We start from the raw sequence: 288,358 nt of genomic DNA on the forward strand, positions 1-288,358 counted from the left end.
GTGGTTCTTCTTAAAAATTGCTTTATTAAATATTAAATACAGTTTATGCATTATATGTATAATGTGTATGATATAAAGAAAAATAACACAACACAGAGTTGTGAACCACCCTCCACCAGTTTCAGAAAGAAAGCACCATCATTCTCTGTAGCCCTGTAATGCTTCTCACCAATCCCCTCTCTGGCCTCCTGTAGCTTTTGGTTACTTTCAAATACCCGAGAGGAGCTTTTTGGGAAGTAAAAGGTTTATCATGGCTCACAGCTCAGTCTGGTGTCTGGCGGAAGCTGGCAAGGGCAGAGGAATGGTCACACGGTGAGCAGGAAGCAGGCAGACACACAGGAAGCATGTCTGGCTTATCTACCTTAAATGACCTAAAGACCTCCCACTGGGCCCACCTAGCCGTCTCGTTTCCATAATTAGATCAAGTCTCTATCCTCAATCATCAATCATTAAGACTCTGCGGTTGAAATGTCTCCGTGAGTTTGGGGAGCTAAGTTCTGTTCAATCCGTAACAACTCCCATGGTGGGGTTTTATCATTCTCTTGCTTTTCTTTGTAGTTTCATTACATGTTTATATTCCTGAAATAGTACAGTTTTGCATAAATGGAACCTAGTGCACACATCCTGGGTTCTCTAGGCTACACGGGTAGCAGTGCACTTGCTGGCTGTTCATCTTCAGGTTTACTGAGCAATGCAAATCTTCCTCCAGAGACATTGTATCCCTCCCCACTCACACCAGCAGCCCAGGGGAATTTCCACTGCTCCTCTTTCACTCAATATTGTCAGACTAAAATTCCCACATTTGGGGAATGTGAAAACAAACTTCATTTAGGTTTCAATTTGTACATCCTTTGAATTAATGAGATGCAACAATTTTTAAAATGTTTATTGCCAGTCATACTCTTTTGAAATGAAGTGAAACTGTGTCTCTATAAAGCATGTTTTGGTGGCCAGGAGTTATCACATTTCAGGAATTCTGGGTCATTTCCCCCAACTCCGTCTACCCAAAACCTTTCCCTTCTTAGGTGAGGCAAACTCTGTCCTAATAATGGAGGCCGAATGGCTTGGAGCTCTCCTGTTCTCTCTCTGGGCACATACCATGTGAAGAAGTCTCGTTGGCTCTCCCAGAATCTGACTACCACTGACCATTTCTATCATCTGCACCCTGGTCTGAGTCACCAGGCTCTGAGGTGTATGCAGTGAGTCACCCTGCTTTACCCTTACCTTCGGGCCAGTTCCAGAACAAGTCAGATGTCACAGCTGTCAACAGAACATGGTGGCAGCTGCCCTCTCCCAGAGTAATAGCCGAAGACCTTACACTCAGTCTCACAGGATTATGTCCAGGATGTGGGAGACAGGGTGTTAAGTCGGGGTGACAGAAGTGGTTGGGTTACCTACCCACTTCCAGCATGGCTGTGGCTCACCTGTATTTACATGGTGACCACTGGAAGGATCCCAAAGTTGTTAGCCAGGCCCACGGGGTGTGGAAATAGACAACTTCCTGATGAGATTAAGGGCAAAGCTAGATGGCAGAGGGTAAGCTGACAGGAAGTGGTGAGTCTCTCCATTTTTGAAGTCGACTACCCTGCGTTGAGAGTTACAAGTATCAAAGACAGGAAAACTACTCAGGCAGAAGGTGATAAACGCCTATAGACTACTGACTAAGAGAATCGACAGGCCGAGGTGGCTGGGGTATTAAGTTGATCTCAAATACTTTATGCATCTACTTTCTGGATTATGTGTCTAAATACCACACACCTTAAAACCTGATCTGCTTCCTTCTAATTTGGAAAGATTAACCCAGAAATTATCCAGGTCAGTTCAGGCAGATACGTAACCCAGCTCTAGAATGTGGGTGTCCAGCCTGGGATACCTGTTTGTCTTTCTCTGGTTTGTTAGTGTTGAGACATTAAAAAAAAAGGTAAATATTGAATTTAACCAGGTGGAAGGTTTTAAAAGTATTTTTATTATCAGCTTATGGCAGCAAGGGCACATTCAAAACTCCTGGTCCCCAAGTCTCAGATCACTCACACACCACAGTTCTCATCATAGACAAACTGCAAAATCTAAATTAATATACATTTAATTATCTTTGAAGAACAGTATGGCAACTTTATAAACGTTAAATTTATATTCATAAAAGCCGAAATGACATTTGAAAGCAATTTGTCGATTTCCTCACTTCTGAAGAATTCTGAGACGCCAAAAAAAAAAAAAAAAAATCACAACCAACAGCAATTTAAATAACTCCCCTATAGACAAATAAATAAATCCAAACGTAAAACTATAAATATTCCTTTAAATTCAAAATTTGTTAGCAAAACACAGGTAATGTGGAAATGGAGTGAATTATGGTGTTTGGCATAGCTGGCAGTGCTGTTTAATATCTACAAACGGCCATAAAAGCGACCCCGGTAACAGCTACCCTACAGATGGGGAGGGGCCTCCCGTTCAAGGTTATCTACGTCTCCCAGGTGGGGCAGCTCTAGCCCCTATCAGACCCAGAGAAGCCGGGTTTCCGCCCGTCGCGCGTCCCGAAACGACGGCTTTCCGATGCTCCCCCTACTTGCAGCAAGTGTCCGCGGGAGACCCCCACCCCGCTTCCCTCTGTCGTGGTCCCCCGAGGCTGAGCGCGGAGTGCAACGACCACCGAGCACGGGCGGAGCGGCACCAGGAAGTTGCAATACATAATTAAATGCTGGCGGCCACAGGAAGACCGAGACCCGGCCGGGCCGGGCGGGGAGAGGCCGCAGCGCCCTCGCGGGGTGAGGGGACAGCCCGCGCCCCCGCATCCAGCAGCATCCTCGCGTGCACCCCCCGCCGCCCCCGCGCGCCTCCGTCCTCCGTGGCGCGGCCAGGATCCAGATGCCGCCCCCTAGTCGCCAGGTCTCGCCCCGCCTCCGCCCCGCCGGCGATCCTGCGGCCTCAGGTGCCGCTGACGCCGAGGCGCGCATCTCTGACGCGCCGGCGCCTTCCGTCTGACGCGCCAGGCCCCGCCCCGGCCCCGCCCCGGCCCCGCCCCCGGCCGTGGTGCCCGCCCTCCCTCAGCCGGAGCCGCGGAGCCTGAGGCGGCGGTCTGCGTCGCGGTCCCCTTCTCCCTGGGCTGCTCTCTCGGGGCCTCTCGGGTCCCAGACCCCCACCCCCAAACCCCCCGGTGCCCGCGTCCGAACCCTGCGGCCGGCGGCGGGCGATGGTGCGGCGGAGCGCGAGGACGCGGGCGGCGCGGCTGCGGGCATGAAGGAGGATGGAAGGGCAGGACGAGGTGTCGGCGCGGGAGCAGCACTTCCACAGCCAAGTGCGGGAGTCCACGGTGCGTGTCCCGGGGGTCACCCGTGACGGCCCGCCCCGCCCCTGCGACCCGCTCCTCTGCCCCCACCGCCCTCCTCCGCCTCCTCTCCGGGCTCTGCCGCCGCCGCCTCTCCCACCTCCAGCCCCCTCCGGAGCCCCCGCGGCGGCCTCGCCACCGCCACCTGCGCCGCTTCCTGCCCCCACGCACGGGGGCTGCAGTGGGCGATCCGCGCGGCTTAGTCGTGCCCCTCCTCTCCCCTCCCCACGGCCGGGGGTCGGGGGGCAGCGTCCACCCTGGCGGCGGCAAGCACACGCCACCCACCCCGGCCTTTCCTCTCGGTCGTGCTGGGGGCATCGGACCGTCGGGCTGGGGACGGTGGCCCGGCCGGTGCGCGTGCCCACGCTCGCCGGCCGGCCCCGGTGGGCAGGTGTACGCGCAGGTGTGGCCCCTTGTCCGCGCGCTCCGCGGTGCCGGCCGGCTCCCCTTCTCTCTGGGCTGTTAGGGGCCCGGTTCACACCTGCTGCCCTCGCGGCACCCAGCCTCCATTCGCCCTTCTCCCTCCAGCTCCCGACACCTTCGCGTTTGGGTTGAAAAGACCGGTTATTTATGGGAGGATGCGAGCGAAAGCCCGTTTTGCCCTGGAGTCAACTTCTTAAGGAAGTCATCTTTTTTGGGTCCACGTTTCATCTTCTGGTCGGCGTCAGGAAGCGGACTTGACTTTAAAGGGTCTGCTTGGATGTTGGCCTTTTCATGGTGCACTAGAATACAGTATATTTGGTTTGTTTATTTGTGCTTTCCTAAGTGTGTAAAAACATCACTTTTACACTGGCGCTTCCTCTATTTTCACTAGCTACTTGGATTCATTCACACTCGTGGTCCGAGGTGAAGTCTGGTTTAGAATTGCCCAAATTGTGCAGTTATTGACGGTGGAAATTGAGAATCACTTTGCTGAGACTCCCCTTGGAGATGTAGATCAGAGCTTGTGGAATTTGAGCGAGTGGATTCGATACAGCATGGTGCATTTTACCTAGCACATTTATGTACTCCTTTTTTTTTTTTTTTTTTAAGATTAATTTATTGAGCCGGCGCCGTGGCTCACGGCGCCGGCATCCCATATGGGCGCCGGTTCTAGTCCCGGTTGCTCCTCTTCCAGGCCAGCTCTCTGCTGTGGCCCGGGAAGGCAGTGGAGGATGGCCCAAGTGCTTGGACCCCTGCATTCGCATGGGAGACTGGGAAGAAGCACCTGGCTCCTGGCTTCGGATTGGCGCAGCGCCAGCCATAGTGGCCTTTTGGGGAGAGAACCAATGGAAGGAAGACCTTTCTATCTCTCTCTCACTGTCTATCTCTGTCAAAAAAAAAAAGTTTATTTATTTACTTTAAATCAGAGTTACACATAGAGAGAAGGCGAGGCAGAGAGAGAGAGAGGTCTTCTATCTGCTGATTCACTCCCCAACTGGCTGCAACGGCCAGAGCTGGGCTGATCTGAAGCCAGGAGTTTCTTCTGGATTTCCCATGCCGGTGCAGGGGCCCAAAGACTTGGGCCATCTTCTGCTGCTTTCCCAGGCCATAGCAGAGAGCTGGATCAGAAAAGGAGAACTTGGGGCTCGCACTGGCGCCCACAGGGGATGCTGGCACTGCAGCAGGTCGCAGCTTTACCCACTGTGCCACAGCGTCGGCCCCCTATGTACCCTTTTTTTTTCTGTTAAAGATTTATTTATTTATTTGAAAGTCAGAGTTACATAGGAGAGAGAGAGAGAGAGAGAGAGAGAGGAGAAAAGAGAGAGAGAGAGGCCTTCCATCCGATGGTTCACTCCCCAGATGGCCGCAATGGTCAGAGCTGCCTGGATCCAAAGCCAGGAGCCAACAGCTTCTTCCAGGTCTCCCACGCAGGTGCAGGGGCCCAAGGACTTGGGCCATCTTCTACTGCTTTCCCAGGCCATAGCAGAGAACTGCATTGGAGTGCAGCATCTGGGTCTGGAACCGGCACCAATATGGGATGCCGGTGCTTCAGACCAGGGTGGTAACCTGCTGCACCACAGCACCAGCTCTAACCTATGTACTCTTGAATTTACATTAAAAAAATGAATTTGAATTAGGCATTTGGCACAGTGGTTAAGACAACACTGGGACAACTGAGTCCTATTTTGGAGTGTCTGGTTCTGCTTCTGTTTGCAGCTTCCTGATAATGTGTACCTTAGGACGCAGCCAGTGATGGCTGAGGTACCTGAGTCCCTGTCAATCACATGGGAGACTCAGATGAAGATCCCTGCTCCTGGCTTCAGCCTGGCCCAGTCTTAGCTATTGCAGGCATTTGGCCAGTAAACCAGCAAATAATATTTCTCTCTGTTTTGTGTCTCTCTGACCTTTAATCAATTAACTTAAAAAATTAATTTTACCGGCGTCTTTGAGTTACCAGGTACTCTGGGCTCTGCTAAGAGTAACCATGGCCTTGACTTCTAACAACTGTTTGCTTAGCTTTGAATTTTGTATTAATGGAATCTTATAGCATGCATTCATTTGCATCTGGTTTCACTCAGCAATGTGAACTTTCACATATTGTGTGAGGTTATAATTCATTCTCTGTGCTGTAGTCAAATGACTATAGTACAGTTTATTTTTCCACTTTACTGATCATGGTCACTTAAGTAGTTTCTAAGTTTTGGATATGAATATTTTGAATATATCTTTTAATGAATATGTGTGAACATTTCTATTGGATTTAAACCCAAGAATGGAATTGCTCATTTAGAGGGTATGCATTTATTTATCTTTTTTTAAAGATGAATTTATTTATTTGAAAGGCAGAGAGAGAGAGATCAATCGATCTTCCATGCATTGGTTCACTCCCTAAATAGGCGCAATGGCTGTGGCTGGACCAGGCTGAAGCCAGGCACCTAGAACTCCATCTGGGTCTCCCATGTGGGAGCAGGGGCCCAAGTACTTGGGCGATCTTCCACTGCTTTTCTAGGTGTCTTAGCAGGAAGCTGGATTGTAAGTGGAGCAGCCAGGACTTGAACTGGTGACCATATGGAATGCCAGCACTGCAGGTGGCAGCTTAACCTGTGGTACCACAAGGTAGCCCTTTAATAATTATTTTTATATAGTTTTCAAAGTGGTTGTACCAGTTTGCATTTCTGCCAGTTTGAAGGTCTGAGGTCCCTTAAAAAAGTACATAGAAAATGAATGTTATGAGACAACCTCATGAATTTCAAAATAGTTTTTGCGCCATAATGACTTTTAATTCCATTTTCCATGAACTGTTTGTTTATTTTACAGCTTTTATTTATTTATTTGAGAGTCAGAGTTACAGACAGAGAAGGAAAGACAGAAAGGTCTTCTATCCACTGGTTCACTCCCCAGATGACTGCAATGGCTGGAGCTGGGCTGATCTGAAGCCAGGAGCCTTTTCTGGGTTTCCCAGGCGGGTGCAGGGGCCCAAGCATTTGGCCATCTTCTACTGCTTTCCTAGATCATAAAAGAGAGTTGGACTGGAAGAAGAGCAGCTGGGACTCGAACTGGCACCCATATAGGATGCCAGAGCTGCACACAGAGGCTTAGCCTACTATGCCACAGCCTCCCCCCAACCTTTTTTTTTTTTTGAAGATTTACTTATTTATTTGAAAGCCAGAGTTTACGGAAAGAGGGAGAGACACAGGGAGAATCTTCCATCCCCTGGCCTGCTCCCCTTATGGCCACAATGGCTGGAGTTGGTGCTGTCTGAAGCCAGGAGCCAGGTGCTTCCTCTGAGTCTTCCATGTGGGTGCTTCTGCTCCTCCTCAGGCTGTTACCAGGGAGCTGGATTGGAAGTGGAGCAGCCAGGACTCAAACTGGCGCTCACGGGTGCTGGTGTTGCAGGCGGCGGCCCCTCCATGAACTTTTTGAAATACCCTTGTATGAGAGGTATGGTTGCAGCCCATCTTTACTAATGCTTGCTATTTTTCTATCCTTTTCCATTTTAGCCGTTCTAACAAATGTGACACAGTATTTGTTATACAGAAGATTTAATTTGTGTTTTTTTGATGACTGATGCATTTGAAAACTTTTTTATATGTTTTTTGGCAATTTGGAAATCTTTTTGTTAAGTGTTTTCCAAGTTTTTTTTTTTTCCCATTTAAGATGAACTTATCTTTCTAATATTGATTTGTAAGAGTTCTATTATATATGAAAATTTTTTTCCCACTCTGTGGGGGCCTTTTCACACTCTTAGTGATGCCTTCTGGTGAACAGAAATTTTTAATTTTAACAAGGTTCATTTTATCACAGTTTTTTCTATTATAGTTAGTACTTTCTGTGTCCTGATTAAGAAATCTTTGTTTAATCCAAGAGGAGAAGTTCTCTCATGCTTGTCTGTTTTAAATGCTTTATTGAATTTACTCTTCCCATTGAAATCTTCAGTCCATGTGGAATTTGTATGGAATAAGGTAGGGGCCATATTTTTTTCTCATGTGAGTGCCTGTACATCCAGCAGTGTTTTATGACCTTAGCCACTTTCCCTCAACCTAGAACCCCTGGTGGTTAAGTGTACTCCCTCTGCTGCAGAACCAGTTCAGGCAGCGACTGAGATCAGTGAGTCTCCAGTCTTTGATATTTCTTCCTCAAATTATTCATATTTGTTGTGAGTATAAATGCTTGCTTTTTCTCTAGGACTTTTTGCCATGCTTTAGAATTATTTGACTCTTTTTGGTTTTGTCATGCAATGCTATAATTTTTGTTTAACTTACTGTGATAAAATGTACATAATATAGTTTGTTATTTTAAGGTATATAGTGGAGTGGCATTAAGTACAGTCACATTGTGCAGCTATCACCACTCTCCTAACAGGAACTTTTTCATTATCCCAAACTGAAATTATGTTTAATAAGAACTTCGCATTCCTCACTCCTTCCAGCTGCTGGTAACTGCTCTCGTACTTTCTGTTTAATTGAATTTGGTTGTTTCAGGTACATCATATAAATTGAATCATGTGATATTTGTCTTTTTTGTGTTTGGCTTTTTCACTTTGTGGAGATTCGAGTATTTCATATATGCAGATTAGGAACATGGCGATACTTCCCACCCTACTCTCCTTCCCTCCCATGCTCCAATCCTTCTTCCTCCTCCCTCGCCCAATCCCACTTTATTCCCATTTCACTCCAACAGATCACATTTTGGTTACTCTGTTAGTTACCCCAGATCAAGGAAAACATATAGTAACTGTCTTTTGGGGACAGGCCTATTTCACTAAGTATAATGGTTTCTAGTAGTTGCATCCATTTTGTTGCAAAAGGCAGCATTACATTTTTTTATAGCCAAGTGGTACTCCATAGTGTATATATACCATAATTTATTTATCCAGTCATCAGCTGATGGACATCTGAGTTGATTCCATATCTTAGCTATTGTGATTTGAGTGACAGTGAATATGGGGGTACAGATAACTCTTTCAGCTGTTGATTTCATTTCCAGGAGTGGAATAGCTGAATCATGTGGTAGATCTGTTTTCAGATTTCTGAGGAATCTTCATACTATCTTCCATATGGTTGTATTAATTTACATTCCCACCAACAGTACATTAAGGTATTCTTTTCCCACATCCTCATCAGCATTTGTTATTTTTTGATTTTTGGATGCTTGATATTATAATTGGGATTAGAAACCTCACTGTGGTGGCATTTCTCTGATGGCTAGTGATCCTGAGCATCTTTTTATGTGTTTGTTGGTTACTTGTGTTTCTTTTTTTCTTCTTTTCTTTTTTTTTGAAAGGCAGAGTTAGTGTGTGAGACAGAGAGAAAGGTCTTCCTTCCATTGGTTCATCCCCCCAAATGGCTGCTACGGCCAGTGTGCTGCACCCATCCGAAGCCAGGAGCCAAGTGCTTCCTCCTGGTTTCCCATGTGGGTGCAGGGCCCAAGCACTTGGGCCATCCTCCACTGCCTTCCTGGGCCACAGCAGAGAGCTGGACTGGAAGAAGAGCAACTGGGACAGAATCTGGCGTCCCAACCGGGACTAGAACCTGGGGTGCTGGCGCTGTAGGTGGGAGATTAGCCTAGTGAGCTGTGGTGCCAGCCGGTTATTTGTATTTCATTCTTTGAAAAATGCCTGTTCATATCCTTAGTCCAGTTTTTTTTAAAGGCTTATTTATTTAGTTGAAAGAGTTAACACAGAGAGAGAAAGAGAGGCAGAGAGAGAGAGAGAGAGAGAGAAAGATCTTCCATCCACTGGTTCACTCCTCAATTAGCCACAATGGCCAGAACTGTGCTGATCTGAAGCCAGAGCCAGGATCCTCTTCCACGCAGGTGCAGGGGCACCAAGGACTTGGGCCATCTTCTACTGCTTTCCCAGGCCATAGCAGAGAGCTGGATTGGAAGTGGAGCAGCCGGGACTCAATCTTGTGCCCATATGGAATGCTGGCACTGCAGGCGGCAGCTTTACTTGTTACACCACAGCACCAACCTCCTTAGCCCATTTCTTAACTAGGTTGCTTGTTTTGTTGTTGAGTTTCTTGGGCTCTTTATATATCCTGGATGTTAACCCTTTATCAGATGTATTATTTCAAAATTTTTCTCCCATTCTGGCAGTTGCCTCTTTGTTGAGTGTTTCCTTTGCTGTGCAGAAGCTTTTTGATGTAATCCCATTTGTCTATTTTTGCCTCTATTGCCTTGTGATTCTGGGGTCTTTTCCTAGAAGTCTTTGCCTATAAAAATGCCTTGCAGAGTTTTCCCTATGTTTTCCTCTAGTAATTTGACGATTTCAGGTCTTAGATTTAGATCCCTGATCCATTGTGAGTTAATTTTTGTTTAGGATGTAAGGTAGGGATCTTGTTTTATACTTCTGCGTGCAGAGATTCAATTTTCCTAACACCATTTGTTGAAGAGACTGTCCATTCTCCAGGGAGTGATTTTTAGCTCAATTTTCAAAGATTATTGGTTGTAAATGAGTGGATTAATTTCTGGGGCCTCTAGTCTATTCCATTGATCCACATGTCTATTCTTGTGGTAGTAGCAAGCTGTTTTGATTATAACTGCTCTGTAATATGTCTTATTTTAAAGTTTTATTTATCTATTTATTTGAAAGTCAGAGTTACACAGAGAGAAGGAGAGGCAGAGAGAGAGAGAGAGAGAGAGGTAGGTCTTCCATCCACTGGTTCAATCCCCAATTGGCCGCAAAGGCCGGAGCTGTGCCGATCTGAAGCCAGGAGCCAGGATCTTCTTCCGGGTCTCCCACATGGGTGCAGGGGCCAAGGGCATGGGCCACAACAGAGAGCTGGATGGAAGAGAAGCAGCCAGGACTCGAACCAGCACCCATATGGGATGCCGGGCACTGCAGGTAGAAGCTTTACCCGCTACGCCACAGCGCCAGCCCCTTTAATATGTCTTGAAATCAGGTATTTTGATGCCTACAGATTTATTTTTATTGTTTAGGATAGCTTTAGCTATCTGGGGTCTCTTATAATTCCATATGAATTTTAGGGTATTTTTTTCCAGATCTATGTCTTTGATATTTTGATTGGGGTTACCTTGAATCTGTAAATTGCTTTGGATAGTATTGGCATTTTGATAATATTAACTCTTCCAAACCATGAAAATGGAAAATTTTTCCATTTTTTTGTGTCTTGTATTTCTTTCCTTAATGTTTTATAATTTTCATTGGTAGCGATCTTTGACATCTTTGTTTAAACTTAGCCCCAGGTGTTTACATTTTTTGCAGCTATTGTGAATGGGAGTGATCTTACAAGTTCTTTCTCAGCCATGGTATTGTTTGTGTATACAAAGACTATTGATTTTTTTGTGTTGATTTTGTATTCTTCAACTTTGTCAAACTTTCTTATAAGTTCCAATAATCTTTTAGTGTAGTCTTTTTGTTCCACTATGTAGGATCGTATCATCTGGAAATAGGTAATTTGACTTCTTCCTTTCCCATTTGTATCCTCTTGGCTAGGTGTGTGGACACCAGCTGGGCCAGCTTTTGCATATGTCCAAAATGGTGCCCGTCCCTCGTGGCTAGTTACAAGACACTAGTCCTGGGGTCAGGGAGAGAGAAATGTGCCCCCCCCTTTTTTTTCTCCCTCTAGGTTGGTAGGTGTACTGTCCCCCACAGGGTTCCAAGCCAGACTTATGCCAGACTCTTCTGCAGCTTTATCACCAGTGGCTTGGACTGTTGCAGTCTAGTCTCACCTTACTCTCTGAAGCTTGTCTTGAGGCTCTCGGTGCTGGGTCCTGAGTTGTGTGCATCCACACCCTCATGTAGGTCCAGTGTCCCTCGGATTTGCATGGAGTTTCCTCTGCTGTGTTTTCTACAACGCTTCCCTGAGATTGCACTTTCTCCATACCTTTTTTTTTTTTTTAAAGCTATCTTCTTCTAGTCTAGTGCAGTAAACTACTTCCCTGTTCACCATCTTGGTGTCTCTCTGAGCCATTTTTGCATACCTGGGATAACTTCCCCTTGGTTGTGATGTATAATTATTTTTATACTTTGTGGGACTGAATTTTACTGGTATTTTATGGAGAAACTATGTACCTGTGCTTATGAGAAATATTTGTATTCTTCCTTACAATAGCTTTGATTTTGATATTAGGTGATGTTCACCCTGTAGCCTGAGTTAGGAAGTCTGCTTTCTGATCCTCTTATCTGTAGGAGATTTTAGAGAGTAGTATCACTTCTTCATTAAATGTTTGGTGGCATTCACAGGTGCAAACATTTGGGACTGGTGCTTAGATGATGACTGATGAATCATTTTCTTTAGGAAATATATACCTGTTTCTATTTGTGAGAGTTTTAGTAGATTGTGTCTTTTTAAAAATGTTTTATTTGTTTATTTGAAAGGTAGAGTTACAGACAGAGGGAGGGAGAGACAGAGACAAAGGACTTCCATCTGCTGGCTCACTCCCCAAATGGCTGCAGTGGCTGGAGCTGAGCTGACCTGAAGCCAGGAGCCAGGAGCTTCTTCCGGATTCCCCATGCTGGTGCAGGGACCCAAGCGCTTGGGCCATCTTCTGCTGCTTTCCCAAGACACAGCAGAGAGCTGGATTGTAAGAGGATCAGCTAGGACAGGAACTGGCGCCCATACAGGATGCCAGAGCTACAGGTGGGGGCTTAGCCTACTATACTACAGTGCCAGCCCAAGTAGATTGTGTCTTTGAATAAATTTGTTCAGATCATTTAAATTTTTGAATTTGTAGGTATAGAATTGTCTGTAGTATTCCTTTAGTATCTTTTTAAAAAACATTTATTTACTTATTTGGAAGTCAGAGTTACACAGAGAGAAGGAGAGGCAGAGAGAGAGAGAGGTCTTTTTTTTTTTTTGACAGGCAGAGTGGACAGTGAGAGAGAAACAGAGAGAAAGGTCTTCCTTTGCCGTTGGTTCACCCTCCAATGGCCGCCATGGTTGGCGCGCTGCGGCCGGCGCACCACACTGATCCGATGGCAGGAGCCAGGTACTTATCCTGGTCTCCCATGGGGTGCAGGGCCCAAGTACTTGGGCCATCCTCCACTGCACTCCGTGGCCACAGCAGAGAGCTGGCCTGGAAGAGGGGCAACCGGGACAGAATCCGGTGCCCCGACCGGGACTAGAACCCAGTGTGCTGGCGCCTCAAGGCAGAGGATTAGCCTAGTGAGCCGCAGCTCCAGCTAGAGGTCTTTCATCTACTCGTTCTCTCCCCAGATGGCTGCAATGGCCAGAGCTGTGCCGATCCAAAGCCAGGAGCTTCTTTCAGGTCTCCCACGCGGGTGCAGGGACCTAAGGACTTGAGCCATTTAATGCTTTCCCAGGCCATAGCAGAGATCTGGATTGGAAGTGGAGCAGCTGAGACTTGAACCAGTGCCCGTATGGGATGCCGGCACTTCAGGCGGCAGCTTTACCCGCTATGCCGCAGCACCGTCCCCAACCTTTGGTATCTTTTAGATATCCATTGAAGTAGCAATAATGACCCTCTTTTCATTTTTTATATTAGTAATTTGTGTTTTCTCTTTTTCATTGAGGTTTAGACGTTATCAATTTTAGTAAAATTGATAATTTTTACTAAGTTTTAAAAAGTATTTACTTAATTGTTTTGAAGTCAGAGTTATGGAGAGGGAGGGAGAGACAGAAGAGAGAGATCTTCCATCTGCTGATACATACCCCAGATAGCCACAGTGGCTAATGTGAGCCAGGCTGAAGTCAGGAACCAGAAGCTTCACTGCTGTCCCATGTGGGCAGCAGGAACCCCATCACTGGGGCCATCTTCTGTTGCTTTTCCCAGTCCGTTAGCAAGGAGTTGGATTGGAAGTGGAGTAGCTGGACACCACCCTGCGCCCATGTGGGAAGCCAGCGTTGCAGGTGGCAGCTTTACTCACTGTATTAAACGCTGCCCCCAATTTTACTAGTCTTTTTTTTTTTTTTTTAATAAGCTTTTGGTTCTTTGGATTTTAAAAAAATTGTTTCCTATTTTTCAGTTTCAGTGATTTCTGCTCTTTCCCCCCTTTTTCTTCTGATTATTTTGGAATTACTTTGGTCTTCTTTTTCTAGTTTCCTAAGGTAAAAGCTTATTCTAAGTTTCTTTATTTCTAATATATCCATTCAGTGTTACAAGTGCCCCGCACAGGTACTGCTTTTGCTGCATCCCACAAATTTTAGTAAGTTGTCTTTTCAGTTCAAGAAATTTCTAAATTCATCTCGAGAGTTCTTCTTTGACTCATATCTTATTTAAATACATGTGTTGTATAATCTCTCAATATTTGGGGACTTTCCAGATATGTTTCTCTTCTTGATTTCTACTTTAAGTCCCTTGTGATCTGAGAGGTTTGTATGGTTTCTCTTCTAATGTATTAAAATGTGGTCTGTGTTGGTGAGCATTCCATATGAACTTGGAAAGAATGTACATTGTGGTGATGTTAGATGGACTATTCTGTAAATGTCAGTTAGATCCAGTTGATTGATCATGCACTGTTCATTTCATCTGTATGAGGGGTCTATTGATCATGCACTGTTCAGTTCATCTGTATGAGGGGTCTATTGATCATGCACTGTTCAGTTCATCTGTATGAGGGGTCTTCAAAGAGTGTATGGAAGTCCATTATGAAAAACTGCGTGCTTTTAAGAAAATTTTATTGTACCCAAATCAAGTTGCATTAACTTGTTATAATATATCTGAACAGGATCTAATCTGAGGCACTAAGAACAATGAGACCTCAGTTTTTTTAAAAAGCCCCTGTCAGAACAGTATGAGTTGTGCTGGAACTGAAGCAAGAACAAATACCACATTGATGATGAAATTTGGGTGGAAGAATCCTAACATCATTGATGCTTTCCAAAAATTTTCTGGGGCCAGTGCTCCAAAGAAATCAGCAAATCAGCAGTTTGCAAATGGACAACTTATTTTAAGAAGGGATGAGATGATGTTGAAGAAGATGCTGGCACTGACAGAGATCCACATCAGATTGCAAGGAAACAAATTAATCTTGTTTGTGCTCTAATTGAGGAGGACTGATAATTCACACCCGTAACAATAACCGACAGTACAGACATCTCAATTGGTTCAGCCTACACAGTTCTGAGAAATTAAAATGGCACGATCTTTCTGCTGATGGATTCCAAACTGTTTCACACAGATTAGCTGCAGACAAGAGCAGAGCTTTGAATGGAAATTTTAGATGAGTGGGATCAGGTTCCTGAAGCAGGGTCCAGTGTTGTGGCAAAGCAACTTAAGCCACTGCCTGTGATGCTGACATCCCACGTGAGTGCTGGTTCAAGTCCTGGCCAAACCGTTTCTGGTCCAGCTCCCTGATGTGCCTGGGAGTGAACCACTGCACTCCAGTGCTGGCTCGCTGTCCTCCACCTGTGTTTTCTTCCAGCAGTTTCCGTAGTTCTGGGTCTTATATTGAGCATTTTGGGTTGATAGATATGACTGGTGACAGGGGTTTAGTTCGTTCTTCTGCATGTGGATATCCATTTTTCCCAGCTCCATTTGTTGGAAGTGGTTGTCCTCTCCCCATTGTGTGTTTTTGGTTCCTTTGTTAAGAATCACTGCCTGGGGCTGATGTTGTGGCGCAATGAATAAAGCTGTCGTTTTTAACACCAGAATCCCATATCAGAGTGCTGGTAAGAGGATTGGTCACTGTGCTTCTGATCTACCTCCCTTCTAATGCACCTGGTAAGGCAGCAGAAGATGGCCCAAGTGCGTGGGTCCCTGCATCCCATGTAGGAGACCAGGATGGAGTTCCAGGATTCTGGCTTCAGCCTGGCCAAGAACTGGCTGTCGTATGGCCATTTAGGGACTGAACCAGTTGATGAAAGATTTCCCACCTCCTTGTTCTGCCTTTCAAATAAGTTAAATAAATAAATAAATCTTTAAAAATATCAGTTGGCTGTAAATGTGTAGGCTGTCTATTCCATTCCATTGGCCTTTGTGTCTGTATGCTACTACTATGCTGTTTTGATTACTGTTAAGTTCGTAGTACATTTTGAAGTCTGTTAGTATGATGCCTCCTGCTTTGTTGTTTTTGGTTTAAGTTTGCTTTGGTATTCACATTCTTTTGGGGTTCCACTTGAATTTCAAGATTATATTTTCTAACTGTGAAAAATGACTGGTATTTTTATGGGGATTACATTGGATCTGTAGATCACTTTGGGTAGTGTAGACATTTTATAATATGTGAATATGGCATAACTCTTTTTTTTTTATTTTGACAGGCAGAGTTAGACAGTGAGAGAGACAGAGAGAAAGGTCTTCCTTCCATTGGTTCACGCCCCAAATGGCCGCTATGGCTGGCACTGCGCCGATCTGAAGCCAGGAGCCAGGTCCTTCTTCCTGGTCTCCCATGGGGTGCAGGGCCCAAGCACTTGGGCCATCCTCCACTGCCCTCCCTGGCCACAGCAGAGAGCTGGACTGGAAGAGGAGCAACCGGGACAAAATCCAGCGCCCCAACCGGGACTAGAACCCTGGGGTACTGGCACTGCAGGCGGAAGATTAGCCTAGTGAGCCGTGGCGCCGGCCTATAACTCTACTTATATCCTTTTTCTTTCATCAATGTTTTGTAGTTTTCATTGGAGCAATCTTTCACCCCCTTGATCAAATTTATTCCTAAGTTTTTTTGAAGAGCAGTTGTAACTGGGATTTTTTTCTCTTAACTTTTTTTCAGGGAGCTTGCTGTTACCTTAGGAAGTTACTGATTTTTGTGTGTTGATTTTGTATCCTACAACTTTATACTGAATTATTGTATTAGTTCCAACAAGTTTTTATTTGTTTTGGAGGAGTCTTTAGGGTTTTCTTTATACAAGATTATGTTGTCTACAAACGAGGAAAATTGACTTCCTCTTTTACAATTTGGATGCCTTTCCCATTTTTTTGTCTAACTGCTCTGGCTTAGACTTCTGTTTTGTTGATTAAAAGTAGTGAAAGTGCTTGGCTAATCCTCTGCCTGCGGCGCCGGATCCCCAGGTTCTAGTCCTGGTTTGGGCACCGGATTTTGTCCTGGTTGCTCCTCTTCCAGTCCAGCTCTTTGCTATGATCAGGGAGTGCAGTGGAGGATGGCCCAAGTGCTTAGGCCCTGCACCCCATGGGAGACCAGGAGGAAGCACCTGGCTCCTGACTTTGGATTGGCACAGTGCGCCGGCCATAGTGGCCATTTTGGGGGTGAACCAACGGCAAAGGAAGACCTTTCTCTCTGTCTCTTTCTCTCACTGTCTAACTCTGCCTGTCAAAAAAAAAAAAAAAAAAAAAAAAAAAGATAAAAGGAGTGAAAGTGAGAATATTTATCTTGTTGCAAATCTTAGAGGAAAAGCTTTTGATTTTCTCTTGTTCAGTATGATATTAGTTGTGTGTTTGTCATATATGACTTTCATTGTGTTGAGGTACATTACTTCTGTGGCTAATTCTCTTTTTTTAAAGATTTATTTTATTTATTTGAAAGAGTTACAGGGAAAAGTAGAGACAGAGACAGAGACAGAGACAGAGAGAGAAGTCTCCATCTGATGGTTCATTCCCCAAAAAGCTGTAATGGTGGGAGCTGAGCCGATCCCAAGCCAGGAACCTCCAAGGGCTTAGGCCATCCTCTGATGCTTTCCCAGGCACACCAGCTGAGAGCTGGATTGGAAGAGGAGCAGCCAGGACTCGATCCGGCACCCATATGGGATGCCCGTGCTGCAGGCAGCGGCCTTAACCCTCTGCGCCACAATGCCGGCCCCTAGAGCTAATTTCTTGACATTTTTATTGTGAAGAGATGTTGAATTTTATCAAATGTTTTTCCTGCATCTACTGAAATGATCATACAGTTTTTGTGTGTGATTCTGTTAATGTGGTATATCACATTTGTTGATTTGCATATATTAAAACAATCTTGCATCCTGGGAATGAATCCTAATTGATCATAGTGAATGATCTTTTTAATGTGATGTTGAATTCTGTTTGCAGATATTTTGATGAGAATTTGTATGTCTGTATTCATGAGGGTTGTTGGCCTCTCTCTCTTTTTTTTAAAGATTTATTTATTTATTTGAAAGAGTTACACAGTGAAAAAAGGAGAGGCAGGGTGGGGGGCGGGGAGGGAGAGAGGTCTTCCATCCACTGGTGCACTCCCCAATTGGCTGCAATGGCTGGAGCAGTGCTGATCCAAAGCCAGGAGCCAACAGCTTCTTCCAGGTCTACCACGTGGGTGCAAGGGCCCAAGGACTTGGGCCATCTTCTACTGCTTTCCCAGGCCATAGCAGAGAGCTGGATTGGAAGTGGAGCATCTAGGTCTTGAACTGGCACCCATATGAGATGCTGGCAATGCAGACAGTGGCTTTACCTGCTATGCCACAGCGCTGGCCCCTGGTTTTCCTTTTTTATTGTATCCTCTGGTTTTGGTATCGGAGTAATGCTGTTTCATAGTATGAGTTTAGAAGGATTCCTTCCTGTTTTACTTTCCTGAATAATTTGGAAGCGTTGATATTAGTTCTTTAAACGTTTGGGAGGATTCAGCAATGAAGCCATCAGGCCCTGGGCTTTTCTTTTTTACTTATTCAGTCTCACTGCTTATTATTGGTCTGTTCATATTTTATGTTTTTCATCATTCAATTTTAGTAGTCTGCATGTATCCAGGGATTTGCCCATTTCTTCTGAGCTTCACATTTTTGGCACTTAGTTGCTCATGATAGTTCCTTAAGATCCTTTGTATTTCTGTGGTACAGTTGTAATGTCTTCATTTTTATCTCTTGTTTTTGAGTCATCTCTTAGTCTAGCTAAAGGTGTGTTAATTTTCTTTATCTTTTTCAGAAAATAAATGGTTTCTTCTTTATTTTTCATTTTTTTCTGTTCTGATCTTTATTATTTCTTCTGCTAATTTAGTTTAGATTGTTCTTGTTTTAGATGCATTGTTTGGTTGTTCACATGAGATCTTTCTACTTTTTGGACGTAGGCATTTATTGCCTAGAACTGCTTTTGTTATATCCCGTAGGTTTTGGTATATTGTATTTCCATTTGCATTTGTCTTAAGAAAACACTTAATTATGCTTGTAATTTCTATAGTTTACAGTTAGTATGTTGTTTAATTTTCGTGTATTTCCAGAATTCTCCTGTGATTGATTTCTTGTTTCATTCTTTTATGGTCAGAAACAGTGCTTTTTTTTTTTTTAAAGTTATGCTTGTAATTTCTATAGTTTACAGTGAGTATGTTGTTTAATTTTCGTGTATTTCCAGAATTCTCCTGTGATTGATTTCTTGTTTCATTCTTTTATGGTCAGAAACAATGCTTTTTTTTTTTTAAAGTCTTTTTTTCAAAGACTTATTCATTTATTTGAAAGAGTTACAGAGAGAGAAGAGGCAGAGAGAGAGGTCTTCCATCTGCTGGTTCACTCCTCAATTGGCTGCAAAGGCCAGAGCTGCGCTGATCTGAAGCCAGGAGCCAGGAGCTTCTTCCAGGGCTCTCACGTGGATGCAGGGACCCAAGGAGTTGGCCATCTTGTATTGCTTTCCCAGGCCATCCGTAGCAGAGAGCTGGATCGGAAGTGGAGTATCCCGTACATGAACTGGTTCTCATATGGGATGCTGGCACTGCAGGTGGAGGCTTAGCCTACTATGCCATAGCACTGGCCCCTTGATATGATTCTGATTTTTTTTGTTTTGCTTTATGAAGACTTATTTTGTGTCCTAATATATGTTCTATCCTGAAGAATGTCCTATGCACATTCTGTGCAGTTATATATTCTGCAACTGTTGGATGGAATATTCTCTAAGTATCAGTCCATTTGGACTAGGGTACAGTTTAAATTCAATGTTTCTTTGTGGATTTTCTGCCTGGATGACCTGCTCATTGGTGAAAGTTGATGCCTGGATGATCTGCTATTATTGTTTTGCATTCTATTTCTCCCTTCAATATATTAATACTTGTTTTATGCTTACATGTTTAGGTACTCTGGTGTTGGGTTCATATAGGAGGGTACCATGCATAGGTTTTTCATTCTGTGCATTTTTCATGAACTTTTTGGAGACCCTTTGTATGCATGAGTTTCAAAATTATATCAAAATGAACAAATTTTAGTTTCATTTCTATGACCTTTTAAAAAAATACATTCTTGCTGTATTAACCCCTTTATAACTATATAATGGCCTTATTTGTGTCTTTTTATAGTTTTTGACTTTAAGTCTGTTTATTTATTTTTCTGATAGACGTGTTAACTACTTCTGTTCTCTTTAGGTTTCTATTTGCATGGAATATCTTTTTCCACCTGTTCATGTTCAGTGTATGTATAGCTTTACTGGCAACGTCTTGTAGGCAGCATATAGTTGGGTCTCTTTTTTTGTCACTCTGTGCCTTTTGACTGGAGAATTTGATTTATTTAGATTCAAGGTAATTTTTGTTAGGTAGAGCTTATCAGTGCAATTTTTTTGCTTGATTTTTAAATTTTGTATTCCCTTTGTTCACTTCTTGTTTTCATTTTTTCATTTTAATTGAGAGGCAGAGAGAGAGAGAGAGACAGAGAGAGACAGACACACATACACACACACACAGATCTCTTTCATCTGTTAGTTCAACAGAACTAGTGCTTGTTGTAATTCACAGCCTTTTTAGTATCCCTACCTTGTGTGGGGTTTTTGGGGATGCAGAGAGGAGGGCATTATTTAAACTCCTATGTGTTACAAAACTAGTGCCTTCGTTTTGCTCTAGTTTACCGCTTTGGTCTTGTCCCACTTTGGACAGGGTCTGGAGATGGTCTTTGTGGCTTTGAAGAGTGTTGTTTAAACTCCTAGGTATGACAGAATTTTTGTGTTTGTTGTTGTTATTCTCAGCTTTGATCTTCTTATTCCACTCTGGGTAGGATCTGAAGATAACTTGATTGTCACAGGGAGCAGATAAAATCTCTTTATGTGCCTAGCATTTCTTTTGTTCTTTTTTAGGTTTATTTTTTATTTATTTGAAAGGCAAAGTGACAGAGAAAGACATCTTCCATTCACTGGATCCTCCCCAAATGGCTGCTGGGACTGGGCCAGGCCAGGAGGCATCGGTGGCGGAGGCCCAAGTACTTGGGCCATGTTCTGCTGCTTCCCCAGGCACAGTGGCAGGGTGCTGGATTCTAAGTGAACAATTAATATGGGATGCTGGCGTGGGAGGTGGCAGCTTAACCCACTGTGCCATAACACCAGTCCTCCTCCCTCCTTCTCTTCCTCCTCCTCCTCCTCTTTTTTTTTTTTTTTTTGGAAGAGACAAAATTTGATTCTTATAGTATACAAATTAAATTAATGTTAACATTCCTTTCCAAGGCAACTCTAGAAAAAACTCTACTTGTAAGACTGTTCAGGTTATGTTGTATATGTAATTCTGCGCTTTTTGGTAGTTAGTTTCTCAGTCTTAGAATTGTTTTCATTTTAGACTGGATAATTCTTTTTTGTAAGGAGATAACCCATACCTCATAGATTTTAGACATATCTCTGTCCTCTGTCCCAAAGATGCCACTAGCACAATTCCCCTAGTTGTGACAACAGTTGTCCTGAGACATTGCTGCCTGTCTCCTGGGGGGACACCAGTGCCCCATGTGAGAACCAAAGGTCTAAGAACTGCTTGCTGTATATGGGAAAAATAAATCATTAATTTTTTTCAAATAATGCAGATCTCTATGTGAAGGGTAGCAGATAAATCTCTAAATGATTTCTTGAAAGTTATTGTTTATATATGAGTTTATACATGCATATGATAAGTAGTTATGGAAGACCTTAAGAAAAGTAAAGGGCCGGCGCCGCAGCTCATTAGGCTAATCCTCCGCCTTGCGGCGCCGGCATGCCGGGTTCTAGCCCTGGTCGGGGTGCCGAATTCTGTCCCGGTTGCCCCTCTTCCAGGCTAGCTCTCTGCTGTGGCCAGGGAGTGCAGAGGAGGATGGCCCAAGTGCTTGGGCCCTGCACCCCATGGGAGACCAGGAGAAGCACCTGGCTCCTGGCTTCGGATCAGCGTGATGCGCCAGCCGCAGTGTGCGGGCCGCCACGATCATTGGAGGGTGAACCAACGGCAAAAGGAAGACCTTTCTGTCTTTCTCTCTCACTGTCCACTCTGTCAAAAATTAAAAAAAAAAAAAAGTGCTCATTCAACTAATTTTGATAAGTAATTTCTCATTTTTCTTTTTAGTTTTTCTAAGTCACCTCTATACTGCCAGGTAATATTTTTTGATTTACCAACATTTACCAGTATATATTGACTTTCCAATGCAGACATTAGGGATTTAGTGACTAGCTTTCTGATAGCTTACTATAGTGAGTACTGACTACTTTTCTTCTTCTAGTGTTTATTGTTAGATTATAATTCTGTTACTCTCTTTGGTTACCCTTCTAAGAAATATACTAAAATTTTTATTCCTTGTTATCTCAGTTTATTCCCAGAGTTGTGGCTGACAGATAATTCTTGCTTAAATTCTTGAGTGGTAGCTCCTATTATTACTGTTACTGGTATTAATGCTAACCTACTTAACAATGGAAGAATGGTTCTTTTTATTTTTTTACTATTTAAGTTAACACTACACTGAAAATTTTGATACATATAGCTTTCTTCTTGCAGTTATAGTAATATAGATTCCCAGAAGTAAGATTACTGAATCAGAGTATATACATGAAGGAACTTCAGAAAGTTCATGGAAATAAGGAATTAAAAGGTAAGTTTATTGTGGTGCAAAAAGTTTTTGAAATCAATGAGTAATTTTTTCATAATACACATTTCCTGTGAACTTTTGAACTCTTATATGCATAGATTTCAAACTTTTTTGTACCCAAATAAACTTATCTTTTTTTAAAAGAAGATTTACTTATTTATTTGAAAGAGTGATAGAGAGTGAGAGAGATATCTTCCATTTGCTGGTTTACTCACCAAATGGTCACAATAGCCAGATTGGGCTAGGCCAAAACCAGGAGCCAGGAACTCCATCCTGGTCTCCCACACGAGTGGCAGGAGCCCAGGTACTTGGGCTATGTTATGCTGCCTTCCCAGGTGCATTAGCAGGGAACGGAAACGGAGAGCAACTGGGCCGTGAATCGGCACTCTGATATGGGATGCTGATGTCATGAGCCGGGACTTTACCTGCTGTGCCAGTATTCCAGCCCCCTAAACTTCTTTTTATTGTACTTTCTGCAGACTTTTTTCTTTTTAAAGGTTTATTCATTCATTTAAAAGGCAGAGTTACAGAGAGAAAAGAGAGAGGGTTACAGAGAGAGAGAGAGAGAGAGAGAAAGAAAGAGAGATACTGGCTCACCCCCAATTGACCTCAACTACTGGGGCTGGACCAGACCAAAGTCAGGAGCTTCTTCCGGGTCTCCCACATGGGTGTAGGGGCCCAAGGACTTGGGCCATCTTCTACTGCTTTCCCAGGCCATAGCAGAGAGCGGATCAGAAGAGGAGCAGCTGGGACTAGAACCGGCGCCCATATGGGATGCCGGTGCTTCAGGCCAGGGCTTTAAACTGCTTTGTCATAGTGCTGGCCCTGGCTAATTTTTTAGAAAAGATTTACTGGGGCCGGCGCCGAGGCGCACTTGGTTAATCCTCCGCCTGCGGTACCGGCATCCCATATGGCTGCTGGGTTCTAGTCCTGGCTGCTCCTCTTCCAGGCCAGCTCTCTGCTGTGGCCTGGGAGGGCAGTGGAGGATGGCCCAGGTTCTTGGGCCCCTGAACCCATGTGGGAGACTTGGAAGAAGTTCCTGGCTCCTGGCTTTGGATTGGTGCAGTGCCAGCCGTAGCGGCCATTTGGGGAGTGAACCAATGGAAGGAAGACCTTTCTCTTGGTCTCTCACTGTCTGTAACTCTACCTATCAAATAAATTAAAAAAAAAAAAAGATTTACCTATTCATTTGAAGGGCACAGTAACAGACACACACACACACACAGGGAGGGAGGGAGAGAGGGAGGGAGGGAGGGAGGGAGAGAGAGAGATCTTGATCTTCCATCTGTTGATTTACTCCCCAAATGGCTGCAATGGCTGGAACCAAATCCATAAATGGGCTGATTCAAAGCCAGGAGCCAGGGGCTTCTTCCAGGTCTCCCAGGTGGGTCCAAGGGCCCAAGGACTTGGGCCATCTTCCGCTGCCTTCCTAGGCTCAATTAGGAGGGAGCTGGATGGGACGTGGAGCAGCCAGCACTCAAAACTGTCGCCTGTGTGGGATGCTGGTGCTGCAACAGCGACTTCACCTGTTATGCCCAGCACTTGCTCCATATGTTAGCTGTATTTCTGTGGAGGGTCTTAAGTATTTTCTCTCCCTGTATTTTTGGCTTACGGTAAAGTCTTTTTTATATTCCTCCTCCTGCAATTTTACTATCTTTTCAGCTAACCAGTAGGAAGAGCAATCCGGGTATAGCCTTCCATTCTTGTTACTGGTTCGAAAATATCCTTTTTTTTTTTTTTTTTTTTGGCAAGATTTATTTATTTGAAAGAATTACAGAGAGAGAGAGAGAGAGAGAGAGAGAGAGAGAGAGAGATCTTCCATCTACTGGTTCACTCCCTAAATGACTGCAACACTAACAGCCAAGGCTTGGCCAGGCTGAAGCCAGGAGTCAGGAGCTTCATGTGGGTCTCTCACATAGGTGGCAGGGGCCCAAGGGTGTGGGCTGTCCTCCACTGCTTTCCTAGACCCTTTAGCAGGGAGCTGGATTGGAAGTGGAGCAGCTGGGACAGGAACCTCATGCCCATATTGGATGCTGGCTCCACAGAAGGCGCTTAACCCACAACACATATTCTATAGTATGGTAATTAATTGACAATATAAATCTAGGTCTTCTAAACATTTTTCTATTTATTTGGACTTGTTTTTGTATGTTTGATATAGGAGTTTGATTTCATATTTTCTTTAATAGTGATCAGTAATCAGGCCAATTATTTAATATTTAATATTTATTAAACTAATATTTAATTTTAATATTTAATACAGTTATTTAATATAATTATTAAATAAGCTGTGCTTTCACACTGAAAATACTGTTGTTGTATTAAGACACTTCAAAACATTCTTTGAAAAGTGGAATTAAAAGGTAAAATTTATTTTGGTGCAAAAAATTTTTAAAATCCAGGTTGGTTTTTTAATTTTATACATTTTCCATAAACTTTTTTTTTAAGATTATTTATTTGAAAGTCAGAATTATAGAAAGAGAAGAGAGGCAGAGAGAGAGAGGTCTTCCATCCACTGGTTCACTCCCCAGCTGGCTGCTACGGCTGGAGTTGAGCTGATCCAGAGCAGGAGCCAGGAGCCAGGAGCTTCTTCCAAGTCTCCCACATGGGTTCAGGGGCCCAAGAACCTGGGCCATCCTCCGCTGCTTTCCCAGGCCATAGCAGAGAGCTGGATTGGAAGAGAAGTGGCCAGTACTGGAGCCATCGCCCATATGGGATGCCAGCACTGCAGGCGATGGCTTTACTCATTACGCCACAGCGTCGGCCCCTCCATAAACTTAAAAGACCCTTTGTATATTAAATCTCCAAGTACACTAAGACACATCTTTGACTTTCCATTTTGCTTCTTTGTTCTCATTGTCAGTTGCTGTAACAATGATATGTACATTAGCAATAATGATTACACAGTGTATTTACTCTCTAAGTCTCTATGTGTTGAATTTTTTAATATTTTTTCTAGATTTGTCCCAGGCCCCTTACCTTTTAAAAATATTTGTTTATTAGAGGTTTTATTCTTAATGTCCTATTCCTTTCTTGTTTAATCCTTACAGGTTTATGTTGCTAATGTGAGTGAACTATTTTTCTTATTATTTTTTTAAAGATTTATTTATTCGTTTGAAAGAGTTACACAGACAGAGAAGGAGAGGCAGAGAGAGAGAAAGGTCTTCCATCCACTGGTTCACTCCTGAATTGGCCACAACTGCCAGAGCTGTGCCAGTCCGAAGCCAGGAGCCAGGATCTTCCTCTAGGTCTCCCACACAGGTGCAGGGGCCCAAGGACTTGAACCATCTCGTACTGCTTTCCCAGGCCATAGCAGAGAGCTGGATTGGAAGTGGAGCAGCCGGGACTCGAACCGGCACCTATATGGGATGCTGGCAGTGCAGGCGGTGGCTTTACCTGCTACACCACAGTGCTGGCCCCTGTTTTTCTTATTTTGATTTGTGGCTGGATGTTGCTAGTATAGAGAAAAGCTCTTGACTGTTTATATTGATTCTAACCAGTAGATGAACTCTCTCATAATCTGGGAATCAGGTAGTTTTTCTAATGCAATTATATTACTAGATAAAAGAGAATTTTCTGCTTTTTCATTAATCATAACCAATATTATTTCTTTTATCTCTTTGAATTTCTCAGAACCTTGGGAATAGTGTCCAGTAATGATGCTAGCAAGCATTTGTCTTATTCTTGATAATAATAGAAATGATTTTTGAGTTTTTATTAGCATAATGTTACCCGATGGCTTTTTGATAAATATTTAAGTACATACCATTCATTTCTGTTTTACATACATAGCACTTTTGTCAGGAATTATTGATTAATTTTATCAAATGCCTTCATTTATTGAAATAATAAATTTTCCTTTTAAGTTGTTGGCATGATAAATTATGTCAATTTGTTTCGTGATATTAAGTCATATTATTGACCTATTCCTGGAATAAATCCTTTCAGATATAGTGTCTTTTTTTTTTTTTTTTTTTTTTTTTTTTTTTTTTTTTATTACTTGAAAGAGTTACAGTGAGGTGGAGGCAGAGAGAGGGAGAGAGGTCTTCCATCTGCTGGTTCATTCCCCAAATGGCCACAATAGGTGGAGCTGAGCCGATCTGAAGCCAGGAGCCAGGAGCTTCCTCCAGGTCTCCCATGTGGGTGCAGGGACCCAAGCACTTGGGCCATCTTCCACTGCTTTCCCAGGCCATAGCAGAGAGTTGGATCAGAAGTGGGGCAGCCGGGACTTGAACCGGCGCCCATATTGGATGCTGGCACTACAGGTGGTGGCTTTACCCGCTACACCACAGTGCCGGCCCCTGTGTTTGTCTTTTGATATGATTTGGATTATTTTATTTACCATTTTTGCATTGCTGTTAATAAATGGAATTATTTTTTAGCTTTCTTTTTTCAGGTTTTATTAAGATTATAGTGACTTCATAAAATTAGAAGCTTTTCTTTTTATGTGGGTATTAGAATTTTATATTTTCTGCTCTTTATGGTGATATACAATTCAACTGCAAACTAGTTTTATCTTGTTTTATATAATATATATATATATATTTAAGGATTTATTGATTTTTTATAATTTTTTTATTTGACAGGCAGAGTTATAGACAGTGAGAGAGAGACAGAGAGAAAGAGATATAATATATTTTTAAATATTTTTCCAATTTCTACTTGGTAAATAATGGATTCAAGTGTTTAGATTTTTTTCCTTAGTTAAATATAGGTGATTTTAACATGTTACTAAAGATCCATCATTTTCTTTAGATTTTTAAATTTATTGCAGTAGAGTTAAATGTACTTTTTTTTTTTTTTTTTTTTTTTTTTTTTTTTTTAAGATTTATCCATTTATTTGAAAGGCAGAGTTATGGAGAGGCAGAGAGAGAGAGAGGTCTTCCATCTGCTGGCTCACTTCCCAGATGGCCGCAACGGCTGGAGCTGGGCTGATCCGAAGCCAGGAGCTGAGAGCTTCTTCGGGGTCTCCCACGTGGGTGCAGGGGCCCAAGGACTTGGGCCATCTTCCACTGCTTTCCCAGGCCATTAACAGGGAGGTGGATCAGAAGTGGAGCAGCTGGGACTCAAACTGGTGCCCATATGGGGTGCTGGTGTAGCAGGCGGAGGTTTAGCCTACTACACCATGTGCCAGCCTGACAGATTTTATTTACATGAAACATTAAATGGAAAGAAGTCAGTTGTGCTAAAATATGAGGAATTAGGAGTATTGTGGGCTTTCTGAAAGGAGGGATTCTATGTGGGTAGGTTAGTTGTGATTGGGATGGAGACTCCTGAAGACAGATGAGTAACAACCAGCCTTCCGCTCCTGGCTCCCATCAGGTGAGGACTGTCTTTTCTTTATGTTTTATTGGCATATGAGTCTCCTATGTGATTTAAAGAACTTTTTTTACTGGTGACTTACAATGTAAGGATTCATGGAATCTGAAAAAATCTCAAGAATAAGTTATAAAGTGTGGTATTGTAGGGACATTAATGAACTTAAAATTTGCTGTGATTATCTTGAAAATTGGAATATTTACCCCCTGGTAGGGGTCTCAGCATTACCTGTTTGTGAGGTAGTTAAAAGATAAAAGGCAATTTATTATGACAGTTCTAGTAGCTATTAGAAGAGTAGGTATCAGTATGTTTTGTGTTTTGGAGATAGAATATTGGTAATTTTGTTCTCTCTTTTGAAGGGTGACTTGTTGCAGTTACAAACAATAACCAGTGAAAATCTTGTGTGCGCAAGGCAGGAATGCTTTCAGTTGAAAGCAAAAAAAACAAAAAAACAACAACAACAACAACAAAAACACACAAAATAAAAAAAGCAAAAAAAAAAAACCCTATGTATTTTTAATCAAATAGATTATTTTTCTTTATAAAAAGACTAGAGGAATGAAGTACTGATACAAGCTACATTATGAACTAACTTTGAAATATTATTCTAAGTGAAAGTAGCCAGACACACATAAACACCTGTTGTATATGGTTTCATTTATAAATATTAAATATCTAAAATGGGCTAATCCATAGAGACAGAAAATAGATTAGGAGTTGCGAGGGGCTGCGCAGCGTGGGAGGAATATAGGGATTGTATTTGATAGACACATTTGTTCACTAAGAACTCTTATAGCACATTAGTGTTTAAAATAACCTTTATTTTTGTTAGAGTTTTAGGCCCAGAGCAAAATTGAGTCAAAAGAGCAGAGTTTCCATATACCCCCTGTCCCACAGGTGTATAACCTTCCCCATTATCAGCAGCTCCCACTGGAGTAGCACATTTGTTACAATTGATGATGGTATTGTTTTTTAAGTTGCTGATATATTCTGGATATTAGTCCTTTGTCTGATATGAGCTTGCAGATATTTTTTTCTCATTCTGTTGGATGTCTCTTCATTCTTTTTCTGTGTAGAGACTCCTGAGTCTGACAGTCCCATTTGTGTAGTTTTGTTTTGTTGCCTGTGCTCTGGGGGTCCTGTCCAAGAAGTCTTCCCCTACACCCGTGTCTTGGAGTGTTTCCCTGCATTTTCTTCCAGCAGCTTCATAGTCTCAAGTCTTAAATTTAGGTCTTTGATCCATCACGAGTTGATTTTTGTATATGGTATGAGGCATGGATCTAATTTCATTCTTCTACACATACATACATCAAGTTTTGCCAGCACCACTTGTTGAAGAGATTATCCTTACTCCAGTGTATGGTCTGAACACTTTTATAACTTAAAAAAGTCAGCAAAAAATAACCAATCCAGTTAAGAAATGGGCGCAGGACCTCAGTAGACACCTCTCAAAAGAAATACAGATGGCCGGGGCCAGAGCTGTGGTGCAGTGGGTTAAAGCCCTGGCCTGAAGCACCCGCATCCCATGTGGGCGCCGGTTCTAGTCCCAGCTGCTCCTCTTCAATCCAGCTCTCTGCTATGGTCTGGGATAGCAGTAGAAGATGGTCCATGTCTTTGGGCCCCTGCACCCACGTGGGAGACCCGGAAGAACCTCCTGGCTCCTAGCTTTGGATCGGCACAGCTCCAGCTGTCGTGGCCATCTGGGAAGTGAACCAGCAGTTAGAACACCTCTCTCTCTGTCTCTACCTCTCTCTCTCTCTAACTCTTTCAAATAAATAAAATAAATCTTAAAAAAAAATACAAATGGCCAACAAATATGTGAAAAAATGCTCAACATGGCTAGCCATTAGGCAAATGCAAATCAAAACCACAATGAGCTGTCACCTCATCCCTGTCAAAAAAAGAGAGTGACAAATGCTGGGGAAGATGTGGAAAAAGGGAAACAGCATTGGTGGGAATGTAAAGTAGTGCAGCCGCTGTCTAGAACAGTGTGGAGATTTCTTAACAAATAACAAATAGACTTGCCATGTGAGCCAGCAATCTCACTACTAGCTACATACCCAAAAGATATAAATATTTATATATATACTTATATATAGCAGCTCTGTTCACGATAGCCAAAATTTGGAATCAACAAAGGTGTGTATCATCAGATGAAAGGATAAAGGAAACATGATATATATACACAGTGGAATAGTACTCGGCTATAAAAAATAATGAAATTCTACCATCTGTGGCAAAATGGACACAACTGAAGGGCATGATGTTGAGTGAAGTAGGCTGACACAGACAAATATCGCATGTTCTCCCTTATACATGGGACCTAAAATTAAAAAAAGGAAAAAGAAATGCCTATGTATATCAATATTGTTGCAAATATAATTTCTGTGAAACTGTGTATACCCTTTGTCAAACCAGTGGTTAAGAATGTTATGCTATTGTAGTTTTAATTATCTATGATTACTTTAAAATTTGTTGTATATGGTGGTTAAGAATGTTATGCTATTATAGATTTAATTATTTGTGATTACTTTAAAGTTTGCTATATATGGGTAAAATGATCATTTTTCCATTTAATTACTGTTTATAGCCACTTACCATGTTCTCACTAAGCTAGAGTCTTTTTGCTTTATACTTCTTAAACTTCTTCTTCTTTTTTTATTTTTGACAGGCAGAGTGGACAGTGAGAGAGAGAGACAGAGAGAAAGGTCTTCCTTTTTGCCGTTGGTTCACCCTCCAATGGCCGCCTCGGCCGGTGCACTGCGGCCAGCGCACCGCGCTGATCCGAAGGCAGGAGCCAGGTGCTTCTCCTGGTCTCCCATGGGGTGCAGGGCCCAAGGACTTGGGCCATCCTCCACTGCACTCCCTGACCACAGCAGAGAGCTGGCCTGGAAGAGGGGCAACCGGGACAGAATCCGCCACCCAGACCAGGACTAGAACCCGGTGTACCGGTGCCGCAAGGCGGAGGATTAGCCTAGTGAGCCACGGCACCGGCGCCGGCTCTTCTTAAACTTTTATTTGGGGGCTGGTGCTGTGGTCTAGTGGGCTAAAGCCTCTACCTGTGGCGCCAGCTTCCCATGTGGGCACTGGTTCGAGTCCCAGCCGCTCCTTTTCTTATCTGTCTCTCTGCTGTGGCCTGGGAAAGCAGTAGAAGATGGCCCAAGTGCTTGGGCCCTTGCACCCACGTGGGAGACCTGGAAGAAGCTTCTGGCTTCAGGTTGGCCCAGCTCCGGCTGCTGTGGCCATTTGGGGATGAACCAGCGGATGGAAGACCTCTCTCTCTATTTCTTCTCTCTGTGTATAACTCTACCTCTCAAAATAAATAAAGGATTTTTAAAAATATTTTATTATTTGGTGAAGCATTAAGCCTTTATTGTAATGTAAATTTAAAATATGTTATCTCAAAAACCAAAAATAGAAAAGGAGAGGGAAGGATGGTTGGAGAGAGAGAGGGTGAAGAAGGGAATATCATGTTCTCAGAATTGTATCTACAATTTATATTGAAATCTGTTAAAGACTAATTAAAAATTAATAAACAAAGTTGATGGTGGTACACAACATTATTATCATCACTTAGAGTCCATAGTTTACATTAGTGTTTATCCTTAGTGTTTTGCGTTCTATGGGTTTGGAAAAAAATGTAATGATATGCTTCCCCCATTGGAGTAGAGTAGTTTTATCTGCCCTAAAGTTCTCTGTGCATTTCTTATTTGTTCCTCCCTTCTGCAGCCCCTGGCAACCACTGATCTTTTGCTATTTTCACAGTTTTACCTTTTCTAGAATGTCATACAGTTGGAATCAGATTGGCTTATTTCCCTTAGCAATAGACATTTAAGTTTCCTTCATAGGTTTTCATTGCTTGATGACTTTTTTTTTTTTTTTTTTGGTGTGTGTTAAGTATTGTTCCATTGTCCAGATGTACAATATTTTATTTCTCCATTCAGCTATTGAAGGATGTCTTATTTGTTTCTAAGGTTTGGCAATTAAGAAAAAGCTATTGTTTGCACATAAGTTTTTTTTTAAAATATTTATTTATTGGAGAGGCAGTGTTACAGAGGCAGAGACAGAGAGAAAGGTCTCCCATCCACTGGTTCAGTCCCCAAATGGCTGCAATGGCCGGAGCTGTGCTGAGCTGAAGCCAGGAACCAGGAGCTTCTTCTGGGTCTCTTATGTGGGTGCAGGGGCCCAAGGATTTGGGCCATCTTCTACTGCTTTCCCAGGCCACAGCAGAGCTGGATCGGAAGTGGAGCAGCTGGAACTAGAACTGGCACCCATATGGGATGCCAGCACTGTAGGCAGAGGATTAACTACGGCATCACAGTGCCGGCCCCTGCACATAAGATTTTATTTCCTTTGGGTAAATACCAAGGACTGTGATTGATGCTAGATCATGTTTTCTAAATTAAAAAAATATGGCATATCCACACTATGGGATACTACTAGTAACTCAGCTGTTAAAAAAATGAAATCCTTTCTTTTGCAACAAAATGGACGCAGTTGGAAACCATTATACTTAGTGAAATAAGCCAGTCCCCAAAAGACAAATGCCATATGTTTTCCCTGATCTGTGGTAGCTGATAGAGTACGTGAAATGTATTGTGTTGGAGTGAAGTGGACGTTTTGAGATCTGATGATTGTTCGCAGCCTTGTCTCTATACTGTTGAGGCACAGTGTTTATTTCTTCATACTATTTGTTGAGCTCCTTACTTAGTGTTGGGTTTACCTTAGTAGTATAAAGTAAACAAAAACTAGATCTTTGTAAAAATTTGGGAATAGGAGAGGGAGGTGGAAGAAGGGTTTGAATGTGGGTGGGAGGGAGAGAAATATCACTGGGTTCCTAAATTTGCATGTATGAAATACCTGAAACTTGTACACCTTAAGTGAAATTAAAAAGTATGGATGCTGGTTTGAGTCCCGGCTGCTCCACTTCTGTGAATGTTTCTTGTAGTAGTTTGTTCCTGGAGCTGGTAATATAGCATAGTGGGCTAAGCTGCTGTCTGTGATGCCAGCATCTCATGTGAGCACTGGTTTGAATTCTGGCTGCACCACTTTTTTTTTTTTTTTTTTTTTTTAAGATTTTTATTTCTTTGACAGGCAGAGCTACAGACAGTGAGAGAGAGAGAGAGAGAGAGAGAGAGAGAAAGGTCTTCCCTCAGTTGGTTCATTCCCCAAGTGGCTGCAACGGCTGGAGATGCAGCGATCTGAAGCCAAGAGCTTCCTCCTGGTCTCCCATGTGGGTGCAGGGGCCCAAGCACTTGGGCCATCCTCCATTCCCTTCCCGGGCCACAGCAGAGAGCTGGACTGGAAGAGGAGCAACCAGGACTAGAAACGGTGCCCCAACCGGGACTAGAACCCGGTGCCCATATGGGATGCCAGCGCCACAGGCGGAGGATTAACCTAGTGTGCCATGGCGCCGGCTCCTGCACCACTTCTGATCCAGCTCTCTGCTAATGTGCTTGGGTAAGTGGAAGATGGCTCAAGTGCTCCCCACAAGGACCCCTGCTGTCTAAGTGGTAGACCTGGATAGAGTTACAGGCTCTCGTCTTTAGCTTGGTCCAGCACTGGCCATTGCAGCCATTTGGGGAGTGAACCAGCAGATCAAAGATCTCTCTCTGTCTCTCTGTTTCTCTCTTTATTTACTTGAAAGGCAGAATTAGGGAGAAACAAATACATCTTTAAGAAAATAGTTTGTCCCATTTGTGATTATTGATTTAAATATACATGGTCCTCAATTTATGATGGGATTGTGTCCTGATAAAACCTGTCATTAGTTGAAAAGTATTGCAAGTTGAAAACATCCATATTACTTAATCTGCCAAACATTGTAGTTTAAACAAGGCTACCCTACACATACTCAGAACACTTATATTAAAAAGTGTTAACAATGGACATAGGCTGAAGTTGGGCCCAGTTCTCACACACAAAGCCTATTCTGTAACAAGGTATTCTATAATGAAATTGTATCTCATGTAATTTACTGAGTACTGTACTGAAAGTGGTACACAGTGCTTGTATGGTTGGTACAACTTTGTATGATTGTAATATTGGAAGTCATTAACTTGAGCCATTGTAAGTTTGTGGCTGTACAGTCCAATCTTTTATTATATTATTTTCATAGCTATTTGTGTCTTGTCTTTAGTCTGAATTTAATTTTTAACAATATAATATGTTAACCCTATTATTAGGTTACCTGTGACTTGTAACTGGGTCCCTCGGCTCCCCAATGTCTAACTACTCTTAATCAGTTTCAGAACTAAAGCTGTGTGGCTCCGTGGGAAGTCCAGATCATCTTGTCTCTGGGTTAGCTGGCATAGAGGATGCGTGCCCGGTGTGTGTTTCTGCTGTGAGCTCTGGTAGCATAGCTCTGTCTTCCCCGACCAGGATGAATCTTCTGAGTACCATGAGATGCGCTTTTTTTTTTTTTTTTTTTTTTTTTAAAGTTAGGAATTTCCTTTTGTCCCCACTGGGAATAGGGAAAACAGGAGGAGGCATTGTTACAGCTTGATTTTGTTTTGCTCATGTTTGAGGGTCTGTTTTTCCAGAAAAAGACTGGTTCCTTTGGAGAACAGGCTGTAGTCTGACCTTTGGAACTAGACAAGTAGTCCAATCAGTTCTATGATTTTTGTTCTAGTCTGATATAGTTACCATGTTTTTATTTTCATAGTGGGTAGCTTTTATTTCAAAGTTGGTGCTGTGTGTATTTTAAATTGTTAATCTTAATTCTATTCTTCAATGAATTGCTGTCAGTCTTCATTCATTTTAGTTCCTTTTTGTCCAATTAATTATCATGTCATGAATATTTCTGCACTAACTCCCTGGGACTAACTACTGTCTTCCATCTTTGAACACTGACTGTAAAAATCCGTAAACTTCCTTTTATTACACAAACTTCTATTCTTCCAACTTTCTTGGTCAGGTAATTTCATGGCAGGCAGCTGCTTCTCTGTTGTGAACCTGTCAGTTGATTGACATCTCCACTCCTCCTGTTCATCTGTCTGTCTTAGGCTTCATACCCCCACCCCACCCCCCACCTACTTAGGTTTCATGGCCAGTCATTTCATTCACTATTGCTAATATTCTAATCCAGTGCTTCTCAAATTGTAGTCAGGGGATTCTTGGCAGTTGATGGTTAAAACCCTGGCGGCAGATGCTGTTACCTGTGAAGAGTGTGTGGAATTAGAATACAGAAGGGTGCAGCCCAGAAATCATAGAGAATGATAATGCTCAAAGGCTGCTGGGAAAAGGGAAACTAGTGAAGGGAATTGGGAGACCAATCAGAGAAGCAGGAAGACTGCTGACAGAGGTCAGGTAAAAATGTGAAGTGTGATTTGACTGTTAGGTCACTGTTGACTGCTGCCAAGGCGCCTTGAGTTGGTTGATGGGTGTGAAGTCAGATTAGTGGTTAGCAGAGTGAGTGGGCGGTGAAGAGGTGGGAGTGTGCAGGTCCAGGCTGCTATTTTGAAGTGCTTGGTGGTAAGGGGATGAGAGTCTAGGGTACTTCTTAGAGTTGCCAAGCTTCTGATGTTTCCTGGGGACTCCATCTATACAGGCTGCCTTAAAGTGCCATCCGGTCACCAGGGCTTGCCTGTACCTTAAAGGCCATTTAATGTCACCTTGGCTCTTATATTTCTCTGTACTATATATTTATTCTCCCATATGACTTATAAACCTCTGTTACCATTCCCATATATAACCCTGATTTGATGGACTTGCTTCTATTGCACTGAGAAAATAGAAGCTATCAGAAAGCATCATTATGTCTTTATGTTTATCATCATGTCTTTATGTTTCTCCCACAAATCGTAACCACTTGTATCTGAACTCAAATATTCTGTCTCCCCCTACTCTTCCTTTTTACTATGGATAGATTTCTGTCACTCCCTCAACTTTGAACACATTACTTCAGCATTCTCCCTTTTCTTTCTTGCATGAATAATTTTTCTCTGCTGGATTATTCATTCAACCATCTCCAGCTTGTCTGTGTCTCATCTTTAAAAACAAAAAAAACCTCCAAAGCAAAACTCTTCCTTAACATTTCATTTGCTCTCCTGATAATAAAATTCCTGGAAGGAACTGTCCACTTGCATTTCTGTTCTAATTCCTCCCCACCCCTTCCTCAGCCCACTTCAGCCAGGGGTTACCTCTGCTGCACCAGAAAAACGATGCTGTCAGGGTCACTGATGCCCTCCATGGTACTAAATTCAGCTGTCAATTCCCAGCCTTCATCTTATGGCCCGTCAGCAGCATTTGACACTGTTGATAATTCCCTTTTCCTAAATAAGCTTTCTTCATGTGACTTTCAAGATGCCTGGTCTCTTGGTTTGCCTCCTCCCTTGCTGGCTGCTGCTTCTCATAAAGCTTTTGCAGATCCTGCTGTCAAGTTAACTTCAAATGATCTGAGAATTGCAGGGCTCTGTTCTCGGACTTTTGTTTTCTGGCCATATTCACTCCCTAGGATCGAAATCTTACCTGGTTCCAGGACTTCGCCATTTGATGGTTCTCTTTCTTTTTAAAGATTTATTTTTTTTTTTATTTATTTGAAAGACAGTTACAGAGAGAGGTAGACAGAGAGGTCTTCCATCTGCTGGTTCACTCCCCAGATGGCCGCAAAGGCCAGAGCTGTGCTAATCTGAAGCCAGGAGCCAGGAGCTTCTTCTGGGTCTCCCACGTGGGTGCAGGGGCCCAAGGACTTGGGCCATCTTGGACTGCTTTCCCAGGCCACAGCAGAGAGCTGGATTGGAAGAGGAGCAACTGGGACTAGAACTGGTGCCCATATGGGGTGCCAGCACTTCAGGCCAGGGCATTTACCCACTATGCCATAGCGCCGGCCCCTCTTTCTTTCTCTTTCAAGATTCATTTGAAAGGAGAATTACAGAGAGAGAAGGAGAGAGAGAGAGAGAGAAAGAAATCTGCTGCTGGCCGGTGCTGCGGCTCAATAGGCTAATCCTCTGTCTGTGGCGCTGGCACGCCGGGTTCTAGTCCTGGTCAGGGCGCCAGATTCTGTCCCGGTTGCCCCTCTACCAGGCCAGCTCTCTGCTGTGGCCCGGGAGTGCAGTGGAGGATGGCCCAAGTGCTTGGGCCCTGCACCCACATGGGAGACCAGGAGAAGCACCTGGCTCCTGGCTTTGGATCAGCACGATGCTCCGGCCGCAGCGCGCCAGCCACGGCGGCCATTGGAGGATGAACCAACGGCAAAAGGAAGACCTTTCTCTCTGTCTCTCTCTCTCTCACTGTCCACTCTGCCTGTCAAAAGAAAAAAAAAAAAAGAAAAAAAATCTGTCTGCTGGTTCACTCCCCAAATGATTGCCATGGCTGGGGCTGGGACTGAAGCTGGGAACTTCATCAGGGTCTCCCATGTGGGTGGCAGGGGTGCAAGCATTTGAGGCATCCTCTGCTGTGTTCCCAGGTGCAGCAGCAGGGAGCTGGGTTAGAAGTGGAGCAGCTTGGACTCGAACTGGCATTCATATTGGATGCTGGCATCGCAGGCAGCAGCCCCTGGTTCTCATATTAAAAAAAAATTCTCGCCGTCTAGCTGCCCATTCAGCTTCACCACCTTTGTGAATAATAGGTATTTCACATTCAACAGTGCAAGTTGGGCTTTTAATTTCTCTTCCTAAACTACGCCTTTGTAATCTTTCCTTACTCAGGCCAAGAACCTTGTGTTTATTCTTGCAAGCCCTGTCAGGTTTGCTTTGAAAACATACCCAGAACTTGATCACTTACCGCTTTCACCCCCCAGTCTGAGTGACCTCTCTTCTGGATTATTTGCAGTACATTCTTTCCTGATCTTCCTTTCCAGGCTTCTGTCCTTGACCCCATTCTAGTTGGGTTTCTACATAGCATCTGGAATGAGCCTTTTGCCCAGTTTTAGATGGTATCACCCCTCTGCCCAGAATCCTGTGGTGGATTGCCATCTCATTCAGTTAAAACCCAACACTTAGTTGTACCAAGTCCTGTGTGGTGGCTCCCATTACTGCCTGACCTGATTTCTTAATTCCCCCCACTTGTTAGAATACACCAGAGCTGGGGCTGGTGCCGTGGCTCACTTGGTTAATCCTCCACCTGCGATGCCGGCATCCCATATGGGCACTGGGTTCTGGTCCCGGTTGCTCCTCTTCCAGGCCAGCTCTCTGCTGTGGCCCAGGAGAGCAGTGGAGGATGGCCCAAGTGCTTGGGCCCCTGCATCCGCATGGGAGACCAGAAGGAAGCACCTGGCTCCTGGCTTTGGATTAGCACAGTGCTGGCTGTGGCGGCCATTTGCGGGGTGAACCAAGGGAAGGAAGACCTTTCTCTCTGTCTCTCTCTCTCTCTCTCACTGTCTATAACTCTACCTATCAAATAAATAAGGAAAAAAAAAGTAATAGGCTCCTAAAATTAAAATATTAAAAAAAAGAATATACCAGAGCTATTCCTGCCTCAGACCCTTGACACTACTGTTCCTTTAAGTTATCTTTTACTTACTTGAAAGGCAGAGAATTAGAAAGCAGGTGAGACAGAGATGTTACCTGCTGGTTTATTCCCCAAATTGCCCACAGTGGCCAGGGCTGGGGCAGGCCAAAGCCAAAAGCTGGAAACTCAGTTGAGGTTTCCCACTTGGGTGGCAGGGACCCAACTCCTTGGGCCATCACCTGCTACATCCCAGGGTGCACAGTACCAGAAGGCTGGAGTTGGGAGTTGAGCCAGGACTCAAATTCAGGTGCCCCATAGGATGTAGGCATTGTAGCCGCTTCTTATTCACTGTGCCAGTCGGCCTGCTCCATCTATCATCTGGCAGTTTGCAGTGCCAGCGATCTTCAAATGTTTTTGAAACTTTTAGTACATCTTAATATTAGGTAGGGGTATAGCCTGGTTTTTTATATTTCTACATGATTTTGGAAACCATTTGATGAAGTTATGCAAAGAAAATTGCTATTGGGCTTCCCCCCCATAACGGTATTAAACTGGGCTAATTGACTAATTGGTGTAAATTAATACTGACTTTATATTAGGAGAATGTCATTGTATCTTTTACTAATTTAAATCCTTTCTTCCTACAAATACCAAAGGTATGTCTTCTGTTAGCAGAAATTTTGCAAAATATAAATGATCTGTTAAATTTGTTTTGTTTCAGATATGTTTTCTTCTTTTTGCCATTCTCTACATTGTTTCCTACTTCATCATCACAAGATACAAGAGAAAATCAGGCAAGTGGAAACGTTTTAATTAAAACTTTGCTCCTAGTGCCAGATGGTCTAGGCCTGCTGTACAGGATGTGTCAGCGCACTTGTGGGCCATGGCCTGTTGACTGGGCCGGTGATTGAAGTAAGCAGTTGCCTGGTCCCAAGAGCACTAAAAATAACCTTCAGGGAATTTGACTACTCTTAGGGTCACCTTCTTAGAGCAGACTACTTGTTTATCACAATTCTTAGGTGCAGCTAAGAATAGTGCAGGACTGTTGAGTATCTGAGAAATTCCATAGTTTCTGAGGGAGTTTGATTTCTGCGACTGGCCCTGACTTTGAGCACGCTTCCTCCCCAACCCCATCCCTTCTCTGATTACTAGAGTTTATTTTTCCCCTCTAAACAGCATAGAATTTGTAGTCTCTGTAATACTATTTACTCTTCCGTTACATAATATTATTTATTTCATATATTTCCTTATCCAGCTAGAGGGCCCGCTGTATTCCTTCTTAACAATGAACTTTGTGCTGCTTAGTTTGCAGATTTTTAGGTCAAAGTTTTATAAGTACCTAAGCGATTGCTTTTCTGCCTTCTGTTAAATCTCTGCCATTTTTAAAGAAATCTCAGGGTTTTCTACCTGTTGTGCTGGGCTAATAGTAGGTGTTATATGAATACTTAAGTATTTAATGTATTAATAATTAGTTGGTATTGATAGTACCAATTAAAATTTGTCAAACTTTTGGGAGAAATAAAGAAATAGCACTTGCTCTAGTGTATTACTTTAATACTATTACTTGGCTCTATGCCTACATTGAAATAGTCTTTGGATTCTGTAATTTGAAAATTTTAAAGACTTGAATATTCAAGACAGAATCTTAGCTATTTTTAAAGACATTTTGACATGGTTTCATAGACTATGAGTACAACAAGAAGAGGAAAAAGAATGAATGGGTATGATAAGCAGGAACGTTAGAGATATATAAAGATGGCTTTTAGGATACCCAAAGAGCTGTAGGCAAGTAGTGAGGACCCAGCACCTGGCTGGTAGTGTGTTGGAAATATAAATGAAGGATATGGAGGGACTAAAATGTTCAGGACTTGACGGTTGACTCGATGTGGGTATAACAGTATAAAACAGTATAAAAATGAATCATGACTATGTGTGTATATATATATATTCTGTACTCCTTTGGTCATAAAACTATTTGGGGCAGTTTATAATTAAGTATGGAGATTGAACTAACAGAATGGTCATTGACTCTGAAGCAGTTAGTGTCCAGAATTCCCGAGGCCTAGGGGGAGTGGGCCTTTGAGGACAAGGAGGGGCCGGGAATGTTTTGTTGTGCAATTGGGTATAGTCTCTTTAGTTGATTAGTGTATGTGAGAAGATAAAAGAGATGGCTGACGTGAGAGAAGAAGAGAGGAGGGTGCCTGGGTATCAGGGTGAAGGCCATCTACTACTAAAAAAGATACTCAGAGTTTGATATATTTGTTTATAATTTAAATAATTATGAATTACTGAGGCAGCGTATTCAAGGTGGTTTAGGATGATCCAAGAGAACCTTGTTATTACAATTACTAGTGATGAACTCAGATTATAGAAAATCAGATGAGTTTTTAAGATTCTGAATTTTAATTTATAAGGAAAACTTATTGGCTATTGTCAGTAAACAGATTTCACTTATTAGCAGTTTCATGTAACATCATACAGCGGTATGCTTCATGGTGGTCCTAAAGTTCTACCAAGTGTTATCTTTTTGAACTAAATATTTGAAAATTTTAAATTTTATATGGTAGTTTTGTTAATCAGGAGTTTTGATTACTACAAAACACTCTAGTCTCTAACCATGTACTGTTCTGTCTGATTTAATGAGATTTGAATTTGGATTTGTTTTGAAATAAATGCAATTATATTTGAAAGTTCTTCATTTCAGTAGTTGCTTTTTAATATGTTTATATTTTAAAATAAATTAATGAAATATTTTGTTGAAAGATAAAGGAATATTAATGCCTTGAACATTTTTGCAGATGAACAAGAAGATGAAGATGCCATAGTCAACAGGATTTCGTATGTATTTAAAGTTTGTTCTGTTTCCAATTCTGAAATCATTCTTGAAACTGAATCGAATTTTTTGATAGAATATGGGACAAATTTACCTTCAGTATTACAACATCTTTATTGGTATTAATCATATAATTGAAAAGCACATATAGGCAAATACATATACATAGATAATTGAGGACTATCTCCTGTTGAAATTTGCTTGTTTACAGAACTGATGGATTTCATCATCAGAGGATTTAATGAGGAGATAGGCTTACATTTAGGAAGATTTCTGGATCACAAGAAGGAAACTCTTGAGTTTTTGGATGGTCTGCTGAGAAGACTGTGCTGGTCTTAAAGGCAGTAGACATCTCTTCTGGTTAATTGACTGTTTACCTGCTGCGAGGCAGGGAGGCGAGCCCAGACTGTCCAGTAGGTTCCTTATGTATTCTGACAAGAGATGGTAGAAATAGCCTTTACTTATTCTGAGGTATCAAACTGGATGAAAAGCAATGAATTCTTTTCCATTAGATTTTGATGGATTAAAATGTGAAAATATACAATGTACCTTCATAGGAAAGTATCTGAATGCCATAATTTTTATTGATACTTTAAATTTTTTGGAATAATTTCAAATTTTAGAAAAGTTAGAAGTTAACTACCAAGAACTTTTTCTCCTGAACTGTTTGGGAAGTTGCTGACCTGAAATTCCATCCCTTCAGGATTTTTTGTTAATATATAATTCCTTTAAACAGTACAGTCTCCTACATAGCTAACCAACAACCATCAAAATAAGAAATTAACATTGTTACAGTACCACTCATATCCCATTCAAACTTACAAGTGGGGTTAATGTCCTTTATAGCAAAAGGATCCAGTTCAGTATCATGTATTGCATTTAACTGTCATGTTCGTAAGTCTTCTTTAGATGCAAGTCCTTTTCAATATTTGAGTATCCTTGACCATGATACATCTGAAGACTACAGTCCAGTTATTTGGTTTTATCTGATATTTCTTCATAGTTAGTGGCAGGTTATACATCTTTTCCTGAGAAGAGAGGGATAACCGGGAGAAAAATCTAGGGAGAGGGGGTGAGGAAGGGAGAGGAGGAAGAGGAAGATTGCATGTGTTTACATACAATGAATGCTTTCAGTCATAAAACGAAATGAAGTACTAGTACATGCTGCAATGTGGATGAAGCTTAAAAATATTATGCTAAATGGAAAAAGACATAGAAAAAGGTCACATAGAATGAGTTTATAAGAAATATCCAGAATAAGATAAATGTATCCAAAGAAGATTGTTGGTTGCAAGGGAGGAGAGGGAGAATGGGGAGCAACCGCTTCATAGATAGGGCGTTTTATTTAGGTGTGATGAGTGTGTTTTGAAACCAGAAAGAGGTGGTAGTTGTGCAACATTATAAATGGGCTAAATGCCATTGAGTTGTTCATCTTAAAATGGTTTAATTTTTTTTTATCTTTTATTTAATGAATATAAATTTCCAAAGTACGACTCATGGGTTACAATGGCTTCCCCCCCCATACCGTCCCTCCCACCCACAACCCTCCCCTTTCCCACTCCCTCTCCCCTTCCATTCACATCAAGATTCATTTTCGATTATCTTAATATACAGAAGATCAGCTTAGTATAAAAATGGTTTAATTTTTTGTAATGTGAGTTTTACCTCAATAAAAATTACTTTCACCTAATTGACCTGAACAGGCCTGATATGATTGTTACCTGAAAAAGGAATATAAATGAGCCCTGACTTAGTAGATTTGGTAATTTAAAATGTTTAAAATGCCCTAGGGAAGTTGGATAAGAAGCAAAAACAGCTCTAACTTCATACTGGAAATTCTTGTTCTGTGGGTTTAAAAATTGGGCCCAAAAGTTGATGTTTAAAATTTATAGGATTAGGAGTCTTAGTTTTATTTCTAGCTTTATAACATTTGTGAAAATTCTTAAGTGAATCATGTTTTTTTCTGTCTAAATTATTGCTCCTTTAAAAACAGCAGTTAACTTCACTCACCCCAAAAAAGCTATAGTGAATCACAGACTGCAGAGAGGGCAGCTGTTCCTTCCACATGCAGATCTTTAGCTTGAAAAACAAGGAGGATGCCTCTGTCCTCCCCTGCCCTCCTCTCCCCTCTCTCTCCATCTTTGTATGGCTTTTGGTTGTAGATCTACTTAAATGCACTTATAGATCAATAATTTATAAACAGGAACACATTACTTTGCCTTTACCCTTAAAAGTGTATTTACTGAAAATGTGGCCATGTACTATTTCCTGGCAGTTAAGTGCTCAGATGGAGGCTCTACTACTTCTTCTTTTACTTATTTATTTCTAAAGATTTATTTCTTTGTTTGAAAGGCCACACTGAAGAGAGGGAGAGGCTGGGAGGGAGAGGTCTTTGATCTGCGGGTTTAGTCCCCAAATGGCTCCTGAGGCCAGGAGCATGGAGCTTCATTCAGGTCTTCCATGTGAGTGTCGGGCCTGAGGCTTGGGTCATCTTTTGCTGTTTTCCCAGGTGCATTAGCAGGGAACTCGATTGTAGTGGAGCAGCCGGGACTCAAGTCTGTGCTCGTGTGGGATGCCCGTGTCATAGGTGGTGACAACCCGCTCTGCCACAGTGCCAGTTCCCAGGCTGTACTGCTTACCTGTTTTAGCAGAGCAGCTGCCATAGCATAGCCAAGGGGTTTGGGTGTTCCCATTAGGTGCTTTCTGTATTGTGGTAGTGTGTACAGAATGCTTGCCATTACAGGAGAGGGAGGCATGGATGTAAGACGATGAATCTGCCCTAGTCTGCTCCCCTCCCCTCACCCCAAGGCCAATCTCTTTGGTTATCACTGTGATGGAGTGAGAACTGAAGGCTTAAGCTGATCCAGGTTCGAATTGTTGAACTCAAGATTAACTTGGATCCATTAGAGACTGAGAAACAAAGATTCCTGTTCTCCATTGTAAAACAAAGCTCCCGTCTGCTCTGTAATACTAGTGTGTGGATTAGATAGCATATATAAAAAGTCTGATTAGAGTAGGGTGCTTCACACATGAAGGTATGAAATCAGTATTTCCTCCCTCTTCCCCTCACCCTCTTGGCTTGCCTTACCTCCTCTCACGGAAGGGAGTTGAATAGTAAGCAATCGGGCTGTGCTTAACTGGGACACAGTGTGGTCCTCAGCCTTCGGAAGGGGTTGAGATGCGCTCGTGAGCCATCTGTCCACTGGAGAGGGCTGTCCATGGTGACCTGTGTCACCACCCAAGTCAAATGGAAAGGTCTTCCCTCGGCCTTTCTCATCCCCATTTTAGAATCTGCCTTCAGTATCTCTCTTGCTCCTAAAAGGCTCACATCCTATGTTGTGTTTGTATCTACTGATGCCGCCAAATTGACTCCCTCTGCCCTTCACAACACATAGATTTTCTGAGCGCTGTTCTCAGCTAGGTATTTGATTTGGATTGAAGTAGTTGATAGAAAGATACAGTGTCTACTTTAAGGATGGCTTTTGAGCCTGTGCAACAGAGGAGGGTTTCCATGCAGGAGGGGAGGGCCTGGCATGGGCTTTAGAATCCGAGGAGTAAGGGTGGCCCCACTTCAGTTGACCTATGCAGGGTAGGGAGGGCATCCAGGAGGCTGAGGGAGGTGTCCATGCTGGAGGGGGCCTGTCGTGTGTGTTGTCAGAGTTCATCCAGGGAGGGAGAGTGTGCAGGATGGTCCAGAGTGGGGAGCCACCTGATCACAAGGGGACATGCTGTTTAGGCTGGGGTTGTCACTGTGCAGGAGATGGATTGCATGGGGGGAGGGGCTGATGCATTACAGAATGGGTCCCGAGTATCACTGGGGGAAGGGGGACAAAGAAAGTGAACACTGAGTGTTGGGAGTGAACACTGAGGTGTTAGAACTTTCGGTGTGAACTCATGTTTTTCAACATCTAAGGAATTACAGAATTACACGTAGCAGTAACTGTGTGTGTGTGTGTTTGTGTGTATTTATGCAGAGCACATGCTGCATTCTCTAGCTGTAATTACTGAGAGTCCCTGGGGTAATGGCATTCCAATAGTAATGAATATCTCTAGGACTTAAATCTGCACTTCTGAATACAATTTCCCACTAAACAGAACCAGAGCTCCCTGGAGAAAAGGCTGCATGTGGGGCCAGGGTAGAGATCGGCCCAGGATCATTTTCTACAACTTGTTGTGCAGGATGCAAATGTATGCTCAAAAGATGATGGGACACGTTGAAAGAAAACAGGATCCTTCAGGGGCTCTCACACCAAATTGGGGACATTTGAGCATTAAAATAAATAATAATTTTAGAGGATCCTAACTTAATGTAATAGAGTAATCTTGAAAGAAATCAGTAAATGAGTAAATTGAAAGTCTGCCAAGAAGCAGGATATTTTCCTAGTTGCAAACTTAACATCCCACAACATACCTACTACTTAAAGGGAAAATAATGATTGTGGCATGGGGAGCCCTGGCAGATACCACCTTAGCCAGTAATCAGAGAAAATGATCAATAATGGGGCAGTCAGAAGTCCTGAGGCACTTGGTAGCCTGTGGAGAGAGGTGTGAAGAGTCACTCCTGTGACGTTCCTGCCTGATGGACATGTCAAACTCCAGTGTCCAAGGCTGAATTCCTTATTTCCCCCTTCAACCTGTTCTACCTGTAGCCTCCTCCATCTTGCTCATATCAACTCTTCTTTTCCAGTTTGGTCCCTAAGCCTCAGAGTTGTCTTTGGTGCCTCTCTTCAGCCCCGTTGTCAGAAAGTCCTGTGGGCTCTGTCTTGAGAATCTGATCTTAACATCTTTTTTTTTTTTTTTTTTAAAGATTTATTTATTTGAAATGCAGAGTTACAGAGTAGTGGAGGCAGAAAGAGAAAGAGAGAGAGAGAGAGAGATCTTTCATCTGCTGGTTCACTCTCCAGATGGCCACAATGTCCAGAGTTGCATCGATCAGGTGCCAGGAGCCAAGGTCTCCTATGTGGGTGCAGGGGCCCAAGGACTTGGGCCATCTTCTGCTGCTTTCCTAGGCCATAGCAGAGAGCTGGATTGGAAGTGGAGCAGCCAGGACTCGAACCAGCACCCATGTGGGATGCTGGCACTGTAGGTGGTGGCTTTACCTGCTACGCCACAGCGCCGGCCCCATCTTACCATCTTTATTACTGCCACCCTCATCTGAGGCCATCAGCTCTTGCCCAGTGGCCTTCTGACAAGTGTCTGTTCCCGTCCTTGTCCATGGTCAGAACGTTGGTTGGATCACGCCCCTCTGCGCAGAGCTCTGCACCACTGTTCATGCCACTCAGGGAAGGCTGTGGTGCTGCAGGTTCACAGATGTTACATAGTCTCTGCCTTCTCCACGGCCACACCACCTCTCCTTAGCCCTGAACTCAAACACACCAGGAAACACATCTCGTTCCGTGAAAGGCTGGCCATGGTGTACTTTTTTTTTTTTTTTTAAATTTTTTTAAATTTAACAGGTAGAGTTATAGACAGTGAGAGAGAGAGAGAGATGAGATAAAGATTCCTTTGGTTCACTCCCCCAATGGCTGCCACAGCTGGCGCTGTGCCGATCCGAAGCCAGGAAACAGGTGCTTCTTCCTGGTCTCCCATGCAAGTGCAGGGGCCCAAGCACTTGGGCCATCCTCCACTGCCTTCCCGGGCCACAGCAGAGAGCCGGACTGGAAGAGGAGCAACCAGGACAGAACCAGCACCCATGCACCGGGATGCTGGCGCTGCAGGTGGAGGATTAACCAAGTGAGCCACGGTGCAAGCCCCAGGCCATGGTGGACTTGAGGGCCTTCCCTTTGTTTGTCTGTTGAGAATCTATTTTTTTTTTTTGTCAGATACCCCACTGGGCCAATTCTTTCATCCTGTTTAGTCCCCCACCCCCCAAATCTCAATTTTTCAGCAAGGTGAACCCTGACAGCCATACTTAATGCTGAAACTTGTGTTTCTTCTCCCTACTTCACAATCCTTGCTATACTTTTCTTTCTGTCCCACTTACCATCTTCATTATACATTTACATATTTAGTGTTTTATTATTTGTTGTTTGACATTCTTTGCTCCATTATAAGTCCTGCAAAAACAGGAAAGCTTTTTTTTTTTTTTTGAAGTTTATTTATTTGAAAGGCAGAGAGAGGGAGAGACAGAGAGAATGAGCAATCTTCCATCAATTGGTTCACTCCTCAAACAGCCACAATGGCCTTTGCTGGGCCTGTCTGAAGCCAGGAGCCTCCTCTGGGTCTCCCATGTGGGTACAGGGGCTCAAGTACCTGGGCCATCCTCCACCGCTTTCCCAGGCACATCAGCAGGGAGCGGGATCGGAAGTGGAGCAGCTGGGACCTGAACCGGCATCTGCAACCTCACCCACTATGCCACAGTGCTGGCCCCAGCTTGGTTTTGTTTACTGTTCTCAAGTTCCTAGAACAGCCCTGGCACAGAATAGTAAGCCCTGTTGTAAGCATAGTCAGAACAAATACTTACGCAGTGAAGCTGCTCCATCAGAAAGACTCGCTGAGTTTCAAAGATGTGCATCACCCAAAGTTCTGTGAGTGGTTCTGTTGACACTGCTCATTACTGCATAGGTGATTCTGAAGGTAACACTAGTCACTCCATGCGTGATCTTGATGACTGTATTGGTTACTCTGGGGGGGATCATGTCAATTCCACTAGTTAAGAACCACTGGTTTACGAGAGGTTACTGAGCCAATTCATGCAGCAAGGGTTTACTAGCTACAGTGAAGGTTTAGGATGGAATGCTGGGACACCAACATTTTACAGCTGACTACGGTCTGAGAATGAAAAATTAGGAAGGTGGGAATGTTACAGAAGTTGAGGAAAGAATTTCGAGAAGGAAGTAGTGCTTATCTTTGTAATACCATTGAGAGTCAGGGTGTGGAGGGAGCTTGCCCTTTTTTTTCCACTCTGAAATAGGAAACTCAGTCACTGGCCGGCAATGAGGGGCAGTGAGGCCATGGTGAAAATGGTAAGATCTTGATGATGGAGGTCAAGGAGAGGGGATTAGAGACTCAAGATTCAAGGATCCTGGCTCTTGTTTGCTAACCGAAAGTATGTGAAAGATACATGGAGTGTTAAGGCAGTTTAAGGTGATCTTATTGTTTTAATTTATCATCACTTTGCAAAGAAACTTCACAGTATGAGCTAGAGACTATGGCTTTCCTCACATATAGTCAACATCTGAATGTATGCCCTCATCATTTGGGCAGATGAGGAGAGGCTCTGCCTTCTGGGTTAAATTAAGGAAATGGTCACAGATGTCATATTATGGAAAACACTCTGTTTCACCACCACCACAGTTCCAGAGTAGGTGGTACTCCTAACATGTAATTTTTTTAAACTGCTGCATTTCAGAAGATGGCATTTCTCAGATGGCCCTGCAGTTCTGCAAGCGCATTTTCCTGCAGTTAAGCATGCAGTGACCTGTATTGTACTCTCCCCAGGCCTTTGTTTTAAGGATGCCCCTGCCAGCATTTAACTCCATCACATTAACCTTTCATGAATGGCTCTTGCGGGCCGGTGCTGCAGCTCACTAGGCTAATCCTCCGTCTTGTGGCGCCAGCACCCCGGGTTCTAGTCCCGGTCAGGGCGCCGGATTCTGTCCTGGTTGCTCCTCTTCCAGGCCAGCCCTCTGCTGTGGCCAGGGAGTGCAGTGGAGGATGGCCCAGGTGCTTGGGCCCTGCACCCCATGGGAGACCAGGATAAGTACCTGGCTCCTGCCATCAGATCAGCGCGGTGCCCTGGCCGCAGTGCGCCGGCTGTGGCAGCCATTGGAGGGTGAACCAATGGCAAAGGAAGACCTTTCTCTCTGTCTCTCTCTCTCTCTCACTGTCCACTCTGCCTGTCAAAAAAAAAAAAAAAAAAAAAAAGAAAAAGAAAAAAAAAAAAGAAAAAAAGAATGGCTCTTGCAGCATTTCCAAGATGGTCAGGGAAGATTTTCTGATATCTCATATCTCTAGGGTGAATCATAACACCGGAACTATAGTAGATTCTAATACACACACACACACACACTTAATTGAAAGAGCAAGCATTATAGTTACACTGAAGGCATTTTCAGGATTTTCTGGGTCACCCATGACTTTAACTTACCTGTTTTCCCCCATTACCCCGTCACTGCCTTACTCCTTTGGTCAGCTCTCAGGTTCCACTTTTTTATTTGGAATGCATTGGTTGGCCTTAATTGCTGGGCATGAGGCCAAGCATTGTGAAAGCCAAGAGGAGAGAGGAACTGATTTTACTGAGGGCAGCAAGGAGTGAAAAGTCGAGGATGCTTCACAGGGGAAATGACTTCTGAGGCGTGTTTTGAAGTTCATTTATGACTTTGCCATGCAGGTTGTCAGCTGGTACCCTAGGGAGAGAACAGACAGCACAAGGGCATGGGGCCCACGTATCCACTGGGGAGGGGGTTAGGGAGGTCTGAGTGTACGCTGAAGGTGTTGTGGTGAGTGAAAAGCCCAAGGAGGTACGTTGGAGTAGCTGCGTTGGCCTTGGACGGTAGGTTTGGATTTGATCTCAGCGTTAGCACCAGAGAGTGCTACTCTCAGGCTGGTTTCCGCACCTGACTGGAGAAGCTTGCTCGAGATCACTCGTTAGCTCGTCAGTGTCAGAGCTGCCTGTGGATGTGGAGAGCGGGCTTGTCTGAGTGCTGTCCCCAGGAAAGATGGCGTCTGTTCAGCAAAACCACTTCATTTGTCATTGACTTACTGAGCCCAGGTTTCCTGGTTATTTTTGGCTTTTGAGAAGGACTACACTACTGTTGGTTGCCACCAGATGGCATTGGCCTCCACGTTTACTCTGTTAGAAGTGTATTTTGGGCATTTAGTATGATTTCCCCCTGCTTTTTCTTATATTTTTGTACATTTATTTTTACACTCTTCCCATACTACCTTTAGTGGAATGCATATTAATGTTCTATCTATGCTGCTGATGAAGTTCCCCTTTCCTTTGCCATTTTATTCTTTTAAAAGCCTTTTAAACAATTAAGTATCTGTTGTAAAATTTTCAGTTTGGAAATGTTTAACTGAGAAAGTAGAAGCCCTTTATGATCTCACTCTCTTATGGTGGTGTTACATACTTGTGTTACACTGTATTTTTATACCTCTGCTTTCTTGATAGTAAACATGTGTGCATTTGGGGAGGGGGAATGGGAAAGAGTGTGCATTACATTTATTGGCTGTAATTTTTTTTGTTTGGTTGAATTAATTTTTATATTAGAATTATTGTAAAATTATAATGTTTTAAATATTTTAATAATAAAGTATTATTTAATAGTTTCCTACTATTTACTATTGTAATTTATTTAATCTTTACATGTTTAAGAGATAGCAGGCCAATGACTTTGTCAGTTTTTTTTCTTCCTCTGAAATAATCACTTTAAATTAATGTGTTTTCATACTGCCTTCACAAGTATTTTTTTCACCTAAAACAGTTTTTATATTGCTGCTAGCAAATATTGTCAGTTGTTAATTAGATGCAATTGTGAAATAAATACTTATATTTAAGAGGAGAATGAGACTTCAATTTATTCTTTGTATAATGTGTGAAGTACTTTGGTCTTCAGTGTATATATCTTTTAAGTCCTACTTGTTAGACTTGATGATACTTCCATAGAGCATGTAGTTTTAGAGTTCAGCTGGTTTAACTTCCAGTATCATATATATAAATATGATTATGTGAATACAATTTACCTCTGAACTAATATATTTAATGAAGTTCTTGTATTAATACTGTTTTAATTAAAATTTTTAAGTTTATATTCCCTTAGAATTTTTCATAATCGTTGATTTTTTTCAAGTCACTAGTGATGCCGACTCTTTTCTCTTCCAGGTTGTTTTTGAGCACCTTCACTCTGGCAGTGTCAGCTGGGGCTGTTTTGCTTTTACCCTTCTCAATAATCAGCAATGAGATCCTGCTTTCTTTTCCTCAAAACTACTATATTCAGTGGCTAAATGGCTCCCTGATTCATGGTTAGTATCTGTTGATTAATATAATCATAATTAATATTTTAATTTTTTGCTGCACTGTGTCTTTAGATTTTTCTTAATGTTTTAAAAGATTGATTGATTTGAAAGTCTTCCATTCATTGGTTCACTCCCCTAATGGCCACAATGGCTAGGGCTGGGCCATGCTGAATCCTGGAGCCAAGAGCTTCATCCTGGTCTCCATGTGGGAGCATTTGGGTCATCTTTTGCTGCTTTCCTAGGTACATCAGCAGGGAGCTGGATTGAAAATGGAGCAGCTGGGACTTGAACCAGCACTCATATGGGATGCTGGCGCTGCAGCATATTACCCACTATGCCATAGCACTGCACCCTCCCCCAACCTCGCCCCTTGTTTTATAATTTGTAACTTATTCCAGTAAGCCATTTAGGTCCTTATAAAGTCAGAAACCCAGGTTTTACTTAGCATTTCTATTTTTCATGTGAAAGACTTCCTTCTTTTACTTAATCAAGAAGCAGTTTTTATATTTACCATGATTTGACAAATTTTTATTTAATTTTTTTTATTTATTTGACAGGTAGAGTTATAGACAGTGAGAGAGACAGAGAGAAAGGTCTTCTTTCCCTTGGTTCACCCCCAAATGGCCACTATGGCAGGAGCTGCTCCTATCCGAAGCCAGGAGTCAGGTGCCTCTTCCTGGTCTCCCATGCGGGTGCAGAGGCCCAAGCACTTGGGCCATCCTCCACTGCCTTCCTGGGCCACAGCAGAGCGCTGGACTGGAAGAGGAGCAGCCGGAACTAGAACCGGCGCCCATATGGGATGCCGGCGCTGCAGGCGGAGGATTAACCAAGTGAGCCATGGCTCCGGCCCCTTTATTTAAGAGAATTTCAGTGTATCTGGGTATGTCAGAAGAATTGAATTTCCATGTAAGACCTAAAAAGCAGCGGCCAGGGTGGGCATTGTGGTGCAGCAGGTTAAGCCATAGCTTAGAATACCTGTGTCCTATGTTGAGGTGCTGGCTACTGTCATGATCCAGCTTTCTGCTACAACATCAGGAACGTAGTAATTCCTCCCACCATACCTGCCCTCCTGCCCACTCTCCTACCCCTTCTCCTCTTCCTTCTCCTGTTTAGTCCAAGAAAGAAAAAGAAAAAGAAAAAAAAAAAAACTAAGAAACTGTTTCTCAGTAGTCTAGACAAGGGCTGTTCAATGTTATTGCCTCTCGAAGGTGATTTTGCTTTTTTCCTCTTCCTCTTTTCCCTTCCTTCCTCCCCCTTCTTTCCTTTTAGAAACTTAATTATCTTTAAAGAAGAACCCAAGAATGATACTTCTCTTGTGAGCTCTTAGACGTAACTATAACTTATGAGACATAATAATATCCTTCACTTAATACACTAAAAGAAAGTGATTCTTGAGAACAAGTTTTATTATTAACTCTCATGATACAACTCTTTGGGGACAGAGGTCCTGCATGGGAAGTTAGTGCAGTGACTCTTGTTGTTTATTTAATAAATAATACTCTTATGCATGACATCAGTGATCACCCAAGGCTGTTGAAATGAGCTGACTCGCTTATGGAAAGCTTTTGGATCACTAGCTTGACAAGGCCATAAGCAAAGTGGAAGTTCTCTCCTCCCTTCAGAGAAAAGTGCATCCTTCTTTGGTGGTTCCTTCTTGCCACTGGGGTCTCACTCACAGAGGTCCTTTATGTAGAACATTTTTTTGCCAGAGTATCTTGGCTTTCCATGCCTGAAATTCTCCCTTTGGGCTTTTCAGCCCACCAGAATGCCTTAAGGGCTGATTCTGAGGTCAGAGTGCTACTTGTCATTCTGTGAGTCTGCTGTATTGACTGTTTCCCATGTTGGAGCCTTCACTCCTGTTTTTTTGTTGTTGTTTTGTTTTTAATTTTACCTTAAAGATTTATTTATTTATTTGAAAGGCAGAGCTACATAGAGGTTCACTCCCCAGATGGCCACAACGGCTGGAGCTATGCTGATCAGGAGCTAGGAGCTTCTTCTGGGTCTCCCATGTGGGTGCAGGGGCCCAAGGGCTTGGGCCATCCTCCACTGCTTTCCCAGGCCATAGCAGAGAGCTGGATCAGAAGTGGAGCAGCCAGGACTCGAACTGGTGCCTATATGGGATGCTCTCACTGCAGGTGGTGGCCTTACCTGCTAAGCCACAGCCACGGCCCCAACTCCTTTTTAATTCTATTATTATTTCCAAGTACTTTGTCCTATTATTTGATCACTTTAACACTTGATCCTATCTATATGGTCACTTTACCACTTGATCCTATTGCACATGTTTCTTAATTGGCATTTAATAGGTGGTAGATATTATGACTATTTAGCATATGAGATGTTTTTTTATTCTGAAGAATTTTACTCTACATATCAGTGTGTGTATGCTAAACTATTTTCTGTCATAGGACATCCTGCCATAATTAATTTTTGAGTGGTCTTAACATTTTATAATTACCTGTTAGAATTGATTATAGCTCCTAGAGATTTTTATGTCTTTCTTGCTCATTCTGCCCTTACACCCCATTTTATTAGTAGTGTTAATTTGTGTTATTAGTTATATGTTATTAGTTATAATTTTATTAGAGTCATTAATTATTGGTGTTATTAGTGATAATAGTCATAGATATATAGCTTAAGAGCTATGATGGGTTAGATACATTTCTTTTTGAATACCAAAGGCAGATGTCAAAATCAGGATGCCTCATTTTCTAGATGGATTATCGTATGGATCTAAATTTTCCCCCATCCAAATGAAGAATCATTTTATAATAAGTGAAGACAGTCTTTTTGTGAAATAGTAACTTGAAAAAGAGTTGTCAGTGGAAAGAATTTGCTACATACTCAAATTCTTTCATCTCATTTTTTAAGGTAAAAAGTTTTTCAATATATTTGTTTTTTCCCCTTCTTACTAAAGAATCTTTGTGTTAATGGTAAATTGTCCTTTTTTAACAGTACTTAAGCTAGTTTGCCATTTGAACTAGAGAAAATATATCAGAGATATCTTGTTTCCATTAAATTTGTAGTTTATGTCAGTGAATTTGTAGTTCCTGAGTTAACAAGGAAATGGAACAGTTTGCCTGTATAGTAGTATTATAATTATGCTCCAGGGTTTTAAAATTATATATATATATATATATATATATATATATAGTTTTTATTTTTAAATTCAAGAAACTGAGAGAGACTAACAGAGTGAGCTCTTATCTACTGTCTTACTCCTTATTTGCCTGTGTAACAGGCTGAAGCTGGGAGCTGGAACGCAGTCCAGGTTTCCCATGTGGGTGTCAGGAACCCCACTGCTTGAGCCATTACCAGTTCAGGTCAGAGTCTGCATAAGAAGGAAGCTGGAGTCTGGAGCCTGAGCTGAGTATTGAACTCAGATACTCTAATGTGGGAAGAAGCCTCTTAACCAGCATAGTTTTTAAAATTAATTATTTTTTTAATTTCCATTTGCTTGAATGAAAGAGCAGCAGAGAAAGAGCGAGTGAGAGAGAGAGAATAGAAGAGAGAGAGAGAGCTCTTCCATCCACTCATTCACTCCCTGAGTACTGACAACAGCAGGGTTGTGTCAGGAGCCTGGAACTCCATCTGGGTCTGGGACATGAGTGGCAGGAACCTGAATGAAATCCTGACATTTGCAGCAAAATGGATGGAACTGGAGATCATTACGTTAAGTGAAATAAGCCAGACCCAGAAAGACAAATATCATGTTTTATTTGTGGAAGTTAATATGTAGTAAATATAAAAATTGGAAAAAATTAATACCTAAAAGCTAGCAGTAGAAGCTTCCTAAAGGAGCTGGAGTTGAAAGTGACTGTCCTTAGGTAGTGGGGTCTTGGAAGGAGTGAGCCTGAGTGAAGGCACCACTATTTTATGTCGTAAGCCTTGTGGTATGTTTTGACTTTAAAATTAGGTATATGTGTTGCCATGACAAAAATAACCACTTGGTAAAAAAGATAAGCGAATGGTGCCAGCCTGACTGAAAATCGTCACTGTAACACAGGATGAAAACGACCTGAGCGCTTGTGTCTGGGCTTTTAGGTTTTGTAGCCCAGCTCAAGTACTGCCTGACCTCGATATGGGTTCTGGTTGACTTTTGGTTCACTTCAAGGGCTGCCGGGATTCATCAAGATGATAGACTAGCCCTGGCACCACGGCTCACTAGGCTAATCCTCCGCCTGCGGCACTGGCACCCCGGGTTTGAGTCCTGGTTGGGGCGCCAGTTCTGTCCCGGTTGCTCCTCTTCCAGTCCAGCTCTCTGCTGTGGCCCGGGAGTGCAGTGGAGGATGGCCCAGGTACTTGGACCCTGCACCCCATGGGAGACCAGGAGGAAGCACCTGGCTCCTGGCTTCGGATCGGTGCAGCACGCGGCCATGGCGGCTATTTGGGGGGTGAACCAACGGAAGAAAGACCTTTCTGTATGTCTCACTCTCTCACTGTCTAACTCTGCCTGTTAAAAAGAAAAAAATAAAAGGGAGGAGGATCAAGTAACAGAAAACAATCCTGGTATTTATTACTTGATAGAGTATGATTAATAAATATCACACAAAAGAAAAAAAGGTTTGTTTTATTTATTTGAAAGAGTGACATGGACGCTCAGACACAGATAGATCTTCCATCTGCTGGTTTACTCCTCAGATGACTGTAACACCTGGGGCTGGGCCAGGCTAAAGCCAGGAGCCCGGAACTCCATCTGGGTCTTCCACGTGGCTGGTAGGAGTCCAAGTACTTGTACCGTCACCCACTGCCCCCCAGGTGCATTAGCTGGAACTCAGATCAGCAGCAGTGTTGCCAGGATCCACATGGGCACTCCAATGTGGGGCACAGGTGTGCCAAGCAGTGTCTTAAACTGTTGTGCCACAATGCCTACCTCCTGGCAAAGATTTTAAAGTCTGCTTTAAATGCTGCTGAGTTTGTAGTTAAAATCATGACACCTTTATGCAATGTCAGGAGAACATAAGCAAATAATTCCAAACAAGTAATTCCAGCACTTTGGCAATAAATATTCACTACCAGCCTAATAATCTTCATTCTAATCATCGTACAAGAGAATTGTCAGAAATTCAAATAATAATTAAACTTTGAAACACCTCTATGTGCTCAACAACAGAAAAATAGTTAAGTTAAAATGTTCTATAAAATGAAAGTGCAAGTTCAGTACCCAGGGAACAACTTGGTTGTTGTCCACTTCAAATCTGAGACAAATCCATGCAATAAGCCGTTAGAGGAATGCGTGGTTCTACCTGTAAAACCAGCACTGTGGCACAGCGGCTTATGTTGCCTTTTGGGATGCTTACCTCCCGTATTGAAGTGCTAGCTCACATCTCAGCTACTCAGCTTCCTGCAGAAGCACCCTGGGAGACAGTGGATAATGGCCCAGGGACTTGGCACTCTGCCACCCTTGTCGAAGGACACATTCTCTCTGTCTCTGTTGCTCTGCCCTTCAATTAAATAAGTAGATATTTAAAAGTAAATCTTTGGCCGGCGCCGTGGCTCACTAGGCTAATCCTCCGCCTAGCGGCGCCGGCACACCGGGTTCTAGTCCCGGTCGGGGCGCCGGATTCTGTCCCGGTTGCCCCTCTTCCAGGCCAGCCCTCTGCTGTGGCCAGGGAGTGCAGTGGAGGATGGCCCAGGTGCTTGGGCCCTGCACCCCATGGGAGACCAGGAAAAGCACCTGGCTCCTGGCTCCTGCCATCGGATCAGCGCGGTGCGCCGGCCGCAGCGCGCCGGCCGCGGCGGCCATTGGAGGGTGAACCAACGGCAAAGGAAGACCTTTCTCTCTGTCTCTCTCTCTCACTGTCCACTCTGCCTGTCAAAAAAATAAAAAAAAAAAAAAAAAAAAAAAAAAAAAGTAAATCTTTGCTAAGTTCATGAATGGAAAATTGTTTCTCCTTAGAATTTTAATTTTAAAAGTTTTTAGTGAAGTAGGATGTTTTAATTTATAAGATATATAAAAACATCTTATACATATTTATTTCATATTCTTTGTCCTTTTATGTTGAATTATGTAGTCTCTAATTGTGAAAACATCAGCTTTTATCCAGTATTTATAAATATTTTCCTAGTTATTTGCTTTTTAATTTTATTTGCTTTTTTTATCTCCAGAATTTACATTTTTAAATGGTTTTGTTTACACTTAACCCTTTAATTCATCTGGAGTTTATACAAGTAACTACCTTTCTTCTTACCCCTTTCCTGAAGTTAGCTAATTGTACCAGTATCATTAATTGATTATTTCTTTTCTCTACTGATTTTTTATGCTTTTTTTTTTTAAAGACTTTTTATTTGAAAGGCCAAATTACAGAGAGACAGAGAAAGACAGGAAGATCTTCCATCGACTGGTTCATCCCCCAAATGGCCACAATGGCCAGAGCTGGTATCTGAAGCCAGGAGCTTCTTCTGGATCTCCCACATGTGTGCAGGCACATTAGCAGGGAGCTGGGTCAGAAGTGAAGCAGGTAGGCCTCGAACTGATGCCCACGTGGGATACTAGCACCTTAGGCAGTGGCTTTACCTGCCATGCCATAGCACCGGCCTCTATGCTGCTTTTGAAATTTACTAAGATATTAGAATCTTTTTCTGAGCTCAGTGACACAGATTTTGGAGTCTGGTAGACCTGGGTTTGAGTTTCAGCTATGTCTTTAACTAGCAGCAAACCTGATCAGATTGTTTAAGCTTTCTAAGTCCACGTCTTTTATCTGTAAAGTGGACGTAACAAGATCAAGTTTCTAGAGTTATTATATGGAATAAATGAAATACTGCCATAGTATGATAATACTGCACCATAGTATAATAATACCAGGTCCAGAGTAAGCAAGAAACAATTGCTGGATTTTACTTTCTATTCTTTCCCACTGAGTTATCTTTCTATTCTTATATCAATGTCATATTGTTTTAAGGACTATAACTTTGTAATACTTCGGTCCTACCAAGTTTTAAGAAGTTCATGCATTTAATCAAAGGGTTCATTAGCAAAGGTATACATTTTTTTGTTTTTATCATGTAATATGGGACATGACAATTCTATGGAAATTTATTTTTTAACTCTTTAGTTGCTTGTTGTAAGTAAGTCCCCAACACAAATAAATGCGTGTGTATATGCTTGCTGGCATGTGTTTAAGTAAATGCATATTTGGTGTGGAAATTTGTGAAACAAAAATCAGTTAGCCCTTTGGGCCCTCAGCAGTGGCCAGTTGGTCCTGGTGAGTGGAAGTCCATGTTGCTGACCCATGCATAACCGCTGTCCCTGTCACCATTGTCACTTTCTTCATGAGCCCAGTGGGTAGTGGCAGGGGTAGCTAGGGAAAGAGACTGGTCCATAGAGTGGGTCATCCTGTCCTCTTGATTATTAAAGTCCTCTGGTTACTCCACTTCCAATCCAGCTCCATGCTAATGTGCCTGGGAAGGCAGCAGAAGATGACTTGAGTACTTGGGCCCCTGCCACCCACGTGGGAGACCTGGATTAAGTTCCTGGCTCCTGGCGTTAGCCTGGCCCAGAAATGGATGTTATGGCCATTTTAGTAGTGAACCAACATTTATGGAAGATTCTCTCTCTCCTCCTGCCCCCTTTTTTCTGTGTGTGTGTGTGTCTGTCTGTCTCTGACACCCTGTCTTTCAAATGAATAATCTTTTAAAAATTTTTATTCATTTTATTTGAGAGATGCACAGAGAATACTCAGATCTGCTGGTTCACTCTCCACATGTCCACAATGGCTGGGGCTGGGCCAGGGCCAAAGCTGGCAGCCAGGAACCCAATTCAGGCCTCCCGCATGGGTGGCAGGGACCCAGTGGCTTGAGTCATTTCCTGCTGCCTTCCAGGGTGCCCATCAGCAGGAAGTTGGAATTGGGAGCAGAGCCTGGACTTGAACCTAGGTAAATCTGAGGGGAAATGTGGGCGTTGCAAATGGCATCTTAACTGCTGGGCCAAACCCACCCACAGTGTCTGGATTTTGAACACATCTTTGAAATGTTATGTGTTCACCGTATTACCTTAGAATGCTGCTAGACTGGGCCAGGATTTAATAACATAAATTAATAAAATAGTAGATTAGTTCTGAAACTCTGTTGTCTAACAAGATATAACTGTCTAAAATGAGGAGATGATTGAAACAGCTTGAGAATGTGCTATACAACGGTGACACTGGAACACTGAAGTGAGAAGTAAGAAAGCTGGTAGTGAGCTGCTGGTCATCGAGGTGCTGGTGGTTGGTCTGCTCATGGTCTTCAGCACTAGTGAACTGGATGCAGCGAAGTGTATTACATCATTCACTCAGCGTGGACCCTGGCATGCCAGCAGCTCTAGTTAATTGTAGGATGGAAGAAAAGAAAAGGGGACAAATTAAAATGGTAGCAAAAACTTGTATTGTTGTTTAAAACTGGACAGAAAAAATAAAGTACCCATTTGTATATACTTTTTTAATATTCTTTTTTTAAAAAAGATTTTATTTATTCATTTGAAAGGTAGAGTTACAGACAGTGAGAGGGAGAGACAGAGAGAAAGGTCTTCCTTCTGTTGGTTCACCCCCCCAGATGGCCGCAACAGCCAGAGCTGCACGATCCGAAGCCAGGAGCCAGGTGCTTCCTCCTGGTCTCTCACGCAGATACAGGGATGCCAGTGCCACAGGCATAGGATTAACCTGTGCCACGGCACCAGCCCCTGTCTATACTTTCCGTATCTTAAAAAAAATTACTTACTTGAAAGACAGAGATCTTTCACCCACTGGTTCATTCCCTAAATTGCTACAACTGCCAGATCTGAGCCAGGCTGAAGCCAGGAGCCAGGAACTGTATCCAGGCCTCCCATTTGGGTGGCAGGGCCCTAGGTACCTGGGCCATCTTTGGCTGCCTTCCCAAGTGCATGAGCAGGAACCTGGATTGGAAGCAGAGCAGCTGGTTCCAGTGTTCCTGCATTGCAAGAGCTTAACCCTCTGTATCTTAACGTTCTGTATCTTTGTACACTGCTAAAAGTTCATAGAAAAATATGAAACTTGTCAGTTTCACAAATTGAAATGCAATGCTGTAACTGCTTTACTAAGTTTTCATTTTGGGGTGATGAAATATTTCTCGATAAAGGAGGTGGTTGTATAATATTGAAACTGTTATACAGTTATGCCACTGAATTAGCCACTTTAAAATAATTTTTGCTTGGCCTCAGAGACAGCAAGTGATGGCTCAAGTACTTAAGTCCCTTCTATCCACAAGGGAGACCCAGATTAAATTCCTGGCTCCTGACTTTAGCCGGGCTCAGCCCCAGCTGTTGCAGATATTTGGGGAGTGAACCAGGGAATGGGAGATCTCTGTTCTGCCTTTCAAATAAAATAATTAAGATAGCTAATATATAATATAAATTTAAATTAAAAATAAAATAATAAAATTTTGGAAGATATGAGAATGATGGAATTGAGTTGTAGCATTAAATAAAGCTAGCAAATAATTATTTTATTTTTGAGGAATTTTTTATGACCAGACATAGAAACAAACTTTTTTTCTTTTTTTGAAAGAATTGCACAGAGAGAGGGAAAGACAGAGAAGGACAATGAGAGAGAGAGAGAGAGACAGACAGACAGACAGACAGACACGGACCTTCTTCCATCCACTAGTTCACTCCCCAGGTGGCTACAATAGCCAGGGCCAGGCCAGGCTGAAGCCAGGAGCCAGGAGCATCCTCTGGGTCTCCCACATGGGTGGCAGGAGCCCAAACACTTGAGCTATCTTTGTATTAGCAGGAAGCTGGATGGGAGATGTAGCAGTTGGGACTCAAACCGGCACCCATATGGGATGCTGGCATCACGAGCAGCAGCCTGATGCACTACTCCATGATGTCAGCCCCAAGCCACATGTTTTTTTATAACGTGATTCTCAGTTGAGATTAGGTCTGTTAAAAGATAACCACCGTGAATCTGACTTGTCTGCAAGGGCTCTGTGCTTTATTCTAATTTGTCATGTGGAACAGACAAAAGCCATCTGGACATCTTGAAGAAACAATGCAAAACTCAACTCATCTAAAAAATCAAACTTTTACATTACACATAATTAACAAATATTTTATGAATACTTATTAAATCTAAAGTAAGTTCTTTGCCTATTTTAATGTGCCAGTATTAGTTAAATGCTACCAACAATTTGCTAGTAAGTTGGTCTTAAGTTCATTTATTACCAAGTACATCAGGATGGTTCCTGGATATTGATGTATTGCTTATAAAATTAAAAATTTTTAAAGTCTTGTGTTTGGCATAAGGAATTAGCTTTATTAAATTTTGGTAGATCTGGACAATAGAGTACTTTTTTTTGCTATTATAGATGATGATTTAAGTGCATATATTTGTTGATCCATAAATATTTTTGGAAATGGGCATATTTATAATCTAATGCCTTTTTATAAAGAAGAAAGTGTGTGTGTATGTAGGTGCACAAAAAATTTTTTTTGAAGGGAATATGCTAAGGATTTAACAACATTTTTCTCAGAGCATTAGGACTGTATGTCATGCATTTCTTTTTCTAGTATTTGTATTATATAATATTTCTACAATAGAAATGTCATAAGAAAATTATGATTAAGGTAAAGAGTTGCACAAAAATTTGTTCTTTATGTTTTATTTTTCTTCCCAAAGAAGGAAGGCTCCCAACAGGGTCTAAATGCAAGTTTTGTACTCTTTGTTAGTGCCTACGCTTCTTGGTAGAATTTTGAAATTATATAAGTCACTTTTTGACAACTGGATTAGATATACACTTCTACTGAAGCATTGCTTTTATTTTAGCTTTGTCATTTTGGAAATTATTGGATATGACTTAACTGTGATTTTTAAAAATTTATGAATTTTTTGTGTGAAGAAAAGAGATAAATTGTTTTCTCTTAGGATTGGGTATTGTATTTTGAAATATTTTCTGGCTCCAGCAGATGGAGCTAGAAGTTAATGCATTCTATGGTGAGCTGGTAATTCAGCATTGCTTTGTTTTTTTTTTTAAACTAAGTATTCTTAAACTGAAGTATTAAGTATATTAAGTATTAAATAACTTTTAAATTTAAATACTTCTTTTGGGGATGTGGATTGTGTTATTTTTTAAGTATGATGCCATTGGTACTGATTTGGACATTTGAATTTTTTGGGGCTCTACCATACTGAAGCATATAATTTTGGCTCTCTGAAACAGATTTGAGCATTTTTATTTTATAAATTAACATGAAATGATATATAATAAAACATTTATTGAGTAAGTTTACATTTAAGGATGATTTATCAAAATTATAGGAGATTGTTAAGGGATGTTTATGCGTATGTATGATGTATGTTGATAAAATGCTAGAAACTTACAACACTTTGCAAAGTTGTCAAGAATATGGTTACTACATAGCAATGTATATTAGATACATTATTATAGATACTCATAGTTATTTTAACTTATACATTTTAGAGTAAGCTAAGTCTGAAACTTTCACAATTATATATTCCAACTAATAAAATTAATATTTTATGTTTATTTAGACAGAAAAAAGCTAGTAGAGCAATACAGGAGAGGAGGCATCTACTTTTGTGACAAACTAAGTTAATTGGTATTAAAAAGCTTTCTGATAATCCTGAATCGTTTTCTTTAGTTGTCCAACAGTCATTGCTGCTTGTTATAATTTGTTGATAAAATTTATTTAGATTCTGATAACTATCTTAGTTTGAAACAAGTATGTCGGTTCATTAGAGCAGATATTTTTACGAGTTTGTGACCTAATCTAAACTTTAATTTTTATCTTTTGTCTTCCAGAGAAGAATTTGAATTTGTAGTTGTTACTGTTTGAAAGGGATGTATATGATCAGAAGGATAAATTCTGGAAGCATATATATAGCAATAGCAAGTCTCCTTTTTTGTTACAAATTACAGGGATTTTTTTTTTCTGATTATAAAAGTATAGTGGACTCTTGGCATTCAAGGATTTGTACTCATGGTTGCAACTATTTGAGAGCAGTTCTTGAGGCTTCCTGACATGTGGCAATTTGTAATTTTGCTGAGGCTAATTTGAGTGTGTACTCAGTGAGTCTGGTAGAGTGAGCTGATTGGCTTATAAGTAAGCCTTGCTCAGTATCTCCATCTCAATTAATCTTTGTTATTTCCTGCTGATGTGTGGATATGGGGGATTTTGAATTAATGAAATATCATATTCACTATTTCCCTTGGAAAAATCTTATTAACCTGATGTGCTTTTTTGGTAATTTTAATAAAATTCAAAATGTGTGCCCCTTTCACTCAGAATCTTAAGTGTGAGATATACAGTGAAATAGAATGAATGAGAGATCCCAGATCTCTTGTTTGTCAGTCATGGAATTATGGGGAGTATACTAACGCCCAAAAAAGCAGTTTATGAGTGATTAGGACAAGGGAATCTTTAAGTTTTTTTCTGTTCTACATTTCTATGTTTCTGTATTATTCTTGGCATACTAAAATAAAAATGAACTCTTGTTTATTTTGAACAAATCTTAATTTCAAAATCTTACAGCATTGTATCTCTTCTGTTTTAGTATTTTATTGAAAAAATAAAGAATTGTTTATTTCATTGGAAATAGGAAGAGATTCTTTTAATCTAAAGCAATTCTTTGAATCAGATATAAAACTGACACTTTTTCTAAGTGATTTTTTTTTTCAGAATGTGAATTGAAAGTAGCAGATATTGAACAGTGTAATAGAAACTTAACCAAAGTAAGGCTTTGCAACTATTACATTACATTCAAAATATCTCTAATACAGCACCATTTCATTAGACTGAGTTTTCTGAAATACCAAAGAGCATAAGGGAAAGTGTAGAGACGGGAAACAGAGAATGAGTTTGATGGCATTGAAGTATCCTGCAGACCCATTGTAGAAAGGCGCACTGGAACAGCCTCATTTTAGGAATTTAGGACAAGAGAGTAAAGAGAATGGGTGTTTTACAATAGGAACAATATTCCACCTAGTAAGAGAAAATTAAGACATAGGAGCTGAGGTTTACTCTTTTTATAATAAATAGAGATTTAATTTTGTTGTTATCTGTTAAAAATTTAAAAAGAAGTAGGCACATCAGTAAGTATCGGAGAGGACAACTTGAAAGAATGGGTAACTACAGCTTTAAAAACTTTCTTTTTCTATCATTAGAAAACTTATTAGGATAAATAGTAAAAAAAAATTTTGTTGCAAAGTTTAATGCATGGAGATTTTTCTGTATTTTTTTAAAGATTTTATTTATTTATTTGAGAGGTAGAGTTACAGACAGTGAGAAGGAGAGACAGAGAGAAAGGTGTTCCTTTGTTGGTTCACTCCCCAAATGGCTGCAATGGCCAGAGCTGCACCGATCTGAAGCCATGAGCCAGGAGCTTCTTCCCGGTCTCCCATGCAGGTGCAGGGGTCCAAGGACTTGGGCCATCTTCTACTGCTATCCCAGGCCATAGCAGAGAGCTGAATTGGAACAGGAGCAGCCAGGACTAGAACTGGTGCCCATATGGGATGCTGGTGCCGCAGGTGGAGGATTAATCTACTGTGCCATGGTGCTGGCCCCTTCTGTATTGTTTTTAACAAGAGATAAGGCTCAGACATATATGGAGTAAGAGAAATAAGGACCAATATTCAAGTGTTGGGAGAGAAAACACTTTAAAAGCAAAATATAGTCTAAGATGGAAGAACAAGGACTAGGTTTGTCCTCACACCTGAAAAAATGAGGTTTTTAAGAAAGTAAACAAGCTTTTCCTGAGTTGATTTTGAAAATACTGTAAGTTGAAAATGAATTAAATATACCTAATCTGTTGGACATCGTAGCCGAGGAATATAGTACATTGTGGAGTGTCGGTTGTTTCCGCTCTCGATTGCATGGTTGACTGGGAGCTTCAGCATCGAGCAGGAATCACACTGCATGTTGGTAGCTCCTAGATCAGCATCTGAAATATGGCCTCTACTGCCTATGTGTTGTTTTTGTACTGTCTTAAAGTCAAAACATTTTGAGTTGAACCATTCATTTTATGTCAGAACATCTGTAAAGGCAATGGGGGACGTAATCCCCAAGTGATGGGAGACTGTTTCTAGGCTGCAGCACAGAGAGAAGGCACTCAGGTGGAGCTGAGTAGTGTTGTGGGCTGAGGATAGAAGGCACTCAGGAATGCCCAGAGTTACAGGCAGATACCGCAAAGCGGAGGGAGGATTCTTCTCTAAGATCCTCAGAAGGAGCTTGTCCCTGCTCTCACCTTCATTTCCCACTTGTGGCCTGCAGAACTACGGGAATAAACTTCTGGTGTTTGAAGCCATCTGATTTATGTTAGTTTGCTATAGCAGCCCTAGAAAACACGCAACAGCATATTCACAGATTCTGGAAATTAAGGCACGAACGTCTTTGGATGTCATTCTGCCTGGAGTCTGCAGCTGAGTACAGAGTGGGAAAATATTACCCATAGGAGGAAAAAAATTAAAACTGACATGAGTGTCAGAATTAATAGACATGTACATTAAAACAGTTCCTGTAGTTGTATTCCATATGCTGCAGAAGCCAGAGAAAAGATGGAATTTGATGAAACATGAAAGATATAAATGTGAACCGGAATTCAGCTTCTAGAGATGAAAACTATCATGTGTGATGTGAAGATCTATTGGACAGTATTAGTAACACATGAGACTGCAGAAGGGATTAGTGACCTTGAAGACACATCGATAGAAACCTGTCCAAAAATAGAGGAAACAAACAGAAATCAATGATGTAATTGGTCTGCTAGAAGGAGGGGAGTTAAGAAAAAATGTTTGACAAACTAGTGGCAGAGGACTTCCAAATTTTGATGAAAATTATAAACCCTGTGATCCAAGAAGCTCGAGCAACCCTATGGTTGGGAAACTTGTAGAAAACTACAGCAAGGCACATCATCAAATTGCTCAAAATCAGTGATAAAGAGAAAATCTTAAAAATACCTAGAAAGAGACATATTATATACAGAGGCACAATGATAAAAGAATAACAGCATGTTTCTTCTAGGAAACAATGCAAGTCAGATAACAGTGGGATAACATCTTTAAAGTACAGAAAGAAAAAAAAACTTGCTTGTTTAGTTATATATCCAATGAAAAAAATTTTCAAAAGAAAAGCCAAATATAGGCAATGCCAGACACATGAAAGATAAAAATTCTTCACCAACATATCTGCACTTTCAACAGTGTTAAGTGAAGTGGTTCATACAGAAGGAAACAGGTAGGGGATATTCTTCTGCATCTACAAGATACACAATGGTTTAACAGAGATTAGCAGACCGAATAAAAAAGGAATGGCAGTTTTGTAGGTAAATAAAATTGCTTTTCTTCATGATATGTCTCTTAGAAGATAATTGGTTTTTAAATAAAATAGTACTTACATACAGTATTCTGAGTTTTATTCCGTGTACAAATGTAACAATATAGCACAAAGGTGAGAGGAAAGAAATTGAAGTAAGCTGATGTGAAGGTCTTACACTGTACATGCAGTCTTCGAATATCACCTGCAGGCAGCTTGTGACACATTAAAGGAGTATGTGGTGCATCTGAAAACAACCACACGGAGGCTTGTCACATGTGTTCATACAGTTAGTAAGTAAATAAATGCCATAAAGTGGAATAATAAAAAATAGCTAAGCTGTAGGAACATAGAAATAAAAAGAAAAGGGAAGGGAACACATGGGACAAATAGAAAACAAAGAGCAAGTTAATGTGACTCAAACCTAACCATATAATAGATATTTTAAACACAGTGGTCTAACAGAGGTTAGCAGACTGAATGAAAAAGGATGGCCCAGCTAAGTATGTGCTTCCTACAAGAAACTCACTGTAAAGACTCGAATAGGGTAATAACAATGGGAAAAGAAAGATGTGTCATGTTAATCTGAATCAAAAGAGAGGTAGAGAGGTCATATAACTGTCAGGTGAGGGCAGAGACTTTTTTTAAATATCATTGCATAATGATAAAGGAATCCATTCATGAGAAGAACCTAATACGAAGCATTTACCCACCTAATTGTTAAATACATGAAGCAAAAATGGATATAAATGAAAGGATAGTTAAGATCACAGTTATCTTCACATATATCAACTCCCTCTTTCAGTAAGTGATAGAACACATAGAAGAAAAGTAAGGATACAGAGGGTTTGAATGACATTATCAACCACGTTGGCCTAATATGAATTTATGAAATACTCTACCCAACAGTAGAATATGTACTCTTGTCAAATACATTTACCAAGAGTGATCACATGCTGTACCATAAAATATGTCTCAGTACATTTAGAAGGACTTAAATTATATAACGTATGGTCTCTAATGACAGAGTAAATGAGAAATGATAGAAAATTTATCTAGAAACATTTGAAAAGTCTTCAATTATTTGGTAACTGAAAATATACTATACAATAACTCACTGGTCAAAGAGTAAAGGGGAAATTTCAAAATACTTTGAAAGCTAAAATATCTCAAAATTTGTGTGATGCTTCAAATATTTAAAGGTTGACTCACAGCACTAAATGCATGTATTAGAACGGAAAACAAGTTCTCAAATCAGTTCCCACAGATGCCATAATAAACTAGAAACAGGAGAGCAATGAATCTTAAAGTAAGATGAGGGGATTTAAGGAAAAAATATTAGAGAAGAAATGAAATAGAAAACAGTATAAAGAAAATCAAGGAAATGAATAAAATTGATAAATAATGCCAAACTAATCAAAAACACAAAAAGACATCAATCCCCAATTCCCATTACTATAAATTCTTCCTCTGTTAAAAGGATAATAAAGATATATTTGAGTACCCATATGCCAATACATTTAGCAACTTAGAAAAATGGACGCATTCCTTGAAAGACTAATCTCAAACCTTGTGGCAATCTTATTCTCACAAATCAAAGTCTAGGCCAAGAGGATTTCACCGTCAGTTCCACAAGATCTATAAGTAAGTAGGGAATTATGCCACTCTGTGGACTCTTCCAGAAAATTGAGGAGGATGGAATACTTAGCTCATTGAGGTCAACGTTACCCTGAAATCAAGACCAGACAAAGCCAACATGTGAAATCTACATACCAGTATCTCCTGTGAACATAGATACGCAAGTTTTTTTTTTTTTTTTCTTTACAGGCAGAGTGGACAGTGAGAGAGAGAGAAAGGTCTTCCTTTGCCATTGGTTCACCCTCCAATGGCCGCCACGGCCGGTGCGCTGTGGCAGGCGCACCGCGCTGATCTGATGGCAGGAGCCAGGTGCTTCTCCTGGTCTCCCATGGGGTGCAGGGCCCAAGCACTTGGGCCATCCTCCACTGCACTCCCTGGCCACAGCAGAGAGCTGGCCTGGAAGAGGGGCAACTGGGACAGAATCCGGCGCCCCGACCGGTACTAGAACCCGGTGTGCTGGCGCCACAAGGCGGAGGATTAGCCTAGTGAGCCGCGGCGCCGGCCCAGATACACAAGTTCTAAACAAAATTTTAGCAAATAACAGATAATACCTAAAAACGATAGTACATCATGACTTTTGCAAAATAAACGCAATTTGCCATATTCACATGCTAAAATAGATACAATACATGCAGAAAAAGCATATTACAAAATTCAATAGCCATTCCTCACAAAATCTCTCAGCAAAGTAGGCATGAAAGATGGGCCTCGTTCTAATAAAGAGCATCAATGGGAAACGATGGGTAGCATCATACTTAGTGGTGAAAGACTGAGTGCTTTTGAGAACAAGAACAAGGCAAGGCAGTCTCTTACCACTTCTTTTTAACCTGGTTAAATTAAAAAACAAACTTTGCTTTTTAAAAGATACACAAACTATTAGGGAAAAGGTAAAACTGTCTTTTCACAGATGATATGATTGTTTAGAAATTCTGATGGACTATTATATAAAAGCTATTTTAATTATGCAATGATATTTTAAATATATCAGTATACAAAATACAGTTGCTAGCAATGAATAAGAGTTTAAAAGCCAGTCAGTGCTGTTTATATATAGTAGCATAAAAAAGGCTATTTAGGGATATGTAAGATCTATATGAAGATACTTAAAAAGGGAGGAAAATGTGTACTAGGAAAATTATGCATGGGTTAAAAAATTTTAATACAAATATAAATTTTTAATTCTATTTTTACACTTTTTGAAGTATATAATGTGAACTAAAACATTTCTGAGAGAAAGTATATCATAGAAAGTGGAGATACATACATGTTCCTGGATTAGGAGACAATTTGTTTACAAAATATTTTAATGTAATTTATTCAAAAGAGAGAATGTCAAGATGTCTCATCTGCTGGTTTATTTTCCAGCTGTGGTTAGGCCAGGCTGAAGCTGGGGTCCAAACTGCCCTTCTGGGTGGCAGAGACCTAATTACTTGAGCCGTCACCTGCTCCCTCCCAGGGTGTGCATTAGCAGGACGCTAGAATTGGGAACAAACCCAGGTACTCTGGTATGGAACACAGGGTACCAAATGGTATCTTAACTCCTGTACCAAATGTGCGCCCTACCCCTCCCCTCGCCCCCGCCATATATACGACCATTGGTTTTGTCATTTTGGGCTGTTAGAACAGAATATCATAGATTGAATGGCTTAAACACAGATATATTTATCATTATTCTGCGAGGCTGGAAGAGGTCAGGGTGCCAATATGGTCAGGTTCGTGGTGGTTCACAGATGACCATCCCCTTGTAGCCTTACTTGATGGGGAGCAGAGAAAAAGAGAAAGCTGTCTCCTTTCTTTTCTTGTCTCGTCATAAGGATTGTGTCCTCATGACTTATGTACCTCCTAAAGGCCCTGCCTGTCTCCAGATACCATCACCTTGGGAATCAGGGCTCTGATTTATGAATTTGGAGAGGCAACGTTCAATCCATGAGAACATTATTGTGGAAATATCAGTTCTCAGACTGATCTGGAAATTCTGCATCATGCCAATCAATATCCCAGCAGGCAATTTTTGTACAGATTGACAAATATATCTAAAAATCAGATGGGAATTCGGTGGAGGTAGGATAGCCCAAACAACTTCAAAAAGTGTGAGGACTTACTGTCTGCCTTAGAGACGGTTTTAAGGTTATCGTAATCAAGGCCATGCAGTATTAGCATAAAGATAGACAAATCAACTCAGTCCAGGAATAGACCCACATGTATATTTTCATTTGGTATTTTATGAAGGTGCAAAGATAACACAGTAAATTGTATTCTTTTCAACAAATGGTGCTAGAAAAATTGGGTAACCATAGCCAAAAAATAAACTTTATACCTGATACCATATACAAAACAGTAAAGCATCATATACTTAAATGTAAATCCTAAAACTATAAGAGAAAGCCTTTGTGGCATTGGGGTACGTCATATTTCTTGGAAGATACAAAAAAATACAGTTCATAAAAGAAAAAAATGGTAAATTTGACTTTTCAGAATTCCGTTCTTTGAAGATACTGTTATGAGAATAGAAAGAGAGTCAACAGATTGGGGGAAATATCTGCTAATCATATGCCACGTGAAGATGTTGTATTCAGAATATGTAAAGAACTTGCCAAACTTAAGAAGATAGACAACCCAACAAAGCAGTAGATAATAGATTTGAAGAGACACTTCACCAAAACGAGACATAGATAAATGGTAAATAAGCTCATGAACATATATTCACACCATTATTTATATGGAAAACGCAAAACAAAACGGCAGTGACATAAAACTGCACCTGTTGGAATGGCTAAAATTAAAAAGACTGCCCAGGGGATGGTGCTGTGGCGCAGCAGTTTTAACGCCCTGGCCTGAAGTGCCAGCATCTCATATGGGCACCGGTTCTAATCCAGCTCACTGCTATGGCCCGGGAAAGCAGCAGAAGATGGCCCAAGTCCTTGGGCTCCTGCACCCACATGGGAGACCTGGAGGAGGCTCCTGGCTCCTGGCTTTGGATCAGCACAGCTCCGGCCATAGCAGCCAATTGGGGAGTGAACCATCAGATGGATGGTTCTCTCTCTCTGCTTCTCCTCTCTTGTGTAACTCTGACTTTCAGATAAATAAGTAAATCTTAAAAAAAAAAAAAAAAAGACTGCCCATAGTATGTTGGGAATGGAGATGAACTTGAACTCTGTTGATAAGAATGTAAAAATATAACTACTTTGGAAAATACTGTGTCAGTTCCTTAAAACCTTAAACATACATGTACCATAATGAGCCAGCCATTCCATACCCACATATTTATCCAATGGAAATGACCCAGGTGCCAGTTTGTAGGTAAATGAATGCAATCCATAATCTTAGTCTGATCCATGCTGATAGACATTTTGAAAAATCTCAAAAGTAACTGTGCTAAGTGACAGAATCCAGACAAAGAGTAGAAGCCACATGATCCATTTATATAAAATTCTAGAAAATCCAAGCTTTTCTAAAATAGAGTCTTCCTGGCTGAGGGAGGAGAGATGAGGAATGGCAGGAGGCAGGGAATGAGAAAATATGAGAGTGATGTAGGTATGTTAGCTTTAGTGTGATAATTTATGTGTTCTTATGTCATAGATGATCAAATTCTTTGCATTAAACAGTTTAGTTATAGCTCAGTAAAGCTGTTGCTTTTTTATTTTTTGTATATGCTGTGTTGTCTTAATTTTGCAGACAGTGGACCATGGATTCTAAGACTGCTCTCTTAGTTTGGGAAGTTGTTTCCTTTACATTTAGCTGTGTCAAATATAACATTGTCCATTTATGCAGCTTGTTACAGATTCCTTACCACTAATACAAGCATTGGGGAATCAAAAATGAGGAACAGAAACAGGATACATGCCTCATGTAGCTTAGGTCTAGAGATATATAATGATAAAATTATAGGCATCGGTGAAGAATGTGAGTTCAGGAAATGATGGAATGTATGTTGCCTAAAATATCACAGCATCCTATAAAGAGTGGCCCTGGTGTTTTTGAGCTGTGGGACAGGGCATATTTCTGAACTGGAAGGCCATCTAAAATGGCGGACCTACCCTGTCAAAGAGGTTAGGGAAGCACCCTAAGGTGTCTAGGGCAATGGCTGCTACGTTAGGTACTGGACAAATAGTAGCCAGTTTTTTCTTTTTGAAAAAGCACTGTGAAATATTTAATTTGATTGAAACTATCTTGTGTAAATTGAATATAATCCTTGGCACATTGACTTTTATTGTTCATAAAAATAACTTAAAACTGGCATTTCTCTGTCTCTGACCATGTCTAAGTAAACAAAGCAGCATATTTTTTAAAAATTTATTTTATTCTAAAGAGTTACACAGAGAGAGGAGAGGCAGAGAGAGAGAGAGAGAGAGAGGTCTTCCATCCGATGGTTCACTCCCCAATTAGCCGCAACAGCTGTAGCTGGGCTGGTCTGAAGCCAAGAGCTAGGAGCTTCTTCCGGGTCTTCCACATAGTGCAGGGGCCCAAGGACTTAGGCCACAAAGCAGCATATTAACAATCATGGTTCTCCAGTCTACCATGAATAACAATTTTATACATAATTTACATAATACTAATTATTGATATACTCAACATAGTCAGAAGTAAGTTGCTTTGAAACCATAAAGAAGATAAAATGCTATGGAACTGCTGAAATAGACTCCAGAGACCATGCACTAAAGTAATGGACTGGACCTGGAGGGCACAGCTTGTTCTAGATCCATTTATTGTTAGTTCAGATACCATTCTTAGAAATTTGTATGTACGAAGGCTGGCGCTATGGAGTAGTGGGTTATGCCACTGCCTGCAGCGCTGGCATTCCATATGGGTGCTGGTTTGAGTCCTGGCTGCTCCACTTCCAATCCAGCTCCTTGCTAATGAGCATGGGAAAGCAGCTGAAGGTGGCCTGAGTACTTAGGCCCCTGCAACCATATGGGAGACCTGGAAGAAGCCCCTGGCTTCTGGCTTCAGATCAGCTCTGCTCTGGCCATGGTGGCCATTTGGGGAGTGAACCAGTGGATGGAAGACCTCTCTCTCTCTCCCTCTGTCTCTGTAACTCTGCCTTTCAAATAAAATAAAATAAAATAAATCTTAAAAGAATTTGTACAAATGGCATATTTACCTATCACCTGTTGAGAGAGGGAGAGATTGTTGCTGACACATGAACATTGTTGGTAACAAAAATCAGGAGCTAATACACCTGGCAGAAAGGGAGACGAAATACTAGAAGGTGAGCGCAGGGCTGGAAAAGGAAAGCAGTTTGGAATGGGGGTAAAGCCACTGTGTGTCAGTAACCTCTGGGGATGTAACTGCTAGTAAGAGCAAAAAAATCAAATGCTTATTGTGTACCAGGCATTGTTCCAATTGTTGTCCATGTATTATTTCATGTATTAAACCCCGTGGTCACATCATTAGCCTCATTTTTTAGATGAAGAACCTGTGACTTAACAACGTTTCGACACAGCAGAGCAGACAAGATGTGAACCAAAGTTCATTTGAAGCTCAAGTATTTAGTCGTTCTATGTGCCCTTCTCAGTCATTAGCACATTACAATAATTGACTCTTGCTCTTTTCCCCTTTGAACAAAGAAAGTGTTAAGCTGTTTTTTTTTTAAAGGTCTTAAAGTACAAAAAGTTTTGTAAGACAGTTTTTATTTTAAAAAGTTGAAGTTACAGTTTTCCACCAAAAGATTCTAAATTCTTCATAAAATATTTTACTTCTTGCCAAATATAAATGTATATAGTAAATTTATTAAGTCTGTTTAGATTTTTGAATGAGAAACTGTGAACCAATTTCATTACCTGTTGAAGGAAGTGACTTCCTTTAGATAACTTGTACATATACTCAATTCTTTTGGCTTATGCTACATTCAGTGTCAAGAGTATTAAGGTAACCATGAAGCACATATGTTAATTTGTAACTGAGGTAGTTGAGGAAGAGTTTACTTTGATTCACTTTTCTCACTGAGAACTCATCCATCTGGAAGCTAAGTGCTGTGCATGGGAGGCACTGTGTGTGTGTGTTCATCATTTGTCTTCAGTGCTTTGAGTATTGACTATAACTAAAGGTGTGGAAAGAACAACAGTTGCCCATTTTCAACAATATCAAGTAGCAATAGCATATAGTATGTTGAATTTATAGGTAGATGATTTTTATCTCTGAATTTTTAAAGTAGTTTTATTTATTTGAAAGGCAGAGTGACAGAGGGGAGAGACAGAGGAAGAGTTCTTCCATCCCCAAATTGCTGCAGTGGCCAGGGCTGGGCCAGGCTGAAGCCAGGAGCCTGGAACTCTATCCCTGTCTCCCATGTGGGTGGCAGGGGCCCAAGCACTTGGGCCATCTTGTGCTGCTCTCCCAGGCACGTTAGAAGGGGGAATCCATGGGATGCCGGCGTTGCAGGCAGCAAGGAAACCCGCTGTGCCACAATACCGGCCCCTTTAACTCTTGACTTTATGCTTCTGTAAAGATTATAATTTTGAAACCTTGATTCTATAAATATTATGGCTATCATTTTGAAACCCAGTTTTAAATTTTAGCTATAAAATGAGATGTTGGGCCAGATATTCTCCCAATGACACACCCGAAGAGCTCGTTTTCCAAGTCTGTTCTTAAGCTTATTTTAGTTTCCTTTTATTGTGGTTTTGTAAAGGACGACAGAATGTGTCCAAAGGGAGAGGATGATGTGAACTTGCTTGCCTCTGTTACTTTGCCTTTTCCACTTGGAGTTGTTCACTGAGACTTCTGTGGTGATGTGGTTTTTTCAAATCCCAGGAGTTGCATTCAGCTCTGCCACTTGCAGGCTGTGCGACCTGCACAAGGTGCATAACCAGCCTGTGCTTCTGTTGTCGTGCAGCAGTGCTACTGCGGCCTCAGAACATGGCTGTGATGGGTAACCGAGTTCATGTATTGTCTGTCAATCACTCACAACTGTGCCTGGCACACAAGGAATCAATAACTGCTAATTCTTATTTTGGAGTTTTTAAATGAGGCTTAAATGGTATTAGGCATGTAAAATACTTAGAGTGTCTGGCATTTATTAAGTGCTCAGTAAATGCTAGCGACTCTAATTGAAATGTTCTGGGACCTGTCTGAGTAAAGAGACCGTGTCTTTGGATCTCTGTGCATGTCATATCTTCAGTGAATTTATTTTGGGGCATGAGGAAAAATCATTAGTTTCTATATTGCTTTTCCCAGTAGGTTCAGGTTATAAAGTTAAAATTTTTAAATATAGTTATTTTCTAACTTCAGATTGTTACTTCAAGGTCATGTTTATTTTTATTATTACAAAGTATAGTTTTTTTTTTTTAAAGAAAATTTACTTATTTATTTGAAAGGCAGAATGAAGGAGAGGGAGAGGGGAAAACACACAGAAAGAAAGATCTTTTGTCTGCTGGGTCACTCCCCAAATGCCCACAGCAACCACTAGGCCAGGCATAAAAAGGAGCCAAGGACTCCCTCTGTCTCTCCCCTGTGGGTGGCAGGAACCCATGTACTTGGGCCAACAGCTGCTGACTCCTAGGTGCGTTAGCGGGAATCTGGATGAGAAGCCAGGACTTCAGCCAGGTACTCTGATATGAGATACAGGTGTCCCACACTGTGGCTTGACTGCACCACAGTGCCTGCCTCAAAGTATAGATCTTGATTAAAATCACAGTTTAGTGAACTTTGGAAAGGGCTGTCACTATCTAACGTTGTTTTCTTCTTTTTTGTTAACCTTCTTGTAGGTTTGTGGAATCTTGCTTCTCTCTTTTCCAACCTTTGCTTATTTGTGTTGATGCCCTTTGCCTTTTTCTTCCTGGAATCAGAAGGTTTTGCTGGCCTGAAAAAGGTAAGTGAATCATGTCAAACTAGACTTAAATAACCATTTGAGTGAAATTTTAAAACTTAATAACAGTAATAGTAATCTTAATAATTTTGCATATTGAATTATTTTGCATGTTTATGGGGGAAATAATCATTTAGACTTGAGAGTACATCTTTAGTATGCACAAACGTAGTGGTGTATTCTATTTTGGAATGGATAAACTTGAAATAATTGTTGTTATTCCTTTCCTAGGATGTTTCATTTAATTTAAAGCATGATATGAAATTATAAAAATCCTAAAATATATCTTAATGTGCAAGTTACCTTATGTCCAATATTTTCAGTGTAGTAGCATGTTATAAAGTCAAACATGTTCCATCAGATAGTCAAACTCCGATCATACTGAGAGTAACTGTTCTTAGGTGAATGTGCAAGGCTTAGAAGTGGGCAAATTGGAAACTTTGGAAGAGCATCTTAAAAATTAATCAAGACTTTCTAAGAGGTAATAACTTAATCTATCCTTGAACATAGCACTTTAAAGTGAAAGAAATGAAGTTTCTAATTTATAGTCTATACATTCTTTTGGTCATAAATTTTTGGAATATAATGCAAAGGTTTAAGGAGTTAAAGTTACACTTTGAGTAACTTTTAAGCTAGAGAAAGTGAATTCTAGCATTATAGTTTAGGTATATTTTGCCTTTTAGTTTTTAATTCTACTCTTGTTGTGATATACAGAGTAAAATGTGCCTGTGTATCTTACTGCTGAATGAATACTGTAATGCCAGTTATATAAATTTGGCATAGAAAGTTGTCAACTGTGTGCGACTTTTTGTTTCCCGTAACTTTATATCAGAGTCTTTAGAATGCAATGGCTTGACACTCTGCCAACTGTTCTGATTTTAAACTTCCAGTGGTACACTTTTTCAACAAGAATCCCCGAAGGTTGTTGGTTAAAGTGTTGTGTTCACAGACTCACTTTTTGTTTTCTAGGAGTTGTTCCTTATGTTAACACTTTATAGCTGGAAACTAACAGCCAATTGCGTATTTGGTAAATGTACCAAATGCAGAATGGATGATTGTGTTTGTTGATTTGTTGAGAGCTGGCTTTTAGATGTTGGAGTTATTTTTCTTTTAAAATCATGAAGTATTCTTAAGACTAGTAATTAAAATTAAGTCATCTGTGTATTGTGAAATTATTGTATAGTTTGAGATTAACAGCTATTTGTTTAATAATATTTTGAAGAAATTATGGAAGTGTTATTGCTGAAAGGGATTTAGTTCAAACTCTTTTTATAAGGAGAAAACTGAGTTGTCTAAGAACCGTATATATAAAATAGGAAAATCAAAACCTAAATTCAGGGTTGCCTCTGATGTTTTTAAAAGATTTTATTTATTTTATTTGAAAGGCAGAATTACAGAGAGGCTAAGGCAGAGAGAGAGAGAGAGAGAGAGAGAGAGAGAGAGATCTTCTACCTGCTGGTTCACTCTCCAGATGGCCCCAATGGCTGGAGCTATGCCAATCTGAAGCCAGGAACCAGGAGCTTCCAGGTCTCCTGTATGGGAGCAGGGGCCCAAGGACTTGGGCCATCCTCCACTGCTTTCCCAGGCTGTAGCAGAGAGCTGGATTGGAAGTGGAGCAGCCGGGATTTGAACCATCGCCAATATGGGATGCTGGCGCTGCAGGTGGGGGCTTTACCCGCTATGCCACAGTGCCAGCCCCAGTGTTCTTTTTCATATGAAATCATTGTGGAGAATACTCTGAGAGCCAACAGAGAAGATGGCGTGGCCAAGGAGGAAATGTGGATAGAGAAGAGGACCTCAGGATGCTGGTGGAGGAGAGAAGTCAGGAAGAATTCTGAGTGGTGCTGTCAGCTAGTGCGAGGGAAAAGGAGAGTGTGCTTCCAGAAGCCACAGGACAGAGGGTTTCTAGGAGAAGGAAGCAGATAATATCCCGTGTAGAGGGGCATTGCAGACAGTGAACAGCCAGAGGAAAGGAGAAGCCCATTCCGCAGAAGGTCATTTTTGGAGCTAGAGCTTTTGACGGGCATTTATTCATTCAACAGTTTTATTAAGCAACGCTGATTGTTATTCTGCTATGATAGAAGGTTGCTGGAGACACAGTTGAAGGTGAGGCTTCTCTTGTCAAGGGGTGGACAGTGGGAGAGATTGGAGATGGAAACAGATGAGATGCAGTCTGGTGAACGTTTATGTAAGCAGGTGCTGTGGGAGACCTTGAGCAGAATGGTTGTCATGATTTGCTAGAGAGCTGGGGCAGGCTTCACAGAGGAGCTGGAACTTGAAGGGTGAGCAGCAGTTTGCTGGGTGCGGCATTCTAGGCTCGCATGAAGGCCCAGGGTTCTGACTGACTTGAGAGAATGGCTGATACGTGGATTTGTATGGAACATGGTGTGAGTTCAGGGTGCACAAGTAGCTTGTCACGGTCAAATCCTGGTGACCTTATTCCCCTGCCAAGTTGTTTAGATTTTATGCTGCAGATGATAGCAAGCTGTTAAAGAATTTTCTGGGGGCTGATTCTGTGGCCTAGCCAAATAAGCTGCCGTCTGCAGGGCTGGCATTCCATATGGGCGCCAGTTCAAGTCACGGTTGCTCCACTTGTGATCCAGCTCTCTGCTAATGTGCCAGGGAAAGCAGTGGGAGATGGCCCAGGTCACTGCACCCACGTGAGAGACCCGGAAGAAGCTCCTGGTTTCAACCTGGCCCATACGCCTGCTGTTGTGACCATCTGGGAAGTGAACCAGTGGGTGGAAGATCCTCTCCCTTCTGTCTCTCCCTCTCTCTCTGTAATTCTTTCAAATAAATAAATACATAAAATGAATTTTCCAGAAGAAAAAAAATTGCACCTAATGTTTCATTTAAGTGTATTAGAGATAAATTCACATTCTAAAGTTTCTACCTATGTCACTAATAAGGAAAGGTGTACACAGCAGTACATTTACCTCACAATGTGAAACTTTGTATTTTGTAGAGAAATCACCTTACTGAAGCAGTCAGGCGCTAGACCCTGTTAGAAACCACGTGATCCAACATGTCACTCAAATTGCCATGTTGATGTTTGCTTTAAACTTACAGAGTTTGAGGTGGGCATGTCATAGTGGGTTAAGCCACCTCACGTTTGACACTGCCATCCCACCTCAGAGTGCTGAGTGGGTCCTGGCTTCTCTGCATCTCATCAGCGGAAGATGGCCTGAGTCGTTGGGTCCCTGCCACCCACCTGGGACACCTGGGTGGAGTTCTGGGCTCCTGGCCATGACATGGGCAGCCTTGGCTGTTGAGGCTGTTTGAGAAGTGAATCAGCAGATGAGAGATCCTTCTTTCTCTCTCTCTCCCTCTCTCTGTCACTCTTCCTTTCAAACAAATAAAATAAATATTAAAAAAAAAAATTTTACTAAGTTCCTCCCTCTTCCTTACACTGGCTTTTGTGTAATATTATTAAATGCAGAAAACAGCTGGTAAAGCTCGGTGTTAAGTATGTTTTTGTTAGAGGAGGATCTACCTAGTTTGTGTATACCTTTCACAAAAATCTAGTTATTAAACGTATTATTATTTTTAAAAAGTGTGTAGTGTGGATGAATTTCTGCCTTCAAATTTTTTTCGTTCTTGTCATGACCTATTAGAAAAAAGACTTGACTCAGTTTGTTGAAGCAGAATTCTCCAGCATCAATTTCTGGAAGTTAAAAAAGCTGAAAAACCCAGTGATGAGTTTTCTTTTTCCCCAGCATAGACTTATGATCCAAAGGGATAATCAGCCGAGGACCCCGGAAAGTAGAATTACTTCATACCTGCAATTGTACAGCAGTTCTTGCTCCTCGCTGTTTCTGCTTCTAGTCTCTCTCTACAAGAATATTCTTTTCAGAGCTCATCTTTGACTGTGTTTGTCTCCTCAAATCCCCTTAAGGGTCACCAAGTGCATTTCATGGTCTCAGATGGAGACTAAACTTGAATGGATTATAGGATACAGTCAACATGATCAATCCAGTTAATTCCCAGACACAGCAAAAGATGGCAATAAGGAAGAACCCAGGATGGCTGTGTTCATCCATGAATGCCTGCTGTAGAGATGTAATGCCATTAAAGGAGGAGGGAGATGAATTTTTGTTTGAAGATAGAGGAGGTAGAATAATTAAAAACTTTTTTAAAAGATTTATTTTATCCATTTGCAAGGGTTACAGAGAGAGGTAGAGACAGAGAGAGAGAGGTCTTCCATCCACTGGTTCACTCCCCAGATGGCCGCAATGGCTGGAGCTGCACAGATCTGAAGCCAGGAGCCAGGAGCTTCTTCTGGGTCTCCCATGTGGGTGTAGGGGCCCAAGGACTTGGGTCATCTTCTACTGCTATCCCAGGCCATAGCAGAGAGCTGGATCAGAAGAGGAGCAGCCAGGACTAGAACCGGTACCCATATGGGATGCCAGTGCTTCAGGGCAGGGCTTTAACCTGCTGTGCCACAGCGCCAGCCCCAGCAGAATAATTTTAGAGTGAGTCTGACTGGATTGGTGTGCTGAGGAGGAGGTGCCAATGGGAAGGGATTGAAGGTATAAAAAAGAGAAAATTTGACTTTAGGGTCAGACTCCCTAGGAAAATTATTTGATGTAAATTTCAGGTTTTATTTTTTTTAGTGAGTATAATACTTATTATTTGATTATTAGATGATATTATTCATGTAAAGAACATAGCCAAGGACTTTATTCAGTACCTGTTAACTATTACTAACTTACCATTTTCCTTGAGGTATTATCACCATTTTTCTCAAGTAGCATTTGACTAATATTCTAGGAAGGATTAGTGTTATATGGGATTCAGAAAGCAGCTAAGAGCAATGTAGTCAGCTTTTCATTATTCATGTATTGTATTCTCACTCAGTTTTAAAGTTCCAATTATTTTTCCCATTTTGAAATGTCATGTACTGAAGCAGAATAAGTCAATTTTAGCATCAAAGGTAGCATACTTTTGAAACAACCTGCTTGAAGGTGCCTTTTGTACCCAAGTAGAAATGTTTAGAAAGATTTAAGATTAAGCAAATCACGGGCAGTATTTTTAATTATTCATGTTTTTCAGTTTTAAAAACAATTACTTGAAAGTTACAAAGGTTATTAGCATTGCATAGTTAAATTTAAATGTTAAAGTATACATCTGAACATTTAATGTTGTATATTTCTGAATATGGAATCATTTGGTATTTACAAGTTCTACATGTTTCCTAAGATATGTAGTTCTTGCATAGTACTATAGGGTTTGTTGGAATTATTACCTTTGTTGCTTAACTGAAGTTAACCTTATCATTGAGTACAATCATGTATGTGTGTATAGATACACACAATTTTTTCTTTAAAGCTGCGTGTTCATTGGTCGCATTTGACACTTCTAGTTTCCTAAGTGATGTTGAAGAGAGGTCAGAAACATTTCTAATTGGTAGATTGAGCATGACAATTTGAGTAATGACAAACTAGTAATATGCTTAAGTTTCCTTTCTTCCCCCTGTGGCCACCCTCCTGGTGCCGTTTTACTATGTCGAAGTCTGGTGTATTCCCTAAACGGCATATGGCCCCACCATACTCCATGGATTCCCCTGGGCAGTCCACTTTAAAACAGCTCCTTGCATATTGTGCTGAGATGCGGAAATTGGCCACTGGCCATGGGCGGATGCAGAGCTTGAATTGAAAATCAAATTAAGCAGAATTCTCTACTTAGTTTTTAATTAAGCCACTATGTTAATTCAAACAGGACATTTTAGGCCTGGCGGGGTTGACTATGTCCTTTTAAGGGCCATAAGTAGCCTTTCTTCCTTCTTACCATGGCGTGTTTCTATTTTATTACGACCATCTCCTCCCTATTCCCTTTATTAATTCCCAAGGGTTAGAGAATATACATGGCTTCGATCATTTTTTCTTTAGTAAGGTGCTAACTTGACTCTTGGAACTTGAACTTACTGTTCGCAGTTAAGTGTTTTTCAGATTTAAAGGATTTTGCTGTCACCTACCTGAATTGAGCATTATGCATGTTTATGTGTATTTGAACCTGATCTTGTGTCTACATCTTAATTTTTCAACTCTGGTAAAAAGGTTGCATCTCTTGGTTATTGTTTTATTTTGTGATTCCGGATGCTTTTGCCACAGTTTTTGACCTTGGGCATTTGCTAGTGTACCAGAGTGCATGGGTCTTAGGGAAGATGCCGCTGCTGTTTCTGTCACACCTCATGTCAGTCCTAGGAACTTCACTCCTTACATGCCCCAGAGAAAACCTCTAGCTTATCTATATTAATGTCACAGGATTTCTAATGAACTCTGGAAATGTAGTCACCAGCCAGTGTTTTAACCCTAAATATAACATATTTGTTTCATGTTATATCGTAGCATCTATTTTGAATTAAAATGTTATGAGGAAAACATTTAACAACTTAACGAAAGTGGCGAAAAAGATCTCACCATGTGATTGTTATATAAACGTAGTGACAGATGAAATCATAAACCCAAGTTTTGTTCTGAAAGTAAATTTACATGGTACTTCACCTTAATCTTTGATTTGAAGTCATAGCATAAAATTTAACATAAGCGACAGCAACATCCTGACCAATTATCCCCACCATCCAGACATCCCCAAATGTCCAGAACATAGCACACGGTCTGTAGGATTAAGAGGTTAACTCCTATAACTTCAAACAAAGTGCTTAATAATAAAAGCAAAAAGTAAAAAATTTGAGGTAACTTCCTTTCGTAGTTAATTAGACTGGCCAGGTGGAAGCGCAGCGCTCTGTGCTGGTGCTCAGAACGTCTATAAAGCCGAGCAACATGACAGCACAATAGAGGAGGAACAAAGATTTTTTTAATATGTTTCTATCCTGTGTCACAGTTTGAAATTGTCCTGGTTTATGTCCCTTTTGGCAAACTTACATAAAAGTGACCTTGTACTGTATTTTATGACCAGATGACTTTTTCCCCCCAGTGGCTAATTTGTATCAGGCCTCCATGTTTAAGAGACACAGAAGTGAGTAGGAAGTCCAGCCTTCTTTGCTTTCATTGCATTCTTTCATTATTTTTTGCTCGTTTTTTTTTTTTGTTTGTTTTGCCACTGATGATCCATAAATTGTTGGAAATGAGTGATTAAGGAAGTGCTGCTTAGTGTTAGTGGCACATGCGCATGTTTGGCCTGGTTCTGGTGGGTGAGAGGCGATCACAGACAAAAGGAAGGCTCCTGCTGGGAACCTTGCAAGGAAATTTAACGTGGTCGTGTTTTGATCTTGGTGTTTATTACAGAAAATGAAGTCATCTCTCACAAGCTACTGTTATGTGCTAATTTGATTTTCCCAACACCTTCAAGAAAAAAATAATAGAGTTAATAGAGTTATTTATTATTAGAAATCCTCTACTCTCCCTTAATTGGAACTGTTAGTTTTCTTAGAAATAGTATGGATAAGAATAGTTATTCACAAAGCATTCTACTCTGGTAGTGTTGTTACACTTGAACTTCCTTTTAGAAGATGCAGAGTGAGCATTTCAAACTCTGAAGCCTAGCATATAGAATCTCAGAAAAATACAAAAGTGCTATTTTGAAGAAAAGAGTAAATTAACTTGTTTCCTTTAAAAATTGACTTGATGCAGATTTTGAATTAAAAGTGACTTATCTCATGAAATGACATTAGTTATGTCAGTAAACTTGGTACAGTTGTATGTAGGAGGTATCTAAATACAGCTTCAGTTACAGTGTATTATTGTTAAGTAGCAGCTGCCTTTTAAACCACTTAGTTCCCATATACATTGTGATGGTATGATACTTTCAGTTGGACCATTATATATTACTTTCATCTTTCTTTCCACTTACCAAAAAATGAAAGATTTCTATAATTAATTCTAGATTTTCTTTTTATTTACATAACAGTGTAGTGGCAAAAAAGATATGAGCTTTGGGGTTCAGAATATGGGGACTGAAGTCCTGACTCGTACTGACTTTGACTTTGGGTACAGTTCTCGTGTTTGCGTCTGTAACAGCGCCTCTGTGCGGGGCTTGCTGAGGGGCTTGGTCATCTCTCACCGCAGACACTCATGAAGCATCCAGGACACATTATGAGTAGCAGTTATTATTGGGTGTTTAAATGTATCAGACATCAGGAAACTGTGTATGGGATTACCTTGTATATATAATGGCAAAATGATATAAGAAATTATAATGGCATGGACCTAGTAAGATTTTATTTATTTTTTGAAATAGGATCTGTTTTATCTTAGAACAGGAAAGGTTGTAAAAAACAGGTATTACATTTAATAGGTAACTAAACTTCAAACTGTATTTTATTTGATGATTAAATTACTAACTAATGTCTCATAATATTTCATAGGTCAGGCCTCTTTGTTAAAGGAGGAAAAGTTCGGTAGGGAAGAAATAAAAAGTCACCAGGTTCAGATTTTAAAGTAATTATACTTTTAATTAAAGTGACCTCAGTACTTCAATATTCATGAAACAATCTTATAGAAATGATTGTTAATCAGAGTTTATTCTCCAAAACTTTTCCGGATAAATTGAAAATGACCCACCCTTTGTTGTAATGAGCTTTATTTGGAAGTAAAATTAGATGTCAAATTTAATGCTATTGGAGAGCTTCTTAAATAATTATGATAGGACAAGTGCTCACCAAAGAGGCTAGAATTTGGATTGTTAATGTCTTATATTTATTTTGTATTTAAATTTATTCAAATTGTTATGATGTTAGTCTTTGATTTCTATGAAATGCTTGCCAATATGTAGCTTAAACTTGATATATAAATTTACAACACATTTGTTTCACTAGTATCCCAGAAATAAAATTCAGACAGATTAAAGGTAATACTGTTTGATAGTTTCACATTAGCTAATATTTAAGGTTGTGAAATATCTACTTTTCTTTTTTCTTTTTTCTTTTTCTTTTTAAAGATTTATTTTATTTATTTGAAAGACAGAGTTACAGAGAGAGGTAGAGACAGAGAGAGAGAGGTCTTCCATCTGCTGGTTCACTCCCCAGATGGCTGCAACGGCTGGAGCTACGCCAGTCTGAAGCCAGGACCCAGGAGCTTCCTCCGGATCTCCCACATGGGTGCAAGGGCCCAAGGACTTGGGCCATCTTCTACTGCTTTCCCAGGCCATAGCAGAGAGCTGGATCAGAAGAGGTGCAGCTGGGACTAGAACCGGCGTCCACATGCAATTCCGACACTTCAGGCCAGGGTGTCAACCTGCTGCCACAGCGCTGGCCCCTGAAATATCTACTTTTCTTTAAAATTAATTTACTAAGAGTGACACTACTTAAAAATTTATTGGTTTACACACTTTTTCTTAAATTCTCTAGAATGTGAAGGTCATGTTCTGGGGTGTTAAATTTTAAAGCAACTGAAATGTTAAAATGTTAAAAATGTTAAATAATAGTGATTAAAATATGATTAGCAGGTGAAACAGAAAAATGATACATTAATAGCAGAAAAAGAGAATTAAATGTATCAAAATGATCAGTTTTACAGAACACATTTCCTACATACAGAGAGTGGATCACAGAGATTTTTAAGTTGTTTTATAATGTTATATTTAAATAAATCAACACTTACTATAGATGGGACTACTTAATATTTTGTTTGCCTATTAATGAGTATTAATTTTTGTAAGTGGTTGGTTATAGAGGGAAAGCAGGCTTCGTCTGCTGGTGTACTCCTCAGAAGCCTGCCGTGGCCGAGGGGCTGAAGCTGGGAACTCAGTCCAGGCGTCCCACATGGGTGACAGGAACCCGATTGCTTGACCCAGCACTGTTGCCTCCCAGGGTCCGCATTAGCGGGAAGCAGGAGCCAGAGCCTGTGGTGAGACCTAGGAACTCCGATGTGGGACACGGGCGTTCCAACTGGCATCTTAACTGTGAGGCCAACTGCCTGCTTGTAGTGGATTTTTAAAGCAGGTTTGTGAAAAAGAATCAAGCTGTTTTCGAGGTATCAAAAAGACTTACCTGTCTCAATGATTTTTTGTATTCTTTTCATAAGCATTTATTTATTTATTTAAAAGTTGGAGTTACAGAAAGAAAGGGTGAGACAGAGAAAGAGAGACCCTCCATCTGCTGTGTCATTCACCAAGTGGCCACAATGACCAGGGCTGAGCCAGGCCGCAGCCAGGAGCTTCATTTGGGGCTCCCATGTGGGTGGCAGGGGCCTAAGCACTAGGGCCTTCTTCTGCAGCTGTGTCAGGGCGTTGGCAGGGAGCTGGATCTGAAGTGGAACTGCTGGACAGTTACCAGCATCTCAGCTTTATCTGCTAGGCCACAATGTCGGTCCCTGTATTTTTTGAATAGCTAGAATTAAATTATATTTCTGATACAACTTTTCAGGAAAGATAGTAGCTTATCTTGTGATAAGACTTACTGCATTAGAAGCCTTAAAAATACTTTGATTTGGAGTCAGTGCTGTGGTGTAGTAGGTAAAACTGCTGCCAGAGATGCTGGCATCCATATGGTGCCTGTTTGAGTCCCCGCTGCACCAGTCATTCCAGCCATTTGAGCCAATGGCTGGGAGATTCTCTCTCTCTCTCTCTCTCTGCCTCTCCCTCTCCCTCTCCCTCCCCTCCTCCCCCTCCCGTCTCTCCCTCTGTCTGTAACTCTGCCTTTCAAATAAATAAATATTTTTAAAAATATACGTTGATTCAGAATGAGATTTCTCTTATTTCTGCTTTCCCTTAGTTCAGGCTTCATAATTTCTTACTTAGATTATTAAAACATTTGTCCAGCTATTTTTTCTGCTTCCTATAAAAAGCAAATAATCTCTGATAGGACTTCTAGCTTTGTTTTCTTAAAAGTACAATTGTTTATGTAACTTACCTCTACAAATCTTTGCTAGTTTCTAATTGCCAACCAAATAAAGGCTAAAGTCTCTAGCATTAGGCACAAGACCCTCCGAGAATGTAAGCCACATTTTCACTGGGCCCCACTAGCCACCTCTGCTGCATCCCACTGAACTGCTTCCCTTCACTGAGAATGCGCCAGGGTCTTTCCCAGCTCGCTCTCTCCTCCTTTGCGTTTCAAATACAAAATAATAAAAATAAAATCTTAATTAGCAAAAACATAGGTTCCTAAGTTAAGAAATACTTACAAAAACATAAATATTGCAAGTATATGATTCTACTTATGTGTGGTATTGAAAATAGACTCACAGAAACAAAGGCTGGAGGAGGGGAAAGTGGGGAGTTTTTCGGTGGATAGAGTTTCAGTTCTGCAGATTGAAAATGTAGTAGAGATGTGTTGTACAACAGTGTGGCTATAAGTAATTCCACTGAACTGAAGTTAGAAATGGTTAAGATAGGCCGGCGCAGCGGCTCACTAGGCTAATCCTCTGCCTGCGGCACTGGCACCCTGGGTTCTGGTCCCGGTTGGGGTGCCGGGTTCTGTCCCGGTTGCCCCTCTTCCAGTCCAGCTCTCTGCTGTGTCCCGGGAGTGCGGTGGAGGATGGCCCAAGTGCTTGGGCCCTGCACCCACATGGGAGACCGGGAGGAAGCACCTGGCTCCTGCCTTCGGATTGGCACAGCGCGCAGGCTGTAGTGGCCATTTTGGGGGGTGAACCAATGGAAGGAAGACCTTTCTCTCTGTCTCTCTCTCTCTCACTGTCTAACTCTGACCAAAAAAAAAAAAAAAAAAAAGTTAAGATAACAAATTTTATATTACATGTTTTTCACTTCAATTTTAAAAACATGAAATAAATTTAAATTTTTGAATTATAAAAGATTCAAAAACTTTATAAAGAATGCTCATTTACGTAATTGGTTTTAACCCAGTGATACTACATTAGCTTGATTTAAGTTATAGTCTTTTTTTTTTTTTTTTTTTTTTTTTGACAGGCAGAGTTAGACAATGAGAGAGAGAGACAGAGAGAAAGGTCTTCCTTCCATTGGTTCACTCCCCAAATGGTCACTACGGCCAGCACTGCTCCGATCTGAAGCTGGGAACCAGGTGCTTCTCCTGGTCTCCCATGCGGGTACAGGGCCCAAGCACTTGGGCCATCCTCCACTGCCTTCCCGCGCCTCAGCAGAGAGCTGGCTAGTCATTTTTTTTTTTTTAACAAATTATAATTTGATGAAATAGAGAAATTCTTTGAAGATTTTGAACTTTCCCAATTGGATTCAAGAAGAAATAGAAAGTCAGTATTTCTACAAGTGTTAACTGACATCGAGTCAGATTTAAAAGTTATTCTAGAGTACAAAAAATCAAATCCATACAATTTCTAGGACATTTCCATCAGACTTCAAAGAACAGATAATTTTAATTTCATATAGATTTGTCCAGGGATGATGGGATGGTCACAGTTATATTTTGTGACACTAGTTTAATCTTGATACTGAAAGCAGAGGTTACATTAGAACATATTAAGTTATATTCAGCTGTGTTTGCAAAAGATCATCAAAAAGTTATTTCAGGTTGGGGCTGGTGCTGTGGTGCAGTGGGTTAAAGCCCTGGCCTGAAGTGCCAGCATCCTTTATGGGTGCCAGTTCTAATCACGGCTGCTCCTCTTCTGATCCAGCTCTCTGCTATGGCCTGGGATAGCAATAAATGATGGCCCAAGTGCTTGGACCCCTGCACCGAAGTGGGAGACCAGGAAAAAACTCTTGGCTCCTGGCTTCGGATCGGCATAGCTCTGGCTGTTGTGGCCATCTGGGGAGTGAACCAGTTCTCTCTCTGTAACTCTGTCTTTCAAATACATAAAATAAATCTTGAAAAAAAAAAGTTATTTCAGGTATGCAAGGTTGGTTTAAAGCCTGTGTCTGTAATTCAAATTAGGAGAGCAAATGAGAAAAAAAATCCAGTGCATTGAAAGAGTTGGAAAATACATTTAATAAAATCAGCATCCCTTCATAATTAAATAGTAAATTATGAACAAAAAGTAATTTTCTTACCCAATAATGAATATATGTCCTAAGATTATAATTAATTTTGAACTGGATAGAAAATGTTAAAATTACTTATTTTAAAATTGCGATGTCATTTGAAATATTTTTATTTCAAATGCCAACACTGTGTTAGAGCTGTTCACCACTGCAGTAAGACAAGTAAAGGAGAAATTCAAAGGAACAAGATAATAATCATTACCTGATATCTATTGAGAGAATCTTAATAAACCTAAATTATTAATTCAAGTAAAGTTTAACAAAGAAACTGGATTACTATATACAAATCAATAAATACCAGTGACAAAGTCTAATTAAAAAATGCCTTTTATAATAGAAATCCCAAGATATTTTGAAATACATCTAATGAAAAATGTTATTGAAAGATGTTAAAGGTCTAAATAAATGGGTAGCTTTTTAATGTTCATGATTTTTAGAGCCAATGCAATTCCACTAAAAATGAAAAGAGGTTTTTTTCTGGAATGTGACAAACAGTAAAAATTTTGAGGAAGCAGAGAAAATGAAGAATAGCTAAAGCAATTTCTAACATGGTGATGGAACTTAACTGGTAGATATTTTAAAGTAGGCAAAGAACTTGAACAAAGGGGCAGCTGTTTGGCTTGGTGGTTAAGACGCTGCTTGGGACACTCATATCCTGTATCGGAGTGTCTGGGTTTGGGTCCTAACTTTGCTGCCAGTTCTAGCTTGCTAATAGTATGCGCTCTGGGAGGCAGAAAGTAATAGCTCAGATAGGTCCCTGCTATCCGTGCGGGAGACCTGGATTAAATTCCTTGCCCTTAATGTCAGCCTGGCCTACCCCTGGCTGTTGTAGGCATTAGGGAAGTGAACCAGTGGATACAGGATCGCTCTGCCTTTCCAAAACAAAAACAACAGCAAAAAACTTGAATAAACTTTCTTCAAAGAAGATACACAAATGGCCAAAAAGCACATGAAATTATTCTCAGCATCACTAATCATTAGAGAAACACAGGTCAAAACTACAATGAGACAAGCACTTCCCACCTAGTAGGATGGCTCCTACCAAAAGAAACCTAGAAAATAAGCATTGACAAGGATAGGAGAAACTGTTGATAGGAGTATAAAATGCTGTGGTTCCCATGGAAAATAATGTAGTGCTTCCTGAAACAATTAAAAAACAGAATCACTCTACGATCCAGGGATTCTGGGTATTGTCTAAAGTAATTAATAGCAGGAACTGTAGATAGTTGTACCTTCGTGTTCAGAGCGGCATTATTCACAATAGCAAAAAGGTAGAAGTAGCCCAGGTGTTTATGGATGGACGACTAGATAAACACGTAGTATATCATATGGTGGAATACACTTTGTTCAGCTTAAGGAAATTCTGACACATGCTACAACATGGATGAGCCTTGAAGACATTATGCAGAGTAAAAAAAATCAGTCACAAAAAGATGCTGTATTGAGGTATCCAGAGTAGTCACATTCATAGAAATGAAAAGCAGAACAGTGCTACCAGGGTCTGGGAGGAGAAGACAGAGAGGAATGGTGCTTGGCTGTGTGCAGTTTCAGCTGGAGAGGATTTTGAGCAGAAGGGCAGAGCTGGATAGTGCTGATGGTGGCAGAGTGTGAATGTGTGTCATGCAGTGTAAGTGTTCTCTTAAAAATGCGTCAAGTGCTAAGTTTTCTGTGATGTGCACTTTCTAACAATTTTTCATTGTTTTGTGGTTACCTTTGGGTAAATTGGTATAGAAAGTTGAGGTAATTGGCAGGGCCAAATGGATACTGCAAAGGTTATGTTAAGGCAGTGGTCTTCCAAGTTTGGTGGTGTATCTGTAGGTATTTAATAGATGTATAAGGCTACTTCAAAAAGTTCACGGAAAATAGAATTAAAATATATGTATTCAGTATGGACAGTTTTTGAAATCATGCATAGTTTTTCATAATACATATTTTCCATGAACTATTTAAAGGCACTCTCATGCAAAGCTAACCAGTATACTTTTTTTTTTTAACAGTATACTTGCATTATTTAAACAGAGAAAGAAAAAAAAAGGTGATGTATTTCTTGATGCTGATACATAAAAGCAGTAGATAATTTATTGATTTTCAGTGGAAAAATGTAAAATGCTCATTGTATAATTGTATTCCTTGCCATATAAATAATGTTAATATGGCTCTATTGTCCAAATTGTTGTGTAGCATTGCTTTATATTCTACACTTTAATATATTTTATGATTTGCTATAATAATGTAATAAATAATAACCTTAACGATCTTTCTCTTGTACCTTTTCCGGAGTTTGTGCTAGGATGTTTTATGAAGCAAATAGTAGGATATTGGTTAAGTTATTCTATTGTATTGAAAGTTCTTAAAGAGCTAAGCATTTGGCCTCAGTATGAACTTGCTTTCAAGGAATTGAAAATTAATGGTTCTGGTGAAAGAAGTTTTTAAATACTTTGCTTTAGATCCTTTACTAAAATTATAGTTTGTTACGTATGTTTTCAGCATTATTCCTCACTTTTCTATTTCTGGATTGCCTGGCCTTCTGTGTCTTTTCCCTGTTGTATGGGGAGCTGGAAGACACAGGGCTCTCAAGGATGACAGTCCTGCGTTTAAAAAGAGGCCTGGTATGCCCCGGACAGCGTGACCACGGGCAAGTCATTTAACTCTTCTGAACAGGAACTTTCTCATGGAGAGTCAAATTTACATTCTAATTTATTGTGAAGATTTGATAAGATATATAGAGCAAGGGGTGGGAACTCTACAAATGTTAGTTTCCATCTTTTTTTTTTGTAACATGAAATTTATAACTAAAGAATTATTAAAACAGAAACAAATGAAGAGCTTTACTGGCTAACCAGTAAATTATTTTGATGTGATATAGTTTTTTGGGGGAAATATTTTTCCCCAATTTTGGAATTATGTTTAAGAATTTTGGTATAAAGCCCCTGCAGTCTTTTTAATTCACTTCTTTGATTGTCACATTGAGAACTCATATTAGTTTATTTACCTATAACTGGGAGGATTTTTGTTTATCTAATATCATGTGGGAATTTCTACCCATAAATATTAATAGAATGAACACCTTAGTTAAATGCAGTGGTAAAGTGGCAATAGTATTATTTTTATCTTACCTAACTACTTTTTAAGTTTTAGTAGCTTGAATGTCTTAGTTTTAATTTTTCTATCTTGAATAGACTATATTATAGAATTGTATATATTATAGAATGTTTAGTATATTAACACTCAAAAACATTTCAGTGTTTTACTTTAGAGCCAAAAAAAACTTTTTACAAAGCTGTTTTCTTTGACTTGGGACCAAAGCTCTTTCTGTCTTATTCTTAATGGTTACTTTGGGAGCAGAGGGAAAAATGTTTACTCTGGAGATGGTTGGTTGTAGCTTTTTCATGGTATAAACTAATTAATAACTGCTTTTATTTTCTGGTCTTTATTAATGCTTCTATCAATCTTCTCTGATCTCTGTGTGCATGCTTGTGTAATCTTGTCGCCATACTGAGCAAACCTTACCTTAATGTTAGTGAGAGATTCTTTTTGTTCGGTGAAAACAATGGCTTGATGTTTATTTTGAGTGTTCTGTGAATGTAGATGTCTTCCCAGGCTTTCCCGATGGGTAGAGACATAGCATATGAAGTGGTGTTTACATCACTTACAGGAGGGGCAGAATGTCCATGCAAAACCCTGTTTAAATGTTCATCGCCATAGAAACGTGTGAGCTTCTTGTGGAGCCTTCCTAAATACACTGTAATTTTTACTTTGTTGGTGTTCACCACAGAGCAATTAAACATGTCATTGGCCAGCCCAGTACTTCCAAGATGCAGTTCTGTCATAGCCATTTTAATGTTGATATTTCAGACCATCCATCCAGTATTTATTTAAATCTAGAAGAAATGTGTCTATGTGTGTTTAGTCTTCAGGATCCCATTTCATGCCATTTGAACCTACAATCTCGAGGTAGCTGTAATTTCAGAAATAATACTGGTAAGAAATGAGGGTAATTAATTATGTACCTTTTCTTAAAATAATGTGGTGTTTCACTGGCAGAAATAAAGGACTTTGTTTGAATGGCGTTTTCAATAATATAGTAATTTAGATGTTTTTTGGGGGCAGAGTTAGGATTAGTATTATTGGAAATAATACTATGAAGCTTATGAAATCCACGTAATACGTGGCATAGTCTAAGTACTCAAAGTGATGTGAAAGAAGAACAATCATTGATAATAAAGAAAACTTCTTGTAGTCCTGTGATCTGACATTCAGGAGACTTTTTTCACTTTTTAAGATGAACACTGGAGACCTTCTTCCTCTTCAACGTTTTGCCACGTTGTTGAAGGGTTTTTAATATGTTATTCTGACATCTGGTATATCTTTTAGCCCAGTGTATGCAAGAATGGAATTGATAGGAAGCTTCCCCTTGGGACTTTCTAGTTCCCAGTTCTGACTCTTAATGGAGAAATGAGCACTAGGCATGCTCTTGCTTATATACAGTCCTGCTGGCGATTAATGGTCATGATAAAAGGGCTCACACTGCAGACAGAATTGCATCCAAAAGTCTAAAAATCACACATTACAAGCCACAGAGACTGCACTCATCAAGCTTTGTAATATTTTTATGATCTAATGAATGATAGTGATGACAATATACATTTTTTGGCACTTGTAACAACCAATCGATGCTGAATTAGCAAATGAAATCCCTGATTATTTATTGTCCTGTTACCTCTTTTCTCTCTATCCTGAAGTTTTTGAAGATAAGAAATTCACTACATTGCATTTAATAAACATTTTTATCTATTCCCACCAATTTGCCTAAAGCTCATGAAAATAGTATTGAATTAATTTCAAATGGGGCTGATTTTGTCTCAATCAAAAAGAATATAACAGAAGGAAAACATAACTGTTGTAGCCTCCTAGTAGATTAGGTCAAAATAGCAGTTATTTCTTGCTGTATCAATTACCCTCAATATTTCATAAGACAGGCATAATCCTATTTAATCATTTTGATGATCTGCACTACTGCAACCTTTTCTGTGTCATATTGCTGATTTTCTTATGTAGATTGATAACTGAAATGGGGAAAGTTTCTTTTTTATTAGCTGTCTTTCAAAAGAAATATTAATAAATTTGAAATAAATTTTGAACTACTTAAGCATGTCAGTATGCATTTCAGACATTTATTATTGATGTTGTTTATATATCTATGATAGAAAAAATTATGCTTTGGGATGTAGTGGCAGTAGGAAGAAAGGGGTGAGTTTGACTTGTTATTAGTAGAATCAAAAGGACTTGGTGTTTGACTGGGTCAAGCCCCAGGGTAATAGGTGGTGTGTGTGGGTGGGTGGCAGTGGAGGGTGAGTATTGGCAGGAAAAGTAGAGACAAGGATGTTTCCAAAATGTCTGACATAAGCAACAAAGTGGTTATGTAATAATTCCTTTTATTGAGATGTATGATACATAGGGCGAAGAAGAGATAGGGAATAAAATATGGGTTTGACTTTTGAATTAAGTTTAAGGTACCTGTGAGATATCCAAGGGAAGATGGCAGTTGAGATATATAGAACTTGCCCACAGCAATAAGATTTGGTCTGAAAACAACTTCAGTTGTTGGCTATATGAGGCGACAGGATCACGTAGGGAAAGAACTGAGCAGTATTATGAGGGGACTTCAGAATGTTTGTGGAAAAGTGGGATTGAAATTTGGATTTATTTTGATGCAGGAATATTTTGAAATCCGTGCAAAGTTTTGTCATCATGTGTATTTTACATGAATATTTTGAGCATCCCTCATTTCTGGCAAACCATCTTCACCAGGTTCAGTTGAGCTACCGCTTTGGGGTTGGTGGTCAGGAATTGGCAAGCCCACCTTGGTCATTCTGATAGAAAGTAGAGGATGGGATTGTGGATAAAAGAGAAAGGAAAACCTTTTTTTAAGTTGGTATTTTTTTTTTTTTTTTGACAGGCAGAGTGGACAGTGAGAGAGAGAGACAGAGAAAGGTCTTCCTTTGCCGTTGGTTCACCCTCCAATGGCTGCCGCGTCCGGCGCGCTGCGGCCGGCGCACCGCGCTGATCCGATGGCAGGAGCCAGGAGCCAGGTGCTTTTCCTGGTCTCCCATGGGGTGCAGGGCCCAAGGACTTGGGCCATCCTCCACTGCACTCCCGGGCCACAGCAGAGGGCTGGCCTGGAAGAGGGGCAACTGGGACAGAATCCGGCGCCCCGACCAGGACTAGAACCCTGTGTGCCGGCGCCGCTAGGCGGAGGATTAGCCTAGTGAGCCGCGGCGCCGGCCAGTTGGTATTGTTAAAGTCAGTCAGAGATTACTATAAAGATTGCCCAGTAACATTGAAGGCCCACTTTTTTAAATTAAATTTATTTATATAAATGGAACAAATTTCTTGTCTCAAAACATAGTTTTAAGAACATAATGACACTTCCCATCCCATTCTCTCTCCCTCCCTCCCTCTCACCCTTCTTCCTGCTTCCTTTCTTATTTTTTTTAATTATTGTGATAATATACTTTTTATTGAGAAAAAGTTTTATCATTAATTGAAGAAGCACCTAAGGAAACACGCAATGGAGTTGGGCACTTAGGCTTATCTAAAACTTATGAGATTGGTTGAACTCTTTACCTAACATGAAATTAATCATATGTGTGTAAAGTAAATTGAAAATAGATCTCGGTAAAAAATAAGAATGGGAATAAGAGAGGGAGGAGGAAGTTTGTAACTGTAAAGCTATATAGTTCTGCATACATTCTTACAGACTTACTTCTAAGTGTGCAGTTTAAAAACTTCTCATGGGACCTCAAATCTCTTTAAGCTGAATGGTAAAAATGCCAACTTAAGTGTTAAAGTGACCATATTAAGTGTTAAAGTGGTTATATAGATAGGATTAAGTGTTAAAGGGATCATATAAATAAGATCAAGTGTCTGATAATAATAATAGAATTAAAAAGGAGAGAATGTTCCAACATGGGAAGCAGTCCACACAACAGACTCATAGAATGGCAGTCACTTTAAATAGCACTCTGACCTCAAAATCAGCCCTTAAGGCATTCTGGTCTGGCTGAAAAGCCCACAAAAGCATTTCAGGCATGGAAAGCCAAGACACTGTGGCAAAAAATGTCCTACATGAAGGATCTCTGTGAGTGAGACCCCAGTGGAAAGAAGAGGCCATCAAAGAAGGATGTACTTTTCTCTGAAGTGGTAGCCAATGTGGTAGCCAAGATTTCTGTGGTTTTGTAAATTTCTTTAATAAGGCTGAGAATCCAAGGAGTAAGCTGCCTGTGGAAATTGTTTGGTGGCAGAAGAAGAGGCAAGGAACATGGGATATTATTGATACTTCATTATCATTAAAATATAGTAGTTCACCGTAGGGTGTAGGCATGTGAAACGCGATACTGATTGGAAGGATCGGGAGGGATTATGTTGATGGAGACATAGAGCTACATTAGAGTACTGAGAGAAGAGAAAGGTAGGAAGTTGTGAACTGAGAGAGCAGTTTCAAAGTTTGAGATCAGGGATTAGTGTATGTATTGGTGACTATAGTAGAGTATAGATTCAGTTCATTGGAATTGAGGTTGTAAGCTTGTATGTTACTTATAAGGGCAGGAGGTGTGGCAAGTGCTTAAGAGCCAAGTGCTTGTATCATCAAGAAAGATGGGATTGTTCTTTACAGGTTTGTAGATGGTAGGTAACAGATATGGAAAGAGGGTGATAAGATGACATTAGAGGGTGGTATAAATTTAATTTAGAAACACAAATGGTATGTGAACTCCCAAAACTTGAAAATTTCTAAGAGAATATTTTGAGTCATTATAGTTAACAGTTACATTGTGTTTGCTAAGTATGAGATACTCTGTTAAGCATGTTACATGTATGATCTCATTGGATCCTTCTAACAACCTTATTAGGTAGGTAGGCATTAGTATTCCAGTTTTCTGCAGGGGGAAACTGAGGTGTATCGAAGTTTAGTAAATGTGTCCATGGTTAGTAAGTGGTAAGACTAGGATTTGAACCCAAGCAGTCTACTGCTTGTGTTGGGGTTTTTAACCAGCTTACTATACTGTCTCACAAAATGAATTTGGATTTTTAAAAAATATTTCTTTATTTTATGTTTGAAAAAGCAGAGGGAGGGAGTGATAGAGAGAAAGAGAGGAGGAGAGAGAGGGAGAGGGAGGGAGAGAGAGGGATTGAGAGATTGTTCATTCCCCGGTTCATTCCCCAGTATCTGCAAAAGCTGAGGCTGGGCCCTGCTGAAGCCAGGAACCTGGAACCCATCCAGGTTTTCCATATTGGTGGCAGGAACTCAAGTACTTGAGCCACCATCTGCTGCTTGCCAGGCACATTAGCAGCGAACTGGATTGGAAGTGGAGTATCCGGGATTTGGCATTCTGATATGGGAACATGGTTATACTTTCTTGTTCCTGATGTCTTAACCCACTTTTTAATATTTTTTTATTTTATTTATTTATTTATTTATTTATTTATTTTTTGACAGGCAGAGTGGACAGTGAGAGAGACAGAGAGTATCTTCCTTTTGCCGTTAGTTCACCCTCCAATGGCCACCGTGGCTGGTGCGCTGCGGCTGGCGCATCGTGCTGATCTGAAGCCAGGAGCCAGGTGCTTTTCCTGGTCTCCTATGCGGGTGCAGGGCCCAAGTACTTGGGCCATCCTCTACTGCACTCCCTGGCCACAGCAGAGAGCTGGACAGGAAGAGGGGCAACCGGGACAGAATCTGGTGCCCCAACCGGGACTAGAACCCGGTGTGCCGGCGCCGCAAGGTGGAGGATTAGCCTATTGAGCCATGGCGCCGGCCTATACTTTTTTTTAAAAGGTTCTATTTTGGGGTGCCATTACCTTGGAAAAATACATTAAAACAATGTTAGTTTGTTCTTATATTACTTCAGTCATACAAATCCACTTCAGAAAATTTGGGAAAAATAGAAAAGCATGAAGTATAAAAGAAAAATAATTCAACATAATCATAAACCTAGAAATAAGACTGTTAATACTGATTGCTCCTATTTTTTCTAATTGTATTTGAAAAAAATGAGATCATATTATACATACCATAGGTTATGACATTTCATTTAAGATGTAACATCATGTTCTATGGAAGTATCATAATCTATTCAATGTGTCTTTTACGCTTGGATGTGTACGCTGTTCAGTTTGTAAGCAAGTGTGTGCATGTGTTTGTGTGTTTATTTTTGTTGAGATTCGGTAAAATCATTTGTGAAGCTCTTCATATTTTCTTATTTTGGAACTAAAATTAGTGTAGGAATTGTATGTTTGGCAGTTCAGAAGTGCTCACCTAGCAAACCGTCTGTACCATAGCATTTATTGAAAGAAGTTCGTTGTCAATATTTTTAATTTCTTCAAAGGATTTTTTGTTTAATTATTTTCTGCCTTCTTCTTGAGTCAGTTTTAGAGAACTATGTTTTCCCAGAAATGTGCCCAGTCCATTTTGTTCTGAATTGCAAATTCACGGACAATTTTATTTGGTATTTTAAAAAATATATCCTGCATCTTGATTATACTTTCTTATTTCTGATATTTTTAAATTATTCTATCTGGACATTTATTAAATTCCAAGATCCACATCTTGGATTTAGTTTTCTACTGTTTTGCTCTTCTTTTTAAAGTAATTACAGCATTTATCTTAAATTCCTTTTTTTATTGTTCTTTGTTCAGGTTTATTTTATTGTTCACTTTACAAATTCTTGAGTTGGATGCTTTATTTATTATCCTTTTCTTAATAATAACATTCTCCTTTGAGTATCTGAATACAGACTTTGCATCCTGTAATTTTGTTAAATATTTTTGTTTTGTTACTTTTAAAATTGCCTGTATTTGCATTTGCATATTTTAATTTAAACCTTGTTAATTTTTTGTGTTCAGATATCTTAAGTTATTCTTTATAGTGAACATGTATGTTCAGAGAAGGATATTTGTATTTTAGAATTTTTTGTCTTTTTGCAGCTTACTGTCCTATTTGTGTAAAGTTTCTTTGAGTAATTGAAATGGAAGTGTATTTATTACCTTTCCATATAGGGGATTACTTTATTGAATCAACTTTGCTAATTATGTCTGAGATCCTGTATATCATTGTCAATATTTTCCACTTTTTGATCAGTTGCATACTGATAGGTATTTTAGGAGCGAGCATCCTATCCTTGCTGGGTTTGCAAAGACAGTGAGGGTGTGACTGATAATTCCTCTGGGCTGTTTTTTAGGGTTGTGTTTGTAGAGAGCAACTGTGCGAGATGAGGCGCCGCTCCCCCTAGTTCACACAGCAGCCTTGCTTATCACACACGCTGTGAAAGCAGTGGCTTCCCCATGGTCACTGTCTTTCAGCTGCTACACAAATCCACTGCACCTGCAGCACCTGCCTGGGCTATTGGTATCTCCAAGGAGACTTGGGAGCAAGAGGAGATTACTTGCTGAGGCTCATGCTGGTGTCTTCTGCCAGCACCTGTGTAATGGTAAAGGGAACTTGCTAACTTGTAAGCAAGGTGCACCAAGACTCTAGACCTTATGGTCTTTTTTTTTTTTTTTTTTTTTTTTTTTTTTTTTTTTTAAAGATTTATTTATTTACTGGAAAGGCAGAAGAGTTTCAGAGAGAGAGAGAGAGAGAGAGTCTTCCATCCATTGGTTCAATCCTCAAATGACAATGGCTGGAGCTGTCCAGGCTGAAGCTAGGAGCCTGGAACTCCATGAGGACCTCCCACGTGGGTGTCAGGGACCAAGCACTTGAGCCATCTTCTGGTGTTTTCCCAGGTGTATTAGTAGGGAGCTAGATTGGAAGTGGAGCGGCTGGGACTTGCACTGACACTCAACCTGCTGTCCCACAATGCCAGCCCCAGAGCTTTTAGTTTTAACAGTGAGAAGGAATGGTGAAGAGGAAAGTCAAATCCCCCATGGACCAAATTTATACTCTGCATGTCTGCTTGTGACTGTGCTCACCTCAGTGACAGAAGGGAGGGAGAAGAAAGTCTGGAAGTCCCACACTGAGTCACCTGAATTAAGACTGAGTGGTGCTTTGCATGTTACACCCCCTCCCATGGGTGGAAGGAAAGATGTTGGCATGGTGCTGAGACAGCAAGCCTCCAGCCCCAGTCCGAAGGCATTGTGGGTGTGGCTGCCAAGACAGGGGCTACTGAAGTTGAAGTAAACCATGTCAGCAATGAAGATCTTGTTCAGATTAGACTACAAACCCCAGAAATTCATCTGAGCCCTTGTGGGTGGCCCAAAGCAACAGTGTGCGCAAAGCCTTGCCCACTAACGCAGTGCCCACACCACATGGTAGTGAGGATGAGACTGGGTGCAGAAATGCCTGAAGGCACCAGAAGTGCAGGACAGAACAGATCTACAGGCCCGAGTGCTGTCGGAAGGCAGGGGTACACGGCAGGGGAAAGCACGGTGCTCCTGCAACACGGAGTGAGGACCAAGGAGGAAAAATGCCTGCCTACTGCACATGCCCCGCCCCCTGATCCTCCCTGATTGCACTCTTCACACTCCCAGCAGGAGCAGGCGTCTTTGACAACTGCTGTACACCTGGAGTCAGGCGCATGGCACTGCCTGGTCAAGTTTTTCAGAGTGGGAAAAACACTGAATCAACTGGTAGGTTTTGAGCAAGACCCTAAAAGGGAAAGTGACGTGCAGGTGACATTTTCGTTTGGGTACTTTGGGCTGATTGAGAATAGTTTTCAATGGCTGCACACTGCATCTCTGTCCCAGAGACTGCCTCCATCCTTTGGCCAAACAGAAGCAAGTAGGATCCCAGGAAGACAAGCTATAACACAGCTGTAGTGAGAGACTTAGTGCTTTCCAGGTACTCAGAGGCTGTTCCCTACTGTAGCAGCATCACACTTGCCCGACCTAGCCCCTAAGTGGGTCCCCCAAAAAAGGTTACCTGTTAACCTGCCACTCATCTTTCATTGAAATGGATTGCTTGACCTGTAGGGGCAGCTCTTTAGCCCAGCTTCAGATTCCATGGCCAGTAAGACGGGAGGGCACAGCAGTCCTCTTGCCCACATAGAAGTGTTTTATCCCAGAGCTCAGCTTGCCTGGCTCTGCCTGGCTTCAGGGTTTCATGTGAGAAGGCAGTGCCTACGTCTTAGAGGAAATGCTGTTCCCCACTGTACTGTTCAAGCCAAGTAAACCCTGTGCTGGGCTCACCGACGTCTGGCTGTGTCAGAAGTTGGCAGCTCATAAAAATTCATGGATTCTATATTCCAGAACTATTTGGTTTTAAATTTTTAAAAAGGATTCATTTATTTATTTGAAAGGCAGAGTCAGAGAGAGAGAGAGAGAGAGAGAGAGAGATCTTAGACCTGCTTGTTCACTCTCCAGACCCTGGAATTCCATCCAGGTCTCCCATGTGGATGCAGGGCCATCTTCCACTGCTTTCCCGGGCTCATGAGCAGAGAGCTGGATTGGAAGTGAAGCAGCCAGGACTTCTACCAGTGGCCGTATGGGATGTTGGTGTTGCAATGGCAACTTAACCGGCTGTGCCACAGCACTGTTCCCTAGTTTTAAAATTTTAAACTATGTATGTTTTGTGTAAAATTTATACAAGATATAAAGAATAAAACATTTCTGTTTATTTAAATATATTGTAAAGAGTAATAACAATGAAGTCCTGTGTTCCACAATTTATAGAAATAGACCATAATATTTTAGTGGGTAGTAGATGTTATCAATGTAAAGTGTCCTGCTTTGTCCCATTTAATGTTTTATTTTTGCTCCATATCCTTATATATTAAGCCAGAGACTCCAGTTGCATTTTTAAAAAACTGCATTTACTTGATTTTTTGATCATTCCTTTTCACTCTTATTTTTTGGTGTCACTTTTAGATATTTCTTACACAATTTTATTTTTTTTTAAATTTGAAAGGCACTGAGACAAAGACATGGATAAAGAAATAGAGATCTTTTCATCTGCTTGTTTATGTCCAAATTCCTACAACAGCCAGGGCTAGACCAGGTGAAGCCTGGAGCTGGGAACTCAATCCTGGGTCCTCCATCTGGGTGGCAGTGACCCAAGTACTTGACTTATCACTGCTGCTTCCCAGGGTGTTCATTAACAGGAAGCTGAGTTGGGACTGGAATCAGGCACCCCAGTATGGGATGCACAAGTCCCAAGTGGTGTCTTAAATGCTGTGTCAAATATCTGCAGTGAATTCTGGTTTTTGACCTAATTTGCATACACAGTCATAGTGGTTACATTTGATTTTATCTTTTATCTCTGTTTCTCTGTTGCTTTATATATTTTATTGTTTGTTACTATTTTTGCTAGACTTGTTTACTGGTTTTTACTGTGTTGACTATTTTTCCCTTTTCTCTAGGATCTTTTTTTTTTTTTTTTTTTTTTTTTTTTTTTTGACAGGCAGAGTGGACAGTGAGAGAGAGAGACAGAGAGAAAGGTCTTCCTTTGCCGTTGGTTCACCCTCCAATGGCCGCCGCACAGATCTGAAGGCAGGAGCCAGGTACTTCTCCTGGTCTCCCATGGGGTGCAGGGCCCAAGCACTTGGGCCATCCTCCACTGCACTCCCGGGCCATAGCAGCGGGCTGGCCTGGAAGAGGGGCAACCGGGAGAGAATCCGGTGCCCCGACCGGGACTAGAACCCGGTGTGCCAGTGCCGTAAGGCGGAGGATTAGCCTAGTGAGCCGCGGCGCCGGCCCTCTAGGATCTTAAAAGGCATTACTACTTTTGATAATGGTTACTATTCCTGTTAATAGTACTATTATTTTAAAACTAGTAAGATTACTGGTAACTTTAATTTTTTAACATAATTAAAAATTTAACATAATTAAAAATTTTTTAACAAAATTAAAATTATTTTAATTTTACTATTCTCAGAGTAAAATGAGAAATGCTGGTCATCATTTTAAATGACCCTGATTTAAAATGAAATTTTTCTTTAACTCTTTTTTTCTGCCCTCTAAAATTTTTTTATTAGATAACTAGAATTGTTATCGTTAAATGACTTCTCTTTTCAAACATGTTTGTTGGCATTGCGTTTTAGTTTATAGCCATGTTTGTAGTTATTTGTCTCTACCCAGAGTCATTGTTCAGCAGCAGTTCTGTGTAGTCCTTTGTGAAGGATCAGGTGGCATCATGCTTGGGCTTCCATATCCAACAGAGCCATACATGTTCGTATCCCTCTCCTCCCTGCAGTACATTCCCAGGTGGACATGTGGGGCTTTCACGTCCCCTGAGGACAGGGAGAGCTGCATGGTACTGCAGTCTTTTTTCCTACAGTATTTGAGGTTGGAGTAGAGATGAGGCTGGAAGAGGGAGCCTGGAGAAAGTGAATGGCCCACACCATTAAGCAAAGCACCTTTCATTTTGAGTGGCCTAGTGGCTGCTTATGGCTCAACCAGACTTTTCTTATTTTAAAGGTTTATTTATTTGAAAGGCTGAGTGAGGGAGAGAGAGGAGAGGAGCGGGAAAGAGAGATCTTGTATCTCTGGTTTACTCCTCATATAGCTGCAATAGCCAGGGTTGGGCCAGGCCAAAACCAGGTACCTGGAATTCCACCCGGTTCTCTCATGTGGGTTACTGGGGCTCAAGTTCTTAGACCATGGTCCACTGCTTTCCCAGCTGGGTTAGCAGAGAGCTGGATCCAAAGTGGAGCAGCCAGGACTCAAACCAGCACTCCTATGTGGGATGCTGGACAGGACTCAAACCAGCACTCCTATGTGGGATACTGGACAGGACTCAAACCAGCACTCCTATGTGGGATGCTGGACAGGACTCAAACCAGCACTCCTATGTGGGATGCTGGACAGGACTCAAACCAGCACTCCTTTGTGGGATGCTGGAGTCACAGGCAGTCACAAGCTGCTGTGCCGCACCAGCAACCCGCCTCGGACAAACTTGTAATTCTTCCGTTTATACAAAATTCTGTGTCTTCATTCCCAGCACCATTTATTCAGCTTCAGACTCCTTGATTCTGCAGGTGTGCCCATGGGTATAGCATGGTTGGTTTATTATTGTTGTGATAACATCCCTTCCTGCTTCAACTCTGAAGAGAGGGAGCTACAGCCAAGTTGCCAGTCTGTTGTCTCGCTCCCTCTGTGTGGCCTAGCCTTTGTGTGTGCATGAGCAGGCAGGGACCTTGGGGGCCGGTATTTCTTCCATTTGTCTACCATGTGGGAGGGGCATTCACTCCTCCATCCTGAGTCTTCTCACATCCCTTAACCCAACCTGGGGAGGAGGGTATCTTCTCCGTTCTTTTCCAGAAAGGTGTATCTCTGTTAGCCTTCCATTCTCATCTCCCAAAGCTGTCAAGAATTGTAAAGGGTCAGATTTTTTGTTCTACTTGTAAGGTAGTCTCCCAGTTTCATGGTTGCTGCTTGCAGTGAGATTTCTGGTCCAGAGCCAGAGAACTGGATCAGCCCAGCAAATGTGTGAGGTTCCTGTTGGTGTTCCCCTTGGCCCCAAGTCCCACAGAGGAGGCACACTGCAGCCCAGCTGAAGGCTGAGCCTTGGTTGACTTGCTGGACTTAGACCTGTGTGACCTGTGAGACGAATGCTGACTCCCATACTAGACAGCAAACAGAGCTGCCCCCTGCTTCGGAGAGATACATCTCAAACTTCTCCCGCTGTCAGCTGTAGAGATCCGTCTCTAACTCCCGCCACTGTTGGCTCTAGAGAGCCATCTCGCACTTCCTCCACCGTCGGCTCTACGAACATCCTTGCGGAGAACAAGGACTGTCTCTGCCTGTGCCTGTGAGATGCGCGTGAGGGAGAGACCCATGGAGTGGGGTCTCCCAGCACAGAAGACCATGTTTGAAGACAGCAGATTCAGTTGCTGAGAAGCTGTTTCTTACCAAAATATCACAGGACATATGTAAATCTTATGGTGATGGATTCCCCAGCATTTATTATTGTCATAACACTTGCATAATACTTATTGTATTATTATTACATTTTGGGGTTTAAGAGTTTTATATGGTTCCTGAGAACCTTAATGTTATCAAGAACCCATTTAGTTCAGATATCATGGCACTTAAAGCCTTGCTGTTTAGATGATGTGTTCCTTAGGAGCTAGCTGGAGGCAGGCAAAGGCAGAGCTGAGGGGTGTAGCACCTACATACCAAGTACCTTCTGCTTTTATCTTTTATTTATAGGCTTTCCACAGAATATTTAAGATGTAATAAAAAGATGATTGCTTAGAGAGAAACAAGAGAGGAAGGGTAGAAGAAGAGAGGGCGGGGCCACTGTTAAAAAGTTATGGTCATGTTTCGGTACCCTAAGTAGTTTGATGGTTATAAAGGGACAGTTCAAAGGGTTCCTTAGGAACATAGTGTGTTCCATGATCATGTTGCGTCTCACTTGAATAATAGCTACTTGCCATTAGATCTCATGTGTTATAATACAAACCTGACTCATCCTGGTTCACTGGCCTCCCTTGCTATGAACTCTCAAGGTGAACCGACTGTCCTGTTGGGAGAAGTATTTAAACCTGCCAAGGGAAGCCCAGCAGTAAGACCGATATGGTCGAAGGGCTGTAGAAAAGTCACCTCACCTCTGAGGTCATCATTTAGGGCTAGGAATACTTCTTCCTCTGTGGTTGTTGGACCATTGAACTTGGGGAACAAGAGTGCTGTGATCCAAGTGCACCTGATTCTACAATTCAGAAATTAGAATTTTTAGGACAACTGAAATAAATATATGTTTTGGATTTTTAGACCATCTCTTTAAACTATTTCTCATGTAGAGTGAAGGAGTACATGATTTACTGAGAACCATGGACTAAAGTTTTTATTGCTCAATGGTGTTTTATAGTACAAAGTATCAATATGAATCTTTAAATTTAGGTAGATTCAGCCATTGGGTTCTTTTTAAGTATAAGGAAATTTCTGTTTTTGTTTGTTTGTTTGTTTGTTTTGTTTTATTTTCTAGCAATTTTCAAGTTTAAAAGTCTGGTCTCTAGTTAGGACCTGAATCAAAATTTGTTTTACTTTTAAAGCAAAATTATTCAGGGTTGGCACTGTGGTGTAGTGGGTAAAACTGCTGCCTGCAGTGCTGGCATCCCACATGGGCGCTGGTTCCAGTCCCGGCTGCTCTACTTCCCATTCAGCTTCTGCTCCTGGGGAAGCAGCAGAGAGTGACCCATGTCCTTGGTCCCCTGAACCCTCCTGGGAGACCCGGAAGAAACTCCTGGCTCCTGGCTTTGGATCGGCGCAGCTCTGGCTGTTACAGCCATTTGGGGAGTGAACCAGTGATTGGAAGATCTCATTATCTCTCTCTCTCTTACTCTGCCTTTCAAATAATAAATAAATCTTTAAGACAACAGAATTACACATAGTGATTATTATATCCTGGCTTCAAGGATTAATGAAGAAAATAATTGTGTGTGTGTCTGTGTGTGTATATTTATTATATATAATTGATATAAGTATTGCCCATATGGTTTATACTGTTGGATTACAATGGACAGTTCTTCAGATGCACACTAGAGGGCTCCAGAGGCTATGAGGAGCTACCTGAATTCATCCTGCTGTGTTCCCCTGTCAAGTGGTGTATTGTGCTTTCATCACGTCTAATGTCCACTAAACTGTCTGGCCATGTGCCATGATTAGCCCTGTATTCCCTTGATTAGAATCACAGATAGGAAGTCATTTAATCTACTTTATTCATGGAAAATGATAGGCAAGTAATTGTTAAAAATGGTTCTGCCAAGTTTTTTATGAAGATTTTTTTTTTACTTTAAGCTTAATACTATTTCCCATAATTTTGAAAAGTTAGTCTATACAGTATAAACTAGTGTTTTTTTCCCTCCCATGTAATTATTTTATGCTTTCATACAGGCAGAAACCTAATGGTTCATGAAATGAGATAAAATGTTAACATTATGTCTGCTATATTTTTTAGGGAATCCGAGCCCGCATTTTAGAAACCCTGGTCATGCTTCTGCTCCTTGCCTTACTGATTCTTGGGATAGTCTGGGTTGCTTCGGCGCTCATTGACAATGATGCTGCCAGCATGGAGTCCTTATATGGTATGAACTTTCTTGTTCTAGCCAATTCCTATCATGGAAGCTACGGTCTGGCATATAGCTACATAATGCTTTGAACTGCATTATCATAATTCTTTGTATAGTTTACCCTGGATGTTAATTTACAGAATAATGACATGTTTGGATAGCTTAAGAAAATAAATCAATGTCCATTTGTTTCATATATGTGTAAGCAGTTTTTCAGAGGTATTTTTTTTTATTAATTGGTTTCTCAAAGTTCCATGAAGGTTTGTTTTTTCTACCCCTCCAAATAGATTTAACAAAAGATTTATTTCCTATTCTACTTTAGAACTTTTTATTGGAAATTTTTAAGTTTAATAGACTCAAATATGCAGTTATGTTAGCTATTTTAAAATAGAGATGTTATCTTAATTTAGGCTGGCTATATCTTAATGTTCAGTATTTTGGATTTAATATTGTATGTTTATATTTTTTATAGATCTTTGGGAATTCTACCTACCCTACTTATATTCTTGTATATCATTGATGGGATGTCTATTACTTCTGTGTAAGTATTTTTCTGATTTAATATTGCTAGGAAGGTAGAGTTGTCTATATTCTAGAAAATTGTGGGAAATTTTTCTGATGAGATTCCTAAAAACTTGGAGAGTTTTGTGAGTTGTCTCTAACTCTTTCTATTAGGATACATTTTGATAAACTGAAACCATGAAGTAGTAGGATATTTCTGTTATTCTCTGAGAAATTCTCCCAGGGAGGGAGATGTGTGTGTGTGTGGGGGGCCTGGCTGCCACTCACACACTCATACTTGTAGTACACACATGTTCCTGAAGGAATGCCTGTGCTCCTCACACTTGCCCCTCTGCTTGTATTGATGAAAAACACTGAGAGAATCTAAATTGGAGACCACAATGTTCTTTTTTTTTTTTTTAAAGATTTATTTATTTATTTGAAAGTCAGAGTTAACACAGAGATAGGAGAGGCAGAGAGAGAAAGAGAGAGAGGTCTTCCATCCACTGTTCACTCCCCAGTGGCCGCAATGGCTGGAGCTGTGCTAATCTGAAGCCAGGAGCCAGGAGCTTTCTCCGGGTCTCCCACGTGGGTGCAGGGGTCCAAGGACTTGGGCCATCCTCCACTGCTTTCCCAGGCCATAGCAGAGAGCTGGATCAAAAGTGGAGAACTGGGTCTTGAACCAGTGCCCATATGGGATGCCAGCGCTGCAGGCCAGGGTATTAACCCACTGTGCCACAGCGCTGGCCCCTACCACAATGTCCTTAAAATGATCATTTTTGAATTTGCTTTGCTTCTTAATGGTTTGTGTTTCTGAGCTCTGAAACGTGGTTTTCTGTCTGTTGGTGACTTCTTGTTTTGGCAGTGTGTACACCAGTTGGCCTCTCCCGTATGTTCACAGTGATGGGTCAGTTGCTCGTGAAGCCAACAGTAAGTCATTAGAAATCCTTTTGTTTATTAAATTTATTAAGTGACAAAAAGCTTGCTATTGAATTCCCTATGGAGCTACTTACAGACCTCCCCTCCCCAAGGTAATTTTTCTCCCAGATTCATCTCCTGTTTACAGTATCCTCAAAACTTTAGTTACCTCTGCTTCTTTTCCTGTTCCTAACGTTCAATATGTCATATGTTGAGTCATATGTTGAGTAATTGAGATAATACTACGTGATAGTGGTAAAGCACTGTATTGTTTGAAAGGCAGTTACAAAGAGCTGGAGAGACAGAGCAAGAGAGAGAGATGAGAACTGTAATTTTACTCATAAAACTTCACTTCATCCTGATGACGAACTGTAGGTTTTGAATTGTCTTCGTAAGTAGTTTGAACAAGTTGATAGATCGGTGTGACTTGAACTCAGAAGCTGTTTCAGAGCCCAGGCTCTCGACCCCTGTTCTACTCTGCCATGATGGCTTTCTTGGAGAATGGACTTTGTACCTGCCACCTCTTTGTTCTTCGTAGTTTCCTCTGATTGACATGCCCTTCCTCTAGTAATTTAAGCTACCAAGTAAGATGCTATTACTGTCAGAAACACTGGCCCACACTTTATTTTCTCCCCAGCTGGAAGTCATATTTCTTCCTCTGACCTCGTTTAACATTTTATTTAAACCTCCGTTATGACTTTTATTTTATTTTACTTTTAAAGATTTATTTAGTTATTTGAAAGGCAGAATGACAGAGGGGGAATGGCAGGCAGACACGTACACACATAGACACACGGAGGGAGGGGGAGAGTGAGAGAGGGAGAGAGGTTTTCTATCTGTTGGTTTACCCCCTAAATGCCTGCAATGGTCAGGGTAGGCAAGGCTGAAGCCGGGAATCAGGAACTCCATCTGTGTCTCCCATGTAGGTTGCAGGAATCTCTGTGCTGAGGCCAGCATCCACCCCCAAGGTGCATTACAGGAAGCTGGTTGGAAGTGTGGAATAGCCAGGACTCACTCTCTGGTATGGGCTGCAGGTGTCCCACATAGTCCCTTAACCACTTAACCTGCTGGACCACAAGGCCTGTCCTTTGACACTTATTTTTGAGATAAAGATATTTATTTATTTGAAAGGCAGAGTGACAGAGGGAGGGTGGACACAGGCAGAGATTGGTTGATTGGTCAGTCTTCCATCTGCTGGTTCACTCCCCAGATGGCCACAATAGCCAGGACTGGGCCAGGCTGAAGCCAGGAGCCAGGAATTCAATCTGGGTCTTCCACATGGGTGGCAGGGGCCCAAGTACTTGGGTCGTCTCCTGCTGCCTTCCCAGGTGAATTAGCAGGAACCTGATCAGAACCAGAGTAGCTGGCACTCGAACCAACACTCTGTTATGGGATGCTGGCATTGCAAGCAGTGTCTCAACACTCTGCCCCACAGCACTGGCCCCTTGACATTTATTTTAATCCTATAATTATGTTTTGTATTCATCTCATCTCTTCTGCCAGAATAGAAGCTTTTTAAGATAAAGTACTATGTCCTACCCTCATTTAAGTCCCCATCAGCCCGAAGTAGTTGTGAACACAGGCTTTGAGGGCACATAACTTTTCTTTGCCAACTTTGGTTTCCTGAAATGTAGCATGGGAATGATAACAGTCTGTTTTCCATGGAGTTGTTGTAGAAATTAAGGAAGGTGACACTTGTCACTCACATCAACACTGAACTGGTGGTAAGTAATTATTCCACAATGTGCACAGTAAGATAAAGATCTTTTTCATGTGTTAGACCTTGAGGAAAGTAAAAGCTGCCAGTTCTGATCCAACTTGTAGAAAGTGATGAGCAGCATTAATGGGAAAGAAACAAAAGTAGGTCCCTGCCCACTCACATGTATATTCTGTCTGGATTATTCTTGCCTGATTCATGCATCCCTTTATTTTCTTGAAAAGGTTGCATTGGCTGGCCTGTTTAGGTCTCCCCTCCACCTTCTTTTGATCCTTTATCCTTTATGGAATGGTCTGTCTTTATATATTTATTTGTTATCAATTAATTCTTATTATTTGCTTTCCTCTCCCAAGTTTAGGTTTCCCAAAGGTAGAGATGGTATGTGTACCTGGTGATTAATTCAGTACTAGGCCACAAGAGATTATAGATTATTGTTAAAAACTGGGAATTATTGATTGCTTTAAATAATTGACATATAAACTGTGTACATGTGATACCTGATGGAGGGTTGAATGGTTTGAGAATGCATTTCCTGTGAGTACCTCATCAGGTGGCTGAAAGGATGCAGATGCACATGTAGAGTTCACATCCTTGTGTTTGGTCCACCAACTGCTCGCAGTGCATTATTTTTCTAGGAGTCAGTATTTTGGGTTTGAATGATACAAGACATGGATTTCAGCACTAGACTTCTTTCAGACCTTCCCCAAAGCTGGTTAGGATATAGTTATATATACTTAGGCTCCTTTTATAGAAGAACATTTGTGTTAAAGCTAGAATCAAACAATTTTAGTTTTTATTAGTTTTGAAGATAATGCAGGTAACGTACCAGTGAATACAATATAAATAATCTCTTGCTGGTGATTGATCATTACTGGTGTATGCCTTGGTGTAAGTGGTTTATGGAAACATACCCCCTCTAGGGTTCTGTCTATTGGCTGATTTTAATAATACCAGTGCTTAGTTTTTAGACTATAAAGATGTTATAAATGGAAAATATTGCATGTTATGTAATTTATAGATTTCTTGTTTTAGATATTTTAAGGGTGAATGTAAATGAGAGAACAAATGCTGGACTGAGTGATCTGCCCCTTCTACCTCTAAAATAATAGCTTGTGTATAAAGAAATATTTACTTAACTTTTTGACTGTTTAAAATTCACACTTTTACTGTTGAGAAAGCTGTAGACTACCTTAGTTTAATCCTTTAAACTTTAGAAATATCCAATTTAAATGTATGTAGATTTTCTGATAATCAAATTTTTTTACCCAAAAACCTTTTATTTAAGGTATACAAACTTCATGCATTTCATAAATACAACTTTAGGAACATAGTGATAATGATTCTTCCCTCCATACCCACCCTCTCACCCCCACTACTATCCTACCTCCTCCCTCTCCTATTCCCATTCTTATTTTTTTTTACTAAAATCTATTTTCAACTAACTTTATACATAGAAGATTATACTAAGTAAAGAGTTCAACAAATAGTATGAAAAAAAGGCTTTCCCTCAGCAGTTTTTTGATTTCTCTTTTGATTTCTTCTATGACCCACTGTTCATTCAGGAACATGCTGTTCAGTCTCCGTGTGTTTGCATATGTTCTAGAGATTCTTGAGTTGTTGATTTCCAGCTTCACTGCATTGTGGTCTGAGAAGATGCATGGTACGATTTTGATTTTTTTGAATTTGCTGAAACTTGCTTTATGGGCTGGTCTGTGGTCTATCCTAGAGAAAGTTCCATGCACTGGTGAGAAGAATGTGTATTCTACAACTATACAATGAAAGGTTCCTGTAGATACCCATTGAGCCCTTCTGGTCTACAGTGTTGATTAACTTGTTTCCTTGCTGTTTTTCTGTCTTGTTGATCTGTCCATTGCTGACAGTGGGGTGTTGAAGTCCCCTATTACTGTTGTATTGGAGTCTATGTCTCTCTTTAGATACATTAGCATTTCTTTTAAATAGCCAGGTGCCCTGTAATTAGGTGCTCATACATTTATTATAGTCACATCTTCTTGTTGAATTGATCCCTTAGTCATTGTATAGTGCCCTTGTCTCTTTTAGCAGTTTTTGTTTTAAAGTCTATTCTCTCTGATGGGCATTTTTTGTTTCTGTTAGCATGGAATATTTTTCTTCATCCTTTCACCTTCAGTCTGTGGGTATCTTTGTCGGTGAGATGTGTTTCTTGTAGGCGACAGGTTTTGTTTTGTTTTTCCATTCAGCCAGTTTGTATCTTTTAATTGGAGAGTTGAGGCCATTTACATTCGAGGTGACTATTGATAAGTAGTGACTTTGCCCTGCCATTTTTTTTCATAAATATTCCTATTGTTTACTTTTACTGGGAGATTTTTTTGCCTTCACCTTCTTTCATAGTGATGACCATGTTTCCGTGTTTCTGTGTGTAACACATCCTTAAGCATCTTTTGTAAAGTCTGGATGAGTAGTAACAAATTCTTCCAATTTCTGTTTGTTATGGAAGGTCTTTATTTCACCTTCATTCATAAATGAGAGCATTGCAAGGTACAATATTCTGGGTTTACAGTTTTTTTTTTCTCTTAAGACTTGGACTAGATCTCCCCATTCAATCCTAGCCTGTAAGGTTTCTGATGCAAAGTCTGCTGTGAGTCTAATTGGAGATCTCTGAAAGTCATCTGGCCATTCTCTCATGCACATTTTAGAATCTTTAAGTTTTACTGTGGAGAGTTTGACTACCATGTGTTGTGGTGAAGATCTTTTCTGGTCATGTCTATTAGGAGTTCCATGTGCTTGCTTTACTTAGACATCCCTTTCTTTCTCCAAGTTAGGGAAGTTTTCTGTGATTATTTCACTAAAAAGGCCTTCTAATCCATTCTCTCTTTCCATGACCTCAGGAACTCCTAAGACCCGTGTGTTGGGTCATTTGATAGTATCCCATAGATCTCCAGCACTGTTTTTTGGTTTTCTAATTTCTTCTTGTTTTTGGTCTGACTGTAAAATTTTCAGAGATTTGCCTTCAAGCTCAGATATTCTTTCTTCTGCCTCACTGATCCTGTCATTAAGGGTTTCCACTGCATTTTTTATTTGTTCTGTTGAATTCTTTGTTTCCAGTTTTTCATTTTGATTTCTCTTTAAGATCTCAATTTCATGGGAGAAGTGTTCATTCATGTCATGTATGGATTTCTCTAATTCATGGATTTGCTTCTGGTTACTTCTAAGTAATCCTATGATCAGTTTTTTTGAATTCCATTTCTGGCATTCTTCAATCTCTTCATCTTCACATTCTAATATTGAAGTGTTGTGTTCCTTTGGGGGCACCATGTTGTCTTCCTTATTCCTGTTTCTTGAATTGCTGCATTTATTTTTAGGTATTTGTGGAGATTTTTCTTTCCCCTTGTGACAGCTTTTATCTTTGGACTATGCCTCTGTGGCTTAGTGGAGTATCCACTCCTTTGAGACTACCCTAAGATGTTTGCTGCGTGTGACAGGGAGCTCTGTTCAGTGCTCCAAGGTGAGGGGAGTGTCCAAGGTGACTCCAAATTGTGTGTGATAACTCTCCTCTTTGTTTTTTTTAATCAGAGGGGAGGTTGTTCAGCCCTGTTGGCATAGTCTCACATAGTCTCACACTCACCTCATTCACGCTGCCACAAGAACCATACAGAGGATCCGTGTAGTCCTCAGTGTGAGCACAGATTCTGCAGCAGTAACCCTCACCAGGGAATCAGGGAACTCCGAGCATGTGGATCTGCCCACAGTGACTGCCCAAAGACCCAGCCACCCACTGCACCCACCCACTCAGCCACAGTGTTCTCACAGTCCCTATGGGATACTATCCCATATCTATGGGAGATCTACGGGATACTGTCAAATGACCCAACACACGGGTCTTAGGAGTTCCTGAGGTCATGGAAAGAGAGAATGGATTAGAAGGCCTTTTTAGTGAAATAATCACAGAAAACTTCCCTAACTTGGAGAAAGAAAGGGATGTCCAAGTAAAGCAAGCACATGGAACTCCTAACACAGGACTGCCCCTGTCAGGGCGCCCAGCTGGACTCAGGTGGCTCCTCTCAGCTGGTTGCCGGACACATGGACACGAGCTGGTGCAGGGGTTACCTATGCCTAAAATGTGTCTGCCGCTCCCAGCTAGTTACAGGACACCAGTGCCGGGTGGTTGGGGAGAGAGAGAAATGTGCCCCCTTTTCTACCCTTAAGTTGGCAGGCACACTGTCCCCCACGGGGCTGCAGTCCAGATCCATGCCAGGCTGTCCCTGCAGCTTTGTCACCAGTAGTTTGGGCTGCTGCATTCTGGTCTCACCTCATTCTCCAAAGCTGGTGCGGGGCTCTGGGCTGCTGGGATCCTGAACTGTGCACGCCCACACCCTCCACGTAGATCCAGTGTCCCTCTGATTTGCATGGAGCTTCCTCTGTGTGTTCTCCCTAACTCTTCCCTAAGATTGCACTCTCTCCATGTTTTTGTTTTTGTTTTTGTTTTTGACTCTCTTCCCCTAGACTAGAATAGTAGGCTAGTCATGTATTCTGCCATTCTTGGTGCCTCTCGGTAATCAAATTTTGATATGTTCAGTTATACACTATAATGTTTAGAGTTAACTAATGAATACAATAATTTGAGGATTTTTTATTTTAGGTTCTTAGGCATTTGGATTCACTCATTATTTAAAACAATAGACCAAATATCCTATTTTCATAGATATTAGTTCTGTAATATTGCATTGTTGAGTAGTTTTATCTTTAAATTTAGATTCTTGAAGACCTGGATGAACAAATTTATATTATTACTCTAGAGGAAGAAGCACTCCAGAGACGACTAAGTGGTATGTATCTATTACATATTTTGTTCAGTCTTAAAAACTATTTAATTTTTAAAAACCCACATAATTGAAGGGAAAAAAAGGAAACTGCTCAGTAACTTTTGCTATTGCAAGAGGTAAAGACGAGAGTAATAGGAGAGCCTGGCAGTGAAGAAAGATTTGTGGAAGACGCTGAATTCAGTGAGCTGCAACCTCGCAAGGCCAGCTCCTCTGTATGCAGTGGCTTCCGAGAGAACAGCCAGACCTCTGCACCAACTCCTCCTGCCTGTTAAGCATAGGACCTGGAGCTACAAAGGTGGTGCAGGTTATGCTAGTGCATATAACGCCCTGCTTCATTTCTCTCTTGTGGAAATCAATAAGGTAAAAAGTGTGAGGGCACTTCAGGAAAGTTTGGGGAAAAATGGAATTAAAAGATGATGCACATTTCAACAAACTTTTTAAAAAAAGATTTATTTTTTTACTTGAAAAGCAGAGAAAGAGAGAGAGGGTGATACAGACAGGCAGACAGAGACAGAAAGGGAGAGAGACAGGGAGAGTGAGAGATCTTCCATCTGCTAGTTCACTCCTCAAATGGCTGCAATGGATGGGGCTGAGGCTGGGGCTGGGTAAAGCTAACATCAGGAGCCAGGAACTACAACTGGGTCTCCCATGTGGTAACAGGAGCCAAGCACCTGGGCCGACTTGCTCCACTTTCCCGGCACATTAGCATGGTGCTGGATCAGAAATGGAGCAGCTGGGACTTGAACTGGTGTTCATATAGGATGCTGGCGTCACAGGCGCAGTGGCTTAACACTCTGCAGCACAACTTCGGCCACTCCACAGACTCTTTGAGTATCCTTGTGGTTTGTTTTGGTGACACTAAGGTATAAAACGGCTCTCTGTGTAAAGTTTTATTGAGAAATTCTGTGATTATTTGGGAATATTGTTAATGATCATCTGCTACCTATGTAAGCAATGTCAAAGATTTTAAAGTTTAATTTGTATTACTGATCTTTTTATTTATTTATTTTTTTACCTCAAATGCAGAACCAATGAAGAAAAGAATAGTGACAGTTTAATAGATAAATGATATAGTATGGGTCAACTTTCTTTGATTTTACTTAAGTGATTTTTACCTTGTGCTGTTTTCTGTTTCACAGTCTGTTTGACAAAATGTTGAATGACCATCCTCCCCAATCATGATCAGAGTATTAACTCTATCTCAGGGTCATATTTCAATATCACTTTAAAGGTGAAATAAAGAGAAAGAGAGATACATGTACTTTCTTCAGTTACAAATAGCGAACTTCATTCTTCAATCCAAAACCATTGACAGTATTTACAACCTTCTTCTTAGATCAAAGAATTTCAGTTTGTATTTATTCTAGAGAATTCTTGTTGGTAACATTATATACTATGACACAGAGAACTGTTAGATTGCAGCTACATATTTTTAATTTTCTGAACTACTTTAATATTTAAGCTTAGTTAACTTCAGAATTGTAACCTTCAACCAACAATGTTGGCTTTATATCATTTATTAAAACAGTATTATAATAAGTTTTTGTTGTTTCAATGATTGTGCTTTTTTTTTAAAGATTTTTTTTTTTATTTTACTTGAAAGTCAGAGTTACACAGAGAGAGAAGGAGAGGCAGAGAGGCAGAGAGAGAGAGAGAGATAGGTCTTTCACCCACTGGTTCACTCCCCAATTGGCCGCAATGGCCAGAGCTGTGCCGGTCTGAAGCCAGGAGCCAGGAGCTTCTTCTGGGTCTCCCACGCGGGTGCAGGGGCCCAAGGACTTGGGCTATCTTGTACTGCTTCCTCAGGCCATAGCACAGAGATGGATTGGAAGTGGAGCAGCCGGGTCGTGAACTGGCACCCATATGGGATGCCAGCACTGCAGGCGGCGGCTTTATCCGCTATGCCACAGCGCCAGCCCCCCAGTGATTGTGCTTTTGCAAATGTGCCCGAGTTGTGAGAAGAGGTGCCAGGCTGGCTCCTGCAGCATGGGTTATGTTTCAGCCTGAGGTTTATGCTGTTTCCACCTTTAGATAAGGAAGCTGAGGTCCAGGAAAGGTAAGAGAGAGTACTACATGAATTAAAAATTTTGAATGGAGGAGTGGGCATTTCTTCTACCAGTTAAGACTTGGTTAAGATGCCTGCATCCCACATGGGGCCGGCACCGTGGGTCCCTTTGTTAATCCTCCACCTGTGGTGCCGGCATCCCGTATGGTTGCCGGGTTCTAGTCCCGGCTGCTCCTCTTCCAGTCCAGCTCTCTGCTGTGGCCCGGGAGGGCAGTGGAGGATGGCCCAAGTGCTTAGGCCCTGCACCCCATGGGAGACCAGGAGAAGCACCTGGTTCCTGGCTTTGGATCGGCGCAGCACCGGCTGCAGCAACCATTTGGTTGGTGAAACAACGGAAGGAAGACCTTTCTCTCTGAATCTCTCTCTCACTGTCTATAACTCTACCTTTCAAATAATAATAATAATAAAAAGATGCCTGCATCCCACAATTAATCCCTGATTTGATATCAACTCTGACTCCAGACTACAGCTTCCTGCTAATGCAGACTCTGGGAGGTGGTGGCGATAGTTCAAGTATTTGGGTCCCAGCCATCCCTGGGAGTCCTGAATTGAATTGCTGGCTCCCAGCATCAGCCCCAGTTGTTCCAGGCATTTGGGGAGTAAACCAACAGATGGGAGCCCTCTACCTATGTTTACTTCTCAAATAAGTAAATTAATTAAAAAAGATTTTGAGTTAAGTCTGAAAATGAAACAAAAGCAAATATAGTCACTACTCACTTTCTTCTTCTACAGTAGGCATAAAAATCCCTCTGGAGTCTCTCTAAATCCTGTGAATCCTCAAATTCAAAAATGGTTTTATATCTGAAGAAGTTGGAAAGGGAATATTTGGCTTAGCATATTATAAAATGGAGTCAACCCAAAATAAATAAAAAAATCAAATAGCTTAGAAATGCTATATAGAAGAGATAGTTTGGGTTTTGAAAAGATTAGGAATGATGTGACAGCTACTGCTAATTCTGATTTCATTTTATACTGTTTTGTTGGGCCATACTCTCTTTTAAAAAATATTTATTTTGGGGGGGCCGGTACTGTGGCATAGCAGGTAAAGCTGCTACCTGTAGTGCTGGCATCCCATATGGGCATCGGTTTGAGTCCCATCTGCTCCACTTCCAATCCGTTTCTCTGCTGTGGCCTAGGAAAGCAGTGGAAGATGGCCCAAGTGCTTGGCCCCTGCATCCACCTGGGAGACCTGGAAGATGCTCCTGGCTCCTGGCAGCCCAGCTCTGGCCGTTGTAGCCATTTGGGCAGTGAACCAGAGGTGGAAGACCTCTCTATCAGCCTTTGCCTCTCTCTAACTCTGCCTTTAAAATAAATAAATAAATCTGAAGAATACTTATTTTTTGTTTATTTGAAAGGTAAAGTGACAGAGAGCGGAAGGGTGTGTGGGGGGAGATACAGATAGAGGTACAAATATATATAGAGAGATCTATCCATCTTCCATCCACTGGTTCATTCCTCAAATGCCTGCAGCAGCCAGGGTGACCAGGTCAAAGCCAGGAGCCAAAAACTCCACCCAGGTCCAGATTTCCTTCGTGGGTGGCAGGGACCCAAGTACTTGTGCCATCATCGGTTGCTCTTCCAGGCACATTGCATGAAGCTGGATTGGAAGTTGAGGAGCTGGGACTCAAACCTGCATTCCAACATGGGATGCAGATATCTAAGGGCGACTTAACCCACTGCACCACAATGCCCACCCCAGCCATGCACTCTTTATGACTGTTCTGTTTGGTAGATTGTCTTTAAAATCCTCCAGTGAAACTCTTTACTTAAAGATCTGTTAGGACAATTATTATGAGTTTGTTGTTTGCTGCTGGTCAGCCACTGTGGACTATTTCAGATGGGAATAATAGACTAAGTGATTTATGTTTGTAACATAAATGGTTCTGTGACAGAATGGACATTTTGACTCATATTGAATGAGAAGTGAGCATTTCACTAAAGTATATCTGTCAGATTTGCAGAGAGAAGAAATGAAAAATAAAAAGGTATTTCTGACTTGAACTTTTGAAAGAAAGCAAAAAAATTAGCAAGATAAACCACCCCTGTGAATTTTATTTAATCTAGTATTGTGTCAAATATATTTTTGTAACAAATATTTTATGCGTAAAATAAAACAAAGCTTTTTTTTACTGTTAATATTAAAAGGTATTGAAGAATAATGACTGTAAAAGACTTTTAAAAATATGAATCACAGTGCTAACTGATGATAGAATGTTGCTGGTGCTCTGCTAATGACATAGTGCTCCTCTTAGCCCGTGTGGGGATGTGTAGTACACAGCACAGAAACTCTGGGAAGTCTGCCTGGTTCCCTCTGAGTTCAGCTCTACACTTATCTGAGAAACCATGATACTTAGCCAGTATCAAGAAGTGCTTCACTGTGGGAATAACATTTTTTTTCTGAAAGGTAATATGATTTGTTGTGGTAGCTGTTGTATTACTGGTGTTGAATTGTCATGCCTCATTAAGAAATGTCAGTATAGCTTATGTTGACTTCTCCACTGTTCTTATTTGATGATTTATGGTGCTACAGGTTTAAGGCTTTGGGAAGGTTATGTTATTGGTAATATTGCTGTTGCTCATAAAGTGTATTTGTAAAAATGCACTGCTTCTCCACTTTCCTGTTTTATTTTTTTTCTGCTGGGCCTGCCACTCTCTAACATAGTAACTCTTACCTTTTGTGTATTGCCTGTCCCCACACTGGAACATAAGCTCCAGATGGACAGGGGATTTTGTTAGTTTTCGTCCTTTCTATACCCTTAATCCTGTAATACTGTTAGACACATAGTGAGCCTACAGTAGGTATTTATCCCATGAATAAGTGAGCAGATGCAAATGAAGGAGTCGTCATTTTCCCATAGAAGTGAAGACACGGAAGTAAAACTTGGTGTCAGGATAAAAGACAGAGTCACTGTGAGGACTATTTAGTAAGGCCCATAGTGGATACCGCTGAAGACAAGCCAAGGTTAGGGGGGCAGGAGGACCATGTGCACGGGGTGTCAGTGAATAAGTAGAAGTAAGGTGATTTCCCCCTACTATTACGGCCATGAAAGAAGAGCAATCAAGAACATTTCTACTCCAAGACCCCTAAAGAATAGCCTAACAGAAAGTCCCATTACATTAATTGTGCTAGAAAATCTTTTGTAATTCCTTTCCAGCATTAAGGGGATACATATATCATTAACATGTTTAAATGTTTAAGTAATGTAGCAGCATTAATTGAAATAATTAGCTTTCGTGTGTGTATAGCCTATGGGTGTACTGGGTAACTTTTAGAAGTACTATAATGAATAGAAATTATTTTTTGTTGTTTAAGTTCAAAACCTCCACGGTTATTTTAATGTGATTTATTTAAAAATATTGTAGCCTTTGAACTTAATAATTCGTTTCAATTTTGCTAGATACTATTTTCATCTTCATGGTGAAAATGTTAATATATTCACTTTTTGTAGCAATTACTTTCTGACTTGATTCTAATCTTTTGTAAAAGCCCTTTTCATGGGAGCTTATATTAATTCTTTATTCTCGAGAGAGAGTATGTAGTTGTTTCATCTTTGGTGAGTGTCAGGTTGCAAGACCTTTGTATCATGAAAAATAAAGGAATCTTAAAAAACAAGACATGTATTATACAAGCTTTCCATGGAGCCTGCTGACCTCTCAAATGTGCTTAGTGTTATCACCAGTCCTTGGAATCTTGCTGTTTATAAATAAGTTGAGTTTGCCAGGGATTTCTATGAAGACACCAAGGTTTAGGATGGTGTTTATGGTTGCTTTAGAGTAGTAGTATCCTGCTAGAGTATTTCCCATTATCGTTGGCAGGACGATTTGCTAATTTGGCCATTACTTATCTGATGTCTTTTATATAGCACACTTAATGATATACGGAAGCTTTCATCAAGATTTTATCTTATGTCCTCTAAATTATTTTCATCGTAGCGTTGTCTAGGCATTCTTCTAGGTTCTAGCAGTGGTCATTCTAAGAATACTATGCTCTGGGCCATGAGAAATGTCTGGGATTATTCCAACAGCCCCAAAGTGATCAAGTATCAGCAAAAACATTTGTGTCCCAGAGTCTGAAGGAGTGTTAGATGCCTTGTTATAATTTATTCACTTTCTTGAACCCTCAGTCACTTCAATGACAGTAAAATGTGGCCCAAACAAATTATTTGTTGCAAAATGAAATGAGGTGACTGAAAGAGATATAAACTAGTGTAATATCACTAGATGAGGAATGCTTTGGAGCAGCAAAGGATAGAATAATGTGAGTCTGTGAAACCAGAGACAGATTGTTTTATAAAAATGATCCGGGGGGAGCATCTGGCTTAGCTGGTAATCTGCCTCTTGGGATGTCTGCATCCCATATTGGAGTGCCTGGCTGGATTCCGATCTCATCTCTGCTACCAATTCCCGCTTCCTGCTAATGTGCACCTTACTAGGCAGCAGATGATGCTTCGGGTGGTTGGGTCCGTGTCACCCACATGGGAGACCTGGCTGGCCTGGCCCAGCCCCAGCCATTGCAGGCATCTGGGGGAGTGAACCAGTGGATGGGAGCTCTCTCTGTCTCTCTCTCTCTAATAAATAGTAATAATGTCTAAATTTGTTTACAAAGAAATAAATTTATTACGTAGGCGCTACATTTTCAATTGCAATCTATATGGATGTTGGCATTCTCGATCATAGTATATATGAATAGGAAGATAAAAGAAAATGACATTGGGGTGGGCATTTGGTGCAGCAGTTAGGATGGTGCTTGGGAAAGCCGGCTCCCATATTGGAGTCCCTGAGTTCACATCCCAGGTGTTGTTTGTTTGTTTATTTATTTATTTATTAAAATTCTACCTTTCTCCTAATGTGTACCCTGGGAGGCAGCAGGTGATGGCTGAAGTGCACGAGTCCTTGCCATTCATGTGGGAGACCAGACTGAGTTCCTGGCTACTGGCCTTGGCTGTTGTGGATGTTTGGGGAGTGTAAACCTGTCTCTCAAATAAAATGAATATTGATTTTTTTTTATGATCTTAAGATCTGAAGTTCAGGTTCTACTAGTAGGGACAACATTGTGATGCAGCAGGTCAAGCTGCCACTTATGTTGTCCGCGTCCCATATCTGAGTGCCTGGGTCAGGTCCTGGCTACTCTGCATCCAGTCCAGCTGCCTGCCAGTGTACCCAGGAGGCAGTAGTTGATGGTCCAAGGGTCTGGGTTTCTGTTACCCATGTAGAAGATCTGGATAGACTGTCTGGTCTTGAGTTTGGTGTGCCTAATCTCAACTGTTGTGGGCAATTGGGAAGTGAACCAGTTGATGGAAGATCTCTCTGTGTTTGTCACTCTTTCAAGTAAAACAAATAAATTTGTAAAAAAAAAAAAAAAAAGAAGAAGAAGAAGAAGAAAAAGAAGATGTACCAGCAGTTTTTATCAAAAATAGAAAAAACCTGCCGGCGCCTTGGCTCAATAGGCTAATCATCAGCCTGTGGCGCCGGCACACCGGGTTCTAGTCCCGGTCAGGGCGCGGGTTCTGTCCCGGTCACTCCTCTTCCAGTCCAGCTCTCTGCTGTGTCCCGGGAGTGCAGTGGAGGATGGCCCAAGTGCTTGGGCCCTGCACCCCATGGGAGACCAGGAGGAAGCACCTGGCTCCTGGCTTCGGATCAGCGCGCTGTGCCGGCCGCAGTGCACTGGCCGTGGTGGCCATTGGAGGGTGAACCAACGGCAAAGGAAGACCTTTCTCTCTGTCTCTCTCTCTCTCTCACTGCCCACTCTGCCTGTCAAAAAAAAAAATTAGGAAAAACCCAAAACATTAGTTAATTGTATATAAGATTATATAATGTCCCTCAAGCTGATTTTTAAGTATTCTTCTCGTGTGCTGTCATGAATGATGAAAGCATATTTACATTTTCACAATTTTGTTGGGATATTTGCTGGACCCATTTAAAATGGATATGTCAGAAATAAATGTAAGCTATTATTTTAATAAATATTAGCATTGCCAATAGGATGGACAATGAAATAGGGTTTCTGGGTATATAGGCTGCCTGTCTCTGGTGTAGCTAGTAGCAGTGTTAGCTCATGCCAAAATAGATCCATTAGAGACTTGACGGTTTCTGGGGTTTGCATTGTCAGCATGGGCTCTGTGGGTCACAGTGAATAGTATTTACTTAGCGAGATGAATACTGTTTGCTGTATGAATTATTAGGAGTCTTGGGCTTTAACAACAAAATTGTTTGCCTAAGTGATTAGAAATAATAGTATTTGAGTGATTTTTTTGGTCAAATGTAAAGTAGTAAACATAATCAAATTTTTAGACTTACTTGGATAAGGTTTTCTCATCAAATCTTTTTTTGATTGTATGCTATATTTTAAAATTTAAAAGTAAAAATCAGTTTATGCCAGAGGTATTTATTCTAGTATTCATTATGAGACTAAGTTTAGGACATTAAATTGTTTAGGGAGGTGATTTTATTGTATAAGTTATTTGAATTGTTTGCATACTTAATTGGAAATTTGGGTTAATTTTAGGATATAATACATATTTTAAATGAGATAATTAGTTTCTGCCCTTTAACATATGGAGGTTATCTTATGTATTCAGTTGAGGCTGTCTTATGTATTAAGGAAAGGTATATGCACAGCTTAATTATTGAAGAAATGCTAGACTTTGGGAAATTCTGTTGTACTGGAAGCAGAGTATTGTCAACACTACACTAGTTTTTCCTGCTTAAGAATAAAGCTGGGAAAAGTTGCCTTCAGCTATTAGTTTTCCTGAATCCAAAGAGACGGGTGGGGCAGGATCAAAAATACTTACTTGATCAAAGTTATTGGCTCTGCAAGTATTCTTACCTATGTAAGAAAGATGAAAGGTGTTGTTTTTATTGCATGCTAGTAACAGTGTAATTTTGAACTAATTGGTGTTGAACTGCCAATCACCTAGGGGGAATGCAAATAGATACTCTTACAGTTTCCTTTGAGGTAGTGAAATCGTACGTGGAGCCTGGAAGAAAAACAGAATAATACCATTAAATTGACCTTAAATGAGCTGCTTTGTGGTTTTCTTGGAGAATCCCTTTTTATTTTCCGTGACTTGTCTGTACAGGTTTTGTCTACCAATTTGACTGATTGACTAGACAATGCTGACACTGAAAGTTTTAGAGCCATTTTGAAATAAAGTAATGATAATACAGTTTTTCAGGATATTTCAATATTTTGGTGCAACTTAAATTCATTTTTAATATTCCACTGTGTGTTTGCAGTGTCATAGTTTCTCGCAATACCTGTTGTTTCCTTCTGATATTTTGTAGTGAAACATTCACCCCAGTTATGCTCGATTTTTTTGTTATACCAAATGAATCTAATCTTTTACTGAAGCATGACTTAAAGTCAGAATGTGTCCTTGATTTTTATATGCAAATCAATCAATATTTGTTACTTATTATGTGCCTAGTGTTTTGTCTCTGAAAATAAAAGTACAGCATTTCAGAAATGCCACTTTAATTATTTTTCTTTGAAAATTCATACATTGGTCTAGACATGTGTATTGAGCTTTGTAGACATACCTACAAAGTAGACATTTATGTCTTTTCACTTAATTTCAAATTGGCAGTGGGAGTACTGTCTGTTCCAGTATCTGTTCTCTTTGAAAATTCTGGGTACTCATCAGATTATTTTTTCTTGTCTTAAACTAGTTACTGGAATAATATTTCACTGCAAGTATAGGAAATGAAAGGTAGTTTGAGATTATGTTTCTAAATAATGGGTTATAGAAATTAAGTGACAATTACAGATATACACCATATAATTTATAAAGAATTGGAATTAAAAGAAAAAAAATCGACTTATCACTAAGACTGTTAGAGAGTTTAAGCTTTGATTCAGAGACACTTGAAAAATCTCCTAATGCTGTGACATCTCATTGTAAATCTTGTCCTATGAAAATGCCCACTAATTCTGTAGCTTAACTACTTCCATCCTTGCCTTGGCTGCCAGAAACGCAAGACTGAATTTGTAGTTAAGGTTGGTAGGTTTGGGTCATACTGTCTGAGTATCTCTGAACTAACTTTACCTTCATTCTCTTATAAATATCCATTATATATTAGCAAGTAAAATGGATAAACTCATGAGCGCTGGAAATACTGTATAATATTTCAGTGTCTTTGAGACCTCAGGTTCTCCAAAGGAGAGTATTGAATTTCTCTCTCTTTAGTAAAGAGGAGAGAAAGGAGATACAGAGGGGATGGGATTCACTTCTGGAAACCTGGGTTGGGATGGGATTTACTTCTGGAAACCTGGGATAGGACTAGGGTCTTGTGATTCCCCAGGGGGCTTAGAAGAAGAGGCATCTGAGTTCCTGTAATGACATCGCGTTTGTCCCCTTGCTGCCAGGATTTGTCTGATCCCGCTGGCCCTTGCTCTGTTGGCTGACTTCTCCTTTCAGTCTCTGAAAAAGGACCATCGTTTTGCTCCTGGAGAGAGCCAGTGAGGCTTCTTCCTCCAGAAACAGTCTGTTTCTGACCAGTTGCTCTCTAAGTCCCAAGAACTGAAATTGCTGAACCTTCTGGCTGATTTGTGGCTGTCTGAAGGACTGTCTGACTTAATCAGGTGTGATGGTAACAATAGCAACAGATAGAGGAAAATGACCGCTCGTTCAAGACTGAAGAAGACCAAGAGGACCATCTAGAGCAAGTAGTTCCAACTTGAGTTAAAAGTTCATGGAAGAAGCCGGCGCCGCGGCTCACTAGGCTAATCCTCCGCCTAGCGGCGCCGGCACACCGGGTTCTAGTCCCGGTCGGGGCGCCGGATTCTGTCCCGGTTGCCCCTCTTCCAGGCCAGCTCTCTGCTGTGGCCAGGGAGTGCAGTGGAGGATGGCCCGAGTACTTGGGCCCTGCACCCCATGGGAGACCAGGAGAAGCACCTGGCTCCTGCCTTCGCATCAGCGCGGTGTGCCGGCCGCAGCGCGCTGGCCACGGCGGCCATTGGAGGGTGAACCAACGGCAAAGGAAGACCTTTCTCTCTCTCTCTCTCTCTCACTGTCCACTCTGCCTGTCAAAAAAAAAAAAAAAAAAGTTCATGAAAGAGACAAATGACTTTATTCTTAACCCCCAAAAGTAATAACTTTCAAAGAGGTGTAATTAGAACAAAGACTGCCTAGAATTTACGAGGGGAGAGGGACCCAGTTTATAATAAATAAAGAAAAGATGGAGACAGTTCTTGCAGTTGACAGAATAATGGTCTGTGAAGATGCTCAAGTCCCAGTCCTCACATGGCAGATGGGCTTTGCTGGTGTGACTGAGGATTGCGAGATTGTCGCCGGTAGTTTCAGTGAAAGGATGTGGCAGAAGGACCAGAGAAAGAAATGAGATCTTGGAAGCCAGGTTTGGAATGATCTAAGTAAGGAACACTGCCTTCACTGCTGAATTCTTCCAAACATTTAAAGAACTCACTCCAGTTCTTCCCAAGCTATTCAAAACAATTCAAAGGGAGTGGATCCTCCCAAATGCCTTCTGTGAAGCCAGCATCATCTTAATTCCTAAACCTGAAAAAGATGTGAGAGAGAGACAGTATTTTTGACCAATTTCCCTGATGAACATAGACACAAAAACCTTCATCAGAATGCTAGCCATTGAACCTAGCAACACATCAAAAGGACCATGAGGATTATTGTGAATGATCAAAAGTCTGATTCATGAGGAAGAACAACAGAAAAATTTAGGCAAATAAAAATTTGTAATGGAAAACTCTTGAAAACCAAAGGAATCTAATAAAAATATAGTTATAATGTGGATTTTATTTATTTCCTTCAGATTTTAACAGATGAAATCAAAAGAATGTGGAGCTAGTGTATACAGACCATTAGACAAACAAGCATGATGATATCTATATATGCATATATATATGAGTAGATATAAGAAAATATCGTCAGTCACATTGAGGAAAATGTATGTAAAGTAACAGGAAAAAAATTTTATACCCATCACTTTGACAAAAGTTCAAAGTGCTCACATTGAGTACTAGGGAAGATAATGAAAAGATATTGATGGAGGCTGGCATTATGGTGCAGTAGGTTAAGCCTAGCCTTTTGTCATGCCAGCATCCCTTATTGGAGTGCCTGTTTGTGTCTCAGCTGCTCAGCTTCCTATCCAGCTCCCTGCTAATATACCTGGGAAGGCAGCAGAAGGTGGCCTAGGTATTTGGGCTCCTGCTACCCATGTGGGAGACCAGGATGGAGTTTCTGGCTCTTGATTTCATCCTGGCCAAGACTTCTGGGTTGTGGCCATTTGGGAAGTGAAGCAGCAGATGGAAGATGTCTGTCCGTCTCTCTCTTTTGCTTTTCCTTTCAAATAAAATAAATCTTCTTTTAAAAGCTACTAATAAATAATATTAATTATAATATCTTTGAGAAGTAACCTTTAAATATCTCTTAAAACTATAAGTGCTCACAGTCTTTGACTCAGCAATCTGAATTTTGGGAATCTTACAGAAAGAATAGTGGTGAGTGTGCATATAAGAAGGTTTATTTTTTGGTGCTGTAGTGACCTTAGTGACAAAAATTAAGGAAAATCTGAATATTGATGAGGGGCATAATTCTGAATAAAATTGTACTGTGTTAATACTATGGAATTATTGCTATTCAGCTGTTTTGGAGTTGGTACTATCTTCAACTTGAATGTCTTTTTGAGAAGGAAAACCAATAAGAAATGTGTCTGGGGACTGGTGGTGTGGTGCTGCAGGTTAAGCCACTAGTTGTGCTGGTGTCCCCATCAGAGTGCCCGTGTGAGTTCTGGATGCTCTGCTTCTGATCCACCTTCCTGTTACTGTGCCTGCGTAGGCAGTGAGTGATGCCTGAGTGCTTGGGGCCCTGACTCCCATGTGGGAGACAGAGGGACTTCTTGGCTTCTACCTAGCCCAGCCGTGGTTGTTGTGGCCATTTGGGGAGTGAACCTGTGGATGGTAGGTCTCTCTCTGCCTTTCAAATAAGCAAATATTTTTTTTAAGTGTCTGATTTTGCCCTAATCATATGAAATATATGATACAAGCCATATTTATGCTAGCTCTGTGTGTGTGAACGTGTTTACAAGTATGAACAAATGTATGGAAGCCACAGCCGTGCCGGTAATAATTGTCACGTTCGGGAGATGAGATGGAGAAGAGGAGGTCTTGATTGCTTTCACTTTCTACAATAAGCACATGATGCATTTTTAACTAAGAAAAGTTTTAGATCCAATAGGAATTTTCCAAGGTAAGAAAATTTCTAGGAAACATGCAGTGTTTAGATGTTTGAAATGGTAAAAGATGTGTAAGTACTTTTCTATGAATCACAGTAACATTTATTTTTATCCCTAATTACCAGGAATTTCAATGTGCTATTTTATATTTTAGATAAAGGGCTACCTGTTCTGTAGTACTAAGCTTCTCTTATGCTTCTGAATATTTTTACTTTGAAGGACTGTCTTCATCAGTGGAATACAACATAATGGAATTGGAACTGGAACTTGAAAATGTGAAGACTCTTAAGACCAAATTAGGTATTGTGTTTTTTTCATATGTATTGGGCATAATGCATTATTAAAGTCTTTATGAAAAATTAGAAAAAGTGAATTTTAGTTTATGCTGCAAACTGTCTAAAATCATTGATCAAGACTGTCTTTTAGGGAGAGGATAAGTACCTATCTCCATTTTTATGTTTGTTTTGTTAACATACAAAATACTTTTCAAAGATGTTGCTTCTCTGTGTTCTCACTTGCATCATTTTTGACAAGTAATCTGTCATACTTTTAGTATATCTTTTTTCTTTTATCTGCTTTGAGATGTCTTTTTTATCATTGAGTGTTGTTAAGATGTGTCTTATTGTTTTCTTCATGATTCTTGTTTTTGGGTCCATTGAGTCTCTTGGATCTATGAATTTATACTTTTTATTTGGGAAATTTTTGGACTTCTTAAATATTTTTTTCTTTCCCTCTTTCCAGGTACTCCAGTTAAATTTGTTAGCCCATAGATCAGGAATATTTACTTTTTAGTCTTTTTTTTTCTTCTGTTTTCATTTAGGATGACTTCCTTTGCATGAGTTCACAATCACTAATTTTTTTCTATACATCTAATTGGCCTTTAATCATCTAGTGTATTTTTTTCGCAAACACTGTATTTTTCATCTCTAGAAGTTCTGTTTGGGCCAGTTTTATGTCTTTCATAATTCTGATGAACATGTTCTATCTGTATCATCTGCCTTTTTGAAACAATGCCATACACTTATGGCAATACTTTTAATGTTTGTGTCTGCTAATTCTAACATTGTATTATTGATGAGTTTCAATTGCTTGATGTTTCCCCTTATCATTGGTTACATTGTATTCTTTGCATGTGTGGCAATTTTTAAAAATTTTTGTTAACATAAAGAGAACAGATTTAATGTAGTTCATAGAATTCTAAGAAAATAATGATTCTTTAATTTTTGAAATAATATGTTTTTAATTTATATTATAGTCAAAGTCTTAATGCTCCAGTAAATACAAGTAAAAAACCAAAAAAGACCACCGTTCAATAGGAATATAGGCAAGGGCTACAAACAGTCAAATGAAAAGATGTCAATTTCACGCATACACACTAAATTTTAAAATAATCATAGATCACTAAAACTATAGTAGTGTATCATTCTTTTTTTTTTTTTCATGATCTATAATTGTTTTTAATTCTCTTAAGTCTTGTGATCACATATTTTAGAGGTTTTGTGCTGATGGTGTCTCCTCTACCGTAGTCCTTCCATTGAGTTGGCAAAAGCACCATTACTAAACACAAATACACAGTAGCTCCTCAGTGTTATGTGTCTCCAAATGGCTGCTTATAGACAATCCTGAATTCTAACTCAGTCTAAGGCAGTAAAGAATTCAACAGCAAGTGTAACTTGTTACTCCACCTGGTCATGCTGACCTTCAAAGCACCTGACCTTACAGATCATCTATAAAATGTGAGAAGTGTTAAATATTCTTTATTTGATATGCATAAACCACACTAAAATGCCTTTCAGTAAGTAAAAGGCAGAAGTTTAGATACAGGAAATTCTAATGAGATTGCCACAGCTAAGACCAAAAATACGAAGTAGACGTTTCCAAATGTCTTCAGCTCTTGCCTTAGGTAGGTAAAGAACAAGTGAATCTTGTTCAGTTCTGAGACAGTGAGGCAATTTCCCCAGCATTTAAATCTAAATCCAATCTCCCAACAGCTTTTGGGATGGCATTGACAAGTTTTGTTAAGTAAGTCCAATCATATCCTTAGAAGAGGAAAACGTGAGGGCATTCACTGAACTGGAATTACTACCAAAATTTCCTATTTAACCACACAAGGCAATATTAGACTGTTGGACAAAAATATTCTGTCAGCCATTCATGATCTGAATTCTGGTGTATGAGAATTAATGGTGCACATAAAAAAAGTCACGGGACATTGCTGTTTTGTAATAAATAAGGCAGTGGCCAGCTATTACTCATTCGTAGCTTTTTTTGAGATAAGCTATCAAGTCTGCCCTTTCATTCTTCTTCTTAATGCCAGCGAAGATCATTTTGGTTCCAGGGATGTATTTCTTGGGATTCTCCAAATACTCCATCAGCGTGTCCTCTCCCCAGGTGATGCCTTTGTTCTTGTTGGCGTCTGTGCAGGAGAATCCAACGGCCTGACCTGTCTTCCGCCCGAACAGACCATGGAGAGTTGGTCCAGTCTTGTGCTTGCCTCCCTTTTCCACAGTGTGGCACTGGGCACATTTCTGAACAAAAATCTTCTTGCCTTTCTCAACATCACCCATTTTTAACTTGCTCGTTAGTAGCTCGCGCCCCAAAGGACCGCACCGGGAAGCTGGACGTCCCACTCTCTAAGCCCAAGGACAGGCCGGCCCACGCCTAAGTACCGGCGTTGGAGTAGTGTATCATTCTTAACCATTGGTTTGACAAAAATACACAACAGAGTTTGACAAAACTGTATTTGCATCAATACTGTTAACCCAGACCTTTCTTTCTTCCTTTTAAAAGATTTTTTCTTTTTTAGTTTTAGCTCCCACATATAAGGGAGAACATGCAGTATTTGTCTTTCTATGTCTGGCTTATGTCACTCAACGTGATGTCCTTTGTTTGCATACACCTTATGCAAATGATAGAATTTCAGCCTTTTTTAAATAATATTCCACTTTGTGTGTGTGTGTGTGTGTGTTTGTACACTGAATTTTATTTTTCCATTCCATTCATCTGATGATGGATACCTTGGTTGATTACCCATATTGGCTATTGTGAACAGTGCTGCTGTAAACGTGGTGCTACAGTTCTCTCTTTGTTAGAGCATGTTCGTGTCTTTTTGTGTATATACCCATAGTGGGGTGCTTGATCATGGTAGATCTGTTTCTAGTATTTTAAGGAATCTCCATACAGTTTTCCACAGTGGCTACACTGGGTGTAAGAATTCCTCTTCTCCTTATCCTCCTCAGCATTTGTTATTTTCTGTCTTTTGGGTAATAGTCATTTTGACAAGAATTTGGTGATATCTCATTGTGGTTTTGATTTGCACTTCCCTGATGGCTTGGTGATGTTGAGCATTTTTTCATATATTTGTGGGTCATTTGTATTTCTTCTTTTGAGAACTGTCTGTTGAGGTCCTTTGCCCATTTTTTGATTGGTGGTTTTTCTGTTGTTGAGTTTTTTGAGCTGCTGATACATTCTGGCTATTAATCCTTTGTCGGGTAAGTAGCTTGCAGATATTTTTTTCCTATTCTGGTAGCTGAGCCTTTACTCTGTTGATTATTTCCTTTATGTGCAGAAGCTTCTGAATTTGATATAATACCATTTGTCTAGTTTTGCTTTTGTGTCCTGCGGTTTGAGGGTCTTATCCGAGAAGTCATCACCTATACCAGTGAATTGAAGTGTTTGTTCTACATTGTCTTCCAGTAACTTTATAGCCTCAGGTCTTAAATGTAGGTCTTTGTTCCATGTTGAGTTAATTTTTGCATATGGTGAGAGGTCATTTCATTCATATATGTATCTATATATCTATATATATCTCCAGTTTTGCCAGCACCATTTATTGAAGAGATTCTCCTTCTCCATTGTATGGGCTGTGTATTTTTCATCAAATATCAGTTGGCTGTATGTAAGTGGATTAATTCCTGGGCTCCCTATTCTGTTTCATTGATCTGTGTGTTGGTTTTTATGCCACTTCCATGTTATTTTAATTACTGTAGCTTTGGCGTATTCTTTGAAGTCAGGTACTATGATACCTCCAGCTTGGTTTTATTTATTTATTTATTTTTTGCTCAAGATTGCTTTGGTTGTTCTGGGTCTTTAGTGATATCATATAAATTTTAGAATTTTTTTTCTAATTCTGTGAAGAATGTCATTGGTATTTTGATAGAGATTGTGTTGAATCTGTAGATTGCTTTAGGTTTTATAGACATTTTCATTATATTAATTCTTTCAATCCATTAGCAAGGAAATCTTTCCATTTCTTTTTGTGTCCTTGATAATTTTTTCATTACTGTTTTATAATTTTCTTTTTTTTTAAGATTTATTTTATTTATTTGAAAGACAGAGCTACAGAGAGAGGTAGAGACAGAGAGAGGTCTTCCATCTGTTGGTTCACTCCCCAGATGGCTACAACAGCCAGAGCTGTGCTGATCTGAAGCCAGGAGCTTCTTCCTGATCTCCCATGCAGGTGCTGGGGCCCAAGGACTTGGGCCATCTTCAGCTGCCATCCTAGGCCATAGCAGAGAGCTGGATCGGAAGAGGAGCAGCTGGGATTAGAACCGGCGCCCATATGGGATGCCGGCGCTTCAGGCCGGGATGTTAACCCGTTGTGCCACAGCACCGGCCCCTGTTTTATAATTTTCATTGTAGAGATCTTTTACTTCTTTGGTTAAGTTTATGCCTAAATATTTAATTTTTTGCTGGCTATTAATGGGGATTTCTTTTTTGAGTTCTCTTTTGGCAAGTTCTTCATTAGGGTATAAAAAACTACTGATTTTTGTATGTTCATTTTGTAAATTGCAACTTAACTGGTTATCAGTTCTAATAACCGTTTGGTGCAGTACTTAAGTTTTTCCACGTATAACACCATGTTATATGCAAACATAGATATTTTGACTTCCTGTTTCTCCATTTTGATGCCCTTTGTTTTTCCTCTCCTAGTTGCTCTTGCTAATCCTTCCACTCTTGTACTAAGAGTGCTGAAAGTGACGTCCTTGTCTTGTTCCAGACCTGAAGGGAAATGCTTTCTGCTTTTGACCATTTGATATGGTATTGGCTGTTGGTTTGTCATATATAGTCTTTATCATTTTGAGGTGTGCTCCTTTTATACCTAATTTGTTGAGTTTTTGTTTTTAATCATGAAAGGATGTCAAGTCTTACCAAAGGTTTTTTCCACATCTGTTAAGATAACCAAATAGCTCTTGTTCTTCATTCTGTTAATGTGATTTGTGATGTTTATTGAATTTTGAATGTTGATGTACCCTTGCATCTCTGGGGTAAAGCCATGCCCACTTGAACATGACATATGATCTTTTTGTTGTATTGTTGGATTCAGTTTGCTGGTATTTTGTTGAAAATTTTTGCATCTATATTCATTAGGGATTTGGGTCTATCATTTTCTTTCCATGTATTGTCTTTGTTTGGTTTTGATATCAGAGTGATGTTGGCCTCATTGAAAGGGTGTGGCAGAGTTTCATCCTGGTCAGTACTTTGGAATAGTTTAAAAGGTAGTGGAGTTAGATCCTTTTTAAATGCTTTGTAAAATTCAATAGTAAAGCTAGCAGGTTCTGGACTTTTCCTTGAAGGGAGACTTTAATTACTGCATCAGTGTTATTGCTTGTTATAGATCTGTTTAGGATTTATACATCATCTTCTTTTAATCTTGTTAAGTTACATGTATCCGAGAATTCATTCATTTCTTTGAAGTCTCCTTTTTGCCCCCAGTTTTTAGCATATAGTTGTTTCCTATGACCCTTTGTATTTCAGTGGTGTCAGTTGTGTTGTCTCCGTTTTCATCTCTAATTCTATTTATTTGAGTTTTTTCACTTTTTTCTTTGTAAGTCTGGCTAGAGTTTACCTATCGTGTTTATTTTCTCAAAAAAACAGCTTTTTTTTGTGTTGATCCTTTTTTTAAAGTTTCAGTGTCATTTATTTCTGTTCTGATCTTCATTATTTCTCACCTCCCGCTAATTTTGCATTTGGTTTGTTCCTGTTTTTCTAAATGCTTGAGATGCACCATTAAATTTTTGATTGGAAACTAGACATTGTGAATTTTACCTAGTTGAGTACTGGTTTTTGTATTTGTGTAAGTGAGGAACTTTGTTCTGGGATGCAGTTAAGTTACTTGGACACAGTTTCATATCTTTGTGTCTTATTTGATAACCTGGTGGGCTTGATCGGAGCAGTATTATTCCTGTCCACTGAGGCAGGAACCTTCACCAAAACTCTCTGATGCCCTGTGACTATAAAGTTTTGTGTTGTCTTATGGGAGCAGGCACTTTTATTAGCTTTTTGTGTCTGCCACGTTTCCCTCTTATATTTTTGGGTGATTCTTTGTGTAGCCCTAGGATGTTTCCTCACATACCCGAGCAGATCATTACTCTACTGAATCTTTGAGGCTGAGCCTTTGCAGATCCTTGCAGTTCTTCCTCTGTGCTGATGCTTTGCTCTGCAGACTCCAGTAACTTAGTGTCCCCGCTCTCCCATTTCATGTCCTCCACTCAAAGAACGAGGGAGGCGTGGCTTGGGTTCCTTCTTTCTGCAATATCACGTGGAAACTCTCGAAACCGCAAAGCCGGGTCTAGAGGGCTCATGCTGTCTCCCATCTCAGATCTCATTGTCCTTCCACACCAGAGAGCCAGTGTCTTCTGGAAAATCGTTGCTTCAGGCTGGATGGTAAATCTGGTCCCTGGTTTTGCTCCATCTTCAAAAGGGAATTCCAGTATCATGTTTTTGAAAGCCATATGTGGGGCCAGCACCGCGGCTCAATAGGCTAATCCTCCGCCTTGTGGTGCCAGCACAGCGGGTTCTAGTCCCAGTCGAGGTGCTGGATTCTGTCCAGGTTGCCCCTCTTCCAGGCCAGCTCTCTGCTGTGGCCAGGGAGTGCAGTGGAGGATGGCCCAAGTGCTTGGGCCCTGCACCCCATGGGAGACCAGGAGAAGCACCTGGCTCCTGCCATCAGATCAGCGTGGTGCGCCGGCTGCGGCGGCTATTGGAGGGTGAACCAACAGCAAAAGGAAGACCTTTTTCTCTGTCTCTCTCTCTCACTGTCCACTCTGCCTGTCAAACAAACAAACAAAAAAAAAGCCATATATATTCATTCATTTTCTTTTCTAAGTAACAATATATTGTCTGAAGTTACTTTAGTCATCCTCTTCTAGTTGTTTGCTATTATGAATAATGTTGCTGTAACTGTTCTTGTACATATCTTATGTACAGTTATATATATGTGTGTGTGTGTGTATGTTTTCTCAGGGTACGTACTGGAGGTGGGGTTATAGGATCATTGTTTGTAATCATGTACAACTATTGTAGATGATGACAAACCGTTCTCCCAAGTTACTGTACTATTTTTATGAGTCTGGTAGGCTTGAGTAGGATTCCCTGATGTTCTACATCCTTGCTTACACCTAGTAGTGATGGACTTTTAATTTTTTACCAGTTCGGTGGTCATGAAATGGTGCTTTATTGATGTTTTGGTCTGTATATTCTTGACTTGCGTTTTCATATTTATATTCACAGAATGCATTTAGCTTCTGCTTGAAAAAACGCCCATTCAGATTTCATTAGTATAGGTTTATTGACAATAAATTTAGTTTTTGTTTCTTTTGAAAACGTACTTACTTTGCCTTCTCATTTGTAGGGCATTTTTAAGAAGAATTTAGAAGTATTCAGATTATAGAATGTCATTCCAACATGTTCTGGTTTCTGGTTAAAAGCCATATTGTTGTTCTTTTGCTGGGCTTTACAGATTTTCTTTTTGTCTTTGTTTAGCAGTTTTGTAAAGTCCTTAGATTTGGTTTTCTTTGCATGTATCCTTCTTGAGTTCTGTCAGCTCGTGACTCTGTGGCTAGATGTCTTTCACCCATTTGGGAAAATCGTTGGCTGTTACCAACTACCGTGTCTGCCGCCTCCTGCTCAGACCCCAGTTGCTCACATGCCAGACCTTTTCCCTCAGGTTCTTTTCTGTGCTTCCCGCCTTGGTTTCCGCGCTCTGGTCGGTGAGATCTTCCACTGGTCTACCTTCCATTCCAGCGTCTTTTTACCTGTGTCATAAATACTGTGGAAATTACCTGTTGAATTTTTAGTTTCACTTACACTTTTCAGTTCTACAGTTTCCATTTCATTATTTTTAAAAAGATTTATTTATTTATGTTTTTACCTAGAAACCTTTTTATTTAAGGTATACAAACCTCATGCATTTCATACATACAAACTTAGGAACATATGTTCCACCTGTACCCCTTCCCTTCTTCCTCCTCCCTCTCCTATTCCCGTTCTTATTTTTTACTAAGAGCTATTTTCAATTACCTTTATACACATAAGATTATAAATTCAAATGTACTTGTGAAATTTGCCATCTTGTCATTCATTTTACTGAACTTGTTAATCCTTTGTTTTAGGGCTCTATTATGATATGTGAATCAACCGTGGATCTGTTTGGAGTGCCTTTTTCCCCCTCTTTGTCTTGTCTCCTGGTCATGTTTGGTTGAGGGCCCAGATGTTTCTTATAGAAAATTGTAAAAAGGTGATATCTTCTTCTTTCTGAGAGGATTTGCTTTTTGTTTTTCTGGTAAACAGAAGAGGGACCTGCACCTGTGCTTAAGCCTATTCAGGGCTGGGTTTTGGTCTTTATAAGGGCTGCTCTGTTTCCATTTTGGTATTAATTCTAGGCTATAGCTTTTCTTGGGTCTTAATTAAAAGCCTAGTTGTTCTGCTTTTGACTATGATCCCACCTTCTCAGTAAATTCTAGTTTTGACTTCTGAAGGACCATGAGCCTGACAGAAACTTTGCTGGACTTCTCTGCTTCTTGGCTGCGTCTTTCTGTCCATCTCAGCCTCCCGGCCTCTGGAGCTTGAATGGAGGAAGTGGTGCTGTATACCAGGCACACTTCCTGGCACTTGCCTTTGCTCTACAGCGATACCACTCAAACTCTGGCTGCCTCGGTAGCCCCAAACGCCAGTGTTGGCCTCCTTGGCTCTGTTGAGCTTGCTCAGTTTTCCTTCAGCTTTGTTGCCTTTTGCTCACCGATTTCTGCTTGATTTCTCCGTGTCCTGGGTCCATGCCAACTATGTATTAGAAAACGCCTTGCAGGGAAAGTGTGTATTGGAGCATTTACCTCCCTTCGTTTCAAAGCATATGGGCCCCTCAATTTTTGTTGTCTTGGTAGCTCTCTGATATCTTCATGTAGATTTGTTAAAAGGATGTTTGATCTTTCTCTTCTAGTTGTTCTTGGCATGAGGACTGGGATGCTATAAGGCAGTCTGTTGTAACTAGAAATGAATTTGCTTCCAGCCCTTGAGGGTCTGAGATTAGAGGGGAATTTTCACTCATGTTACTTTATTCATTCACATAAATATCTGAATCAATATTTACAGCAGTACCAAATAAAAATATATCCATATTTTCAGTGTAAGCTGCATATTAACAATGTGTGTCGTTAAAAATGGAAATGTGTTTACAGAGCTGAAAGTTAAATGTCACAGGAGTAAGCTGTTTAATTAACAGATTGATTTTAAAACTTGGTTTTATAGTTTGCGGAAGAAAATTAAAAATTATCTTTGTTAAAATTATGTAAAAATAATACATACTGATTATAGCATTTTGGAATGAAAATTTGAGTTGGAGAACACTTTCGTAAATTACTGAAATATTTTACTTTGTTTCCCCTAATAGAGAGGCGAAAAAAGGCTTCCGCATGGGAAAGAAATTTGGTGTATCCTGCTGTTATGGTTCTCCTTCTCATTGAGACAGTAAGAATTTACTTATCTAGTTAAATAAAGCAAATTAGCCTTTATTTACTTTAGTATTTAACATGACAACTCCCTCAGCTAGTTGGTTTCACGTAAACTGCTTTTCTATCAACACAATTAAAATTCATCTTTGCCTTTGTAAAAACTCAATAGAACAAAAATGGACATTTATAATGATTATTAAGGTCTTCAAGATTATCTGTTTCCTCCTGAAGTTAGGAAATGTAGTCTTATGTTTCATGACAATTTAAGAAAACAACAAGGTGTTAAGATACCTTGCTTCAAATTCTGAGCTAGGATATGAAAATTACTTTATGAAATTAGTACTGATAACATTTTACCACTTTTGAAGTCTGTAGACTGTGAATTTTCAGTTGGTGAGATCATGAACTTATATTATTAGCTTTTATCACAAGCTTTGATCTTGTAATAGTTTACAAAATTTTTTAGAGTTTATTCTGCAGATTGTGTACAACAGTACTTCAAAAATTCATGGAAAAATTCAATTAAAAGATAAGTTTATTTTGGTGCCAAACTTTTATAGATTTTTTTCATAGTACTAGTTTTGCACAAACTTTTTGGAAGATCCCCCATATATATTCTGGTTATTTAGAATTTTGGTCTTGACTGTGCTCCGTGCCTTCTGAAACACGCATCTGGTGACTTGGATTTCAATATGAGATCTCTGAGGTTGAGACTGAGGGCTCCTTTTGTGTTTTAGTCCATCTCGGTCCTCTTGGTGGCCTGCAACATTCTTTGCCTACTGGTGGATGAAACAGCAATGCCGAAGGGAACACGGGTAAAGTAAAGCGCCTTTCTTTTTCAAAAGTGTTCTGCACAGGTGCCCTGAGTGTTGCAAGTAAGTCAGTGAGAGCATGCACCTTCTGAATACATAGAACTTTAAATTCTGTGAGTTTCTTTATATAAAGAACTTTCGTGAACAGCGTTTATAAACCGTGATTTTTGTTTCTAATATTTTTACTTTGAATTGGCAGAGCCTCTTAGACTTCATATAAAGAAGTCTTTCCTTTTAGACTTCATATAAGATTTATCGTGAGTTCATTGAAATTTGTATTTGTCATTCCTTAAGGAAGTACATACTCTAAAATAGTGAAATGTAAAGAGTATAGTATATAGATTAATCTGATTTGTAAAAGACCCAAATAGCTATAAGGATTCATGCTTCAGAAAACCACACATCTTATCTAACTGCATCAAGATGTACATATACTAGAAAAGAGTCAGATGTATTCCTTTTTATGAATTAATTTTTCTCTTTAAAAACTGATGATTTTATTAAAATATCAGCCTATTTGAATATATTCTTCATACAAAAGATAGTTATTTCTAAATATTCACATTTGGCATACTATTTCTAGGTGTCACTGTCAAGTTTGGGGTTCTTAAGGTGCACTTAAACTTTGAGATTTTGGGGACAGGCACTTAGCGTAGCAAAGACAGGGAGAGGATCCTCACATTTCATGGCGGAGTGCTCGGGTTTCATACTGAGCTCTGGTTCCAGCCTCCAGCTTCCAGCTAACTCAGATCCTGGAGAGCAGCAGCGTGACTTTTGTAATTGGAATCACGCCACTCTTGTGGGATACCTGAATTGAGTTCCTGATTCCTAGCTTTGCCTTGGCCCAGTCCCAGCTGTTGTGGGCATTTGGGAAGTAAACCAGTGGAATTCAGCACTGGCTCCCCTCTGTCTGTGAAACTTTTAAAAAAATTTCTTTTGACATTTTCTTGTATTTTTCCTAAGTCAGCAGCTTTTCTATTTCTCATAGCAATGACTAAAACTCTTCACTTATTTCTTACAGAATCAGCTGATCTCTCTATCTCTCATAGAAGAATCGGGAGGGGACATTTGGCCTAGTGGTTAAGATGCCCATGTCCCGTATTAGAGTGCTTAGGTGTGGGTCCTGGCTCCGCTCCCAATTCCAGCTTCCTGTTTGTAGGCATCCTAGGAGGTGGTGGTTGATGCCTCAGGTCACTGGGACTCTGTCACCCCCCTGGAAAATCCTCAGCTCCTGCTATGGCTGGCCCAGCCCCAGCTTTTAGGAAGGGAGCTCTCTCTCTTTTTCTCTCCCTCTGTTTCTCTGCCTCTCAAATTAATACTTTTTTTTTTTTTTTAAAGTCCATCCTAATTCCATCCTTTTGGTCTGAGATAGACAGTTTGTTCCTTCAAAAGTAAATTTCTTTTCTTTCTTTCTTTCTTTTTTTTTTTTTTTTTTGACAGGCAGAGTTAGACAGTGAGAGAGACAGAGAGAAAGGTCTTCCTTCCATTGGTTCCTCCCCCAAATGACCACTACGGCCATTGCACTGTGCCAATCGAAAGCCAGGAGCCAGGTGCTTCCTCCTGGTCTCCCATGCGGGTGCAGGGCCCAAGCACTTGAGCCATCCTCCACTGCCTTCCTGGGCCATAGCAGAGAGCTGGACTAGAAGAGGAGCAACCGGGACAGAATCTGGTGCCCCAACCGGGACTAGAACCCGGGGTGCCAGCGCCGCAGGCAGAGGATTAGCATAGTGAGCCGCAGCGCCGACCTTTAGTCATTTTCTTGATTTAGATCCCCTAACCTTTCCGAGACCCTGTGCCATCATCTCGTGTAGTTATAGCCTCTTCTTCACAAGTGTAAGTCGCCACTTCCTACAAGCAGCAGCAATAAACAAGCCCTGTCGTCGTTGTTTGTACTCAAACCCACTTGATGGCACAGGAAGTCACTTACTGCATAAACTTCCTATTAGCTTTAAACCCGTTTTAATATGTCAGCGAAACAAGGTAAGTCCCAAGCCGTTGGATGAATTTTTGTACCGTCTGCCTGAGTGCATAGTAGCGTATTTGCACCTTGTAGCGGCTCCCTGTATGGTTGTGCAGATAAGTCAGATCCTCTTAACCCTGCCTGTGGTTTTCTCTTGAGACAGGGAATATTTCCAGTTATTTTCCATCTCAGCCAATAAGCTTTTGCAGGGGGAGAAAAGTATTTTCTTTTCTTTGCCCCTCATGAGGTTCATGGTTGAAGCCCTATAACAAAAGACAGATTAATGAGAGAAAAGCAGATAAATTTATTTAGTGTAACTTTTACATGGCAGAAGAAATAGGGAAGCCAATTTATTTTTATGCTGGATTAGATGACAAGTAGACAGTGGTTAGAAAATCTGATTGGCTAAAGAAGGTGTGACTAATGGCCATAAACCAAGATTCTGTCCTGTGTCCATGTGCTTCCAGAGACGGATGCTCCTTTCCCTGGGTATAAGGAGGGCATCTCTCCAGTGAAAGTCTTTTTTTTTTTTTTTAAGATTTATTTATTTATTTGAAAGAGTTATACAGAGAGAGAGAGAGAGAGAGAGAGAGAGAGAGGTCTTCCATCCGATGGTTCACTCCCCAGATGGCTGCAATGGCCGGAGCTGTGCCAATCCGAAGCCAGGAGCCAGGAGCTGCTTCTGAGTCACCCTCAGTGCAGGGGCCCGAGGACTTGGGCCATCTTCTGCTGCTTTCCTAGACCACAGCAGAGAGCTGGATTGGAAGTGGAGCAGCCGGGTCTCGAACCGGCGCCCATATAGGATGCTGGTGCTGCAGGCCAGGGCGTTAACCCACTGCTGTGCCACAGCACCGGCCCTATAAGTATTTTTTTTAAGATGTATTTATTTTTATTTGAAAGTCGGAATTACAGAGACGATGAGGGGGGAAGTGGTGGGGAGAAAGAGAGAGATATTTTTTTCTATCTTCTGGTTCCCTCCCCAAATGGCTGTAACAGCCAGGGCTGGGCCAGGACAAAACCAGGAGTCAAGAGCTTCATCAAAGTCTCCCACGTGGGTGCAGGGGCCCAAGCACTTGGGCCGTCTTTCACTGCTTTCCCAGGCACATTAGCAGGGATGTGGATTGGGAGTGGAGCAGCTGGGACTCAAGCCAGTGTCCACACGGAATGGCTGAGCTGCACACAGCGGCTTAACCTGCTATGCCACAGCGTTGGTCCTTCCAGTGAAATTCTTATGGCCTGTTTCAGAAGAGAATATCAGATCAGAGTGACCTTCCTGGGTTTTATCAAATAGCAAGCTACCATATTTTGGGATAGCTTGTCCTGAACCTTGTCACTTACTCATTTTTGTTTTCATTTGGCTGACAAAAAGATAAATTTCTTACTTTTACTTCATTCATATATGAAATTTCCATGGTTATTCTTAATTTTATCCCAAAATTAGAATATATATAAAATGTATATGATTATTTATTTTTTATGCTGACTCTATATTCTTTTTTAAAAAACATTAATTTATTTGAAAGGCAGAGTTACAGTGAGGTAGAGGCAAGAGAGAAAGGTCGTCCATTCGTTGGTTCACTCCACAGATGGCTGTTAACAGCCAGAGCTGGGCCAATCCGAAGCCAGGAGCCAGGAGCGTCTTCCAGATCTCCCACATGGGTGCGGGGGCCCAAGGAGTTGGACCATGTTTTGCTGCTTTCCCAGGCCATAGCAGAGAGATGGATAGGAAGTGGAATAGCTGGTACTCAAACTGGCACCCATATGGGATGCTGGCACTGCCCTCTGTGCCACAGCGCTGGCCCCTGAGTGTATATTCTTAATTACCTCTTGTGTTTCTGTTACACATTAATTAAAAAGTGACCGTAAAATAGGTATTCAGGGTGAGCCAGCACATCCCATATCGTGGTGCGTGGGATTGAGTGCTGCCTCTGCAAATACCCACAGCAGGGGCCAGCACTGTGGCACAGCAGGTGAAGCTGCTGCCTCTGAGGCCTGCATTCCATATGGTGCCCGTTCTTATATTGTCCTGGCTCTTCCACTTCCGATCCTGCTCCCTGCTATTGCTCCTGGGAAAGCAGTGGAGGATGGCCCACGTCCTTGGGTCCTTGATCCACGTAGGAGACCCAGAGGAAGCTCCTGGCTCCTGACTTTGCTCCAGCCCAGCCCTGGCTGTTTCCATCATTTGTGGAGTGAAGCAATGTATGGAAGAGCACCCCCCCCTGCCGCCCCACCTCTGTCTCCCTCTCTCTAACTGTGCCTTTCAGATAAGTAAATTAAAAAAGATGCCCCCAGCAGCCACTGAACACCATCCTGGTCTCCCACATGGGTGGTAGGAACACAAGTGTTTGGGTCATCAGCTGCTGCTTTCCAGGTGCATTAGCAGGAGGCTGTATTAGAAGTATGGAATAGCTGAGGCTCTGTCACAAAACTCCAGCATGGGGTGCGGAGGTCCCCAGGTGGTGACTGTACTTAGCTCAATTTTGACACATTTTAGTTCTGTGATTTTTATATATTGCCTCAGCATTCAGTTAGTTGCACATTCTGTTTCTATTGTACTATTCTGTTTTTTTAAAAAAATTTCCTAATAATTTTCAAGATTTTTTTCCTTAGGTAGCAGATTGTCCCGTTTTATACCAGGAAACAACCATATCATGTTGGCAAATAATTTGAATTACATTTGAGATAAATCAGATTTTTTAAAATTGTTAATGTGGTAGCTGATATCATTGATGCAATGTCTTTTATAATTTTTTTGTTAGCTGTGGAAAGTTTAGATGTTACTTCAAGGTATTACACATTCCTAATTTCAACTGTCTTATATTATGAAACAACAATTTTAGAAAACTGAACTCTAAAGGTGTTTTTTAATCCCCCCAGGGTCCTGGAATAGGAAGTGCCTCTCTTTCTACTTTTGGTTTTGTGGGCGCTGCACTTGAAATCATTTTGATTTTGTATCCTTTAACTAGTTTTTTTGGGACGCTGGTAATTTGCTACATTTGTCTAGAAGAGAAAACAACAGGTCAGTCTTCCTCCAGCACTCAGAGTGGCTTTTTGCTCTGTTTTTCCTGGGGGCCTTCAAGCCTTGTTGGAGACTGCTGAGAACTTAGGGCGACTTGCAGTCTCTGAGAGTTCTTTCTCCTTGATTCTCACAGCTATCTTATGGTGTCCTCCGTCGTTGGGTTCTATAGCCTCCGATTTTTCGGAAACTTTACTCCTAAGAAGGATGACACCACCATGACAAAGGTGAGGCACGTCTTAGGTGCCTGTGGCTTCTCGCTTGCCTTCCTAGGGGAATCAGCTGTTTGGTTTCGTCATCGCCCTGAGAGCTTCCTGTGCTCTGATACGTAGTTGTTTGTGAGCTGCGCACACGTAAGCTGGAAGATTCCCAGGCTGCTGAGTGAGTGGGGAAAGGATGTGCCCTGTGTCACCTGGATGGCGGCCACTCGCTTGTGAAGGCGCAGGATCGCAGAGCTTGCTCAGCAACTGGAGAAGAGAACGTGCTGCTGATGAGTAACTTTGTGCTGACTGTACGCGGGGACTGGTTTGAAATCTAAAGAACTCAGTTGCAACAAGTAGTAGCGACCAAGTGTTTCGAATCTGAATAATTAAAGTAAGAAGGAAGAGTTTTATTCAGAAACACTTTGTAGTCGGAGAACAATTTGACTTTCTACAATATTTCATTGGCTGTGGAATAATGAAGACTGTTATCTTTATACTAACTACAGTTTTGTAAAATAATCTCACACACTGACCAGGAAGAATAGTAGGAGCTACTGGCTTGTTTCTTTTCATTTTATAGTCTGTAGTTTTAGTCTGTTTAAACGGGAGAAGTTATTTTATATATATATACATATAGGTAAAACTTTAAAATTCAATAAGTAATTAACAAATCTAGTGTCTAGTGTAAGTGTTCATAAGTATTAAACAATGATTTTCAGCTCTCATTGAATATGAAAGAATAAGTAGATTACACCTTGAAACTGAATTACCAGAGTTTATATGTTTTAGATTTCTGGTATTTTAAAAATTAAATATTGTTATAGGCAAACATAAATTAGAAGTAGATAGTGCATAAGACATTTTGAGCAATAATCTGGCATTAGAAATATGCAGGAAAGCATTAAAAGTGTTTATTCTCTCCTACTTGAAGGCAAACATTTTTGAAATCGCCAACCACAATCAGTAATGTAAAATATATTGTCTAGGCATAAAGTACTTTAAGTGTTCTACAGCTTTGTATTTGTGCTAGGTTCTGCAGATACCTTTTCAGACCTACAGATATAACTTTAAATATGTTATTTAACACTTATTACTCCCTTAACATTTTATATTGAATATTAAGTATCATGAAGAAGTTGACCAAGTGCAATAGGTAGCTAGAAAATGCAATAAATTCCCAAAATGTTACTGGATTTTATCATCATCCTATTATTTGTCTGATATTCTTTATGGTTTCCCACCACAGATCATTGGAAATTGTGTATCAATTTTGGTCCTGAGCTCTGCTCTGCCTGTGATGTCAAGAACTCTGGGTAAGTTAGACTGAGAAATTTTCATTTAAATTCCATATTTTTGTATAGTATCTTCACTGATCTTTAATTTTTACTTTCTAAACTTTCAGAAAGATCACCTTTGAACTGTCTTCCCACATCATTTTATATCTTTTTTTCTATGCTTCATTTGTGTATACGGCCATACCAAGACAAGAACTTTTATCAAATAAAGACCATTTATTTTTAAACACTTAAAAACATTCCTGCTCCAAACAATAGACTGCTTTTTATTCACTGACCCATTCAGAAGTTAGGCTTTTGAGTCCTGGAAAGAGCAAAAAAGAGAAAGAAAAAAAAAAAACACGAAAGTTTAACGACTAGAAAATTTTAAACTAATTTTCTTATATGAAGTGTTTTTTAATAATTTATAATTTAGTTTATGTTTTAAGAAACTGAAAATCTGTAAACCAGTCTTAGCTGTTTTGTGTCCATGAAATAGTTGAGAGCAGTACCACGTCTGGGAGCAATTGCTGACTCAAAGCATACCCTTTACTGCTTTAGTAATGTTTGCCTGACATTTATACCATGTCCTTAATTTTTCATTTTACCGAGAATTTTGATCATCTTTTAAAAGGGAAACAGATTTCCACTTTGTCATTGAACAACTTGAATAAATTTTAATTTGGCTTTATCTTTTATAAAGTGTCGTTATAGACTGTATTTTTAATTCTTGGCTAAATATTATTTCAGATAAAAGTTTCCATTAGAAAATTCTGTCTGATTCTCTCAAATCAGGTTTTAACTTAAGAGTGTCCACAAATGTTTAGAACAGTTCATTGTCAAACTACAGCAACTTGCTCAGAACAGAAATTGCTGGTAATGAGCTCCTTTCGTTTTAGCTCTCATTGGCCTCCGTTGTTTACCCAGGGCTCAGAGTCATCCGGGATGTGCACCGTGCCATGGAAATATAAGCTGTTGTTATTTTCCTATACTTAGGACGTCATATACTACTAGAAACTGAAATTGAACTATAAATGTAAAAGGGACCACTTTTGTGCTGACTAATCCAAACCTGCGTACTTAATGGTTTTATTTCTTTTGTGCTTGCTTTATAGAACTTCTTGTTGTTTTGAAATCTGTTCATGGTGTGCTAATCTTGAAAATGCCAAAATCTGCACTTTAGTTTCCAGATTTGAAGCTAAATGTTATCATTAGTATATAGTTTATCAAATCATTTCAGTGATGATACAGCCCACCCTTTCCTTTCAATATATAAGAAACTCATTGACTGCACCCTGTTAAAGATTGATTGATGATCATTAATATATTCTGGTTTTATAGGAGATTATATGCTGAGTAAAGTTTTACAAAAAGAAGACAAATTAATGTAAAAACTTACTTTTGAAGACCAACAAATTAAATTCCTGAGTAGTTTGCCATAGAGATAAATAAAAAGAAAAAAAAGAAAGATGGAACAATTAAAATGCAGCTAACAAATGCCTGGCCCCAGCTGTCCAAACAGGATTAATGGAGTGCATTAGGGTACAGTGAGTCATGTGGTGCTTTGCAAAATATCAACACGCATTGCACTACATGTTATGCCCAGTGGCACTGAATAGATGAAAAGAAATAAATACGTTAAACAGATTCATAGAGGCTTTTCACAGTATTAAAAAAGCAAATTTCTAGGCTAAAAGATAAAGCTTTATTTTAGTATTATGGGAAATGCAAACCAGAGAGTTACTTTGTAATTCCTCTATTAACCCTTTAGAATTGAGCCTTTGATTTTAAGAAGGTAAAATATAGAGAATTGTCATGAATATTACCCTAGTGTGTAGCAGGATTTTGATTTACTAGCTGAAAAGCTTGTAAGACTAGAATAGAGGATGTATTTAACAGGCAGATTCCAAGCTGCGACATTTTACACTCCTCCTCCTCACCTCTCACGAGGAAAGCCTGACCCTAGTGTGGTCCCATTCGCTCCTGTGAGCTCAGCCTGCAGCGTCCCATCACGTACAGTTCAACAGGAAATGCAGGAACAACAAAAATCACAATATACCTGCATGTGTGCAGTGTTTCTCTTACTTTAACAAGTTTTTAATGGAGACAATAATTGTAAGTTGAAGATATGTTGAGTCTGTAAAATAATTAATTTGGTGATAATTTGGCCTCAATAATGAAACTGTTCTGAAGCTCTTTTTCTTTCTAAAAATTTGCCAACTGCTATGGTTGATGTATTATGGGAATTATAAATCATAGCTTTAGGTTGAATTGCATCATGTGATATGACACAATTATTAGTGAATTTGTTTTAAGTAACTTGTTACATTTGTGGGAAATTTTATAACAGTTGAAAAAATCACCATTAAATAAATTTCATAAGCATATCACTTGTTACAAAGAATTATGTTTTAAAGAACATTTTAACCAATATAATTTAAATGATAGTTCTGTTGTCTGTAGGAAACACAGAGAATCTGTACTTAAAAATTTTTATTGGAACACTTTAAATGACCTTTAAAAATAAGGCCATGCCAGTACTCTGGGATATTGTTTTGCTGCCTATTTAGACTTCAATTTTGAAGAATTCAAATTTTTAGGGGGATTTGATGTCCAGTTTTTAGCAAATTATTACTTAGTTTAATAGATTCTTGCGGTGATTAGAGGGGACAGTTTCAAGCAAGGTAAAAATAGAAAGAGATTTAATTATCTCTAAGTGTCCAAACTTATTTATATTTCTGATGTTGGATTGAACTGTGGAAGGAGAGATTTTGTTTGATTGCGAAGATATTACCCTTAATCCAGAAAACAGCTGAGAGCTTGGCTTTTTTGTATGTTATTCTTTATCTGAATCTTTAACCAAAGAGGGAAATTACTCTCAAATGCAAAGAATAGTCTTTGGCATACTTTTCTAAACTCTATTTTGAAATTATTTTTAGTTATTTGTTTGTCATGGAAGTTCTTTCTAAAACTTAATAGTTACGTAAGTCCCAAACGCAGGTTCAAAAAAAAAAATGTACTCATGATAATAAAAAAAGTACTAACTCTTTGAAAGCAGCTTGAACTTATTTTCAGTGTTTCCACGTATTTCTCGTTTGGGTCCTATAAAGTCTGTCATCTTGCAGGAGATAAAGTGGATTATTCTCTTTTGTTCCTTGATGAAGGGACCTTGTTTAAAAACCAGTCTTTTTAGAGAAGTCTTTATTTGGGGGTTTGTAAATATACTACTAATCTTTACCCTGGGCTTTCCCTCTCCAATTTATCTTGTGAAATGGAAATAAATGATGCTTTCACAGATGCTCATATCGTATACTCTTAATTATGAAATTGAAGTGAAAGTAGCTTCAAATGCTATGTTGAAAATGCCTAAAGATTGTATATGACTTATTATATTCAGATAGATTACAGGAGATAATAAATGAGTAGTACTAATTAACTTTTGGTTGGTTATTACTGTTCTTATATCTGAACAATAAATTTATATTTGAATGCATGGATTTCAAAATTTTTGCACCAAAATGAGCTTATCTTTTTAATTCCATTTTTCCATGAAATTTTTGAAGTACTCATTTATATCCAGTTAGGATTTTAAGACTAAAGAATTCTCAAAAGTATTCTATGTCAAATTATAAAACAGTTAAGAGAGTAAGTAATGGTAACTCTCTAAAATCTCATTTTCCAGTATCAACTTGTCATATTTTCCTGATGTTGCACTTATTTCAGAGCGCATAATCTTGAGAAAATGTCATGTTGGTCATGTATATATAAATTTAGCCATCTGTTGATATGCAAATAGTTTAAATTTAACTTGTTAAAAATAAGTTTTATATGAAAATAATTTCAGTTAGGATCATTTAGCTGGAACAATCTTAAGAAGTACTTTGTAAAACATTACAGTTAAAATGTTAAAATTAAAAAGTTGTAATTAGAGTACGGGTCTAGTTTGTGTAAGGAAAAAAAAAAAACCTCTAACCTTGCCAGGTACTCTAATAGTATACATGTACAGTCAGCTGAGAGATGAACAGATTTACTCATTTGTAGGAAATTTGATTTTTAATTTTTATATGGATAAAAACGTGAATAAATTGTCCTTTCAAGAATATTAAAAATTAGAGATAAGCCTAAAACTGCTTTTTAATCCTCGTCCCCTCTTCAGAGTTTCCAGAAACCACTTTGGTTTATAACTTTTCAATCTTTTTCTTTGTGTGTGTATGTGTGTGCATGCGCACACAAATGCATGTATACTCTAGGAAAATGTAAAACTTTCCTAATTCTTTTGTTGGCACTCTTGTTTCCCCCTGTTGACTCTTCATGTGCTGGCCAGTGGAATTTAGAAGAAGAAAAGATTTGGGAATAATTTCTTCTATTAGAACTCAAGTTATCTGAAAATGGATTTTAGAACAAAATACTTTATTATCTTTTCCTGTGTATCACCAGAGACCTAATTGTCTAATGCTGTGGATTCTGTTTTTTTTTTTTTTTACCTTAACTGCTTTGTGACATTTGCAATTTGTAATCTCCCTTCCCCCACCCCCTGTAAATGTCTTCTTTTTCCTATTTGGTTTCCCTTTTTTCTTTCTGCTCCTCCTCTCAGCAGTCCTTAGCTATCTCTTTACTGTACCTCCACACCCCATCGACTGATTTTTCTCCACCCTTACCTAAGAATAGACAAATCTAGTTCTGTTCTACATACAGGTGTCCCACCGCCATCCTATACTAAGCATCTCTGAAAGAACCTATTTTCATCTCTCTCTCCCCTGGTTCCCCCTTTCTCTCACCTGTTTCTCTTGTCTTTGGGGGGCTTCCATTCAGCAGGCCAAAGCAGAAACTTGAATTATGTTGGATGCTCCTACCTCTATCCCCACTTTGTGGCGCCCATACGACAGGGCATCTTGTTCATCTTTCTCACATTTTCCTTTGAACGAGGGAAAATATCAGACTATATAGCATCTAAAGCAGAAAGCTGGGAATGCGATTTCGTTTTAATAATTCATTGTGAGAAGAGGTTCACAGTGAGTGAAGTGGGTCCATTTCTTTGTGGAAGGTAGAATAAGAAGGTATGAAGCCAAAACAAAACGAAGTATTTAATTTTCCAACTCAGAAAACAGATGGAGAGCTGTGGAGACTGATCTCTGAAGAGTTTCCTTTGCTCTTTTTGGAAGAGCTGCTACATTGACTTGTTTCAAAATTACCACCTTGGGGCCAGCGCTGTGGTGCAGTGGGTTAAAACCCTGGCCTGAAGCGCCAGTATCCCATATGGACGCTGGTTCTTGTCCCGGCTGCTCCTCTTCTGATCCAGCTCTCTGCTTGGCCTGGGATAGCAGTAGAAGATGGCCCAAGTCCTTGGCCTTTTGCACCCACGGGGGAGACCTGGAAGAAGCTCCTGACTCCTGGCTTCAGATTGGCGCAGCTCTGGCCGTTGCGGCCAGTTGGGGAATGAACCAGCGGATGGAAGACCCCTCTCTCTCGCTCTCTCTGCCTCTCCTTTCTCTGTGTAACTCTCTGACTTTCAAGTAGATAAAATCTTAAAAAAAAAAATTATCACCTTTTCTTTCTTCAATTCTAATTCTCACTGGAGTTTAGTTTGTGTTCAGATCCATATACTGTAGCTCATCTTGATTACTAAACTAGATTACCTTCAGAATGCAACAAAATGAATTTTAATTTTACCTTTTAAATAAACAGCTTTTTGTTTTGTATGTTTGTATGCATTTATTTGAAAGGCAGAGTGACAGAGAAAGAGGGAGGGAGGGATGGGGAGAAGAGAAGTTTTATTTTCATATTTGTTTGTCTCAAGGTATTTTTAAAATTCCTTTTTTTAAAAAATATTTACTTACTTATTTGAAAGTCAGAGTTACAAAGACATAGAGGCAGAGAGAAAGAGAGAGAGAGAGAAGGAGAGAGAGGGAGAGAGGTCTTCCATCTGCTGGTTCACTCCCCAGATGGCCGCAGCAGTCAGAGCTGAGCCAATCGAAGCCGGGAACCGGGAACTTCTTTTGTGTCTCCCATGCGGGTACAGAGGCCTAAGGACTTGGCCGTCTTCTAACTGTTTTCTCAGGCCATAGCGGAGAGCTGTGTTAGAAGCAGAAGAGCTGGGACTCAAACTGGCGCCCATATGGGATACCGGCACTATAGGTGGCTGCTGTACCTGCTAAGCTATGGGGCCAGCCCCTAAAATTCCTTTTGATTTCATTTTAAAAGCTATTTATTTATTTGGAAGGAAAAGTGACCGGGAGAGGCAGAGATCTTCCATCTGCTTGTTTACTCCCTAAATGCTTGTAGTAGCCAGCACAAGGCCAGTCAGAAGCCAGGAGCCAGGTACTCTGAATCCCATATGGGTGGCAGGAACCCAAGTCCTTGGGCCATTATCCTGACTTCTAGGCACGTTAGTAGGAAGCTGTATTGGAAGCTCAGAGTAGCTGGGACTCGAATCAGGCATTCTGATATGGGGTGTGTGCATACCAAGCTATGGCCCAACCTGCTGTACTGCAACACCTGCCCCAGATTTAATTTTTTATTCAGTTGTGTTTAAGAATGTATTATTTAATTTCTACATTTTGGTAATTTTCCTATTTTTTTTTCTGTCATTGATTTCTAGTTTCATTCCCCTGTTGTCTGAAGTAATACTTGGTATGATTTCAGTCTTGATTTGTTAAAAGTTGTTTTGTGACGTGATGCATGATCTAACCTGTCGGCTGTTGCATGTGCACTTGACAAGATGAGAAGAGCATGCCTGAATATTCTGCTGCTCTTGGCTGGAAAGCTCTGTATGTGTCCGTTAGGGCTGCTTGTTCCATACTGTTGTTCAAGTCAAGCTCTTTCCTTTCCACTTTCTGCTTGGATAGTCTATCCAGTATTGAAAGAAGAGTATTGAAGTCTCTGAGTGTTGTTGTATTGCTGTCAGTTTCTCTCTAAGATCTGTCAGTGTTTGTTTTATGTATTTAGGTACTCTCCAGGCACACGTGTACACGCATACATTCACACACACACACACACACGCACACACACACAGCCTTTGCATCATCTTCCTGTGGATTGGACCCTTTTATCATTAAATAATGGCCTTCTTTGTCTCTTTTTGACTTTTTTTCTGAAAGATTGATTTATTTAGTTGAAAGACAAAGATACATAGAAAGAGGGAGAGAGAGAGAGTGAATCTATCATCCTCTGGTTCATTCCCCAAATGGCTGCAAAGGTCAGAGCTAGGCCAGTCTGAAGCCAGGAGCCAGAAGTTTTTTCTGGGTCTCCCACATGGGTGCAGGGGCCCAAGCACTTGGGCCATCTTCCACTGCTTTTCCAAGCCATTAGCATGGATTTGGATCGGAAGTGGAACCGTTGGGACTCAAACCAGCCCATATGAAATGCTGGCACTGCAGGTGGAGGTTTAATCTTCTATGCCACAGCGCTGTCTCAACTTTCTTTTCTTTTTCTTTTCTTTTTTTTTTTTTTTTTATTTGACAGGTAGAGTTGTAGACAGTGAGAGAGAGAGACAGAGAGCAAGGTCTTCCTTCCATTGGTTCACTTCCCTAATGGCTGCTACGGCCGACACTGCGCCAATCTGAAGCCAGGAGCTGGGTGCTTCCTCCTGGTCTCCCATGTGGGTACAGGGACCCAAGCACTTGGTCCATCCTCTGCTGCCCTCCCGGGCCACAGCAGAGAGCTGGACTGGAAGAGGAGCAACCAAGACTAGTACCTGGCACCCCGACCGCAGGTGGAAGATTAGCCAAGTGAGCCACGGCGCCAGCCCCAACTTTTTTTTCAAAGTTGAAGTCAATGTGTCTGACTTCAAAAGTTCATGGAAAATGGAATTAAAAGGGAAGTTTATTTTAGTGCAAAAAGATTTTAAATTCTTGCATAGTTTTTCTCATACTATGTGTTTTCGTGAACTTTTTGAAGACACCTTGGCATAGGTGGATTTCACACATATTTTGAATCAAAATGAACTTAGCATTTTCCATGAACTGTTTGAAGTACTTTTATAAAAATACAGCTATCTTATCTCTCTGTTGGTTACCATTAGCATGTAATATCTTTCTCCATCCCATCACTTTGAGCCTATGTGTAAGGTTATATACAAAGTGAGTCTCTGGTAGATAAAATTTTGCTTGGTCTTTTTTTTTTGTGTGTGTGTGTGTGTGTATGTGTTTTATTCTGTTTGTTGTTTTTCTTCAGTTCCTCTGTGCCTTTTGATAGTAGAATTCGATCCATTTACATTTAAAATAATTATTGATAGGTAAGGAGTTATTATCACCGTTTTGTTGTTTTCTGTTTTGCAATTCTTTTATTTCTGTCTCTTTCTCTTCCTCTTCTCTTATGTTACATGATTTTTTTTTATAGCTTTTAAAAGATTTACTTATTTATTTGAAAGGCAGAGTTATAGAGTGAGAGGGAGCGATACAGAGAGGAAGGGAGCGAGAGATAGAAGAAAGACAGAGGGCTAGTGAGGAAGAGGGGAATCTACCATATCCTGGTTCACTCCCCAAATGGCCACAATGCCAAGACTGGGCCAGGCCAAAGCCAGGAGCCTGGAACTCAATCTAGATCTCCCACATGGGTAAAGGGGACCATGTATTTCCGCCATCTTCCACTGCTGTCTCAGACACATTAGCAGAGAGCTGGATCAGAAGTAGAACTACTGAGACATGAACCAGCACCCATGTGAGATGCTGGTGTGACAGTTGGTAGCTTTACCAGCTATGCCACAAAGCTGGCCCCCACTTATTTCTTTTAATCTGACTGTTGTCTTTCTGTTCTCCTTCTGAGACCCCTCTAGTGGCATAATTGGTTTGTTTGGCTTTCTGTACTCTACATTTTTCCCTCCAGCAACCAGATAATTTCAGGTGGCCTGTCTTGATTCAAGGTCTTGGATTCTTTCTTCTGCTGAATCAGATCTACTGCTTAAGGTCTCTGGTGAATTTTTTACATCAGTTGTTATATTCTTCAGCTCTAGAGTTTTTCTTGTCTTTTGTTTGTTCTCTATCTCTTTGTTGAACTTCTCATTTTGTTCTTTTTCTGATTTTGTTAAGCTATGTATGTTTCAGTTTGCAGAGCTTCTTTAGAAAGTTTATTTTGAATTGTCAGGGAATATGTGGATCTCCATTTTTTTCCTTTTTCTTTTTTTACTGGAAGTTTATTCTTTTGATATTATTATGTTTCTATGGGTTTTCATGTTCTTACATCCTTGTGTTGGCATCTGTACATATGAAGAAACAGCCATCTCTTCCAGACTTCATGGTCTGTCTTCAGTCCATGTTTTTGCCGATCCTGCAGGGGTGAGGAACATCCAGTCCGTTGGCCATATAAGACCCATGAAATCATTTGGTTTGGCCCAGCCAAGGCAACCCACAGGTGAGGGTTGAAATTCAATACATCTTCAGCAGTCTGATTTTTAGGTTGATAATTTTGTGTGGTCCACAGATGGTGTTAGATATCCAAATGGCCCTTGGCAAAAAGAAAGGTTCTGTGGGGCCATCAAAGAAGGAGGTACCTTTTCTCTGAAGGGAGGAGAGAACTTCCACTTTGACTATGACCCTGTGTGAATAAGATCGAAGTCGGCGAACTCAAAAGGCTTCCATAGCCTTGGCAACTCATGACTAGAGCCTAGGGAGATTACTGACGCCATAAACAAGAGTGTCAAATTGTTAAGTCAACAACAGGAGTCACTGTGTACTTACTTCTCATGTGGGATCTGTCTTTAATGTGTTGTCCAATGTGAAGTAATGCTATAACTAGTACTGAAACAGTATTTTACACTTTGTGTTTCTGTGTGGGTGCAAACTGATGAAATCTTTACTTAATATATACTAAATCGATCTTCTGTATATAAAGATAATTGAAAATGAATCTTGATGTGAATGGAATGGGAGAGGGAGCGGGAGATGGGAGGGGTGTGAGTGGGAGGGAAGTTATGGGGGGGAAGCCATTGTAATAAACTGTACTTTGGAAATTTATATTTACTAAATAAAAGCTAAAAAACAAACAAACAAACAAGAAAGGTTCTGAACCCGTGACCTGAGGGAATGAAAGGCACTGGCTGCGGGTGCATATGGGGATGCATTGTTGTACCAGGCCCAGTGGCATGTGGAGTGCCAGCTGTGGGAGCCTGCCGGAGCTGTGGATCTGAGGGGTGGAGTTAACGGGATGGTGGCCCAGGCAGCTGTGTACCTCAGTGGTGAAATCCTTGGTGGGTCTGTTGTAACTACAAGGCCTGTTGGGATCCTCAGGGTGTCTTTGGGTCCTGCACCAAGCATCCCTGAGTATGTACGACCTGGGGCCAGCTGCAGGTAGATGTACAGTAGCATTAGAGACCAGATTTTTTGGTGGAGGCTGGCCATCAGCAAGCATACAGCATTCAGAACTGGGACTGGTGGTCAGAGCCAGGGCTATCTGTAGGCATACATGTCGGCCATACTAGATATTAGGGAGGAGCACCTGTGGCGTTGATGACTGAAGCAAGTTTTGTTAGTGAGTTGGGACGGGCATCGGTGGCTTAGGCAGCTAGGACCCTTGTTGACAAAAACTACTGGGAACTGCAGTGACTCTAATGGCTGTTAGTTTCCCTTTCAGAAAAAAAAATGCCTATTGGGATCTTCGGAGTAGGCTGCTAGTGACAGTGGGGGCACCTGCCCCTCAGCTGAGACTGATAGCCTCTTACCTTCTTCTTTTGTTTCTGGTCATCTTCGGACATCTCAGCTGTGTTGATTTCCCAGGGAGCTAGGCGGGGTGAACTTAGAGGGGTCCTGGGGCACTGCCCTGCCCGGCTGGGGAAGCCGGCCACTCAGCCTGTTCTCTTCTCTGTGTGAGCTGAGGAGAGCTCTCTCAGTGCCCAGCTGTACCAGCCTGGAGGATGGTGCAGTGCAGCAGAGTGAAAGGTGTTCCTCTGACTTTTCTGTTGCTGTTCCTGGACTCTCTCTGCCACTTTTCTCACCTTAACTGGACTCCCAGATTCTCCTTGAGCGAGTTTCCCTCCCAGAATTCCATCTGGTCGTGGTTTCTGTGTGGACAGGTGGACCTGGGGCTTCCTACTCCATTGTTCTGCTGATGTCACTGTTAGCACAGACTTTATTTCTGCATATGTTACAAGCTCTTCAGTATGTTACCTTTGTTCTGCCTTAAACAATGATCTTTTAAGATGTTTTTAAAAGTTTAGTCTTTTATGCTTAACCACATAGTGATCGTGTCTGTTGCTCCTCCTTTTTTGTGTAGTTCCAGAGTTCTTCATACATGTGTCCTTCTGCCTGGAGAACTTTCTCTGATGTTCTTCTAATGTAGAACGCACAGTGACAGATTCATGTAGCTTTTTGTATTTGTGAAATGTCTGTATTTTGCCTTGCTTTTGAAAGTCAATTTTTCTTGGTAAGAAATTTAGATTTTTTTCTTCAGCGCATTAAAAATATTGTTCTGTCTTTTCATGTACGTAATTTTTGTTGAGAAATTTGTAATATTTTTGTTCTATGTGATTTTTTTCTGTTGGTATCTTTTACTTTTTTCTTTTAAGCAATTGATTATTATGTGCTTTAGTTTTCTTAAGAAATTCTGTTATGTGAGTTTATCATGCTTCTTTCATCTGCAGGTATATAGTTTTCATCAAATTTGGAAGATTTTTAGCCATTATTTCTTCAAATAATTTTCTTTCCCACCTTTTATCTGTCAGGAACTCTAATCACAAACAAATCAGCCACTTGAAATTAATTCAAAGTTCACTGATGCTCTGTTTACCATTTTTAGCTTTTATTTGGTTATATTTCCTGTTTCTATTGCTTTGTTTTTTTCTCTGCCATTAATCCCATCTGGTATACTTTTCATATCCTAAATTGTGAAGTTCCTTTTTAGAAGGTTACTTTCAGACAATTTTATGTCTTTCATTTGTCTGCCTAGCACAAAAGAAATGTAGTTATAATCGCTGTCTTAAGGTTCTTGCTACTTGGTTCTATTACCTGTGTAATTTCTGGGTTGGTTGTTCCCCCCTAAGCATATACACTGGTCAGTTTTCTGCTGGGTTCCTGTTCTGTGCAGCTCTCTGGCCTCTCTTCATCTGTCTACCTACCTACGTATCTGTGAATACCCAAAAAATCTTACCATTCATGTATTCTTTCCAATAAATAGTGGACCTGAAGCACATGTCCATTGAATAGAATGCCTCTTTATTTTTATTTTTTTTTTTCCACATACACTGATACTTTATTAAACTCATCAGCAAGAGACCATAATCATATCAATCTTCTAATAGGTATCTCAGGTCATTTGACAGGCCAAATAGATACAAGGAAGGAAAATGAAAATTAAATACTTAAATCAGCCTGAAGGAGCTACAATACCACCTAAACCCACCACCACAGTGGTAGTAGGCTGAGAAAGAGTCAGCCATGGCAAATCATCTACTGTGAATGTGAGCATCACAAAGCAGGAAGCAGTTTTTCTTCCCAGAAGACATGATGAAATGATCACCTGGCCCAACAGCACATTCGGCCAGGAAAAAGGAAAAGAGAGCTGAAGGGAAGGCACAGCCAAAGGGACAGATACAAAGAACTGAGGCTACGAGGTCAGGTGTGCTGGTGATGGGTCAGGCCTCTTCCTCCCGAGAAGCATGTGCAGTACTGGGCTGTCCGCCCCACACACAGCCCACCCTCAGCTTCCGGTCCCACCTACATACAGCTGCTCAGGCTCAACTGCCCACTCAGTCCTTACAGGCTCCGCAGATCCTGCACTGGGTTTGGGGTTGCCTACTCTTGCAGTTTAGCATAGACCTTGTCACACAGGGGTTGGCTTTGTCGCTAGTTGTTCTTGAACAGCAGCGACAAGAAGCTTGAAACATTCACATGGGAAGTAGTGTGAGCTTCCCCAGTCACAGGCAGACACCCCTGCACAACACCTTCAAACTTCTGATATCTAGCAGCACCTGAGCTATGCTTCAAAGTTGCGAGGCTCACGACAACTACCTGATATGGGGTGTAGACAACTACACTGGAGTGGGCTGAGTCCTCTGCTCAATGTGTCTTCAAATACCAAGGGCAAAACAAGGGGTGGGGTTCATTTTATTTTGAAAAAGCTTCAGAAATTCTGCTATCATAAAAGGACATGGCTGAGCCAACAGGAGACTCCATTATGAGTTCTGATGGTTTCTGCGTGGATCCTGGAGACGTGGGTCACCTGTATTTTGGAGCAATGCTTCATCTCCTTCTCTTGAGGCGTGGTATTGGTGCTTCAGAGCACGCATTGTTTATGTGAGAAATGGCTGGACCAGAAAAGATTGCATGAGATTAAGATAGCAAAAACTGGGCTGGCGCTGTGGCGCAGCAGGTAAAGCCGCCTCCTGCAGTGCCGGCATCCCATATGGGTGCCAGTTTGAGACCCAGCTGCTCCTCTTCCGATCCAGTCTGCTGTGGCCTGGGAAAGCAGTAGAAGATGGCCCAGGTCCTTGGGCCCCTGCACCCACGTGGGAGATCTGGAAAAAGCTCCTGGCTCCTGGCTTCGGATCAGTGCAGCTCCAGCTGTTGTGACCAATTGAGGAGTGAACAGGTGGATGGAAGACCTCTCTCTCTGACTCTCTCTGCCTCTCCTTCTCTCTGTGTATAACTTTGACTTTCAAATAAAATAATAAATCTTAAAAAATAAAGCAGACACTCTGGTGGCTCCAGCTGAGAGAAGTTTGTCAGCTGCATGGCAGATGGCACCACAGGTGTCGGGCGTGTCATCTGCAAGGATGGCCATGTGACCCTTCCCATGTCCTAGTGCTGCGTGGTCCACTTCATTGGTCCTCTTCCACTCTTTGTGAATCAAGGCGAAGTCTACATGGAGGTCACTCTCTCAGCTCCACCAGCATCAGGCACGACCGTCGTGCAGTTCCTCCACTCGGCATGTTCTCCTTGAGCCACATCAGGACACTTGGATCCGCATTCAGATTGTCCACTGGGATTTCAGAAAAGCCCCGAATGTGAGAAGCATGCAGATTGGTGGTGATGAGGTCATCAGGCCATGTTTGCAACAAGCTCGGCTGGGATGGGAGCCCAGCTCTTGTCCTCTTTATCTTGCCGAGCATAAGGGAAGCCTGGGATGACTGCCCTCACCTGACTGACTGAAGCTGTCTCTCAGGCATTGGTCAGGATCTGAAGTTCCATTAGATTGTTGTTGATTTCACCACCGCCACTGAACAGTGTGGGCATTGCCTCACACACTTCCACCATTCCCACACGGGTCTCCTGGTTGCTGAATTTCTTAGCAAGCAGCCTTGCCGACCTCCAGTCCAGGCGGGCAGTGGTTTTCTGGAATGAGTCCTGCTAAGAGCTGTTGCTGAAGATGTTGATGTTCAGCGTGTTGACCGACAACCGTAGGTGCTCTTCCCTCGGCCATCTGTGCTGCTATGGAGACCGGAACTGACCTCCGCCCAGAGACTCAATGCTGAGCGCTTCCCTTTGCTTCTCTGCCAGCTGTAAACGCCTCTTTAAATGACTTCTTAGGGGCCCGTGCGGTGGCACAGGGGGTTCAGCCTGTCGTTCTGGCATCATGTGTGGGTGCCAGTGTGAGTCCTGGCTGCTCTACTTCCAATCCAGCTCCCTGCCAGTGTGCCTGGGAAAGCAGCAGCGATTGGCCCTAGTCCCTGGGCCCCGCACCCACGTGCGAGAGCCAGAAGCAGCTCCTGGCTCCTGGCTTTGGCCTGGCTTAGCCCCAGTTGTTGCAGCCATTTGGGGAGTGAACCAGTGGATGGAAGATCTCCCATTCTGTCTCTCCTCTCTCTGTAACTCTGCCTTTCAAATAAATAAGTAAATCTTAAAAAAATACTTTTTAAATTAAAAAAACTTTTAAAAGTGTATTTAGGTAAATTTAAGTAACTTAAATGCATATGTGTTATAATTCCACTGTATTTCCAGCTCTGCCCTTTTACTCTACAAGCCTGTAGCATTAAATTCAGATTAACAACGTTTGGAAGGAAATGATGCTCTTTATTTGTTCATTAATATAATAAATATTAAGTCTGTGTAATATTGAGGTGTTTCTGTGGGTATTGGAATTAGAGGAGTGAAAAAGGCAAAGTCCTTGTTCTTGCAGAATGTAAATTCTAGTGGGAAAAACAGATAGTAGATCAACCAAAAAGGGCAATGAAAAGGTTTCAGGTAATGTACGCTATGAAGAAATGAGTAAGGTGGAGGCCTGGGAGGTCCAGCGGTTTTCTGTAGAGGAATCAGAGTTCTCTATTGGGGGACGTGGCGTGCAAGCAAGGGCCTGAATGAAGGGAGAGGCAGGCATTTTCCCAGCGAGGTGGCAGTAGGGTGGTGGAGGATTTACTCGGGTGTCTTTCTCTATCAGTCGCAGCCATCCTATTTCAGTTAAGCCTGTAGTCATCCATCCTCCCATATGAGCAGCACAAAATGGCATGGTTTTTTCTTAAAAAAATGTGGAAACTTCAGGTGTTTTTGTTTTGCTTTTAATTTATTTGAGAGGCAGAGAGAGAGAGAGAGAGAGATCTCCCAGGTACTTGTTCATACCCCAAATACCCTCAGTGAGCCCCTGAAGCTCAGAACCTAGAACTCAATACAGGAGTCCCACATTATGGCAGGAACCCAATCACTTGGGCCATCCCTGCTGTCCCTCGAGTCTTCCAGCCCCAACCGCCACCCTGGTCTGAGATCTGCATTATCAGGAGACTGGAGTCCGGAGCTGGAGCCCGGAATCAGACCTCATCATTCAAATGTGGAACACATTTGACCTCACCTCTAGGCCAAATGCCCACCGCAATAGGATTCTTTTTTTTTTAATGTAAGCTGCATTCCAGGTGGGTGACCAGGGGCGTTCATTCTTGCCTCATTGCTCATACCTTCAAGTGACTAGCATGCATGTGAAAAGGTTTCGATTGGTTTGAGGTTATTCCAGCAGGAAACATTTACGTGTTTTGAGCCAGGATTCATTGATCAGAGCATTCTACAAAACAGCAATGAGAGAGCACATGGAATTTGATCTGACTTGTACTTTATTTTGTAAAAAAAAAAAATGCATTATTATCTTACCTGATTTTATTAAGGGCTATTTTATTTATTTTTAACAGGAATCACTAGATTTGATCTACTTGGAGACTTTGGAAGGTTTAACTGGCTGGGAAATTTCTACATTGTATTATCCTACAATTTACTTTTTGCTATTGTAACAACATTATGTCTGGTCAGAAAATTCACCTCGGCTGTGCGAGAAGAGCTTTTCAAGGCCCTAGGTAATCCTGAGGTTTATGGGTATTTTTCTCTCTTTTGGCTAACTAACAGTTTTGACATTTGAGTTCATTATTAAGTCTTCATCCACGGCATTTTCCAAATGTGTACAACTTCAGACATCAATACTTGATCACTACATATTGATTACTTCCTTCACCTCACCTTCTTTATCTATAAAACACTGTTATCTTCCTTTTAGGATTGTTGTGAATATTAACTGAAATACTTCATGTAATGGCCTTAGCATAGTGACTGGTGTGTTGTAAGAACTCAATAGACCTTAGGTCTTTTACTGTGAAGATGATGATGATACTGGGATGATGGTGGTGGTGGTGGTGGTGGTGGTGGTGGTAATGAGGATGACCTTGTGTGGAAGCCTTGTTTCTTTGGTAAGGATAGCTTTTGCTATTTTTTTAGTTAAAGCTTTTCTTGAAACTTGGATCTTACAATCATCAGGTTGACCCTTAATTCTCTTTAGTAAGTCAAATAATTCAGGATAAAATATTAGCATTCTTGGTGTTGAGGGAGGAGATTCGTTAGGAATTTCATGAGTCACATGCAATGACAGTATTAACATAATCATTGTTAGGTTTAGCCAAAGGGTTCAAATATAAGTATTTTTCATGCTTATTTCCACATTAATGTTAGCATTATTTCAAGTTTTGTATTTTAACAGTATCAACTGTCTTTGACTTAGGGTATGTCATAGTAAAAGAAGGGAAAATCTTGACATTAGCTCATTTATCTGAGTGGTGTCATTTGTTTTTTTTTTTTAAAGATTTATTTATTATTTATTTGAAATTCAGAGTTACACACAGAGAAAAGGAGAGAGAGAGAGAGAGAGGGGGGGGGGTAGGTAGGTCTTCCATCCACTGGTTCACTCCCCAATTGGCCACAATGGCCGGAGCTGCACTGATCTGAAGCCAGGAGCCAGGAGCTTCTTCCGAGTCTCCCACATGGGTGCAGAGACCTAAGGACTTGGGCCGTCTTCTGCTGCTTTCCCAGGCCATAGCAGAGAGCTGGATCGGAAGAGGAGCAGCTGGGTCTCAAACCGGCACCCGTATGGGATGCCAGCACTGCAGGCAGCAACTTTACCTGCTATGCCACAGCGCAGGTCCCCATTTGAATGTTTTATATTCCATGTTCCATTGTGGTTTTTACCCACTGCAAAAGACAACCATATTGTGCACTTTATTATGATCCAGATTTCAGATAATTTAAATGTATGAGTGGCCATAAAACTTTTCACACACCAAGCCTTTCCAACCTTGATGTTTGAAAGGATAACCTTTGGGAAGAAAAAAGACTCCAGCTTAACTATCCTATTTTAGTTGTTTCCTTAAGATTTCTTTTATTTATTCATTTATTTGAGAGTCAGTTGCAGAAAGAAATGGAGGGGGGGAGGAAAGAGAGAGAGAGAGAGAGAGAGAGAGAGAGAGAGAGAGAGAAATCTTCCATCTGCTGGTTTACTTCCCAAATGGCCACAATGACCAGGGCTGGGCCAAGCCGAAGCCAGGAGCCAGGAGCTTCTTCCGGTCTCCCACATGGGTACAGGGGCCCCAGGACTTTGGCCCTCTTCTATCGCGTTCCCAGGCCATAGCAGAGAGCTGGATGGGAAGTGGAGCAGCCAGGACTTGAATTGGGATGCAGTGTCATAGGCAGCATCAACAAGATTAGGCCATAATCTGAGATTAGCTGCCACTTTCCATTCACCAAATGTGATGGTTGCAAATGAGTTGTGCTGCGTTAGGTGTTTGGGTTGGTTGTTCTGGATGTCGTTTTGCTTAGGGAAGCTTTATTAAATTAGTAAAATGTAACTTAGCCTCATGTAAAAGATCTTTATGTCATGTTAGTTCTTTGACCATAAGAGGCAGAGGAATTATTGAGACTGGTGTAAAACTGTCAGATAGGTTCTTCATTATTCTTTGGGATGTTCTTCAGAACATCATTTTATACAAAGAAAAAGATCTTCATTAAGAGTAGTGATGTTTGAATGACCTGAGAGTTCACGTATAATTTCACTGGGAGTCTTAATTATAAAACTGAACGATCTCCTTCCTTCCTCTTCCTCTTCGTTTTGTGTAGACTTTTCCCCCTTTGCTACTCTGTCCATTGATGCTAATCGTATCTGTCTCACAGAACACTGGGCATGCAGTGAGCCCTCAGAATCTCGCTGTGAAGCTGCTGGTAATGAAGTGACTTTCCTGGTGTTGTCTGCAGAGGACAGACATGGACAGTTTCAGAACACGCACCCTACGCTGCTCCGTATTTTAGAAGTGAACTCAGTCTACCCTTAAAGGATCCAGACCAGTTAACGCGTACCTCACAGATGCACTCTTTGCTCAATCTCTTTTCTTTCTTCTTCTTTATTTTTTAAAAAGATTTATTGTATTTATTTAAAAGAGAGAGGGAGAAACAGGAAGAGACCTTCCATCACCTGGTTCATTCCCCAGATGGCAGCAATAGCCTGGGCTGGGTGGTCCACATGAGTGGCAGGAGGCCATGTACGTGGGCCGTCTGCTGCTGCTTTTCCAGGTACATTGGCAGGGGATTGGGTTGGAAGCCAGGCAGCCAGGACTTGAACCAGGGCTCCAGTATGGGATGCCAGCTGCTCCAACATGGGATGCTGCCTCTGCAGGCGGGGGCTCAACCTGCTGTGCCATAAGGCTAGCCCTCAGTCTCTTTTCTACCAGCCTTATTTCAACATACTTCTCCACTTCTAACAGTCCTGTCCTCATCAGAGGTCTGGTTGTTCCTACTAGAACCAATTTTTTTTGGGTTATTGTTCGATTGATTTTTTTTTCCCTTCCCACCAAGATGTCATAGAGAGGTTCAATTTTTACTTTTTCTTTTATTAAAATATGCAGATGATAGAAATTTTAAAATTTGGAGTGTTATTGTTGGTTTGAGACTGATAGAAACCTGTTGTAGCGGGTACATTACCACCTGGAATTTTAGGGGAAGGTGATTTTTTCCAAGTAAGTTGTTGAGAGGTGAAGAAGGCTGCCTTGAAGTCTTTCCTGTGAATGTACTCCTTACTGTTTCCTTGTGTGTCATTTTTATTAAAGTGCTTGAACTTTAGTACCACATAAATACTTAAATTTTCTTCTCTTTTCTTCCTGTGAGGTACAGTGTTGTTCTAGATACCAGTGATATTATCTAAATTATTGCTATATGATGCAGAGGGAAATTACTGTAACTTAAAAAGATAAAGTGAATTTTTTATTCTGTAAAATGTCTGTGAATAATGAAATATTATTTATGTTCCGTTTGTTCATTTTGCCATGTCTTTGTTTTTTTTTTTTTTGTAATTTTTCCACTGTTTTTCTTTTTAGTTACATGTTTAATATTTGGCCTTTCCCTGTTTTCATACATGGACATATGTATATATGTATTCTAAAACAAAAATAGGTACATAGCTGTGGCAGATTGGGTACCATGGGGCGCACACTTAGAGATGGGGCTAAGCTTGCCAGAAAGATGCGTATCAGAGGAGGAGGGGGAAGGGAAGGGGAAGAGACCGGAGAGAGAGAGATCGGTGCCTCGCGGGAGCCCGACGCCGCACTGGCCCCGGGGGCTGTGTGACTGCGGGTGATCTTCAGGAGGGGTCAGGCCTTTGTTACCAGCCAGGGGAGGAAGGCCTGGGAGGGTCACGATTGCTTGCCTGGCAAACGTCTTCAGCTTCGGCCGCTCTCAAAGGAGCGAGAAGACATCGTTCACTCCTGAAGGGGATCTGGCCGCACAGCACAGTGGCCGCTGCAGGACCACACACTCCCCTTAGTAAATCTCTCTTGGACCACCCCAGCCCTTTGCCTAAGCACTGGGCACTGCGTCATTTCTCACCATTTTCTTAATTTTTCTGCAGGACTTCATAAGCTTCACTTATCAAATACTTCAAGGGATTCGGAAGCAACCAAGCCTTCTGCGAATGGGCATCAGAAAGCACTGTGAGACCTGCAGCTGCCCCGCTCTGGAGAGCTCCGGCTCAGACGTTCCTGCCGTCACAGAAGTGCTTTCCTGCTGACCCGGTTCAGGGCAGGGCCTGGGCCTCTCAGTGTCGTGATTTTTCCTAATCTGCTAAGAACTTGGTCATTGCTGTTCTTGTTTTAAATTTAGCTTTTGGACAGACCCTGTAATTCAGCTAACCACTGGTTCTTTGTAGCGATGTGCAGAACAGCACATTCTGTAGATACCTTTACTCACATCAGGAAATGTGAATTTTTTCACCTGATACGCAGATGTTCCAGAAGCCAAATTTTGAGGCTTTCTATACTTGATCTTAGCCAAAAGGATGAGATACTGTTTGAGGCTTTTAAAGGGTCATTTAAATCCCACTATATATTTTATTCAGAATGTAGCAACCTACCGGCAAGACATCCTTGGTACTAAGTGAAAGTTATCCAGAGAAATGCAGTTTCGTATGCACTAAACTGCTTTAGATGTCATTGCAATGGGTGCATTGTAACTGAAATGGTTACAAATTATATTTTTTATTTCCTTAAACACAAAAACAAAAGTGTTGTTTCTGTTACAGAATGATATTCGTCAGACTTTGAGCCAAGGGAAAGATACTGAATTCTTTTACAACCTGAGCCTTGGGAGAAAGCCACAGGAATATCTTCTATTGTACAGTAAAATAAGCTATGGTAGAAAGTATTGTGTAATCATAGTTGAGTGACCGTTTCTGTGTATATAATTCAATATTACCTCTCATAGCATAGTTGCCAGTGTTGAATACACTGTAACTTAGGTTTTTGCCTTATAGGCTATATGTACTCTCAGTTTTTTAAAGCATTTTTTTCAAAGATCACTTCCCGTGCTTCTCTGATGCTTATGAAAAATATAAATGCTGAGTGGTAGAAACCCCATCTTTCCTCCATTTGAAACCTTTGGTTACTTTTATATATGCCAATTTCATTCCCCAACTTATAAAAGTTACTGCTTTAACACCACGACTCACAGCGTCAGCCGTCATGATGTAAGGATAGTTTTGCATTGTAACATGATCAGATATTCACTTATTAAGTTGTAAATAATTGTTGGGATGATTTCCCAACTTTAAGTCCACTGAATAAACACTATGAACTTAAATTCTGTGTTACCATCCTGTAGGATAGAGTACCAAAAATTATGCATGCAAAAATATAAGATGGACCTATTTGAACACATAATTATGCCATCTATATAAATATATATGTTCACATGCACTATGTGTATGACAATAGATTGTCTGTGTTCAGACAAAAAGTAAAACAACTTTTTTCTCAAATTGTTGGAGTTAAAGGTTTTTGGGGGAGAAATTTTTGAAAAACAGTTACGTTTATTTGACTTCAAACATTTCCACTTAGAACCAAAATAAGAAAATTTCATCTGTATAGTTATAAGCTCCATTAGTATACTTCTCCTTTATATCTTTGCATTACCTTCTGAGTTTCCTATCTTTTCTAAAATGCAGCTTAGTTTTAAAATAAAAGTGTGTTCATGTTGGGATTCTAAGCAGCTCTTATTATAACAACCAGTGGAATAGTGGCGGCTTTCTCAGCCTAAGACCTACATACCTAGGAAATCCATAAAAGTCAGCTGCTCTCTAATTTCATTGTTAAGTATACCTTTTTAAGAATTAATTGCAAGCTTTGATTTTTACTGAAACTTGAAATCCATGCTTTGAGCAGACCAAGTCAAGAGAAGAACAGAAAGAAACTCAGGAGTATACTGATCTCACTTAACTTACACTAGTTTTGAGACACATCCAAAGAAACAGTACTTAGGTATTTGTGAGATGTCTGAAAATTTTGTTAGTAAAATATTAAACTCTTCAATGTGTGTATCAACTTTCTGTTCCTTTGAAATTTTCTTTCCGTCTGAAGACTTAAGTCAGGTTTTGATCAGTAAGCTCAGTAAACTGAATTCTAGATTTTACAGAACATTCACTGGATACGTCTTTATTGGTGTTGAAACAGAGAACAAGCATTGTGTGGAAGGACAGTTTTGAACCTTTGATCTCAGATGCCTCCTTTAAAAAACGCAAATTGTTGCCCGCTCCGTCTGCTGCATAATCAAACCGCCCTGAGGCTTTATTTTTGACCCACACATGACTCTTCCGTCGAATGATTTACTCCAAAAGCAGGTGCCTCTGTTGGACATATGCTGGAGTCCGGTTTGTGTGACAGACCTCAAAAATGGCTGGCAGAATACTGAGGCCAGACATCTCAGTGCTGGTAAGAAAAGGCATTCTTAGGGATCCTCCTTTGATTGCAGTTGTGTGCTAGTAACACAGGAAGCATGTAGACTGTGGAAGACAGCACTCCCAATGGTCACCAAGTAGTTACAGAACTACTGTCTCGTGTCTGATTGTATGGGGAAGCATCCAGTGATCCAGTGACCGCGTCAAATCAGACACTCCTTTGAGCTTTCTCATCTCTAGTATCTATCTTAAAAGGGCATTTGGCACTACAGTTACAGAGTTTTTTGAGCAAACTTAAAAGATTCTTATTGGTTCTGCAATATTTACATTATTTTACAGCTATACATTTTTACAGATTGTAACATTTGTATTGATTTTTACTAGTTTTCCAATATGTTTCTTAGATTTAATATTCACATAGCTTTAGGTACAGTCCATGTAGAAAAAGATCTGCCCTCAGTAGACTTTGTGTGAAGACTGCACGTCCTCCCCAGCACCTAACTCACATAGCTTGACTTGCCATTCCCAGGGCCTGAGTAGAGCGTGAGGATGAACCTCCGCACTGCTTTGCCTCTCAGGTGCAGCAGAGTTGTACGTGCACCTGCCCTCCCTGGGGAGCTTCTGCTCACTTTGCTGACCCCTCAGGCCGCCCCTGCAGCTCTGGAGCTGCTGACTTCATCCACCGGCAACGTGGATTCCCATCGTTCATGGATCCTCCTGCGTCTGCTTGTTTGCACAGTATTGAATGCAGAAACACAGAATGTAGGTGTATTTTTTTTAATGAGAACATAAATTCAGTAATGACTTTTTAAACTTTAAAAACCATTATGTTCCTTAAAAATGGACACACTGATAAGTTATTTTTGTTTACAGATTATTTTGTTTACAAATTATTACTCTTGTTTTTTTCTATAGGATACTTGTAGTGTGACTTTTAAAATCTCTTAGAAATTAAAGTTCTGTGAAAGTGATTTAATAATTGGTTTATAAGCACTTATATGTGTTTTTTATTTTGTTTTTGTTTTTTCAGTCTTAAATACCATCATGGTTAAATCTTATGGGTATATATATTTTTTTTTGACAGGCAGAGTTAGACAGTGAGAGAGAGAGACAGAGAGAAAGGTCTTCCTTCCGTTGGTTCATCCCCCAAATGGCCACTACGGGTGGTGCTGCGCCGATCCGAAGCCAGGAGCCAGGTGCTTCCTTCTGGTCTCCCATGCGGGTGCAGGGCCCAAGCACTTGGGCCATGCTCCACTGCACTCCTGGGCCACAGCAGAGAGCTGGACTGGAAGAGGAGCAACCGGGACAGAATCCGGCGCCCCAACCGGGACTAGAACCCGGGGTGCCAGTGTTGCAGGCGGAGGATTAGCCTAGTGAACCGCGGCGCCGGCCAACCTTATGGGTATTTATAGGCAACTTCCATTTCTTTTTCTTTTTTTTTTTAACATTTACTTATTTGAAAGACAGAGTTACAGAGAGAGGTAGAGACAGAGAGAGAGGTCCTCCATTCACTGGTTCACTCCCCAGGTGGCTACATTGGCTGGAGCTGAGCCGATCTGAAGCCAGGAGCCAGGAGCCTCTTCTGGGTCTCCCACATGGGTGCCAGGACCCCAGGACTTGGGCCATCTTCCACTGCTTTCCCAGGCCACAGCAGAGAGCTGGATCGGAAGAGGAGCAGTCGGGACTCAAACCGGCGCCCTTATGGGACGCCAGCGTTTCAGGCCAGGGCTTTAGTCCATGGTGCCACAGCACCAGCCCCTCCATTTCATTTTTATAAAGGGCAATAATTATTCTAGTGAAATGTTGACTTAATGAAGTAAATCTTTCTTTTTGTTGTGCCACCCAAAATGCAGCATCAGGAATTGAAATAGTGTATTTTATTTAATTATCTGTGTATTTATATTTGCTTGGTCTTCCTCATTTCTCCCATAGAAGGATTGAACAGCATGTACCTATGGTCTGGGCAGCTTAATCCAGACTTCTCCGAAGAGCCAGTTAGCATCTAGTAACTCACTGATAAGCATCAGTGGCTTTATACTTTTTGACTGTAGTAAGAAATGTACATTACTTGTGACTTAGTACACACACACACACAAACCAAATTTAACAAAATATTACCTGCTTTTACTGTGCCTGATGCATACTGGTGTTTTCCATTTTGTTTTTTAGTTTTTAAAATATTAGACGCAAACCACTAAGTTATTTTCTGATCTAATGGATGGTAAACATCAGTTTAAAAAACATAACTTTGGATTCTGGCTTAAAAGAAGAATTAACATGGAGACCTTTTTGAGTTTTGTTTGTTTGTTGGCCTTTGAAAGTTCAGTTAAAATTAATTGCTGCAGATACCACTGCAGTTAAAGTACTGCATGTGTGAATTACTCATTGCACAGCAAGCAATTAAATTAAAATCAGTAGAAATGGCTATAACTCAAATATGGATTACAAAATTCCCATCCTAGGTCATGATCCATATATCTTGTAAGGTGATGAGCAGCTAACACTGCTAATTTCCAATTCTGCATAATTCAATTAGGAAAACAATTTTCCAAGGTTAAGTATAATCCAATAGGAAATTCAGAGAAGGCCTCGTTGTTCTTGGGTGCTGCTGTGCTCTGCTGCGGATGGGAGCAGAATGAAGAAGAAAGGCACTGAGCGTGGACTGTGAAGGGCAGGCGGCACCTGACGGCGCGAGTGCTCGCTGGGGACCAGGGGCACCCAGGAGAGTCTGCAGTGCCTGAACATGCGGAGCTGCAGACCGGCCCTGGACTCCGCATCTGAGCATGAGAGCTCCCATCGTTCACTAAACTATCTTGTGAGTGTGCTGACAAAAACTTTAGAAACCAGGATACGTGATGCTGCTATCGCTATTTGCTTGACTCTGCAATTTTTTATTCACAGCATCCTGAAAGCATGCAGAGGTTTTGTTTGTTTGTGTTTTGGTTTTGTTTTTTTTTTTTGATATGAACTTCTTGGTAGACTTGAAGATTAAATGACAGAATCGTGCTGATCCAGTGCTGTCTCCTGCTCCGCCTCTGCTCCCTGGTGGAGGGTCTCTCCCTGCTTCCTGTTTCAGAGCCCGGCGGAGTTCAGTTTGCAGAGGGACTCACTTTTGCCTTCCTTTAGTCTTTACCATGTAATCTCTTCAGGAACTTGGAAGTGGGCGTGTGAGCAGAGGGGTGGGTGGGGACAGGCTGAGTGCCCTGTTCTCACACCCAGCCCCAGGACCACTCTGGGACAGGAAGTACATCGTCTGCTGAGCGGGTGAGGAAAGCCGCACCGAGCACGGCGGGTGTTTGCCGAAGTCCCCCAGCTGGGTGCCGGTGCCGGCCAGTGCGACTCCACCCTCTCTCCCTCCTTCCTTGGCTTTGGGTTTTGGTTTCTTAGTGACTCCCATCTGCTTGTTTAGACTTTCAAACGCAAGGTAATGAATCTTCACAAAATGCGGCAAATGTTTGGATGCATCTCTTCTCCCAGTGTCGTGTGTGCTCATGGGCTTTGAGAGAGACGCACAGTTCAGCTTCCTTGCTTCTGGGCCTTATCATGCGGCCTAGTGCACTTCTTTCTCATCTAGTGCAGCACTGTTTTACTGATGTAGATAAATAAGTTGGTATCTAAAATCTGATTCTAGCATGAATGCAATTTTATGTACGTAGCTTGCAAAAGGAACTTTGTATTTGAAAATAACACACTACACTGTGTCAGAAGTCCTGGGCATTTGTGTGTGTGTGTGTGTGTGTGTGTGTGTGAGAGAGAGAGAGAGAGAGAGAGAGAGGGAGAGAGAGAGAGAGAATATCAGAATCCTCATACCAACGTTGGGAAGTAGGCACTGTTATTACTCCAACTTTGCAGATGAAGCAGCTCAAGTGGAGAGAGGTTAAGTAACAGAACTCAGGATTTGCACCTGGGCACACTGGCGCCTGAGCTTTGCCCTTAACCACTTTATATAGATTGCTTCTTTGATATATTTTATTTATTAAATGCAGCCTGTCAGAAGAAAGCACCTGTTTTCACCTCGAAATAGACTGGTGAATAGATGACAGAGTCTTAAGAACAGAACTTCTGAAGTTCCTGAAGAACCAAAGATTCTAAAAGATAGAAAACTTGTTTTAAAGTTGTTGCCTCTTGGGGATGGTGCTGTGGCATTGGGGGTGGGGCCGCCACCTGCAGTGCTGGTGTCCCATGTGGGCACCGGTCTGAGTCCCGGCTGCTCCACTTCCGATTCAGCTCTCTGCTATGGCCTGGGGAAGCAGCAAAAGATGGCTCAAGTGCTTGGGCCCCTGCACCCACGTGGGAGACCCAGAAGAAGCTCCTGGCTTTGGATTGGTGCAGCTCCGGCCGTTGCAGCCATTGGGGAGTGAACCAGCAGATGGAAGACCTGTCTGTCTGTCTCTCTCTCTCTCTCTCTCTCTCTCTCTCTCTCTCTGCCTCTCCTTCTCTCTCTGTAACTCTGACTTTCAAATGGATGAATGAATCTTTGGGAAAAAAAAGGTATTACCTCTGTCGTCTGTGATGCCTAGTGATGGTGAGCTAGTTAGAGAACATGTGTGAGATATTTGGGCTTTAAGAATATGACTTCATTATTTATAAAGGAATAAAAACGATTTTGAAAAAATTCTTCAAGATAGTGGCTCTGATCGGCTCGTCACAACTGTGGGCCTCCAGGGTTCTGGAGGTCTCTTGTCAATCTGGGAAGAAGCTCTGAGAGTCTTCAAGCCAGTGTTGCTGACTGGCTCAGTGCACAGCCTTGGAACTGGGCAGACCTTGGGATTGCTGAGCCAGAGGGTGATCCTAGCTAGGGAGAGGCTCATGCTTCCAGGGCATCAGCTTCCTTGGTATTTGTGCCTTCTGGTGTCTTGTGTGAAAGATGACGACTGGGCCGGTGCCGTGGCTCAATAGGCTAATCCTCCACCTAGCGGCGCCGGCACTCCGGGTTCTAGTCCCGGTCGGGGAGCCGGATTCTGTCCCGGTTGCTCCTCTTCCAGGCTAGCTCTCTGCTGTGTCCCGGGAGTGCAGTGGAGGATGGCCCAAGTGCTTGGGCCCTGCACCTGCATGGGAGACCAGGAGAAGCACCTGGCTCCTGCCTTCGGATCAGCGCGGTGTGCTGGCTGCAGCGTGCCAGCCGTGGTGGCCATTGGAGGGTGAACCAATGGCAAAAGGAAGACCTTTCTCTCTGTCTCTCTGTCTCTCTCTCTCTCACTATCCACTCTGCCTGTCAAAAAAAAAAAAAAAAAAAAAAAAAAAGGTGACAACTGTATCTGGGGCTGTGGTAAAGGATTAGAAAACTGTAACCAGAGTTATCTGTGCCAGACTCATTAGGGCATGAAAAACTAATGTGTGTGTGCTGTGTAGTGAAAGGTGGGTGGTATTTTTTTTAAGATTTACTTATTTTTTTCTGTATTTCAAGGCTGTTTTCTCTTTTTTGTGTGATTTTTAAAAAACTTTATATAAAGGTAGAAAATTTCATGTATTTCATATATAGTTTTAAGAGCACAATGTACTTCCCACCCTCCCCTTCCCCTTTCCCTCCCCCTTCTCTATTTTTCTTTTAATTTTTACAATAATAGACTTTCAATTTACTTTGTAGCTCTCCACTAAATAAATAATTCAACCACCATTGAAACAGTAGAAAAACTACTTTTCCTCAAGAGTATTGACAGGGGCTATAAACAATAATCGAATGTCAAAATGTCAAGTTTGCTTGTATTCATTACACTTTTTCTGAACTGTGTATATTAGTTGCCACAAATCAGGGAAAGCGTATTTGTCTTTTGGGCTCTGGCTTATTTCACTAAGCCTAATCATGTGAAAGAGTTACAGGGAGAGTGGGAGAGAGAGAGAAAGAAAAATCTTCCATCCACTGCTTCACTTCCTACATGGCCACAACACCAGGGCTAGGACAGAAAGCTGGAGCCTGGGCCTCCATCTGGGTCTCCCACATGGGTAGCAGGGGCCCAAGCAGGTGGGCCATCTTCCCAGGCACATTAGCAGGGAGCTGGATGCGAAGTGGAGCAGCCGGGACTGGAACTGGTGCTCATGTGGGATGCCCAGTGAGTTTTCTCTAGATATAAATATTGTATTTCCACCCCACCATAACCATGGCTAATTTGTCAAAGTAGATTGGCATGTCGCACACTTTCACAGTGCCTGGAACATCAAGTAATTGATCAGTGTTGTCATCTTTAATAATTTTCTTAAATGTTCTCCTGTAGTAAGTGGACATGTTTAAGTGTCACAATTACTTGTAGCAGTCCTTATAAAGGATGAAAATAAGTTTAAAAATATTTTATCGGTAGTTATGTAGAGACAACTGAAGCTGCCCTGAAAAGTCATACACACTAGTGTTTGTCCAGTTCACGTGACACTTCCAAACGAGTCCTTGGTTATCCTTATGGAAACTTTCCATTTGTTGTAATTTCCTAAATTATAGTTCTTAAGTTACAATGAGGAGTTTGGGTTGATGTTGGCTATGTGAAAAGCTTGTAACAAGCAGGAAAACATTCTTAGTCTCAATTTTACATCTGTATTTTGTTTTATTTGGTTAAGCCTGAAAGTCTAGATGTGTCAAATTCATTACAGTTTTGTTATGTGGCTTTGTCCTTGAAATAGTAACCAAGTCTAACTCGGCAAAAAGCAAGAATACTGGATCATTAAAATGTTTCCCTTGATTCATTTAATTCTTAAATTTCAGTATTTAGATGTGTGTGCCATTGTAATTCCATGTGATTGCTCTTTGACAAGCCAGATACCACCTAGGCTTTATGTAATCTCCTTTGTCTATGGGCTTTTTGTATTCCAATAGACATAGGTTTATATCTTTATATATTGAGTGGCCAGTACACTATTCCTTGGTGTGTGTTTGTGTACCATATTTTAACTCCTTAGTGATGGGTGTAAATGCCGACAGTGAACTTTCCCCACATATCTTAGCACACTAGCACCTTAGAATTCATTCCTAGAAATGGAGGTCCTGGGTCAAAGAGGGCGTGCATTTTTAACCTATCTCCATAGTATGCACATGCACTCTCATCAGCAGCGTGTGAAGTTGTATTTCTGTAGCCAAAAATGGGTCTTGACAGCCCTTTGCATTGCTGGCAATCTGACAGGCAACTGTTTTTCTTTGCATTTTTAATAACTAGTGGAGGGGGCATACTTTCGTTATTTTAGCAGCTGTTTGTTTTTCTGCTTCTGTGAATCATCAGTAAACATCTTGCCCACCTGTTTTGGTATTTTACAATTTCCTTAATGTTTTATTTTAAAAATGTCTGTGAATTAGTATTAATTATCTTTCTGATGTATTAGAATTATTTTTCTTGGTTATTATTTTTAAAACTTGCTCACAATATTTGTTTTGCTATATGGAAATTTTAAATTTCTCTGTTGAAGTGTGCATTTTCCCATGAATTTCTTGGTGTCATATTTAGGCCTTCACTATGGGAAGATTTAAAAGATTATTTACTGGGGCCGGTGCTGTAGCACAGTGGATTAACGCCCTGGCCTGAAGCACCAGCATCCCGTATGGGCGATGGCTGCTCCACTTCCCGTCCATCTCTCTGCTATGGCCTGGGAAAGCAGTAGAAGATGGCCCAAGTCTGTGGGCCCCTCCACCTGCGTGGGAGACCTGGAAGAAGCTCCTGGCTCCTGGCCTCAGATCGGCACAGCTGTGGTCATTGCAAACATCTGGGGAGTGAACCAGCGGTTGGAAGACCTCTCTGTCTCTACCTCTCTCTCTAACTCCATATTTCAAATAAATAAAAATCTTGAAAAAAGAGTATTTACCTACTTTTGCTTCTAACAATTTTGAGATGTAATTCACATACCATAAAATCCACTCTTTGAAAGCATATACTTCATTGGTGTGTAGTATGTTCTCATGATTGTGCAAATCATGACCACCATCTAATTCCCCAAACCAAACTACCTTTATACTAGTACTTTTTTTTTTCACAATAAATTATTGCCAGAATTTATCTTGATGAAAGGAGTGAGCCAGTGGGTGGCGGACTGCCAGTTACTGCACGACAACCATTCCTTCCTTCATACCCAGGAGTTGAACCACAGTCTCGTTCCTGGTGGCAGTGTACTCAGCAAAAGCACTGTCACCCAGCTATAGCCACGTGGCTCCCTCCTGGCCAGGAGACGCCAGCATACTTGTGTAGGTCCTTGGGGAAGACTGTGTCAGCAGCCAGCAGCCAGGAGTCCGTTCTGCCCTGCCTGTCCTCTGCTCTGCACCACTGATGTGAGAGCTGGGACTCCAAGGGCCATTTTGGAACATGAATTTGTCTTTGTAAGAAGAGTTGAAAGAGTCTGGGTGCCTGAACACTGTAGCTGCCTTCCCTCCCCTCTGTTACTTCTGTGGAGGGTGGCCACCCTGATGCTACTGCAGTCAGTCTGTAACCAGTACTGGGGTGCAATTCTGATGGACCACTCCTGTCCCCCAAGCACTTAATGGTTGTGGCAATGACCTATATCAAGTAGCATGATTTGAAATGCCCTGTTAATGAACTAAATGCCCATAAAACTAGAGCTTATTTCTAAATCAATTCTGTATCCTGAACCTCAACCAGTATAGTTTATAACTTGATGTTCATGTATATTCTCCTATATTAATGTACCAAACACTAACCTTGTGTTCTGAATTGTGAATCCTTAAACTTGCTGTTTATTTCATGGGGCTCTTGACTCATTTTCCTCTGTGTGGAAATAATTTTGTTCATATGGTGACTTTATACACTTAGCTTGTAACTTGGAAACTGGTACGTTCTTTTAGTCTAACACAATATTGGGAAAGATAATTGTTATTCATGAAACATCCCAAGGACAGCAGGTACAATTTGAGTCAGGGCTGTAGATTAGTTACAGTGCTGCATCAGTGTTAACTTCCAGTGTAGATGATTGCTGTGGGGACTAGGTTCACACAGGGAAGTTGGGTGATGGTTACATGGCAATTGTGTAATATTTCTGCAACTTTGGTCTAAATTATTTCAGAGTCTCAGACGTGTAAGAAAAATGTACAATGTAAAATATTTCAGCTCTTTTTCAGAAACATGTAGCAACTCTTACTGTCTGCCAGGTACCATTCGTTGACGGGACAGAGCAGGACAATGTGTGAGATCTTGCAGTGTGAATGTTTGCAGCCCCCAGTTTGCTCACCTTAACTCTGTAACATGGTCCCCTGTGGCTGAATCCAAATATGGATGATTAGATTTTCATAAAAATAGTGCTGTGCTCCCCAGTCACATCCATTGTAGACATTTTATTAGAAATTCATTTCACGACAAGCCTGAGAAACTTTCCATGGTATTTTTCTCTGATTTTAATTTATCTATTTTTACTTCATTATTTGACGGGGAGGGAGGGAGGAAGAGAGAGAGGGAGAGAGACTCAGAAAGAGAGAGAGAGAGACCCATCTGCTGGTTTTATATATATATATTCTCTAAATGCCTGCAAATAACTGGGACTGGGCCAGGTTGAAGCTGGGAGCTGAGAACTCAACTTGGGTCTCCTACATGAGTGTCAGTGACCCAACTGCTGAGTCACTCTTTGCCTGGTGTCTCCGAGTGCATGCATTAGCACCTGCACTCAAACTCAGGCACTCTAATATGGGATGTGGGCACCCCAACAGGCATCTTAACTGCTAAGCCAAATGCCTGCCACAACCTACAGTGTTTTTCAACAAAAACAGAAATATGTCCAAGGCCCTATCGTCTTTGGCCCTCTGGGAAGAAATAGGTGATGGCTAGGCTCAAGAATTTAATAGTAGCTCTGATTATCGGTCCTTATAGAGAATTTTATCCCATAACACTACCATGAGACCAGGGATATCATTTTTTAAAGTTGCTGCCACATTTTAATTTAGTCAGATGTTTGTCAGCACCCCTGCTACAGAAAGCCTTACAGTAAGCACCCTTGATGCAGTGACTAGGGGCCAGCATTGTGACACAGCAGGTTAAGCCACCACTTGGTGATGCTGGTATCCTATATCTGGTATCCTATATCGGAGCATCACTTTTGAGTTCTGGCTGCTCTACTTCCAGTCCAGCCCCCTGCTAAAGTGCCTGGGAAAGCAGCAAATACTTGGGCCCCTGTCACTCACAGGGAAGCCAGGCTCCTGGTTTTGGCTTGTCTCAGCCCTTGCGATTTTATTTTCCAGAGGTAATTATTTTTATTTATTTACGTGTATTTCATAAATGCAACATTATGAACATAGTAATTTTTCCCACCGTACTTGCCCTCCCACCCATTCTCCCCCAGTTCTACTTCCCTCTCCTATTCTCTCTTTTTTTTTTTTTTTACCAAGATCTATTTTCATTTATATTTATATACAGAGGATTAACTCTATTCTAGGTAAAGAGTTTAGCACATTGTATAAAAGAGAAAAAGAAAAAGAAGAAAAGAGGAAAAAAAGAAGAGACAAAACTGTCCCTCAACAATCCAGACAAGGGCTGTTCAAAGTTATTGCATCTCAAAGGTAATTTTGCTTTTTTTTTTTTCTTCCTCTTCCTTCCTTCTCCCCTCTTTCCTTTTAGAAACTTAATTTTTATCTTTACAGAAGAACCCAAGGATAATACATCTTTTGTGAGCTCTCAGACATAATTATAACTTATGAGACATAAGAGTATCCTCCACTTAATACACTTAATAGAACTAATTCTTTTACTGTTAACTCTCATAATACAACTTTCTGGGGACAAAGGTCCTGCATGGGAAGTTAGTGCACAGTGACTCTGGTTGTTTATTTAACAATTAGCACTCTTTATGTGCTATTGTGACATCAATGATCACCTGAGGCTCTTGATATGGGCTACCTAGGCTTGGGAAGCCTTTTGGATCCACAACTCGACAAAGCCATAAGCAAAGTGGAAGTTCTCTCCTTCCTTCAGATAAAGTAACTCTTTCTTTGGTGGCTGCTTCTTTTCACTACAGTCTCACCCACAGAGATCCTTCATGTGGAACTTTTTTTTTTTTTGCCACAATGTCTTGGCTTTCCATGCCTGAAATGCTCCTCTTGGCTTTTCAGCCAAACCAGAATCCCTAAGGGGCTGATTCTGAGGTCAGAGTGCTAGTTAAGGGGATTGTCATTCTATAAGTCTGCTGTATGGACTGCTTCCCACGATGGAGCATTCACTTCTTTTTAATTCTATTCCTATTACCAAACACTTTTTATTTATTATCGAACTCCTATTTATATGATCACTTTAACACTTAAAATGCTATTTTTACCACTAGCTTAAGGGGATTCGCATCCCATGGCAAGTTTTTAAACTGTACCCTTAGAAGTAAGTCCATAGGAATGCATGTAGAACTATACAGCTTTACAGTTACAAACTTCATATATTATACAATTACAACTTTAGTATCATGATAATTCTTCCCACCATGCCCGACCTCCCACTCATGCTCCCACACACTTCCGCTTCCCTTTCTTATTCTCACTCTTTATTTTCAATTAACTGTATACACAAGGGGTTAACTCTGTTAAGTAAAGAGTTCTAGGATTAATATGAAAGAATAAGCGATAAGTAAGATAAAGGAAAAGAAGGGCTGTTCAATGTCATTGCTTCTCAAAGTGTCAATTCCAATTCTAAGATTGCCTTTTAGGGTCTCTTTTAGTTATCACAGGTCAGGGAGAACACACAGAATTTGTCCCTTTGGGACTGGCTTGTTTCACTAAGGATGATGTTTACCAGTTTCACCCATTTTGTTGTAAATGACTGGATTACTCCCTCCCTCCCTCCCTCCCTTCCCTTCCCTTCTTATTCTTTTTCTTCTTTGCCTCCCTCCCTCCCTCCCTCCCCTTTTTTTCTTTTTCTTTCCCTCCCTCCCTCCCTCCCTCCCTTCCTCCCTCCGTCCCTTCCTTCCTTTTTTTCCCACTGTGTGGTATTCCATGATGTACATATCCCATATTTTCTTTTTTTGACAGGCAGAGTGGACAGTGAGAGAGAGAGAGACAGAGAGAAAGGTCTTCCTTTTCCGTTGGTTCACCCTCCAATGGCCGCTGCATCTGGCACGCTGCGGCTGGTGCACCATGCTGATCTGAAGCCAGGAGCCAGGTGCTTCTCCTGGTCTCCCATGTGGGTGCAGGGCCCAAGCACTTGGGCCATCCGCCACTGCACTCCCGGGCCACAGCAGAGAGCTGGACTGGAAGAGGGGCAACTGGGACAGAATCTGGTGCCCTGACCAGGACTAGAACCCAGGGTGCCGGCGCTGCAGGCGGAGGATTAGCCTATTGAGCCGCGGCACCAGCCCCATATTTTCTTCTTTTAAAAGATTTATTTATTCATTTGATAGGCAGAGTTACAGAGAGGGAGAGGCAGAGAGAGAGAGGTCTTCTATCAGCTGGTTCACTCCCCGGATGGCCAAAGCAGCTGGAGCTGTGCTGATCCAAAGTTAGGAGCCAGGAGCTTCTTCTAGGTCTCTCACACAGGTACAGGGGCCCAAAGACTTGGGTCATCTTCCAATGTTTTCCCAGGCCATAGCAGAGAGCTGGATCAGAAGAGGAGCAGCTGGGACTCAAACTGGTGCCCATATGAGATGCTGGCACTGCAGGTGGTGGCTTTATCTGCTACACCACAGTGCCAGCCCCATATCCCATAATTTCTTTATCCAGTCTTTAGAGTTGATTCCATGTATTTACTATTGGGAATTGAGCTGCAATAAACATGAGAGTACAGATAGCTCTTTCATATGCTGATTTCATTTTCCTTGAGTAAGTTCCCAGGAGTGGGATGGCTGGGTCATATGGTAGGTCTATATTCATGTTTCTGAGGTATCTTCATACATTTCCTCCAACAGTGCATTAGGGTACCTTTTTACCCACATCCTCACCAACATTTGCTGTGTGTTGATTTCTGTATGAAAGCCATTCTAACGGGGGTGAAGTGAAATCTGATTGTGGTTTTGATTTACATTTCTCTGATGGCTAGGGATCCTGAGCATTTTTTCATGTTTCTGTTGGCCATGTGGATTTCCTCTTTTGAAAAATGTCTGTTTAAGTCTTTGCCTATCTCTTAACTGGATTGTTTGTTTTGTTGTTTTGGAGTCTCTTGATCTCTATATATTCTGATTATTAATCCTTTATCAGTTGTATACTTTGCAAATATTTTCTCCCATTCTGTTCATTGCCTCTTCACTTTGCTGATTGTTTCTTTTGAAGTTTCTCAATTTGATGTAATCCCATTTGTAGATTTTGGCTCTTATTGCCTGTGCCGCTGGAGTCTTTTCCAAGAACTCTTTGCCTATGCAATGTCTTATAGGGTTTCCCCAATGTTCTCTAATAATTTGATGGTATTGGGTTGTAGATTTAGGTCTTTAGTCCATTTTGAGTGGATTTTAGTGACAAGTGTCAGCTAGGGGTCTTGCTTCATGCTTCCGCATGTGGCAATCCAGTTAGTTTCCCCAGCACCATTTATTGAAGACTGTCCTTGCTCCAAGTGTTGATTTTAGCTCCTTTGTCAAGGATAGGCTGGTTGTAGATGCTTGGATTGATTTTGGGTGTTTCTATTCTATTCCATTGCTCCATCTGTTTTTGTACCAGTACGAGGCTGTTTTGATTATAACTGCCCTGTTGTATGCCTTGAAATCTGGTATTGTGATGCCTCCAGTTTTTGTTGTTGTTGTATAAGATTAATTTAGCTATTTGGGGTCTCCTGTGTTTCTATATGAATTTCAGCATCATTTTTTCTAGATCTGAGAAGAATGTCTTTGGTATTTTCATTGGTATAGCATAGAATCTGTAGATTGCTTTCAGTAGTATGGACATTTTGATGATGATGATTCTTCCTATCCATGCACATGGAAGATTTTTCTATTTGTTGGTATCTTCTTCTCTTTCTTTAATGTTTTGTTAATTCTCATCATAGAGATCTTTGACATCCTTGGTTAAATTTATTCCAAGGTATTTGATTTTTTTGGTAGCTATTGTGAATGGGATTGATCTTAGTAACTCTTTCTCAGATGTGGTATTGTCTGTATATGTAAATGCTACTGATTTTTGTGTGTTTTTTTTATATCCTTCTACTTTACCAAACTCTTCTATGAGTTCCAGTATTCTTTTAGTGGAGTGTTTTGGATCCCCTATATATAGAATCATGTCATCTGCAAATAGGGATAGTTTGACTTCCTCCTTCCCAATTTGTATCCCTTGATTTCTTTTACTTGTCTAATGGCTTTGGCTAAAACTTCCAGGACTATATTGAAAAGCAGTGGTGAGTGGGTATCCTTGTCTGGTGTCAGATCTCAGTGGTAATGCTTCCGGCTTTTTTTTCAATAGAACACTGGTAGTCAGTTTGTCATAAATTGCCTTGATTGTGTTGTGGAACATTCCTTCTACACCCAATTTGCTTAAAGTTTCCATCATGAAAGGGTGTTGTATTTTGTAAAATGCTTTCTCTGCGTCTATTGAGATAATCATATGGTTTTTGTACTTCAGTTTGTTCATGTGATGTAGCACATTGATTTGCGAATGTTGAACAGTCCCTGCATACCAAGTATAAACCCCACTTGGTCCGGGTGAATGATCTTTCTGATGTGTTGCTAGATTCGATTGGCTAGTATTTGTTGAGGATTTTTGCATCTATGTTCATCAGGGAAATTGGTCTGTTGTTTTCTTTCTCTGTTGCATCTTTTTCAGGTTTAGGAAGTAAAGTGATGCTGGCTTCATATAAAGAATTTGGGAGGATTCCCTTATTTTGAATTGTTTTAAATAGCTTGAGAAGAATTGGAAGTTAGTTCTTCTTTAAATGTTTGGTAAAATTCAGCAGTGAAGCCATCTGGTCCTGGGCTTTTCTTTGTTGATTCTTTATTACTGATTTGACTTCTGTCTTGGTTATTGGTTTGCTTAAGTTTTCTGTGTCTTCATGGCTCTATTTAGATAGGTTGTATGTGTCCAGGAATCTATCCATTTCTTCTAGGTTTCCTGTTTTGTATAGCTCTTTATAGTATTTTCTGATGATTCTTTTTATTTCTGTGGTATCTGTTACATTTCCTTTTTCATCTCTAATTTTATTGATTTGAGTCTTCTTTCTAAACTTTTTTTTTGGTTAGTTGGGCCAATGGTGTGTCAATTTTGTTTATTTTTTCAAAAAACCAGCTCTTCATTTTGCTGATATTTTGTATTATTTTATTGGTTTTGATTTTATTGATTTCTTCTCTAATTTTAATTATTTCTTTTTCCTACTAGTTTTAGATTTGGTTTGCTGTTGTTTTTCTAGGTCCTTAAGAAGCACTGATAGCTCATTTATTTGGTGCCTTTCCCATTTCTTGATATAGGCACTAATTGTTATAAACTTTCCTCTTAACACTACTTTTGCTATATCCCATAAGTTTTGATACATTGTATTATTCATTTGCTTCCTGAAATTTTTTGGATTCTCTTTTGATTTATTCTGTGACTTACTATTCATTCAGGAGCTGGCTACACCAGCTCTTTTTTGATTTCTGTTAGCAAGGAATATCTTTTTACATCCTTTCACTTTCAGTCTGTGTACATCTTTGTTGGTTAGATGTGTTTATTGTAGCCAGCAAATAGATGGGTCTTGCTTATAGTCCATTCTGCCAGTCTGTATGTTTTAACTGGAGAGTTTAGGCCATTTTTGTTCAAGGTAACTATTGATAACTAATGACTTGGCTCTGCTGTTTTCCCATAAATATTCCTATTTTTAATTTTTAATTTCCTTTGTACTTTTACTGGGAGATTTTCTGCCTTCACCTTCTGTCATAGTGATGACCATGTTTCTGTGTGTAGCACATCCTTAAGCAACTTTTGTAAAGTCTAGATGAGTGGTGACAAATTCTTCCAATTTCTGTTTGTTATGGAAGGTCTTTATTTCACCTTCATTCATAAAGGAGAGCTTTGCAGTGTATTCTGGGTTGACAATTTTTTTTCTCTTAAGACTTGGAATATATCTTGACATTCTCTCCTAGCCTGCGGGGTTTCTAATGAGAAGTCTGCTGTGAGTCTAATTGGAGAGTCTCTGAATGTAATCTGGTATTTCTCTCGTGCCCATTTTAGAATCTTTTCTTTATGTTTCACTGTGGAGAGTTTGACTGCAGTGTGTCGTGGTGAAAATCTTTTCTGGTCATGCCTATTGGGTGTTCTATGTGTTTCCTGTACTTGGATGTCCTTTTTTTCCTTCAAATTAGGGAAGTTTTCTGTTATTATCACGGAAAAGATCTAATCCTTTCTCTCTTTCCACACCTTCAGGGACTCCTAAGACCCGTATGTTAGGTCATTTGGTAATATAGATCTGCAACAGTGTTTTTTAGTTTTCTAATTTCTTCTTGTTTTTGGTCTGACTGTAAAATTTCTAGAGATTTGTCCTCTAACTGGGATATTCTTTCTTCTGCTTCACCTGCTCTGTTGTTAAGACTTTCCACTGCAGTTTTTATTTGATCTATTGATTTCTTCATTTCTAGTATTTCATTTTGATTTCTATTTAATATCTCAATTTCATGGGAAAAATTTTCATTAGTATAGTATATAATTTTCTTTAGTTTGTGAATTTGCTTCTGATTGCTTCTAATTAATCCGATGAATAGTTTTCTGAATTCTGTTTCTGGCATTCCCTCAATCTCTTCATCTTCATCTTCTAATATTGAAATGTAGGGTACCTTTTGAGGGGCTCATAGCATCTTGCTTATTCTTTTTAAATTTTTTTGTTTTTCATCATTTGTGTTTTTTTTAATTGTCTGGTGGTTTTTTTTTTTAATCTTTGGTCTGTTTTTATGTGGCTCAGTGGGACATCTGCACATTCAGTGAATGCCAAGAGGTACTGGATGTGGCCATGGTGCTGTGTTCAGTCTTCCAGGGTGGGGCAAGTATCCAGGGTAAGACCCTCTTTGGGCTGGGGAGCTCTCCTCTGGTTAACTGGATGGAGAGGGCTGGTCACTGCAGTCGGTGGACCTGCCCTTTTCCTCACAGCTGTGGGATGCCCCACTGTGAGTCCCTGGTGTGCTCAGCACCCACCTGCACTGCTAAATGAACTCGTTTGATCTGTGGAGTGTGTCCTGTGAGCACGGCTCCTTCTGTTAGGAGCTGCTATAGGTAACCAAGAAGCTCTGAGAGGGGAGTGCAGAGAAATGCTCTTAGTTGCCCAGGGCCCAGCCATACTCCGTCTCCTCTTATGCAGTCACTGTTTTCTTGTGGATTGTCAGTGGGGCTACTCGGCCCGCTAGCCGACCCCGTCTATAATGAAACTAAGGTGTTCTCAGAGCTGCTGTGTGTGATCCTCCCAACCAGCGTTGGTGTTAGCGGGGCGGGGTGAGGGGGTGTTTTTCTCTGGTTAGGTCTGTGGATCACGGGTGCACAGGGCACCTGCCCACTTCATCCCAGCTTCTTGATGGTGCTGGGCGAGTAGAAGGGTCCCATAGGTGGGGCTCCCCCTCCTCTCCCCTCCCATTGCTGGGCAACTGGCATGGAGCAGCTTACACATAGGGGGAAGGAATTCCCCTGAATTGTTGTGGCCCTCGCTGTTTGGCTGGGGGCGACCCCTGTGGTTGCCAGCGCGTGCACGGGAGGTGGGGGCAGCAGCTCCCTGCCTGTGAGACGTGTGCCTTTTTTCTTCCTATCCCTGCTGTCGTAGGGCGCCCACGTGGAACTTCAACAGCAACTCACCCTGGTCTGCCTCCCACTCTATCAGCAGCACTGTGGGCCCATGGATTCCCCTCTCACCTGGTTTGCTGGGCCCAGTCCAAGCTCTTGTTGTATTTTGTTGCGTATTTGCTCTTTCGGAGCGGGTCTGATCTGGGTCATTTCTGTTGTTTTTGCTGCGTCTCCTGCTGGGGCTCTCCCACTGCTCTGTCCTAGAAGTGCCCTTTATCCTCTGTTTAAGTATTAATTTTGCCCTGTGTGAGACAGACCGTCCCGTCCTGCCACTATTCTGCCATTTTCCCGTTAGTTCAGTCCTGGCCCTTGTGGCCATTTGCAGAGTGAACCATGAGTTGGAAAATCATCTCTCCCTCTCTGTCACTCTGCCTTTCAAATAAATTTTTTCTTTTTAATGAAGTGAATGTAGTTTCATTGTCACTCAAAATGAATCTCAAAAAACAATAACCCCCCAGCGCCGCGGCTCACTAGGCTAATCCTCCGCCTGCGGCGCCGGCACACCGGGTTCTAGTCCCAGTTGGGGTGCTGGTTCTGTCCCGGTTGCCCCTCTTCCACGCCAGCTCTCTGCTGTGGCCTGGGAGTGCAGTGGAGGATGGCCCAAGTGCTTGGGCCCTGCACCCGCATGGGAGACCAGGAGAAGCTCCTGGCTTCAGATCGGCGCAGCGTGTCGGCTGTAGAGGAGTGAACCCACGGAAGAAAGACCTTTCTCTCTGTCTCTCTCTCTAACTCTGCCTGTCAAAAAAAAAAAAAAGAGGACAATAACCCTTGCCACCTAATCCTTGGCCAGTGTTCGGCTCTGCTGAAGTATTATGGGCTTTGGTTTATCTTAGTACATGGTTTTAAAACAAAATGCTGTTCATTTTGATGTCCCTTCAAAGATGCAGTGGGATGGTGCCTGCGACACCTGCATCCCATAAGAGTGCAGGCTTGAGTCCAAGCTGTCCCACTTCCTGTCCAGCTCCCTGCTAATGGCCTGGGACAGCACTGAAGATGACCCACGTGCTTGGGCCCCTGCACCCACATGGGACACCTGTTCCAGGCTCCTGGCTTTGGGCTGGCCCAGTCCTGGCCATCGGGGCCATTTGGGAAGTGAACTGTTTTATGGACAATTCCTCTCTCCTTCTCTCCCTGCCTTTCAAATGAATAACATCTTTTTTTGTTGTTGTTCTTAGAAAACATTAGTAGCAGCATTCCATAGAGGCTTCATCGTAGAGCTCCTATGTTCTTGACATCACATACCCGTTGTATGCAGAATGCTGAGAAAAGTGAGTTTAGTGCTGAGGAGTAGCCATCCGCGGGGGGGTACGTAGCAGCATGAGTAGCACAGACCCTTGAAGTCTCAGGGGCAGCCGGGGAGCGCGTGAGCCTGGCATGAGCACAGGCAGGAGGTGCAGCAGCTGGAGTGTGCCAGCAGCTCCCTCCGCACAGCTGACTGTCTGGAACGGCTCTGAGCGGCACTCCTGGGCGGCCACCGTGATTGGCTACGCAGAAGGGAGCGAGGAAATGCTCTTCTCCAGGCATCAGCCTTCCTGAACTCTGGCCTGGTTTTACTCATGCCAGGATGGATTGTGTAACTGACAGGACTTTCCTGTTTGGATCCCCTACTAGGAAGCCCAGAGCCAAGTGTGCAGGTCCCGTGTGAGTGCCAGAGCCAAGTGTGCAGGTCCCGCGTGAGTGCCAGAGCCAAGTGTGCAGGTCCCGCGTGAGTGCCAGAGCCAAGTGTGCAGGTCCCGTGTGAGTGCTTGGCTTACGCGGTTCTGCCTCATTCTTGGCACCTCTTCGTTCTCACTTGGGAGGGTTAATTTTGTGTGTCGACTTGACTGGGACACGGTGTGCCCAGATTAAACAGTATTTCTGGGTGTGGCTGTGAGGGTGTTTCTGAATGAAATCCGCATTGAAATCTGTGTGCTCAGTAAAGCAGATTGTCTGACCGATGTGGGTGGGCATCATTAATTCAGAGGCATTGGACGGGACAAAAAAAAAAAAGGGAGGATTTCACCCTCGTTATTTTCTACTTCACTGCTGGTGTTGGGACCTCTCATTTCATCTTCTCCTGCCCTCGGACTGGGTTTCTGCCCTTGGCTCTCCTAGTCTCAGCCCTTTAGCCTTGGACCTGATTACCATTCTCCCGCGTCTCTAGTTACACAGAGCATGCCCTGTTAGCTAACTCCACCCACCCCGTTTTATGTGTAATTACATATCTAATTGGCTGTTTCTCTAGAGGACACTGATAGACCACTTCCACCACTGACTTCCAGTCTTCATCAGAATCCTTTGGTTGCAGGTGCCAGAAACCAAATTCACGGAGTTTTGTCTGGCTCACACACGCAGTCTGGAGTCAATCCCAGCTGAGCCTGCCCTAGACTGACCATTCCCAATCCAACAAACAAGAAATGGATGCTTGTTATGATAAACGTTATTTTAGAAAAAAAAAAAAAACTGATGAAATTATATTCTCTGACCAAATGAAGTAAAACTAGAAGTGAAAAAAAGTCATAATTTTAAATAAATTCAGGAAGTGAAAAAAATCAGTTTTAAATAAATTCAGGGATTTATGCTTAAATAGCCTGGTATAATTTTCTTCTCCCAAAAGCATACGCGAACAAACAGTCAAAGGACATCGACATCAAGCCAAGAAGGACAGGAGTATAACCTAATGAACTCCTAAAAGTTTATTGTTACTTCTTGGAGTGCCTGAGAAGAAAGAACAAAATTCTGTAGAAGACCAGAGAGATACAGTAATGCACTCTTACCTCCCCTCATACCCTAACCTGGACGGAGTAGGCTAACACAGTGCGAGCTGAGGGAGACCCTGTGCATTTCACGTAACAATTGCAAAGAAAAGGGCGAGGTGGGAACTAGCCTTCCTTCCTGGGATGATGCTTCCAGGATACAAACTGAAACGGAAAGCTGTGCATAGCCAAAAGGCATGTTCTGATTGGCATGGTGTGTATACCTGTCCTTTCTCATCTCCCGCCCACCATTTCTGATATAAGCTGTTTAGCCACGCTTGAGTAGAGAACAGAGCCCAGGTATTCCAACAGAGATGGCACTAGTGTTAAGTGGAATCATCCCCCTTCCGCATTCTCTGAGCTACAGAAAAGTGTAGCAAAGACAAACTGCGTAGCCTTCAAGCTATAACTTAGAGGGAAGAACAAATCAGGCTTAGCTAGGGAGACAGTATATTTCATCCGGACAAGCAGAATGAGGAGACAGAGCCATCCCAGAATGAGCAAGAAGTCTAGTGCAAGTGTGCTACAGACGTTAACAAGATATAGTACGCAAACGTCAAAGAATCCAGCCAAGGAGAAAATACACTATTAAGCACTTAATTAAAAAAATTCAACAAAATAAGAACTCAAATCTAATAAAATGAGATTAAAAGATCTACGGAACCAAATATCATCCTAGAAATAAAAAATAGCACAGTGTGGATATATGAAGGAACTTCAGAATGCTCTTGAGAAAACTGAATTGAAAGAGAAACTATGAACTCTGTTTCTCTACATAAACTTTATCAAATAGAAAACAACTTCAGAAACAGTGATAGCAGTCACTCAGTCCATCCCTAGAGAACTCATTCCTGGGATTCAGCTATGCCAGTGCAGGCTCTTTAATGGTATTAGGAAAAATGGGCGCCCTTCTCATTTTTTTAAGATTAGGAAACCAAAACTCAGAGGGAGCCACTCAGCACTGTAAGGTGGCTGCCTACTAATGTCCTGTGAAAACTCCCCGGCTGGCCCTGGCGTGATGAGAGGAGTGAGCCGCAGCACTGGCATGGTGGAGAAGGGCTGTGGCTGACTTTCCCCTACTGCTTTCCTAAGAAGCAGATGTCATCATTCTTTGTCCCTCCAGCAGCTCAATGAGGAAGATGCTTTTGAGCCTGTTGCAATGACTTTTGCTCTTTGGTCCACTTGGGCTGTGGACCGCTGCTGCCACTTGGTGCCCACTGCTTTGTGCTTTGTCTTCAGCGCCATCATAGTGAAACCAGGCCTCCTCTCCTGTTACAGTTCCTTGGAGAAATGCTTCAGGACCTGGACCCACTTGTCTAACATTTCCATTGAATGCTCTGCTCTCGTCTGCAGCTGGTCTGGGTGCAACAGTTTGGCACTCACTGGGCACAAGTTTTGCTTTTTCAATCAGAGCTGCAAAAACTGAACCAACTGAGCTCTCTATGGTGCTGGCTATTGTTTCTACTGTTAATCATCAGCCCTCTTCATAAATAAGATGACGTGGATAGTCTACCACTGTAGTCTTCAACATCACCATGTCTCTTCTTAAATTACTGATTCGTAAACTGCTGATTTTGGGTGGCATTGATTTCACCATTTTTCTACCCAAGCTTCATCATCAATCCAAATCTCCCAGGTAGGTGGTGAGGATTCAAGCAGCTCAAGTACTATCACCAGCTGCCTCCCTGGGTGTGCTTCAGCAGGAAGCTGGAATTAGGGAGCAGAGCCAGGACTCAAACCCAGGCAGTCCGATATGACACGTGGGCATCTGAGCAGCGGCTTAACCCCTAGGCTGTAGGCCGGAAATCCATGCACAGATTTCTCTTTATAATACACATTTCCCACAAAACGTGTAAAGATCCCTAGTATAGGAATATAAAAAGCAGGAATGGTAATAGCACTCTTGATCTCTTTCAGAGGTAAATCACACTCATTACAAAAATTTCAAAGCTTTTTCTCATCACAAGGTCAGGCCCAAGCCTAGTATGCGTTAGCTCTGGGTGAGGCTTCTCTTTGTCTGGGCCCTGTGAAAAATACAAGTCACTTTTGTCCTGCTGCCTGCCCTACATACACTCAGCAGACAACTGCAGAACAGAGGCTAGGAGCAGGCGAGCATGGCAGGTGCACAGCAGTCCCTCGTCCTGGTGACTGACTTGGTATAACCCCTCATCCAAGGACAGGGTGTGACTGTGGTGGCGCCCTTGCCCGCCCTGAGGGACTAGGTCCTCCATCTACTGGTCTCCAGGACTCTGGCATCACCTTCTCCAGCCCGGTCTGCTCCAGGTCTCCCACCCTGCCTCCGATCAGCTGTGCCTGAGGCACAATCTCTTGGCAAGCAGCAGGCATGCAGGGGACGAGCCCGAGCTCATGAGCACGTTCCACGCCTGTGCGGTGCCATGTGCTAACACCCTCCTTGCTCAGAACATGTCACAGGGCCAAGCCCAAAGTCAAGGGGATTGCAGAGTATAGCCTTTGTTATAAAATGCCTCTGGTCCCATATTCTCTGTTTGGACTTGATGTTGACTTGTAGTTGCCCCTAACCAAGGTCATGGTAGATTTTCAAAACAAAGAGATAGGGGAACAGCAGGCACGAGAGTTGGCTTCATCTGGCAAGGTAATTCTCAGGCAAGTGGGTTGCAAGCTGTGAAAGCGAGGGGCGGAGAGCCGTGGTGACAGGGGGCGGGGACTGACAGGAAGTCTCCATGAGAGCTGAAGGCCAAAGTCCTGCAGGTCCTCTGCGTCCTCCCACTGACCCAGATGTCTCAGGGCCCAGTCGTTCCTGATCAATGCCCCAGTGTTCATGTAAGAGACCAGATAAGGTGGTGACCCAATTGTAGAAGTTTATGTTGATTTTGTGACTTGTCCTGAGAATGGGCCATTATTTTCAGTCTATCCAGAGAAGCAGCTACTTCCTGTCCTTTTTTACCGTTTGGTTCTAACTTGGCCTCCCCAAACTTTTGATGGGCATAGCATTCCAGGTCACTTTTCAATAAGGAAGTTACCAGATTTGGGGTGGCTGGTTGGTGCAGTGGTTAAGCCACTGCTTGGACCATCAGCATCCCGTATTGGAGTGGCTGAGTCTGAGTCCCAGCTCTGCTTCCAATTCCAGCTTCCTGCTAATACACACACTAGGAGGCAGCAGGTGATGGCTCATGGGAGACCCAGACGGAGTTCTGGATGCCGGGTTTCAGTATGGCCAAGCCCTGGCTGTTGTGGGCATGTAGGGTGTGAATCAGTGGGTAGGAGATCTCTTGGTCTCTCTCCCTTCTAAATAAACACATTTTAAAAGATTTCCTGATCTGCCATTACCTGTCTCCAACTGCCCGAGACATGTTCTTGAATACGCATGAGATTTTCAATGTCTTCATCCCCAATGAAGTCCAATTCAGGCTCCCATCGCCACCATTTTCCTGAGTGTCTATTCCCTAAAACTGATGTGAATTTTCTAAGTCAATAAAGTACTTGGTTGCAAAGGACGGAAGTGGACTCTGCCGACTCCCTCCCAGCAGGAAGGGAATTTCCTGGAAAGGTGGGTGATGGCCCAGAATCAGTGAGAGCCAGCGAGAAGTGCAGATCCAGCGTGGGCGTGGCCTGACTCTCACTGCCCTGAGTGACCCACGTCTCTCCCTGCAGATCCAGGGTTCAGGGCAGAGGGACCAGACTGCATAGTCCTGCTGGTCCGGGAATGGGGAGAGAGAGGTCTGCAGTTTTGGGCTCCTAACTACGATGTGAGGGCCTGTGAGGCAGCAGCCCTCTGCTCTCTCACAGTAGAACTGCTTACTGTTTGTTTATAAAGCCTCCTCTGTGTTAGTGTCCAATTCTTATAATGGTGTACTCCATCATTAAGACAGGCATGTTTGGGCAACCCCAAAATATTCCTATTTTCCATAAATTATATATAAATACAGGGTAAATCATAAAAATGAACCTAAGTCCCATTTAAAATGATAAGTAAATAGAAGTCAGAATTTTGATTTTTTTTTTCTGCCAAATTACACAGTGGATTATTCCGAACCCTTGGCAAGTGCGCACCCACTGGCAACCTGTCTCTTCTCTTGCACTCAGGTGTGCTATTTCCTAACATGCTCACCACTTCCCAAGCAGGGTTCCCAGCAATCTCCTCTCTTCCCCAAACAGGTGAGCAGATTCCCCAGGGGACTCTGGGGGCAAAGGAGACACTCTCGGAGCTGGCCAGGCCCTGCAGGGCAGGCCCCTCGCTCGCCTCCCCCAGATGCTGACAAGGACTGGCAGGTTAGAACCAGCATCTCTCTGGTAAGCCACTGAGATGTGACGCTTTACTGCAGCAGCTGGGGCGACCAAGCAACACGGCGTGAGTGGTTACTACGAATCGCCTCGCGCCCAGTGCAGAGGGCCCTGCATGTCCACGGGACACAATCACAATAGGGCGTTTATATAAGTAATCTGGGGTGACTTAGAGCAGATGGGAGAATCACGCGGGTTACCTGCACACCCTACTCCATTTCACATGCAGGGCGGGTGCATTCAGATCCTGGTATCTACAGGAGTTGGGAGGGGGGTGGCTCCTAGAACCAGTTCTCGGATACCGAGGGATGACTATAATAATAAACCAGGTCTTAGCAGAGAATGCTCATGGTCTTCACGTGTGGCCTTCATATTTCTGCAGGTCATTAAAGTCCACTTCTGATGTTGCACATCACTGTTTTTATATTTTACGTTTCTACATTCAAATCGCACAACTACAAGGTATTGCCCAGAAATCAGTGATTATTAGTAATAGTAGCAGAGGAGTTAAGACGTATTAATGAAAACAATTAGGGATTTATTGATAGTGTTTTTAGCTTGTTGGTCAGACATTAGCTATACTGAGTATTTCGAATAACATTGTTATTGTATCATTTATTTCAAGTGATTAAATTGAAGAATTCAACATTGTAAAGACAAAAGCTAATGGGCTGCCAGTTTTTAAAATATAATTTGATTTCCTCTATCCAGCTATTCAGAATTTATTTCAGTGGAGAACAACTACATTGTCAAACATCACAGAATTCACCAACATGACGACAGGCTTTCTTCCTCTCGGAGCGTCCTGACTGTGACGTCAGCATTGCAGAATCTTCTTCTGGTAGCAGGAGCGGCAGAGAGGACACGTGTGGAAGGGGCAGCTGTCCCCCACGGAGAACTCCTCCAGGGCGAGGAGACAGGTGTGGTGGAAGAGGTGTGAGCAGGACAGCAGCGCCGTCTCCCGGGCAGGCTGGCTGCTGCCGCCCGCCGCCGTGGGCTGGCAGTCGCCGCTGAGCGCCAGCGGGGTGAGGCAGATGGAACACTCGAGGCTCTCCCGGCCAAGGGCCTGCACGCACAATTGCCTTGGTTATGGGAGGTCACTAGTTTCACCCTAATAGAAACTTACTTAGATTGAAACCAAGAGACACTGCTCTAAAAAACAAAGATGTTTCATTCTGTGGTAAAGTAACATCAGATATAGGTTCTGCCACTCTTATAAAACATGGAAAATAATAGTGACCCACCTATGATAAGTAAATTTGAAAGAAAAATGCTTTCTCAAATGCTGGACATTATAATAAACACCATATGTAATATATATTCCCTTTTTACTTTTCAAAATACTTAAGGGGTTGGCGTTGTGGTAACTGTGGGTAGCGGTTCGAGTCCTGGCTGCTCCACTTCCAATCCAGCTCCCTGCTAATGCACCTTGGAAAGCAGCGGAAGATGGCCCAAGTCCTTGGGCCCCTGCACCCACGTGGGAGACCTGGATGAAGCTCCTGGCTCCCACCTGGCCCAGCCCTGGCCATTGTGACCGTTTGGGGAGTGAACCAGTAGATGAAAGCTCGCTCTCGCTTGCTCGCTCTCACTCTCTTGCTGCCCGTGCCTCTCCCTCTCTGTAACTCTGAATTTCAAATAAATAAGTACATCTTTGAAAAAACAAAAACACTTGACCCTATTGCTGAACTTTTTTTGAAGTTTTCTTCAGGCTTCCCCCCCCCCCCCCACAGGCAGAGTGGACAGTGAGAGAGAGACAGAGAGAAAAGCCTTCCATTTCCGTAGGTTCACCCCCCAACGGCCGCTGCAGCTAGCGCACTGCGCCGATCCGAAGACAGGAGCCAGGTGCTTCTCCTGGTCTCCCATGGGGTGCAGGGCCCAAGCACCTGGGCCATCCTCCACTGCACTCCCTGGCCACAGCAGAGAGCTGGACTCGAAGAGGGGCAACCGGGACAGAATCTGGCGCCCCGACCGGGACTAGAACCTGTGTGCTGGCGCCACAGGTGGAGGATTAGCCTACTGAGCCCCAGCGCCGGCCCAGGTTTTTTAAGTAAATTTTCCCTCTGTACTGGTGTCTGTGGCCAACAGTCTCCCAGCCTTTTTCTCCTTTTCTTCTATGGCTGCTGCAGGTATAGCCGAGGGCAGGCTACAGCTAACAGGAAACCCTTCTGGAAGGCACTGCGCACAGCAGGCCTCTCCCTTTGGTGTTTCCACTGCTCAGAGCGGCATCGTTCACCAGCATGGCAAGCATTTCACACTGGAGGAACCTTGGCCGTGACCCCAGAGCTGGTGACGAGGGCCCGGGGGTTCCTTGCTCGTGTCGGTGCAGCCGGGGCCCGACACCTCCAGGGTGCCCGTGAACAAATTCTCCAGGGATGGCCCTCCCTCCCCACCACCTGCCCTCCCCGTCACTCCCTTACTGGCTCCTGGTGGCTGCAGTGGGCTCTGGGGATTGAGCAGGCAGCCGGTGCAAAGCCTACCTGTATCTGAATTTTCTCCCAGGCCTCCTCTGTGATCTCGTGGCCGCACTTCTCATCCAGCTGCTGAAGAATGCTTCGATTCACGGCCAAGCAGTGGTCGATTTTGGAGAGCAGCTCTTCTATGTTGGTGCTGTAGGAGCACAGCATGCGCTGGCTGATCTCTGAGAACTGAGGACAGAGCGGGGGTAACCCACAGGCGGCGGGTGCACCTGCTGCCCCAGAACGCTGTCCCCGTAGCGCTTGTAACCCAGTTATCCCTTCTGCTTTTCCCATCAGGCACTAGAATCCTAACTTCAACATTTTCATTTGCCCAAAGAACTTCAAAATCTCTTCAGCAGGGGTTGGCACTGTGGCGTAGCGGGTAAAGCTGCTCCCTGTGATGCCAGCATCCCACATGGGTGCCGGTTCGAGTCCCGGCTGCTCCACTTCCAATCCAGCTCTCTGCTAATGACCTGGGAAAACAGCTGAAGACGGCCCAAGTGCTCAGGCCCCTGCACCCACCTGTGAGACCTGGAAACAGCTCCTCGCTCCTGGCTCCTGGCATTGGACCAGCCCAGTTCTAGCTATTGTAGCCATTTGGGGAGTGAACTGGAAAATGGAAGATTCTGTCTCGGCCCATCTTTCTCTGTAACCCTGCCTTTTAAATAAATACATAAATCTTAAAAAACAACCTGCTAAGCAAATGTAATCCGTTTATCAACAGTTGTAGGCTGATACATCTTTAGGACGTATCTTAAAATTCTGCTTTCACTGCTAGCATAAAAAAGGAAAAGCATATTACAGTTTTATTCCAGACCTGTAAAAAGTCTGTTCTGGGACCAGCACTGTGGTGCAGCGGGTTAAAGCCCGGGTCTGAAGTGCCGGCATCCCATATGGATGACGGCTGCTCCACTTCCCATCCAGCTCTCTGCTATGGCCTGGGAAAGCAGTAGAAGATGGCCCAAGTCCTTGGGCCCCTGCACCCATGTGGTAGACCCGGAAGAAGCTCCTGGCTCCTGGCTTTGGATCGGCTCAATTCTGGCCGCTGCAGCCACCTGGAGAGTGAACCAGCAGATGGAAGATCTCTCTCTCCATCTCTACCTCTCTCTGTAGCTCTTTCAAATAAATAAAATAAATATTTAAAAATAAATAAATTTGTTCTGCAAGTGTTGTCTATAAATAGTCTCTAGTGATGCTCCAAATTCACATCTTTATATAAAAGTCACATTTTTGATACTAAAGGCTTATTTTTATTTATTTGAAAGAGTTAGAGAGAGAGAGGCAGAGAGAGATCTTCCATGCACTGGTTCACTCCCCAAATGGCCACAATGGACGGAGCTGGGTCAATCTGAAGCCAGGAGCCAGGAGCTTCCTCCAGGTCTCCCATGTGGGCGGGGGCCCAAGGACTTGGGCCATCTTCCACTGCTTTCCCAGGTCAATCGGCAGGAAGCTGGATGGGAAGTGGAGCAGCAGGGACTCAAACCGGTGCCCTTACGGGATTCCGATGTCCTAGGTGGTTACCTTACCGCTCTGCCACAGCGCGGGTCCCTGGCTCGCTCGTTCCCTCTGTGAGCATTATTGTTCTTTGGCAGAATGGATGCCTGTCAGAGTGCCCACATTTTCACCACTTACATGCCTGTGGTGAGCCCATCTGGGGTCATTTTCCTTCTTCATCACGAGATGTATTCTTCAGGATGGCCTTTAGCAAAGACATTTTAGTGGCAACCCCTTGTTGTCTACATGAAATTGCATGGGCTTTGTCTCTGTTCTAGAACGTTTTCATTTTTTTTATATATATATTTTTTTATTTGACAGTAGTTATAGACAGTGAGAGAGAGAGAGACAGCGAGAAAGGTCTTCCTTCCATTGGTTCACTACCCCAAATGGCCGCTACAGCCGGCGCGCTGCACCCATCTGAAGCCAGGAGCCGGGTGCCCCTTCCTGGTCTCCCATGCAGGTGCAGGGCCCAAGCACCTGGGCAATCCTCCACTGCCCTCCTGGGCCACAGCAGAGAGCTGGACTGGAAGAGGGGCAACCGGGACTAGAACCCGGCTCCATATGGGATGCCGGCGCCGCAGGCGGAGGATTAACCAAGTGAGCCATGGCGCCGGCTGCATGGTTATTTTCATTTGGAACCTGCAGCGCTTAGGCTGCCTGTTAGGTCTTCTCCAGGACGCTGAGATGTCACTCATACTCTGCTGGCTTCTGCTGATGCTACTGAGAAACTAGCGTGGTCCACGTACATCGCTCCTTGTGTTTCCAGTGTCTTGCCGCTTCGCTGGGCAGGTGTTTTGTTTTTCTTGTAAACTGTACTGGGGTTCTTTGGCTTCTTAATCTGTGGTTTGTATCTGTTTTGGGTCTGGAAAGCTTTTAGCCTTCTCTGCTGCTTCAAGCTACCGCCTCTGCCCCACGTTCTCTTTTCCCTTCTGAATTCTGATGACTGTCAGGCATGTGCCCTCCCTGGCACCACTTACAGGGAATAGAGAGGCGCAGAAGGGAAGGGAAAGCCAGGGCATGGGGCCGGCACTGTGGGTTAAAGCCCCAGTCTGCAGCGCCGGCATCCCATATAAGCACTGGCATACCATATAGGCACCAGTTCGAGTCCTGGCTGCTCCCCTTCCAATGCAGCTCTCTGCTATGGCCTGGGAAAGCAGTAGAAGATGGCCCAGGTGCTTGGGCCCCCGCACCCACATGGGAGACCAGGAAGAAGCTCCTGGCTCCTGGCTTCAGATTGGCACAGTTCTGGCTATTGGGGCCATTTAGGGAGTGAACCAGTGGATGGAAGACCTCTCTCTCTCTCTGCCTCTGCCTCTCTGTAACTCTTTCAAATAAATAAATCTTTGAAAACAAACAAACAAAAAAGGCAGGGTAGCCCCCAGGTCCTTTTCCTGTGGCCTTCGCTCAGCAGGGAGCTCAAGGGAGAGTGTGTGGGTAGGACGTGTGTGCATCAAGAAGTGAAATCAACACTGGAGTTGATTTTGTTTATCCATTTCAACTGTTCTGCTAAGAAAGAAATGCAAATATATCTGAGGCAGGAAATATGACTGCGTGATTTTCATGACTCCACGTATCAAATGCTCTTCTATATGTACTTAAAATTGACTCTGTAGTATAAAGCTGAATGGTAAATTCATGCTAATAATTAACATATTTTTTCTTAGAGCAACATTACACAGCGAACGAAAACACCAGTTCAGGTGGAGAGAGAATGTTTTGTATTTTTAGTACTAAACAGGGAGCCTGCATTTCCATTCTCGGGGCAGTGGGCCACACCCACCCTCCCTGCTGTCCCCTGGAACCCAGTGCCCCGTCCCCGTGTTAAGTATCACGCCTCAACAGCCCTCATGTCCCCACGGTCGTTCTGGACGTCTCCCTCTGCATGCACACCACTGGCCACGCTCCCTCTCTGCAGCTCCTCCGCTCAGCACGAGGGAGGCCTTGGACTGGGGAGTGCTGGTGTGGCTGCGCATCATCCGTCACGCCGGTCATCCTTCTGTCTGGGCACGTGGCTGCCTTCCTGCCTTCCCTCTCATCCGGGACTGAGCTGTGCCCTCTCCTCTCTAGAGTCTCTTTCCCCGTCGGTAACCTCCCACATTCAATTCTTTATAGAGGACTCTCCGTGTCTCCATTCCTGGAGCCCCACGCTTGCCCATGCCACCGCCAAGGAACACTTCTGATAGGCAGATCTGACAGGCAGGACGCCTACAGCAACAGATCTAAGTGGCACTCCTCACACCTTCTGTTTCCAGCTGGGTTGCACAAACCCAGTTCCTCGGAAGTCCTTGTTTCCTCCAACCCCGAATCCGAGTCACCAGCCAATCCTGTGGTTGGCCTCCGAGCACTCCCCAACACTGGGCGCCACCACAAGCTGCCCCTCGGCTTTCCCCCTGGGCTTGGGCCTCCAGCTCAGCGTCCAGCGCCTCGGGTCTGCTGTCTTTTCATCCCGGTACCACCTGGCTCTCTCCCACAAGCCCGGCCTGCTCCCCCAAGCCCAGCCTTCTCCCCCAGGCCCGGCTCCCGCCACTGCTCCTCCTGCCTGGACAGCCATTCCAGGGTCCTGCGGCACAGCCCGTCCCCTCCTGCGTTCCCATCTGGATTTCATCTCGGCAGTTTCTCCTTTGCTCTCTTCTGTAGTCACCATCTCCTTTCTCTATGTTTTTCTTAATGGCACTAATTACTTCCTGAAATTTCTAATTTTTTAAAGATTTATTTATTTATTTGAAAGGCAGAGTTACAGAGAGGCAGGGGCAGACAGAGAGAGAGAGAGAGAGAGAGAGACAGAGAGGTCTTCCATCTGCTGGTTTACTCCCCAGATGGCCACAACGGCCTGCTTTCCCAGGCCACAGCAGAAAGCTGGATGGGAAGTGGAGCAGCCGGGACTCGAACCAGCCCCCACATGAAACACCAGCACTACAGGCAGCGGCTTTACCTACTACGCCACAGCACCGGCCCTGAAATTTCTAAATTTTTAACAAGGTATTTTATTTCTTGTCTCCCTCCCTGACTCTGTGGAGACAGGGGGCCCTGGCAGCAGACAGCAGGCTGAGTGGCCATCAGTGCGCATTCATGGAACGAGTGAACGGAGGGATGAGTGACCGCTGACAGCCAGGTCCGTGGAGAAGAGCTGCAAGCAGCACCTCAAATCCTCCTGTTGAAATGAAGTTGTACAAATGCAAAACCTCCAAGTGGCAGTCCATGAAAACAGTTTAGATGGACTTCTGATGTTGCTAGTCACAGTTTTTGTTTTTTTTTTTTTTTCTTTTGACAGGCAGAGTGGACAGTGAGAGAGAGAGAGACAGAGAGAAAGGTCTTCCTTTGCCGTTGGTTCACCCTCCAATGGCCGCTGCGGCCGGCGCACCACGCTGATCCGATGGCAGGAGCCAGGTGCTTGTCCTGGTCTCCCATGGGGTGCAGGGCCCAAGCACCTGGGCCATCCTCCACTGCACTCCCTGGCCACAGCAGAGAGCTGGCCTGGAAGAGGGGCAACCGGGACAGAATCTGGCGCACCGACCGGGACTAGAACCTGGTGTGCTGGCGCCGCAAGGCGGAGGATTAGCCTAGTGAGCCGCAGCACTTAATATCCATTCAACCTGCCTAACGAAATACTATCCCTTTCACACTTAGCAACTCACATTTCTTCTTTAAAAGAAATTAAAAGCATTATTAAATGAGAAAACAACCGTCTCGATAGGTAATGGTGGTTAACGTGCTATTATTCAATCTAAACTAAGTAATTTTAACTTCAGGTTACCACGTACAGGTTTTGAATGGTGAAGGACAACAAGGGTTAAACAACTCCTACAGAGGCTGGTGTTCAGTCTTGACATTGTGGAGCTGTTATTTCACGGGCGCAGTACGAGCCTGGGGGCAAGGACCTTGAACTCTTGTTCCTTTAACAAGGAAGCAGCAGTCCGGAGTGCTGTGTGCTCCAGCAGAGGATCCGGAAGACACAGCAGGAACAGAAGGGGGCCGACTTGGACAGGCCTCCCTGGAGGGGAGATGCAGGAGGCAGAAGGGCGTCTGGGAGGAGAGGCCAAAGTGTGGCATGTTTAAGACTGCCAGTTGTTGGAGCCCACTGTCACCAGCCTTTCCCTCTGCCAATCATCCATGCTACCTTCTCAGAATACTGTTCACCACATGCTGGATGTGATCAGTAACTTCAATGGGGGTGGGTGTTTGGCCTACCATTTAAGATGCCAGTTGTGGGGGTGGTGGTGCTGTGGCATAGGGGGTAATGCTGCCTTGGCAACGGTATCCCATATGGGCGCCAGTTTGAGTCTGATCTGGCTTCTGATCCAGCTTGCTGCCAACTTAATGCACCTGGGACAGCAGCAAAAGATGGCCCAAATGCTTGGGGCCCCTGCACCCATCTGGGAGATGGGGAAGAAGCTCCTGGCTCCCGATGGGCCCAGCTCCGGCTGTCGTGGCCATCTGGGGAGTGAACCAGCAGATGGAAGACCTCTCTCTCTCTCTCTCTCTCTCTCTCTCTCTCTCTCTCTCTCTCTCTCTCTCCCTCCCTCCCTCCCTCTCTGTAACTCTACTGTTCAAATAAAAAACTAATAAAAAACTGAATCTTAAAAAAGAACAAGTGTCAGGATGGCTGCATCCTGTAGCAGCGTACTTGAGTTGGATACCTGGCCAGCTCCTGTGAACCCTGTGAGCCAACGGGGAGGGCTGGAGGAACTGGGTTCTTGCCACCCACACATGCGCATTACTTTCCTGGCTGCCAGCAGAGGCCCCCTGGCTACTGAGGGCATTTACTGAATGTATCTCTCTCTGTCTCTCAAAAAAACAAAACAAACCTTCCAAGGGCATCTTACTATGTATAAGCTACCAAACTTTCCTCACTGCTTTCCTCTAAGAATCTCTTGGTCTGGTCACACTTGTTTATTCAGTCTGGTGAATAACAACCATTCTGTCTCTCTGTTCCTTGACTTCACTCACGTGAGCGACTCTGGAAGTTCTACACATGCACCCCTGGAGCTGATTTCTCTTGTCTCTGAAGTCTCACAGTCCACTTCTTAATTGGACAGTTTCACTGGATGGCTGTGTCTATTTCTTATCTCCTGGATGGAGCGCCTCGCTTTTGGGGAAGCGCTTGATTCACCTCCGTTTAGGCCCTCAGCATCAAATAGATACGATCTGACTTAGAGTTTGCGATGGATGCTCTTCTCGTGCATATTCACGGGGGTACAGTAGAAACTCCTTCTTGGGAGATTTTTAAAAAGAACAATGTCTATCTAGAGGGATTTTGAACTACTTCCAGTGTTAAAATTCAATGAAACAAACATTTGGCTATTCATCATAAAACTGGCATTAGCTTGTTAACAACTATGCTGGAAGTCCTGCCGTATCTATTTATGGCAAGTCTCTAAGAGCGAGCTGGTACGACAGTTCTTACTGTTCCAGCTTCAGGTGTTTGAAAGGGTAATTCTTTTGAAAGGCAAGTCAACGCCTATGCATTGGCCACCTGTTGTAGTTCATTTACACCAATGTCTGAAGCAAGCGCAGCGACTGGTAAGCCTTCCTGAGAGGTCAGATGATCATGTGTTCAGCGTTCCTTCTTCCTTTACAGATTCCCTCCCTTTTCATGTGATGGACACCAGATGACCTGAGTAACTGCAGGGCAAGACCCAGGAGAAACAAATGACAACCGAGCTCTCGTTTTTAAACTAATGGTTAATACCATGAATCCTACAGAAACAGACGGAAATAAAAATTTCCAATTTCAAAAAAGAGCAAGTGTCACTGTATTTCTCTCTTAAGTCTCCTGTTTCAGATACCTGATGAATTAAAGTAACTTGAGAGTCTGGGCTATTGATATGTAAAGCGATTACTGGTCATTTACAAGCAACATACTGGCTAACCATTAAAAAAAAATACTAACAGAAGTACCCAGGTGAACTTTGTCTACCCAAGAGGCCTCTGTGAGTGATCCATCTGGATGTCAGCAAATTGCTTACTAATGTGTTGACTTATGGCCGCCCTCAAAAGCAAAATGAAAAGCCTGGAATTTACAGCATATCAATGAATCAGTTGATAAGCTTTTACTGGTTTAATATCCTTCCAGTCTTGCTGCTTGGAGCCACTTCAAGTTAGCAACAGAATGTTTGCCATCTCCACGTGATAAAGGAAGTCAAAGGACTAAACAAACTTTCAGACCATTATGCTGTTTGGTGAGATGTAAATGAAAAAAGTAAGAGAAACCCCAGGCCGGAGGGTGTGGGAGCGGGCAGCCCCTAGGCTGACAAATCACTAACCTCACTTTTTAAACAACGGCCAGGACTTTTAGCTGGGGTGGAGATAATATAGTGCATTTGAAAAGTTTTAATTGCAGCAATAAAAGACCATACCTCAATTATATGACATATGCTAGCAGAATTTTTAGATAAGGATCAAAGGCATTCAAGGACCAAGCACTGCATTCTGGGCAACACTTGGGCTTTCTGTACACACTGGTGCCGGGTATTAGCATAACAGCTCTGCTGACCTTTCAGGGCCTCTTTGATCTGAGTTTGTCAAAACCAGAATGAATGTGCACTGGGACTACTGTATCATCCCCAGACAAGTCAAATACCCCCTGTGACAAAGGCCTTGCTGACTGCATTTTCATTCTCTGACACTCACTCAAGGGGACACAACACAACATCTGACCTCTCAGTTCTTGCCACAAGACTGGCATATGGAAAAGAACCTCGTTTGTAACCTGACTTCGCTTTGTGAGGATACGTACGCCAGGACTTTAAAGCAAGGCACCTTTGTGAAAAGAAACCCTCCATGTATGGAAGTAGTCCTATTTGTAGAAAGATGATCCCTGCGTTTCATTAATTAGTTAACCCCCTAGTAGATGCGTGAAAAACAAAGACTTCATTAACGTGAATGAAAATGCAAGACCACGGTTCTTTTACAAGTAAAATAGATTAATTTATAAAACAGAGCGGGCTTGTGCTAATCTAATCTAGAGAATTAAAAACACATCCATCCTCCTGAGGTCTGGAGGCACACAAAGGAAACAAACACTTCCTAATTTATTGTGTCTAAAACTATCAAATTGACTATTATTCTGCTTTGCCTTTCTCTTCTATTGATTAGACTCCTTTTTCCCTGAAGGTAATTTATCTTCGATCTAAGCCAATGGTTCCCATGTATGGCAAAGTCTTCAGCTATCTGCCAGCAAAGAAACAAGAGTAAATTCCGCGGGGTGAAATGTTCCTGAGGCTAAACACATGCCATGAAAAGGGTGTGGCCAGGGACTTTGCACTTTCCTGCTGTTACAGAAGTCTTTCTCTAGGAAGTGATTCTGAGAAGATGTGGGTGTTCTGTGTTTTTAAAAACTCTTACTTGGTAAAATAAAATAAAAAGTTTTTACGAGTTGGCAATGACCATTAAAGCCGTAAATTTCTCTACATTTCTGTGAGTCTCGAAGAGTCTGAGAACCACCAGCACACAGAGTTGGAATGGTTGTTCAGACAGAAAGGAGAATCATTACAGTTTCTCCGTTTGATTTGATTTGGTTTTTCCTTTATTTGAAAGGCAAAGAGACAGAGACAGAGATCTTGCATGTGTTGGTCCTCTCCCCAAATGCACACAACAGCCAGGGCTGGGCCATGGAGCCTGGAACTCAATCTGGGTCTCCCATACGGGTGGCAGGAAGGCAGGAACCTGAGCTGGAGCTGGGAGCAGAGCCAGGATTTGAAGCCAGAGCCTCTGCTATGGGATGTGAGCATCCCAGGCAGCATTTTAACTGCCACACCAAATGCCCGCCTTCCCATACTATGCAGAAGTTGTCCTCTCATCCAAGGAAGCCTGGATAAAGTCACCGTTAATTCTGGCTTTGGAATTTATTCATTATTAATATTCGTTATTACTTAGAAACCCATAACACCACTTTATTTAGTATGTAGTTTTGGTTCTTCAGAACTTTCAGGGGCCGGCACTGTGGCACAGTGGGTTAACACACTGGTCTGAAGCGCTGGCATCCCATAAGGGCGCTGGTTCGAAACCTAGCTACTCCACTTCCAATCCAGCTTTCTGCTATGGCCTGGGAAAGCGGTAGAAGATGACCCAAGTCTTTGGGTCCCTGCACCCATGTGGGAGACCTGGAAGAGGCTCCTGGCTCCTGGCTTTGGATCGGCGCAGGTCCAGCTATTGCGGCCAACTGGGGAGTGAACCATCGGATGGAAGATCTCTCTCTCTCAATCTCTCTCTCTCTCTCTGCCTCTGCTCTCTCTGTGTAACTCTGACTTTCAAATAAATAAATAAATCTTAAAAAAAAATATCATGTAAGAATGAATATAATGGAAAACAGAAGCCTGCATTGAGAATCCAAGGCCAACAGTTCCTTTTTTATTTACAATATCTTAATCTGGAACTTCCAGATTTTGAAGACTCATTTTATTTACACCTTATGTTAAACAAAAAATTTCATAGGTATTTAAAGGAAAAATAATCCAAAATTTTTTCTTGAAAATAATAAAGTTGTTCCTATAATCAGAAAAACATTTCACTATTTTTGTAAGACAGCGTATACTATTAAATCATGGGAAACGCTAGGCTTTTCTAAAAGTCCCCCTGTGGAGGACTATTACCTTATTCACGAACATGGGCTGTGTGGTGCTACTGTCTAACATTTTCTGTTTCTGACAGAGAAAGCAAGAGAGAAACTCAAACATCTACCATAGCTGGTGCCTGGCCGGGCCGAGGTGAGGAGCTGGGAATGAGCTCCAGGTCCCCCACGTGGGTGGCAGGAACCCAGTTAACTTGAGCCATCACCATTGACTCCCAGAGCCCTGCTGTGGTGGGAAACTGGGTCAGGAATCAAACTCAGGTACTTTGACATGAGATGCAGGTGTCTTAACTACTAGACTGAAAAACCGGCCTCTTCTTAAGCTGTTCTTATTTTGAACTGTAACATATTTATTTTATTTATTACATTGTTTAAAAAAGAATAATAGGGCCGGCGCGGCGGCTCACTAGGCTAATCCTCCGCCTTGCGGCGCCGGCACACCGGGTTCTAGTCCTGGTTGCCCCTCTTCCAGGCCAGCTCTCTGCTGTGGCCAGGGAGTGCAGTGGGGGATGGCCCAAGTGCTTGGGCCCTGCACCCCATGGGAGACCAGGAGAAGCACCTGGCTCCTGCCATTGGATCAGCGCGGTGCGCCGGCCGCGGCGGCCATTGAAGGGTGAACAAACGGCAAAGGAAGACCTTTCTCTCTGTCTCTCTCTCTCTCACTGTCCACTCTGCCTGTCAAAAAATAAAAATAATAATAATAATAATAATAAAGAATAATAGGGGCCAGTGCTGTGGCATAGCAGGCTAAGCCTCTGCCTGCAGCGCCAGCATCCTATCTGGGCAGCAGTTCGAGTCCTGGCTGCTCCACTTCTGACAGCGCTTCCAGCTAATGGCTTGGGAAAGTAGTTGAAGATGGCTGAAGTCCTTGGGCCCCTGCACCCATGTGGGAGACCTGGAAGAGGACCCTGGCTCCTGGCTTTGGATCGGTCCAGCTCCAGCCATTGTGGCCATTTGGGGACTGAATCAGTGGATGGAAGACCTCTCTCTCTGTTCTCCCTCTCTCTGTCTGTAACTCTGCCTCTCAAATAAATAAATAAATCTTAAAAAGAATATAATAGTAGCAACTCCTAAATGTTAATATATGTATAAGCAAATATTATTTTTACTAAATATATCTTTATTTCTTTTTAGAAATAAAGATGATCATTTTCCTTGGGCCCCTTGCCACCATGTGGGAGACCAGGACGGAGTTTCTGGCCTTGGCTTCAGCCCTTTCCAGGCACATTAACAGGGAGTTGGATCAGAAGCAGGGCAGCTGGGACTGGAACTGGCACTATAATATGGGTATGGCCAGTGCTCCAAACATGAGACCCTCTTGCAGGCTTTTTGAAAAAAACTCCCATGAGAAATTTATCTTCTCTTTCTCCAAATACCAGCTATTGGTTTTACTTACTAGTTTCACTTATTCCCTAATAATTTATCTTTGTATTTCCTACATTTAAAAAAAATTAGGGATGAGTGTTTTGGCACAGTAAGTTAGGGATGGCGGCACTCATGTTACAGTGTCCATCTGAATTCCAGCTGCTCCACTTCCAATTCAGCTTCCCGTTAGTGCACCTGGGAAGACAGCTCATGACGACCCAGTACTTGGGCTCCTGTCACCCACATGGAAGATCCAGATAGAGTTCAGGGCTCTTGGCTTCAGCCTGGTCCAGCTCTGGCTGTTATGGGCATTTGGGGAATAAAACAGTAGATGGAAGATCTCTCTCTTTTTCTCTCTGTCTCTCTTGCTCTGCCTTCCAGATGAAATGAATGAAGTGAAATACAAAATCAGTGTTTTTTTTCCCACTGGTTTCCTGAATAATTCATTACTTTAAATCTTTCTTGGTATTAACAAAGATACTTAACATTACTAATTTTCCTCTACATGAAGCTTTAGCTATATACCACAGAACATCAGTGTTCTTGTCATGAACACGAGAATGGGGTGCATTTTAGATTCTAAATTTCCATACTAACTTTATAATCCATTTGTTTTATTATGATTTTCATTTTGTTCTATTTTTGCCATTTATCTCATTTTAAGTTGTCTTGTTTATTTCTGAGTATTATTTTACACAGAGCACTTTTGTTTTAAATGTGTCTTTCATAAGCAGTTACTACCTGATTTTTTCAATGTAATCCAAGAGTTTGTGTTTAATAAGAAAATTATCTCAATCATGTTTTTTTAATTTTTTTTAATTACTGCAGTTACTGCTATATTTTAATCCTATCATCTTACATTTTCTACTCTTTTCCTTTTTTGGTTAGCTTTTACACTTTTATATGAATGTGTGATAGCTGCAAACATTGTAAGACATTACCTGTACATACTTGGCATGTAACTCCTAAGAATCAGATCACTGTACCTTAAGTCATAATATGATTAATACACCAGGAAATTTAACATTGATAGATTACTGCTGTGTAAAATATAATGCATATTCAAACCCTAAACTACCTCAATTATAGCTCTTGTTTCAGTTTTGGTCCATTATACAATCAAAGATCTCATTAAACTTATACTGTGCTCCACACCTGTATTCTAGAACTTTCCTCAGCCATTTTCTTCATTATGACATTGATATTTTAGAGTTCATGCCAACTGTTTTGAAGAATAGTTCTCATTTTTGATTAATCTGCTTACTATTTTCTCCTAATTTGGTACAGGTCAAGCATTTTTGGCATGAAAGTCCAAAAGTGATGCTTTGTTCCAGGGTTCCTGTGCACATTAAGGACAAATGGTGTCAATCCACTTGATTATTGATCACTTTGATCACTGGGTAGGAGACATATGCCAGACTTCCCCATTGTAAAGATTCCTCTTTCTCTTTGTAAATTGAGTAACGTGTGGGGTAATAGTTTGTAAATTGTGGGGTAATAGTTTGAGACTGCAAATGTCACATTCCTTAGTGGTCTTTCACCTCACAGTTTACGGTGATTTTTTCACATAAATTCTCTTCAAACTATCATTTGTATACACATCCTCATGGTCAAAATGCATCTGTAGGATTCTGATGTATTAGTCACGCACGGTTCTTCAGAGAAACAGAACCCTTACGAGATATAAGTGTGTGTGTGTGCGCGCGCGCAGGGGAATATATTATGAGGAATGGGCTCACACGGACTTAGAGGCTGAGAAGTCCTATAGCCCATCTTTTGCAAGTTGGAGACCTAGGCAAGCTGGTGATTACAGCTCCAATCTGGGTCTGAAGGCTGAGAATCAGGAGTATGGTTGGGAGGACTCCTAGATCAGAGGCAGGACTGATGTCCCAGAAGTGGCCAGAAACAGCAGAGTTCTTCCTTCCTTAGCTTTTTATTCAAGGGGTTGGGTACTGCCCATCCACACTGGGAGAGTGATTTATTTTCCTGAGTCCACAGCTTCAAGTGCTAATCTTTTTCAGAAACACCCTCATGACACACCCAGAGATAATGTTTAACCAGATAATCTGAGCATCTCCTAGCCCAGTCAAGTTGACACATAAATTAACCAGCACCCCTGGATAATATGAACTCCAATAGCCCAGTTCGACAGATTCCATTAAACAGGTGGATGATTTTAATTTAGAGATTATAATATTAATTAATACTTCCCAGAGAATTCTTATAGCTCAGAGAATGAGTTCCATGAAGTTGGAAAGGTAGGGAAAAAATCATCAAATTACAAGTGCCATTTGGTAAATGACTAACAAGCAGCCTACATCATAAAGGGCAGCTCTCGAGTTCTATCCAAATAGGCAGTCACAGGCTGGCACTGTGGTGTAATGGGCTAAAGCCTCTGTCTGTGGCGCCAGCATCCCACATGGGCACTGGTTCGAGTCCTGGCTACTCCTCTTCCAATCCAGCTCTTTGCTGTGGCCTGGGAAAGCAGTAGAAGATGGCCCAGGTGCTTGGGCCCCTGCAGCCATATGGGAGACCCAGAAGCTCCTGGCTCCTGGCTTCAGATCTGCCCAGCTCGCGCCATAATGACTATTAGGGGTGTGAACCAGCAGATGGAAGAACTCTGTCTCTGTCTCTCCACCTCTCAAAATAAATAAATAAAATATTTTAAAAAAAACAAACCAGACAACCAGGAGCTGTGATAAGAGCATCTACCTACGGTTAATATTTTATATATATATGTTATAGTATATACAATATATTTTATATAATATATAGTTTTATATAATATATATGTATATATTACATTAGACTCAATCTTTACTCATTTAAAATGAGGGTTACAGATTTCAGATGTTTGTGGCCAAACAGGATACATGACAAGAGCATGGCACAGAGAAACTGCAGGTTTGAGTTAGGAAACCAGCAGAAACAGAGCTTGGAATTCTTGGATTCCACAGTTTATTAACAATTGAAAGCAGAGGCAATTATCCAATGTACCAAGTGTGGAGCACAACCTTCCTGTGATCTGAATTTGTATATCTATCCTGCCTTTCCCCACCCCACACATGACTGCTGAATAAGCAAGGCTATCTTTAGAGGATAAGAACATTACTTGTATGTGCATTTATTTATATACTAACGTACATAATCCAATATTGACTTACATGAATGTGTGAGTCCTGAATTTTGGAGATGACATAGAATACAACTGATCACAGTTGGTGGATGTGGTAAGGGTGGTTGCTGTCTTGTGAAAGATTTGTTTCCCTTAAGTGCATACATACGCTGGGTTACTGTACAGAATAAACTCCTTGGCCGGCGCCGTGGCTCACTAGGCTAATCCTCCGCCTTGCGGCGCCGGCACACCGGGTTCTAGTCCCGGTCGGGGCACCGGATTCTGTCCCGGTTGCCCCTCTTCCAGGCCAGCTCTCTGCTGTGGCCAGGGAGTGCAGTGGAGGATGGCCCAAGTCCTTGGGCCCTGCACCCCATGGGAGACCAGGATAAGTACCTGGCTCCTGCCATCGGATCAGTGCGGTGCAACGGCCGCAGCGCGCCAACCGCGGCGGCCATTGGAGGGTGAACCAACAGCAAAAGGAAGACCTTTCTCTCTGTCTCTCTCTCTCTCACTGTCCACTCTGCCTGTCAAAAAAAAAAATAAATAAATAAAAAAAAAAGAAAATGAAAAAAAAAGAATAAACTCCTTATTGTGAGTTGTGGGAAAAGTCTGAAAGCCACTGCCCTGCAGAGTTTACTTCAACACCTCTCTCCCTGACACATCTACTTTCCCCCCTCCCCTGCACCAAAATTGTTTTGCTTATCAATTTATTCTTAGATATTCAGCTAAAGTGAATTAGCTATCCAAATTTTCTGTGGTCATCTTTAAAAGCCTCAAAGGAAAAACTAGAAATGTAAAATATAAGCTCAAATATAATTTAAACTTTTCCTTTTTCTACCTTTTGAGTGTTTTTTCTTCCTTTTTTAGCATACAACTGAGGTTTAGAGAAGGCCAATGAAATTAGAAGAGTACTTGAACTAGGCCTTGAAAATGGTAATATTTTAATTGAGGCAGTGGCACAGTAAGACTAATCATGGCAACACGCAGGGCGAGTTAGTGTACTTAGCAAGGTACAGGGTAGACTAGAGGTGAAAGCGTAAAGGAAGGAGATAGCATGAAGAGAAACAGGGCAGAGGGGCCGGATTGGGCACAGAGCAAATCCGAGGACTTGTGAGAAGTTGGAAATAGGGGACAGGAACAGCCACTGGCGTGATACTCCTTCCCACAGAAGGGTAAATGAAGCTGGGAGAGACTGGATTCCCAGAGCAAGTCCTGAGGAGCACGAGGGGCTCCCATCTCACCAAGCGAGGGCAGGAATGAGGCCATCCCTTGAAGTGGCGCTGGGTGAGGATGAGGAAAGGGCACTCTATTCACCTGCCAGCTGGGTTTGCTTTTCCTTATCTTCCTTTAAGAAACTGAAAATATGTTTACTTAGTTGGGAGGACTTATTTGCAAAGGTTAAAAAGCTCTAAGCAGAATGATTACAGGGTTAAACGTTGGCAAGTAAAGATACGGTCAATATTCTTTCTCTGAAAAGCATTTGAGCTGTGAGGCAGCTCTGTTGATGGCCACCCTCGGCACAGGACCACAGTGCTGTTTTGGCTTTGGGTTATAGACTTAAAAGCTCCTTACTCTGTACCATATTCCAGATTCTGAAAATAACCCTATCACACTGGGTCTTTTGTATTTTATAGAGTGGAAAACAGAAAGTAATCTGTGTGTCACAAATCATACACAGGCAATACTGTAGCCAGACAATCAGTTGAGTCTCATGACTACAGCAGTGAAAGCAATGTGTTCAGTTATTAGCCGATGATGAACTCATAACAAAATGTTAAACATATAAGGCAAAATCACTGTCTAAAATTTTAGGAGAAAACAATGAATGATTCTGATTGAAGAGCCAGCAGATTACATATTAGAAATGACTCAGAGAGTTTCAGAGATCCAGACTGTCAGACCACGGAATATAAAAACATGAAAAGAATATAAAAGGATGGAAACATCATGGGAGACAGTCAGCTACTGAATTGAGAATGAACAACACTGGAGACTAACAATCTCCGATGAAAGACGAGAGACGTTACTGAGAATACAAAGACCTGGCCAGAGATACATGCTTCCTGCAGGAGTGGGCGTGAGGTCTGCAGGTGAGGCTGAGGCTGTCATGTTGGCTGCTGGACAAGGACGAGAGCCAACCTGGAGAGGTCAACCTACTGCTTTCTAAACAGCAAGAGGAATGGTCATATTCAAGAAAAAGGGAAGGTAGCACATCCTTTATATCCAGTAATTATGGGGGCTTTTGGCCGACTGCCTGTTTCTTCTGTCAACTGGGCCATGTGAGAAAGAACTAGGCAGCCCTGAAAAGTGAGAGGCTTTTTACACGACTCCCGTAAACAAGTGGAGGGGCTTTTACTAGGACCCTTAGCTCTTTCCCTAAATATGCTTTGCTATCAGTTCATACTATGAGGGATACCAATGCCTGGGAGAGTATAATTCATCTCATATGTAAACAACACTGCAGACTTTCTCCACAGCCTTGGTCTCCCCCTGTGCTGCCTGCCTTTTCTGTGCCCCAAAAGTAGAAGCCCCTCATTGCTCCACACTGCTCACAACAGGGATGGCGACTCCGGCGGCTCAAGCCACAGCAGCTGATACGTGCCAGCCGCCGGTTCAGCAGCTCTGCCTTCAAGACATGCGGTATTTTAAGGCCATTTGCTCACATGTTGCTATTGCATTTAATGTTTTCCTGCTCAGGAAGGCAAATTAGATACATTTTACTTGATTACATCTGAGACACAGTGACACCACATTAAGTCAATGTCCCCATTTCCTTTTGCTCATGCTTCTTTACATTGCTTAAGTGGCTAGGAAGGGTTATCAGGGGATTAAAAAAACCACACTGCCTTACAGTCAAGCCTAAAGCCATTCACTTTTAGGGTCCCTAAACGTCATTCTGGGACACTTTCAAAAGGCTTTCTTATCCCGGGTCAGTAAAAGCATCACTAAATTAAGAGAAGTGCATGAGGGCACCCAGAAGGAATAGCACTTTACTCTGACAGGGTGCACTGTGAGTCTGGGATAAACCCAGGAAGCAGTGTTGTGGTGCAAATAAGCCAAGGCACCCAAAGGACACGACTGTGGTTGCTTAGCCTCCCAAGGGAAGGCAGGAAGTAGGGATTGCTTTCTCCAGGGAAGAGTATCTTTCTATTACTCATTATTCCAAATGGGAGTGCAGGCTAGCAAGGTAAAGTTTAGAAAAAGATCTGAGTGTGTAAATGATACTGCCACAGCAAACTGTGACAGAGCAGTGTGACCGCGAGGAGTTTTATCTCAACTTGCAGCTAACGTATGTGAGGACATGACAGGGCTTCATGAATGGTACAGCCAGTGTGTAGGGCAATACGTCAAGGTAGCAATGATTACTTTCTTACGGTTGCTGCCATTTGCCCCAGGCCACAGAGCTAAGGAGGACAGGTATGGGGCTGGCTCCTTCTACTCTGCCATGCCTGTCCTTTATGTATGGGGTACAAGTAACAGAAAACAGACCCCAAAAGCAAAAAGAGACACAGTGGTTAAAAGAAGGATGGGAAGGCAGTTCTCCTCTATATAATCTGGCACTGTGGAGGCTTTCTTCTTTATAAAGCTTCCTTCCATTCTCATCATTACTAGAAGAATCAAATCTGATATCTTCATTTACTTTCAGTTCAGAGGGTGTGAAAAACTTAGACTTGTTTCCTTTCTTCTATCTGAAAAGATTAAACAATTGGCACAAAATGGCCAAAGAAAAGTTGTTTTCAATTACACTATCATAATTTTATAAACTTGAAGATTCAACTAGAAAAGAAAATCGAAAAGTATTTTATTATCCATGTTGGCAGCCGATTTAAGTACAACAGAACTACTCAATGACTATTCCAATGACTTTAAAAAGCCCCCAGACTGAGGGATGAATCAACATTTTACTGCCCGTAACACCTAATGACTCCATACGAACCACTGACATATAGAGACTATGGCCCGAGAACTGACAATCTATGCCTACCTTTTCTTCAAAGAATTTTTTCCTCAATTTGGCGTCTGTGGGAGGTACTGTTTTCCTCAGGTTTCTGTACCATTTTCGAACAATGTATCCTCTCCAGTAGGCTTGGATTCTATAAGGTAGATATTTGAAGACTGTAACAAATAGTTCAGTAGTGAGCATAAGCCCTGGGCCACAGGCCCTGGGAGACTATGGTGGACAGAAAGAGAGCTGACACCCCAATGTCTTTTACATTGAGTTTCTGCAGCCCGATCTTTAAACCCTCTGCTCCTTGGGTGCTGGGGTCCCAGTGAGTGGGAGGAGACCCTTCTTACCTTGTGGCACACTTTAGTTTGAATAGGCGGGCCCCGTCGTGTATCACTCTGGTTTGATACTGGTTCTTTCTACAGAGAGGACAGGTTTTTTTATTTGTGAACTTTTCAAAAGCCTGAAGGCATGCCTGAAGGAAAACATTTCACTTAAAATTTTATAAGTCATTATTTATAAACATCATTTCTACTTCTGATGTAATTACAGTGCTCTTTTCTCTCATAATTATGAGACTTGCTCCAATTTAGACTATGAAGTGAAGAAGCTTCATCAGATATTAACACCTTCTTCACGAAACCTGTTCCAAAAATGGGTTTTTACAAGAATAAACATGCAGAGAGATCAAAAACTTCTGAAAGTCAACTGGTGTATAGGTAGCTCATGTGTGTGTCTAAGACTCCCAAGCAGCTAGATCACATGAATTAAGCTATCACTCACTTGGATGTGCATTACCAACAACAATCTGTTATACAAACATTTGTGGTTCTTTTGTCACATCGGATTCATGATTTTCAAAACAGGATGAATTGTACTTGTAGCCTGAAGTCATGTTTCCAACTATGAATGGTGACTGTGGAGAAACTAATGGCTCTTTTGGGGAGACTTTACAATGCGTGGGGTTTCTCTGGGCTACGAAGTTGAGCAGTGCACACTTGATGGTGGGGGTGCAGCAGGGTGACTTACTCTGTGAAACACATGGGAACATGAAAGCAGCACCTGCTCATGAGGAAACAAAAAGATGTTTGAAGTTCAATAAAAGAGAAGCAGCATAAATGCATTAATTAAAAGAGTTCTGAACGCTTAAAAGGTAAGCAGTATTATTTCTTTGAAAAATTTAAAAAGCAGATCAGTAACTTTGATATTTTCTATTTAGCATTCAGAGTTAGCACAGCATAAGCACACAGTCTAAACAAGAAAACTGGAGTTAACAACAATCTGAAACATCAAATAAACACATGAAGTTTGATACTAACCTATTATAAAGTGAGCATATACTTAAAAGCAAAACAATTATGGGGAGAGGCATGTAGCCTAGAGATCATCACACCAGTTAAGATGTCTGGAGCTCCTATCAGAATACCTGGGCTTGATCCCTGCCCCCCACCCGGCTCTGGCGTCTGACTCCAGCTTCCTGCTAATGCATACCCTGGGAGGCAGCAGTGATGGCTCACGTCCTTGGGTTCCTGCTACCCAGATGGGAGGCCTGGATGGAGTTTCTGGCTCAGTCACAGTGGTGGCAGGCATTTGAGGAGTGCACTAGTGGATGAGACTGCCTGTCTCTCTCCCTCTCACTTACTGTCTATCCCTCCCTGTGTCTCAAATGAACAAATCAAAATAAAATTAAATAAAACCAATTACAAAACAGATATATTTTCCAGTAGATCCTAAAAGTGAATGCAAACTGGATGAAGGTGAGTGTGAAGGATCAGTCTGTGTGGGGTGCGGGCTGGTAGGAGGAGGAACAAATACATAATAAGCAAGCATCTTTGGGGGCTTTGTTCAACTGACTTATACTCCTGAAATTTTTTCTTTTAATCGCAGCTTTTTCTGAGATATGATCTGGCAGTCTTAGATGGGAAGAGATCAAGGAGGGGCTGTAGTTGTAACATAGCAGTTTAAGCTGCCACCCAATATGGGTGTCAGTTTGAGTCCCAGCCTTTCCACTTCCAATACAGCTGCCTGGGAAGGCAGCAAGAGATGGCCCAAGTACTCAGGGCCCCTGGCACCAATGTGGAAGACCCAGATGGAGTTCTAGGTTCCTGGCTTTGGCCTGCTGCAGCCCCAGCCATTGAGTCATTTAGGGAGTGAACCAGATGGAAGATTTCTCTTTCTCTATCTTTTAAATAAATAAATAAATCTTTAAAAATATGGAGACCTAGAAGTTTTTTCCTTTTTAAATGTCGGGAAAGTAGACTGACAAGAAAACCTTATGGGGCTGGTGTGTGGCACAATGGGTTAAGCTGCCACGTGTGACACTGGCATCCTATATGGGTACCAGTTCAAGTCTCGGCTGCTCCACTTCCAATCCAGCTACCTACTAATGTGCCTGGAAAAACAGCAGCCGATGCACATGTCCTTGGATGAAGCTCCTGGCTTTGGCCTGGCCCAGCCATGACTGTTGTGGCCATTTGGGTAGTAAATGAGCATATGGAAGACCTCGCTCTGTGTCTCTCCTTCTCTCTCAGTAACTTTGCCTTTCAAAGGAAGGAAGGGAGGGAGGAAACCTCACCCTTCTGTGACCTAAATTCCCACCAAATAGTCCTCTAGGCTGACAGAAGACAGCCAACTGGCCTTCAGTGGAAGGAAGGCACAGTGGGGCGGAACCACCACCATAGGTACATGTACTGGGCTGTGCACCTAAGGATCCTGCTCCTGGCAACGATCCTTTCCCTAGCTGAGAAGGACGGACACTCATGGAACTAAAAAGGGGGATAGGGCCATCAAAGGCATTTACCTTTTGGTCAAAACAACCAGTGAGGGCAGTCTGTAACACTCTTGGGTGAGGGTTCGATCTCAGGGGCGCCACCTGACTGGGGATAAGTCTCTGGTTTGGTTTTGTTTCTCTGGAGAGTCAGAGCTCCCATCTGCCGGTTCCCTCTCCAAAAGCCTGCAATGGCCAAGACTGCATCCCAGAGCCAGGATGAATTCAGCCTGGCTGAATCTCAGAGCCAGGAGCTCAATTCAGGTCTCCCAGGCAGATGGCAGCAACTCAGTGACTTAAGCCACCACTGCTGCCACCCCGCGTCTACATTAGTAGGAAGCTGGAGTCAGGAGCTGGAGCCAGGAATTAAACCCAGACATGCTGATGTGGGCTGCAGGCATCTCAGCTGATAGGCAAATACCCACCCTAAACTTTCTCATTTTTAAAGTGCCAGCCCACCTGCCTTCATTTAATCTATACTTTTCTTCTTAAATGGAAATACAGGGAAAAATATTGGAATACCTAGAACTCAGAAAGTTGTAAAACCTGTTCTGGAAACTTCTACCAACAGTCTAAATTAGATAAACTCAGTCACCTGGATTTTTTTTTATTCTCTCCACTTTTTTTTTTTCTTAAACTATTTACTTATTTGAATGGCAGAGAGACAGATCTTCTATTTGTTGCGCACTCCCTGAATGCTCACAATAGTAAGTGCTGGGCCAGGACAAAGGCAAGAGTTTCAAACTCAATCCAAGTATCCCAGGTGGGTGGCAAAGACCCAAGCACTTGGGCCATCACTGCTGCTTCCCAGGTGTGCCTTAGTAGGAAGCTGGAATTGGAAGCAGAGCCAGGACTCAAATCCAGGCACATGGATGTGGGATGTGGGTGTCCCAAATGCTGGCCAAAAGCCCATCCTACCACCTATTCTTTTTTTTTTATTTTATAAGTTTTAATTTTTTTAAAGATTTATTTATTTATTTTAGAGTCAAAGTTAAGAGAGAGAGAGGGAGAGACAGAGAGAGGTCTTTCAACTGCTGGTTCATTCCCCAAATGGCTGCAATGGCTGAAGCAAGGAGCCAGGAGCTTCTTCCAGGTCTCCCACATGAGTTCAGGGCCACAAGCACTTGGGCTAGCTTCCACTGTTTTCCCAGGCCATAAGTAGAGAGCTGGATAGGAAGAGGAGCAGCCAGGACTTGAACTGGCACCCATATGGAATGCTGGCGCTGCAGGCAGAGGCTTAGCCTACTATGCCACAGCACCAGCCCCAGAATAGTTTTAATTTTACAAAATAAAATTGTGCGTTCTCAGATACCCCTCACCCCATTTCCCTTACTAACACTGCATATTAGTATATCTGTCACAACAAACCACATCCAGCTTCCTTTTATCTTTCCCACCCCTGCTAGCCTCTAAGTAATCAACATTCTGTGTTCAGATTGAGTTTTCTTTTTCTTTTTTTTTTAATTTTAGTTTCCACATACAAGGGAGAACATGTGGTACATTTGTCTTTCTGTGGCTTACTTTACTCCACATGCTCCCAAGTTCCATCCATTTTGCTGCAGATAGGAATTCACGCTTTTTAAAATACGTGAATAGTATTCTATTATGCATATATACCATATTTTCCTTATTCATCTGATGATGAACACCCTGGTTGATTTCATATTTTGGCCACTGTGGACAGTGCTGCTATAAACGTGGTGATGCAGGTATCTCCTTTATAGAATGAGTTTATGTCTTTTGGGTATCTACCCAGTAGTGCAATTGCTGGATCATATGGCAGCTCCATTTCTACTTTTAAAAGAAATCTCATGTTTCCCACAGTGGCTGTTCTAATTTACATTCCTACCAACAGTGTATAAGAGTTTCCCTTTCTCCCTATCCTGGCCAGGTCACTCTCTTTTTGATAATAGTCATTCTGACAGGGGTGAGGTGGCAGCTCATTGTGGTTTTGATTTGCATTTCTCTGATGGCTAGTAATACTGACCACTTTTCCCCCAATATATTTGTTGGCCATTTATATTTCTTCTTTTGAGAACTGTCTATTCAAGTCTGTTGTCCATTTCTTAACTGGATTTTTTTTTTTAGTTACTGATATATTATTTATTTTACAGGCAGAGTTGCAGAGAGAGAGAGAGAGAGAGAGAGAGAAATCTTCCATCCGCTGGTTCACTCCCCAAATGGCCACAATGGCTGGGACTGGGCCAAGCCAAAGTCAGGAGACTAGAACTCCATCTGGGTCTCCCACGTGGGAGCAGGGGCCCAAGCACTTGGATCCATAGCAGACAGCTGGATCACAGTGGAGCAGCCAGGACTCAAAGTGGCTCTCACACGGGATGCCAGCATTGCACTGCATGGCAACGAGAGTCCCTGCTGGTATATTACTGATATTAACCCTTTGTCAGATAAGTAGCCTGCAAAGATTTTCTCCCATTCTGTTGGCTGTCTCCTCACTAGACTGTTTTCTTTGCAGAAGTTTGAGTTTGATATAATCCATTTGTGGTTTTTCTTTTGTTGCCTGCACTTTTGGGGTCTTATCCAAGAGATCATCAGTTATACCAATGGCTTGAACTACTTTTCCCGCATTTTTTTTCCCCTAGTGATTTTAAAGTTTCAGGTCTTTCATTCAGAACTTTTAGCCGCTCTGAGTTGATTTTTATATGTGGTGAGAGGTTGGGATCTAACTTCATTCTTCTATGTGTATACATCCAGTTTTGGCAAAACCAAAAGATTCCTTCTCCAATGTAGGTTCTTGGCGCCTTTGTCAGAAATCAGTTGGTTCTATGTATGTGCATTAATTTCTGGGCTCTCTATTCTTTTCCATTGCTCTATGGGCTGGTTTTTATGCAGGTACCATGCTGTTTTAATTACTATAGCTTTGCAATATGCTTCAAAATCAGCTATTGTGATGCTTCTAGCTTATTCCACCTCCCTCCCCAGGACTGCTTTGGCTATTCTATGTTTTTTGTTATTTCATATGAATTATGTAAAGAATACCACTGATATTTTATAGGGATTGCACTGAATCTGTGGATTACTTCAGATGTTTTAATGATATTCTTTCAAACCATGAGCAAGAAATATCTTCCCATGTTTTTGTGTGTGTTCTTGTTCATTTCTTTCATCAGTGGATTATATTTTTCCCTATAAAGATCTTTCACTTTGGTTGAATTTATTTCTAAATATTTGATTTTTTTGAAGCTATAATTCCTGGAATTTCTTTTCTGATTTGTCTTTTGGCAAGATCATTATTGGCGTATAAAAACACTACTGTTTTTGTATTTTGCTTTTGTATTCTACAGCTTTACTGAATTAGTGTATCATTTTTAACAGCTTTTTGATGGAGTGTTTAGGGTCTTCCACATACAGTATCACGCCACCTGCAAACATGGTTATTTTTACTTTCTTCTTTCAAGTTGCAATGCCCTTTATTTCTTTCTCTTCCCTAATTGCTCTTGTTAAGTCTTCCAGTTGAGCAAGAGTGGTGAAAGTTGACATTCTTGTCTTAAGACATTCAGGTTGAAACTGGCTGCTGGTTTGTCATATATAGCTTTTATAATTTTGAGGTATGTTCCTTTTGTAATTAATTTGTTGTGGGTTTTTAGCATGAAGGGATATTGAATCTAATAAATGCTTTTTCTCCATCTACTGAGATCATATGGTTTTTGTTCATTCCGTTGGTGTGATTTATGTCTATTGATTTTCAAATGTTGAACCACTCTTACATGTCTGGGATGAATCCTGCTTAATCATGATGTACAATCTTTTTGATGCAGTGTTGGATTTAATTTGCTATTATTTTGTTAAGATTATTTACATCTATGTTCAAGTATACTGGTCTGTGGTTTCCTTTTCGTATGTGTTTGGTTTTGCTATCAGTGATGCCAGCCTTGTAAAAAGAGTCTGGCAGAGTTCCATCCTTTTCAATATTTTAGAATAATTTGAAAAAGATTTGAGTTATTTCCTGTTTAAAATTTTCAGAATTCAGTAGTAAAGCCATCAGGGCCTGGGCTTTTCTTTGTTGGAAGACTTTTAATTACTGCTGTAATCCCACTGCTTTTTATAGGTCTTTTTGGTTTTATATATCTTCTTGGTTTATTTGTTAGGTTATATGTATCCAGGGATTTATCCATTTATTTGAGGCTTTCTAATTTGTTAGCATTATAATTGTACATGGTAGTTTCTTAAAATGCTTCATGTTTCTGTGATACTGGTTGTAATATCTGCCTTTTCATCTCCCATTTTATTTGAATTTTCTCTTTTTTCCTGTGTTATTCTGGCTAAAGATTCGTCTTGTTTATGTTCTCAAAATACTTTCATTTTGATGATCTTTTAGAAGTCCTTGACATGCGTCATTAGATTATTTGTGATCTATTTTTTAAAAAGTAAGCACTTATTGTTATAAAATTCTCTTAATATTGCTTTTGATTTATCCCACAGGTTTTGATATATTGTTTCCATTTTCATTTGTTTCAAGAAAGTTTTTGGTGTTGTGGTGTAATGGGTTAAGCCACCACCTGCAACACTGGCATCCCATATGGGTGCTGGTTTGAATCCTGGCTGTTCCACTTCCCATCCAGCTCCCTGATAACACACTTGGAAAAGCAGCAGATAGCCCAGGTACTTGGGCCCCTGCCACCCACAGGGGAGTCTGATGGAGATCCAGGCTCATGGTTTTAGTCTGACTCAGCCCTGGCTATTGCAGCCATTTGGGAGGAGTGAATAGGCTGATGGAAGGTCTGTCTCTCCTCTCTTTGTAACACTTTCAAACTAATAAATACATAGTTTTTTAAAAACAAGGTTTTTTATTTCCTTTTTAATTTTTTCAATGATGCACTGGTCATTTGGGAACATGTTGTTTAATTTCTATGTAGTAAATTGTATATTCTTGTTGATTTCTAGTTTTATTCCTTTGTGGTCTGAGAATATACATGGCATGATTTCAATCTTAAAATTTGCTGAGACTTGATCTGTGGCCTAATATCCAATCTATTCTAGAAAATAAATGTTCCATGTGCTGATAACAATGTTTTTCTGTAGCTGTTGGGTGAAATGTCCTGTAAATATCTATTAGGTCCATTGGTTTAATAGTATAGGTCAACTCTCACATGTCTTTGTTGATTTTTCTGTCTAAATGGCATGTCCCCACCCCACCCCGACTATTACTATATTTGAATTTATCTCTCCCTTTAGGTCTAATAACATTTGCTATAAATATGTCGGTGCTCTTTCATTGGGCGCATATATATTTATGATTGTTACATCTTGCTGAATAGGTCTTTTTATCAAAGCATATCTTTCTTTGTCTCTTTTTATGTATTTTTTTAAAAAGATTTTTTATTCAAAAGTCAGAGTTACAGAGAGACAGAGAATCTGCCATCTGCTGGTTCACTCCCCAGACGGCTGCAACAACCAGGACTGAGCCAGGCTGAAGTCAGGAGCCAGGAGCTTCATCCAGGTCTCTCACATGGTGGCAGCGGCCCAAACTCTTGGTCCACCTTCTGCTGTTTCCCAGGCCATTAACTGGGAGCTGGATAAGAAGTGGAGCAGCTGGGACCCATATAAGATGCCGGTTTTGGCTTTACCTGCTATGCCACAACACTGGCCCCTTTTTATAGTGTTTGATCTGAAATGAGTATAACTACTCTTGTTCATTTTTTGTTTCTATTTGCATGGTATATCTTTTTCCAGCCCTCACTTTCAGTCTATGTGTATCTTACCTGTGAAGTTACTTTTTTTGTTTGAAATATACACGAGACCTTCTTTTTCTTTTTTTAAAATCTATTCTGCCAATCTGTATATTTTGACTAGGGAATTTAATTCATTACATTCTATGTTAATACTGACAGATAAAGAACTAAGTCCTGTCACTTCATTGATTGGTTACTGATTGTATCTGCTCTGTTAGTCAATTTGGTACTATCCTGTGTTTATTTTGAATGTAGGACTCTCTTCAGGATTTCTTTTAAGGGTGGTCTGCTGGTGAAAAATTCTGTTTTTACTTCCAAGGGAAATAGGTTATTTCTCCCTTCACGTCTAAAGGATAGCTTCACTGGATATAATATTCTTGGTTGGATGTTTTTTCTGTTAAGATCTTAACTACACAATCTTATTCTCTTCTGGCCTGTAGGGTTATTGCTTAGAAGTCTGTTAGTCTAATTGGTTTTCCTTTATTTGCAACTTGGCATGTTCCTCTTTCTTTAGATTTCTTTGTCCTCAACTTTTGACAATTTGACTTGTAATATGCCTCAGAGATCTTTTTTGGTTGAGTCTCAAGACTTTGAGCTTTTTGTATCTGGATGACTATTACCATTTTCAAGATTTGGGAAGTTTTCAGCTATTATATCATTTAGTGGGTTCTCAATGCCTTTTGCTTTATGTTCTCCTTCAGGTATCCTTATGATATATGAATATTTGTTTGCTTAATGGTATCACATGTTCACATGTTGAGTAGGCTTTCTTCATTCTTTTACATTCTTCTTTATCTTTGTCTGACTTATTTCAAAAGTCTTGTCCTCCAGATCAGAAATTACTGCTTCTATTTGTTCTGTTCTGCTGTGGGAGCTCTCAATTGTGTTTTTGTTTCACCAACTGAAGTTTTTAGCTCCAAAATTTCTTTGGTTCTTTTTCATGATTTCTACTCCTATTCGTTCATGTTATCTATTGCTTTCCTCACTTCTTAAAACTGTCTATCTGTATTCTCTTGCATCTCACTAAGTTTCCTTAGATCATTATTTAGAATTGTTTTTCAGGTATTTCATGGATTTCCTTAACATTAGGGTCTATTTGTGGAGAACTGTTCCTTTGGAGGTGTCATACTTCCTTGAATCTTCATGTTTCCTGTGTTCCCACACTGATGTCTGCGTCTCTTCCTGGCAAGATGGCATCCCCTGGCAGGGGACCTGGTGAAGATGTCGGCACCATTTATTCTCACAACAATCTTTTATATACTCAATTATTTGTTGTTTTTTTATGGTGAAAAAACATATATTCAGAATTAGCCATCGGGGCTCAATTTAGACCACGCCTGTTTTACTGGCGACACACAAAGCATCATCATTAGGAGTGAGTCAAACACGTGCCTTCTCTCCTCCAACAGGCCCGACTGTAGCACTGACTTTTGCCACATTGACATCCCAGAGTGTCTTCCCAGTTTGTTTGATCTGGCAGTGTTGGCCCTCAGACTTACAGTACATATGAGTGTGTTGTCTTTTGTTTTCTGCATGGCAGACTCAGTGGTCAGGGGGACCCTGATGATGGCTTCTTTCTCCTGTGAATGCTCTCAAGGATATTTGGGCTGCTGCCGGAGGTGTGGTGTCTTGGGCACCTGGAACATGGGTGACACGTAGTCTTGCTTGTGGCCGTGAACACCTTCCAGCTCGGCCTTCTTGGCCTTCAAAGCTTTTGCTTTGAGAGGAGCAGGAGCTTCCTTCTTCACTTCCAGTGCCATCTTGATAACAAGTGATTATCATTCTCTATGCTCTTTCAAAGTGTTTTAGCCAACAGATATTTGATAATCTATATTAAATACCACTATATTTCATATATTTAACTATACTTTAAATGATCATAAATATTTGTTAATTGGTAAGCATTCTTTGATACAACAAAAATAGCAGATTAAATGGTGGAATTTAGACCAAAAATATCCTGGAAGTTACAAATAAATTCCAGCTGAACTCTACCATACATTCTGAGTTGGCTGACTGTGGATATTTGAACTACTAATTTTCTGATGTATTAAATGAGTATAATGCTTACCTCTGAGATATGTGACATTAACCGAAGACCCTTCCAAATCACTAAGTCTTGGGAAAATGTTACTGTTTGTAACTAGGGAAAATATCTAAACACAGAAACTAAAGAAGGAAATGCAAAATAAACAGAACTGTGCCTGTATTTATAGATAAGCAAAAACAATAGAATTTAGTGAGAAATCTATGTATAAAAAATACAGAATGGGAGAAATACTGAGAAGGATGTACTCTGACAACTCTGTCCTTAAAATAATTAATTTTACATTTTCAATATTCATATAAACAAGCCAAATATTAATAATGTAATTAGGAAAAATGTTGCTGATGCCAGAAAGATTCTTTATAGCTTCATTAAATCTTGCTAAAGTACTAAATTATACCAGATGGTTAATTCTATGATTTAAGAGCTAAAACCTTTCCAAAATAACCACTTTCACATATATAAGGTTAGATCTTAATAATCTGAAATAAGTAGGTTTAAGGGTAAATTGTGTACTTAATGACTGCACACTTAACTACTTGATGATGAAACATATTGAAACAAATTACCATTGACCACTGAAAGCATATGTAGTGGTGTGCTAAGTGAAGCCTATGTTTCCTAGGCTATGAATTCTATGCCTGAATTCAGCGCATCTGCCGTGTATCTCAGCAAGCCTCCAAGTACCTGACAGGTAGGAAGCATGATGCTATAGATTGTGGAAAATCACTGTACAGCAACCACTAGGAGGAACAAAATTCTGAAAATGTGTGTTCATAACTTCCCAAAGAAGACAACTTAGTGAGCAGACAACATCTGTGCTGAAGCATACCTCTGTTATGGATTATATTCCAGCCATAAATCCAGGGTAATATCATGACCCTTATTATGATAGTTTCACAAATAGACAGTAAATGATTGAACTTTTCTTAAGATTCTCTTGGGGCTGGCGCTGCGGCGCAGTGGGTTAAAGCCCTGGACTGAGGTACTGGCATCCCATATGGGCACCGGTTCGAGTCCCGGCTGCTTCTCTTCCGATCCAGCTCTCTGCTATGGCCTGGGAAAGCAGTAGAAGATGGCCCAAGTGCTTGGGCCCCTGTACCCTCGTGGGAGACCCGGCAGAAGCTCCTGGCTCCTGACTGGCACAGCTCCAGCCACTGCCACCATCTGGGGAGTGAATCAGTGGATAGAAAACCTCTCTCTCTGTCTCTACCTCTCTCTGTAACTCTTTCAAGTAAGTAAAATAAAAAAAAAAAAAAAAAAAAATTCTCCCACAAATTCTTTGAAGAAGATATTCCAGCATAGTTTTTACTTTTCTCTTATGACGCAACTCACAAAATAACTTAAAGATTCCTTTTGCTTTCATCCTTCCTGCTTCTCTGCATTCTCCGTCAGTTGTCTCAGCTTGCTGTTCTGTACTCGAGTACTTTTTACTTGAGAATTAGTATCATTCAGTAAATAAACAAAACTATTTATAAAGGTGCTTGGCTTTTTCCCATCTACATGGATGAATGGGAAATAAAACCTAAGTATTGAAGGTCACATTGGAGGATGAAACTGAAAAGAGGAAAGCCTGGAATTTTAAGCTCCATCTCATTATCTTGTCATTAGGAAACATCCCCACCCCGCCCCCAGGGTTCTTTAACATTCTTCACGTTAACACCTGGGGATGAAGTTCAAATTCTTCTTTACATATAGGGCACGGCTGCACAGAATCCCCCTGCAGGATGGATCGCTGCTTCACTTTCTCCCACTCCTCTGATGACAGTGGCAATGGGGGAGGCTCAAAGAGGCCCAACTTCTGTGCTACGGTTAAGACAACACAGAACATGACTTAGAACTATAAAATATGGTGCTCATCTCCAATTTTAATGACGCTACTTGCAAACAAATACAAAAGCAATCTATCTATATCACATTAGTATTTCACAACATTTAGAATGCTGTTTTCTTATGAAGACAGAGGTCAGAGAGAATGATATCTTACATTTTCAGTAATGGTTTATATTTTGATTTATAAGGTATTCCTATATTTTATTTCATTTTCACAATAACTCCATAAGGCAAGCAGGATCAACACCCAATTTTTTAGAAGAAAAATAAGAACATTAATTTTCCTCATGTATTGGCCAAAGATCCTCATTGTTTCTCACCTAATTTAACTCTCACCCTTCAGTTCTGCCCTTTTCCAATGTATTCCTCTTTGTTACCACTGACCATATAAAATGCCTATTGGTTGTAAGTATCCTCTGTTTAAAAATTGTTATAATATAAAGTTAATAAGAATAAATTTCCTGGAGTTGGTGCTTTGGTGTGCGGGTAAAGCTGCTGCCTGCAGTGCAGGCATCCCATATGGATGCTGGTTCGAGCCCTGGCTGCTCCACTTCTGATCCAGCTCTCTGCTGTGGCCTGGGAAAGCAGTAGAAGATGGCCCAGTCCTTGGGCCCCTGCACCTGTGTGGGAGACCCTGAAGAGGTTCCTGGCTTCAATTAGCCCAGCTCCAGCTGTTGCATCCACTCGGGGAATGAACCATGGGATGGAAGACCTCTTTCTCTCTCTCCTCTCTCTCTCTCTCTCTTTCTGTCTCTCTCTCTCTGCCTCTTTGTTAACTCTGCCTTTCAAATAAATGAATAAATCTTTTTTTAAAAAAAGAATAAATTTCCCCAGTCGGGAACTCTCTGCTCAGTTCTGAGAAGTACCTGCAATACACTGGGCAAAATGCTGGTAGAAACCAAAGTATCAGCTTCTACCGCCTCCCTTAACCCCAAATACTAAACATATAAAAAATCAACCTACAAGGATTTCTGCAGAGAAATAAGACAAAATGTTACAACAAAAGTCAGAAAACTGAAGTGGAATATTATGGGTAGATAACAGTGATGAGCATATGGTTCCACCTCATTGGTACTTATCTGCATAATAAAGTTTTTTCATTAAGAGCTCCTTAAAAAACCCGATTTATAACTTTACTTGTTTTCCAAACTGAGTTCTTCCTAATGTCTCATTTAAATCTTATCTGAAAACATTTTAAGCTTAACTATGATAAAGCTATTTGACCTGCTACATAGAGTCTGTATATACAGGCAAAGATATTCACTACAAATTACTGTCTAACATTATTCCAAGCTTCAGCAAGTTCTCTGTCACGCCATTTTCTAGAAGACAGCTAGCGTTATTAGCAGAAGTTTAGAGGAAAACATTATAAAGGTATCCAGAGGGCAACGTCATGGGAGCAGTTTCCTCTCTACCTTGTGCCAACTCCAACGCACAGGTCTTCCATTTTTTTCTACCTGACCTGCACTAGGATACAGTATCCCCAAGCAAATCTATTTTCCACACCCATCATCATTTTAAAAATCTATTTCTTTCAACTTAAAATAATCTGGAAAGGCAGCATCATGAATTCTCATATACCTTTTATGTGAAATTTTAACATTTACATAACCATGCGATAACTGTCAAGACCAGGAAATTAATGTTGATATATCAATTACAGTAGTGCCCCCTAGTCCCCATTTGCAGTTTTGATTTCTGTGGTTTCAGTTACCTGTGGTCAACCATGGGTTAAAAATATGAAATGAAAATTCTAGAAATAAACAATTCAGAGCTTTAAATTGCCTACTGTGTTGAGTAGTGTGCTGAAATCCTGCTCCATCGCATACCATTCTGCCTACGGCATGAATTAGTCTAGCAGATCCTCGCTGTAGATGCTACCCTCCCATTAGTAATCAAGGAGCCATCATCTATCAACTGTCATAGTAGCATAGTGCTGGTATTCAAGTAACCCATATTTTACTTAACGATGGCCCCAAAGCACAAGAGTAGTGATGCTGGCAAATTGGATATGCCAAAGAGAAGCCACAAAGTGCTTCCTTTAAGTGAAAAGGTGAAAGTTCTTGACTTAATAAGAAAAAAGAATCACATGGGAGTTGCTAAGATCTAAAGAATCTACCCGTGAAATTATGAAGAAAGAGAAAGAAATTATGCTTGTTTTGCAATTATACCTCAATCTGAGTAAGTTATGGTTATAGTACATAAGTGCTTAATTAAGATGGAAAAAGCATTAAATTTGTGGGTGGAAGAAATGAACAGAAGTCATGTTCCAACTGACAACAATGTGTTTGTTGCACCCGAAAGCACTGAACCTATATGACTTAAGCAAGGAATCCCCTGAAGTGACGGACCCAAAGCCATGTACTGCAAATGAAGGGTGGTTACACAGACTCAGAAATAAGTCTGGAACAAAAGTTACAACTATTGCTAGAGAGGCTGCATCAGCCAGTGAAGATGTCTTGCTACATTTCCAGTAAGTTGAAGACACGGGTTAAGGAGAAGGGATACGATCTAAAGCAATGAAATCAGGCTCTTCTGGAAGAAGGTGCTCGGTAGAACATATACTCAAAAAAGGTGTGAGGGCTGAAAACATGAAAGGACGGTTAACTCTGACACCGAGTGGCAGTGCTACAGGGCAGATGATAAAGGCAGGCATAGGGTACAGAACGAAGAAAACACATATTCTCAACAACAAACAAAAATTATCTGCCTGTGTTCTTGCAACATCATCAGAAAGTGTGAGTGACAATCACTTTGTTCATGGAACAGTTCCAGCACTGCTTCATCCCAGAGGTAAAAATAAAAAATATTTGAAAGATGAAGGGTTGGAATTTAAATTCCTTTTAATAATAAGCAATGTATTGAGCCAGCGCTGTGGTGTAGCTGGTAAAGCTGCCACCTGCAGTGCAGGCATCCCATATGGGTACCAGTTCAAGTCCTGGCTGCTCCATTTCCAATCCAGCTCTCTGCTATGGCCTGGGAAAACAGTAAAAGATGGCCCAAGTACATGGCCCCTGCACCTGCGCGGGAGACCGGGAAGAAGCTCCTGGCTCCTGGCTTCGGATCGGCACAGCTCCAGCTGTTGTAGCCAACTGGGGAGTGAATCTGCAGAAAGAAGACCTCTCTCTCTCTCTCTCTCTCTGCCTCTCCTTCTCTCTGTGTGTAATTCTGACTTTCAAATAAATAAATAAATCTTTAAAAAAAAATCAATGTATCAGGTCTTCCCGAATCTCTTTGCTATGAAAATGTTGAAGTTGTATTTTTCCCTCCAAATACAACCATATTGCTTCAGTTTCTTGACCAGGGTATTCAATTCGTTAAAGCCACACACATCCCTGGTACTTTATTGTATTTGAACAGCAATTTAACGTAGACATAATGGTGTACTGCAAATCACTCACCACGGTTGACACAATAATACTCATCAAAGGTGCAATAGGTGAATTAAAGCTAGAAGCTGTAACTGACTGCTGGAAGAATTTACGGGGCAAACTCAGGAACGATTTTAAAGGTTTTCTGGTGATTCATGGAAAATTTAGGAAAATCATGCACATTGTAAGACAACTTGGTAGAGAAAGATTTGCTAACATGCTTGAAGAAAAAGTGGAAGAATATATTGAAGGCTATCAAGAAGTGTTAACGAGGGGCCCATGCTGCAGTGTAGTAGGTTAAGCTTCTACCTGTGGTGCCGGCATCTCTTATGGATGCCAGTTTGAGTACTGGCTGCTCCACTTCTGATCCAGCCCCCTGCTAATGGCCTGGGAAAACAGTGGAAGATGGCCCAAGTGCTTGGGCCTCTGCACCACGTGGGAGACCTGGAGAAAGCTCCTGGCTTCAGAATGGCCCAGCTCTGACACTTGTGGCCATTTGGGGAGTGAACCAGTAGATAGAAGATCGATCTTTCTGTCTCTCCCTCTCTCTGTCTGTAACTCTGCCTCTTAAATAAATAAATAAATAATTAAAAAAAAAAGAAGTGTTAACTAAGGAGGAAACGTATTGTATCCTCTACAAAGGAAGAAGATGAAGAAGAAATTGAAGCAGAACCAGCGATCTGGAAATTATGGAGAAAATTGCAGAAGTGTTTTGAAAGGCACAGACATTAAAGGCCAAAATAATGGGGCCGGCGCGGCGGCTCACTAGGCTAATCCTCCGCCTTGCGGTGCCAGCACACCGGGTTCTAGTCCCGGTCGGTGCGCCGAATTCTGTCCCGGTTGCCCCTCTTCCAGGCCAGCTCTCTGCTGTGGCCAGGGAGTGCAGTGGAGGATGGCCCAAGTGCTTGGGCCCTGCACCCCATGGGAGACCAGGACAAGCACCTGGCTCCTGCCATCGGATCAGTGCGGTGCGCCAGCTGCAGCGGCCATTGGAGGGTGAACCAACGGCAAAGGAAGACCTTCCTTTCTGTCTCTCTCTCTCACTGTCCACTCTGCCTGTCAAAAAAAAAAAAAAAAAAGTAAAAAAAAAAAAAAAGGCACAGACACTAAAGGCCAAAATAATGGAATATGATCCAAGGATGGAATGCAGATTGAAGTTACCAATATGATCACTGATAACAACCTTTACAGCAACACTTCAATGAATTAGAAAGAAAAAGACAACTTCTAATTATAATGTCCTGCCAAAAGGTTTTGACAAAAAATCTTTTAACCACTGAGGTTTCCCAAATGTCAACACTGTACCTGACATCCATCCATCGATATCATCATGGCTCAAAAACCCAAGATCACCCGAAGTAAGTGATCCTCCTTCTGATGTCATATCAGAGGATCAATAGTAGCTCTACACCATGTCACAATGCCTATGGCATTCACGTCATTTCATCACGAAGCCACTGTATCATCTCATTACCACGGGAAAGTTAAGTACAGTAATAACATTCATACAACTTTCATTACATTGTAATGCTGCAATTATTTTATTTTGTCATCATTGCTAATCTTGTCCTGTGCCTAATTTATATATTAAACTTTATAGGTGTATATATATGGAAAATCATATACAGGATTTGGTGCTATCTACGGTTTGAAGCATCCACTGGGGATCTTGATACTTATCTCCTGTGCAAAGGAACAACTATTATAGTGTAGACACATCATTCAAATTTATCTCACTGGTGTCCTTTATTTCTTTTTTTAAAAGATTTTATTTAGGTTATACAAGTTTCATGTATTTCATAGGTACAGATTTAGGAACATAGTCCTACTTCTCCCCCTACCCTCCCTCTCACCCACGCTCCAACCCTTCTTCCTCCTCCCTCTCCCATCCTACTCTTAATTTTTACAAAGATCTATTTTCAGTTTACTTAATGATAGCATAGTTAACCCTACACTAGGTGTCCTTTATTTCTGAACTAGGATCTGAGCCACAATTCTTGATTACATTTAGTTGTCATGTTCCCTTAGTCTCCTAATCTAGGACAACTTCTAGCTCTTTATTTACATTTTTTGAGCTGCTACTTTTGAAGGGTACTAGTTAGAAATTGTGTAGAATGTCTCCCAATTTGGATTTGTTTGAAGTTTCCTCATGATCCCACTTAGATATTATTGGCAAGAATGCCACTGTTATGGGTACAGCAGCACAGGTCTATCCAAAACTTGGGCAGCTGTGTAAACTCTGACATCTTGATGCTAATGGTTGATGGATTAAGGGTGGAAACTTGGGACTGGTGCTGTGGTGTAGCGGGTAAAGATGCTGCCTACAGTGCTGGCATCCCATATGGGCACGGTTCAGGTCCTGGCTGCTCCACTTCCGATCCAGCTCTCTGCCGTGGCCTGGGAAGGCACTGGAAGATGGCCCAAGTCCTTGGGCCCCTGCCCCCATGTGGGAGATCCGGAAGGAGCTCCTGGCTTCGGAACGGCACATCTCTGGCCAATTGGGGAATGAACCAGAGGATGGAAGACCTCTTTCTCTCTCTTTGTATGTGTGTAACTCTGACTTTCAAATAAATAAATAAATCTTCAAAACAAAAATGGTGGAGATTTTATCTAATGATAGCATCTGTGATGTGGGGCTGGTGGGAGCTCTTTGGGTCACTGAGGGGCGTGCCCTTGGAGGGAGGTTTTCCTGAGAGGTTTTGATTATGTGAGCCTAGGTTTGCTGTTTGCTTTCTGCCCCACTGGGAGATAGTGACTCTGCACCCACCAAGACCAGTCTCCATCAGGTGCCACCCCAGACTACACAATCCTGTAATCCCCAAACTGAGAGCTGAAATAAACCTCCTTCCCAAAGAAGCTGCCCTCAGGAATTACAGTTAAAGTAAGGAAAAGCGGGCCAGCAGGGCTATACAAATGGTGTTACACCTTTTATCAGAAGGCAATGGATGCCGGCATGTGTCCTTAGTGATGAAATCATTTTACTTGGTGAAGGTACTGTTTGCCAAGTCTTACCAGTGTGAAGCTACTCTTTCTCCTTTTGCAATGAATACATACGTGTGGGAAGACAGTATGAGACTATGTGGCTATCCTGTGTCTCAGGACAGAAGTTTCAGCATCTACTGATGATAATCTCTGTGGCGTTTGCCAAATGATCATTTCCTATCACCCTGTCTGCTGTACTTATTAGTTGCTATTTTATAAACCTTTATTAATTATTTGTATTAGTGTGGATTAATGGATTTTTTTTCTACTCTACTATTTTTAATTATTCTGCTTATCATTATTTTCTTACTCAAAGTGTTAGGATCTTTGAACTTCAGTATATACATACTTTTCTGTATAAGCAAATTATTTCTATACTGCACCAAAATTATACTATTAATGTCAATAGAATCATTAGTTCATAAACTAAGACATGAACAAACAGATCAGCTTACCTAAAGTTAATGCCGGTGGTTTTGGATCAAGAACATATTCTTTTTCTGGATCCTCCACTCTGGGACTCTGTGTAGATTTTTTAAGTCCAGTATCTATTGTTGCTTTTGCATCCTTTTTTAGAGACTTAGATCTGTTCTCTTTCTTTTGTACTTTTGTTTTCGAATAATCAGCTACTGAAAGGTTTTGCAGTTGAAGATCATGCAAAATGTGATCCTGCAGAGCCACTGCAGTAACTGCTAAGTTATCTTTTTTAGATGAATGACCCTAAAAAGGAGGACAAAAAGTCTTATTCACAGGAACATTATGTAACGCATCAGCTGGGAAAAACCTGAGGCTTTAATATTCAACCTGGATGGCCCATTAAATCTATTGTTATGTGAGTGGGAGAAAACCTCAGTCCCATTGTTTATGCTAACAACGCAGAAATATCTGTTTTTAAAATTACTAAAGACTTAATTATAATAAAATATGAATAAATTCATTACTGCCTATAAACAAATACATGACTAAACCCATTCTGTTTCACTATAATTATCTTAGACTCCAGGCAAATACCAAAGAAAGTCTTGCACTTAAGCATATTTGGTGTGTGAAAACATAATACATCTCCCATACCAAATAAAAGCTAGCACCCAGAAAAGACAGGGATACTTTAAGTACTAGAGTAGACTCCTTCTCTCACCCCTGTGTCCACCGCTCCCACACCATACCCAGTATCTCCCATTCTCGCTGACAACACCTAGTTGAAACAAGGTTTGCAAACTGTTTTTTATATTCTCACATGGCTGCATTAAGATATATTTCATGAGTAAAACAATGTGGATGTTTTAAAAGAGGATAATATACCTTTTTTTTTAACATGTTGAATCTGAACAGGTTGTTTGAACGTAACAAATCCTTTCATCACATATTACATTCCTTTCATTCTGTAAAAACAATTAACAGAAAGTCAAGGGTGGAATGTACATAAGTCTTTTTTTAATGAAGTTTACAGGGTCTAATTGCTAATGAAGTAATAGGAATGATTACAGTGAGGCACTGAGCTACGCATTCTGATTCTCGAAGAAGGGGAGGAATCCAAACCAGTTATGACTTGATTCCATCTTGTCCTTAAACAGCTAGTGACTGATCTGGAGAGAACACAGCAATACACAGGAGAACAATCCACTGGCAAAAAATATACCTAAGTACAACAAAACTTCAAACTAAATAAAATCACACACTGGAAGGCTCAGAGACTAAAAAACGAAAAACCTCCTAAATAGGTCACATTTAAAGAAAGATTTAAAGGATAAAGGGAAATGAATATGTCACCCTACTGGTATCAGGAAAACAAAGGTATGACATGTTTACGATTTAGAGGGGGAAAAGGAACATTGCAGAAACTGGAATAGAAGAGAAGCTTCGGCTAACTTCAATCTACCAGTGTACAGAAATGCAGTACGTGGGAAGCAGATGAACTTGGGATGCCAGCCTTGTCACTGACTGCCCTCTCTGCTGGGCAAGGTGTTGGATGTGTTTGCGTTTTGGTTTCCTCTTCTATAAAACAGGCACAATAATACTGATGTTGCAGGGTTAGTGAAAGGATTAACTGAGGCAAACTCAGTGAAGAATCCAAGGATCTTTCACACAGAAGACTTAATGGTTATTCTTGCTCTAATTGCCTTCAAAGCTGGTAGAAGCAGCATTTAAAATTAACTCTTCTAGTTTTTGGACAAGCCTGTATTTTATGGAGACAAGAGCCCAAAATGTATTGAAAGAGTAACTGTAAGAATAGAAAGGAATTAATCCCAATATACTTCTTAGGACCAATATGCAGATTCACTTCGTTCAACAGGAAGAGTAAACTTAGGAAGAACTGCACGTAGAGAGAGAAAAGATAATGGAAAGCAGTTTATGAGATACCCAAGGCTTCCAAATAAAGATGAGTAACTGCTAAAATCCTTTAGAAGCTACATGGTCATCTGTACTGTAATTCTTTTCTTGTTCCCTTTCAATTCTGGCATCAAGGATGTAGGAAAGAAGTTTATGATACAGAAGGTATTTGAAATTCTCAAGGATCACTACTAGAAATTTCTACTTTCAATATGCCACCAACATGGCAGTAGATACAGCTGGTATCATACTAAAACATGCTAAATACTCATACCTAGTTGTAGTCTACAATTTCATCTCATTCATACCTATGGGCAATGTGATTCATGCCAAGAGAAGACCTTTTCAAAATTGTGTCCCTTTTAAGTTCTATAGTGTCATTCAATTTTAGAATTTAACATTTAAAGATATTGGAAACTCTTCAGGTATGTAGTCCAATACCATTTTACAAATGAGAAAACAGACACGACTCTGTGGCAACAGCAGGGTGGCAGAGTTAACCCTGGATCAGTATCAAAAATGAAAGTGAGTAGTACGCCCTATCTTTATAAATCTCAGTATTACAAATTATTTATTTAAGGAGGTAAAGCTTGGAAGCCAAAAAATACCGTTGTGGTGCCGCAGTCATTTGTCTAAGGGGCCAAAAGCTAACGAGCACACACACGCACTCACACTCCTCAAAAAATCTAATTCTACACGGGGTCGTACCTCTTCTACCTCGTGCATTCCTTGTTTAGGCACTTTGTGACACTCCGCTTCCGACAGCCGGAAGCACGCACACATTGTGAAAATCCTCTTCACAAACCGAAACCAGCTTTGCATGGCTTCCCCGTTTCTGTAACGGGTAGTATTAGAGAAATCCCTGATGCCAGGTAATTATTCCCAAGGGTTTCAGAACAGCATAAATGCACCCCGTTCACACAGAACCAGCTACCGCACATGACCTAAAACTCGCTTCCGTGGAGACTAAGCACACCGAGTACTGTTCCCGAAGGCAACTCATCATTAGCACCTCAACCCAACACCAGGCTCTGGACCCGGCGGAAAAGCCCAGGCGCTCTCAGGACGCATGCAGAGTCGGCCATCGCCCTGCCGCTCCTCAGGCCCACGGACCTGCCCAGCGCGGCCGCGCGCCTCCCCAGGGCGGTGCTGGGCCTCCCGAGCGCTCCCCGGTGCGTCCCACCTCGCCTTCCCGCCTTCTCGCTCGGCTCGCCCATCCACTGCGCTCTGGGGATACGCCGGTAGCCAGCAAACGGACGCCGCCAACCGCGCGAGCTACGCCCCGGGACCGCGCGGCCGGCCGCACGCCGTTACCCTGGCAACCAGCGACTCCGCGCTCCCTCCCCCGCGCGCAGCCGGCCGGCCCCGCCCCGCCCCGCCCCGCCCCGACTGTCCGACCCCAGGGCGCGCACTCTCCAGCGCGCATGCTCCCTGCGCAGCGCGCCGCGCCCACGATCGGGACGACGGCGGTCGCTCCCTCAGGGCGCATGCTCGCTCGCCAGCTCCGCCCGTCCTGCCCAGAGGGCGGCGCCAGCTCCCGTGGCGTCACGTGACGCGCTCTGGCGGGCTTCTCCCCGCCCTTGGCAGTGCGCCCATGGCGCCGCACCGCGTGCCGTCGGCGTCTGTGGTGAGGTACGCGAGGACGGGCGCTCGAAGGCGACGGGCACGACGGGAGGAACGCAGACAGGCGTGGCCGCAGCGTGTCGTGTGCGCCCGGCAGTCTACACTGGCCTTGGAGGCCATTTGCAGTTTGTGCTCACCCCAGCAGTTTCCTATACTGTACCTGCGTTTGCATCAGCTGCGCCGAGCTCACGAAGGCGCTGTTTTTCACACCCCACCCCCACCCCCGGTTTCATTTTGGGCGATTTCTGTGGCTGCGTCTTTGCTGGCTGTAGTGCCATACGCTGTGTTTCTAGGCCTTCGACACGGCTCTGTGTGTGTGTGTGTTCCGGAGCTCATACTTGGGCGTGGGCTTCATTTTTGTCTACGAAGACTTGCTTAGGAATTGTATGGTCTGGGCCATTTTGGTTCTGTTCGTTCGTATTTCTCCCCATTATGGACTGCGTTCTCCTCTTCTGTGCCTGGTGAATTGTGATTGGATGTCTGGCCTTGCTGCTGGGTGCTGGCTCCTTCATCTTTTCTTTAATGATTTTGAGCTTTGTGTGCGTCACGTTTAAGTGACTTGGAAATAGTGTGTTGCTTTCTGGGCTTGCTCTCCAAGACCGTGTTGTTCCCACTGCCTAACTACCCAATGTCTTCCATATCCAGGCTTAAGAGGTCCCTTTGGGTCGGCGCTGTGGCGTCGTGGGTAAAGCTGCCACCTGCACTGCTGGCATCCCATATGGACGCCAGTTTGAGTCCTGGCTGCTCCACTTCCAATCCCACTCTGCTATGGCCTGAGAAAGCAGCAGAAGATGGCCCAAGTGCTTGGGCCTCTGCACCTGCGTGGGAGACCCAGAAGAAGCTCCTGGCTCCTGGCTTCATATGGGCCCAGCTCCAGCCGTTGCAACAATTTGGGAAGTGAACCAGCAGATGGAAGATAGCTATCTCTTTGCCTCTGCCTCTCTAACTCTGCCTTTCAAATAAATAAATAAATCTTTTTCTTTTGAGAGTTAAAAAAAATAAAAAGAAATAAAAATAAAAAAGAAATTCCTCCACAGTGGCTGTTAGGAACTTCAACCCTTTCCAATCTTGTGAGACCAGAATGAATCTGTGGCTCAGTCCCCCGCTTTGGGTACTTTCTTTTCTTATTTTTAAAGATTTATTTATTTATTTGAAAATCAGAGTTAGATAGAGAAGGAGAGGCAGAGAGAGAGAGAGAGAGAGAGAGAGAGAGAGAGAGAGGGTCTTCCATCCGATGGTTCACTCCCCAATTGGCCGCAATGGCCGGAGCTGCGCCAATCTGAAGCCAGGAGCTTCCTTGGGTCTCCCACGTGGGTGCAGGGGCCCAAGGGCTTGGGCCATAGCAGAGAGCTGGATTGGAAGTGGAGCAGCCAGGATTCGAACTGGTGCCCATATGGGATGCCTGCACTGCAGGCAGCAGCTTTACCTGGGCAGTTTGTTTTTATGCATGCAACGATCACTACTTAGGTAAATACTCAAAAAGAACTCATTCTAGATCTCTGAAGCTCCCTCTCTCTAAGATTTCATTTATTTGAGAGGTAGAGTTAACAGACAGAAAGAGGGAGAGACAGAGAGAGAGAGGTCTTCCATTCTCTGGTTCACCCCCCAAATGGCTGCAATGGCTGGAGCTGTGCCAATCCAAAGCCATGTATGTAGCCAGGAGCTCCTTCCAGGTCTCCCACGTGGGTGCAAGGGCCCAAGCACTTGGGCCATCCTCCACTGCCTTCCCAGGCCATAGCAGAGAGCTGGATCAGAAGAGGAGCAGCTGGCACATGAACTGACGCCCATATGGGATGCAGTCTCCATAGGCAGAGGCTTAGCCTACTACGCCACAGTGCCAGCTCTTCTGAAGCTCTCTCTACCTGAAGGTCTTTCCTCTCTCGTATTTTGTCTTAACTTCTTCCTCTTTTTTTTTTTTTTTAAAGATCTATTTATTTATTTGAGCGAGTAAGAGAGAGAGAGAGGGAGAGACAAAGCTCTTCCACCTTCTGGTTCACTTCTCAGAGGGCCACAAGGGCTAGGGCTGAACCAGGCCAGAAGCTCTCTGAATCTCCCACATGGGTGAAGGGGGCCCAGACCATTGAGGCATTTTCTGTTGTTTCTTCCCAGGCCATTAGCAGGAGCTGCATCAAGAGGTAGAGCAGTCAGACAGGAGCAGTTGGCCATATGGGATGCTGGTGTCAAAGGTGACAGCTTTACCAGCTACACCACAATCCCAGCTCCTATTATATATATATATATTTTTTTTTTAATTTTTAAGGTAAGAATTTAAATCTTATCTCTCACACTCCATCATGGCCAGAAGTAGAAGTCAGTAGCAGATTTTTTCTTCTTTTTAAAAAATGACTTTATTGTATTAGCCTGTTTTTTTTTTTTTTTTTTTTATTTGACAGATAGCGTTATAGACAGAGACAGAGAGAAAGGGATTCCATCCGCTGGTTCACTCCCCAAATGGCCACTATGGCCGGTGCTACGCCAATCTGAAGCCAGGAGACAGGTGCTTTTTCCTGGTCTCCCGTGTGGGTGCAGGGGCCCAAGCACTTGGGCCATCTTGTACTGCTTTCCCAGGCCATAGCGGAGAGCTGGAATGGAAGAGGAGCAACCGGAACTAGAACCCAGTGCCCATATGGGATGCTGGTGCCACAGGTGGAGGATTGACCAAGTGAGCCACGGTGTTGGCCCCAGTGTTAGTCTGTTTTTAAAGATTTATTTTATTTATTGATTTGAATGGGAGAGAGAGAAAAGGGGAGGGAGGGGGAGGAGTTGGGGGAAGGAGAGACAGAGGAAGAGGAAAGGGAAGGAGAGGAGAGGGAGAGAGAATGAATTTCTTCCATCCTCTGGCTTTCTTGTTAAGTGGCTTCAACAGTTGAGGCTGGTGCAGGCTGAAGCCAGGAGCCAGGAGCTCCGTCCTGTTCTCATGTGGATGGCAGGGGCCCAAGCCTTTGGGCAACTTCTGCTGCTTTCCCAAGCATATTAGCCAGAACTGAACTGGAAGCAGAGTGGCTGGGACTGGTACCCTGATAAGGGGTACTGGTGTTGCAAGTTGTAGCTCAATGAGCTACACCACAGCACTGAACCCTGTTGGGTCAATCTTATGTTGTACTTTTATTGGAGTAAAATTAGGCTGAAAGTGTAAAGAAAACAGTAAAATAGTCATTTTTTTTTAACTTCCTTGAAAGCAAGGTCTGAATAATTTACCAGCCAAGTTGTACTAGAAATTGATCATTAGGTCCTAAAAATTGAGAAAAATTTGTAATAATTGCTATATCTATGATAATTTTAGACTCTACTTATGTTTTATTTATTCATTTATTTAAGAAACATAGTGTGCTCCTTTCCACTGACTTACTCCCTAAATGCCTACAGTGGCCAGAGCTGGGCCAAGGTCAAAGCTGGGAGCCAGCAGTGCTGTTCGAATCTCCAGCATGGTGACAGGAACCCACTTACTTGAGCCTTCCTTGCTGCCTTTCAGGGTCTGCATTAGCAGGAAGCTGGCACCAGAGAATCAAATCAAAAAAGCTGGCATGGCTGGTGCCGCGACTCAATAGGCTAATCCTCTGCCTGCAGCGCCAGCATCCCATATGGGCGCCGGGTTCTAGTCCTGGTTGCTCCTCTTCCAGTCCAGCTCTCTGCTGTGGCCCGGGAGTGCAGTGGAGGTGGCCCAAGTGCCTGGGCCCTGCACCCCATGGGAGACCAGGAGAAGCACCTGGCTCCTGGCTTCGGATCAGCGCGGTGCACCAGCTGCAGTGGCCATTGGAGGGTGAACCAATGGAAAAAAGGAAGACCTTTCTCTCTGTCTCTCTCTCTCACTGTTCACTCTGCCTGCCAAAAAAAAAAAAAGCGGGTGCAAAGAATCAAATCAAGGTACTACAATATGGGACCAGGTTGTCTTAACTGCTAAACTGCTAGGCTAAATGCTCACTCCCAGACTCCACTTATGATTCTTCATTTTTAAAATATTTTATCTTAGTGGAAATAATTTTATAAGCTGATCATTCCTATTTTGAAATTTGTAAAAACAGACTAAAAATAGACTCACATTTTTGATAAGCCAGATTAGGTTAATAATGAAATTAAGTAAGCTTAAGTATTTCAACATGTTCTTATAAAATGAATTAAAAGATAGGTTTATTTTGTTGCAAAAAATTTTGAAGTCTGCATATCAGGAGTCTTCAAAATACTCAAGAGAAATATATATTATGGAAGAGTATGCATGGATTTCTATTTTTTGCATACAATAAACTTGTCTTTTAACCCATCAGCTTTTTTTTTTTTTTATACTTTGTAGGTGCCTGCTACTCAGCAAATTGCTCTGTCTGCCTAAACTATGCATTCCTTATTTGTACATCCATCAGCCAATCTCCAGCAGTCACCCTGGGGATTCTTCAGTCCCGGAATGGAACATATGAACAGCCTACGTTAGTCAGAAAATCCAGTACCCTGGCCACATGACCTAATTAAGGATGAGCATGCAACCCAGCTAGGCAAATCAGTATATTTGTGGGCACTCTTGGAAAGTTCTTTTATTCCTTCTGACTGAATGTACAAACAAGAAAAGACTTGAAACTGCAGCTGTGTAGGCCATCTCAGAATCACAAGGTGAGAGCTCAAGCAGTTAGGGGCTACCACGTGAACCTTAGGAGGAGGGTTGTACAGGAAATGGCGGTGCTGAGATTCAGAGTCCAAATTCTGATGATATATGGTTTGAGCCCTGAAGGTAGCCTACTCTAGGTCTATTCACTTACTAACCAGTTTGAGTCTGGTTTTTCTTTTACTTGCAACAGGAAGAATTTGAATGATAAACAGACATGTTATTACCACCTTAGGGCTGTGGTAAGATTAAAACATGAGATTGTATGTGAACTGCTACTACAATGCCTGTAGTTATAAGGTATTTTTCTTGAACTTTGTAAAATTCTGAAAAGAAGTACTCATATGAAACTTCCTGTCCTCATTTTTAGCCCTTGTTTATACTCCTGTGGAACTGTGGTCTTCCTACTTTTTACTTGTTCAATATTAAGATTAGTAGCAAGTTGACCCTGTGAGTATAGAATGGATTAAAATTAAGGCTTTGCAAAAACTGATGAAGAGAGGGGAAGGAGGAAGGAGGATGAGGAGAGCAGAGAAGTGAGGGAAGTCTGGATGTCTTCTTGGAACTTCACCTATGGAATGCATAAAATAAGTTTTTATATTAATAAAAACATTTAAAAACTTCCTATCCTACATCCAGGTATTTCATTGTCATGAAAGGGAGGGGTGGGGAAGGGTGGATCAATGAGCACTATTTTACTAAGATAGGAGTCTGAAGTTCTGATGTTCTTTTGCACAGCACGGTGACTGTAGGTGGTGATAATTTACTGTGTATTCCTCTAAAAAGACTAGAAAGGATTTTGAATGTTTTCACTGTAGAGATGCTACAATTTTGAAGAGATAGGTATGTTTACCCTGATGAATTTCATATAATGCATACATGTGTTTTAAAAAATCACCTGGTACCCAAGGACTATGAATAATTTGAAAATAAAATCGTTATGAAAGTTTTTCTGTCTGCCATGTTTTCCATCAAAATTTTTAAAAATCTACCATTCTTCGGTTAGGCACACAGAATCTTTTTCTGTAGGCTTTTGCTTGAAATCAAGCTTATAATTAATACTTTATAATTCTTGATGAAAGCAGAGCTAACATGGTTTATATTTGAAGAATAAATAAGAGGAAGATAGTATTCATCCTTCCTGAAGATAGTGGGTTCTACTTTATTGTTAAATGATCAGTATGCAACATTTTTGGATAAGGTTAATTAATATATAATCCCCATCTGTGTTGCTCCCAAACCTGTATTGTCAGTGATATTTAATTTATTAAGCCTTAGAAATTTTTGATGGGCTTAAGCAAATGTACATATGCAAAATATGTTCACATCTTCTGAAAACTCTTATTGAATACATCTTCTGTGGTTAATTGATCTTTTAATTTCAAAAATGTTAATTACATGTCTTAGGACTTGTGGAGATGGATTGAAGATATAATTTGAGGTATGTGTTTGGTTGCTGTGCCTGGTCCTGAGAGAAAGGGCATGGATATAATGGATATACTTTGAATGAGGTGCACATCCCATATCAGAGTGCCTAGAATATAGTCCTGCCTCCACCTCTGCTTCTAATCTAGATTCCTGCTGATATGTCTGGGAAACAGCAAGTGATAACCCAGATGTTGAGTCCTTGCCACCCACATGGGAGACCCGGATGGATTTCTTGGCTCCTCTGTTCAGTTTGGTCTATTTGGGAAGTGAATCAGTTGATGGAAGATCTATCTTTCTCTGTTGCTCTACCTTTGAGATAAAACAGTGGATAAATAAGCATTGAGAAAGGATGAATAAGATGAATACTGTACCCACACTGTGCTCCTGAAATGAGGTGCTCTGTGTGTGTGTGTGCGGAACTATACTTGGAGTTAAGATCTATTGAGAAAGTGATGATGATAGTGCACTTCCAAATAGAGATAGCTCAAGATGGGAGGGGCTGGCTATTTAAATGGGAACATTCATAGGAAGAGAAAATCTTGAATGTGGCCTGTGTGGAAGGCAGTTCAGGGGAAATGTTCAAATACTATATAGAATTGGCAGTTGGTGTTTCTCCCCTGGTTGAGGATGTGGTTTTCCCAAGTTATACTGTAGACAAATTATTGGACACGGGTGTTGGCAATGTGAGGCTTCTTAGTATACTACCCCCCTACCCCCCCACCCCACCCCCCACAAAGATTGGCATCTTCATGGTCTCCAAACACTGCACTGGCCAAAGCCTAGGCAGGATGAGAACATCCTCCTCACATATTTGATATCTTAATGCTCTCCCACTTCTCCTTTGTTCTCTAGAAAATACAGATATCTCTGACTTACGATTTTTCAACTTTATCATGGTATTAAAATGCATTTTCAGCTCACGATGGGTTCTTCAGTGCAGAGCCCCATCATAAGCTGAGGAGTACCTGTGGTGTTAATCCTATCCAGTTGTGTAATCTGTTCTTGCTTCTTTTAATACAGCCCTTGACACTAAAAATAAACCTAAAGAATCTCCAGAAGTGTGAGATTAAAAAAAAACACTTTTCTCTTCATAAAGTTAGCCTGCAGAGGTATTTTGTTATGGTGTTGAAAAGCTAAAATAACTTGCTTTCATCCAAGGTCTTTTGTCAAATGACTCTAAGTCCTTTATTGTAAGTTAATATGTTAGGCTCAATAATTATTTGTAAGTTTGCCAATCTCTGTGAGTGTCTGCATCAGCAGTAGCTGTAATAAAGACTCAGGTATCCCAGTAGAAACTTTCTGCAAATTTTCTTTTCTAGAGGTTATGCTATAGTTTTATTTTGTTTTTAATTTTTTTGATTTTTTAAAATTTTATTTAAGGTATACAAATTTCATCTATTTTATATGTACTTATTCAGGAACATAGTGATACTTCCCACCCTACCCTGCCTCCCACCCATGCTCCCACCCTGCTTCCTCCTCCCTTTCCTATTCCCACTCTTAATTTTTACAAAGATCTATTTTTAGTTAACTTTATAATAGTAAGATTAACCCTACATGAAGTAAAGAGTTCAACAAATAGTATGAAGGAAAAAAAAAAAAAACCTGCTATTCCTCAATAGTTGAGGCAAGGGCTCTTAAGAGTCATCACATCTCAACATGTCAATTTCACTCCTATAGATTTCCTTTTAGGTACTCTAAAAGGGGATCAGGATAAGTTGAATTCAACTCTTTTCACAAAATGCATATATACTTTTTTTTTTTTATCTTTTATTTAAGGAATATAAATTTCCAAAGTACGACTCATGGGTTACAATGGCTTTCCCCCCCATACCGTCCCTCCCACCCACAACCCTCCCCTTTCCCACTCCCTCTCCCCTTCCATTCACATCAAGATTCATTTTCGATTATCTTAATATACAGAAGATCAGCTTAGCATATCTTAAGTAAGGATTTCAACAGTTTGTTCCCACACAGAAACATAAAGTGAAAAATAATAGATGATTTTTTTTTAATGATGATGAAATCAGATCAGACCTATTGTCATGTTTAATCCCAGTGAGAGTCAAGTTGGGAATTGATAATTTCTTTTTTTTTTTTTTTTTTACAGAAGATCAGTTTAGTGTACATTAAGTAAAGATTTCAATCGTTTGCACCCCCATAGAAACACAAAGTGAAATATACTGTTTGAGTACTCGTTATAGACAAAATGCATATATACTTTTTGATGTCTGTAACAGATATATGATGATTATATCGTTCCTGTCAACACTGAAATGGTGGCAGAGAAACACTACAGAAAACACCTTCTGCACTGGATAAGACAGGAGGAGAAATCATATTTTTCAATTTTTTGTCTGTAATTGAAAGTCATGGGTATAAAAAATGAGCTCCTTTAAAAAATAATTTTCTTAGAAAGTGGAGAAATTTACTCTTTGTTGTTGAATCTTACATTTTTAGAAGTAATTTATCACTTTGGTAAAGAACAGCCTCCTGCTATGATCTAACATCTGACACGATGAAGAAATTCCTGCTACTATGCTGATCAACAAGTACCAGACACTTTCAAAATGTTGCCAGAAGCAATTATGCGTACTGGCTGCATCAAAAGAGTCGGGATAATGCAGACCCTATTCAGACATTTGTGATTTTTCTTTCCTAGTTAAAAGTTTTGATGGGTGGATGAGAGCACTATAAATGCCAGGTTACTGGTGCAAACTAAAATAACCTGGAAAATAAATGTTTGCGGATTTCTAACCACTGAGGCTAACATGGAATTTCTCTAAAAATTGAGTCAACTGATGCTTTGATATGTTCAGCATATTAAGAGAGAGGTTTTTTATTGACTGAATCCATTTTTAAAATTAACAGTTGTTTTATTTAATAAGTTTTACTTATAAATTAAGCAAATTGTGTAGAAAGTTCTACATCTGATCCAGCTCCCTGCACCTAAGAAACAGCGGAACATGACCCAAGTGCTTGGGGCTCCTGCTACCCACGTGGGAGACTGGGATGGAGTTCTGTATTCCAGGCTTCAGCCTGGCCCAACCATGGTTGTTGTAGCCATTTGGAGAGTGAACCAGCAGATGGAAAATCTCTTTCTTTGTCTCTCCCTCTCTCTCTGTAACTCTGAATTTCAAATATATAAGTGTTTAAAAAGATAAAAATAAACTCTTTCTTCAGAATCTTGTAGTTTTCCTCATATAGATCCTATACATATTGTATTGGCTTTATACCTAAATATTTCATTTTTTGGGATGCTAATGTTCATAGTATTCTGTTTTTATTTTTAAACTTTTATTTATTTGAGAGGCAGAGAGAGAGAGAGCAAGTCAACGAGTGAGAGAGAGCACTTCCATCTGCTTAGACTTCCCAAATGAGAGAGAGAGTGAGTTCCCGTCTGTTTTTGGCTTTGCACATGCCTGCAATGACTGGGGCTAGATTAGACTGAAGCTGGCAGCTGGGAATGTGATCCGGGTCTTCCATGCACGTGGCAGGAACTCAATTACTCGAGTTAGGACTGCTGCCTCCCAGGGTTTGCATTATCAGGAATCTAGAGTCAGGAGCCAGAGCTTGGTGTGAAACCCAGGTGCTCTATAAGAAAAACAGGCATCCTACCCACTAGGATAAATACCAGTACTAGTATTGTGTCTGTAATTTCCACATCTTCATTGCTGGTATGTAGAAAAACCATTGACTGTTGTATCCTGCAACCTTGCTACACTTGCTTTTTTTTTCAATGTTTTATTTATTTATTTGAAATGCAGAATTGCAAAGGTTGGGGGAAACAGAGAGAGAGGGAAAGAAAGAAAGATACCTTCTATCTGCTGGTTCATTCCTGTCCTGAAGCCAGGAGCCATGAGCTTCATGTGGGTCTCCCACATGGGTGCAGGGCCCTAAGCAGTTGGACCATCCTCTGCTGCTTTCCCAGGTCTTTAGCAAGGAGCTGGATCAGAAATGGAGCAATCTGGACATGAACGGGTGCCTGTATTGGGTGCTAGTGTCACAGGTGTTGGCTTTATCTGCTATGCCACAGTGGTCTGTGGCCCACCAATTTCTTTACATTCTGACCAACATTTTTTATTTTCTGTTCTTTTAAAAATTATAGGCATTTTAATAGTTATAAAATGTTATCTAAGTGTGATTTTGATTTGTATTTCTCTAGTGATTGAGGATTTGAAGTATCTTTCTGTGTTTATTTGCCCTTCGGTTGGGAAGTTTCTTTGATTTATTTCTTTAATTTGTTTTCAGACCCACTGATTTTTCCCTTGGCCATTCCTAGCCTACTAATGAGCCCATCAAACACATTTTTGTTTCTGTGTTTTTGATTCTAGTATTTCCTTCTGATTCTTTCTTGCGTTTCAGTCTTTCTGCTTGCTTTACCCATCTGTTCTTGCATGTTGTTCTCTTTTTCCTTTAGAGCCATTACCATATTACACTTTCCATAGTTCCCCATTTGATAATTTCAAAATCTCTGCCACATCTGGATCTGGTGCTAATGCTTGCGTTGTCACTTCAGGAAGTCATTCTTTTCTGCCTGCCTGCCAATTTTGCATGCCTTGTCATTTTTGTTGAAAGCCAGGTAGAGGTATGGGATAATAGGAATTGAGGTGAATAGGCCGTTAGTTGGAGGTTTTGTGTTTATTTGGCTGGGAGTTGTGCTGTGTTTACTGTTTACTGTAGCTGTAGGTCTAAGAGTCTCCAGTTTTCACTCGTGTCCTTATTTTTGTCTTCCCTGTTGTTTTTTGGTTTCCCTTGAAAGTTCTTAAATCCATTCTGTCTTTCAGCTCTGTTAGTTGTCATCCACTGTTATATTGTTGCACTGCTAAGGTGGTGGCAAGGTAGTGGGGAGGAAAAGAAAATTCATAATTTATGATCAACTATCCATTTTTTAAAAGGTTTATTTATTTATTTGAAAGGCAGAGTTAGAGAGAGAGAGAGACAGACAGACAGATCTTCCATCCGCTGGCTCACTCCCCAAATGGTTGCAATGGCCGGAGCTGGGCTGATCTAAAGTCAGGAGCAAGGGGTTTCTTCTGGGTCTCCCACGTGGGTGGAGGGGCCCAAGCACTTGGGCCTTCTTCTGCTGCTTTCCCAGGCCAGAGCAGAGAGCTGGATTGGACGTGGAGCACCTGAGACTTCAACTGGTAAACTGATTGGAATGCTGGTGTTGCAAACAGCAACTTAATGTGCTGTGCCATAACACTGGCCCCTTTGTCTTCTCCTTCTTATTCTTTTTTAAAGATTTAGTTTTGTGATATGTCTACTCATGTCCTTTATTCACTTTAAAATTAAATTATTTCATTTTTTATTGTTTAACTTACATGTTTTGAGTATTAACCCCTTGTCAGATGTATAGTTTGCAAACATTTTATCTCATTCAGTAGATTGTCTCCTTCTTCATTCTGTTGATTGTCTCTTTGGCTGTGCTTTCTAGTTGATATAATTTTTTTTGTTCTAGAATATATACATTTATTGTTTTTATTTCAGGAGGGAGGGGGGAGCCAGCGAGGGCAGAGAATAACACTGGAAAGCCCAGGAGTTCAGCCTTTGAGCCCAGTGGCCCAAAACGTTTTGCACAGGAAGCCAGAGATGAAAGGCTCATCCCCTGGGGATGGGGAGTAGAAACAGGAAGAACATCAAAATGAAACTGTCCTTATTGTGTATTTGAATAAAGACAGGTGGATTAGTGCTTATGAAGGGTTGGGAGCGATTAGGAGGCAGGTGGGGGTGACCACAAAATAGCAACAGGAGGGATCTTTGCTGGCATTTTGTCTGTCAGTGTCAAAGTGGCTGTGATGCTGAACTGTAGTTACCCCAGTTTGGCAAGATGGTACCTTTGTGGGAAGCTGGCTAATGGCTATGTGGGCTCTCGTGCTGCTGTGACTCTATAAATGTTAAAAACAAAGAATAAATAAAAAATAAAGAGACACAGGCTATGCAGGGGGCTATGATGACATTAAACGGGTGTGGGGGAGGGAGATAGGGAGGAGGCTTCTCAGAGATGGTGGACAGGGAATGCCCACCAAGGAGAAGGTGACACATGGGTGAGAAAGGACCAGCCAGGCAGAGCCTGGGAAGGGCTCAGAAGTAGTTAGCCCAGGGATTCTAGTGATGGGGTACTTTTGGGGGTGAGTTTTGGGTTTTTGAGGAGTAGGAAAGGACCCTAAGGTTAGAAGGTGGAACGGCTGGAGAAGCAAGCCCTGGGCAACATTTTGTCTGAACAAAAGTTCCTGCAGGTGCAGTAGATTGAAATGGACAAAGATGGGATTGTTTTCTCAACTTCTTTCTTGGGTAGTCTATTGTTATATAGAAAGATTTTAATTTTTGTATGATTTTATATTCTAAAACTTTACTGAATTTGTTTATTAGTTTTTGTAGTTTTGTGGTTAAGTCTTTAGGTTTTACTGTATATAAAATCATATTGTCAATAAACAGATATAATTTGGGTACTTTTTATTTCTTTCCTTTGCCTGACTGATGTGACTAGGACTACATTGAATAAAAGTGGTGAGAGTGGACATCTATGTCTTGTTCCTGATCCTAGGGGAAAAACTTTTACACATTTAGTGTGGTGGTTAGTTCTGGGATTATCATTTATGGCCTTTGTTGTGGTGAGGAACATTCCTTCTATACCTAATTTCTTTAGTTTTTATGTGAAAGGATATTGAATTTTGTCAGATATCTTTATTCATCTGTTGAGATTATTAGATGATTTTTGTCTTTTATTTTGTTAATGTGGTATATCACATTTATAAATTCGTGTATGTTGGTCCATATTGCACTCCTGGGTTAAAGGCTCACATAAATAAAATTAAGAATGGAAGAGGATATAGTACAGCTGGTACTATTGAATGGTATGATCAATTATACACCAAAAAATTGGTTAACCTGGAATAAATGGACACTTTCCTGGACATATACCATTGACTAAGACTACATCAGAAAGAAATAGAAAAATCTGAGCAGACCAATAATGGTTAAGGAGATTGAGTTAGTAATTAAAAATTTCCCGTTAAACAAAAACCCATGACATGATTGCTTCACTGCTGAATTTTACCGAACATTACAGGAAAAAGAAACCCACAAAAACCAGAAACAAAAATGAAGTGCACCGAGCAGACATTGTGGTGCAGCAGGTGAAGTGATCCCATGGGACCCCACATTCCACACTGGAGTGCCTGGGATCTCTCCTTCCAACTCAGCATTCTGTTAATGTGCCTGGGAGACGGCACACGATGACTCTGCCATTAAGTCCTTGACACCTGTGTGCCACACCTGGCTGGAGCGCTTGGTCTTAACTTTGGCCTGGCCCAGCCCCAGCCTTTGTGGGCATTTGGGGACTGAAGCAGGACACGGAAAAATCTCTCTCTCTCTCTCTCTCCAGCTCTGTCTCTCGGTTGCCCTTCCTTCCTTACCTCCCTCCTTCCTTTCCTCCTTTCTTCCTCCCCCCTCCCTCCCTCCCTCTCTCTCTTCCTTTCTTCTTCTTCTTCCACTTCTCTTCCTCCTCCTCCTCCTCCTCCTTCTTTTGTGAAACAAACTAAAGGACTTTTTTTTTTTTTTATTTGACAGATAGACTTAGTGAGAGAGAGAGAGACAGAGAGAAAGATCTTCCTTCCGTTGGTTCACTCCCCAAATGGCCACTACGGCCAGCGCTGCGCTGATCCGAAGCCAGAGGCCTGATTTTTCTATGTAGTTTTAGTAGTTCTCTAAAATATTTTAATAAGAAAAGAAATAATGATATAGCTTAGGAATAAAGAAAACATATTTTAGACCTCACTATATAAGCTCAAGCAATGACAGTAGAGGATGAATTTGAAAGATACTGACTAAAAAGTGTGTCAGGATGTTGTAATCAGTCAACAGAGAAATCCTATAAGGACTGTAAAGAAAAAGGATAGTCAAAGGTGATCCTTAGGTTTTAGGCTTGAATAATTTATTTCATTCATCAAGGTTGTCATAGACTAAGGAATAGGAAAAGAGGAGGAAGAGTGTCAAATTTAGACATTTTTAGCTCAGTTTAAGGCATGCAAAATTGAAAGTTTTTGAAGTACATTGAGAGGAACATGGATTGGGGTGAAGAAAAGCAAGGGGGTATGACATTCTGATTGACCAAGAGTGGCCTAAGAACCAGTGCAAATAAAGTAAAGCCATTGATTCACCTTCTACTGAAGTGGGAATTGAATAACCAACTTATATTTGAAGCAATTTAGTTTGGCCATAACTAGATAACTTATATTAGAATCACCTGTGGTGTGTGTGCAACATGATTGTACATATTGGTAAATCTGGGTTTTAATGAGAATTCTCAGGTGATTCTGATGGTGGTGGCCCATGGCCTAGACTTAGGAAAATGCTAATTCAGACAAAACCAAAATCTTTTTTTTTTTTTTTTTTTTGACAGGCAGAGTGGACAGTGAGAGAGAGAGAGACAGAGAGAAAGGTTTTTCTTTGCCATTGGTTCACCCTCCAATGGCCGCCGCGGCCGGCACGCTGCGACCGGTGCACCGCGCTGATCCGAAGCCAGGAGCCAGGTGCTTCTCCTGGTCTCCCATGGGGTGCAGGGCCCAAGCACTTGGGCCATCCTCCACTGCACTCCCTGGCCACAGCAGAGAGCTGGCCTGGAAGAGGGGCAACCGGGACAGAATCCGGCGCCCCGACCGGGACTAGAACCCGGTGTGCTGGCACCGCAAGGTGGAGGATTAGCCTAGTGAGCCGCGGCGCCGGCCTCAAAATCTTTAATAATGCCTCAAGGGAAGTCCCTGACTCCTTCCCACCAATCTATATCCTGTTTGGCATATCAAACCTTTCTGGCCCAGTTTTTCATGTGTGAGTGCAAATATCTTTTTGAAATTTTTATTAACATAGAGAAAACAGTTTTTATACATTTCATAGGTAGAATTCTATGAAGATAAGCATACTTTCCTCCCTTCCCTTCTCCCTCCCTCAGTCCCCCTCCTTCCTTCCTTTTTTTTCTTTGATTTTTGCCAAAACATAATTTCAATCCACTCTATAATTACAGGCTTAATGCACCACTAACCATAATATTCAACAAGTAAAAAGCAGAAAGATCACAGCTCCACAGGAATATAAACAAGGGCTAAGGCAACGATCAAATCACAAGATTTCTGCTTCAAATAACTAATACCAATCCTTCTCAAACTCTTCCAGAAAATTGAAGAGGGAATACTTCTAAACTCATTTTACAAGGCCAGCATTATTCAGATATCAAAGGTGGATAACGATATCATAAGAAAAGAAAATTAGAGGCCACTATCACTGATGAACATAGATGCAAAAATCCTCAGCAAAAATGCTAGCAAACTGAGTTCAGCAGCACATTAGGAAGATCATTTTCCATGGTCAAATGGGATTTACCTTCCAGATATAAAATAAAAAGTGTTGAATTTTATTGTTAGATAACATTTTTTACTACAGTTTTTTTTGCTTCTAAGGAATCTTTCTAAAATATAGGAAAATTATGAAAACATTGAGTTATTAACATATGTTTCATGATCCTATTTCTCTAAGGAAACATTTTTAAAAATAGTGCTACTCAAGGCTGGCGCCATGGCTCGCTTGGTTAATCCTCTGCCTGTGGCGCCGGCATCCCATATGGGCGCCGGGTTCTAGTTCCTCTTCCAGTCCAGCTCTCTGCTGTGGCCCGGGTAGGCAGTGGAGGATGGCCCAAGTGCTTGGGCGCCTGCACCCGTGTGGGAGACCAGGAAGAAGCACCTGGCTCCTGGCTTTGGATCGGCGTAGCTCGTCCGTAGTGGCCATTTTGGGGGTGAACTAACGGAAGGAAGACCTTTCTCTCTGTCTCTCTCTTTCACTGTCTGTCAAATAAAAAAAAATAGTGCTACTCAAGTGTTCCTTCCCATTTAACCTCTATTGACTGTGCCATCACCCTCTTAGTCAGGTAGTCTCTCACAGATGGGAGACACTATACACAGTTAAGGCTGGAGCTGCGCTGATCCGAAGTCAGGAGCCAGGAGCTTCTTCTGGGTCTCCCACGCGGGTGCAGGAGCCCAAGGACTTGGGCCATCTTTACTGCTTTCCCAGGTCATAGCAGAGAGCTTGATTAGAAGAGGAGCAGCTGGGACTTGAACCAGTACCCATAAGGGATGCTGGCATTACAGGCGGCAGCTTTACACACTACACCACAGTGTCGGCCCCAAAAGAGAAATATTTTACATATTCAAGGTCTAGGGAAGCTCTTGGGAACACATGGGAGAATCTCTTAAATCATTTGCAACAAAAAACTATACTTTGAAAGTCAAAGTTGAAATGAATAACTGTTACAGTATAATTTTCAATCTGGTACTTACTGTTTGTTCATTTTAATCACAATCATATCCTATGATCCAACCATCTTGGTTATGTCTGTTATGCATAGTATTAAGGTACACAATTCTCCTCTTCCTTCTTGTTGTGGCAATAAAGACCAGCCAAAGGCAAACAGTCTATTTATTTAGATCTTGCTATAGCAAGAAAGTAAGCTACCATCACTTTCCTTTAGCAGGGAAAGCTCAGGTGTCCCCTGATTGGAGGCTGCCGGCAGGGGTAAACTGGAGATGGCCCACTAGACGTGAGCATCTTAGGTGAGTGCTGAGGGGGAGCATACAGCAGTTCCACCTCATCTGTGGTTTATTTTCTGCACTTTCATTTATCCCAGGCCAACTTCAGTCAAAATATTAAATTGCAGATAAACAGTTGATAACTTTTAAAGTGCTTGCCATTCTGAGTAGCATGATAACATCTTGTATCATTTCACCGCATCCTGCTGGGGATGTGACTTGCCTCTTTGTCCAGCATATCCAATCTGTATACATTACCTGCCCATTAGTCACTTGCCTGTCTCAGTTATCAGATTAGTTGCTGTTGTGTTACAGTGCTTATGTCCAAGTAACCCTTGTTCTTAATAATGGCCGCAAAATGTAAAAAGTAGTGATGCTGGCCGTTCAAATTTGCCAAAAAGAAGCCATAAAATGCTACCTTTGAGTGAAAAGGTGAAAGTTCTTTACTTTATAAGGAAAATAAGAAAAAAAAAGATATGCTGAAGTTGCTAAGATCTGTGCTGTTATTGTTAATCTCTCATTAATTTATAAATTAAACTTTAGCATAGGTTTTTGCAAGGCTACTACAAAAAGTTCATGGAAAAGGTGAAATTAAAAATTTATTTTTTTTAAATATTTTGATCCGTACATTGTATTTTCATAATGCATATTTTCCACGAATTTTGCAGAGACCCCTCATATACATGGATTTCAGGACTTTTTTTGCAACAAAGTAAACTTATCTTTTAATACAGTTTTTCCATAAATTTTCTGAAGTACCTGAGTATGTGTGAGGAAAAAGCTTAGTATATATAGGATTTAATACTTACTATGGTTTCAGGCACTCAACGAGGGTGTCTTGGAGTATAATCCCCTTGGATACAAGAGGACTATTATATTTGGGTTTTGGAAGTGGGACAAAACATATAGAAAATGGCTCTTATTGCTCCATTCCTGATGCTATGGGCCAAATTGGTCCAGAAGTTGTGGTTGGCTTCCCTGGGCTGGTTGCTCCAGAGGTTGTGGGTCAATGTTCTATTTCCACATACGGCTTCACCACTATATACTTGTCTATTCAGTCTCTCAGTGTTTCCATTAGTTATCTATTGTCATAATAATGCTATATTCTAGCCCTTCTTATGTCCAAAGTCCATGGTTTCAAACAGTAAATATTCACTTGACTTATGAGTAAGCCAACAGGTTGGCAATTCTGAGACCAGGATTAGTTGTAGGTTGTTTGGTCTCAACTAGAATGAATAGTCAATTTGCTGAAGAAGTATCAAAAAAAGAAAAAAAATGCTAACATTCAAAATGGAACTAGAAGACTCTTGGCTATCCCAGACTGGCCTTCCTGTGGCAAGAGGGACAACCCAGCCTCGCTCCATATGCTTTTCATGTTCTAGACAGCTAGCCCTAGCACGTCTTCCTGGTGCAAGGAGGGTCAAGCCCCACGTGCAGGCCTGCTGTGAATCTTAGCTTGCATGTCAGGTAACAGGCTGCTTGTCAAAGCAAGTCACATGACTGAGCCCAGACTAGAGTGGGAGTTAGGAGCACCATTAGGGGAGTTAACCAGTGCATGGAAGATATCTCTCTTTGTGTCTCTGTCTCTCTGTCTCTCCCTTATCTCTGCCACTCTGCCTTTCAAATAAATAAATCTCTAAAGCAAACACAAAAGAGAAAACAGCCTCACTGATGGTTGTCCAATAATTGCTACATATTGAACATATTGTTGTTATTTTTTAAACAGAAGGATCTTAGTCCAATAGTCTGGAATTTATTAATTCATAGATAAAAATATTCAAAATGAGGCTCCTAAACTACTTTTCCACAGTTTATCACACAAAAATAATTTGGAAGTAAATGTTTTCATGGAAATTTTAAGTAACATAGGTGGCTCTTTCATTCATACTGTATTTATTTTCACCTAAATCTATTGGAAGTTTCCACAGTGAAAAAATTCTTTCACTTCTTTTTATGACCTCAATTTCTTAGTTATGAGCTTTTAGGTAGCAACAACCTTGTTGATAGGTTATATACCCATTCATGTTAAATCCTGTTATAATAACTGTCACTGTCTCTTTCTTACCTCTTAACATGAATCAGAAAGATAAGTGCAACAGGTGTGTGGGTTTTTAAAAAGATATCATCACGCTTTGTGTGCACAGTAATGCATACAGCTGAACATTGAAAGGGTTCACCTGCCCCAGTTGTGAGAGTATTGTATTGTGATTGTCCTGAAATGCTGAATTACTCTTAAAATAATTAATAAAATAGGGAATAAACAGTGAATTGGAACAAATGTTGTCTTAAGATCTTTTGCTGATGTTATACTTCATTAATAGAAAAAAATTTATACATTTATGCCTGTAGAAATACAAAAAGAAACTATAAAATAAAGCAGCAACACATAAAAACATTAGTTCTGCTTATGCCATTGTTCTGTGATCCTCTCCATGGTTTGTTTTTGGAGTATTTTAATGCATTTTTTTGTTTATATTCCTTCCTGTGTTACTGCCAGCATAACCAGTTTAGCAGAATTGGTGGCCATTTCTTTAAATTTCTATGTTGTTCATTTATTTATCAAACTTAGTATGGTTCTCAATGCCTATTTTATGAAAATACTCTGCCAGGAATGATAGAGACAAAAAAGCTAGATCAGTCAAGACCTTTATCTTTGAGGTAGCGTCAAGGAGATGGTCATTTAGAAGGAAAGGAAAGCTGAGCACATAAAGTAAAATTGAGGCAGAAAGAAGTGGCCTCTATGTAAGACGAATGAGGGGCTGCTGCTGAACGGGGAGAAGACAGAGGTGATGCAGAATCAGAGAAGCCTGGGAGGAAAAAAGGGCAATGAGAAAAAAAAAAAAAAAACACCAAAAACAAAAAAACAGAACATGGCAAAATATGGAGAAAAAGTGTCTTCAGGGAGTGGTTAAGGTGTGCAGATTGAGAGGACTTTTCCAGGAAGCTCAGAAGGACAGACTTGACCCTGGATAGGCTGGGAGGAGGAGGGAGAGGGGAACGTGTTTGCAGAGAGCAGTGGAGGCCAAGTCCGGGGGAGGGACATTCTGCAGAGTGTTACTTGGTGGGAGATGGGAAGGAACTGCAAGTGTTCGTAGGAGACCGGAGACCGGGCGGTCAGAACTGTAGGGAGGGCCAGAGGAAGACTTTCTGTTGGCCTAGGCATGTCCTCTTATGGGGTGGGAGGCGGAGGACTGCGGGGTGCTCCCGCAGTGCTGGGAGCCTACAAGCATGAAAGCAGTAGAAGCAAACATGTTCTGCTGTACTGAGCCAGTGGGTTCCCGGATTGCCTCATGTGATCACAATTCTTAAAAAATTAGTTCCAGTGGGAAGAGAGTTTTAGATTCCTAATATGAAAATTATTTTTTTCTGTGTGAATTTCAGCAAAGACTTTTTTTCTTAAAAAATCACATTTATGGGGCCGGCGCCATGGCTCACGTGGTTAATCCTCCACCTGCGGTGCCGGCATCCCATATAGGCGTTGGGTTCTAGTCCTGGTTGCTCCTCTTCCAGTCCAGCTCTCTGCTGTGGCCCTGGAGGGCAGTGGAGGATGGCTCAGGTGTTTGGGCCCCTGCACCCGCGTGGGAGACCAGGAAGAAGCTCCTGGCTCCTGGCTTCGGATTGGCGCAGCGCCAGCCGTAGCGGCTATTTGGGGAGTGAACCAATGGAGGGAAGACCTTTCTCTCTGTCTCTCTCTCTGTTTATAACTCTACCTGTCAAATAAATAAAAAATAAAAATAAAAAATATGTAAAAATATCACATTTATTTATTTGAAAGGCAGAGTTACAGGGAGAAGGGGAGAGACAGAGAGAGATCTTGCGTCTGCTGGTTCACTTCCCAGATGACCACAACAGCCAGGGCTGGGCCAGATGGAAGCCAGGAGGCAGGAGCTTCATGTGGGTCTCCCATGTGGGTGGCAAGGGCTCAAGCACTTGGACATCTTCCACTGCTTTTCCCAGGCCGTTAATAGGGAGATGGATCAAATGTGGAATCACAAGTGACTTAACCTGCTGTGCTATAACACTGATAAACTTTTAAAACATAATTATAATTGAGCGGATCTGGTGTAGTCATTTAGCTTCTGCCCAAGAGTAAAAGCCATTCTTCTGCTGTCAAGATTATCATTAGCACAGGGCTCCTTTTACATTTTTTTCTCCTTGATCATTCATCCTTACCGTGGACAATGGAAGGGCCCATAGCTCTGATTCCACAGTTTACTGTTTCCCTACTTTGGTCTGTGACTATAAATTGCTGTCCGAATTGTATAAATTGTGCTCCCTAATTATTCCGGGTTGTGACAGTCACCATGGTACTAGATATAAGGATGAAAAAGTTTGGAGTATTGACAGTTTAGTTTAATTTTGGACTTTTTAGTTCCTGGCAGGACCTCTGAATATAAGAGTACATTTTTAAGAAGCAAAAATGTAATTCTACAGGGTCCAAAAATTTTTTTGTCCCCCTTTAAAAGACTGCTGTATCTTCAGCATGTAGTCAACACACAGTTCAGAGTAGGCACTTGAAAGATGTTTGTTGAATACATCGTCTTCCATGATGGAAGTAAATTACTCTGTAAGGGATGAAATAAGGTTATTTTTCTCTCTGATTCAGGAAAAATTCTGAAATAAAAGATCAACACAATAATTTTAAGCCACTATAGTGACTCAAGTTTATTAAAATAAAGTGTCGACCAAGTGTGACTGATGCTTGCGTTTTTTGGAAGTAAAAACACTTTGGTTCAAATTCAGCTTCTGTCACTTGCTAAATGTGTCCACGTGGTCTTGGGCAGGCTATTTTTCATGCCTCACTTCCCTTATTTGGAAGATAGGAGTGATAATACCTCCCTTAGAGGATTTTTTGGTAGGGATTAAATTAAGTAATATGCAAGCACTTAGGCAGTGCCTAGTAGGTGTCAAGTGGTGATAGTCTTTGCTGTTAGCAATGGTTATCCACAGCATAGTATACAATCCAGGCACAGATAATGTTTCTGTTCCACCTTTATTCAGTTCAGTTTCTTATTGAGGGGCATCTTGTGGTAAAAGTTTACACAGGTAAGAAATAGGTTGTTGGAGTGTTGTTGAATGATGTGGATGCCTTGTTTGATCAAATTTAGTTGGATATAGATATTCCACAGAGTGTTTTTCAACTAAGAAAATAGAGGCAAATGAACATGTTTTATTTGAATGTATTCTAGTCAATTTAAACTTTGGAATAGGTTTTAGAAAGCAGCATATTGAAACCATAGTTCTTTGAACAATGGAAACCTCAGAACTTGTGGTAGGAGACTTTTATTTATGTCTTGTCTTTATTATTTAAAACTCCTAGTTCTTTAAGAATGCACTGAAGTTCTATCATTTCAGACATCAGAATTAGCATTGAAAACATGGGATTCTTTATCTGGATTGATGAAAGTAATTTATTGTTTGCTGTGTCAAACACAGCATGCTATTTGTCACATTGTGGTTTGTGTATCTTTCTAGAAGCTTTCAACTTTGATCTGATTCAAAGTACACTCAGTAGCACAGATGACAGAGCAAAAAAAAAAAAAAAAAAAAAAACCATCCAATGATGTGCATCGTCACTCACAGAGACTCTAAATCAACAAGTGTAGAGACAGGAGGCAAAACCCACCTTGCTTTTAAAGAGGCTTGTATGTTCTTGTGAGAGAGCAGACCTCCTCTGCCTTTCTCGGGACACAAAGGTGTGGGACAATTTATTAGTTAAAGATTGGGTTCACTGTGTGCAATCAAAAGCCACCTCTTCGAGGCTGGATTCTGGTCCTTGCCTGCATCTTTAGGTAAACATTCGCATTTAAAAGAGCTGGGCTCCATGCACATAAAGGCGGCTTTCTTAAACTGTCATCAGAGTGATTTTTAGAACGTGCTTTTAATACTTACAAGGTTGATGTTTGCCTTTAAAAAAATGCTATTTGAGATAGCTTTTTATTTAACTTTCACCTCTGCGTGCCTTTTACCTGCTTCGTGGCAGCATTAAGGAAACTTACCTTGTTGTGAGACCAGACAAAGATTTAGAAAAATGTTGCACAATGTGACCTTTTAAAAGTCAAAGCTTTAAAAAAAAAATCCTTGTTTAAACATCATAAAAATGGTATGAAAAACAAAGGCATGTAATCTTAATCTGAACATTTGGTCTCAGATTCTTTTTGTTGAGCTTGGGTTGATTATTCTGTGAGATAAATTAATTCTTTCCCATGCATGGTTGCTCTAACTTCTATTTCCTTTCTAATTTTTGGCAAACACTGGCTCAGATCAATAGCAAGGCAAAATCAAGAGGCTGGGGATGTAGACCATTGGTATCTGCTTAAGTCTGTATTCTTCTAGATAGTGATTCTCTAAAGAAATGCAGCTCTGCTGCTCAGTCTGTATTTGTGGAACTAACTACAGGTAAGCTCTTCAAGCTGGTATATTAAAATATTATTAAAAGCTGCAAAATAATACATAGTCTGGTTGTAGAATAATTTATTGAAGCATTCCCTTATTTATCATCATTCCTTTTGTTTCACGTTTTGTAGTAATACCTTCCTGTCAATTTATATTTATATACTTGGTATATTTTTAATATCAAGTACATTGAGGTAAAAAGCATGTCTACCTTTTAAACTGTATAGTTCTTAGAATTTTTACAAATGCAAACCGTCACATAACTACCATCAAAGTTAAGATTTACAACATATCTAGCTTCACAAAAAAGTTCTTCTGTGTCCATTTATAGTCAGTTCATCCCCTCACCCTAAGTCCCTGGCAGCCATTCATCTGTTTCCTGTTTCTGTAGTTAGGTTTGCTTGCTCCAGAATGTCACATATATGAACAATATGTAACTGTTTGAATCTGGCTTTTTCTCCTTGGCATACTGCATTGGAGAATCATTCAGTCTGCAGCATGTATTCATTCGTCCTGTTTACTGCTGAGATGTATTCCATTAGTTGAATGTACCTCGTTTCATTTATCCATTCTCTGGTTGGTGTAGAGTTGAGTTTCCAGCTTTTGACAACTATGAATAATAAACCACTGTAAACATTCATGCACTGATGTGTGTGTGTGTGTGTGTGTGAGAGAGAGAGAGAGAGAGAGAGAGAGAGAGAAGGAGAAAGAGCGAGCCAGTGCACATGTTAGTATTTTTCTTGGATAAATATTTAAGGTGAGATTGTTAGGTCATTTGGCTAAGAGTTCTTAACTTTATATGATCCTGCCAAACTTTGCCACAGCGCAGTTAGAGTTTCAGTTGCCTCTCATCCTCACCAGCACCTGCCATTGTCAATCCCCCAGGCCCTCAACTCCGGCCATCCTAACAATGTATGTCGTGCTATCTCATCACGGTTTAGATTTCCCTGATGCATAAAGATGTTCAATGTCTTTTCAGTTGCTTCTTTGGTGAAGTGCTTGTTCAAGTATTTTGCCCATTTTAAATATTGAATTATTTGAAGGCAGAGGGCAGAGTAAGAGAGAGAGCGAGAGAGCGAGAGAGAGAGAGACACAGAAAGAGAGAGAGATCTTCCATCCAATGGCTCCCTCCCCAGGTGGCTGAATGGCCTGGGCTGGGCCAGGCCAAATTCAGGAGCCATCAGCTTCTTCTGGGTCTCCCACATGGGTGTAGGGGCCCAGGTACTTGGGCCATTTTCTTCCACTTTCCTAGGTATTTTATCAGGGAGCTGGATCTGAGGTGGAGCAGCCAGGACTTGAACTGGTGCCCCTATGGATGACAGCATTGCAGGCGGCAGCTTAACCTGTTATGCCACAACACAGTCCCGAGTATTGTTAGAATCTTTGTTGATTTTTTTTTTATCCGTGGTCTTGAGTGATATTGGTGTGTGGTGTCCTTTACTGTGTTTGCCTTGTTTTAGTATCAGGGTGTGAGACAGGGTAGAGTTCTTTCTCATTTTTTATATGTAGTTCTTCAAAAAACATTTCCATACAGGTTTTCTCATCTTATGTCAGACTTATGCCTAGTTATCTATAGTGTTTGTTGCTATTTGAATGAAATTTAATAAAATTTTTGTTCCTAACTGTCATTGCTCAAGAAATGATGGTTGTTGTATGTAGGTCATTTGGTGAGCTACTTTGCTAAACTGATTATTAATAATTTGTCTAAATTTCCTTTTTGTGTTTTCTGGAGAGTTAACCATCTGTAAATAATGCAATTCTTTCCTTTCCAGTTCTCATGCCTTTAATTTTATTTCTTATTGTTCAAGCTATACCTCCTATCCAATGTTTATTAGAAGAGATAGTGGACATCATTGTTTTGCTTCTGATAGTAGAAAAGAATGCTTCAAGGCTGGCACCGCAGCTCACTAGGCTAATCCTTCGCCTGCGGCGCCAGCACCCCAGGTTCTAGTCCCAGTCGTGGCGCCGGATTCTGTCCCGGGAAGGCAGTGGAGGACGGCCCAAGTGCTTGGACCCTGCAACCACATGGGAGACCAGGAGGAAGCACCTTGCTCCTGGCTTTGGATCAGCACAGTGCCGGCTGTAGCGGCCATTTTGGGGGTGAACCAAAGGAAGGAAGACCTTTCTCTTTCTCTCTCTCACTGTCTAACTCTGCCTGGCAAAAAAAAAAAAAAAAAAAGAAAAAAGAAAAGAATGCTTCAAATGGTTTCCCACTCAAGTGATGTTTGATGTAGCTTTTGGTAGATACTCCTTAATCAAGGTTAGTATTTCCCTTCTATTCCTGTTTTGCTAAGGGGGTTTGTGGTCTGTTCTTTGAAAGTTTTATGAAAGTCACATATAAAACTATCTGAATATGTATGACCTTTTCTGAGTAAGAAAAACTATTGATTCAGCTGTGTTTTTTTTTTTTTTTTTTTTTTTTGGACAGGCAGAGTTAGACAGTGAGAGAGAGAGACAGAAAGGTCTTCCTTTTCCGTTGGTTCACCCCCCAAATGGCCGCCATGGCTGGCGTGCTGAGCCAATCCGAAGCCAGGAGCCAGGTGCTTCCTCCCAGTCTCCCATGTGGGTGCAGGGCCCAAACTCTTGGGCCATCCTCCACTGCCCTCCTGGGTCACAGGAGAGAGCTGGACTGGAAGAGGAGCAACTGGGACAGAATCCGGACCCCAACCGGGACTAGAATCCGGAGGAGGATTAGCCAAGTGAGCCGTGGCGCTGACTGATTCAGTTTTATTAGTTATTAAAGGTCCTTTTAGGCATTGTGCTATTTATTTTATTATTATTATTATTTATTTGAGAGGTAGAGTTATAGACAGTGAGAGAGAGACAGACAGAGAGAAAGGTCTTTCCTCCATTGGTTCACTCCCCAAATGGCTGACACAGCTGGTGCTGTGCCAATCCAAAGCCAGGAACCATGAGCTTCTTCCTGGTCTCCCATGTGGGTGCAGGGGCCCAAGGACTTGGGCCATCCTCCACTGCCCTCCTGGGCCACAGCAGAGAGCTGGACTGGAATAGGAGCAACTGGGACTAGAACCCAGTGCCCACATGGGATGCTGGCACCACAGGTGGAGGATTAACCAAGTGAGCCATGGTGCCAGCCCCCTTTTATTATTTTTAAAATTAATATAAATTGAACAGATTTCATGTATCTCATACATACAGTTTTAAGAACATAAAGACAGTTCCTACCCCATCCTTCCTCCCTCCCTTGCTCCCACCCTTTTCCTACTTCCTTTCTTATTTTTCTTTTAATTATTTTGAGAATTTACTTTTTTTTCTTTGAGAACAAGTTTTATCATTAATTTAAGAAGCACCTAAGAAAACAAGCAATGGAGTTGGGCACTTAGGTCCATCTAAAACTTATAAGAGATAAGCATATCCTCCGTTTAACACACTAATGTGAAGTAAATCTTTGAGAACAAGTTTTACTGTTAACTCTCATAATGCAACTCTTTGAGGACAGAGGACCTGCATGGGAAGTTTAGTGCACAGTGATTTCTCTTGTTAATTTAACAAGAAACACTCTAGCTATGTAAGCCTTTTGAATCCACAAACTCCTTCAGTATTTAGAAAAAGTCATAAGCAAAGTGGAAGTTCTCTGTTCTCTTCAGAAACAAGTACCTCCTTCTTTGATGACCATTTCTTTCCACTGGGGTCTCTCCCACAGAGGTCCTTCATGTAGGTCACTTTGTGCCACAGTGTCTTAGCTTCCTATGCCTGAAATGCTCTTGTGAGCTTTTCAACCAAATCAGAGTGCCTTAAGGGCTGATTCTGAGGTCAGAGTGCTATTTTAAGCAATTGTGTTTCTATGAGTTTGCTGTATGGACTGCTTCTCATGTTAGAGTGTTCATCTCTTTTTAATTCTACTATGCCATGGCACTATCCTCTATTTTATTCTTTAATCAGCTGTTGACAGGACACTCTTTACTGAGCCACAGGTGTAAGATAAGAGAGGATGTGATGTAGCAGAGGATGCTATGAGAATTAGAACCATGAGTTCATGCAGCTTGTGCCTTCAAAATCTCTTATGGAGAGCTGCTACAGTGCTGCTATAATAGGCCCAACTTTATGACTTTGTTGGTTAGACAATATCCAGTTCATAAATCTAGAATAAGAAAGAGTGGAAATTGAGCACGTGTTAAAGAATACAAATTTCTCTTTCATATAAACACACATATAAGGATCATACTGATAAATTAAAACCAACAGATGCTGCCTAAAGGGAGCAGTAAACCATGTCTTATGTCAACAAGTCCAATAGATTTTACCTCAGATTGTCAGACTGTCTCTTGCATTCCAATATTTTCGTTAGCTTTATCAAGTGTCTTAGTCTATTTGTGCTGCTGTTACAGAATATCTGAGAGTGGGTGATTTATAAATAACAAATTTATTTCATCATAGTTCTGGAGTCTGGAAGTCCAGTATCAAGATGCTGGTGTCTATTGTGAGCCTGCTTGCTGCTTCCTTATATGGTGGGAGGCAGAAGGGCAAGAAGAAACCAACTCCCTTTATCAAGCCCCTATATGGTAGTGCCTAATCCCATTCATGAAGGAGGAACCCTCATGGCCTAACCACTTACTGAATTCCTCCCTCTTAATACCATCATATTGGCAATTCTTGAATTTTGGAGAAGATATGTCCAAACCATAGCATGTAGTATAGTTGTATTATGATAGGCAGAACTATGGCCTTGTTATTAATTTGGAGATTGAATGTGGTTTAAAGAGATGCATATATATGCCAGATTGACAAGGGCTGGACTTGGATGGAGGATTATAAATGCCACCACCTGAATGGATTTAGGGATATCTAGATAGCTGATAAAGTCTTAATTATTCTCAGTATTTCTAGGAACTAAGCTCATCCCTCTTCTGCGCGAGTGAGATCCAGGTGTTTTTTGTGTTAGTCTAGAATGACTAAATGGCTGCCCCAGGTAAATCTGTGTGGGTGTTTCCAGGAGAGATGTTGGGTAAGTTGGTGGGTGGAGTGAGGAAAGATCTGCCCTCAAGGTGGTAGAGCTCTATCCAATGGGCTGGTGACCCAGATGGGACAAAAAGGCATAGGAGGGATGAATTCTTGCTCTCTCTTCTGAAGCCAGGACACACTTTCTTGCCCTTGGGCATCAGAACTCTAGGTTCTCTAGCTTTTAGGTTTAGGACTTGTGCCAATGGTTCCCGGGGTATTAAGCTCTTGGCCTTGGACTGAGAATTATACCATTGACATCGTTGGTTCTGAAACCTCAGACTTGGACTGAGCCATGCTATTGGATTCCCTAGTTCTCCAGCTTGGAGCTAGCCTATTGTGGGATTTCTTAGTCTCATCATTATGTGAGCCAATTCTCCTGATAAATCCCCTCTTCTGTATCCATATGCATGTCCTGATGGTTCTGTCTCTCTGGAGAATCCTCCCTGAAAGAAACACTAGATATTACAATGCAGAAACTCACCTCTCCATTTCCTTACTTAAATCATACAGGCAAAATTCAGTCAGAAGGTCTATCTAAAATATCAGAACTGAGCATGGCACTCTGCCACATAAGAGACCTCAGTATTTCTCAATGTATTTCTTCAGCTAATATGAATGTCGAGTGACTACCAAGTGCCAGGCATCAAGTTAGTTCTGTTCCTGTTCTGTGTGCTTCTGATTGATTTAGTATAAGTTGGGACTGAGACTTCCCACCCCCCCAAAGAATAAGTAAGCCGATTACAATGCTGGTGCTCCATGCTAGATGAGCTAAGTGGTTGAGAGAGAAAAAAAATCATTAAAACTGGCTTTCTGATTCTGCCTTGTTCACATTGAATCAGTGAGTCAGATGAAGAATTGAAGAATACCTGTGGGGTGGGCATTTAGTGCAGCAGTTAAGTTGCTGCTTGGGATGCCCATTTTGGAGTTCTGGGTTTGAGTCCCAGCTCTGTTCCTGATCCAGCTTCTTGCTAATGTGTGCCCTTGAAGGCAGCAGGTGATGGATCAAGCACTTGGGTCCCTGCCACCTACATGGGAGACCTGGATTGACTTCCTGGCTCCTGGCTTTGGATCGTCCCAGCCCCAGGTGTTGTGGGCTTCTGGAGAGTAACCCAGGAGATGGACGATAACTCTCTCTCTCTCTCTCTCTCTCTCTCTCCCTCTCCCTCTCCCTCTCCCTCTCCCTCTCCCTCTCCCCCTGCATGTCAAATAAATAAAAATTAAATGCAGAATACCCATTATGTTTCTGAATGCTACAAAGCTGGGAGAAAGAGCTAATGCACTGAATGACAGAATGGAGACACGTCAGGGTTACCCAAGTTAATGCTGGCTGCATATTGGGACCCCCGAGGGCACTGGAAGGGCACCATCTGAGTCAGGCTCTTTGGGGAGACGGGCCTTGAGACTGTACCTGGACAGTTTCTTACGTTCTGAGTGCTCCCTGCCTTTCCTTATGCCATTCTTCCCCCACCTTCATCCTCAGATTTGATCATCAGTTGGCAGCATCAGTGTCAACTGGAAACTGTCAGTAATACAGATTCTCAGCCCACTGCAGCTCACTCAGAGAAAGGATGTGAGGAGGACCAAGAAGTCTGTTCTTTAACAAACTCTCAGGCGATTTAGACCCATCTCATGTTTGACAACTGCTGCCCTAGAAATCTTTCTCCCCTGACTAGTGATCATCTTTGGAGACTTCATGCTGCCTCCTCTGTAAAGGCTTCTGCATCCTCCACTGCCTGCCCACCTGTCTGTCCCAGCACTTAGGCCAGTGATGGCATGTGTCTGTATCTTGGCTAGACTGTGGGTTCCCTAAGGCAGGGATTGCTTTCCTAATCATCCTTATAGTCTGGAGCCTAAAATAGTACCTGAAGCATAGCAAGGACTTCAATTAAACCAGTCTTTGTTTTCTTAGTCGGTGAAGAGAGGAGTTCTGGATGCAGGATTTGGAGATGCTCAGACCAGCAGCCAGTTCTGACTTGGGGCTTACTGCCCTCTTGCCCTCACTTGCTGCTGGAGCCTCTGCATGCCTGGATTCAGAAGTGGAAGCTGGGCCAGCTTGCTCATAAATAAGGAGCACACCTGCACTCTGGAGGCACAGGTTCAGGACCAAATCTCTGAGCATGCAACATGTTCACATTCGGTGTCTCAGGTCCTAAACCAGCAAAGGCATGAGGAGGAATCCCAACACATAGCTATGGATTTTTAGGACATAAGGCTAAATAAAATCTGTTTTTTTTTTTTCCTTTGACTTGTCTTCTATAAGTCATATGCTTCAGATGAGGAGTAGGTTACAATTTGGTTATTTGTATAATAAGCACCAAAATACTGAAAACTTGATTCTGACTTCCTTTTCCCTCTTAAACATGGATTAATGCTGTGCTTTCTCTTGCTGGATGCTGTGGTTCTCCCCCTTAACTGTTGATCTCATGTTATTTAACCCACTGCTTCTGTTAAAATTGATGACAGTGGCCGGCGCCATGGCTCAATAGGCTAATCCTCCGCGTTGCGGTGCCGGCACACCGGGTTCTAGTCCTGGTTGGGGCACCGGATTCTGTCCTGGTTGCCCCTCTTCCAGGCCAGCTCTCTGCTGTGGCCTGGGAATGCAGTGGAGGATGGCCCAAGTCCTTGGGCCCTGCACCCGCATGGGAGACCAGGAGAAGCACCTGGCTCCTGCCTTTGGATCAGCGCAGTACGCCGGCTGCAGCGGCCATTGGAGGGTGAACCAACAGCAAAAGGAAGACCTTTCTCTCTGTCTTTCTCTCACTGTCCACTCTGCCTGTCAAAAAAAAATTGATGACAGTTTTATTTATAGTGCAAATGTTTGTAACATTGGAAAGGATACTAGAAAGGAATACATGTTTACTGAGCACATACTATACGCTGACACTATTTTAGGTAATTTTGCATAAATTGTCTTATTTAGAGATCATTCTACCTTTAAGATGAGTAGCACATTTATTCAATGTTAAAAAAAAACTTCAGAATTAGTGGATCTAAGGCAATGGTTTAGGTCAGAGAGGCAACAGTATACTTATTAAATATTTATTTAGAACTTAGATCTGCTTGCTTTCTATTGAGGGCTTTTCTCATGTTTCAGACTTATTTGTAGGAGGAATATGAAATAGAAATTTTCAATTCTAGGTTATTAGCACTTACGTCTTTCTGTAACAATTTTTTTAAAGATTTTTATTTATTTATTTGACAGGTAGAGTTGCAGACAGCGAGAGAGAGAGAGAGAGACAGAGAGAAAGGTCTTCCATCTGCTGGGTCACTCCCCAGCTGCCCACAACAGCTAGGGCTGGACCAGGCTGCCTCTGGGAGCTGGTAACTCAGTCCAGGTCTCCCACTTGGTGGCAGGGACCCAGTCACTTGAGCTATCAACTACTGTCTCCTAGGGTGCACATTAGCACAAGCTAGAATTGGGAGCAGAACCAGTATGGGAACCCAGGCACTCTATGCTATATGATATGGGATGTGTGTATTCCAAGCAGTTTATTTCTTTTTTTAAAAAAATATTTATTTATTTATTTATTTATTTGAAAGGCAGTTACAGGGAGGCAGAGACAGAGAGACTGAGAGAGAGAGATTGATCTTCTATCCATTGGTTCACTCCCCAAATAGCCGCCATGGCAGGAGCTGGGCCAATCCAAAGCCAGGAACCAGGAGCCTCTTCCAGGCCTCTGCAACATGGGTACAAGGGCCCAAAGATTTGGGCCATCTTCTACTGCTTTCTCAGGCCATAGCAGAGAGCTGGATGGGAAGTGGAGCAGCCAAGACTTGAACTGGAACCGATATGGGATGTTGGCACTGCAGGGAGTGGCTTTATTTACTATGCCACTGCTCTGGTCCCCCAAGCACTTTCTTAACAGCTAGGTCAAATAAATGCTCACCCCACGAAATTGTTTCTAATGATTTTTAGGAAAAATAATGATGTGACATGTTGTAATTTAAGTCCAACTTTCTTTTAAATCTGGTGGTAAGAAATTCTTGAATTCTAAACACGAAAGTTGTGCCAAGAAAAATTACTTCTTAATGTCCTGTTTATTTAGGTCTTAACTAAAGCCAGAATTTGCCAGATATATTCTATTTGTTTTTCTTAACTAATAAGCAAAAAATTACTAGCAAAGATCACATTTTCAGGGTTGTCTGACCACGCTACAATTGAATCATAAGTTGAGCTTGACTCCCAACATCTCGGTCCAGAGTTGAGTTCCACACGATGTGCGGTGCATGATTGGGCATTTGGGGATACTCTTCAGCTTTCTTGTTTGCTTACTCATGAGTACAGGTAGAGAAAGAGAAAGAGAGAGAGAGATAGAGAGAGAGAGAGAGGTCTTCCATCCGCTGGTTCACTCCCCAGATGACTGCAACGGCCGAAGCTGTGCCAATCGGAAGCCAGGAGCCAGGAGTTTCTTCCGGGTCTCCCAGGAAGGTGCAAGGGCCCAAGGACTTGGGCCATCTTCTACTGCTTCCCCAGGCCATAGCAGAGAGCTGGATCAGAAGTGAAGCAGCCAGGGCTCAAACCGGCGCCCATATGGGATGCTGGCACTACAGGTGGCGACTTGACTCACTATGCCACAGCGCCAGCCCCTATGGGTAGTTTTTTCATAGTACATATTATCACATGGACTAGGAACATGCTAGAGTAGTATGGAATAGCATTTTTCCAGCCTTCCAGTCTGTCCTAATTATGAGCTGCTAAAGAGCAAAAAATCAACAAATATTTGTTGACTGTTTACTCTCCCATCATGGTCACTAATGTAAGGAATACAGAACAAGAATGTCCCTAGGCACTGCAGACTTAGCGCTAAGAGATTAATTGGTCCATTATCCTTGTCTTGTAGAAGAGCAAACTGAGAAGAAACTCAGTTAATTGTACAAGCTTATAAAATTATTTATTGTAAGAATTAAGTAGACACATCTTCTGATATAATAATAACTCTCCAACACCTTCAAGGTTTAAATTAATACGTCTTCATTAATAACTACAAAATAATTAAAAATAATTAAGTGTCTATAAATCTAATAGTAGGCTAGAGAGAAGGGTCAGAGCAAGCCAGAGGTGATTTCATGGAAGACTTTCCGTGGACCAGAATGGGGAGGGGCTGGCAAGGTGGAGAAGAGGCCGGGCATGTCAAGACCAAAGGGAAGGTGGACAGATCATTATGTGGTCAGAGGCCAGGGAAGGGATCAGTTTGACCATTTCAGACACAGTTAGAGAGCAGTGAACACACAGTTCGGGAAGTTTCAGTGGAACCATACCAGAAAGCCCATGAGCTAGTTTCTTGGTGACCTAATTTGCTATGCATAGACAGCATGGAAATTTATGAAATGTTAAATTTGCATTAGTTTGTATTTCTACAGTAATCTGTATATACTTCTTTTGATATGACACACCTTTTAATTAGTTGGCTTCCCCTCCCTCACCCTTCCCCACCCCATGTTTAAACCTGTTTGTCCTTTCAAGAAGTCTGGGGGGCTTCCTGAAGATGGAGAGCATGTCTCTCAGATCTTCACTCGTCCAGTGCCTGCATGGACTAATTACTGAAGGGGTTCTTTAAGGAGTGAGCAGGTGTGAAGGTTTTGGAGGTTTTGGAAAGAAGATGAACTGGTACAACTGAGTGTGGATCTGTCTGTCAAGCTTTATAGGATGTATGAGGGTGGTGGTGGGGCCAAGTCCAGGATAAGGAACAGCCAGGAGAGGAAAAGGCAGACAGTCATGTAGGCAGGTGAGCAGCGTGCCTGGGCAGGTGTGTCAGGGTGGCAGGTGTCAGGAAGCACTAGGGAGTCCAGAGAATGTGGTACTGGACCAGGATGACTTTCCTCAAGTCAACTTCCTGTCTCACGCAGAGAGGAGGCCAGATCTTCCAGGGGTCTCCTACCCATCCCTGTGTGCACCTTGTGTTTCCCCTTTCCCCATGCCTCCCCTGGTTCCTCCCCTCTTCCTTTTGCTTCCTGTGCTGGCAAGGGTGGCCTCATTGCCACTGCGAGAACCTGCCAGGGCAACCTTTTTCCCGTGCTGTTCTCTGCCTTCCCCAAGCCTGCAGGCTTGTCCCACATGTGTCTACAAATCTGTGTGCATCCTTCACCTTCTGCCCTAAGGTCTCTGGTTTATGTCTCATCTGCAGCCTGCTCCAGCCATTCTATAAATCAGTGGCAACACCTCCTTATCAGGCCTATATGTTTTTCAATATGTACCATATAACATGCCAGCATTTTTCCCCCTATCTCTGTCTCCTGTCTTTGTCTTCTTGGAGCATGCATTCATTGTTTTGTCTTCAGTATTGAAGACAATATGTTGTATACAATATGAACTCAAAACAATTTTGTTGAATGAAAGGATGAATGAAAAGTTTTTATACCTTCCTATTTAAATACCTGTTCAATTTATGCAGTCTATAGGATTGTTCTGTCTGACTTTCTTTGGAGAACGGGTCTTGGGAACAGGCAGCATTGGACAGGACAGCCAGTTCACAGGCCTGGTTTGGGAGCACTGGCCTTGTTACAGGACACAGGAGGCTGCAGAGGCGCCATTGAGAAGCTGAGTTATGGATGGACAATGAGCTCATGTAGTCATGAGAACCTACGAGTATTTGGGGACATCCTGTAGGTCATTGTACAGATTTTGTCATTTATATCAAGTTAAATGAGAGCCACCAGGGGTTTGACCAGGAGTGGCATTATCTGACTGGATTCAGAAAGGCTCCCACACGGTTGTGTGTTGAAACTGGCTTGCAGAGAGGTAAGAGTGGGCCAGGGACCCATGGTGGCCTGCCCTGGTGGGAATGGAGGTGGAGGTGGTGAGATGTGCCCAGTGTGAGGGCCCAGAGGTATTCTGAAGGTGAAACCTATGTGATTTGGTGATCTTGTGGGTATGGGGTGTGAGACAAAAGAGGTGGCAAGAACAACAACAAGAGTTTTGATGTAAGCGCCTGGGGCAACAATCAGACAGGGTGGTGGATGATGCTGTGGTGAAGCTGGGCTGTGAAGAATCCTGTTGCCTTATAAGAATGTTCTGGAAAGAGTGCGAATGAGACAGGGGCACACCTCAAGTAGCAGGGAAAGTGACCCAAGGGTCCTGGCTGCCTGTGAGAAGTAAAGGAAGAGAAGGATGTGGACAGACACCTGGTCCGACAACTTGGGGGGGGCAGGGTGGAGAGTGGGAGAGGTGTTGGGGGACAGGCTGTAGGGAAGAGACCAAGCAGCACTGTGAGGGACGCAGGTGCTGGTGGAAGAGCTGATGGGCTGCCTCGGGCCAGGCAGAGTCTCAGGGAGACAGGGGGCTGCAGAGCCATGTGGGACAAGGGCCCAGTGGAGAGGGCAAGCAAGCCAGGGTTGTAGCCACAGTCAGACAGCACTGGCGCCCTCAGCTCCCAGGTCAGGGTGCTGTTTCAGTCCCTGCTGGTGCCTCTATGCAGGTGCAGTACTGCCCCAGCTCCTCCCAGCTCCCTGCACACATGGTGGGGCTTCCCTTCCTTACAGATCCACTAGTCCCTCTCAGGTGCAAAAAAGAACCCAACTCGCTGTCATTCCTCTGTGAGGTGCTGAAACATGGTCAACACCACATACGTGTATTTTATGGACAGATGACACAAATATCGGGGCACTCGTGATGGAGTGATTTGTAAATGCATTCTGTACACTTTATCAATAACCTTGACGATTCTAATGGGCATGACAGATGCCCCTCCTGAGTCCCCGCACTATGATGTAGCCAAGCACACAAAGGTCCCTGTGATTAACACTCACAGGATGGTGGTTGGGGCTGTTAAGCCCTGTTCTAAAGCAGCAGGAAGGTATTTTACCTTTTCTTTTAGGGTAGTATCTTTCTAATCTTTGCCATTTGTTGAGGTGGATTCGTTCTGAGAGGAGGAGTGTGGTGGGGGGCAAGAGGCACGGAGTCACCACACAGACCCCGGGAGTCAGGTGGAAAGCAGGCCAGCAGTGAGCAGCCTGCAGACTCGTTTATTTCAGTTGGTATAGCAGCTTATATAGCCAAGTCAGCCAATCCAGTCAAGGGGCAGTCTATGCCCTAACCAATCACAGCCTGTTCCAGGCAGGCTCCATTGCCAGCAGCCATCTTGGCATAGCCTTCTCATTACACCATAACCATTGGCTCATTGAAATCTTCCGTATTCTTTTATCCTTTTGTCTTTTCCAGGTTGTCAGGTGGCATTGTAGAAATTAGTATTACCCTACATGTTCCTACCCTAAACTTTTTTTTTTCTAAGAATTTTTTTTTTGTTTTATTTGAAAGTTAGAGAGATGGGGGTGGGGTGATGAGAGACAGAAGGAGAGATAGAGAGGAGGGAGAGAGAGAGCGGCTGACAGAGATACAGAGAGCTCCTTTCCACTGGTTTACTCCCTGAATGCCCACAACAGCTGGGGCTTGGCTGGGTCCAAACCATGAGCTAGGAACACAATCCATATCTCCAACATGGACGGTAGGAACCCAATTACTCAAGTCATCAGCACTGCCTCCTAGGATCTGCATTAAGAGGAGTCTGGAGTCAGGCACCAGAGCTAGGAATCAAATCCACGTGTTCTGACGTGAGACTTGAGCATCTTATCCGCTGGGCAAAACACCTACTTCTACCTAAACCTTTGACAGAATAACTTTCCCAGTTGCCACCTTAAAGGGTTTCTGTTTCTACTTTACTAATCTGACCACTGTCTCTCCTTGTAAAAATTTTCTCTGTGGAGGGAATAGCATGAAAGTACTAACTTGAGCTTCAGCTTAGAGTGCCACCAATAGCAGTGGTCTGGGGTAAATTACTGCCCACTTTGGGCTTCATGTGCCAAGTTGAGGGTTAGACCAGTTTAGGGGTTTCAGATTATGCTCCCTGAAGTCCTAGAGGTTTCCTGGAGGAGTCTCTGTGGCTGCCTTGAGAGCTTGAAGGTGAGATGCTGAGTGCGTGGGGGCTCTGTGTACATTAAATTCTCCCAGGGAGAATCTGACTTTGGACGTGGGGCATCCTGGGACCCCTGATAGGTTTTACTCAAAGGGTTCAGCTGCTAAAAGTAAATGGACATGTAGCATGTAATTGTAAAGGATTGTTCCTCTTCTGAAGTTTGGATGTGAAGTCTAAGCCTCTCTAAATCTTACAAATGTGCTTTAGTTTTGCAATCTGAGGGTATTGAGAATATTAGGCCAGAAAAGAAGGCCTCATGAAAGAAAATGTGATTTACTAGTAGGAGCATAAAGGCCTCATTAAGTGTAAGGAGATATTCGCAGTTTATGCAAATGAAGATGCTTTCACATTGAGAAAAATTTTCTGGTAGAATAGTTTAAATATACTTCTTATTTTAAATTCATAATCTGTTTCATATTTTGCATATAGCAGTGACTTTTTTGTAATTAGGCGAGTCAGCTAAAACAAACCATCCCTGACTTCTGGATTTTCTGATAATCTCTGAACAAGATATGTTGGAAAGAGACATGAAACTATTTTGCAAGCTGGCTTCCTTAGTCAGAATCACAGAGGAAATCAGAATAGTACTAGCAGTAGCAGTGGGGATCGTCACTCCAAGGAAAATATTCCTGAAACTCAGTAGCTTCACCATGTAGGCATTTTGATGCTTAAGAAAAACTGTGCTCGAGAAATTCTCATGACAGTGAATTACATGTCAATGTCAGTACTTCCTGCTGTAGCACCTAAGTCCTGCTCCATTCACTTGACACTTAGTTCAATTCAAGCTTGTCATAAAATGAGTGTGTATTGGAGAGAGAGAGAGAGCACAAAGAGGTGAGTTAGTTTGTGCAATAGAAAGGAAACTTCCTTCCTTAATGAAGATAAATAAGATATAATTAATTATATAGATAATTATCTAATTATATAGATTAGGATAATTTCTCTCCTTTAGTAAATGGCTCTTAGTTAATACTGAATAAAAACAATGGCAATTAAATTGTATGTTATTAGAGGTTGGCTACTGATTAAGTTTAAATTCATTTATAAAAATATAGGTATAGGAGCTCGTCTTGTGGCACAGTGGGTTAAGTCACTGTTTGCAATGCCAGCATCCCATATCAGAGAGCCATTTTGAGTCCTGGCTATTCCACTTCTGAGCCAGCTTCCTGCTAACGTGCCTGATTCATTTTCCAAGTGGCTGCAACAGCTGGGGCTGGACCAGGCCGAAGCCAGGAGCCAGGAGCTTCTTCCAGATTTCCTACGTGGGCCAGGGGCCTTCCAAAATGCTGTAGCAGGGCTAGATCAGAAGTGGAATGGCCACGACCCAAAATGGCACTCATATGGGATGTTGGCACTGCCGGTTGCAGCTTAACTAGCTATGCCATAATGTTGGCTCCCAACATTTCTATCTCATTTTTAAAATTTTATTTGTTATACAGGTTTCATGTATTTCATATATACAGATTTAGGAACATAGGGACACCTCCAACCCTACCCTCCTTCCCACCCACATTCCAACCCTTCTTCCTTCTCCCTCGCACATTCCCACTCTTAATTTTTACAAAGATCTATTTTCAGTTTACTTAGTGATCATATAATTAACCCTACACTAAGTCAAAGAGTTCAACAAATAGTATGAAGAGGAAAAAAATACACTGTTCCTCTATGGAAGAGACTAGCGCTGTAAACAATCATGGAATCTCAGAATGTCTATTTTTTCATCATGGTAAAATGCACACAATGTGACATTTAACATCTTAACCAGGTTTAAGTGTACAGTTGAATGGCAGTAAGTACAGTCTCACTGTTGTACAATCATCATCACCATCCCTCTCCCCATTTCACCCTCCCAAACTGAGATCTTGTACACATCAAACACTAGCTTTGCAGTTTCTCCATCCTGTAATCCCCAGCAATCACCATTCTATTCTGTGTCTTTGTGAATTTTCATATGCTAGGGACATCATTTAAAGAGGAACCATACCATATTTTCCTTTAGTGACAGGCTTATTCCACTTACAATGTCTTCAAGATTCATTTGAAGTGTAGAATGTGTTAGCATTTCTTTCTTTTTAAAGGCAGCATGATATTCTGTTGTATGCATATACCACGTATTGCTTATACATTCACCCAGTAGTGGAATTTGAGTTGCTTCTGCCTTTTAGGTGTTGTGAATAGTGCTGCTATATACATGGGTGTGCAAATATGTATTGGAATCCATGCTTTTATTTCTTTTTTTTTCTTTTAGGGACTGTTCATTTCAAACATTGCTATAAAGTGATATATTATAATTATATACATTTATGAGTACAAAGTGGCATTATGATACATAATGCAGTGTGGAATGATTAAATCACATGCTTTTATTTCTTTGGAGCATATATTCACAGGTGGGATTGCTGGATTATATGGTAATTCTATGTTTATTTTTTAAGAAATTGGGGTGCGGGGCTGGCGCTGTGGCGCAGCAGGTTAATGCCCTGGCCTGAAGTGCCAGCATCCCATATGAGCGCTGGTTCAAGTCCCAGCTGCTCCTCTTCTGATCCAGCTCTTTGCTATGGCCTGGGAAAGCAGAAGAGGATGGCCCAAGTCCTTGGGCCCCTGCACCCATGTGGGAGACCTGGAAGAAGCTCCTGGCTCCTGGCTTCGGATTGGCGCAGCTTCAGCAGTTGCGGCCAGTTGGGGAGTGAACCAGTGGATGGAAGATCTCTCTCTCTCTCTGCTTCTCTTCTCTCTGTGTAACTCTGACTTTCAAATAAATAAAATAAATCTTTATATATATATAAAAGGGGCCGGTGCCGCGGCTCAATAGGCTAATCCTCCGCCTAGCAGCGCCGGCACACCGGGTTCTAGTCCCGGTCGGGGCGCCGGATTCTGTCCCGGTTGCCCCTCTTCCAGGCCAGCTCTCTGCTGTGACCAGGGAGTGCAGTGGAGGATGGCCCAAGTGCTTGGGCCCTGCACCCACATGGGAGACCAGGAGAAGCACCTGGCTCCTGGCTTCGGATCAGCGCGGTGCGCCGGCTGCAGCGCAGCAGCCGCGGCGGCCATTGGAAGGTGAACCAATGGCCAAAGGAAGACCTATCTCTCTATTTCTCTCTCTCACTGTCCACTCTGCCTGTAAAAAAAAAAAAAAAAAAAAAAAAGGAATTGTGGTGCAACTGGCTAAACTGCCACCCATGACACTGGCTTCTGATATCAGGGTGTTTGTTCAAGTCCTGGCTGCTTTGCTTCCTATCTGGCTCCCTGCGGATTGCCCTGGGAAAGCAGTGGGAGATGGCCAAGTATTTGGGCCTCTGCCACCCAAGTGGGAGACCAGGATGGCATTCCTGGTCCCTGGTTTTGTCCAGGCCCTTACTTGGCTTTGTTTGTTTGTTTGTTTAAAGATTTATTGATTTGTTTGAAAGGCAGAGTTACAGAGAGGCAGAGGCAGAGAGAGCGAGAGCAAGAGCGAGAGAGAGTCTTCTTCCATCCACTGGTTCACTCCCCAAATAGCTACAATGGCTGGAGCTATTGATCCAAAGCCAGGAGCCAGGAGTTTCCTACAGGTCTCCCACAAGGGTGCAGGGGCCCAAGGACTGGGGCCATCTTCCATTGCTTTCCCAGGCCATGGCAGAGAGCTGATCGGAAGTGGAGCTGGGATGCCGGCATTGCAGGTGTCGGCTTTACCTGCTGTGCCACAGTGTCAGCCCCCACACTTGACTCTTATGGCCAGTTGGGGAGTGAATCAGACAGGTGAAAGAGTCTCTCTCTCTCCCTCCCCTGTTGCTCTGCCTTTCAGATAATAAATATATAAATAAATCTTAATTTCTTTAAGGAATCACCATACTCTTCCCAAAGCTGCTGTACAAGTTTACATTCCTACCAGCAATGTACAAGGATTCCAGTTTCTACATATTGTTGCCAATTTCTATTATTTTCTTTTTCTTCCATTTCTTTTTTCCTCTTCCTCCCCCTCTTTTTCTTCCTTCTTGTTTTTTTTTTTTTTTTTTAATAATATTTGTCTTGGATGCATCTCATTGTGTTTCTTTTAATGCTTACTTTCATCTACTTGAAAGGCAGGGAGGCTGGGGGAAAGAGAGACAGAAACATGGAGAGAGAGAGAGAGAGAAAGAGAGAGAGAGAGGGATCTTCCATCCTCAGGCCCATTCCCCAAGTGCCCACCATAACCAGGACTGGGCCAGGATGAAGTCAGGAGCCAGGAATGCTACCCAAGTCTTCCATGTGGGCAGGAGGGGTCCAAGCACGTGCCTCCCAGGATGTATCAGCAGGAAGCTGGATCAGAAGCAGAGCAGCAGGACTTGAACCAGCACACTGATATGGGGTGTAGTTGTCTCAAGTGGAGGCTTAATCCCTTGCACCACAGTGCTCATCCCTCATTGAGGTTTTGACTTGCATTTCCCTAATGACTAGTGATGTTGAACATCATTTAATTAGCTCATTTTAAGGTTGATTTGGTTTTCTGTTGTTGAATTGTAGGAGTTTTAAAATACATTTTGGGTATCAATCTCTTATTAGATACATGATTTACAAATATTTCCTTCCACCCCACTCAGATAATACTGTCCTTTGATGCACCAAAGCGTTTAATTTTCATTAAGCCCAGTTTACCTATTTCTTTTCTGTTGTAGCTTGTGCTTTTGGTATCAGATCCAAGAAATCATTACCATATGCAACGTTATGAAATTTTTCTTCCATGTTTTCTTCCAAAATGTTAGCTCTTCCATTTAGTTTTTTTGTCTGTTTAAAGTTCACTTTCATATATAGTATAAGGTAATGGTCCAGTTTCATTCTTTTGCCTGTGCATATCCAGTTTTCCCAACACCATTTTTTTGTCCTTTCTTCAGATAATAATGTTGCTATCCTTGTTGAAAATCATTCGACCTTATATGTGGGGGTTGATTCCTGTATTCTTTGCCACTACAACAGTGTTTTGACTACGGTAGCCTTTTAGTAAATTTTGAAACTGAGAAGTGTGATTCCCTCAACTTTGTTCATTTTGAAGATTGTTTCTGCTATCCTGAGTTCCTTGAAGATGCTATATGAATTTTAGGGCTTTCATCTAATCTGCAGATTGCTTAGGGTATTATTGACATCTAACAATATTGAGTCTTCCAATCTATGAACATTTGGGGCTTTGGGGCGTCTTTCCATTTTCTCATGTCTTCTTTCAGCAGTATCTTATAGTTTTCAGTGACTGGGCAAGTCTTTTGCTTCCTTGGCTAAGTTTTTTTTTTTTTTTTTTTATTCCCAAGTATTTTATTTTTGATGCTATTGTCAGTGGAATTGTTTGCTTATTTTCTTTTTTATATTGTTTGTTGTTAGTGTTTGGAATGCAACTGATTTTTGTGTGCAATTTCCAATGTACTAACTTTGATGTGTTTTATTTCCCAGGTATCAGTGGAGTTTCTAAGGAAATGTGATCTCGTTAGCAGAGTAGTTGGGGAAAGCTCACCTGGGAGTGTTCATTCACCTGTTGTTTGTCAGATGATCAACTGTGTGCTGAGCACAGGAAGAGGAATAGGGTAAAGTCCTAGTTCTTGGGGAACTCACAGACAAGTTGCAGTAGGGGAGGGGAAGCACACATTAAAGCAGTTACCCCCAAAGGAGTAAAAATATGTGCTGGAGGTATGAAGACAAAAGCACGGGGACTTGGCAGAAGGTGGTGCCTTCTGAAAAGCTGCCCTGGAGGCATATGTTGCAAGCTAAACTGAAATTTTCTATGCAGTGGAAGGAGGAGAAGGGGAGCCACAGAGATCCCAGATCCACACAGGAGTGGAGGGGGATAGGTGCTGGGCCGCTGTGGGCCATTCTGAGGCCAAGGAGAAGGCTGGGAAGGAGGAAGGGGCGTGGGGAGGACTTGGGGACAGCCTTTGTTCAGGCTTCGCAGGGTGCACTTTATTCTGGAGGTGATCACGCTCGTGTCTGTAACAGACAGCTCGGAGTTTACAGTCGGTTTCTGTAGCCAGCAGCCCTTGGGAGCTCAGTGACAGCTTGTCTCACAGGCATCACTGAGGGTTTGGAGAGGTGGGAATTAACTGGCAGGGCTTGATTTCTCATTTTCTTGTGAGTCATAAGGCTGAAGGCGATGTTGAGGCTGAAGGGCCACGGTAGAGGAGTGGGGAAAGAGGAGAAAGGCAGGTGGGAGAAGGAGCAGTGTTTGGAGATTGATGTGGACGATAGCAAGTCTGGCTTCAGCCTGCTGTGTTTGCTGGCAAAGGTTTTTAGGGCATGTTGGAGACTCACTCTTGGCAAACACACACGAAAGGCACACAGTCCTTATCGTCAAGGAACTTGTACCTCCTTAGGGGAGGAGGTTGACATATATGAAGTAAATATGAATATACACCTATTGTATTTGAGTGTTACATGGTATGCTATACAGTATAAGGAACTGGATTTCTTTAAATAGGTTACCTTGAAGATGTAAATGCATAGAAGCCCTTCTTAGAAATCAAATTCAGTAGTGAAATAAGCCAGTTCCCAAAAGACAAATATCATGTTTTTCCTGAATTGTGATAATTAATATACTGAGTACAAAACTGTAAAGTATATGAGTGAAATTGACATTTTGAGATTGATTATTGTTTATAGCCCTTGTCTATACCATTGAGGAACAGTGGTTTTTCTACTTACTACCTACTGAATTTTTATTTAGTGGAGGCTTAAGCTTGTGATTATAAAAAAATTGAAATTATGTTATTTAAAAATTAAAAGAAAAATAAGAAGAAGGGAGGGTGGGGTGAGTATCATTTTACTCTTAAAACTGTGTATATCAGATACATGAAATTTATTCCCTATTTATAAATTTAAAAATTTTTAAAAAGAAATCAAATGCCTTTGTAAAATAGAATCTCCTAATCGGCTTGCTTCAAAATGCATTAAGAAATGGACATCATACTTACAAATTTCCTGATCCACAAATTAATAGTAATGGTGTGTAAAATACTTGGGAAATATTATTCCTGGTGTGCACTGAAAAGAAATGACAACTAATATTACTTTCATGTCTAGATGAGAATCTGTAATTTTGGCAAAATTTTCTAAAAATGTTCGCTGGCTTAATGTTGCCCTTTTTTTCTATGGTATGTAGCTAAAATGTGCAACCTTTTCTGAGATCCTAGTAATGTGTCTTAGTTGTGTTACATTTCATTAACTATTCATTGGTGAGCTTAGTAAAAATTCACTCCCAACAGGAGTTCTGCCAAGTCAGGCACGCTGGGAGCCCGTATCAGAACTTCATCTTTTAATTACAGAAATGTTAAAGAAATAGTCACTCAGGTAGCACAGATTGGCTTTTCAGCTGCTATTTTATAGAGCTGTTAACCCAGAGACACCATTACTTAAATGTAATTTTTATTATTACAATTAAAGACTGATTTGATTTTATGAGATCATGCATTTTTATTTTATGAAAGTTTTATAGTTAAATTCAATTTAAAATATGACTCTATATTTAAAATAAAACACAAGCATGCACAGTATTAAAATCGTGCTGTACCTCTCCAGCAAACCTGATGCGAAAATTTCCACACAGTTGATTACTTTGGTAGAAACAAATGTTTCCTGATAGAACGATATGATAACTAAAGAAAAGCAAACTGGGCTCATTCTGTTTGTGAAGTTACAAGCGGTTGTTTGCTTATTAAATACATCAAGTCTAATTAAGTTTATTGTCACTTTTTGGGGAACATAAACGTTGATTTTTCTTTCAGTTAATTCTCACAGGAAGGAATTTCTTTGGGTCAAAGCAAGCTTTCATTGTTTTATTGTTTGTGCAGTGCAGACTTGTAAAAATTGAGACTAGCCACTTAACATGCCCACTTTTCTTCCTAGGGCTTCACCACAAGGGGCGGAAGTTCAGGGAGCTCACCGAGGCATGCTTGTGCAGCTAAGGTACAGCCATCGCGTTGCTGTGCAGGCCGCCTTGGGACTCTGGAAGTTTCCATGTGATTTTTCTGAAGGTCGTTTTGCTTTGCTTTGTTTCTTGATGGAGGAAAAGAATGTGAACGAGTATTTGCTCGAAATAGATTAAGCTGTTAGTAAACATGTCCCCTTTAAATTAACTGACGGTAAGGACAAAGAAAGTGCTTTGTGCCTGTCAGGGGATTTGTCCTAAGTCTCAGAAACAAACAAGTGAAGGATCAGACACTCTGTAACTACCTAATGGGAAAGCTGAGGTGCGGTCTGGAGGGGTTTGTGAAGTGAATTCGATTCTTCCTTTTATTTTGGCCAAAGCTTGCTCTTCTTTTTCTCTCTGGCCTTTTTTTTTTTTTTTAGGAGGGAAATCTGGTTTTTCCAAAATCAAATTAGCATAGGAATAAACATTATGACCCAGGAATGTGAGTCCTTTTCAAGGGTCTTAGCACTTGTGATGAATAAGTGCTTGCTTGCTAAGTGGCTGAGGACACATCCCTGTGGCAGCCCCAGCCTCTGGCTTGGCTAGGCTGGAGGATAATTAATCTCACTATCAGCACTGCTGAACAGAGAGAGCTTGTTCAGTGTTTGCCGATGGGGCTGTTGGGTGGGCTGGGCCCCTTCGCAGAGGCTGCTCTGGAATCAGGCACTCAATTCCTGTTGCTTTAGTCACTTGCACCTTCACTCATTAAAAAAAAAGGGGGTGGGAGGAAGAAGAAAAGAAAAGAAAAAGAAAGGATAGTAGGCTTATAAGGGACTTTGTTGGGAATCTTTTGGTCCTGGGAAGGGAATGCAAAGCACAAAGGAATTCCAAAGGAGGAGGGATGGCTGGAGACCCAAGGGAAAAGGCGATGACCTGACTTAGGAGTGCTCAGGTTATTGTTTGAGTCATTTTAGTTTCCAAAATACCAGTGTTTGATTTATTTTAAAAGTGGCATGTGTTGGATAAGAGCAAAAGAGCCAGGACTGACATTTAAGATTGGGCAGTGGCATTCTTCACTCAATAGTTGTTTTTAAAGGACCAGTTACTTCTGCTAACTCAAGTGAAGTTAGGGTTGTGTTTCCTGTTAGAAGCAGGGAGAGTTCATGAACGAAAGTTAAGTGATGGTGGGCAGGGGTCCTGGACACAGTTTTCAAACAAGGTCTTAACTTTTCCTTTAGGAATCCTCCAAAGTAACTCTGTTGCATAAAAATTCTGGTCAGAGATCCACAGGGATCTCTTATATGGGAGGGTACCTTAAAAGTTGGAAAAAGGAATTAAAATATAAGCTTATTTTGGTACAAAAAACCCTTTGAAATCCTTGCATACAAAGGGTCTTTAAAGAATTCATAGAAACATATATTATGGAAAATGTATGCATGGGTTTCAAGATTTTTTTGCACCAAAATAAACTTACCTTTAAATTAATTTTCCATAAACTTTTTGAACCTCCCTGGAATAAAGGGATTGTCCAGATAAGGTACAGTTGAGGTGGCATCCATGATGCTTCCCCTTCAAAGTTATCAGCAGTTTGTGGAGTATCTTTGTTGTCTTGCATCTTGTTAAGACCACAAGTAGTGGGTCACAGTTAGTACACTGCAGGTAGACACACTTACTGGTTTGGAGGCCTTGGCTTGAGTGTTTAATTTATGAGCTCAATTTGTGGGTCAGCTGTAATCCCCTAACTAGAGTGGAAGGGCATAGACAACGTAGGCTGTTATATCTTATTCTTCTTCTGTGGATTCCAGGACTTTTCTAGCCTTGGGTTCCTCGCTCCTAACACTGGCATGCCAATACTGAATTTACAGAGTGGTTTTGAGTATTAAATGATAGAACAATAATAAAAAATATAGCATAAAGCACAGTACATTATAGGAGATTATTAAATACAGCCCGTTCTCTTTTCTCACTACTAGAATTAGTGAGAAATTTTCCGATGCCTTTGCCCTATTGTTCTCGCCCTTGCCTAACTCCTGGAGTTATACTGACAAACTGCGCGGGGCTTGTTATAATTTTACATTGGCCTTACATCTTGACCCTGGTGACTCAGGCTGAGAGTGTGAAACCCGTCACCTCTCACTAAAGCTTGGTGATTGCATCGCAACACCCGGTGATGATTAGGGCACAGGAAGGGTCTCTGCGCACAGCACAGCCCCTTGTCACTGTTTCACTGCTGTCACATAGAGTGCCACGTCCCTGGACAGCTCTGACAGCTTTTAAAGCCTGGCTAATGATGACAGGGGTGGCACCGTTGACCAGCTGTAGCTGTTTCCTCCCTGGGCATTTTCCCTTCATCCAGTTTTAACCAATAGAATTGGAACAGGAGTGATGTGGCTGCTTCTAGTCTGGCCGTGGAAACTCCTCTTGGGCACTCCATTCGCTCGTCTCCATCTGCTAGCTCGGCATGGACAACTGGGAATTCTTGGAAACCACAGGCTGAAGATGGCAGTGCCTCCCTGGCCCTGGGTTTCTGAGTGACTGTGTGGGGCACAGCTGCCCCCAACCCACTCCTCAATGAGCAGCCAAGAGCAGAACACCCATGTTGCACTGGCAGTTGACAGAGAAATGTAATTTTATTTTGTTAAGCCATTGAATTTTGGGAATTGTTTGATGCAGATACCAATATTTTCTGAACCCAGTAGAGGGTTTCTTGATAAAACAGTGGCATCACCGTCCCCTAATCCTTAACCAGAAAACATAAGTAATGATGTTAGTGCTTTCTTTATTCTCATTTCCATGCCAGCTCCAAAGTCTGGCTTTTTTTTTTTTAACTTTTACTTTGAGATGATTTTAGACTTAAAGAAGAGTTATAAAATACTAGAAAATTACCATATGTTCTTTTTTTTTTTTTTTGACAGGCAGAGTGGACAGTGAGAGAGAGAGACAGAGAGAAAGGTCTTCCTTTTTGCCGTTGGTTCACCCTCCAATGGCCACCGCGGCTGGTGCGCTGCGGCCGGTGCACCGTGCTGATCCGGAGGCAGGAGCCAGGTGCTTTTCCTGGTCTCCCATGGGGTGCAGGGCCCAAGCACTTGGGCCATCCTCCACTGCACTCCCAGGCCACAGCAGAGAGCTGGCCTGGGAGAGGGGCAACCGGGACAGAATCCGGCACCCTGACCAGGACTAGAACCCGGGGTGTCGGCACCGCAAGGCAGAGGAATAGCCTATTGAGCCGTGGCGCCGGCACCATATGTTCTTTTTTAAAAAATTATGTATTTATTTGGAAGACAGAGCTGCAGAGAGAAAGAGAGAGAGAGAGAGAGAGAGAGAGCAAGCTTCCATCTGCTGGTTCACTCCCCAGATGGCTGCAATAGTTGGGCCTGAGCCAGGCCAAAGCCAGGTACCAGGAGCCTCTTCCAGGTTTCCCACATGGATGCAGGAGCCCAAGTACTTGAGCCGTATTCTGTTTTCTTCTGCATCAGTAGGGAGCTGGATTGGAAATGGAACAGCCAGGACTTGAACCTGTGCCCACACGGGATGCCAGTGTTGCAGGCAGTGGCTTAACCTGCCATGCTGTGACACTGGCCCCTGTCATACACTTTTCACCTAAGTTTTTCTAATGTTAAAATCTTATATAACCATCACAGAATAGTCAACACTCTGATAAAAACCTAGGAACTTAACACTATTAATTAATACTATTAATTAACACAATACTATTAATTAACTAGCAGACCTGTTGGATTTTAGTAGTGTAGGAACCGGGTGAGATTTGTAAGAACAAAATTTTAGCTTTCTTCATTTGAATTACTGAAACAAAATATGGTTATATAAATCTATTTTCCACGGCTTCAGCAAAGTACCTGAGGCTGGGCAATGTATAAAGAAAAAAAGGTTTATTTAGCTCACAGTTTTGGAGGCTGAAACTCAAACAGCATGGCACTGGCACTTGGTAGGGCCCCTTGACTGCATCGTGTCCGACTGGGTAGCCCTATGGTAGGAATATAAGTGAGAAGGAGAGATCACATGGTGAGATAGGAAGCCAGAGAGACTCTGGCTTGGGGCCGAGCTTGCTGTTTGATAAGACCCCCTTGTGAGAGTGGCTGATGTCCCATAAGAATCACATCCATTCCTCTGAAGCAGAGTCTTCAACGGTCTCATTCTTCTTACTAATTTACTTCTTAAAGGTGCCACACTGTGAGAACCAAGATCTCAGCATGTGAACCCTCTCGGGACAGTGTCACACCATAGCCATGGTTTTCATACAATTGGGAGACAGCCAACTGCCTTTGTGTAATCACAAAAGAAAGAATATGGGATACAGGCAGCACAGAGTCAGAAACATATTCTCATATTGTATTGAATTGATATGAAAGTAGGAGTAACTACCAGTGTGCATCTAAGTTACTCTCCAAGACAGAGGACAGTGGAAGACTGTCCAGAAGGAGATGTTAGTTGAGAACCTTGGAGAAGGCAAGAGAACAAGCAAAGGATTAAGAATTTTGGTATGATTTAAAATATTTATAAACTTCAGGGTTTTGCAGAAATGTATGTATCCAAGCACAACGTAGGGTACATGTAGGGTGTGTGTCCAAGCACAGTTGTTGGGTACAAGGCCTGTTGCTCCACCGATGACAGATCAACGAAAGCATTAGGAGTGAGTGCTACAGCTGTATGCCCGTCTACCTTGCTCATTCTCCTATGGCTGCATTGTATAAACCTGAGCTGGGAAAGGCAACTCTCCCTCTCCTGCTAACTTGAATGAGTCGGCTCGGCATCAGAGCAAGCTAGGAATCCTGTTGTTTGATTTTACCTTCTCTCCTCACCATTGTTCAGAAGGGTTAGGTCCGTCCTGCCTGGTAGGGGTGTAGGGAGTCAGTGTGAGAGAACTACATTCTCTGTATTGCCTCACTGAATAGCAAAATGCCTGCTACTCCACTCTGATTGGTTTATCATATATTCAGATGTGAGTTGTACATCCAGGGTAGGTAGGTGGAGGTGGAGGATGGGGAAAGTCTGCTATAACGTGCAGGGGACAGTGTGAGTGGGAAGACCTGTCCTCAGAGTTTTCTCAGATTGTGAGAGGAAGAGCGAGACCAGCAGGGGAGGTGCACGCATGTTAGAGAGGACCCTCAGTTGACATTTCTCTTGACTGCCCGTGTCTTGGTCAGCTTGGACTGATGTAATAAACCCACAACCTGGGTGGAGTTTAAGCAATAGACATTTATTTTCTCACAGCCTTAGAGGCTGGAAGTTCAAGATCAAGGTGTCAGTGGGGCTGGTTTCTTCTGAGACCTGTCTCTGGCTAACAGACAGCTGTCTTCTCCCTGTGTCCTCATGTGATCTTCCCTCCGGGAACGTCTGTGTCCTAATCTCCTTTTCTTGGAAGGACACCAGTCGTATTGACTGGGACTCACTTATGTTTATGCTCTCACTTTTACTTAATTATCCCTTTGAAGATCCTATCACTAAATAAAGTCACGTGAGAGGGTTAGAACTTAAACATGTGAGGGGGTGGGGTGACAGTTCAGTCCATAACAGCCTGCCTGGACTATAACCATCTATACATTGGAGCCATTTAGCCTGATATAATCAGTTTTAAGTAAGAATGGGAGACTCTCTTGCCTACTACAAAAACACAATTGTCCTTTGATCCCTGAAGGCTTAGATGCTAGAACAAACACAGAAATCAATAATGACCTCACCCAAAGCATAGTCTTTATATGCTCAAAGTATTCAAAAATCTGACCCGGAGTTACACTCTCAGCATTTTCATTTTAGTCTGGAGACAGCACATCAGAAGGGAAAGCACAAGTTCCCGGCCTTGGATCTGCCCCAGTCCAGGTTTATAACTGCACTATTCCCACCTAATTACTGTTTTGACCTGTAGTTTCTTGAAACCTGGTTATTAATTATATCTGCCCTTCTTACCTCATAGATTTTCATGAGCATTGAATAAGAGTATATAGTGAAACCCTTGGCCATTATTCGACTTTAATAACTTGGTTGAGCTCTTCCGATGTGTGGATATTTATTGAGAGCTTCTTTATCCTCCAGTAGACATCAAGGATATAAAGTTGAAGAAGATGAAACTTCAAGAAGAGGGGAAGACAGAGTCAAGATGACCTCATAGAAAAAGTATTTCAGAAAGGCAGGTATAGGCACACTGTGCTGCCCGGGCATCAAGGAACGGTGCAGACCTCAGCCTGGCTGAAGGTAGAGGAAGTCAGAGAATTCTGGTGGCCTGCAATCTAAGTGAAGTCTGTTGGAAGTGTAATTCTTATAGGTTCCTTTAAGAAAACACAGTCAGTGTGACTAGAAAATAGTTCAGGTATTATATTTAGTGTATTCAGATATTAAATTGAATAGTATACATAAAATTCTGAAAGAATCTACAGATAAACGATTAGAATTAATAGATAACAGTTTTCAAATTTTCAGGATACATAGTTAAGAATAATTGCAATTCTATATAGTAATTCAATAATTATAAATAAAATTTTAATAAGATTACTGCCAGCAGACATGAAATACCCAGGAGTAAAGTAGTGAAATATGATGAGATCTCTGTACTGAAAATTATAAGACACTGTGGAAATAAATGAAAGAAGATCCTCATGTATGGACAGACTTGGTATGTATATGAATGGGGGGACACTTTGTTGTATAAATTTCATGATCTTCAAATGCGTCTATAGAGTCAATGTAATTCTAATAGAAACCCCAGCCATATTTTCTGGAAACTGATAGATTCTGAAATTATATGAAAATATTAATTAAGGGTCAAGAATAGCAAAGGCCATTTTGAAAAAGAAAGACAGTTGAAGGATGGCCCCTTTTGTGAACATCCAAAGTCATCCTAGATTAAGATGCCGAAGAATTTCATGCAGCCCATGTTGTGAAGCACATCATCCAGTCTCGTGATTTTCCTCTTTGTTACTCTGCTTTCACTAGTCAGCTCAGGCTGCCCGAGCAGAACACCGCAGACGAGGGGGTTTAGACAACAGGTTCAGAAGCTGGAGGTCCAAGGTCAGGAGGCAGCACACTAGGCTCGCAGTGAGGGCTGTCCCCTGGGTTGCAGGCTGTCACCTTTTCACCGTCTCCTCACGTTGCCTATGTGTGGTGCTCAAGGCAGAGAGAGTGAGCTGAGCTCTGTGACATCTCTTCTTATGAAGACACTAACCCTATCAGATTGGGACCCCACCTTATGACCTCATTAGCCTGAATGACTTCTTAAGAGGCCCCATCTCCATATACAGCCACATTGGGCTTAGTGCTTTAACATAGGAAATTTAGGATCCCACCAACATATAGTCCACACTACTTTCCCAAGTGTAAACTGGATTCCTGGCTCATTAAACTTTAAATATTTTCTTCTCATCCATGCACATAAAGGCTAAATATTTCCTCTCAGGTAGTATGAGAGTTAGTTTTCTAAAATTTTGGTGTATACTGTTTTCATTATCATTTGGTTCTAAATTTGTAGTTTACCTGCAAAGTGATGTCAGTTGTCAGAAACCTATCTCATTCAGCTGTTTGGAAGCAGCAGTGGGACAGATCAAATGTGGGGTTTAAGCATCACATTTTAAAGAGTGGGCTATGGGTGCCAGCATCCCATATGGACGTGGATTTGTGTCCCAGCTGCTCCTCTTCCAATCCAGCTCCCTGCTAATGTGCCTGGGACGCAGTAGAAGATGGCCGAAGTGCTTGGGCCCCTGCACCCATGTAGGAGACCCAGAATAAGCTACTGATTTCTGGCTTCTGATCGGCTCAGCTCCAGCCATGGTGGCCATTTGGAGAGTGAATCAGTGGATGGGAGACTTTTCTTTTTTTTTTTTTTTAACTTTTATTTAATGAATATAAATTTCCAAAGTACGACTTATGGATTACAATGGCTTCCCCCCCATACCGTCCCTCCCACCCACAACCCTCCCCTTTCCCACTCCCTCTCCCCTTCCATTCACATCAAGATTCATTTTCGATTATCTTAATATACAGAAGATCAGCTTAGTATACATTAAGTAAGGATTTCAACAGTTTGCTCCCACACAGAAACATAAAGTGAAAAATAATAGATGATTTTTTTAAATGATGATGAAATCAGATCAGACCTATTGTCATGTTTAATCCCAGTGAGAGTCAAGTTGGGAATTGATAATTTCTTTTTTTTTTTTTTTACAGAAGATCAGTTTAGTATGCATTAAGTAAAGATTTCAACAGTTTGCACCCCCATAGAAACACAAAGTGAAATATATTGTTTGAGTACTCGTTATAGCATTAAATCTCAATGTACAGCACATTAAGGACAGAGATCCTACATGAGGAGTAAGTGCACAGTGACTCCTGTTGTTGACTTTACCAATTGACACTCCTGTTTATGGCATCAGTAATCTCCCTATGCACCAGTCATGAGTTTCCAAGGCTATGGAAGCCCTCTGAGTTCTCCGATTCTTATCTTGTTTAG

General features: G+C 41.7%; 3 protein-coding genes and 1 pseudogene across 16 annotated transcripts; 1 reads left to right on the forward strand and 3 right to left on the reverse strand.

Annotated features, from left to right (window-relative positions):
• The first annotated feature begins 3,036 nt into the window (after positions 1-3,036).
• LMBR1 (limb development membrane protein 1) lies at positions 3,037-166,655 on the forward strand. Of its 10 annotated transcripts, none has more exons than XR_011390276.1 (18): positions 3,037-3,310; positions 38,783-38,855; positions 40,860-40,899; positions 50,721-50,860; positions 75,461-75,564; positions 106,316-106,442; positions 106,900-106,968; positions 107,794-107,858; positions 114,293-114,365; positions 127,852-127,932; positions 137,300-137,376; positions 138,098-138,175; positions 143,010-143,083; positions 143,285-143,375; positions 143,481-143,742; positions 144,598-144,664; positions 160,665-160,826; positions 164,690-166,655. XR_011390276.1 is itself a non-coding variant. In XM_070077219.1 (18 exons), exons 2-18 carry the CDS (start codon positions 6,317-6,319, stop codon positions 164,773-164,775), a joined length of 1,455 nt encoding a protein of 484 aa, XP_069933320.1. In that variant the 5' UTR covers positions 3,176-3,310; positions 6,258-6,316; the 3' UTR covers positions 164,776-166,655. The 10 variants fall into 10 exon arrangements, 7 of the variants coding, with proteins under 7 accessions (XP_002715066.1, XP_051714235.1, XP_069933321.1 ...); XR_011390275.1 differs by having other exon boundaries at positions 143,481-143,659; XM_070077219.1 differs by lacking the exon at positions 143,481-143,742 and adding an exon at positions 6,258-6,364 and having other exon boundaries at positions 3,176-3,310.
• LOC100354724 (cytochrome c-like) lies at positions 129,782-130,304 on the reverse strand. The gene has a single exon (XM_002719621.5). It carries the CDS (start codon positions 130,197-130,199, stop codon positions 129,885-129,887), a length of 315 nt encoding a protein of 104 aa, XP_002719667.2. The 5' UTR covers positions 130,200-130,304; the 3' UTR covers positions 129,782-129,884.
• Positions 157,604-160,502, reverse strand: LOC108177569 (ribose-phosphate pyrophosphokinase 1 pseudogene; annotated as a pseudogene).
• Positions 166,656-192,314: 25,659 nt separating the features above from the next.
• RNF32 (ring finger protein 32) lies at positions 192,315-234,913 on the reverse strand. 5 transcript variants are annotated; one of them, XM_008263869.4, is made up of 9 exons: positions 234,761-234,912; positions 232,549-232,628; positions 231,702-231,966; positions 224,724-224,866; positions 213,586-213,618; positions 212,907-213,031; positions 212,596-212,704; positions 194,086-194,253; positions 192,315-192,674 (listed from the first exon to the last, which is right to left on the reverse strand). In XM_008263869.4, exons 2-9 carry the CDS (start codon positions 232,561-232,563, stop codon positions 192,426-192,428), a joined length of 1,107 nt encoding a protein of 368 aa, XP_008262091.2. In that variant the 5' UTR covers positions 232,564-232,628; positions 234,761-234,912; the 3' UTR covers positions 192,315-192,425. The 5 variants fall into 5 exon arrangements, with proteins under 5 accessions (XP_008262091.2, XP_002715067.2, XP_069933325.1 ...); XM_002715021.5 differs by having other exon boundaries at positions 234,691-234,904; XM_070077224.1 differs by lacking the exons at positions 192,315-192,674; positions 194,086-194,253 and adding an exon at positions 195,360-201,175 and having other exon boundaries at positions 234,761-234,913.
• Between the last annotated feature and the right edge of the window lie 53,445 nt (positions 234,914-288,358).

This window comes from Oryctolagus cuniculus, chromosome 7 (assembly GCF_964237555.1).
Source record: "Oryctolagus cuniculus chromosome 7, mOryCun1.1, whole genome shotgun sequence".
Taxonomy (NCBI): domain Eukaryota; kingdom Metazoa; phylum Chordata; class Mammalia; order Lagomorpha; family Leporidae; genus Oryctolagus; species Oryctolagus cuniculus.

What these genes read in the sequence shown, in the direction of transcription:
- LMBR1 (XM_002715020.5), top strand. Translation starts at nt 3,245, where the DNA reads ATGGAAGGGCAGGACGAGGTGTCGGCGCGGGAGCAGCACTTCCACAGC. An exon ending in GCCAAGTGCGGGAGTCCACG is followed by an intron (nt 3,311 to 38,782) that starts GTGCGTGTCCCG and finishes GTTTTGTTTCAG; the next exon opens with ATATGTTTTCTTCTTTTTGC. An exon ending in CAGCATGGAGTCCTTATATG is followed by an intron (nt 106,443 to 106,899) that starts GTATGAACTTTC and finishes TATTTTTTATAG; the next exon opens with ATCTTTGGGAATTCTACCTA.
- LOC100354724 (XM_002719621.5), bottom strand. Translation starts at nt 130,199, where the DNA reads ATGGGTGATGTTGAGAAAGGCAAGAAGATTTTTGTTCAGAAATGTGCC.
- RNF32 (XM_008263869.4), bottom strand. An exon ending in ACCACCGGCATTAACTTTAG is followed by an intron (nt 224,867 to 231,701) that starts GTAAGCTGATCT and finishes TCTTAACCGTAG; the next exon opens with CACAGAAGTTGGGCCTCTTT. An exon ending in AATTTGAACTTCATCCCCAG is followed by an intron (nt 213,619 to 224,723) that starts GTGTTAACGTGA and finishes CCTCATGAGCAG; the next exon opens with GTGCTGCTTTCATGTTCCCA.